Source organism: Ranitomeya variabilis, chromosome 3, assembly GCF_051348905.1.
Source record: "Ranitomeya variabilis isolate aRanVar5 chromosome 3, aRanVar5.hap1, whole genome shotgun sequence".
NCBI lineage: Eukaryota > Metazoa > Chordata > Amphibia > Anura > Dendrobatidae > Ranitomeya > Ranitomeya variabilis.
Window position 1 is genome coordinate 559474932 of NC_135234.1, and position 288358 is coordinate 559763289.

Consider the following 288358-nt stretch of genomic DNA (forward strand, 5'->3'; position numbering starts at 1 on the left):
GAGAGGAAGTAGAGTGCCAACAGGATGGGAGCTGGGCGTCTTAGTCCTAGCGCACGTGGTGCAAGCTGACACGTATGAGACCACTTCCAGTCAGATCTTGGGCCACCAAAACCGACGTGACACCAACTCCAAGGTACCCCTAACCCCTGGATGGCCAGCCAGGACAGCATCATGATGCTCCGCCAAAACCTTTAAGCGGAGATGAAGCGGTACAAATGTTTTGTTGATGGGAAGCTCAGATGGTACCTCCTCCTGGGCCTTGGCAATCTTAGTCTCAACCTTGGTAGTGAGAGCCGAAACCACAACACCCTTTTGGAGGAAGGGTACTGGATCTTCCCTAGGCTCTCCCCCCGAAAAACACCTGGACAAAGCATCCGCCTTAGTGTTTTTAGAACCAGGTCTGTAAGTGACAACAAAGTTGAACCACGTGAAAAACAATGCCCAGCGAGCCTGCCTGGGAGACATACGCTTGGCAGACTCCAAATAAAGCAAATTCTTATGGTCGGTAATAACAGTAACCTGATGAACTGACCCCTCCAAGAAGTATCGCCATTCCTCAAAGGCCAATTTGATTGCCAACAACTCTCTTTTGCCGATATCGTAGTTACGTTCGGCGGGCGACAGTTTCTTGGAAAAATAGGCGCATGGACGCAAACCGCTCAAGGATGAGCCTTGTGACAGCACCGCCCCCACACCAACCTCAGACGCATCGACTTCTACAGCAAAAGGTTTCGATACATCTGGATGCACAAGAATGGGAGCCGAAACAAACCTGTTCTTAAGAGATTCAAATGCGCACACAGCAGCCTCAGGCCAAACGGAGAAATTGGTACCCTTTTTAGTCATGTCAGTTAGCGGTTTAGCAATGATAGAAAAATCCTTGATAAACTTCCTATAGTAGTTAGAAAACCCAAGGAACCGCTGAAGTGCTTTTAGGTTATCAGGCCGTTCCCAATGCAACACCGCTTGCACCTTAGCGACGTCCATTTTAAAACCAGAAGCAGACACAATATAGCCCAAGAAAAGCAACTCCTGTACCGAAAATACACATTTCTCCAGTTTTGCATATAGCTTATTCTCTCTGAGAAGCTGTAACAACTGCCTGACATGATCTAAATGAGAATCTCGGTCACAAGAATATATGAGGATGCCATCTAGGTACACAATAATGAATTTCCCCAAAACATGCAAGAACACATCATTTATGAAATTTTGAAACACTGCAGGTGCATTTGTCAACCCAAATAGCATCACCAAATTTTCAAAATGACCCTCAGGGGTATTAAAAGCCATCTTCCACTCATCACCTTGACGGACTCTTATGAGGTTGTACGCCCGCCTGAGGTCAAGCTTGGTAAACCACTTAGCACCTGCCACCTGGTTGAACAAATCCGGTATCAATGGCATAGGGTATGGATCACGAACCGTAATCTGGTTTAACTCCCTGAAATCCAGACACGGCCGTAGTCCACCATCTTTCTTCTTAACGAAGAAGAACCCTGCTGCCACTGGTGAGGATGAAGGCCTGATATGCCCTTTGCTTAAACTTTCAGCAATGTAATCCTTTACAACACGCTCCCCCTGGCGAATAGTGCATATCTTAGATTCTGCTAGAGCCATTCTGTCCGGATCGTCGTAAATGTGTCCTAGAGCAGAAAAAAAACTCTCCACTGAGTTAAATGTAGCAGAATGAGATGGCAAAGAAAATGCCCATGCTTGGGGATCCCCGCTTAATAACGACAACACCAGGCCCACACGCTGAGCCTCATTACCGGAGGAGATCGGGCATATACGGAAATATAGTTTGCAAGCTTCACGAAAAGAAACAAATTTACTGCGTTCCCCAGCAAAATTTTCAGGCAAAGGAAACTTAGGCTCAGCAACTTTACCTGTAACTCCGGCTTGCACATTAGACACTGCTAGTCCCTGTTGCTGCACTGCCCCCCTCAACTCAGTGACCTGTAGGGACAGCGCCTCCAACTGGCGGGTTATGGAAATCATGGGATCCATGGAAATAATGTTGGCCGATTATAATGTCACGGGAGACCTAGGTAGGAAAGAGCTAATAACCCGGGCCCCTGCGATTTCCCTCAGACTAGGGAAACCCTGACTAACCCTCTCCCAGAGTTTACACTGACGGTAAATGTCTGGGCCTCCACCCTCGTCCTATCTCCTGTTTCAACCCTAGGCTGAAACCACCACCCCCCACCAGTGAAGAGACCACACTCCAATACCCACAGTTAGCACAGACAAGGATAACGGAAAATTAAGCACCACGCCGCAGTCACTCAGGAATACACTATAAATGCAAAGGGCAAAACAAATACAAATATGGGAGGAGAAAATAAGACAAAGGGAAATACATCACCAGCAACGATACTCCAACTACTTAGCTCACCACTCCAGACCGAGATAACCACGCACAAGACAGAAGCTATAATCGGTGACGCCCAATGTTCAGGAGAACTATTTAAAGGCAGTGGGCATGGCCCAGCTTCCAATCTGAGCACCAGGTAAATTAACCCCGGACCAGCTAGATAAAATCTAGCCGACGTCAATGAGCGCATAGTGGACAAAAGCGGAATTACCGCTGTCTGTCGGACGACCTGGTCTGAACAGCGTCCGACATGACACTGAGGCATTCAGTGCTCATTGTGTTTGGAGAGAATAACTCCAGAGAACTGTTTGTGCTAACCCTGAGTGAATGGATCCCCACTGCAACATGAACTGTGCCTTGGGTTGCCAATTTGTTTTGTTTTCCTGTTTTTTGCCCAAAGGGCCATGTTTACTTTTTACTTCACCATGGTTTATGCCGCATAAATAATAAACCAGTGAAGATGTTAAAGAGAAAGTGTTACCTTAATAATAAAGAAGTATCATTTATCCTTGCGGAGATTGACATGCTAACATGCCGAGATGAGGAGACTTAACCGCAATGCTGCTGTGCGAAGTATGCTAATTATGCAAATTGTCTCTTGAGAGAGGATGAGAACTAGTACTCTAATGCCACCTATTGGAAGTAGCAATCCTACAAAACAATGTCGACCCTTTAACGAGCCTGGTCACATGAGTTAGGATAATTGCCAAACCATAATCTCAGTTTACAGACACTGTGTTTCGGGGTACTGCTCTTCGTAAGTGCAAAGTGGAGATCTGGTTTGGCTGTGTGAGAATAATAATAATAATAAAATAATAATAAATATTAATAAAAAATATATTCATTTTAAAGCTTCATTTTGTGTTTACTTGTGTTATCTTTGTATAATATTAAAATTTGCTTAGTGATCTGAAACATTTAACTGTGACAATAATGCAAATGAATTGGAAATCAAGAAGGGGCAAACAGTTGTGCACACAGCTGTAAATTTATTCACATAGAATGTACTTATTAATTGACTATCATCACATAGATTATTATTGTTATTTATTTACATAGCACCGGTGTTGCTATGGTGTTGTGCATGAGAAAAGGGGTTTATTTACAGGGTTATAGATAACGTTTACAGTAAACAAATTAACAATGACAGACTGGTGCAGAGAGGAGAGGACTCTGTCCTTGCGGACTTACATTCTACGGGATAATGGGGAAGAGACAGAAGGTCAGGGGAGCAGCAGCTTTGGCGGTTGGTGACGCGGCAGCTCCGGCGGTTGGTGACGCGGCAGAATGGTTATTGCAGGCTGTAGGCTTTCCTGAAGAGATATGTTTTCAGGTTCCGTCTGAAGGATCCAAGGGTGGTAGATAATCGGACGTGTTGAGGCATGGAGTTTCAGAGGATAGGGGATATTCGGGAGAAATCTTGGAGGCAGTTGTGTGAGGAACGAATAAGTGTGGAGGAGAGAAGGAGGTCTTGAAAGGATCGAAGATTACATGAGGGAAGATATTGGGAGATTAGTTCAGAGATATAGGAAGGGGACAGGTTGTGGATGGCTTTGTAGATCAGTGTTAGTAGTTTGAACTGGGAATTGGGGAATTTGGAGCCAGTGGAGGGATTTGAAGAGGGGAGAAGCAGGGGAGTAGTGAGGAGAGAGGTGGTGTAGCCAGGCAGCAGAGTTGAGGACAGACTGGAGCAGTGCAAGAGAGTTAGCGGGAAGGCCACAGAGGAGGGTGTTGCAATAATCGAGGCAGGAGATGATGAGGGCATGCACAAGAGTTTTAGTATATTGTCAGCTGAGGAAGGGATGGATTCTGGCAATATTTTTGAGTTGGAGGTGACAGGAGGTGGCAAGAGTTTGGATGTGCGGCTTGAAGAACAGGGCAGAGTTGAAGAAGGAGGATATGGCTGACAGACACTCCAGGATTCTGTACAGCAGAGAGGTGACATCTGGGCCAGAGAGGTAGATCTGAGTGTCGTCTGCATACAGGTGGTACTGGAAGCCATGGGACTTTATGAGTTGTCCTAGGCCAAGGGTATAGATGGAAAAAAGTAGGAGCCCTAGGACAGTTTTGTGGGACTCCAACAGAGAGAGGGGGCGGGATGAGGAGGTAGTGTTGGAGTGGGAAACGCTAAATGTGCGGTTGGAAAGGTATGAAGCAATCCAGGACAGGGCAAGTCCTTTGATGCTAAGGGAAGAAATAATCTGTAGCAGTTGGCAGTGGTCAACTGTGTCGAAAGCAGAGGATCGTCGAGAAGGAGGAGGATGGAGAAATGTCTGTTAGCTTTGGCTGTAAGTCATTAGTCATTTTGGTCAGAGCAGTTTCAATGGAGTGGTGGGGGCGGAAGCCAGATTTGAGGTTGTGAAGAAGAGAGTTAGATGAGAGGTGGAAGGAAAGTTGAGCATGGTCATGCTTCTCAAGGAGTTTGGAAGCAAACGGGAGCAGTGATATGGGGCGATAGCTAGGCATAGCAGTTGTGTCAAGGTTAGCTTTTTTGAGGATGGGTGTGATGGTGGCATAGATCTAAATAAATGCAGAAATCACAATAGGGTCTTATCCAAGTATAACAAGCTGATAGAAAGGTATATGTGCTCACCTTGCAAGGTTGTTTAAGACACAATCACTAAAAAAACTATGCTCCAGATGCTGCAGCTTCCAAAATATAGTATCAGATATTTTGCCAGGGCAATGGAAGTATCCTGCCCTGCTGGAGAAATTGCCATCCACCAAAGAGTAGGAGATAATGGTTTATTGTCTCTGTGTATCTTTGACTCCTTCTTCAGGACAATACAAATAATTATTTGAGGCTTTAGTGAAGGAGTCAGTGTGACTATGAAATGCGTAGACAATAAATCATTATCTCATATCCTTTTGTTAATTGCTATTTATCCAGCAGCACTGGATACTTCCAGTGCCCTGGCAAAATATGTTATAGATCTATTAATTAAATTGTACTTTGTTTCATGGGACAGCTCCTTTAAATGTTTTTACATATGAAAAGGGTCATTGAAAACTTCCTCAATTATAGTAATGTTTTAATAAATATCCAAGCAAGCTCACAAGTTGGCTCCCAACTTTGTCCAAGTTTTTAATTTTTGCTCACTATGTATTTGAATTTGACATCACTGAACTCTAAACCATGATTTTATTACCATCACAAACTTAACTTTTTTAATATATTTGCCATCAATAAAGACTGCTTTCAAGGATGGATTCAGCTGGAATCTGTAGTTTTTAACTTTTAATCATCTATCCACACCTTTATATGCAGAACATTTTGTACAAATGTTTGTAGATTACAGATAACAAAAAGAAAAATGCTCGTTTAAACTCATTCCATTAAACTAACACAAAATACAGCAACAGTTTAGTTATTTTACTCAAACAGTGCATAATGCATACATAATAGTTAAATTAAGATTGAAAGATAAGAATAAATATAGTGAAGAAAAAATAAAGAAAAGACAGGAAACAAAAAGAGAGAGGGAGGAAAGACTGAGGAGGAAAGGAAGAAAGAACTAGCTGGGGAATCCAGCTTTATAGCAAAGCACAGCACTTGAAAAAAATAGTCACCTTCATCTATATTTCCTGTCTATTAAAATGGCTTCTATTCTTTCTGCTAATTTCCCTCCTAATGCAATGTTTGAACTGCAGGTAACAGTTTACTTTGCAGATAACTTCTGCTGCCATGGGTGTCTTTATAGAATACCAAAAGTTATTTAATATACAGTATGAAATGGCATTTGGCTGTTTTTTGTTGCTAAAAAACAAGACTACAGGACAGCAATGTGTTAATTTTTCTAATTTGGTCATTTTATAATACCTCTAGAACATTCTCATTATTCATAGATAACATAAAATACTGCAATAATGTATGGTATGTCACTCTCCACAAGGAGAAATCTTATACCTTAGACCCCAGTCCAGAGCCTCTCACCTAGCCAAATCAGTTCTCATGCTCCGCACTAACGAAAGCCAACATCCCAAAACACTGTGTCTCCGAATTGAGATACTGATTTGCCTCTTATCCTAAGTCATATTGAAAGACTTGTTAAAGGGTTGATTGTGACTGGTAGGAACTCTACTTCCTATAGGTGGCGCTATAGAGTTCAAGTCCTCTTTTTCTCTGAAGAGGCAATATTGCATATGCAATAATGTGATAATTACATTGACATTTCACATTTCAAAAAGGCATTTCCTCTGTTGGAAAAGCCCTTATGAACCCCTTTCCAACATGCAACATATATACGGCACTGCAGGAGCTCACACTGTGTACAGTGACAGTTCTCTGCTGACAGCAATCACTGACAGCAGGTCAGCAGGGGAAGAGGTGTGGGAAACCTTGCCTTTAGTCCCTGCACTCAGATCACTATGATCGGTCAGTCAATCAGACTGACAGAGCAAAGCACTATTGCGCTGGAGATGCTGAAATATCAGCTTCAGTGCAGGAGTTCAGTGCTGCCAGTGGCTGAGCTTCTGCACTAAGTGTAAGGAGACAGGCAGAGGGATGGGAACTGTTATGATCTGGTGGCCTAGGAGCAGCATGTACATTTTGATCACTGTGATATAACCCATCACAGTGATCAAAATAAAAAAAATAGTAAATGAACCCCCCCTTTATCACCCCCATAGGTAGGGACAATAATAAAATAAAGAAAATATTTTTATTTTTTTTTCCACTAGGGTTAGAACTAGGGTTAGGGTTAGGGGTAGGGTTAGGGTTAGGGTTAGAGGTAGGGTTAGGGGTAGAGTTAGGGTTAGGGGTAGGGTTAGGGGTAGGGTTAGGGCAAGGGTAAGGCTATGTGCACACGTATTGTGGTACTCTGCGGATTTTTCCGCAGCGGATTTGTAAAATCCGCAGTGCAAAACCGCTGCGGATTTACCGCGGATTTACCGCGGTTTTTCTGCAGACTTCACTGCGGTTTTACAACTGCGTTTTCTATTGGAACAGTTGTAAAACCGCTGCGGAATCTGCAGAAAGAAGTGACATGCTGCGGAATGTAAACCGCTGCGTTTCCACGCAGTTTTTTCCGCAGCATGTGCACAGCATTTTTTGTTTCCCATAGGTTTACATTCAACTGTAAACTCATGGGAAACTGCTGTGGAAACGCTGCTGCGGACCCGCAGCTGTGGAAACGCTGCTGCGGATCCGCAGCGTTTTCCGCAGCGTTTTCTGCAGCGTTTTCCGCAGCGTTATCCGCAGTGTTTTCCGCAGCGTGCGCACATACCCTTAGAATTAGGCTATGTGCACATGGTGCAGATTTGTCTGCGGATCCGCAGCGGATTGGCCGCTGCAGATTCCTAGCAGTGTTCCATCAGGTTTACAGTACCATGTAAACCTATGGAAAACCAAATCCGCTGTGCCCATGGTGCGGAAAATACCACACAGAAATGCTGCGTTGTATTTTCCGCAGCATGTCAATTCTTTGTGTGGATTCCGCAGCGTTTTACACCTATTCCTCAATAGCAATCCGCAGGTGTAATCCGCATAAAAAACACTGGAAATCTGCGGTAAATCAGCAAGTAAAACACAGTGCCTTTTACCTGCGGATTTTTCAAAAATGGTGTGAAAAAATCTCACACAAATCCGCAACGTGGGCACATAGCCTTAGGGTTAGGGTTGGAATTAGAGTTAGGGTTGGAATTAGGGCTAGGGTTGGAAATAGGGTTAAGATTAGGCTTGTGGTTAGGGTTATGGTTAGGGTTAGGGGTGTGTTGGGGTTAGGGTTGTGGTTAGGATTAGCGTTAGGGTTGGGATTAGGGTTAGGGGTGTGTTGGGGTTAGGGTTGTGGTTAGGGGTGTGTTGGGGTTAGGGTTGTGATTAGGGTTATGGCTACAGTTGGCATTAGGGTTAGGGGTGTGTTGGGGTTAGTGTTGGAGTTAGAATTGAGGGGTTTCCACTGTTTAGGCACATCAGGGGTCTCCAAACGCAACATGGCGCCACCATTGATTCCAGCCAATCTTGCGTTCAAAAAGTCAAATGGTGCTCCCTCCCTTCCGGGCCCTGATGTGCGCCCAAACAGTGGTTTACCCCCACATATGGGGTACCAGCATACTCAGGACAAACTGGGCAACAACTATTGGGGTCCAATTGCTCCTGTAACCCTTGTGAAAATAAAAAATTGCTTGCTAAAACATCATTTTTGAGGAAAGAAAAATGATTTTTTATTTTCACGGCTCTGCGTTGTAAACTTCTGTGAAGCACTTTGGGGTTCAAAGTGCTCACCACATATCTAGATAAGTTCCTTGGGGGGTCTAGTTTCCAAAATGGGGTCACTTGTGGGGGGTTTCTACTGTTTAGGCACATCAGTGGCTCTGCAAACGTAACATGATGCCCGCAGGCCATTCCATCAGTCTGCATTCCAAAGCGTCACTACTTCCCTTCCGAGCCCCGGCATGTGCCCAAACAGTGGTTTTCCCCCACATATGTATCAGCGTACTCAGGAGAAACTGGACAACAACTCTTGCAGTCAAATTTCTCCTGTTATCCTTGGGAAAAATAAAAAATTCTGGGCTAAAAAAATATTTTTGAGGAAAGAAAACACATTTATTATTTTCACGGCTCTGCGTTATAAACTTCTGTGAAGCACTTGGGGATTCAAAGTGCTCACCACACATCTAGATAAGTTCCGTGGGGGGCCTAGTTTCCAAAATGGGGTCACTTGTGGGGAGTTTCTACTGTTTAGGCACATCAGGGGCTCTGCAAACACAACGTGACGCCCGCAGAGCATTCCATCAAAGTCTGCATTTCAAAACGTCACTACTTCCCTTCCGAACCCCGACATGTGCCCAAACAGTGGTTTACCCCCACATATGGGATATCAGCGTACTCAGGAGAAACTGGACAACAACTTTTGGTGTTCAATTTCTCCTGTTACCCTTGGGAAAATAAAAAATTGTGGGCTAAAAAATCATTTTTGAGGAAAGAAAAATTATTTTTTATTTTCATGGCTCTGCGTAATAAACTTCTGTGAAGCACTTGGGGGTTCAAAGTGCTCACCACACATCTAGATTAGTTCCTTGGGAGGTCTAGTTTCCAAAATGGGGTCACTTGTCGGGGAGCTCCAATGTTTAGGCACACAGGGGCTCTCCAAACGCGACATGGTGTCCGCTAATGATTGGAGCTAATTTTCCATTCAAAAAGCCAAATGGCGTGCCTTCCCTTCCGAGCCCTGCCATGCGCCCAAACAGTGGTTTACCCCCACATATGGGGTATCATCGTACTCAGGACAAACTGGACAACAACATTTGGGGTCCAATTTCTCCTGTTACCCTTGGGAAAATAAAAAATTCCGGGCTAAAAATCATTTTTGAGGAAAGAAAAATTATTTTTTATTTTCACGGCTCTGCGGTATAAACTTCGGTAAAGCACCAGGGGGTTTAAAGTGCTCACTATGCATTTAGATAATCTCCTTGGGGGGTTTAGTTTCTAAAATGGGGTCACTTGTAGGGGAGCTCCAATATTTAGGCACACAGGGGCTCTCCAAACGTGACATGGTGTCCGCTAACGATTGGAGCTAATTTTCCATTCAAAAAGTCAAATGGCGCGCCTTCCCTTCCGAGCCTTGCCGTGCACCCATACAATGGTTTACCCCCACATATGAGGTATCGGCGTACTCAGGAGAAATTTCCCAACAAATTTTAGGATCCATTTTCTCCTGTTGCCCTTGGGAAAATGAAAAAATTGAGGCTAAAAGAAAATTTCTGTGAAAAAAAAGTACTTTTTCATTTTTACGGATCAATTTGTGAAGCACCTGAGGGTTTAAAGTGCTCACTATGCTTCTAGATAAGTTCCTTGGGGGGGTCTAGTTTCCAAAATGGGATCATTTGTGGGGGAGCTCCAATGTTTAGGCACACAGGGGCTTTCCAAACGTGACATGGTGTCCGCTAACGATGGAGATAATTTTTCATTCAAAAAGTCAAATGGCGCTCCTTCCCTTCCGAGCCCTGCCATGCGCCCAAACAGTGGTTTACCCCCATATATGAGGTATTAGCCTAGTCAGGACAAATTGGACAACAACTTTCGTGGTCCAGTTTCTCCTTTTACCCTTGGGAAAATAAAAAAATTGTTTCTAAAAGATCATTTTTGTGACTAAAAAGTTAAATGTTCATTTTTTCCTTCCATGTTTCTTCTGCTGCTGTGAAACACCTGAAGGGTTAATAAACTTCTTGAATGTGGTTTTGAGCACCTTGAGGGGTGCAGTTTTTAGAATGGTGTCACTTTTGGGTATTTTCAGCCATATAGAACCCTCAAACTGACTCCAAATGTGAGGTGGTCCCTAAAAAAAAAAATGGTTTTGTAAATTTTGTTGTAAAAATGAGAAATCACTGGACAAATTTTAACCCTTATAACTTCCGAGCACAAAAAAAAGTTTGTTTCCAAAATTGTGCTGATGTAAAGTAGACATGTGGGAAATGTTATTTATTAACTATTTTGTGTCACATAACTCTCTGGTTTAACAGGATAAAAATTCAAAATGTGAAAATTGCGAAATTTTAAAAAATTTTCGCTAAATTTCCATTTTTTTCACAAATAAACTCAGAAATTATCGACCTAAATTTACCACTAACATGAAGCACAATATGTCACGAAAAAACAATCTCAGAACCGCTAGGATCCGTTGAAGCGTTCCTAAGTTATTACCTCATAAAGGGACACTGGTCAGAATTGCAAAAAACGGCCAGGTCATTAAGGTCAAAATAGGCTGGGTCATGAAGGGGTTAAAAAATCAAAATATCATCCAAATATACAATCATGAATTTATCAAGATAATTCCGAAAAATATCATGCATGAAGGACTGAAACACAGATGGGGCATTAGAGAGTCCGAATGGCATCACAAGATATTCAAAATGGCCCTCGGGCGTATTAAACGCAGTTTTCCATTCGTCACCCTGCTTAATACGAACAAGATTATATGCCCATCGAAGGTCAATCTTAGTAAACCAACTAGCCCCCTTAATCCTGGCAAACAAATCAGAAAGCAAAGGCAAAGGGTATTGGAATTTGACCGTGATCTTATTCAAGAGGCGATAATCAATACAGGGTCTCAAGGAGCCATCCTTCTTGGCAACAAAAAAAAAACCTGCTCCCAATGGAGAAGAAGATGGCCGAATATGCCCCTTCTCCAAAGACTCCTTTACATAGCTCCGCATGGCGGCATGTTCAGGCACAGACAGGTTGAAAAGTCGGCCCTTAGGAAACTTAGAGCCTGGAATCAAGTCAATAGCACAATCACAGTCCCTATGCGGTGGAAGGGAACTGGACTTGGGCTCATCAAAAACATCCTGGAAATCTGACAGAAACTCACGAATTTCAGAAGAGGGGGAGGAGGAAATTGACATCAGAGGAACGTCATCATGAACCCCCTGACAACCCCAACTAGACACAGACATAGACTTACAATCCAACACCGGATTATGTACCTGTAACCATGGAAACCCCAGCACAATAGCATCATGCAAATTATGCAACACCAGGAAACGACAATCTTCCTGATGGGCTGGCGCCATGCACATGGTTAACTGTGTCCAAAACTGAGGTTTATTTTTAGCCAATGGTGTAGCATCAATACCCCTCAAAGGGATAGGACTCCGCAAAGGCTGTAAGGGAAAACCACAACGTCTGGCAAATTCTAAGTCCATCAAATTTAAAGCGGTGCCTGAATCCACAAATGCCATGACAGAGAATGACGATAATGAGCAGATCAGGGTCACAGATAACAGAAATTTAGGTTGTACAGTACTGATGGTAACGGAATTAGCGATTCTCTTGGCACGCTTAGGGCAATCAGAAATAACATGAGCAGAATCGCCGCAGTAAAAGCACAACCTATTCTGACATCTGAATCCTTGGCGTTCAGCTCTAGACACAATCCTATCACACTGCATAGGCTCAGGACTCCGCTCGGCAGACAATGCCATAATGTGCACAACTCTACGCTCACGCAAGCGCCAATCAATTTGAATGGCCAGAGACATAGAATCACTCAGACCTGCAGGCGTGGGGAAGCCCACCATAACATCTTTAACAGATTCAGAAAGACCCTTTCTGAAAATTGCCACCAAGGCATCCTCATTCCACTTAGTAAGCACAGACCATTTTCTAAATTTCTGGCAATATGATTCTGCCGCTTCTTGACCCTGACACAGGGCCAACAAGGTTTTCTCAGCATGATCCACAGAATTAGGTTCATCATACAATAACCCAAGCACCTGAAAAAAGGTGTCTACATTAAGCAAGGCCGGATTCCCAGATTCCAGGGAAAATGCCCAATCCTGCGGGTTGCCACGCAACAGAGAAATGACAATTTTTACCTGCTGGATGGGATCACCAGAGGAACGGGGCTTCAGAGCAAAAAACAGTTTACATTTATTTTTAAAGCTCAAAAATGTGGACCTGTCCCCAAAAAACAAATCGGGGGTAGGAATTCTAGGCTCTAAAACAGGAGTCTGCACGATATAATCAGAAATACCCTGTACTCTAGCAGCAAGTTGATCCACCCAAGAAGCAAGTCCCTGAACATCCATGTCAGCGCCTAACTCTTGAGCCACCCAGAGGTGAAGAGGGAAAAAAAAACACAACAGAGTAGAGAAAAAAAAATGGCTCAGCACTTTCTTTCCCTTCTTTTGAGATGCGGTTAACTCATTGTAGGCCAGTTGTACTGTTATGATCTGGTGGCCTAGGAGCAGCATGAACGAGCTCTGGAGTAGGTGGCCTCTATACTGACCGCAGACTCTGAACTTAACACCGCAACTATAAGTAGCCGTGGGATGTTCCTGTCACTCCCTCGACACCTCGTCACAGCCGGAGGACTAATTACCCCTAAAGAAAGAAACAGGAAAACTATCTTGCCTCAGAGAAAATCCCCAAAGGAAAGACAGCCCCCACAAATATTGACTGTGAGAGGAGAGGGAAATTACAAACGCAGACTGAAAACAGAATTTAGCAAAGGAGGCCACGCTACCTAGAAAGAAAAGACAGGACAGAGTACTGTGTGGTCAGTATTAAAATACTACAAAAATCCACCACAGAGAATACAAAAATCTCCACACCTAACTAAAGGCATGGAGGGTAACTCTGTGACTCCAGAGCTTCCAGCTTGGCTGAATAAATCCTTACACAGACAAAGCTGGACAAGAAAAAACATAGCAATTCACAGAACTATAAAGTCCACCGCATGTGGACTGCAAAAACAAAGCCAGGACTTAGCTTTGATGATTTGGACAATCCAGCAGGAGAAACCAAGCAGAGATGTGAATCCTTCAGAAAAACAATGGACAACTGGCACTCACTAAAGGGTGAAGCCAGACTAAATAGCCCCGTCCAAAGTGGAAGCACCTGATGACTGCTGTGAAGGACAAACAGCAGCACTACCACTTATAACCACCGGAGGGAGCCCAAGAGCAGAACCCACAACAGAATTCACAACAGGGAACTCCCTCTGCTTTCAGATCGGAACCCTCTACAACATAATTGGGGGTCCGATTGTTTCCATGGTGACCCAAAGTTGTCAGAAGATTTCAGTATAGGTAAAATGCAATGCAATGCTGGTGTATTGCAATGGATTATACCTGCAATGCAAGTAAAACAGTGAAAGTCCTATAGAGGGACTAAGTAAAGTAAAAAAGTAAACTAAAAAAGTAAAAATATGCCCCCAAAAATTGCAAAATAACAATAATAAAAATTACACTAATAAATTCACATTTTTATGTAAAAAAAGAACCAAAAAATGTTCACGTTTGGTATTGCCGCATCGGAACAACCTGATCTATTAAAGTGTCACACGAATTAACCGCTTCAGTGAGCACTGTAAAAAAACACATAAGTACCAAACTATGCTTATTCATCATACTGCTGCAAAAAAGTGGAGTAAAATGTGATAAAAAAGATGAATGTAAATAAAAATAGAACAGCTAAATATATAATTTTGACCTGCAGGAAGCAAGTTGCCATACAGCTTCATCAGCGGAAAAATAAAAAGTAGAAGATTTCATAATAAAGTAACGCAAGAATAATAATTTTTGTTCTATAAAAATTATTATTGTGAAAATGCGCCAAAACATAAAAAAGTATAAATATGGTATCACTGTAATTGTACTGACCCTAAAAATAAAGCTGCCTTAACAATTATACCACAAGCAGAACGGAAAAAAAACCAATTCCTGAATAGCTGTTTTTTGTTCATTCTGCGTCTACAAAAATCAGAATAGAAAGCGACCAAAATATGTCATGTGACCAAAAATAGTGACAATAAAAAAATCAACTCATCCGGCAAAAAACAAGCCATCACATGACTCTGTCAGCCAAAATATGAAAAAATTATAGTTCTCAAAATATTAGGATGCAAAAACTAGTTTTTGCAATAAAAAGTGTCTTTTAGTGTGTGACAGTAGTTAAACAGAAAAAAAACTATACAAATCTGGTATCGCTGTAATTGCACCAACCGGAAGAATACAGTCTCCTAAACACTTATACTGCACGAGGAACATCGTAAAAATAAGTAAAACCAATTGTTCACCTGCTGTTGATTTGTTCATTCTGACTCCCAAAGGTCGCAGTAAGGTTTGGCTCTCATTTAACCTGCACTGTGTGTTGAATGCTTACACCGATGTTTCCATGTAAATCTGTGAAATATGTGATTGAGACAGAACCCCCAGCAGAAGATTCCCTATTATGACGCAGATGGAGGCACTGTGAACGGCGTCTGACCTGTGATCCAGAAGTGTCCTTCTTTTCAGGTGTGCATAGAAACGTGATCTGATACATTTTTGTGCACTTATGAAAAGAAGGACACTGATGAACAGAGGTATCTCTGTTGCCTCTTTATAGTGAATGGATCGTTCTGTGTTTTTTTCTGAATCACGTCACTCAGTGATTTAAATGGAAACTCCAAAGTAAGTGCTCAGCATAGAGCGCTGGATAAATAGGATTCCATATGTTATGTAAAATGTTTCCAATAAAAGCTTCAACTCACTACATAAAAAAAGCAAGTCTTAAATTAGGTCTGTCATCTGTTGATGGAAATATATGGGGCTTCCACATTACTGGTAGTACAAAGGCTCTGAAAAAGTTTAATGGCTCCATGTACCCCAAATGAAATTGAGCAAATTTTGTGTTCCCATATCCCAATGTACCCCTCCCTTCTGAACCCCAGTGTGCATAAACCAGCTTTAGCATCCACATTTCCCCTTTTGAAAATGTAAAATCTGGGTCTAAGACTAAATTCTGGTAGTAAAAATGTAATCATTTTTTTCTTCATTGTCCAATGGTTTAAAATTCTGTGTCACACCTGTGGTTTCAATAAGATCACTGCACCCCTAGATGAATTAATTGAGAGGAGTAGTTTGTAAAATGACATCACTTATTGGGGGGGGGGGGTTGCTGTTCTGGCACCTCAGGGGCTCTTCCAGTGTGTAATGGCATCCACAAACCATAATAGTAATATTTGCATTATCAGGCTATGTGCACACGTTGCGGAATTGCAGCGGACATTTCCGCTGCAATTCCCCAACTCCCTGTCTCGGGAAATATGCAGGCGAATTTGGCATGCATATTCCTGCTAAACACTAGCATTTTGCAAGCGTAATTAGCTTGCAGAATGCTAGCGTTTTCCAAGCGATCTGTAACATTGCTTGGAAAAATGATTGACAGGTTGGTCACACTTGTCAAACATAGTGTTTGACAAGTGTGACCAACTTTTTACTATTGATGTTGCCTATGCAGCATCAATAGTAAAAAGGATATAATGTTAAATCATTAAAAAAAATAAAAATTGTGATATTCTCACCTTCCGGCGGCCACCGCAGCCTTCCCGATCCTCGCAATGCTCCCGGCAACTCCCGTTCCCAGCGATGCCTTGTGACAATGATCCCAGATGATGTAGCATCACACGAGACTGCTACATCATCAAAGGTCACTGTCGCAAGGCATCACTGGGAACGGCAGCTGCCAGGAGCATTGCTAAGGCCTGGGCTGGATCCGGGGGCTACCAGAAGGTGAGTATATAACTATTTTTTATTTTAATTATTTTCTAAGGGCCTGGAGAAGAGTCTACTCTCCTCCACCCTGGGTACTATCCGCACATGATCTGCTTACTTTGCGCATGGTGGGCATAGCCCCATGCGGAAAGTAAGTGCATCAATGCATTCCTATATGTGCAGAATTGCCGCAATTGGGCACAAAGAATTAGCATGCTGCGTATTTTTCGCGGAAAAATTAGCACAGCATTGCGGAATCCCATTGAATTCAATGGGTTGTTTTTTGCATGCATTTTCACAGCATTTGCACTGTGAAAAAATGCAGCAAAAATGCATACAATCCGCAACGTGTGCACATAGCCTCATATGGCGCTCCTTCCCTTCTGAGCTTTGCACTGTGCCTCAAGAGTAACGGAATCTGCTGAAGCATTCCAGTGTTATTAAATCATAAATTACCAGTGGTCAGTAGTGTTGAGCGATACCGTCCGATACTTGAAAGTATCGGTATCGGATAGTATTGGCCGATACCCGAAAAGTATCGGATATCGCCGATATCGATACCCGATACCAATACAAGTCAATGGGACACCAAGTATCGGAAGGTATCCTGTATGGTTTCCAGGGTCTGAAGGAGAGGAAACTCTCCTTCAGGCCCTGGGATCCATATTAATGTGTAAAATAAAGAATAAAAATAAAAAATATTGATATACTCACCTCTCCGACGCAGCCTGGACCTTACCGATGTAACCGGCATCTTCCGTTCCTAAGAATGAGCGCTTGAAAGACCTTAGATGACGTCTCGGCTTGTGATTGGTCGTGTGAGCGGTCACGTGACCGCCACCGGTTACATCGGTAAGGTCCAGGCTGCGTCGGAGAGGTGAGTATATCAATATTTTTTATTTTTATTCTTTATTTTACACATTAATATCGATCCCGATACCGATTCCCGATATCACAAAAGTATCGGATCTCGGTATCAGAATTCCGATACAGCAAATATTGGCCGATACCCGATACTTGCGGTATCGGAATGCTCAACACTAGTGGTCAGATTTAAAAATTTAGGCCTGGTTATTAACCTACAATTTGGCTTGGACCTTAAGGGGTTAATGAACATACATAAGTTGCTATCCTTCCTCCATATTTTTTCCATGATAATTATGAGTGAGATAACATTATTGCTGTTTTAATTCCCTCTGCTGAAAAATGTATTAGCCTCTTTAATGAGCTTCGAAAGGTGGCATGCCTGCTTCATCAGGTGCTCTAATGAGGGATCTATAAGGAAAACATATACTCCAGTTTGGCTGCATGATATGATATAAGCTTTTACAATTTAATTTGCTTGTACTTATGTTACAACATATGTAGCATCAGGTTATGATGTTGCAAAGAAACTGGCAGACAATTTTTTTTAACAAAAATTAATATTTTTATGTCCAAGAAAAAAGGAGGCATCGCTCATCGTTCCGGGCGTCTACACTTTATTCACAAGCAAGAAAAAGCATTGCGTTGCCAGAGAAGAAGTGGAAAGTGGAGATAAAGTAGGACCACTGCCGTTTCATGCTGCAAGTGCTTCCATTGGTAAAAGATCCTTAGACCCATTTTGCACTGCAAGCGCAAAATGGCCGTAGTCCTATGTTGCCTCCACCTCTTCTCCCACACCGCAACGCTTGTACCTGCTTGTGAATAAAGTGCAGAGGCCCGAAACGGTGAGTGTTGCATTCTTTCTTCTTGAACATTCATGCTGCACTATTTTTCTGGCTGGCACCCTGTGCATAGGGAATTCACCATTCCGGTTGTTCCAGGAACTGCCTCGATTAGGTGCATTGGGACCGGCATCTCCGCCTGGTGCTGGATCGCATTCCGCTGTCCACCCACCTATTACAAATATTTTTATGGCCATGGCCGCTACCTTCTTCAAGAGGATATATTTCTTTGATAAATTTTGCACAGGGAAATTAAGTGTCATGTCGGATGCTGTTCACACTAGGGCGTCCGATAGACAGCAGTAATTCCACTTACGTCCACTACACGCTCAGTGGCGTCGGCTAGATTTTATCCAGCTTGCTTGGGGTTAATCTAGCTGGTAATAAGGTTGGAGGCTGGGTCACGCCCACGGCCTTTAAATAGTCGCACTGGACTTTGGGCGTTGCCGATTATAGCTTGTGCTTTATGCCTAGTGGTTCCGGTCTGGAGTGGTGGTCTTGTTGTAGGAATATCGTATCTGGTGGTGTATTATCCTTTGTCATATTCCTCCTTCCTATTTGTATTTGTTTTGCCCTGTGCACATTATAGTGTATTACTGTGTGTCTGCGGCGTGGTGCGTTTTTCAGTTTTCCCTGTCTGTGCTTTCTGTGGGGATTGGTGTGTGGTCTCTTCACTGGGTGGCAGGTGGTGGTTTCAGCTTAGAGCTGAAACAGGAGTCAGGGTCAGGCCTGGCGGCCCAGACATGCACACCTTTAGTATAACTTCTGGGAAATGGACAGACAGGGTTTCCCTAGCCTGAGGGATATCGCAGGGGCCCGGGTAACCAACCTTAGTCTACCCAGTTCCCCCGTGACATTATAATCGGCCCAAAAGAAAAAAATATATATATATATTTTTTTTTGCATGTCATGGAGCTCATGACTTCCATAAACCGCCAGTTGAGGGCGCTGTTCTTACAGGTCACTGAATTGAAGGGGGCAGTTCAGCAACAGGGTCTTGTGGTATCTAATGTGCAAGCGGAAACTGCAGGTAGAGTTGCAGAGCCAAAAACCCTTTACCTGAGAAGTTTGCTGGGGAACGCAGTAAATTTGTTGTTTTCCGTGAAGCTTGCAAATTGTATTTTTGTATGTGCCCGCTTTCCTCAGGTAATGAGGCTCAGCGTGTGGGCTTGGTTTTGTCATTACTGAACGGAGACCCCCAAGCATGGGCGTTTTCATTACCTTCTGATTCAACTGCATTTAACTCAGTAGAGAGTTTTTTTTCTACTCTTGGACTCATATATGATGATCCTGACAGATTGGCTCTAGCAGAATCTAAACTATGCGCTCTCCGCCAGGGGGAGCGAATGGCAGAGCATTACTGTTCTGAATTTCGCTGCTGGGCGGTGGACACACAATGGAATGACCCGGCGCTGCGGAGTCAGTTTGTATGTGGGGTTTCGGGAAGGGTTAAACAAGCCCTTCTGATGTATGAGACTCCTGCTTCTCTAGAGTCTGCCATGAGTCTTGTTGTCCGCATTGATCGCCGTTTGCATCAGGGGGCGCTAGAGACGCCGCCTATGGGGGAGGTTGTAGGTGCACGTGAGGTTGCTGCAGGAGAGCCTACGGAGCCTATGCAAATTGCAGGGGTGTCGCGTCATCAAGCCCCCTTGCTCAGGAAGCAGGGACTCTGTTTTTGCTGTGGTAAAAAGGGGCATTATGTAAATGCTTGTCCTCTGTTTTCTAAAAGAAAACGCAACGGCGGAAAACTACTAAGCTCAGAGGGTGTGGAGGAGGCCAATCTGAGCTTATGCATATCCTCCATGGTTGTTATGGTTCTCAATGGCAAGAGAACATAGCCCAGCAAACATAAGAACTAGCTCTTGGAAGGATGGAAACTAAACTGACCATGAACTAAACCTGCCGCACAACTAACAGTAGCCGGGTAGCGTTTGCCTACGTTTTATCCCTAGACGCCCAGCGCCGGCCGGAGGACTAACTAATCCTGGCAGAGGAAAATATAGTCCTGGCTCACCTCTAGAGAAATTTCCCCGAAAGGCAGACAGAGGCCCCCACATATATTGGCGGTGATATTAGATGAAATAGACAAACGTAGTATGAAAATAGGTTTAGCAAAATTGAGGTCCGCTTACTAGATAGCAGGAAGACAGAAAGGGCACTTTCATGGTCAGCTGAAAACCCTATCAAAACACCATCCTGAAATTACTTTAAGACTCTAGTATTAACTCATAACATCAGAGTGGCAATTTCAGATCACAAGAGCTTTCCAGACACAGAAACGAAACTACAGCTGTGAACTGGAACAAAATGCAAAAACAAACAAGGACAAAAGTCCAACTTAGCTGGGAGTTGTATAGCAGCAGGAACATGCACAGAAAGGCTTCTGATTACAATGTTGACCGGCATGGAAGTGACCGAGGAGCAAGGCTAAATAGCGACTCCCACATCCTGATGGAAACAGGTGAACAGAGGGGATGATGCACACCAGTTCAATTCCACCAGTGGCCACCGGGGGAGCCCAAAATCCAATTTCACAACAGTACCCCCCCCTCAAGGAGGGGGCACCGAACCCTCACCAGAACCACCAGGGCGATCAGGATGAGCCCTATGAAAGGCACGGACCAGATCGGAGGCATGAACATCAGAGGCAGTCACCCAAGAATTATCCTCCTGACCGTATCCCTTCCATTTGACCAGATACTGGAGTTTCCGTCTGGAAACACGGGAGTCCAAGATTTTTTCCACAACGTACTCCAACTCGCCCTCAACCAACACCGGAGCAGGAGGCTCAACGGAAGGCACAACCGGTACCTCATACCTGCGCAATAATGACCGATGAAAAACATTATGAATAGAAAAAGATGCAGGGAGGTCCAAACGGAAGGACACAGGGTTAAGAATCTCCAATATCTTGTACGGGCCGATGAACCGAGGCTTAAACTTAGGAGAAGAAACCCTCATAGGGACAAAACGAGAAGACAACCACACCAAGTCCCCAACACAAAGCCGAGGACCAACCCGACGCCGGCGGTTGGCAAAAAGCTGAGTCTTCTCCTGGGACAACTTCAAATTGTCCACCACCTGCCCCCAAATCCGATGCAACCTCTCCACCACAGCATCCACTCCAGGACAATCCGAAGATTCCACCTGACCAGAAGAAAATCGAGGATGAAACCCCGAATTACAGAAAAAAGGAGACACCAAGGTGTCAGAGCTGGCCCGATTATTGAGGGCAAACTCCGCTAAAGGCAAAAAAGCCACCCAATCATCCTGATCTGCAGACACAAAACACCTCAAATATGTCTCCAAGGTCTGATTCGTCCGCTCGGTCTGGCCATTAGTCTGAGGATGGAAAGCAGACGAGAAAGACAAATCTATGCCCATCCTAGCACAGAATGCTCGCCAAAATCTAGACACGAATTGGGTTCCTCTGTCAGAAACGATATTCTCCGGAATACCATGCAAACGGACCACATTTTGAAAAAACAGAGGAACCAACTCGGAAGAAGAAGGCAACTTAGGCAGGGGAACCAAATGGACCATCTTAGAGAAACGGTCACACACCACCCAGATGACAGACATCTTCTGAGAAACAGGAAGATCCGAAATAAAATCCATCGAGATGTGCGTCCAGGGCCTCTTCGGGATAGGCAAGGGCAACAACAATCCACTAGCCCGAGAACAACAAGGCTTGGCCCGAGCACAAACGTCACAAGACTGCACGAAGCCTCGCACATCTCGAGACAGGGAAGGCCACCAGAAGGACCTTGCCACCAAATCCCTGGTACCAAAGATTCCAGGATGACCTGCCAACGCAGAAGAATGAACCTCAGAGATGACTTTACTGGTCCAATCATCAGGAACAAACAGTCTACCAGGTGGGCAACGATCAGGTCTATCCGCCTGAAACTCCTGCAAGGCCCGCCGCAGGTCTGGAGAAACGGCAGACAATATCACTCCATCCTTAAGGATACCTGTAGGTTCAGAATTACCAGGGGAGTCAGGCTCAAAACTCCTAGAAAGGGCATCCGCCTTAACATTCTTAGAACCCGGCAGGTAGGACACCACAAAATTAAACCGAGAGAAAAACAACGACCAGCGCGCCTGTCTAGGATTCAGGCGTCTGGCGGACTCAAGATAAATTAGATTTTTGTGGTCAGTCAATACCACCACCTGATGTCTAGCCCCCTCAAGCCAATGACGCCACTCCTCAAAAGCCCACTTCATGGCCAAAAGCTCCCGATTCCCAACATCATAATTCCGCTCGGCGGGCGAAAATTTACGCGAGAAAAAAGCACAAGGTCTCATCACGGAGCAATCGGAACTTCTCTGCGACAAAACCGCCCCAGCTCCGATTTCAGAAGCGTCGACCTCAACCTGAAAAGGAAGAGCAACATCAGGCTGACGCAACACAGGGGCGGAAGAAAAGCGGCGCTTAAGCTCCCGAAAGGCCTCCACAGCAGCAGGGGACCAATCAGCAACATCAGCACCCTTCTTAGTCAAATCAGTCAATGGTTTAACAACATCAGAAAAACCAGCAATAAATCGACGATAAAAGTTAGCAAAGCCCAAAAATTTCTGAAGACTCTTAAGAGAAGAGGGCTGCGTCCAATCACAAATAGCCTGAACCTTGACAGGATCCATCTCGATGGAAGAGGGGGAAAAAATATATCCCAAAAAGGAAATCTTTTGAACCCCAAAAACGCACTTAGAACCCTTCACACACAAGGAATTAGACCGCAAAACCTGAAAAACCCTCCTGACCTGCTGGACATGAGAGTCCCAGTCATCCGAAAAAATCAAAATATCATCCAGATACACAATCATAAATTTATCCAAATAATCACGGAAAATGTCATGCATAAAGGACTGAAAGACTGAAGGGGCATTTGAAAGACCAAAAGGCATCACCAAATACTCAAAGTGGCCCTCGGGCGTATTAAATGCGGTTTTCCACTCATCCCCCTGCTTAATTCGCACCAAATTATACGCCCCACGGAGATCTATCTTAGAGAACCACTTGGCCCCCTTTATGCGAGCAAACAAATCAGTCAGCAGTGGCAACGGATATTGATATTTAACCGTGATTTTATTCAAAAGCCGATAATCAATACACGGCCTCAAAGAGCCATCTTTCTTAGCCACAAAGAAAAAACCGGCTCCTAAGGGAGATGACGAAGGACGAATATGTCCCTTTTCCAAGGACTCCTTTATATATTCTCACATAGCAGCATGTTCAGGCACAGACAGATTAAATAAACGACCCTTAGGGTATTTACTACCCGGAATCAAATCTATGGCACAATCGCACTCCCGGTGCGGAGGTAATGAACCAAGCTTAGGTTCTTCAAAAACGTCACGATATTCAGTCAAGAATTCGGGAATCTCAGAGGGAATAGATGATGAAATGGAAACCACAGGTACGTCCCCATGCGTCCCCTTACATCCCCAGCTTAACACAGACATAGCTTTCCAGTCAAGGACTGGGTTATGAGATTGCAGCCATGGCAATCCAAGCACCAACACATCATGTAGGTTATACAGCACAAGAAAGCGAATAATCTCCTGGTGATCCGGATTAATCCGCATAGTTACTTGTGTCCAGTATTGTGGTTTATTGCTAGCCAATGGGGTGGAGTCAATCCCCTTCAGGGGTATAGGAGTTTCAAGAGGCTCCAAATCATACCCACAGCGTTTGGCAAAGGACCAATCCATAAGACTCAAAGCGGCGCCAGAGTCGACATAGGCATCCGCGGTAATAGATGATAAAGAACAAATCAGGGTCACAGATAGAATAAACTTAGACTGTAAAGTGCCAATTGAAACAGACTTATCAAGCTTCTTAGTACGCTTAGAGCATGCTGATATAACATGAGTTGAATCACCGCAATAGAAGCACAACCCATTTTTTCGTCTAAAATTCTGCCGTTCACTTCTGGACAGAATTCTATCACATTGCATATTCTCTGGCGTCTTCTCAGTAGACACCGCCAAATGGTGCACAGGTTTGCGCTCCCGCAGACGCCTATCGATCTGGATAGCCATTGTCATGGACTCATTCAGACCCGCAGGCACAGGGAACCCCACCATAACATCCTTAATGGCATCAGAGAGACCCTCTCTGAAATTCGCCGCCAGGGCGCACTCATTTCACTGAGTAAGCACAGCCCATTTACGGAATTTCTGGCAGTATATTTCCGCTTCGTCTTGCCCCTGAGATAGGGACATCAAGGCCTTTTCCGCCTGAAGCTCTAACTGAGGTTCCTCATAAAGCAACCCCAATGCCAGAAAAAACGCATCCACATTGAGCAACGCAGGATCCCCTGGAGCCAATGCAAAAGCCCAATCCTGAGGGTCGCCCCGGAGCAAGGAAATCACAATCCTGACCTGCTGAGCAGGATCTCCAGCAGAGCGAGATTTCAGGGACAAAAACAACTTGCAATTATTTTTGAAATTTTGAAAGCAAGATCTATTCCCCGAGAAAAATTCAGGCAAAGGAATTCTAGGTTCAGATATAGGAACATGAACAACAAAATTTTGTAAATTTTGAACTTTCGTGGTGAGATTATTCAAACCTGCAGCTAAACTCTGAATATCCATTTTAAACAGGTGAACACAGAGCCATTCCAGGATTAGAAGGAGAGAGAGAGAGAGAAAGGCTGCAATATAGGCAGACTTGCAAGAGATTCAATTACAAGCACACTCAGAACTGAAGGGAAAAAAAAATAAAAAAAAATTTAACCCTTTTTTGGCCGGTCAAACTGTTATGGTTCTCAATGGCAAGAGAACATAGCCCAGCAAACATAAGAACTAGCTCTTGGAAGGATGGAAACTAAACTGACCATGAACTAAACCTGCCGCACAACTAACAGTAGCCGGGTAGCGTTTGCCTACGTTACTGTTATGGTTCTCAATGGCAAGAGAACATAGCCCAGCAAACATAAGAACTAGCTCTTGGAAGGATGGAAACTAAACTGACCATGAACTAAACCTGCCGCACAACTAACAGTAGCCGGGTAGCGTTTGCCTACGTTTTATCCCTAGACGCCCAGCGCCGGCCGGAGGACTAACTAATCCTGGCAGAGGAAAATATAGTCCTGGCTCACCTCTAGAGAAATTTCCCCGAAAGGCAGACAGAGGCCCCCACATATATTGGCGGTGATATTAGATGAAATAGACAAACGTAGTATGAAAATAGGTTTAGCAAAATTGAGGTCCGCTTACTAGATAGCAGGAAGACAGAAAGGGCACTTTCATGGTCAGCTGAAAACCCTATCAAAACACCATCCTGAAATTACTTTAAGACTCTAGTATTAACTCATAACATCAGAGTGGCAATTTCAGATCACAAGAGCTTTCCAGACACAGAAACGAAACTACAGCTGTGAACTGGAACAAAATGCAAAAACAAACAAGGACAAAAGTCCAACTTAGCTGGGAGTTGTCTAGCAGCAGGAACATGCACAGAAAGGCTTCTGATTACAATGTTGACCGGCATGGAAGTGACCGAGGAGCAAGGCTAAATAGCGACTCCCACATCCTGATGGAAACAGGTGAACAGAGGGGATGATGCACACCAGTTCAATTCCACCAGTGGCCACCGGGGGAGCCCAAAATCCAATTTCACAACACATGGTGGTCTCTCAATGTCTGCTTCCTGCCAGAGTTATGGCCGCTGGCAGAGAGCTGCCAATCACTGTTTTTGTGGATAGTGGTTCGGCCACTAATCTCATTGATGAGGAGTTTGCGCTCACGGCCGGGTTCACGGTCGAAAAATTGCCTCATCTTATCCGGGTCGTCACCATCAATGCTACCCCTCTCCCACAGGGGGAGATTACTGAGTTTGTGGCTGAGGTTAAACTCCACATTGGGGTCCTACATTCTGAGCAGGTTACATGTAGGGTGCTCAGTAATCTTCCTGCACAAATGGTTCTGGGTTTTCCATGGTTATCTATGCACAACCCGGTTATTGACTGGAAAACTCAGGACATAATTCAGTGGAGCGGATTTTGCCAGGAGAATTGCCTGGCCACATGTGTGTCCACTGTGACTCCAAACATTCCTGAGTCACTGCTGGATTTCGTGGATGTGTTCTCAGAGAAGGGTTGCTCAGAATTGCGACCACATCACCCCTATGACTGTACTATTAGGTTTAAACCAGGGGCTAAATTGCCGAAAGCAAGGATGTTCAACATCTCTGGTCCTGAGAGGCAAGCTTTAAAAGATTACATTGCTGAGAGTCTGAGCAAAGGGCACATCAGGCCATCGTCCTCGCCGGTGGCAGCGGGGTTCTGCTTCATTAAAAAGAAAGATGGCGGACTATGCCCGTGTCTGGATTTCAGGGAGTTAAATCAGATTACGGTTCGTGATCCATACCCTATGCCACTGATACCTGATTTGTTCAACCAGGTGGCAGGTGCTAAGTGGTTTTCCAAGCTTGACCTCAGGGGGGCTTACAACCTCATAAGAGTCCGTCAAGGTGATGAGTGGAAGATGGCTTTTAATACTCCTGAGGGTCATTTTGAAAATTTGGTGATGCCATTTGGGTTGACAAACGTGCCTGCAGTTTTTCAACATTTCATAAATGATGTATTCTCGCATGTTCTGGGAAAATTCGTTATTGTGTACCTAGATGACATTCTCATTTATTCATGCGACCGTGATACTCATTTAGAGCATGTGAGGCAGGTGTTACAGCTTCTCAGGGAAAATAAGCTCTATGCAAAACTTGAGAAATGTGTATTTTCGGTTCAGGAGTTGCCTTTCTTGGGTTATTGTCAGGACTCTGAACATTTTTTACCTTTTGTGCATTACTGCCCTTTTCCAACATGGTGTCTTTGGTCTCATGTGCACTTGTCTTCCTGCTATAAAACTCCACCCCAGCCTTCAGTCTGTGCTAGATTATTCTGCTTTGCATCCAGCTCCTGATTACTCCCTGGCCTTGCACCTGCACCTGCTCCTGTGAACCTGTGTTGGAGATCCTGCCACTCTGCTCTGAGTTCCTGCTGCATACACCAGTGTTCAGTAATCCTCCTTCATCTGCTGCTTGTGTTACTTCCATCTGCATTGGCTGGACATGTAAGCTGTTTCTGCTCTGCAAAACCTGAGACTATTAACCAGGCCTCCCTGGCTAAGATATGATTTGAACTGCCTAATAGCATATCTATCTGTGTCTGGACTAAGTCAAGGATCTATTTGTGTCAAGTTTCCTCAAGTATAACTGTGCTTCATAGACTTTCTGTTTGTTTGCATCTACCTCTGAAGTTTCCTATTGACTGCTAAGCTGCATTTATTATTTGCACCAAGTGTTGTGGACTTGAGTTTCTCTCTGCACCTGCTTGAATCACCGTGGAATAATGTAAACTTTACCACTTATAAAACTGTGTCCTGTTGTCTTGTTCCATGCAAAGAGTCTCCTGAATTATCCCCTATAATTATTACAGGATAATCTAGCCATAAAAAAAAGGAGACTGCTGCAACAATGACTGCAGAGAGCAGATTAGAGCAGGTGTTTTTCATAATTAGATCACTGCAGAAAGATGTGAAAGGTCTGCAAAAGAAGTTTGGAAGCTTTGAACACAATCAACAAGTGTTTGGACAAACTTTGCAGGACTTAAGCAATCGCATGGCAGCCCAGGAAAACAAACTTGCTGGCATAGAGTCCCAGTATGGACGGGCTTTTCAGGACATAAGCACGCAAATAGCTGCACAAGTGACTTTACCCTCTAGGCAACCGCCACTAGCTAGCCCACCTAAGTTGCCCCCATTCAGATTTAATGGTGATCGCGACAAATTTCGTGGCTTTGTGAATCAATGTATGCTATTTTTTGATGTGCATGCTGACCGTTTTCCTACTGATAGATCCAAAGTATTGTGTGTAATAATGCTACTGACCTCACGAGCGCTCGCCTGGGCGAATCCGATGATTGAGTCTCGTAACCCACGGCTAAATGACTTGGATGATTTCTTGGCCATTATGGCATTAATGTTTGATGACCCTAATCGCTGTGCAACCACTGAATCTGCTTTGTTGTCTTTACGCCAGGCTAAACTTTCTGTTATTGAGTATGCTACTGAATTCAGGAGATTGGAGGTAGATACCAATTGGGACAGTTAAGCACAATTGCCTATTTTTAAAAGGGGTCTGTCTAGTATTATAAAAGATGAACTAGCTCGCTCAGAGTTACCACAAGAACTAGAGACATTTATACAGCATTGCGTGTGCATAGACATTTGCCTTACTGAGCGTAGGCAGGAGACATTTGCTGCATATAACCATATTTCTAACTTTTCCCTTCCTTCCAAAGAGCCTGCAGGTAAAACATCTTGGGAAGTGGAGGAGGTGCCCATGCAAATTGATTCCGTTCAGAGACGCAAGATCAATGAGCGCCGGGAGCATGGCCTTCGTGAAAGTCTATGTTTCTACTGCGGCCAGTCTGACCACTTCTTGATCAATTGTCCTAAGTGTCCTAGACGGCCTAACAAGGTGCTAGCAGCAATAGGGGAGTATGACAACTGCAATGATGAATCTGACATCTCTGAATGTAGCCTGCCTTTAAACGCTGTATTCCATTCACTTTCTATGACTTCACCCCCCAAGGAGCTGAAGGAAAATAACTCTCACTGTTCTCTCCCTATTAAGATCCTGTGTTCAGGAAAGTGGATTTCCAGTTCAGCTATGATTGATTCTGGTGCAGGTGGCAATTTCATGGATATCGCATTTGCCAAGGAACATGGTATTCAAATTCAGCAAAGAGCCTCTCCAATTACCATGGAAACAGTGGACGGGTCACCTTTAATCTCTGGGCCTGTGGATCAGGAGACAGTACCCCTTGAAATTTTGTTGGCGCCTAATCATCAGGAGCAACTTTCTTTCTTGCTAATTTCTTCTCCTCATTTTCCTGTGATTTTAGGCATTCCTTGGTTGCGTTCTCAGAACCCAATTATCAACTAGGAGACAAAGGAGATTATCTTTCCAACAAGGAGCAACTCAGCGTTAACAGAAGCTGTCCCTGAGTCCACGGCTACGGAACCACATGTACAGGTATCTTCTTTACCTCCAGCATATAAAGAGTTCTCTGACCTCTGTGACAAGAAGAATGCAGATCAACTTCCTCCACACAGGCATTATGACTGTTCCATTGAGTTGCTTCCTGGGGCAGATATTCCTTTTGGTCACGTATACCCTTTGGCGGCACCTGAGCTTTAAGCCTTAAAGGAGTATATTGATGAAAATCTGGCCAAAGGCTTCATACGTCCTTCTTCCTCACCAGCAGGGGCACCCATTTTTTTGTAAAGAAGAAGGATGGGACCCTGAGACCCTGTGTTGACTATCGGGAACTCAATAAGGTAACCGTACGAAACCGTTACCCTTTGCCTCTGATTCCCGAATTACTGGAAAGAGTCCGCCATGCTAAGGTGTTCTCTAAGCTGGATCTTCGTGGGGCTTATAATTTGGTGCGTATTCGTACAGGGGATGAGTGGAAGACAGCATTCAGATGCCGGTATGGACACTTTGAATCTCTTGTGATGCCCTTCGGGCTTTGTAACGCCTGTTGTGAGCTCTGTGTTCAGGCTCCCTCTTGTGGTCACTGGTGGTATGGTGTGACTTTTGCTTTGGGCTCCCCCTGGTGGCTTTGCCTGTTATCCTGCTGGTCTCTGGCTATCAGCTGGTTCGTTATCCTCTGGGAGGTTCCTATATAGCTCTGTTTTACTTCCACTTGTTGCCGGCTGTCGATGTAATCAGTGCTACTCAGATTCCTTCTGACTACCTTGCTCCCAGTCCATCCAGGATAAGCTAAGTTTTGTTTGCTCATTTTTTGATCAGCAGTGTTTATCATGTTTTCTGTTCCAGCTTGCTAAAATGTAATTCCCTCGCTTGCTGGTTGCTCTAGTGGGCTGAGTTTCTCCCCACACACCGTTAGTTGGTGTGTGGGTTCTTGAAATCTCAGGATGGATATTTTGCAAGGGTTTTTTATTGATCGCATAGACCCCTGCTCTATTTTCTGCTTTCTAGTACTAGTGGGCCTCTTTTGCTGAATCTGATTTCATCCCTATGTATGTGCCTTCTTCTTACTTCACCGTTAATATTTGTTGGGGGCTTCTATATCTTTGGGGATTATTTCTCTGGAGGCAAGCGAGGTCTTTCTTTCTCTTTAGGGGTAGCTAGTTCCTCAGGCTGGCTCGAGACGTCTAGGAATTTTTTAGGCACGTTCACCGGCTACCTCTAGTTGTCTTGGATAGGTTCAGATTTGCGATCAGTCCAGTTACCATCTCCCTAGAGCTCGTCCTTAGTTTAATCACTTGCTGATCTATTTGTGATCCTCAGCCACCAGGGATCATAACAAACGCCCCTGCAGCATTTCAACACCTTGTTAATGACATCTTCAGAGATTTGTTGGACCAGTTTGTGGTGATCTATTTGGACGATATACTAATCTTTTCTGACTCTCTACAGGAACATGAAGAACATATCAAAACTGTTTTAAGACGTCTGAATGAGAACCAACTGTATATCAAGCCGGAGAAATGCGAGTTCCATCATTCTGAGATACAGTTCTTGGGTTATATCATCTCTCCCCAGGGGCTGAACATGGAATCTGGTGAGATTCAGGCTATCCTTGACTGGCCGGCACCCAAGAACATTAAGGAGGTCCAACGTTTTAATGGTTTTGCAAATTTCTACAGACGCTTCATTCAAAATGTTTCTGATATTGTCTGTCCCATTACTTCCTTGACAAAAAAGGAAAAGGCCTTTAAGTGGTCATCACAGGCTTAAGAAGCTTTTGATCGGCTGAAGATCTGTTTCACATCAGCACCGCTGTTGATATACCCAGATCCATCACATCCTTTCATTGTGGAGGTGGACGCTTCTGATAATGCTTTGGGGGCTATTCTCTCCCAAAGAACTGGAGAGAAGGGTCTGCTACATCCTTGTGCTTTTTTTTCCCATAGACTAACCTCAACAGAGAAGAATTACGAAGTGGGAGACAAGGAATTGCTGGCTATTATTGCGGCTTTCAAAGAATGGAGGCATCATCTGCAAGGAGCTGCACAACAAATCATAGTGCTAACTGACCATCGCAATCTAGAGTTCCTTAGATCCGCTAGATGTCTTTCTCCTCATCAGGCTCGTTGGAACTTATTCTTAAATCAATTTAACTTTGTTATCTCGTACTGTCCAGGTTCTCGTAATGGGAAGGCTGATGCTTTATCCCGAATCCATGCTGCGGATTCCGTACCTGGAGCCCCGTCCAAGACCATTCTATCTGATGCCAATTTCATCGAAGTTATCCATGATCAGGACTTGTGGAAGGAGTGCAGGGAGGCCTATGAAGGTGATGTATTTCTGGCCAACCCACCTGTGGATATTAATCTTGTCTTTAAGGGTGGCATGTGGTTCAGAGATCGACGTATCTACGTCCCGGAGGTTGTCCGTCTGCAGATCCTCAAGTTGGTACATGACTCCAAGTTGGCTGGTCACAGGGGGGTACAGAAGACACAAGAGTTCCTGAGCCAATTCTTCTGGTGGCCAACTTGCCTGAAGGATACCAAGGACTATGTTCTCTCTTGCAAGGTATGTGCCCATTACAAGACTTCTCATATGGCACCTACAGGTCTTCTACAAGCATTACCTGTTCCATCCCGCCCTTGGGAGTCTATATCAATGGACTTTATTGTGGAGCTGCCTACATCGGGGGGCATGAATACAATCATGGTGGTAGTTGATCGCCTGACTAAAGCTGCTCATTTTGTTCCGTTCACCGGCCTCCCCTCTGCTAAAGATACAGTGAACTTGGTTAAACAGAATGTCTTTCGGTTGCATGGGGTGCCGGATGAGATCATCTCTGACCATGGAGTACAGTTCACTTCAAGATTCTGGAGGGGGTTTTGCTCTGCACTCAATATCAATGTCTGTCTCTCTTCCGCTTACCATCCCCAGACAAATGGTCAGACTGAGCGTACCAACCAGACGCTGGAACAATATCTAAGATGCTATGTCAGCCATCTCCAGGATGATTGGTTGGAGTTGTTGCCGTTAGCCGAATTTTCATATAATAATTCTCAGAGCGCCTCTACTAAATTTACACCTTTCTTTGCCAATCTGTGTTATCATCCGTGTATTTTACCTAGGTCTCCAATTAATTCTCCGGTTCCAGCAGTGGAGGAAAGGCTGACTGCGATGAGACAAAATCTGGAGGTTCTGAAGGAATCCCTGACCACGGCTCAAGAACGTTATAAGAGATCGGCTGATAGATTCCGTAAACTTACACCCATGTTCAAGGTAGGAGATTCCATGTGGTTAGCAACTAAGAATCTGAAGTTAATTGTTCCTTCACAAAAACTTGGGCAGAAATTAATTGGCCCTTTCAAGATCAACGGTATTGTGAGCTCTGTGGCCTGCCGGCTGAAGCTACCTAGGACAATGAAGGTACACCCAGTTTTTCATGTATCTTTACTAAAGCCTGTATCTCCTAATACCTTCCATGGACGTGTTGTGCCACCTCCGCAGCCTGTGGTGATTGATGGGCAAGAACAATTCGTGGTGGAGGAAATTATTGATTCCAGGATTCGCAGGAATCGGCTCCAATATCTGATAAGATGGCAGGGATATCCCCCTGAGGAAGACTCTTGGGAACCTGTGGAAAACATCAATGCCCAACAGAAGATTTCTTGTTTTCATCAGAGATTCCCTGAGAAACCAGGTCCAGGATCATCCTGAGGCCGCTTCTAAGGAGGGAGTAATGTCAGGACTCTGAACATTTTTTACCTTTTGTGCATTACTGCCCTTTTCCAACATGGTGTCTTTGGTCTCATGTGCACTTGTCTTCCTGCTATAAAACTCCACCCCAGCCTTCAGTCTGTGCTAGATTATTCTGCTTTGCATCCAGCTCCTGATTACTCCCTGGTCTTGCACCTGCACCTGCTCCTGTGAACCTGTGTTGGAGATCCTGCCACTCTGCTCTGAGTTCCTGCTGCATACACCAGTGTTCAGTAATCCTCCTTCATCTGCTGCTCGTGTTACTTCCATCTGCATTGGCTGGACATGTAAGCTGATTCTGCTCTGCAAAACCTGAGACTATTAACCAGGCCTCCCTGGTTGAGCTAAGATATGATTTGAGCTGCCTAATAGCATATCTATCTGTGTCTGGACTAAGTCAAGGATCTATTCGTGTCAAGTTTCCTCAAATATAACTGTGCTTCATAGACTTTCTGTTTGTTTGCATCTACCTCTGAAGTTTCCTATTGACTGCTAAGCTGCGTTTATTATTTGCACCAAGTGTTGTGGACTTGAGTTTCTCTCTGCACCTGCTTGAATCACCGTGTGATAATATAAACTTTACCACTTATAAAACTGTGTCCTGTTGTCTTGTTCCATGCAAAGAGTCTCCTGAATTATCCCCTATAATTATTACAGTTATATTGTGTCTGCTTCAGGGTTTAAAATGGACTCCGCTAAGGTGCAAGCCGTGCTGCATTGGGAACGGCCTGATAACCTAAAAGCACTCCAGCGGTTCCTTGGGTTTTCCAACTATCATAGAAAGTTTCTCAATGATTTTTCTACCATTGCTAAACCGCTTACTTACATGACGAAAAAGGGTACCAATTTCTCTGCCTGGCCTGAGGCTGCTGTGCGCGCATTTGAATTTCTGAAGAACAGTTTTGCTTCGGCCCCCATTCTGGTGCAACCGGACATATCAAAACCATTTACCGTGGAAGTCGATGCGTCTGAGGTTGCAGTGGGGGCTGTGCTCTCGCAAGGCTCATCTTGGGCGAGTTGCGTCCTTGCGCCTACTTTTCCAAGAAGCTGTCGTCTGCCGAACGTAATTACGATATCGGCAACAGGGAGTTGTTGGCTATAAAGTTGGCTTTTGAGGAATGGTGACACTTTTTGGAGGCGTCGGTCCATCAGGTTAGTTACAGTTATCACCGACCATAAAAATCTGCTGTATTTGGAGTCAGCCAAGCATCTGTCCCCCAGGCAGGCTCGCTGGGCATTGTTTTTCATGCGGTTCAACTTTTTTGTTATGTACCGACCTGGGTCTAAGAACACTAAGGCGGATGCTTTGTCCAGGTGTTTTCCGGGGGGAGAACCTCGGGAAGATCCAGTACCCTTCCTCCAAAAGGGTGTAGTGGTCTCGGCTCTCATGACCGAGGTTGAGGCTGAGATTGCCGAGGCTCAGGAGGAGGTACCACCAGAGCTTCCCATTAACAAATCATTTGTACCGCTCCTTCTTCGCCTAAAGGTGTTGGGTGAGCATCATGATGCTGTCTTGGCTGGCCATCCAGGGGTTAGGGGTACCTTGGAGTTGGTGTCACGTCAGTTTTGGTGGCCCAAAATCCAACTGGACGTGGTCTAGTACGTATCAGCATGTACCACATGCGCTAAGGCTAAGACGTCCCGCTCTCATCCTGCTGGCACACTACATCCTCTCGGCGTACCCAGTAGGCCATGGACGGAGATTTCCATGGATTTTATCACAGATTTGCCCTCCTCTGCTGGAAGCACAGTCATTCTGGTGGTTGTTGATCTGTTCTCAAAGATGTCACACTTTGTGTCTTTGCCTTCATTGCCTAATGCTAAGACTCTGGCTCAGGTTTTTGTGCTGGAGGTGGTCAGACTTCACGGGGTCCCATCTGACATCATATCTGATAGGGTTACTCAGTTTGTGGCAACATTTTGGAAAGCTTTTTGCTCACGGCAGGGGATCAAGTTGTCGCATTCTTCTGCGTTTCATCCTCAGTCAAATGGTCAGACCGAGCGTATGAACCAGAGTTTGGAGCAGTACTTACGCTGTTTTGTTTCTGACAATCAGGAGGAGTGGTCGACGTTCCTTCCTTTGGCTGAGTTTGCTATAAATAATCACCGTCAGGAATCGTCTGGGGAGTCCCCGTTCTTTTGTTTACGGGCTCCATCCTCAGTTTTGTACTCTGCGTCAGGGGGGCTCTACTGGCATCCTGGAGGAGGACCAGTTAGGAGCACAACTGTCATCCGTTTGGAGGAGAGTGAAACAGCGCTTGCTAAGCATAGGTGCAAGGTACAAATGAGTGGCTGACAGGTCCGGACCTGAGTGTGGGTGACTGGGTGTGGTTGTCCACAAAAAACATAAAACTCAAGATTCCATCCTTGAAATTGGGTCCAAGGTTTATTGGTCCATTTAGGGTTGCCGCCATCATTAACCTGGTAGCCTACCGTTTGGCGCTCCCTATGGTATATAAAATACACGTGTTGCACAGATCTTTATTAAAAAAGGTGGTGGGTTCTGTGGACACGGCGCCTATGCCACCTCCAGTCTTGGTGGATGGCAATTTGGAGTTTGAAGTCTTCAAGGTGGTTGACTCTCGTGTAGTGCGCTGCACATTACAGTACCTGGTACACTGGCGCGGTTATGGGCCGGAAGAGAGGTCCTGGGTACCAGCCTCGGACATAGATGCGGACCGGCTGGTCAGTATGTTTCACCGCCGCCATCCGGACATGACGGGTCCTATAAGTTGTGAGGGCCCTGGGGTCCCTCATAGAAGGCGGGGTACTGTCATGTCAGACGCTATTCACACTAGGGCGTCCTATAGACAGCAGTAATTCCACTTACGTCCACTACACTCTCAGTGGCGTCGGCTAGATTTTATCCAGCTTTCTCGGGGTTAATCTAGCTGGTAATCAGGTTGGAGTCTGGGTCACGCCCACGGCCTTTAAATAGTCACGCTGGACTTTGGGCGTCGCCGATTATAGCTTGTGCTTTATGCCTAGTGGTTCCGGTCTGGAGTGGTGGTCTTGTTGTAGGAATATCATATCTGGTGGTGTATTATCCTTTGTCATATTTCCTCCTTCCTATTTGTATTTGTTTTGCCCTGTGCACATTATAGTGTATTCCTGTGTGTCTGCGGCGTGGTGCGTTTTTCAATTTTCCCTGTCTGTGCTTTCTGTGGGGATTAGTGTGTGGTCTCTTCACTGGTTGGCGGGTGGTGGTTTCAGCTTAGGGCTGAAACAGGAGTCAGGGTCAGGCCTGGCGGCCCAGACATGCACACCTTTAGTGTAACTTCTGGGAAAGGGACAGACAGGGTTTCCCTAGCCTGAGGGATATTGCTGGGGCCCGGGTAACCAACCTTAGTCTACCCAGTTCCCCCGTGACATTAAGACACGCACCATGCAGGAATAATGGTTTACTTTGCTGAAACGTAAACCAGTCACAATGTTAATTTTCATGACATATTGTACTTCATGATAGGGGTTAAATTTATTCTATATGACTTGCATTTATTTGTGAAAAAACAGAAATTTGACAATTTTCAAAATGTAATTCTTATGCCCTTCAATCAGAGAGTTATGTCACACAAAATAGTTAATAAATAACATTCCCCACATGTCTTCTTTACTTCAATACAATTTTGGAAACACATTTTTTGTTAGGAAGTTAGAAAGGTTAAAAGTTGACCATATATTTCTAATTTTTCCACCAAAATTTAGATAATCATTTTTTTTAGGGTCCGCATTAGCCAGCATAAGTACATGTGGGGGTTGGCTGGTTACTAGGGAATCCCCACATGTAATCAAGCTGGCTAAGAGATGTGAATCATTCAGCTGAGGTGAGGAAAACTAAATCTCCAAGCACTAAAAAATACTCGGGAAATCTCAAGTACCGAATATATTCGCTCATGACTAGTCCACATCAAATTTTAAGTAACTTTGAGGGGTCTATATGACAAAAAGTACCCAAAAGTGATACCATTCTAAAAACTGCACCCATCAAAATTATCAAAACCACTTTCAAGAAGTTTATTAACCCTTCAGGTGCTTCATATAAACTGAAGCAATTTATAAGAAAAAAATGAACATTTAATGTTTTCACAAAAAATTACTTTAGACCCAAACTTTTTTACTTTCACAAGGGTATCAGGAGAAAAAAGAAACTCCAAAATTTGTTGTGCAATTTCTGCTCAATATACCAATACCTTATTTGTGAGGGGAATCTACTGTTTGGGTGCGCAGTAGGGCATGAAAGGGAAGGAGCGCCATTTGACTATTTGAGTGTAAAATTTGTTGGAATAATTAGTGAATCCCATGTCACGTTTGGAGAGCCCCTGATGTGCCTAAACAGTGTAAACCCCTCTTAAATTACCCAAATTTGGAAATCAGCCCCTTCAAGGATTTTTTCCAGGGGCATAGGGAGCATTTTGAACCCACAGTACGACACATAATTTGATAACATTAGGTCGTCATATTGAATATGTCATCATTAGTGTTGAGCGCAAGTCCGCACTACTCCAATTTGAATCATGGGCTTGGGAATGCACCGAATATCGTGCATGCTTGAGTGACATGTTCGAGTCCCTGCCTGCATGTTTTGCGGCTGTTAGACACTGCAAAAAATCATGCAGGGGTCCGCCATCCTCCATGTATGCCAGAGCACTCGATGCAAACTTGAGAATCGAGTACTCGCACTAATCAATTGCCGTCATATCGCCATATTTTTATTTTTTTAAAAATCCCAGCCCTAACCCTAGCACACCCCTAACCCTAACACAATACTAACCCTAACACAACCCTAACTCAGCCCTAACCCCAAAACTAACCTTAACCCTAACCCTAATGCTAACCTCAACCCTAACCCTAATCTCAACTGCAAAGAATGGAAAAAAATCATTTTAATCTAAGGAGATTTATTCAATATTTTTTTATATTTTGATCACTGTAATAACGTCTATCACAGAGATCAAAAGGAACCAATAGGAAAAATTTCCTATTGTTGCCTGGTATCGGCAGGCAGATCTTGGCAGGCGCACCGCACATGTGCCCTCCATTTTCTTTCCAGGAAGATGACATTGGGTCAGAGAATGGATCAGGTGGATCCCGGGATGGCTGTGGGGATTGGGGGCACATAATTTCTCTCTCTTTTGACATATACTGTATATCATGTAAGAAGAAAAAGAAATTATTTAAACAACCAGCACACTTTTTCTTTTTTTGTGATTGCCATTATTCTTTCATTAACAATGATCATGTGATTGGACACAGGAAAATCCAGCACTGATCATGTTCTACTGGGTTTCATTTACCCCCTGTAACACAGACTCGCAAGATTTTCTGACTCTGGGTGATGCTACAGCCTTATTCCTGATCGTCATTTTAAAATGGCTATGGGGGAATAAGTACCTTTAGTGGCTGCCATTTTAATGCATATTGCGGTTGCTAAAGGGCTTAAAGGGAACCTGTCATCCCCCTCAGGTGTTTGTAACTAAAAGAGCCACCTTGTGCAGCACAAATGCTGCATTCTGACAAGGTGGCTCTTTTAGTTATGATGCCTGCACACGCTGAAATAAACACTTATAAAAAGTGCCCCTTTATACCCTGAAACCATCCTGGAGGCGGGACTCTCCATCCTAATCAGACGCAGCACAGCCGTCACTCCGGGCCTGTGCGCACCGGGCGCCGCCTCCTCTTGCAGCATTATCGTCCCTGGCGCCTGCGCATTAAGTTTTTTTTTTTGGGCATGCGCAGTTGTGCTGCTCTTTGTACTTACAGCGCAGGACGATAATGCAGTAAGAGGAGGCGGCACCCGGCGCGCACAGGCCCGGACGGTTTCAGGGTATGCGGGGGCACATTTTATAAGTGTTTATTTCAGCGTGTGCAGGCATCATAACTAAAAGAGCCACTTTGTCAGAATGCAGCATTTGTGCTGCACAAGATGGCTCTTTCAGTTGCAAACACCTGAGGGGGTGACAGGTTCCCTTTAAGACACAGTTGCAAGCTCTTTCTCTCTTTCCTCTCTTCCCTTACTCAGTGTCTCATTGTAATATTTTGCTTTAAAAATATCACTGAACTATTGTTTGTGAATCTTTACTTTTTTCATTTTTGTTTACCTTATACAAATTGTATACAAGAATAAAAATACAAATCATCACTATTTCCTCTAAAGTATTATGAAAAACAACATGACAAACATGCACAATAGTAAAATATGACATACCAATATCGTACATTTGCATATATAGATTTAAAGGTAATTTGTCACCAGGTTTCGGCTATCTAACCTAATTTAAGAGAAGCATCATGTAGTGGCAGAGACCTTTATGTCGATCTGAAGATATGATGATAACCAGATCGGTGGCAGTAAAGAGCGGAGGGGTCGGCAAGGTGATTGATGAGGTTAGCATGACAATTTTAACATTTTTTTGCATATTACATTTATTAATCTCTGCTGTGTCAATAGATACCAGTTGTTAGGTGTCGAGTTCCAGCCGCTGCACAGGGGGAATCTCGAACCACCTCTGCCGCGGTCCCCCATTCTTCTCCAGCCACAGTGGAGTCTGCTTAGCAGAGATGTCGGTCCCAGCATCTGGCTAGGGCAGATACTCTGCACTTGGTTACTACTGTTCTTCCAGGTTCAGCCATTGTAGCCAGTACTGGTCAGCGGTGAGCAGACATCTCTGGGACTGCTTTTCCTTTTTTGAGCATGCCCAAGGGAGGACCTCTCATTGGAGGTCGGTGGTCACATGCTCAGGTCCTGTAGCAGCTCCCATTGGTCCTTTAGGAAGGTCCTGAAGATGCTGCAGCTATAAAAGGTTTGCATGGCCGCATGGCCATGCGGTAGTGTCATTTGTGTTTTGTGCTTGTCGCCAGTAATACTCTGCCACTCAGGCTACACGTGGAGATTGTCCATTAGCCATGGGAAATTACATAGGCAGGCAGCTAGCATCAGTGGGGGCAATTAGTTGCTTGACTTAGCATCTGATTCCTTCATGTGTGCAGTTAGCACAGAAGAGTTCCAGAGCAAGCACAACCCTAGTTAGTGTTTTAGTTCCACTAATTATTTCACGACTCTGGGAAGTAACAGGGTTCATGCTGATACTGACCGAGTGATGGAACACGAGTCTAATCTGACATTGTACCGCCATATAGGGCTGCCATTTTTCTAGCAGCAGGCTTCTCTCCTGCACGGTGGACCCCGGGCTGCGAACGCACCTATAACAACTCATATATTTACTCGGTGCATTCCACCAGCCGTAACACCAGTCATTAAAAAGAATATTTTATTCTGTGAAAAAAACATGCAAACAGGTGATTTTAAAAGTTGCTTGATCCGAACATTTCTAATTCTCTGTGTTAACCTCCTCTGATCTGTACGACAATGGGGCACCATTATTATGGCTACCAATTCTGTTGTTCATTGGCAAATGGCAATTGAACTGCATGATGCTGGTTGTTTGTTAAGAAACTTGCACAACAGTAGACCCATTGATGTCATTTTGTAGGTCTTTGACAATGTTCCTCCTAGCTTAAAGGAGCAGATCCTTTTGCTCAGTTGATGACTTTCAATGGTTTTGTCGGTCTCTCTTCACGTGTCAGCATTTGTCTTGGTATCAGCTTCCTGGTCTTGAGACCGTACTGGGAGACACATGAAACCTTCTTGCACCAGTACTTATGAATGTGCTGTGCTGGAGGGTCTGTACTATTTGTTCAATCTACAGTGGCTGCAGGTGATACCTGGTGATGCTATCAGTAGAGACGAGGATACTAGAAAAACACAAAATTAGAGAAGATTTAGGAAATAGTGAGTGTCAGAGCTACCACCTGCAAAACCAGCCCCTTTTTTGGAATTGTCTTGCTCATATCTCTCCAGTGCATCAGTTGTCACTTTCATTTGCACCAAAACTGGTAAAATTGATTAAGAATCTCTTATGATTCCTAACTAAATGAAATGACAACCATGACGTCTGTTTGCTACATGTTTTTGAGCAGGGTAGTATTTCATTCTTGCCATGAGTAAAATATTATACTGCTAAAACTTTATTCTATAGAAGACTATAAAAATAAATCTGAATTCAATATTTAAATATCTACAAATAATTTACATTCAACATTTCTTTTCAAATAGGAGATACGTACTGCGTTTTTACAAACTGTGGAACTTTGCTTCTCATTAACCAGGGGAGGTCTAAACCGATTTTTATATTTGTCAGACACAATAAATATTTGAAGGGTTTTTTTTGGCAACACATAGGAAATAATGTAGAAAAAAAGTATTTTTTTCCTTCTTAATACTGCTGTCCAACAACCCAGAGAAATGCTTCTAACATAAAATGTTATGATACACGCATAACTTGAAGTATACACACATTAAATGCATTATTTTTTCCTGTGACTTCAAGTTTGGAAATAAACTTTCAAGGCTGCAATATTCTCTACAGATTATATTTGAGATTGGATGGGCACTCCCAGCTATGCTATGCTTGTAATGTTGATTGTCCTCAGGCTTGAAAGCACCTTTCAAGAGCAAAATATCATTGCTTGAAGAACTATGTTCTTACTCTTTACTACTGTCAACAATGAGTATTATTGTTTTTTTCAATGTAATAACGTGGTGTTTTTCTCTCTCACCTTACATACTTAAATATATTTCCCATAATGGAATATTTTATAAAGCTGTTATTGCAAATCTACTTCAACATTGAATCATTGTAAATGTATGTATGTGTCTTTGTTTCTTGCTCAGACCTGAGATAGTAGTAACAATGAACTACTGTGAAACATGCAAAAATTTAAAGGAATAGCATTCAGTATTGGCAGTGACGATAATGCTAGATATGGAGTACAGACAGTTATTTGGTCTACAAACACAGATACCATTTATTATTATTATTATTATTATTATTATTATTATTATTATTATTATTATTATTTGGCACAAGTGCATGAGCATTTAGCAGTGCTCTGTAATTCAAATATGCATTCACATTGCACATAATATACAGCAGACCAATAATGTATTTATGGTGATACTAATCCTGGTGTCAAAGTTGATTTGGGAGCCAGTGTTAAAATCAGATGTAAAATGGCATTTTTTTCTAAATCTTTAATGTGATTATCCTCATTATCTCAAGATAAACATCTACTTTGCTTATAAGAGCAAATAAGATTTAACCAGCTGCACAATATTATTTTCAAGCTATCAGTTTAGCTCAACTTAAATTCTTCTCTCTATCAAATGAATTCAGAATGTACTAAGCATTATATTTCTAATACCCTATCTAGTATAGTTTCCTCAATACTTTTAGAAGTGGAAGATTAGCACATATTCATAAGTCCCATGATTATATACACACCCCATATTACAATTATACTGTGAACAGAGCTTTTAAAAAGTATTCATACTCTGAACTTTCCCAATTGTTTCATGATGCACACACAAATGTAAATGTATTTTAATGGGATTTTAAGAATATGCCAACACTTTGTAGAAAGTGTCTGTGAAGGGTAAAGAAAATGATAAATGGCTTTCAAATTAAATTACAAATGCAAATCTGAAAATTATTACATGCATTTGTATTCAGCCTCCCTGAGTCAATATTTTGTAGGACCACCGTTTGCTGCAATTACTACTACAAGTGTTTAAGGGTATATCTACCAGCTTTGCACATCTAGAGGCTGCAATGCCCATTCTTCTTTAGAAAATAACTTTAGCTCATTGAGATTGGAAGGAGAGTGTCTGTGAACGTCAATTTTCGAGTCTTGAAACATTTTCAATAGGTTTAGGTCTGGACTTTGACTGGGCCATTCAAACCAATAAATATGCTTTGGTCTAAACTATTCCATTGTAGCTCTGGCAGTATGTTTAGAGTCATTTTCCTGGTGGAAGGGAATGTTGTCCAATTTCTCTGTTCTTTCTTAAAAAAATGCATCCCTACAGCATGATACTGCCACCACCATGATGGTGGAGATGGTTTTCAGGATGATGTGCAGTGTAAATTTTAAGCCACACATAATATTTTTGCATTTAGCCCAAAAAAGTTCTACTATGGTCTCAAATGACTAGAGCACCTACTTCCACATGCTAGCTGTGTCCCCTACATTGCTTTTTCAAAACTGGAAATGAGACTTCTTATGGCTTGCTTTTAAATATGTCTTTGTTCTTCTCACTATTTCATAAAGTTCAGATATGTGCAGTATACGGCTAACAGCAGCCCTGTAGACAACAGATTCTCCCAACTAAACTCTGGACTTCGGCAGCTCCTCTAAAGTGACCCTGGGCCTCTTGGATGCTTCTTTAATTAGTGCTCATCTTGATTAGGATGTCAGTTTACATGGACAGCCATGTTTTGGTAGGTTTGCAGTTGTGCCATATTTCTAGCCATTTTTGGATGATGGATTGTATCGCTCCATGAAATGTTCAGAGCTTCAGCTTTTATTTGTATAACCTCATCCTGCTTTGCTCCTTTCCACAACTTTATCGCTAACCTTTTGTGGTGAGTTCCTTGGTTTTCATTAGGCTGTTTGATCCCTAAAGTGCTCAAATAAACCTCTGGGGCCTTCCCAGAATAGCGGTAGTTATGATGAGAATAAATTACATGATATACTGGATTCAATGTACTAATTACCTAACTTCTGAAGGAAATTGGTCACTCAGGATTTTTTTAGAGTTATCAGATTGCAAATAAATATTGAAAAAAAAATCTTCCCTGTAAAGACTGATCAGAGAGGTTATTTCCGTGTAAAAAAGCATTTTTCAAGATGGAAAACTGAACATTAAGCATACAAAATATTGGCTCTTATACCATTATGTCAGGCAACAATTCATGATCCATTTTAGAATACCTAGTTATGGAATTAGAATACATATTTATGGAAATAACATTGTAGTGAGTTTGTTTTTCCAATAGATTGCAATTTAGAAGTGGCAATGCTTACATTACAGTTACAGAAACATCACTGTGCACCCCAATCAGTCATGCGCCTCAAAGAAATTTTGATAATGACATTTCTAAGGTCATGAGCAACCTGAGAAAGCACTGGGGGATACTAAGCACTGATACTATTCTTTGTCATATTATGTCCCTCCAATTTTGATTATGGACCAAATATTCACTCATGTCTATGAATATTTGCACCATTATCTATACACTAATAAACCATCTATCCATCTAAACCATTAGGCACTTTTTTGGATTGGAGAGTTAGTGTAACTTTCAGATGTAAATCCTGTAGAAATTGCCACCATGTCAGTCCCTCAAAAAATGTTTTAGGGTACAAATTTTAAATTTGCTAACCGTAAAACTATAGGAGTGGTGTATCTCTGCATTTGCACTTGTTTGCTGAATTAAGTCATCAAAAATGGAGACAATTATGTGTAGGTATTAGTGAACACCTCAAAGACACGAAATAAGGCAGAGATACTGTATAAGACTTGCTCACCATGTTCAACAAAAAACATGGGGAGTTGATAAAAGTATTTATTTTTGTATTATCAAAATAGGCCACCATGTATTAGGAAAGGTGATTAGTATAAGATAATTATCCAAAGAGAAGCAAGATGAATTTATTAAATAGATTTGAATAAACTTAAGAGAATTAATGAGCAGCCCAGCTCCGCTAGTTTTACCTGATGCCTTCTTTTTCATCCTATTGTTCATATTACTGATGCTACTAGATCCCACTTCATTGGAATCCCATTTGCATAGGCATTCTTTTGCCAAGTTTCTATTTATCTTCTTATGTGGACTTATGACTCTACTTAATATGGGATTATATGTATTACAACTCTCATGTCTTTATTGGTCTAAATATGGCGCTGTTATTGTGATTGAGGAGTGTTTGCTAGAGACTGTTTTATTTAGCTAAGGTCATATTGTTTATTAATATTGTGATATCTAGTTGCTGGGCTATTTGTGGCAGTCAATTTAGCAAATTATTGATTACTCCATAATGCCATCTACAGTATCTAAGGTGCAGATCATAATTACACTTTTTTAATGACCTATTATTGCTCCATATATGTAGCGTGCCTATCTAGGTATCTCTCCCAATCGCATTTATATTTTAGGAATTTTTTGTTTCAGATATCCACTCCAAGCTGGGGACGTGGGCCTCACCCAATACCAGTGTTTTGACATGCAATAGGGCTGTGAGAGTGACATGTCCCTAGTCACTGCCTCCTATTAATGCCAGGCTGCACAATTTTTTTTTATACAAGGGCCCCATTGGCATACTGAACCAAGCCCAAGGACTGCAAAAAATGTAAATTGGTAATTACATGAAAACATAATCAGAACTACCATCAGTACATTAACACATCAACAGAACCAAATTTTAAGTATTTTAGGAAAATGTGTAGAGTTTCTGATCAGAGTCTGCTAAATAAATCAAATCATCTCCATAATCTCAAATCACTAAGTTTTGACACCTTCTTAGTTTCAACAAAGCCATGAAGCAAGTTACTGATTGCTACATGTGTACAGTATCAGAACCACAAAAAGTATGAATGCATCACCAGAACCACCATCAGTACATGAATATAGCATCAGAAGCACCATCATTACATGAATGCAGTACCTGAACCACAAGCACACCAGTAAGCCATTCCCAATTGTCCATTGCAATTGTATACCTCCTTACAAAATCCCTCCCAAATTGGCCCATAATGTCCCTCAATTGCCCTATAATGTCACCAAATTCCCCGTAATGTTGCAAATTGCCCAATAATGTCACTCATTGCCCAATAAAGTCTTTCATTGACCCATAAAGTGCTCTTAGAGTGACACAACCCTCCCCATTCCCCTCATCTAAAATAACATGACATTTAATCTTCAGCTTTCCCATGAAGTGCTTACCAGGGCATATATTGCCTATGTGGCACCGACACCCACAACAGTAGTGTGATGAAGTCACAGTGTTAGGGTAGGTTCTGATGTTCACTCCATTACCCCAGTCTCAGCATCACAGTGTTGAAATGTATTAGCTTCTCAAAGACAGAAATACATTTGAATATTGGAATAAATGCGTAACATCTCCCAGATAAGTCCACGGTCCATAACAAACCTTTTGGCAGGCCGCAAGCATCTGACAAGCTTTATGATTTGCATTAATGTATCACACAGTAATGTGAGTGACTTTTTCTCTGTCACCTTTCCTGTCTCACACATTACATGCAAATGTGAACTTACGTGCTTTTGATCATCGCCCCTCTCATCAAGGAAACTATATCACTTCCCCTGGCTTGTTGAAGAGACACGTTGAAGCATACTTTGGCTTGAAATGGCTGTTGTCTATTTTGCTGCACCTGACACTTTCCTCCTCTCTCTGCTGCCTTCATTGTCGAGATATTATTAAGGACTTCAATGAAGAATACTCCTTTGACCTTCAACTGTGAGTGACGCTAACCTTTTTGGAAATTTTGTTGTGCTTTTTCCGTTTGGGATTTGTTAGCTGAGCACCACTTTACTACTGGCTTCCAGATAAGTCAGACCCCATTCACAAGTTCTCCACCCAGTCTTAATGATAATGCCTAGTCAATTCTCTTCTTGTTATATTTGTCCTCAGTCACCGCTTCCTGTCTCATATGTTACATACTAATGAGATATAAAGTGCTTTTGATCATCTCACCTCTCATCAACGAAGTGATATCACTATGCCTGGTTTGTTAAAGCCATGTACAGAGCCTATGGAATGCAAGATTCATTATATTTATTGACTCTGCAGTCGCAGGAGTGAAGCAACATCAATTCTTAGTGCATCCTGATGAACTTTCAAATTATGAAGGGAAATGTCAGGAAAAGGGCCTAAAGGACATCCTTGTTCTACTGGGGAAATTATGCATAATTTATTATGTATATTTTTCACCTATTACATGATATTTTGGGAATAATTAAAAGTATATTTGTAAATTTTGAGTTTTTCTGGCTAGTTAGGTGCCACATTAAGGTTGTGGTGATGATAAGTCAACTTTGACCAGGAGCACTATATTGCAATCTTTAGGGTGCTGGTTCTATTTATCATTTAAAATAAAAGAGTTCCCTACAATTTTAGGCTCCTACACCAGCCTTGTTAGACTACTTAGTAGTATTTTTCCTCCTCCATATCCCATGACCTTTCAGTACCCTATTTATGCAGAAGTTATGTTAATCTTTGAAATCTAGGTACCGTATTTTCCGGCGTATAAGACGACTTTTTAACCCCCGAAAATCTTCTTAAAAGTCGGGGGTCGTCTTATACGCCGGGAATCGACTTGTACGCCGGTGTATATGGTGGGTGGGGAGGGGGAGTTATCCTGATGACGAGGGGGCGTCTCACAGGAAAGTGAGTAATCCCCATTACCTTATCCTAGCGGTGCAGCGTGGGGGTGTCAGTGCTGGGAGTGGCGGCAGCTGCTGTGTTCTGGTGCGGCGGCTCCTCTTCTGTGTGGGGCCTCTGTGCTGTGAGGTGGCGGCGGCAGCGGCGTATCTTTATCCAGTTGGGGCTCCTCCGGCATCTCCTTAGCCCTGGAGGCCCCGCCGCAACTCCATCGGTGCAATGTGGTGGCCTCCGGGAAAATGGCCGCTGCTCAGATTCAGATCTCGTGTCCCGAGATTTCGGGACGAGATCTGAATCTGAGCAGCGGCCATTTTCCCGGAGGCCACCGCATCGCACCTATTGAGCTGCCTCCGGGAAAATGGCCGCTGCATTGCACTCATGGAGTTGCGGCGGGGCCTCCAGGGCTAAGGAGATGCCGGAGGAGCCCCAACTGGATAAAGATATGCCGCCGCCACCGCCACCGCACAGCACAGAGGCCCCACACAGAAGAGGAGCCGCCGCACCAGAGCACAGCAGCCGCCGCACCAGAGCACAGCAGCCGCCGCCGCCACTCCCAGCACTGAGACCCCCACGCTGCACCGCTACGATAAGGTAATGGGGGATACTCACTTTCCTGTGAGACGCCCCCTCGTCATCAGGATCACTCCCCCCCCCCCAAAAGGCACATATTCACCGGCCCTATAAGACGACATAGGGTGTATAAGAAGACCCCCGACTTTTAAGAAGATTTTATATTTTAACTGGTAAAGTTGGGGGGTCGTCTTATACGCCCAGTCGTCTTATACGCCGGAAAATACGGTATTTTTGCAAAATAATACTGTAAAGTTTAGCAATATTTTTCTTCTTGAGGCTTTCCCGTTTTAATAATATTAAATAACATAAATTACTTTTTTCCTTTCAATTATGCAGGTATATTCTTTCTAACAAAGTAGATATTTTATTCTTTTTAACTATTATAAGCATATATTCTTTGCACATTTTGAAATAGCGATATGCATTTCTTGTTCCTTTACTTCAGTTACTTTGTTTACCAAAGCTGAAAAATCACTAGGGATGGGCGGACCATGGATATTCGGATTTGAATGCCAGAACTCGACCCGATATTTAACCTGAACCCGAACCCCAATAGAAGTCAATGAGGACCTGAACTTTGGTGCAGTAAAATGGTTGTAGTAAGGGCTAGAGGTCTCTCTCTCTCTTCTCCTGGAACTCCAAACACTAAAATGGACTTCCAGGAGATGTCCGTTTTCTGTGTTCAACACCTTAGTGTCCAATACTAACCCCGAACTTCACAGTTCAGGTTTGCTCATCTCTAAACTTCACCTAAGAATGGAAAAAAAAGTTCTGTTGTAGTTTATAGAAAAAGTTCCTATATAAACTATGGGTTGAGTCTGGTTTTGCAGCTAAATCTCTTGATTCATGATTTCCAGACTAAGTTCATGAACAAGACTCTAGTTCAAACAAGAACTACGTTTTTTCCTCGCTTGGACAAGCTTTTTAAGATGTAACAATCTGAATGTTGATTCTGATTGCCATTCAACTTACTCTATTTAATAAAATACTATGGAGATGAAGCTCTGCTTTTATTATATAGAACTAATTTATTTGTAGTTTTGTAAAGGCACTCAAATACAGTATTTGTGAGGAAACATATAAAACATGACAACAAATACTTGAAAGTATCTTTTTTAAAGTTTGCTGTAAAATAAAGCTTTAGTGCATTACACTGCAATTTATCTTATGAATTTGGCTGTTTAGTGACTTCTTAGAGAAGTAGGTGATCATTTAAGTCTATAAGATTACTATAAACATGAAAATAATAATATTTTTGGACACAAAATATCCATGTCATTGAATATGTGACTATTTCAATACAAGAGAAGATATTTACATATGGAAATACATTACTATACAATCAAAAGGCTTTAAAGTTAACAATTTAACCATTTTAGTGTGCACAATGAATCAAGGTCTCATATAAAATATATACACATACAAAAATAACAAGAGCACACAAGTCTATGTCTACATCATGCATAATTCACATGTGAGATAATTGTGTATGTGTGTTGGTTTCTTTATAGCAGAGACATATTTCAGAAAGTACTGACACAGATCTAGAAACTTCAGTTCAGTACACACTCTACTTTTACATATTCAGATGGAGCAATTGTACATGAGGCAAACCAATGCTCATCACATGGCACCAATCAAAACATATCAAAGGGTAACATGTATTATTATGGCAAAAACAATAGGTAATTTCACTGATCATGGTGGCAAATGACCAAAGAGATGTTTATTTCTAGATGTCTTTTGAAAAGCAATGACCACAAATTTTAATGGTGGCAAAGATAAAATGACACCAATTGTGAGTTCTGGGGTATCCTTTAACACCTACAACAAAGGGTCAGTGGCACACTTTTGATTGAGATGCCGCTTTGATTCCCACAGTCTTTCCTCAGCTGGCAAGCTGGCACTGCTTTGCTTCAGATTATACGTGGAGCTGCACCCATTGGCAAATATACAGTTCCCAATGGTAACTAACAACAATCTTAAACTTTTGGTGTGGTAGGATGCCATTCTAATTTCAACCTCGAACTGTGAGGCTTCTGAAAAAGGTGCACATCACAGTTAAAGCCTCATTTAGAATTGTGGTAGAAGTTGAAGAGCTGTTTGTCAGCTTTTTGCATGTTTTTACACAAGCTAGATTTATGCAAAACAAATGCATGCCTTTTTGCCCCTTTTGTGCTTATAACTTTTCTAAAAAGTGGCCAGGGCTTCCAGGAAAGGACAGGTCCTCCGAGAAGCAAATCGATTTTCTAAAATGCACTTTTTTTTATAGATTTGGAGCATCTTGCTCCACAATTATGATAAGGTGGCCCTTAAATAAATGTCTCCCAAAATATGTATGTAAAAAATATTCTGTCCCTGTGTCCTAGCAAGTTAAAAACTTAGAGTGATCATTTCTACCTCTTCTTTGAATTCATGACCTGTGTTAGATAGTTGCCTTCAGTATTATAATTATTATTGTTGAATGGGGCTATCAGTGGATTTTAGTACATGTACAAGACCATCTGATAGCTGTAATTTCTGTAAACTCGTAAACTCAGCATGGGAGATAATTTAAAAGGACTTTTATGTACACTAGAAGCTGTAATATTTCTTCTTTAATTTGCACAAGTTCATAGTATTAAATTATAATTTCTTTTTATAAAGTATAAATAACATTTTATGCACATTATAATAACATATTTACAGAACTGTATAGAATATAATATTGAAAACTCAAATAATCTTCAAATTTCCATATATCCCTGAGTTTTTACACAAATATCCTTAATATCTTTTAATTAAGACAGTTCAGTGAGGCACTTCATATTACCATAGCAGTTAGGTTCAAGTTCACTATTAAGTGTCTAATGTTCTCCATTGTAATGATCAATGGGTCTTGCTTGTTGCTCCAGAACTTCAAGGTAGTCAGGTTCTGAATGGAGATTAGCTTTGAGCTCAAAATATTCATTTTTGGTTTGTTCTACCAGAACTTTCCTTGGCCTTGTGTACATAAGTGTTTCCATCAATTTTACCTCTTCATGAGTTTTAGGATAATAAGTCTCTATTTCTGGTTGCAAATGAGCAATATTCTTTCTCAGATACTCAGCAATGCCAAGCTGTTGCATTTGTCTCTCTTTTTCAATGAGGTTTCTGTAAAGATAACTCGCATCCTGAAAAGACACAAATTCTGCTGATGGATCAGTGAACTTTATATTTGAAGTAGCTTGAAGTGAATTGTTCTCTTTTTCCATGAGGCTACTAGTAATGTTCTTTGGATCGCTGAGCTGATTTTCTTCCCCTTGACTTTGCTCTACATGTTTTGGTGTAAAAGGGGGAGTCTGATAAACTTGAACAATTGGATTTCCTATCCTTTGCTCACACAGGACCGATCCTGGTCTTTCTGTCATGTGATGTGTTGTTTTATGACCGTACATGCTGTACTGAATATGAACAGGACTATTTTCTCGTATTTGTCCAGTATCCTGTTTCTTTTTGTAACGTCTTTTCCTATGCAAGACAAGAACTATTATTCCTGCAGAACACAGCACAGCAGTAATTAAGAAAATTAAAAGTCCAAGTATTAAGACAGAAAGTGGTATGTAATCAGAAAGTGATTTTAATATGTTATCAACTTTACTAGTCATTGTTGATTCCGGTGTAAAATTATTTAAGCTCAATTGTGTTGGACGTACTTGACCATTTATCAAGTCTGGACATAGTTCATCTTTATCAAGGGTTTTCAGCTCCATGTTTGCTACATCTTTTGGAGACTGACAAAAGATCTCGCTTATAACCACCGTTTTATGCACTTGTATCCATTTCTGAAGACCAGTTAAATTACATGTGCAGTCCCAAGGATTTTCTTGTAAATCAATCTGTGTCAACATTGTCAACTCCTCCAAAACATTCCTTAAAGGAATATTCATAAATTGGTTTGACTTAAGATTTAGTTTTGTTAATGGAATCCCAGAAAATACATGTTCTGGTAAAGTTTTTAGAAGATTGTTATTTAAATAAAGCACCTTAAGTTTTGGCATTACAGAGAATGTCCCAGATGAGACTTCACTGATGGCATTATATTCCAGATACAAGTATTCAATGCTCAACAAACCAAAGAATGTGCCAGTGTTCAAATTTCTTAAATGGTTTCCATTTAAATACAATTTTTGTAACTTGGTCAAATTTTGAAGACAATGTTCCTGAATAATTTCAATTTGATTATTACCTAAGTGAAGCATTTCTAAGGTACCATACTCTGAAAAATCTGACTTATAAATCCTATGGATAATATTTCCAGCCAAAACTAACTTTCTTGGATTTAGTGGTGGAGGTCCCAGGTCAGACATACTTTCAATATTTCGCTCTTGACAGTGAATCAAAGTTCCAGAAATACTGTAACTAGAACAATAGCATGGTACAGGACAGTATAAACCTGGAAGAATAGTTGTTGCTTTTGTAAGAACAAATGTTTCCTTGGTTGGATTTTTTTGAAGTGAAGTAATTTTTGTTGGTAAACGGCCATCATTTATTGATGCCGTTCCTAATAAAGACAACGGTACTGAAGGTTCTTCAAGATCACTGCTGGGAGTTGTGATGCAGAACATTTGTTTTTTTATCTTTCGAAGTAGAGCTCCTTTCAAATCAGGTGGGTTGAAGCAGACCACATCACCTATTGTAGATTGTCTCGGCATATTTTCAAGCCATATTTTAAGCTGCAATAAGTCACAGTTGCAAACCCATCTATTGTCTTCTAATTGAAGTTCAATAATTCTTCCAATGTGTTCTAAAAATCCAACATACGGAAGATTTTGTAACTGGTTTCCTCTTAGGTCCAAATGTGTCAATGGCACAAATCGAAAAATGTTTGCAGGTAAGAAATTAATAGCGTTGTCATTAAGTATAAGAACTTTCAATCTATTAAGCTTGGTAAATGTATTTGATTCAATTGTGGTGATAAAATTGTTGTCTGCTTGAAGAAATTCTAAGTTCTCTAGCCCCGAAAAAGTATTTTCTCGCAGTATTTCCAATGAATTGTGATTAATGTGCAGTTTCTTAAGCATATGAAGATCGTTGAAAGCCCCAGGTTCAATTTCCACAATATTATTAAAACCAAGGTGTAGAGATATTAGATGACTGAAATCTGAAAACTCGTTCATGTGTACTTTATACAGGCCATTGTTCAAAAGATTGATCTCTAAGTATTGAGATGGAGGTGCTTCTATCTCTGACAGTGTTGTTATATCCTTTTCTTCACAATTCATTAATAAAGTTCCATCTTTCTCTTCACATAAACACACATCTTTACATGATCCCAAGAGTAGTGCTTCAGAAGCTGAGTTTACTAATATTTTATTAAGAAAATAAATTAAGAAAACAGTGAAGATCATTGTGTCCAAGAAGGGATTCCCCCTAAAAAAAAAAAAAAAATATTATGACAAATGATTTGTTTGGCAATCTTGAATAATACAGCCTTTACATCTACAGTAATATATTCTGAACTGTGAACTAAAGATTACAAAAATTTTGTATGCCAAAACCAGGAGTAGAACTTACAAAGAAAAACTGTAATTGAAAGATTGACACCTGTTCTGTGTTTTGGAGGCACGCCTGGTTTAGGCACACAAATACTGATTAAATACTGATCAAAAATACAATATGTGATTGAGGTCTATGATATCTCTGGTACCATATTGTTATCACATTCTCTTAGCAACTTTACTGTGACATGCTAAACCTTAATTATTTACCAATGTATGCATATTAATAAATTGAATTAGCTATATCACATTTATTCTATAGTTTGAGATCCAAATCCATAGCACATGTCCTTTAAGCATTAAAGAGTTTGTCCCGAATTAAGACATATCACCCATCAATATGATAGGCTGTAATTGGTTGTTGTCTCAAAGCGGATTGATGGTGATTTCAAGGACGCATATACATTTGCTGTTTATTATGAATGACCAAGAAATGGTTAGTGTAAACAGGCTGGCATCACCTTATGAGCAAGCAAAACAATCTTTCTGTAGAAGCATGATCAGCCTTTCTAAGTAGACTATTAAACAACTGCCAATCTGCAAACATTTAGCCTGTTAGCACTTATTAAATGTCTGCAGATCATGTAATTTAAATGTACTTTAAGAATGGACATCAAGCAATAAAACACTCACCTACCCTGCTTAGAGTTGTTAAGCGTTAAAGGGAACCTAACAAGTCCCCCATGGCTTCCTACCCACTAGCATTAGTTTATTTGTTGCTACCCTACTACCAGCCCTTTTTACTCATTATCACAAAAATAAATGTTTAACCCCCTCATGACTGATGATGTTTATTTATTTCATCAACTCTATATCTGCCTTTGATTCAGGCTCTGTGTTGAGCCCATATTTTTTCACAGACTTCACAGCTGATATAATCAGTCATCAAGTGCCTCTAACAGCCACAGGTGGAGCTCGGATCCACCCCCGGCTGTCAACCAATTAAATGCCACAGTCAACCACTGACAGCAGCATTTAACACACACCGTCCGGAAGTGTGTCACGAGACCCGCCCATTGGAGACCCCTGTCATGTGATCGAGTGGCACCAATAGGTTGTCATGACAGCTGGGGTATACAGAAGACCTTTGTGCCTGTCATCAAGATCCTCAATCACAAGATCCTGATTTTTGGTATATATAGCAGTGATGTAGCAATGTTGTATTAAGCAAACTGCACTGTACTCACTTTCCCTGTATTCAGCAGTGCCACTGCTTCCGGTCTCTGGCATTTGGTGCAATGATGATGTCATGAAAACTCTGTGGCAACCAATCAATAAACTCAGTGGATCTGAGTGGGGAATTCCATCTACAATGTTAGATACACTGAGCTCACTGATTAGGGGGTAATTCCAAACACTGAGAACAGCAGCACAAAATCTACAGTGAACACGATGCAAGTGAGTGCAAAGCCGATTGTTTTTTCATACTAAATCCCTCCACTTGATAAGCATTAACTGAAAGAGTACAAACCCCTTAATACTTTTTTATTCTGATGAAATTTTGTCTGTGAGTCTGTGGCTAGCAAAAGTATGATTATTGTATCTGGTATGTTTAGTGTAATGTTACTGGAATTGTGGCTGATCACGTTCTGAGTGCATGCTAAATAAAGCTATACTTTTACAGTTTGTGTCCTAATATGCTACAAAAACACTGATCCTGGATATATTCTAGGATCATGGTAAGCATATTTTTTCTAAGAAGTAAGCATTACTACACTTATATTAGACAAAAGGCATCATAAGTTATTAATAGAAGCAGAGCATAAAGTAATAAGCTGTAATCTGAGCAATCGTATTCACAATTATGACTGATTCTAGCCTCAGGGCTACTTGATTAAGATTTTCTTTGACGGTAGACAATTTGGCTTAGGAATGTTCAGAAACACTAGTCTACAGCAATATTCATCAAACACATAATCACATAAGTTTATGAAATCCTATTATCAAACAAGTTATTTGCCTGAATAATACAAAAAATTAATAACATGAGATGATATTAATGATACTATATAATTTTTTTAATCACAGGCATTTATTATATTTATTTTATCACTTGGTTTTATTTTACTTAGTGTTATGTACATAGTTTTGGTCTTCCAGATATTTTAGCCTAATTTATAATAAACAAAAAATTTGAAACATTACAAAATTTCAGGTGTTCAAAATCTATTTTTCTTTATGTGTGCAGTTGAAGACTTACATACAAGTGATATTGTAAATCATATTGAAAGGGTTTTTAAACTTTTAAGTCTAAAAAGGCATCCTTGAATTTGCACCAATTCATCAAAAATTATGCTCCCAATTTCATACATTTTGAAGAAAATCTGCCCTGTTGAAAAGAAAATCTTGAGAGAATAATATATCAAAATAATGCAAATGACAATTTGGGTACACTGTCTTGTTAAAAACAATACTTCATGATAAACATGTCATCTATACATTGAAGGAAATAAGTATTTGATCCTTTGCTGATTTTGCAAGTTTGCCCACTGACAAAGACATGAACAGTCTATAATTTTAAGGGTAGGTTAATTTTAACATTGAGAGATAGAATATCAAGAATAAAATCCAGAAAGTCACATTGTATAAATTATATAAATTTATTTGCATGCTGTAAAAAATAAATATTTGATCCCCTAACAACCAATAAGAGTTCTGGTTCCTACAGACCAGTTAGATGCTCCTAATCAACTTGTTACCTGCACTAAAGACAGTTATCTTATATAGTCACCTTTATAAAAAAAACTCCTGTCCACAGACTCAATTAATCGGTCAAATGCTAACCTCTACAACATGGACAAGACCAAAGAGCTTTCAATGGATGTCAGGGACAAGATCATGGACCTGCACAAAGCTGGAATGTCCTATAAAACCAAATGCAAGACGTGTGTCTATGAGAGAAGGAAAAAACTATTGGCGCAATAGTAAGAAAAAGGAAGAAATAAAAAGTGACCTGGAATCGACATCAATCTGGGGCACCATGTAAAATCTTACCCTGTGGAGTATCTTTGATCAAGCGGAAGGTGAGAGATCTGCCTAAAATTACATGGGGAAACTTGTTAATGATCTCAAGGCAGCTGGGACCAAAGTCACCAAGAAAACCATAGGTAACACATTACACTGTAAAGGTGTGAAATCCTGCAGTTCCCACAAGGTACCAGTGCTCAAGAAGGCACATATGCAGGCCCATCTGAAGTTTTCCAATGAACACCTGGATGATTCTGTGAGTAATTGAGAGAAAGTGCTGTGGCCAGATGAGACAATAATTGAGCTCTTTGGCATTAACTAATGTCGCATATCATGTAACTGTCAATGCTGATGTTGTTTTACCCTCTGCTGAGCACTTTTGGTGAATAAAGAAAGAAGTTTGTTCACAAGTTCATTGAGCTGGTCTCTTGTTTTTTATTAACTCAACTTGCCATGTTTGGAGGAAGAGAAAAGCTGCCTATGACCCAAAGAACACCATCCTCACTGTCAAGCATGGAGGTGGAAACATTATGTTTTGGGGGTGTTTCTCTGCTAAGGATACAGGACTACTTTACTGCATGAATGGCAGAATAGATTGAGCCATGTACCATAAAATCCTGAGTGACAACCTCCTTCCTTCCATCAGGACATTAAAAATGGGTCATGACTGGGTCTTCCAGCAAGACAATGACCCAAAACATACAGCCAAGGCAAAAAAGGAGTGGCTCAAATAGAAGCACATTAAAGTTATGGAGTGTGTTATGATCCTTAGTGGTTGAGGATCACGAATTACTCCAGCTAAGTAACAAACATAGGACAAGCTCTAGGGAGGTGGCAAACTGGACTGACCGCAAATCTGAACCTATCCAAACACACTAGAAGTAGCCGGTGAACGTGCCTAAAAATCCTAGACGTCTCGAGCCAGCCTGAGGAATTAACTACCCCTAGAGAGAAAGAAAGACCTCTCTTGCCTCCAGAGAAATAATCCCCAAATATATAGAAGCCCCCAACAAATAATAACGGTGAGGTAAGAGGAAGGCACATACACAGGGGTGAAAACAGATTCAGCAAATGAGGCCCACTAATACTAGATAGCAGAAAATAGTAAAGGGGTCTGTGCAGTCAGTAAAAAACCCTTACAAAATATCCACACTGAGATTTCAAGAACCCCCGCACCAACTAACGGTGTGGGGGGAGAAACTCAGTCCCCTAGAGCAACCAGCAAGCGAGGAGATCACATCTTAGCAAGCTGGACAAAAAACATGATGAATGCTGATAATCAAAAAATGAACGGACAAAAACTTAGCTTGTCTTGGAGAGGCTGAGAGCAAGGTAATCACAAGGAATCTGAAGAGCACTGAATACATTGATAGCAGGCAAGGAACTGAGTATCCAGGTGAGCTAAATAGGAAACCAACCAAGGATAACGAACCAGCTGATGCAGCCAACCTGCAGAAAGACAACACTACACAGTACCGCTTGTGACCACTAGAGGGAGCCTAAAAATAGAGTTCACAACAGTACCTCCCCCTTGAGGAGGGGTCACCAAACCCTCATCAAGACCCCCAGGGCGATCAGGATGAGCCGCGTGGAAGGCACGAACCAAATCGGCCGCATGAACATCAGAGGCGACAACCCAGGAATTATCCTCCTGACCATAGCCCTTCCACTTCACCAAATACTGAAGCCTCCGTCTAGAGATACGAGAATCCAAAATCTTCTCCACCACGTACTCCAATTCTCCCTCGACCAGCACCGGAGCAGGAGGCTCAACAGAAGGAACCACAGGTACCACATACCTCCGCAACAAAGACATATGGAACACATTATGAATGGCAAATGATGCTGGGAGATCCAAACGAAAAGACACCGGGTTAAGGATGTTCATAGGAACATACCGAGAAGACAGCCACACCAAATCCCCAACACGAAGTCGGGGACCCACACCGCGGCGGCGGTTGGCAAAGCGCTGAGCCTTCTCCTGTGACAACCTCAAATTGTCCACCACATGGTTCCAAATCTGCTGCAACCTATCCACCACAGAATCCACCCCAGGACAGTCAGAAGACTCAACCTGACCCGAGGAAAAACGAGGATGGAAACCACAATTGCAGAAAAAAGGCGAAACCAAAGTAGCAGAACTAGCCCGATTATTAAGGGCAAACTCGGCCAAAGGCAAAAAAGTCACCCAATCATCCTGATCAGCAGAAACAAAACATCTCAAATAAGTTTCCAACGTCTGATTAGTTCGCTCGGTTTGGCCATTAGTCTGAGGATGGAAGGCCGACGAAAAAGATAAATCAATGCCCATCTTAGCACAAAAAGTCCACCAAAACCTGGACACAAACTGAGATCCTCTATCAGACACAATATTTTCAGGAATGCCGTGCAAGCGAACCACATTCTGAAAAAATAGAGGAACCAAATCGGAGGAGGAAGGCAACTTAGGCAAGGGCACCAAATGGACCATCTTGGAAAAACGATCGCACACCACCCAGATGACAGACATTTTCTGAGATACTGGAAGATCTGAAATAAAATCCATGGAAATGTGCATCCAAGGCCTTTTCGGGACAGGCAAAGGCAAAAGCAAACCGCTGGCATGAGAACAGCAAGGCTTAGCCCGAGCACAAATCCCACAAGACTGCACAAAGGAACGCACATCCCGCGACAAGGAAGGCCACCAGAAGGACCTAGCCACCAAATCTCTGGTACCAAAAATCCCAGGATGACCCGCCAACACCGAAGAATGAACCTCGGAAATAACTCTGCTGGTCCATCTATCCGGGACAAACAGTCTCTCTGGCGGACAACGGTCAGGTATATCTGCCTGAAATTTCTGCAGCACTCGTCGCAAATCTGGGGAAATGGCAGACAAAATCACTCCCTCTCTGAGAATACCAGCCGGCTCAGAAACTCCCATAGAGTCAGGCACAAAACTCCTAGAAAGTGCATCAGCCTTCACGTTCTTCGAACCAGGCAGGTATGAGACCACGAAGTTGAAACGGGAGAAAAACAGCGACCAACGAGCCTGTCTAGGATTCAGGCGCTTGGCAGATTCGAGGTAAATCAGGTTTTTGTGATCAGTCAAGACCACCACACGATGTTTAGCTCCTTCGAGCCAATGTCGCCACTCCTCAAATGCCCACTTCATAGCCAACAACTCCCGATTACCAACATCATAATTCCGCTCGGCAGGCGAAAACTTTCTTGAAAAGAAAGCACATGGCTTCATCACAGAGCCATCAGAGCTTCTCTGCGACAAAACAGCCCCTGCTCCAATCTCAGAAGCATCAACCTCGACCTGGAAGGGGAGAGAGACATCTGGTTGACATAAGACTGGAGCTAAAGAAAACCGGTGCTTCAGTTCCCGAAAGGCCTCCACGGCCGCAGGAGACCAATTAGTCATATCAGAACCCTTCTTGGTCAAATCCGTCAACGGTTTAAAAAAATTAGCGATGAAACGACGGTAAAAATTAGCAAAACCCAAGAACTTCTGAAGACTCTTAACAGACGTAGGCTGAGTCCAGTCATGAATAGCCTGGACCTTGACTGGGTCCATCTCCACAGTAGGAGAAAAAATAAAACCCAAAAAGGAGACCTTCTGTACTCCGAAGAGGCATTTTGAGCCCTTCACAAATAAAGCATTAGCACACAGGACCTGAAACACCATCCTGACCTGCTTCACATGGGACTCCCAATCATCAGAAAAGACCAAAATGTCATCCAGATAAACAATCATAAATTTATCCAGATATTCTCGGAAGATGTCATGCATGAAGGACTGAAACACAGAAGGAGCATTAGAGAGTCCAAAAGGCATCACTAAGTACTCAAAATGGCCTTTGGGCGTATTAAATGCTGTTTTCCATTCATCTCCCTGCTTAATGCGCACAAGGTTATACGCACCACGGAGATCTATCTTAGTGAACCAACTGGCCCCCTTAATCCGAGCAAACAAATCAGACAATAGTGGCAAAGGATACTGAAATTTGACTGTGATTTTATTCAGAAGACGATAATCTATACAAGGTCTCAAAGAACCGTCCTTCTTGGCCACAAAAAAAAATCCTGCACCAAGAGGGGAAGAGGATGGGCGAATATGTCCCTTCTCCAAAGACTCCTTTATATAACTCTGCATCGCGGCATGCTCTGGTATAGACAAATTAAAAAGTCGTCCCTTAGGGAATTTACTACCAGGAATTAAATTTATAGCACAGTCACAATCCCTATGAGGGGGCAGGGCACTGGACCTGGGCTCATCAAATACATCCTGGTAGTCAGACAAAAACTCAGGGACCTCAGAAGGAGTGGAAGAAGCAATAGACACCAACGGAGTATCGCCATGAATTCCCTGACAACCCCAACTTGACACAGACATAGCTTTCCAATCTAAAACTGGATTATGAGCCTGCAGCCATGGCAGACCCAAAACGACAACATCATGCAAATTATGCAGAACAAGAAAGCGAATCACCTCCTGATGTACGGGAGTCATGCACATGGTCATTTGCGTCCAATACTGAGGCTTATTCTCAGCCAATGGCGTAGCATCAATTCCCCTCAGAGGAATAGGAAATTCCAAAGGCTCCAGGACAAAACCACAGCGCCTGGCAAACGACAAATCCATCAGATTCAGGGCAGCACCCGAATCCACAAAAGCCATAACTGGGTAGGACGACAAAGAACAAATCAAAGTAACAGACAAAATAAATTTAGGCTGTATCGTACCAATGGTGACAGGTTTAGCGATTTTTTTTAAACGTTTAGAGCATGCTGAGATAACATGAGTAGAATCACCACAGTAAAAGCACAACCCATTTTGACGTCTATGACTTTGTCGCTCAATTCTGGTCACATTGCATAGACTCAGGTCTCTGTTCAGAAAATACCGCCAAAGGATGAGCAGATCTGCGCTCCCGCAAACGCCGATCAACCTGAATGGCTAAAGCCATAGAATCACTCAGACTTGTAGGGGTGGGAAACCGCACCATAACATTCTTAACGGCCTCAGAAAGACCTTCTCTGAAATTTGCAGCCAGGGCACACTCATTCCATTGAGTAAGCACCGACCATTTCCGAAATTTTTGACAATACACCTCTGCTTCATCCTGACCTTGAGAGATAGCCAGCAACGCTTTTTCTGCCTGATTCTCAAGATTAGGCTCCTCATAAAGCAGTCCAAGAGCCAGAAAAAATGCATCTACATTAAGCAATGCAGGATCTCCTGGCGCCAGAGAGAAGGCCCAATCTTGAGGGTCGCCACGCAACAAGGAGATAACAATTTTAACTTGCTGAGCGGAATCACCAGAGGAACGAGGTCTCAGAGACAGAAATAACTTACAATTATTCTTAAAATTCTGAAACCTAGATCTATCTCCAGAAAACAACTCAGGAATGGGTATCTTTGGTTCTGACATAGGGCTATGAATAACAAAATCCTGAATACTTTGCACCCGTGCAGTAAGATGATCCACACTAGAAGTCAGAGTCTGAACATTCATGTCTGCAGCTGAGCTCAAAACCACCCAGAGTTCAAGGGGATGAAAGAAGCTAAACAGACTGCAGCAAAGGAAAAGCGGGAGGAAAAAAAAAATGTACTCAGGTCTTCTTTTTATCCCACTTCTGCGATGCATTAAACACTTTTTGGCCTGCTATACTGTTATGATCCTTAGTGGTTGAGGATCACAAATTACTCCAGCTAAGTAACAAACATAGGACAAGCTCTAGGGAGGTGGCAAACTGGACTGACCGCAAATCTGAACCTATCCAAACACACTAGAAGTAGCCGGTGAACATGCCTAAAAATCCTAGACGTCTCGAGCCAGCCTGAGGAACTAACGACCCCTAGAGAGAAAGAAAGACCTCTCTTGCCTCCAGAGAAATAATCCCCAAAGATATAGAAGCTCCTAACAAATAATAACGGTGAGGTAAGAGGAAGGCACATACACAGGGGTGAAAACAGATTCAGCAAATGAGGCCCACTAATACTAGATAGCAGAAAATAGTAAAGGGGTCTGTGCAGTCAGTAAAAAACCCTTACAAAATATCCACACTGAGATTTCAAGAACCCCCGCACCAACTAACGGTGTGGGGGGAGAAACTCAGTCCCCTAGAGCAACCAGCAAGCGAGGAGATCACATCTTAGCAAGCTGGACAAAAAACATGATGAATGCTGATAATCAAATAATGAACGGACAAAAACTTAGCTTGTCTTGGAGAGGCTGGGAGCAAGGTAATCACAAGGAATCTGAAGAGCACTGAATACATTGATAGCAGGCAAGGAACTGAGTATCCAGGTGAGCTAAATAGGAAACCAACCAAGGATAACGAACCAGCTGATGCAGCCAACCTGCAGAAAGACAACACTACACAGTACCACTTGTGACCACTAGAGGGAGCCTAAAAATAGAGTTCACAACAGGAGTGGCCTAGCCAGTCTCCAGACCCTAATCCCATAGAAAAATTATGGAGGGAGTTGATGCTCCGAGTTGCCAAGCGACAGCCTCAAAATCTTAATGATTTAGAGATGATCTACAAAGAGGAGTGAACCAAAATTCTTCCTGATGTGTGCAAACCTCATCATCAACTACAAAAAATCCTGACTGATGTGCTTGCCAACAAGGGTTTTGCCACCAAGTATTAAGTCTTGTTTGCCAGAGGGATCAAATACTTATTTATCACTGCAAAATGCAAATAGAGCCTGACTGATTATTTGAGTCTGTGGACAGGAGTCTTTTATAAAGGTGAGTATGTAAAGGTACCGTCACACTCAGCGACGCTGCAGCGATATAGACAACGAGCCGATCGCTGCAGCGTCGCTGTTTAGGTCGCTGTAGAGACGTCAAACACAGCAGCTCCAGAACGATGCAGGAGCGATCCTGTGACGTAACGGTGACTCACTTACCGTTCTCGCAGGTCGTTAGCTCCATGTAAAACATTGCTGGCATCGTTGCTTTGCTGTCAAACACGACGATACACGCCGACCTGACGACCAAATAAAGTTCTGCACTTCTAGCTCCGACCAGCGATATCACAGCGGGATCCAGATTGCTGCTGCGTGTCAAACACAACGAGATCGCTAACCAGGACGCTGCAATGTCACGGATCCTTGTCGTTCTCGTTGTAAAGTTGCTGAGTGTGAAGGTACCCTAAGACAACTGTCTTTAATGCAGGTAACAAGTTGATTAGAAACATCTACCTGGTCTGTAGGAACCAGAACTCTTAATGGTTGGTAGGGGATCAACTACTTATTTCTCACTGCAAAAAGCAAATAAGTTTAGATAATTTATACAATGGGATATTCTGGATTTTAATTCTATGTCTCAATGTTAAAATTAACCTACCCTTAAAATTATAGACTGTTCATGTATTTGTCACTGGGCAAACTTACAAAATCAGCAAGGGATCAAATACTTAATTCCTTCACTGTATCAGCTTTGCACGTAGACGAACAAACAGAATCATTTCCAGTAGTAGATAAAGTAAATGAAGAAATCTGGGTAGTGGTGCTGAGTCATACATTATCCAGGGAAGGGTTTTGTTGAGTGGATTAGTAGACAAAAGATCTAACTGCTTTTTGAGTAGGAATTCAAAAGGTAATGCGGTAATACCGTAGGCACGTTGGTAATGTTGCTTAAATCGATATGAACAATGGAAAGGGATGCAGATCAACCTGTGACTGACAATTGTTCAAAGCAATGACATAAAAATAAATGTTTGGTTAAAAGACTGAAGAAAACAAAACAGGCAAACTAAAATTGCTGAAGACAGCATGCTATATGAGTTTGAGTCCCTTCGGCATTTTGGGCTGTTTTGTGCCACATGTGTCATATTTTGATCTGAATTATGCTTAAATCACTTTTCCACTTGATTTGTGCAAACACACTTTTTGTGTAATACTCCTTTGCTGGTCATGATATACATGTTGTATATGATGGCTCAGGGTTATTCTGTTGCACACTCCTCAGCAGTACTACTTATAATTGTGTACAGTATAGAGTTTTAATGCTTTTATGTATACTCCTTAGTTTGTGCCTTATACTATTGACAACAAGAAGATAGTTTATTGCTGATTACTTATAAGAAACTGGAAGTTATTTAATTAGTTTTTATTCCATCTATGAATAAAACATCTGGGAAAATCACTAAGTGCATGAGTGTTTTTTTTACCATTGATAGAAGGAAGCTGACTGGGCATGTGCAGTCAATCTATATTACAGCCTTTAATACCCTTTAAAGGGTATCCTTCACCAGCACCCGAGGCAATTATGATGTTCTAGACAAAGTGAAAAAGTGTTCTAAAAGCAGAGAGCTGATTCGTACCCTGTACAGTACCTGAGCATATTGAGTTTTAATGTATTTGTTAATTTGACTAAGATATTGCACAAATAGGATATTGCATCAATTTTATCAAATTGATTAAAATGTAATTGAATTTTAGTTACATTTCTTGAAATGTATGTCCCTGTAAATTCAAAATAGATTGCAATTTGATTACTGCAGGTCACAAAGAAAAATGCCCAGCTCCATCTCACTCATTGCTATCAGAGAGTGGGCTCATATGATGCCAGCTGTGGTCATGAGCTTTGTTACTTTGCATCTATTATATAACAATGTCTAGTGCAGCCTATCATGGGGGACAATCACAGTGACTGTTACATTTTTGGACACATATAGCAGTGTTTAGGTTAGGCATAGTAGGTCAGGACACATAGATCATGATTACACCTAGAGAGCAAAAGGCCTAAATCAGAGCTTGATGTAATACTGCAGCACTGAATTACACTCAAAATGGGAGTGATGACATAGGTCTGTGAATAATAATACAAATATTCAAGTGATAGGGAGGTGCTGGCCTTTCAGAGTCTGCATGTCTGTGAATTGATTGATACAGTATATCCTACAGTACAGCATCTTTAAGGGAACCTGTCATGTGAGAAAATACTATTAAACTGAAGATATGGAGTTAATCTGCAGGTTAATAATGATTAGAAAGCCATGCAGGTGCCACACTAAATGCTCAGATGAATAGAGCAAATTAACCTTATGCAGCCCAGCAGCCTTGGGCTTTCAGTCATAGAGACATGGCATGCGAGACTTCTATTACCACTCAGTACAGAGCTGCAGTAGTCAAGCCACAGTTAATTTAGAGTTGAGGGAAAAAGTGTGCCCTTCAAGATTTCCTATTCTTTTGCATGTTTGTCACTCTTAACCCCTTAGTGACAGAGCCAATTTGGTACTTAATGACCGAGCCAATTTTTACAATTCTGACCAGTGTCACTTTATGAGGTTATAACTCTGGAACGCTTTATCGGATCCCGCTGATTCTGAGATTGTTTTTTCGAGACATGTTGTACTTCAAGTTAGTGGTAACATTTCTTCGATATTACTTGCGATTATTTATGAAAAAAATGGAAATATGGCGAAAATTTTTAAAATTTTGCAATTTTCAAACTTTGTATTTTTATGCCCTTAAATCAGAGAGATATGTCACAAAAAATAGTTAATAAATAACATTTCTCACATGTCTACTTTACATCAGCACAATTTTGGAAACAATTTTTTTTTTTGTTAGGGAGTTATAAGGGTTAAAAGTTGACCAGCAATTTCTCATTTTTACAACACCATGTTTTTTTTAGGTACCACATCACCTTTGAAGTGATTTTGAGGGGTATATATGATAGAAAATAACCAAGTGTGACACCATTCTAAAAACTGCACCCCTCAAGCTGCTCAAAACCACATTCAAGAAGTTTATTAACCCTTTACGTATTTCACAGGAACTAAAAGAATGTGGAAGAAAAAAATGAACATTTTACTTTTTTTTGCAAACATTTTACTTCAGAACCATTTTTTTTAATTTTCACAAGTGTAAAAACAGAAATTTAACCACAAATTTTGTTGTGCAATTTTTCCTGAGTACACCGATACCCCATATGTGGAGGTAAACCACTGTTTGGGCGCACCGCAGAGCTTGGAAGTGAAGGAGCACCATTTGACTGTTTCAATGCAGAATTGGCTGGAATTGAGATCGGACGCCATGTCGCGTTTGGAGAGCCCCTAATGTGCCTAAACAGTGGAAACCCCCCACAAGTGACACCATTTTGGAAACTAGACCCCCCAAGGAACTTATCTAGATGTGTGGTGAGCACTTTGAACCCCCAAGTGCTTCACAGAAGTTTATAACGTAGAGCCGTGAAAATAAAAAATCGCATTTGTTTTCACAAAAATGATTTTTCATTCACAAATTCTTATTTTCACAAGGGTAACAGGAGAAATTAGACCACAAAAGTTGTTGTGCAATTTCTCCTGAGTACGTCGATACCCCATATGTGGAGGTAAAACACTGTTTGGGCGCACCGCAGAGCTTGGAAGTGAAGGAGCACCGTTTGACTTTTTCAATGCAGAATTGGCTGGAATTGAGATCGGATGCCATGTCGCGTTTGGAGAGTCCCTGATGTGCCTAAACAGTAGAAACCCCCCACAAGTGATACCATTTTGGAAACTAGACCCCTTAAGGAACTTATCTAGTTGTGTGGTGAGCACTTTGAACCCCCAAGTGCTTCACAGAAGTTTATAACGTAGAGCCGTGAAAATAAAAAATCTCATTTTTTCTACAAAAATGATCTTTTTGCCCCCAAATTTTTATTTTCATAAGGGTAACAGGAGAAATTAGGCCACAAATGTTGTTGTGCAATTTCTCCTGAGTACGTCGATACCCCATATATGGGGGTAAACCACTGTTTGGGCGCACCGCAGAGCTTGGAAGAGGAGTGTCGTTTTACTTTTTCAATGTAAAATTGGCTGGAATTGAGATCGGACGCCATGTCACGTTTGGAGAGCCGCTGATGTGCCTAAACAGTAGAGACCCCCCACATATGACACCATTTTGGAAACTAGACCCCTTAAGGAACTTATCTAGATGTGTGGTGAGCACTTTAAACCCCCAGGTGCTTCACAGAAGTTTATAACGTAGAGCCGTGAAAATAAAAAAATCGCATTTTTTCTACAAAAATGATCTTTTTGCCTCCAAATTTTTATTTTACCAAGGGTAACAGGAGAAAATGGACCCCAGAAGCTGTTATACAATTTGTCTTGAGTACGCCGACACCCCATATGTGGGGGTAAACCACTGGTTGGGCGCATGGCTGAGCTCGGAAGCAAAGGAGCGCCATTTGACTTTTCAATGCAAAATTTACTGGAATTGAGATCGGACGCCATGTCGCGTTTGGAGAGCCCCTGATGTGCCTAAACAGCAGAAACCCCCCAAAAGTGACCCCATTTTGGAAACTAGACCCCCCATGGAACTTATCTAGATGTGTAGTGAGAACTTTGAATGCCCAAGTGCATCACAGAAGTTTATAATGCAGAGTCGTGAAAATAAAAAATATATATTTTTTAACAATAAAGATTTTTTAGCCCCCAAGTTTTTATTTTCACAAGGGTAACAAGAGAAATTGGACCCCAAAAGTTGTTGTCCAATTTGTCCTGAGTATGCTGGTACCCCATATGTGGGGGTAAACCACTGTTTGGGCGCACGGCAGAGCTCGGAAAGGAAGGAGTGCCATTTTGGAATGCAGACTTTGATAGAATTGTCTGCGGGCGTTATGTTGCCTTTGCAGACCCCTAATGTACCTAAACAGTAGAAACCCCCAACAAGTGACCCCATTTTGGAAAATAGACCCCCCAAGGAACTTATCTAGATATGTGGTGAGAACTTTGAATGCCCAAGTGCTTCACTGAAGTTCATAATGCAGAGTAGTGAAAATAAAAAATATTTTTTTTCCCACAAAAAAGATTTTTTTAGCCCCCAAATTTTTATTTTCACAAGGGTAACAAGAGAAATTGGACCGCAAAAGTTGTTGTCCAATTTGTCCTGAGTATGCTGGTACCCCATATGTGGGGGTAAACCACTGTTTGGGCGCACGGCAGAGCTCGGAAGGGAAGGAGCGCCATTTTGGAATGCAGACTTTGATAGAATTGTCTGCGGGCGTTATGTTGCGTTTGCAGACCCCTAATGTACCTAAACAGTAGAAACCCCCACAAGTGACCAAATTTTGGAAACTAGACCCCCTAAGGAACTTATCTAGATATGTGGTGAGAACTTTGAAAGCTCAAGTGCTTCACAGAAATTTATAATGCAGAGTAGTGAAAATAAAAAAATATATTTTTTTCCAACAAAAAAGATTTTTAGCCCCCAAGTTTTTATTTTCACAAGGGTAACAAGAGAAATTGGACCCCAAAAGTTGTTGTCCAATTTGTCCTGAGTATGCTGGTACCCCATATGTGGGGGTAAACCACTGTTTGGGCGCACGGCAGAGCTCGGAAGGGAAGGAGCGCCATTTTGGAATGCAGACTTTGATAGAATTGTCTGCGGGCGTTATGTTGCGTTTGCAGACCCCTAATGTACCTAAACAGTAGAAACCCCCACAAGTGACCAAATTTTGGAAACTAGACCCCCTAAGGAACTTATCTAGATATGTGGTGAGAACTTTGAAAGCTCAAGTGCTTCACAGAAATTTATAATGCAGAGTAGTGAAAATAAAAAAATATATTTTTTTCCAACAAAAAAGATTTTTAGCCCCCAAGTTTTTATTTTCACAAGGGTAACAAGAAAAATTGGACCCCAAAAGTTGTTGTCCAATTTGTCCTGAGTATGCTGGTACCCCATATGTGGGGGTAAACCACTGTTTGGGCGCACGGCAGAGCTCGGAAGGGAAGGAGCGCCATTTTGGAATGCAGACTTTGATAGAATTGTCTGCGGGCGTTATGTTGCGTTTGCAGACCCCTAATGTACCTAAACAGTAGAAACCCCCACAAGTGACCAAATTTTGGAAACTAGACCCCCTAAGGAACTTATCTAGATATGTGGTGAGAACTTTGAAAGCTCAAGTGCTTCACAGAAATTTATAATGCAGAGTAGTGAAAATAAAAAAATATATTTTTTTCCAACAAAAAAGATTTTTAGCCCCCAAGTTTTTATTTTCACAAGGGTAACAGGAGAAATTGGACCGCAAAAGTTGTTGTCCAATTTATCCCGAGTACGCTGATGCCCCATATGTGGGGGTAAACCACTGTTTGGGCGCACGGCAGAGCTCAGAAGGGAGGGAGTACCATTTGACTTTTTTAGCGCAAAATTGGCTGTCGTGTTTGGAGACCCCCTGATGTACCTAAACAGTGGAAACCCCCCAATTCTAACTCCAACCCTAACCCCAACACAGCCCTAACCCTAATCTCAACCCGATCCATAATCCTAATCACAACCCTAACGATAATCACAACCCTAACCCCAAAACAGCCCTAATCTCAACCCTAACCATAACCCTAATCAAAACCCTAAATCCAACACACCCCTAACCCTAATCCCAACCCTAACCCTAATCCCAACCCTAATCCCAAACGTAACACTAATCCCAACCCTAATCCAAACCCTAACCCTAATCCCAACTCTAACCCTAACTTTAGCCCCAACCCTAACTTTAGCCCCAACCCTAACCATAACTTTAGCCCCCGTCGTCACAAAAAAAGTTCAATGTAACCTTTTTTTTGTACGTCGCGTCCGCCATTTCCGCGGATGCGTGGCCGTAACTCTGCCCCCTCCTCCCCAGGACATAGACTGGGCAGCGGATGCGTTGAAAAACTGCATCCGCTGCCCACGTTGTGCACAATTTTCACAACGTGCGTCGGTACATCGGGCCGACGCATTGCGACCGCCCCGTACCGACGCAAGTGTGAAAGAAGCCTAAGGCTACTTTTACACTAGCGTCGTACTCGGCCCATCGCAGTGTGTCGGGCCGACGTACCGACGCTAGCGTTGTAAGCGCCGCACAACGGGTGCAGCGGATGCTGTTTTTTCAACGCATCCGCTGCCCCATTGTGAGGTGCGGGGAGGCGGGGGCGGAGTTCCGGCCACGCATGCGCGGTCGGAAATGGCGGACACGTCGCACAAAAAAGTTACATGTAGTTTTTTTTGTGTCGATGGTCCGCCGAAGCACGACGCATCCGTCGCACGACGGATGCGACATGTAGCAATCCGTCGCAATGCATCGCTAATGCAAGCCAATGGAGAAAAAACGCATCCTGCAAGCACTTTTGCAGGATGCGTTTTTTCTCCAACGACGCATTGCGACGGAAGCCAAAAAACGCTAGTGTGAAAGTAGCCTAACCCTAACCCTAGCCCTAACCCTAACCCTAAATTTAGCCCCAACCCTAACCCTAACTCTAACCCTAACTCTAACCCTAACCCTAACCCTAACCCTAACTCTAACCCTAACCCTAACCCTAACCCTAACCCTAACCCTAATTTTAGCCCCAACTTGTCTTCTCCTGCCGGCCGGCAGATGGCAGCAGATGGCGGGCGCACTGCGCATGCGCCCGCCATGATGAAAAAGCCGGCTGGCAGGAGAAGACAGAAGAGGACCCAGGGACCCCGGGTGAGTATGATAGGGTCCCCGAATCCCCCTATTTCTCTGTCCTCTGATGTGCGATCACATCAGAGGACAGAGAAATAACTGATCGCTTTTTTTTTTTTTTTGCGGTCGCCGGTAAACTGTTAATTACCGGCGATCGCAAAGCAGGGGTCGGTGCAAACCGACCCCGATCATGTTCTTTGGGGTCTCGGCTACCCCCGGCTGCCGAGACCCCAAAGAACATCCGGGTGCCAGGCGGCGGGCGCACTGCGCGTGCGCCCGCCATTTTTTCCCGGAAAAAAGATGGCGGCGCCCATGGGGAGACACGAGGAGCACCGGGGGAGGTAGGTAAGTATTGGGGGGCTATTGGGGGCCATCGGGGACCACATTTCTCTGTCCTCCGATGTGCGATCACATCGGAGGACAGAGAAATTAAACGGCAAATCGCGTTTTGTTTTTTTTTGTTGCGACCGCCGGTAAACGGTTAATTACCGGCGATCGCAACTCGGGGGTCGGTAAAAACCCCCCGAATCATGTTCTCTGGGGTCTCGGCTACCCTCGGCAACCGAGACCCCAGAGAAAATCCGTCTCTGGGGGGCGCTATTCACTTTTTCCACAGCGCCGTTAATTAACGGCGCTGTGGATTAAGTACCCTTAGCGGCCGCCGTTAAAAGGCGTATCGGCGGTCGTTAAGGGGTTAAAAGTTTCAGATCACCAAACAAATGTAAATATAAGCTAAAGATAACAAAAGTAAACACAAAATGCAAGTTTTTAAATAAAGGTCTTTATTATTAAAGGAAAAACAAATCCAAACCTACAGGGCCTTTGTGAAAAAGGGATTGCCCCTAAACCTAATAACTGTTTGGGCCACCCTTAGCAGCAATAACTGCCATCAAGCATTTGTGATAACTGACAATGAGTCTTTAACAGCGCACTGGAGGAATTTTGGCCCACTCATCTTTGCAGCATTGTTGTAATTCAGCCACATTGGAGGGTTTCCGATCATAAACCACCTTTTTAAGCTGATGCCGCAGCATCTCAGTCAGATTAAGGTCAGGACTTTGACTAGGCCACTTTAAAGTCTTAAATTTGTTTTTCTTAAGCCATTCAGAGGTGGACTTCCTGATGTGTTTGAATAATTTTCCTGCTGTAATACATTAAAAAAGACATGGATCCTGGTCAGCACAACCTGGGAAGAACAACCAATATGTTTCAGCTAAGAGCCTTAATCATGGTATGTAACACCCTGGCTGAACAGGTTTCTAATATAGATCACAAGTTAGTGTTGCACAGATGTGAGCTAAAGAGGATAACAAAACACCTGAAAAATTAACTCAATAAAAGTGCCACGAAAATTTAACACATAGAGTTGGAAGAAAATAAACACATACTGTATATCATACATAAATAAACAAAGACGGTATGAAAAGAGAAAAAGAAAGAAAGGAAAAAAAAGTTTTTTCCTTTGCTAAAAAAAATATTTGTAGTATACCAAGACAAATGGAAAAATTAATTAGACTTAATTGTATTGTAAAATAAGATAGATTCATACCGTGGGGGACTCTGGTCTGTAATTTAAAATTCCAAAAATATATGCAATTCAACAATTTTCCAAATGCGCTTCAGCCTGAGGTTATGACCAGATGACCAAACAATCTCTTCTAGGATTTTTGGTAGACAGCAGTATTCATGGTTCAGTTTACCACAGCAAGTCTTCCAGGTCCTGAAGCAGCAAAACAGCCCCAGACCATCACACTACCACCACCACCATATTTTACTGTTGGCAAGTTTTTATTTTCCAAATTGCTGTGTTACTTCTAAGCCAGATGTAATCGGACATACTTCTTCAAAAATCTTCAATTTTTGTCTCATCCATCCACAGTGCATACAGTCAAAAGTATTGTGGATCATAAATATGTTTTCTGGCAAAACTGAGACAAGCCCTTATGTTGTTATTGCTCAGCAGCGGTTTTCGTTTTGAAACTCTGCCATGCAGGGCATTTTTGTCCAGTCTCTTTCTTATGGTGGAGTGATGAACACTGACCTTAACTGAGACAAGAGAGACCTGTAGTTTTTTGGATGTTGTTGTGGGGTCTTTTGTCACCTCTTGAATGAGTTGTTTCTGCCCTCCTGGGGTAATTTTGGTTGGCCGTCTACTCCTGGGAAAGTTCATCACTGTTCCTTGTTCTTGCTATTTGTGGATAATGGCTCTCACTGTGGTTTGATGCAGTCCCAAATCTTTAGAAATGGCTTTATAACCTTTTCCAGACTGATAGATCTTAATTACTTGATTTCTCATATGTTACATAATTTCTTTTGGTCTACTTCACTTTGTCAATTGAGTCCTATTTAATTTGAACTCAGCATCCCAAAAATGTGATAAACCACAGTTAGTTGTGTTTTTTTTTGTTGGGGGGTGCAATCATTTTTTTTCACACAGGGCCCTGTAGGTTTGGATTTCTTTTTCTCCGAATAATAAAGACCTTCAATTAAAAGCTGCATTTTGTGTTTACTTGTGTTATCTTTGTCTAACTTTTAAATTTGTTTGGTGATCTGAAACATTATGTTTGACTTAGATGCAAAAGAATAGGAAATCAGGAATGGGGCAAAGACTTTTTCACACAACTGTATGCCATGGCTATCATGTGGGCAAAGGAGCTGTGCCCACACGATTGCCCCAGAAGGCAGGCATGATAACCGAGCTTCGGCTGTTACTTCCAAGACTAGTGCACTTATGGCAAAGGGCCATTTAACCCCCTAAATTAAGAGATCAGTAGTAGTGTTGAGCGATACCGTCCGATACTTGAAAGTATCGGTATCGGAAAGTATCGGCCGATACCGTCACAGTATCGGAATCCAATCCGATACCGATACCCGATACCAATACAAGTCAATGGGACTCATGTATCGGACGGTATCCCTGATGGTTCCCAGGGTCTGAAGGAGAGGAAACTCTCCTTCAGGCCCTGGGAACCATATAAATGTGTAAAAGAAAGAATTAAAATAAAAAATATCGCTATACTCACCTCTCCGACGCAGCCGGGACTTCAGCGAGGGAACCGGCAGCGTTGTTTGTTTAAAAATCGCGCTATTACTTGGTTACGTGAATTCCCGGCTTGTGATTGGTCAGGTCGGCCATGTTGCCGGGACGCGGACCAATCACAGCAAGCCGTGACGAAATTACGTCACGGCTTGCTGTGATTGGTCCGCGTCCCGGCAATATGGCCGCCCTGACCAATCACAAGCCGGGACGTCACGGGAGGCTGGACACGCGCTCATTTTAAAATGGGCGCGTGTCCAGCCTCCCGTGACGTCACGGCTTGTGATTGGTTGCGCCGCGATCAACCAATCACAAGCCGGGAGGCTGGACACGCTCATTTTGAAATGGGCGCGTGTCCAGCCTCCCGGCTTGTGATTGGTTGACCGCGACGCAACCAATCACAAGCCGTGACGTCACGGGAGGCTGGACACGCGCCCTTTTTAAAATGAGCGCGTTTCCAGCCTCCCGTGACGTCACGGCTTGTGATTGGTTAATGGCGGCCATGTTGCCGGGACGCGGACCAATCACAGCAAGCCGTGACGTATTTTCGTCACGGCTTGCTGTGATTGGTCCGCGGCCCGGCAACATGGCCGCCCTGACCAATCACAAGCCGGGACTTCGCGTAACCATGTAAAAGCGGGAATTTTAAACAAACAACGCTGCCGGTTCCTGCGCTGAGGTCCCGGCTGCGTCGGACAGGTGAGTATAGCGATATTTTTTATTTTAATTCTCTATTTTACACATTTTAACATTAATGTTGTTCCGATACCCGATACCACAAGAGTATCGGAATCCCGGTATCGGAATTCCGATACAGCAAGTATCGGCCGATACCCGATACTTGCAGCATCGGAATGCTCAACACTAATCAGTAGTGATCATAGCATTAAGGAGGCTGTAAGAGGGAGGATGCACCCTCTCCCATGTGTTTAGCACCAGTGCGTGTCACTGCCGGCTTCCAATCATCTTTATGGCCACAAAGCTCTGTCAACAGAGAAATAAAAAAAGCTATACATATCAGAATATAGTAATGCAAAAACAATTCTTTTTTTCTAAAAAAAATTGTTTAGTTTAAAAGTGGTAAAACATAAAAGGATGATGAAAATGAGGTAGCGTTATAATGACAGTGACGCAAAGAAAAAAGCTGCCTTATCACTTTTACTTCAGAATGGCATAAAAAAATCCTGAATTGTTGGTTTTTGTTCATTCTGCCTCTCAAAAATTGTAATAGAAAGCTATCAAAAACTGTTACGTGCCCTAAAATGGTTGCATAAAACATCAACTTGTCCCACAAAAAACAAGCCCTCATCTGACTCTGTCTGCAGAAACATAGAAAAAGTATAGCTCTCAGAATATGGTGGTGCAAAAACTTAAAACAAAAACAACAGTTTTTTAGTATGTAGTAGAAGCCAAACATAAAAAAAAAAAATCTGTTATCACTAGTGTTGAGCGATACCGTCCGATACTTGAAAGTATCGGTATCGGATAGTATCGGCCGATACCCGAAAAGTATCGGATATCGCCGATACCGATACCCGATACCAATACAAGTCAATGGGACACCAAGTATCGGAAGGTATCCTGATGGTTCCCAGGGTCTGAAGGAGAGGAAACTCCCCTTCAGGCCCTGGGATCCATATTAATGTGTAAAATAAAGAATAAAAATAAAAAATATTGATATACTCACCCTCTGACGCGCCCTGGTTGTAACCGCCAGCCTCCGTTCATAAGAATGAGCGCTTGAAAGTCCTTAGATGACGTCGCGGCCTGTGATTGGTCGCGGAGCGGTCACGTGACCGCAACGCGACCAATCACAGGCCGCGACGTCATCTAAGGACTTTCAAGCGCTTGAAAGACCTTAGATGACGTCACGGCTTGTGATTGGTCGCGTTGCGGTCACGTGACCGCTCCGCGACCAATCACAGGCCGCGACGTCATCTAAGGACTTTTAAGCGCTCATTCTTATGAACGGAGGCTGGCGGTTACATCGGTAAGGTCCAGGCTGCGTCGGAGAGGTGAGTATATCAATATTTTTTATTTTTATTCTTTATTTTACACATTAATATTGATCCCGATACCGATTCCCGATATCACAAAAGTATCGGATCTCGGTATCGGAATTCCGATACAGCAAATATCGGCCAATACCCGATACTTGCGGTATCGGAATGCTCAACACTAGTTATCACTGTAATTGTACTGACCTGAAGAATAAATCAGTCTAATCATTTATATTGCATGATGAATGGCGTGAAAAATAAATAAAACCAATACTTGACCTGCTGTTTATTTAGTCTGACTCCCAACAATCAAAATAATATGTTAGGGTCACATTCATTTTGCTCTTTGCACTGAGTGGTTTTGCTGGGTTTTCCTTGTACATCTCTGAAATACGTCATTCAGACTGAATCATCAGCAGAATATCTATATACCGTATATATAATTGTCTAAGGGGTACTTCCATCTGTTTGTCTGTAACTTCTGTCTGTCTGTCGCGAAAATCCCGGGTCGCTGATTGGTCATGCCCGGCAGGCCGCGACCAATCAGTGATATTGGGGTGGGATTTAAACACTGCTTCACTTTTTACTATTGATGCTGCCTATGCAGCATCAATAGTAAAAAACATAATGTTAAAAATAATAATAATAATAAAAAATAACATTATATTCTCACCTTCCGGCGTCTGCGGCAGCCTTTCCCACTGCTCGCGATGCTCCGGTCCCAAGAATGCATTGTGGCAATGACTCGAGATCAATAGTGGTCTCGCGAGATGATGACATAGCATTCTCATGAGCATCATGGGTTATTCCTGCAAGGCATTACTGGTAATGGAGCGTCGCGAGGAGCATCACTAAAGGCCTGGGCTGGATCCGGCGGCTGCCGGAAGGTGAGTATATAACTATTTTTTATTTTAATAGTTTTTTAACAGGGATATGGTGCCCACATTGCTATATACTACGTGGGCTGTGTTATATACTGCGTGGGTTGTGTTATATACTACATCGCTGTGCTATATACTATCTGGGCTGTGTTATATACTGATTGGCTGTGCAATATACTACGTGGGCTGTGTTATATACTATGTGGGCTGTGTTATATACTGCGTGGGCTGTCTTATATACTGTGTGGGCTATGTTATATACTACGTTGCTGTGCTATATACTATGTTGGGTGTGTTATATACTATGTGGCCGTGCAATATACTACGTGGACTGTGTTATATACTATGTGGGCTGTGTTATATACTGCATGGGCTGTGTTATATACTGCATGGGCTGTGTTATATACTATGTTGCTGTGCTATATACTATGTAGCCTGTGCTTTATACTATGTAGCTGTGCAATATACTACGTGGCTGTGCTATATACTATGTGGCTGTGTTATATACTATGTCGCTGTGCTATATACTATGTAAGCTGTGCTATATACTATGTCGCTGTGCTATATACTACATGGCTGTGCTATATACTACATAGCTGTGTGATATACTATGCGGCTGTGCTATATACTACGTAGCTGTGTTATATACTACGTGGCTGTGCTATATACTACGTGGGCTGTGTTATAAACTACGTGGGCTATGCTATATACTACGTAGGCTGTGCTCTATACTACATGGGCTGTATTGCATACTGCGTGGGCTGTGTTATATACTACGTGGGCTGTGCTATATACTACATGGGCTGTGCTATATACTATGTGGCTGTGCTATATACTATGTAGCTGTGCAATATACTACGTGGCTGTGCAATATACTACGTGGCTGTGCTATATACTACATGGCAGTGTTATATACTACGTAGCTGTGTTATATACTACGTGGCTGTGCTATATACTAGTGGCTGTGCTATATACTATGTGGGCTGTGTTATATGCTATGTGGGCTGTGAGAATTTTTTGCCCGGGGCCCTCAAAAACCTGGAGCTGACCCTGGCTTCACTGATTAGTTGTGCCAGGCCGGACATGAACAATCAGTGACAGACGCAGTCCAGCAGCGAATTGGCGCAGGATTTGAACCACGCTTTGCTGATTGATCGTGCCCTGCAGGCCGAATCCTGTGTATTCATTGCATTATTCTGAAATCATCATAAATAAATTACATACATATTGTAGAATACCCAATGTGTTAGAATCGGGCCACCATCTAGTTCCCTGTAAAGGGGCATAGAGAGACACTGAGGATGCTGTCTACCTGATGACACATTAAAAGTGAAACATCATTTTAAACTTTAAAAAAAACAGTTTTGTGTATTTTTGATAAGAACAATACTGCTGAATAGAGGACAGATGTAGTCCAAAGAAACTCTATTGCCTCATTAGTGAATGGATCCCTCAGAGTCATTTAGGGTCATTTGGAGATTTAAATGGAAACCCCCATTCAGGGTAGAGATAAATGTGATCCAAAATGATCCAAACACATGGCGCCAAAGCATCATTTTAGTGGAAAATGGTAATTTTCCATTTTTTCAGCACAATGTTATGCAATTCTGGGACTTGCCTAAGGTTTAACAATGTCCACTACACACCCAGATGAATTTATTGAGAGATGTACTTTCCAAAATGGGGTATCTTGTGGGGTTTTCTGCTGTTTTGGTATGTCAGGGGCTCTTCAAATGTGACATGGCATCTGCAATCTATTCCAGCCAAAATGGTGATCCAAAATTCAAATGGTGCTCCTTTCCATCTGAGTCCTGCCATGCACCCAAACAGTAGTTTTCTATTACATACGGATTATCAGTGTACTTAGTAGAAATTTCACAACAAATTGTATAGCTCATATTTTCCTGTTACCCTTGTGAAAGTGAAAAATGTAGAGCAAAACTAAAATCTTTTTTTTTTTTAAATTCCTTGAGGTTTGTAGTTTCCAAAATTGGTTCACTTGAGGGGGTGTCCACTGTTTAGACACATAAGGGGCTCTGCAAACGCAACATGGCGTCCACTAGTTATTCTAGCCAATTTTGCGCTTCAAAAGCCAAATGCCAGTCCTTCCCTTCTTAGCCCTGTCATGTGCCCAAACAGTATTTTTCCAACACATATAGGGTATTGGTGTACTCAAGAGAAATTATGCAACAAACTGTATGTCTATTTTCTTCTGTTACCCTTGATAACATCCAAATATTGATAATAAAGCAAAATTTTTGTGGGAAAAAGTAAAATTTTATTTTTTTCCTTTCAAATTACTTTAATTCCTGTGACATACACTACCGTTCAAAAGTTTAGGGTCACATAGAAATTTCCTTATTTTTGAAAGAGAAGCACAGCTTTTTTCAATGAAGCTAAGATTCAGTGATTCAGAAATACACTCTATACATTGTTAAAGTGGTAAATGACTATTCTAGCTGCAACTACTACTCGGCGCCCACTGTTCAGAGATGTGCGGGTGCTCAGAGCAGCAGAGGAGAGGTGAGTAGTGTATTTATTTTTATGGGGGTGCATTATACAATATAAAGTCTACTTATGGGGCTGCATTATACTATAGAGTCGGCATATGGGCGGCTGCATTATACTATGCAGTCTGCCTATGGGGGCTGTATTATATTATACAGTCTGCCTATGGGGGGCTGCATTATACTATACAGTCTGCCTATGGAAGGATGCATTATATAATAGAGTCTGCTTTTAGGGGGCTGCATCATTCTGTAGAGTCTGCCTTTGGGGATGCATTATATAATATAGAGTTTGCCTAGGTGGAGTGCATTATATTATATAGAGTCTGCCTATGGGGTTGCATTATGTTATATAGAGTCTGCCTATTTGAAGTCCATTACACTATATAGAGTCTGCCTATGGAGAGTGCATTATACTATAGAGGTCTATGGGGGTGAATTATACTATAGAATCTGCATATGGGAGGTGCATTATACTATAGAGTCTACATATGGGGAGTGTATTATACTATATTGTCTACCTATGGGGGTGCATTATACAATATAGAGTCTTTGTATAGGGTGTGCATTATACTATAGAGCCTGCCTATGGGGAGTGCATTATGCTATAGAGTTTGAAAATGAGGAGTGCATTATATTATAGTGTCTACCTATGGGGAGATCATAACAAATAGAGTCTGCCTATGGGGAGCACATTACACTACAGAGTCTGCCTATGGGGGTGCATTATACAATAGTCTGCCTATGGGGATGCATTATACTATAGTTTCTGTTTATGGGGAGTGCATTATGTTATAGAGTTTGCATATGGGGAGTGCATTTTACTATAGTGTCTACCCATGCGGGGTGCATTATAATACATAGTGTCTGCATGTGGTGAGTGCATTATACAATATAGAGTTTGCCTATGGGGAGTGCATTATATTATATAGAGTCTGGCTATGGGGTTGCATTATGTTATATAGAGTCTGCCCATTTGGAGTCCATTACACTATGTAGAGTCTGCCTATGGAGAGTGCATTATACTATAGAGGTCTATGGGGGTGTATTATGCTATGGTTTCTGCATATGGGGATGCATTATACAATATAGTCTGCCTATGGGGAGTGCATTATACTATATAGTCTGCACATGGGAGGTGCATTATACTTTAGAGTCTTCATATGGGGAGTGCATTATACTATATTGTCTACCTATGGTGGGTGCATTATACAATATAGAGTCTTTGTATAGGGTGTGCATTATACTATAGAGTCTGCCTATGGGGAGTGCATTATGCTATAGAGTTTAAAAATGAGGAGTGCATTATATTATAGTGTCTACCTATGGGGGGGATAATAACATGTAGAGTCTGCCTATGGGGAGCACATTATACTACAGAGTCTGCCTAGGGGGTGCATTATACAATAGAGTCTGCCTATGGGGGATGCATTATACTATAGTTTAGGTTTATGGGAATGTGCATTATGCTATAAAGTTTGCATATGGGGAGTGCTTTTTACTATAGTGTCTACCCATGCGGGGTGCATTATAATAATAGAGTCTGCCTATGGGGAGTGCATTATACTATAGAGTCTGCCTATGGGGGTGCATGATACTATATAGCGTCTGCCTAAGGGAGTTGCATTTTACTATATAGAGTCTGCCTATGGGGGTGCATGATACTATATAGCGTCTGCCTAAGGGAGTTGCATTTTACTATATAGAGTCTGTCTATGTGGAGTGCATTATACTATATAGAATATGGTTATGGGGAGTGAATTATGCTATATAATGCCTGCCTATAGGGAATGCATTCTACAATATAGAGTCTGTCTATGGGGAGAGTATTATACCCCATGGAGGCTTATTGGGAGTACATTATACTATATGGAGGCCTTAGGGGATTGCACTATGTTATATTGAGGACTATCTGGTGCATTATACTATATGGGGGTCTATGGGGGTGCATTATACTATAGAATCTGCATATGGGAGGTGCATTATACTATAGAGTCTACATATGGGGAGTGTATTATACTTTATTGTCTACCTATGGGGGTGCATTATACAATATAGAGTCTTTGTATAGGGTGTGCATTATACTATAGAGCCTGCCTATGGGGAGTGCATTATGCTATAGAGTTTGAAAATGAGGAGTGCATTATATTATAGTGTCTACCTATGGGGGGATAATAACATGTAGAGTCTGCCTATGGGGAGCACATTATACTACAGAGTCTGCCTAGGGGGTGCATTATACAATAGAGTCTGCCTATGGTGGATGCATTATACTATAGTTTAGGTTTATGGGGAGTGCATTATGCTATAAAGTTTGCATATGGGGAGTGCATTTTACTATAGTGTCTACCCATGCGGGGTGCATTATAATAATAGAGTCTGCCTATGGGGAGTGCATTATACTATAGAGTCTGCCTATGGGGGTGCATTATACAATATACAGTCTGTCTATGGGGAGTGAATTTTACTATATAGAGTCTGCCTATGGGGGTGCATGATACTATATAGCGTCTGCCTAAGGGAGTTGCATTTTACTATATAGAGTCTGTCTATGTGGAGTGCATTATACTATATAGAATATGGTTATGGGGAGTGAATTATGCTATATAATGCCTGCCTATAGGGAATGCATTCTACAATATAGAGTCTGTCTATGGGGAGAGTATTATACCCCATGGAGGCTTATTGGGAGTACATTATACTATATGGAGGCCTTAGGGGATTGCACTATATTATATTGAGGACTATCTGGTGCATTATAGTATATGGGGGTCTATGGGGAGTACATAATATTATTAGAGGCCTAGGGAGTGCATTATACTATGTTAAATACTATCTGGTGCATTATACTATATGGTGGCTATCTAGGGGGCCATCATACAGTGTAGAGATTACAGTGAGGGGCAATCATACAGTGTTGGAGCCATCAAACAGTTTGGGGGCTACTAAGGCATCAAGAAACTGTGTGAGTGGTACTATACAGTGAGGGGGCATTATACTGTGTATCAGAGAGCATCATACTGTGTATAGGGGAGCTGTACAGGGGTGAGACTTGGGATGTTATTAAATGTATAGTGGGCACTTATTATTATAAGGGAAATCAGGTTTCTGTGATGGTCAAGAAGGCACACGGCATTATTACTTTCTAGGGGATAAAATGTGTACACTGTTTTCTAGGGCACTTGCACTCATCATTAATATATTCTTGCTTTAGAATTTAGGCACACAGAACCACACAATAGGTGCAGTAATAGGGAAACATATGGCAGCAGTGACTCAGTATTGGGGTATCAGAAGGATGAGGAGTTTCTGCAGGTTGGGAATAGTCCCATTGGGGAGAGTGCTGAAAACATGAGATGTGAAATGTATCTTTGTTGTAATATCTGCAGCTGAGTCCTGGCTGGAAGAAGTCGTCATGTTGGTCTGGACCAGATAGAGAAGACGTGAGAAAAGAACAATTCCATCAGAAAGAATGTCAGTGGAAAGTCACAATCTATAACTGTACTGTGATCTCTTATATGTTCCATAAGACTGGTATCTACCCCTGACCATATAGTGGTAATATCAATGTTGGTAATTTTATAGAGATTATTTTCAGCAACATCGCTGTCTTCTGCTGAGGTTCTCCTACATCCACTATTAGGGTGCGTCATTGAGTTGTAATCATACCTGGTTAGGGGCCCACTGAGAAATTTTGCCCCCCTGAACCAAAAACCTAGCTACGCCTTTGAATGCCTTACATAGAGGATGCAAAAAGAAACAGCATGCCTACACAATGTAGAGGTGTCCCCCTTCCTCAAGCATACTCTATTTTTCTCCTATCTGGTTATATATTGATGTAAATAAAGATATATACCACTTGGCGAACACCTCAAACCATTCATTAATACATAATACATAACTATACATGAACATGTGAATAAAACGACTTCTAAGATGAAATTCATCATATTAACATTATAGAAAAATACAAAAATATTTCTCAAATGAAGTCCATATGACCATATATAAAAATGTGTTCTGGAATCTGGAAACAAAAGTGTGGCAATACCATAAGATAGAGCCTCTGATGAAGATAAGCCCTGGTCCAAAAACTACTTTTATTTATAATTATGCCATATTAATAAAATATACTGCATTGCTTTTATATAGATGAAAAGTGAGCCACTGACTTCACATATATACTGTAGTCTGTTGCAGCATCTTTAGCCAATTTTCCTACTTTCTGGCAATTGTTTTTACATGGTCCATTTTTTTGTTAGGGAAAAGTAATGTCGTTTACCCCCAAATTTACCAACAAATTATTACGGTTTATCGAGACATTTAACTGCGCTGTGTTTAAATAGTCAAGTAGTAGTTGAAACATATAATCCACACCAATATTACTAGCAAGCAGTTGTTGAATTATCATTTTCGACCATTATATGAACCCTAGCATTTCTGGTTGATTTCATATCTCAGTTGGTTATGGGTGGTAACAAAGTTTTGGTCATAAAACTTAAGCTTTTTCTATTAACATTGAACAAAGATCTTGATACTCCACAAATTTGGAGTATCAAGTATTTGTACCACCTGTGTGTTCCGACAACATGATTTCATAATTTGATAAAGTATGCTTCCACAAGACAGCATAGGGCAATGTTTCAAGATACTATAACACATTTCAAGGCCTAAAAATGCAGTGGAAGCACTGGCAGAAAGTGAAGGGGAGACTAGCGCGAGAGCATCGGATAGGCCCAGAGCAGGACCAACAATAAGCAGCGTTAGCAGAAACAGTTAAGGAACGGGATGAGCATGAATTTATATTACTTTTAATCCCTTACCACCCCACTCATTTATTATAATTTGAAGAGCTGATAGAATAATAAATGTCACTTTTTTTAAAGCAATCAAGGCTAATTCGATTCTAATCAAATTAATTCGATGTAAACCAAATTTTCTGGACAATTTTGAGCACATCTGCCAAAATCAAGCTTTTTCAGATCCACACATGCCTCCTTACACCAGACTAACGATAATTCTAAACTCATCTGTGTACTGATATTAATGGCACAAGGAAAACAAATATGTAAAATACCTGTCCATATAAAGTTCTATTCACACTAGTTTTTAATGTTTACAGTCATAAAAGTTTCTGTGACTCATTCTTTTTATTGGCTCATAACTGACAATAACTTTGATGGTATAAAAAAGCAGAGTAGCTAATAAAACATCCAATATAAAGCAATAAAAACTCACTTTAAAAAAAGTTACAGATTCTCAATATTTTTTTTGTCAAAATACATGATTACGTAATTCTTTAATCGTAATATTGTGGGCTTGTGCCCCATAGAAACACATTTGGATATCCGCTTGAGGAATAAAATGGTATATAAATATTAAATTCTTTTTAAAGTTGTCTCTAACCATGGAACTACATTTAATGAGTGTTTTTTTTCTTGACAGCACAGACTTTCCAGGAGCTATTTTATGCTTTTTATATAATAACATCTTATTCTCTCTAAATTTATACATATGGCCAGCCAGCGATCCAGTGACATCTGAAACAAAGATCACACACATTTCAATGCTGTCTATGTGATGCACTCCCGCTGATTCTTAGCTTGCAGCAGGGATGCTCACTTCTAAAAGTGACAGGAAAGAGGACAGAATTTATCATTAAAACACTGTTACAAAGCTCACACAAAAGGTGGCTTAGCCTTTCCAGATCTTGTTAGAGCAAGCCTTTAATGGAAGCAGAAGAATTACCTTTAAATTAATTTCAGAAAATCTCAACATGGCATTTTTACCAAAGCAAATGATTCATTTGATCACCTCATGCCTAAAGTAAAGTGCACCATCGCCATAGTTTGAGCGATAAAAACAAGACTTCAAGAGCCAAATGAAAAAGCAGGATAATATGATACTCTATTGTAGGTCACTACAAAGGACTGCATGAATGTCTGCTGCTGCCGGCAGGAGAAGAGAAAGAACATGACATTTTTAAAAAACACTGGAATATTTTCTTTCAGGCACAAGTCGCATATCAGCTAAAGAAAAGTAACTTTATAGTGTTTTTACATTTTTTATTATTTTAGGAAAAGCTAGGGCATAACAACCATTTCTGGCTCTGTTCGCATTAAGTATTAATTTAAGGTGAAATATTGCAACATAGTTATGTCGAAAATGTCAGTGTTTATGTGTTAGAAGTACAGCACTGCTATTAAAGGGGTTGTCTCATGAAACAACAGCTTCAGGGGAAATGTTGCAGTATATTCCGATCATCCGCATGAATCATGTATAACAACACACGAGGGCCAGTCTCTTGAGCACAGAGGCAATTTGTATTTGATAGCTATGGGCACATTATGGGGCATTATTTAACCCAAATGCATGCTTTTTTTTACTAAAAAGCATGCTTTGTTTGTTTTTGTTTTCTTTGAATTTCTGGTCTGATTTTCTTCTACAGCCTCTATGTACTAAAGTGCAGGAGGCTGAAGAGTGAGCTGAGAAACTATTAAACTTTTAAGCTGATTTATGACTAAATCAAGATTTGTCATTAATTTGATCACAAACCAATTAACGGAGTATGTCATTTGTATTAAAATGTATTTTCTATGCAGCATCAAAGCATAAGAAAAAAAGCGAAAAAAAGAAGAAACAATGGCACCTATAGCATTAGTACGTCAAGGAGGAACATCTGAGATAAATATAGAATTATACTAGTGTAGGCAATCTAGGCTCACATTTGTGTATTGAGCAATCATATGCAATCATAGGCAGAACACTACTGTAGTGAATATGGATGGCTATACTAAGCCAATGTAATGATCTTTGATATTTCTTTGAAATATTTTGTTCCATATTATTCTGATCTACTTGATTTCAGCTTCATTTTTTTCCTGTTTGGGATTAATCAATCATCTAATGTCCTTCTTAGTAATGGGTCCCATGCATAAATTAATGGAGTTTTTCAACTCAGGGAGATTTGAGAGGGATAAGGGGCAAAATGTGTGTGCTTTGCTACACTTTAAATCATTGGAGCCATGTTACTTAACAAAATTGTTGATTCATCAGACTTTTAAATAATGAATCCCTATGACTACCCTCCAATAAAATGTTTGTGTATCTCAACCACTTAGCCAATACAAATGGAGAATTTAGTATTATATAATAATTTTTATTTACTTATCTAAGTATAACAGTAAGATGTTTAGATGCATAAGTGCAGAATATGTGTAAGCACCATATTTGTCAAAGTGCATAGCAGTTAAACATAACAGTTTGATGGGGTAGAAAACCGAGAATCTATGCAAGATATTTAAACAAACTTATTCCCAGTTGAACTAAAAAATGTTTTATTTCCATATTTTTTTTTATTGTGTCCACAACATTCCCTTTTTCTTCTCTTCTCCTATGTACAGCTCACATGCTCTTCTCACATCCTTACAACACTCAAAATGATCCACTCCAACATTACAAAGCATCTTTGAAACATCTGCTCACTCAATCTATTTTCCTTCTCCTAGCTGCAGAAGATAGACCCTAAAATTTGGCCCAGCTTGTACTGCTACAGTTGTAATTCTTTTCCTGCTGCACAAAGAATCCCTACTAACCTTAAAAAATATTTGTTACAAGTCAACTCCTATCTCTCTGATGTGTGGCTTCTGGAACACTCCTGCATTCAAGACATCTTTCTTTCTAACTATCTCAACCTCCTGGGTTTCACTGATGCCTGGATAAACCAACTGTACATCACCTCCACTTCTGCTCGATCACATTATAAGTAGTGTTGAGCATTCCGATACCGCAAGTATCGGGTATCGGCCGATACTTGCGGTATCGGAATTCCGATACCGAGTTCCGATACTTTTGTGGTATCGGGAATCGGTATCAGAACCATATTCATGTGTAAAATAAAGAATTAAAATAAAAAAATATGGATATACTCACCTCTCCGGTGGCCCCTGGATCTTACCGCTGTAACCGGGAGCCTCCGTTCCTAAGAATGAGCGCGTGAAGGGCCTTCGATGACGTCGCGGCTTCTGATTGGTCACGTGACCGCTCATGTGACTGCTCACGCGACCAATCAGAAGCCGCGACGTCAGCCGCGACGTCATCGAAGGTCCTTCACGGGCTCAGTCTTAGGAACGGAGGCTCCCGGTTACAGCGGTAAGGTCCAGGGGCCGCCGGAGAGGTGAGTATATCCATATATATCCATATACTCACCTCTCCGGTGGCCCCTGGATCTTACCACTGTAACCGGGAGCCTCTGTTCCCAAGAATGAGCCCGTGAAGGACCTTCCATGACGTCGCGGCTGACATCGCGGCTTCTGATTGGTCGCGTGAGCGGTCACATGAGCGGTCACGCGACCAATCAGAAGCCGCGACGTCATCGAAGGCCCTTCACGTGCTCATTCTTAGGAACAGAGGCTCCCGGTTACAGCCGTAAGATCCAGGGGCCACCGGAGAGGTGAGTATATCCATATTTTTTATTTTAATTCTTTATTTTACACATGAATATGGATCCCAGGGCCTGAAGGAGAGTTTCCTCTCCTTCAGACCCTGGGAACCATTCCGATACTTTGCGTCCCATTGAAATGCATTGGTATCGGGTATCGGTATCGGCGATATCCGATATTTTTCGGGTATCGGCCGATACTATCCGATACCGATACTTTCAAGTATCCGATGGTATCGCTCAACACTAATTATAAGCAACATTTTTCTATTAACTCAATTTGTCAGAATGTGCTTTTCAAGTTATCCCCTTTCTTACATTGCCCTCTGAAGATCCACACCGTCAGACATTTCCACCCCTTCTCCCTGCTAGTTGTGATTGAGCATTACTATCCTGACAAACCCAACCATTTATTGAATCATTTTAGAGCCTTGTTTGCATGCTTTCTATCGTATGACAAACCAACTCTCAACATGGGTGATTTTAACCTCCTCACGATTATGGTATATATATATCTTCCACAGGCCCACCACGAACGTGATGGCCTCTGTATTTGTTGTGAATTTGCTTTTTGCTCCCTCTAGTGGTTACTAGTTTTTTGACTCTGGTTTTTCTGTCATTCCTTTTATCCGCACCTGGGTCGTTAGTTAGGGATGTTGCTATATAAGCTCCCTGGACCTTCAGTTCTATGCCTGGCAACGTAGTTATCAGAGCTAGTCTGCTGTGCTCTTGTCTACTGATCCTGGTTCCAGTTATATCAGCTAAGTCTGCCTTTTGCTTTTTGCTATTTGTTTTGGTTTTGTATTTTTGTCCAGCTTGTTCCAAATCTATATCCTGACCTTTGCTGGAAGCTCTAGGGGGCTGGTGTTCTCCCCCCGGACCGTTAGACGGTTCGGGGGTTCTTGAATTTCCAGTGTGGATTTTGATAGGGTTTTTTGTTGACCATATAAGTTACCTTTCTTTATTCTGCTATCAGTAAGCGGGCCTCTCTGTGCTAAACCTGGTTCATTTCTGTGTTTGTCATTTCCTCTTACCTCACCGTCATTATTTGTGGGGGGCTTCTATCCAGCTTTGGGGTCCCCTTCTCTGGAGGCAAGAAAGGTCTTTGTTTTCCTCTACTAGGGGTAGCTAGATTCTCCGGCTGGCGCGTGTCATCTAGAATCAACGTAGGAATGATCCCCGGCTACTTCTAGTGTTGGCGTTAGGAGTAGATATATGGTCAACCCAGTTACCACTGCCCTATGAGCTGGATTTTTGTATTCTGCAGACTTCCACGTTCCTCTGAGACCCTCGCCATTGGGGTCATAACAGTTTGCCAGGCCAGTATTAAATGTTTAATGCATTGCAGAAGAGGGATTATAAGAAAGAAGATTCTGAGTTTTTTTTTTTTTTTTTCTTCTTCCCCTTTACCTCAGAGTGGCTATGCTTGCTGCAGACATGAATGTCCAGACCTTGATTACAAGTGTGGACCAGCTGGCTACTCGTGTGCAGGGCATACAAGACTATGTTATCAGAAATCCTAGGTCAGAACCTAAAATACCGATTCCTGAACTGTTTTCCGGAGACAGGTTTAAGTTTAGGAATTTCGTGAATAATTGTAAATTGTTTTTGTCCCTGAGACCCTGTTCATCTGGAGATTCTGCTCAGCAAGTAAAAATTGTGATTTCGTTCTTACGGGGCGACCCTCAGGATTGGGCTTTTTCGCTGGCGCCAGGAGATCCGGCATTGGCTGATCTTGATGCGTTTTTTCTGGCGCTCGGTTTACTTTATGAGGAACCCAATCTTGAGATTCAGGCAGAAAAGGCCTTGCTGGCTATGTCTCAGGGGCAGGACGAGGCTGAAGTGTATTGCCAAAAATTTCGGAAATGGTCCGTGCTGACACATTGGAACGAGTGTGCACTGGCCGCTAATTTTAGAAATGGCCTTTCTGAAGCCATTAAGAATGTTATGGTGGGTTTTCCCATTCCCACAGGTCTGAATGACACTATGGCACTGGCTATTCAAATTGACCGGCGGTTGCGGGAGCGCAAAACCGCAAATTCCCTCATGGTGTTGTCTGAACAGACACCTAATTCGGTGCAATGTGATAGAAAAACCGCAAATTCCCTCATGGTGTTGTCTGAACAGACACCTGATTTAATGCAATGTGATAGAATCCTGACTAGAAATGAGCGGAAAATTCATAGACGCCGGAATGGCTTGTGCTACTACTGTGGTGATTCTACACATGTTATCTCAGCATGCTCTAAACGTATAGCTAAGGTTGTTAGTCCTGTCACCGTTGGTAATTTGCAACCTAAATTTATTCTGTCTGTAACTTTGATTTGCTCACTGTCATCTTATCCTGTCATGGCGTTTGTAGATTCAGGTGCTGCCCTGAGTCTCATGGATCTCTCATTTGCTAAGCGCTGTGGTTTTACTCTTGAACCATTAGAAAATCCTATTCCTCTTAGGGGTATTGATGCTACACCATTGGCAGCAAATAAACCGCAGTATTGGACACAGGTTACCATGTGCATGACTCCTGAACACCGCGAGGTGATACGTTTCCTGGTTTTACATAAAATGCATGATTTGGTTGTTTTAGGGCTGCCATGGTTACAGACCCATAATCCAGTCCTGGACTGGAAGGCTATGTCAGTCTCAAGTTGGGGCTGTCGTGGTATTCATGGGGATTCCCTGCCTGTGTCTATTGCTTCTTCTACGCCTTCGGAAGTTCCGGAGTATTTGTCTGATTATCAGGATGTCTTCAGTGAGTCTGAGTCCAGTGCACTGCCTCCTCATAGGGACTGTGACTGTGCTATAGATTTGATCCCAGGCAGTAAATTTCCTAAGGGAAGACTGTTTAATCTGTCGGTACCTGAACATACCGCTATGCGTTCATATATCAAGGAGTCTCTGGAGAAAGGACATATTCGTCCGTCTTCGTCCCCTCTTGGTGCGGGATTCTTTTTTGTGGCAAAAAAGGACGGATCTTTGAGACCTTGTATTGATTATCGGCTTTTAAATAAGATCACTGTCAAATTTCAGTATCCTTTACCGCTGTTGTCTGACTTGTTTGCCCGGATTAAGGGTGCCAAGTGGTTCATCAAGATAGACCTTCGTGGTGCGTACAACCTTGTGCGCATTAAGCAAGGTGATGAATGGAAAACCGCATTCAATACGCCCGAAGGTCATTTTGAGTACTTGGTGATGCCTTTTGGGCTCTCCAATGCGCCTTCAGTTTTTCAGTCCTTTATGCATGACATTTTCCGGAAGTATCTGGATAAATTTTTGATTGTTTATCTGGATGATATTTTGGTTTTTTCTGATAATTGGGATTCGCATGTGGAGCAGGTCAGGTTGGTCTTTAAAATTTTGCGTGAAAATTCTTTGTTTGTCAAGGGCTCAAAGTGTCTCTTTGGTGTACAGAAGGTTCCCTTTTTGGGGTTCATTTTTTCCCCTTCTGCTGTGGAGATGGACCCAGTCAAGGTCCGAGCTATTCTTGATTGGACTCAGCCCTCGTCAGTTAAGAGTCTTCAGAAGTTCTTGGGCTTCGCTAACTTCTACCGTCGTTTTATCGCTAATTTTTCTAGCATTGTGAAACCTTTGACGGATATGACCAAGAAGGGCTCCGATGTAGCTAACTGGGCTCCTGCTGCCGTGGAGGCTTTCCAGGAGTTGAAACGCCGGTTTACTTCGGCGCCTGTTTTGTGCCAGCCTGACGTCTCACTTCCCTTCCAGGTTGAGGTGGATGCTTCGGAGATTGGGGCAGGGGCCGTTTTGTCGCAGAGAGGCCCTGGTTGCTCTGTTATGAAACCTTGTGCCTTTTTCTCTAGGAAGTTTTCGCCTGCCGAGCGAAATTATGATGTGGGCAATCGGGAGTTGTTGGCCATGAAATGGGCATTTGAGGAGTGGCGTCATTGGCTCGAGGGTGCTAAGCATCGTGTGGTGGTCTTGACTGATCACAAAAATCTGATGTATCTCGAGTCTGCTAAACGCCTTAATCCGAGACAGGCTCGCTGGTCATTGTTTTTCTCCCGCTTTGATTTTGTTGTCTCGTATTTACCAGGTTCAAAGAATGTGAAGGCCGATGCTCTTTCTAGGAGCTTTGTGCCTGATGCTCCTGGAGTCGCTGATCCTGTTGGTATTCTTAAAGATGGAGTTATCTTGTCAGCTATTTCTCCGGATCTGCGACGTGTGTTGCAGAGATTTCAGGCTGATAGGCCTGAGTCTTGTCCACCTGACAGACTGTTTGTCCCGGATAAGTGGACCAGCAGAGTCATTTCCGAGGTTCATTCCTCGGTGTTGGCAGGTCACCCGGGAATTTTTGGCACCAGAGATCTGGTGGCCAGGTCCTTTTGGTGGCCTTCCTTGTCAAGGGATGTGCGGTCATTTGTGCAGTCCTGTGGGACTTGTGCTCGAGCTAAGCCTTGCTGTTCTCGTGCCAGCGGTTTGCTCTTGCCCTTGCCTGTCCCGAAGAGACCTTGGACACATATCTCCATGGATTTCATTTCTGATCTTCCGCTATCTCAGGGCATGTCCGTTATCTGGGTGATATGTGATCGCTTCTCCAAGATGGTCCATTTGGTTCCTTTGCCTAAGCTGCCTTCCTCTTCCGATCTGGTTCCTGTGTTTTTCCAGAACGTGGTTCGTTTGCACGGCATCCCTGAGAATATTGTGTCAGACAGAGGATCCCAGTTCGTTTCCAGGTTCTGGCGATCCTTTTGTAGTAGGATGGGCATTGATTTGTCGTTTTCGTCTGCTTTCCATCCTCAGACTAATGGACAGACGGAGCGAACCAATCAGACTTTGGAGGCTTATCTGAGGTGTTTTGTCTCTGCTGATCAGGACGATTGGGTGACATTCTTGCCGTTGGCTGAGTTTGCCCTTAATAATCGGGCTAGTTCCGCCACCTTGGTTTCGCCTTTTTTCTGCAACTCTGGTTTCCATCCTCGCTTTTCTTCGGGTCATGTGGAGCCTTCTGACTGTCCTGGGGTGGATTCTGTGGTGGATAGGTTGCAGCAGATCTGGAATCATGTGGTGGACAACTTGAAGTTGTCACAGGAGAAGGCTCAGCGCTTTGCCAACCGCCGCCGTGGTGTGGGTCCCCGACTACGCGTTGGGGATTTGGTATGGCTTTCTTCCCGCTTTGTTCCTATGAAGGTCTCCTCTCCCAAATTTAAACCTCGTTTTATTGGGCCTTACAAGATATTGGAAATCCTTAATCCTGTATCTTTTCGTCTGGATCTTCCTGTGTCGTTTGCTATTCACAATGTATTTCATAGGTCCTTGTTGCGGCGGTACATTGTGCCTGTAGTTCCTTCTGCTGAGCCTCCTGCTCCTGTGTTGGTTGAGGGTGAGTTGGAGTACGTGGTGGAGAAGATCTTGGATTCTCGCCTCTCCAGGCGGAGGCTTCAGTACCTGGTCAAGTGGAAGGGCTATGGTCAGGAGGATAATTCCTGGGTGGTCGCCTCTGATGTTCATGCGGCCGATTTAGTTCGTGCCTTTCATGCCGCTCATCCTGATCGCCCTGGTGGTCGTGGTGAGGGTTCGGTGACCCCTCACTAAGGGGGGGGTACTGTTGTGAATTTGCTTTTTGCTCCCTCTAGTGGTTACTAGTTTTTTGACTCTGGTTTTTCTGTCATTCCTTTTATCCGCACCTGGGTCGTTAGTTAGGGATGTTGCTATATAAGCTCCCTGGACCTTCAGTTCTATGCCTGGCAACGTAGTTATCAGAGCTAGTCTGCTGTGCTCTTGTCTACTGATCCTGGTTCCAGTTATATCAGCTAAGTCTGCCTTTTGCTTTTTGCTATTTGTTTTGGTTTTGTATTTTTGTCCAGCTTGTTCCAAATCTATATCCTGACCTTTGCTGGAAGCTCTAGGGGGCTGGTGTTCTCCCCCCGGACCGTTAAACGGTTCGGGGGTTCTTGAATTTCCAGTGTGGATTTTGATAGGGTTTTTTGTTGACCATATAAGTTACCTTTCTTTATTCTGCTATCAGTAAGCGGGCCTCTCTGTGCTAAACCTGGTTCATTTCTGTGTTTGTCATTTCCTCTTACCTCACCGTCATTATTTGTGGGGGGCTTCTATCCAGCTTTGGGGTCCCCTTCTCTGGAGGCAAGAAAGGTCTTTGTTTTCCTCTACTAGGGGTAGCTAGATTCTCCGGCTGGCGCGTGTCATCTAGAATCAACGTAGGAATGATCCCCGGCTACTTCTAGTGTTGGCGTTAGGAGTAGATATATGGTCAACCCAGTTACCACTGCCCTATGAGCTGGATTTTTGTATTCTGCAGACTTCCACGTTCCTCTGAGACCCTCGCCATTGGGGTCATAACAGTATTTGACTACTACGCCTTATTGAGAATCTATATGTCCCCAGCTTATTCCCTGTCAAGGTAATGGCACTAACTAACTAATTGCCTGGGAATCAATCCGCTACCCTGTAAATCGCATCTTTGCTATTATGCCCCCCTAACATGACCAACTACATCAGGGACGACTTGGGTCCTTGTTGATATATCTTGACACACCATATATTTAATTCATGTGTATCTACAGTATATGTAACCCTGCTATCCCATTATACATCACACCAACAGTTTACATGCCAAGGGATTTATCCTCCTGCCCCACGCTTGCCACTCGTATATGTATCTAATCGTGCACCAAGGTAACTAGCTTATGCTTCGTCTCTTATTCCCAGTACCTACTACTCCGATCAATGCCGTAGATGTTTTGAAGCAAAGATTGTTGCTCTTTACTAGTAGTCTCTAACCATCTCTGGCTCCTCTTTTTGTACATATTTGTAGATATCATTTATGTTTGCTTGTCTATATTTTACATATTGGTGTGTGTATTTTAGTCTATTCACATGATACATCATTGTCTTTACCTTTGTTGATGTTGCTAGATTTAAATTTTGTTTCTTTATTTCCGTAGTAACCCCATGAATAAGACCCGGGAGGGTCGAAACGTTGGGTTTCTATCTGCACATTTTTCTTTGTGGCATCCTGGTTTGTGAACACAATAAACTTGTAAAATACTTTTGCATCATATCAGTTCTGAGTGTGTTGAGTGTGCGGTAATTTTTTGATACATGACTGCTTGGACCACATGGTCTGTTTTACCAGCACCTCCTTGCTTTTGACCTGAGCGCACACCATTACTTCCCTTATAATAAAACCAATGGCGTAGTTCAAAAGTACACTTCGTTCCACGAAAAAACCTTTACATGGCCTTATTGACAGAAAAATAAAAAAGTTATGGCTCTTGGAAGAAGGGGGGCAATTGGTAATCCACTCTCTTCATCTGATACACGCCTTTTATCTGTAATTTCCTGTATACAGAGGGTACAGAAAGTATTCATACCCCTTTACATTTTTCACTCTTTGTTTCATTGCAGCCATTTGGTAAATTCAAAATAGTTAATTTTTTTGTCTCATTAAAGCCGTGGTCACACACAATGTATAAAAAATCTGTCCGATTATGTCTGCTGAGAATCACACAAATGTTAACCATATGCTGATCCGTATCTCATCCGTGTGCAATGCGAGGATGCAATTATTTCTCAAAAAAGTATCCATGTGTCATCCGTATCTCATCCGTATTGTGAGATTTTCTCACACACTTGCAAAATGAGCAAATAATGGCTGAGCCTTTCCTGTTACCTGCCAAATGCCTGAGATTATCTCACAAGTCACACTGTTGGTCCGTGTGCTGTGCGATTTTTTCTCCCACCCATAGACTTGCATTGGCGTTTCTCAGCTGAGCTACGCGGACAATCACAGCATGCTGCGATTTCACTCTCAAGTGTAATACGGATGAGAAAAAAATGGATGATGGGAGCTGCCCCATAGATTAACATTGGTCCGAGTGCTATGCGATTTTTTTCTCGCTTAACACTCATCCGTATTACTCTGTAGTGTGACCCCGGCCTAATGTACACTTTCCACCCCATCTTGACTGAAAAAAAAATAGAAATGTAGAAATTTTTGCAAATTATATTAAAAAAGAAAAACTGAAAGATCACATGTTCATAAGTATTCAGACCATTTACTCAGTATTGAGTAGAAGCACCCTTTTGACCTAGTACAGCCATAAGTCTTCTTGGGAATGATGCAATAAGTTTTTCACACCTTGATTTTTGGGATCCTCTGCCATTCTTCATTGCAGATCCTCTTCAGTTCCGTCAGGGTGGATGGTGAACATTGGTGGACAGCCATTTTCAGGTCTCTCCACAGATGTTCAATTGGGTTTAAGTCAGGGCTCTGGCTGGGCCAGTCAAGAATGGTCACAGAGTTGTTCTGAAGCCACGTCTTTGCTATTTTAGCTGTGTGCTTCGGGTCATTGTCTTGTCTTAAGGTCAATCTTCGGCCAAGTCTGAGATCCATAGCACTCTGGAAGAGGTTTTCATTCAGGATATCTCTGTACTTGGCCACATTCATGTTTCCTTCAAAGGCTACCAGTCATACAGTCGCTGCAGCTGAAAAACACCCCTATAGAATGTTGCTGCCAACAACGTGTTTCACTATTGGGATTGCCTTGGGCAGGTTTTGAGCAGTGCCTGGTTTTCTAAACACATACCGCTTAGAATTATCACCACAAAGGTCTATCTTTGTCTCATCAGACCAGAGAATCTTATTTCTCATAGTGTGGGAGTCCTTCATATGTTTTTTAGCAAACTCTAAGGCGGCTTTCATATGTCTTGCATTGAGGAGAGGCTTCCGTCCAGCCACTCTGCCATAGAGGCCTGACTGGTGGAGGGCTGCAGTGATAGTTCACTTTGTGGAACTTTCTCCCATCTCCCTACTGCATCTCTGGAGCTCTGCCACAGTGATCTTGGGTTTCTTCTTTGCCTCTCAAACCAAGGCTCTTCTCGCATGATTGCTCAGTTTGGCTGGACGACCAGGTCTTGGAAGACTTCTGGCCGTCCCAAACGTCTTCCATTTTAGGATTATGGAGGCCACTGTGCTCTTAGGAACCTTGAGTACTGCAGAAATTCTGTTGTAACCATGACCAGATTTGTGCCTTGCCACAATTCTGTCTCCGAGCTCCTTAGCCAGTTCCTTTGACCTCATGATTCTCTTTTGGTCTGACAGGCACTGAGAGCTGTGAGGTCTTATATAGACAGGTGTGTGCCTTTCCAAATCAAGTCCTATCAGGTTAATTAAACACAGCTGGACACTAATGAAGGAGTAGAACCATCTCAAGAAGGATCACAAGTAAATAGACAGAATTGGACTTAAAAATGAGTGTCTGAGCAAAGGGTCTGAATACTTATGACCATGTGGTATTTCAGTTTTTCTTTTTTAATAAATTTGCAAAAATATCCACATTTGTGTTTTTTTTCAGCCAAGATGGGGGGCAGAGTATACATCAATGAGAAAAAATATGAACTTTTTTGAATTTACCAAATGGCTGCAATGAGAAAAAGTGAAACATTTAAAGGGGTATGAATACTTTCCGTACCCACTGCAGGTCTTTCGAGCTTACTAATATTATGATGCATGCGGATACGTATACAGTGGACCTGGTCTTCCTCCAACTTTGCTCAATATATTGTACCACTCCTCTTCAGCTCTCTGAACACAACCTAGTGATGAAATGTACAATTGGTGGAAAAGATTAACTTGATGGTCCTAGGTTTTTTCAACCTATGTAACTATGTAATCTTCTTTCCTTTACCATTAATATTTAACAAACCACTCAGGACAACACTACATGTAGCACATGCGAAGATGGGTATATGCTGGACCTGGTCTTCTTCCAACTTTGCTCAACATATTGCACCACTGCTCTCCAGCACTCTGATCACAACCTTTTTCCTTTACCATTATTATTTGACAAACCACTCAGGACACCACTAGATGTAGCACATGCAATGATCTGAATGTCATAAATACCTGGCAACTTAGGAAAAAAAATGCAACCTGGCAACCCTATCATATGTTGTAAGCACATTTTCTCCAGCAGTGCTCCAGATGTATTAAACATCTGTGTAGAATATCACATTTGGCAGAAGACTTCACCCACTTTATGTATGGTTAAAATAGTTCACTCTGCCATTCATATTGCCAAGCAATCTTCGTTCACCACCCTAATTTCTTCACTATTTGAAAATCCAAAGCATCTCTTGTCACTTTTCACTCCGTTTTCAGTACTAAACTGCTGATCTATATCACCAAACTCAGTGCAGTCAATCTGACCAATTGTTTCAGTGAAATAAATAACCAAGTCTGACAGGAAATTTTCTACCAATTCCATAATAGCATGAATCCCCTTCTCACTCACACTCCATCAAGTTCACTTTTTACCTTTGAAACATTCACAAATACATTAAACTGTCATCTTCACACCTTACAATCTGCTTTCTGCTCTGTACATTCAACAGAAATTGCACTTATTAAAGTCTCTAACAATTTTCTAACAAGCTAAATCTAAAGGTCTCTACTCTCTTTTTATTCTATTCAATCAATATTTGACACTAAGAATAACCAACCCCTTCTCACTAAGCTCTGCTCTATCGGCCTCAAGGATACTGTCTGTCTCTTGGCTCCCTCTTACCTCTTTGACCACTCGATCTGTGTATCAGTTGCTGGCTCTTCTCCCTCTCCATTTCCTTATGATTAGGGTTTTTCAGCGTTTAATACTAGGTTCTCTCATCTTTTCTTTATTCTCCATAATTTTTGGACAAATGTTCAGCAGATTTGGTTTTTATTATCATTTCTATGATGATGACACCCAAAATTACACATCTTCTCCTGACATCACCCCTTCACAACTACAAAACACCAGTGATTGTCTGTCCAATGTTCTAACATTATCTCCTTGTATCTGAAAATTTCAAAAACTGAACTTTTGTTTCCTTCCTCTTCAGACCGACCATAACCTGATATTACCATTTCCATGCGTGGTTCTACCATAGCGCAGAACACCCCTGATTTCTTGTGGTTATATTTGACTGAGATATTTTCTTCACTGCCTTCATCTACCTTCTCACATCACTTGAACCTCAAAAACAAAGCCAGAATCTGTTTTTTTCTTACCATGCAATCAGCTAAAATTCTTATTTTTGTTCTAATTCATTCACATTTGGACTACAGCAATTAAGTATTAATCATTCTCCCTCTTACTAAACGCTCCCTTCTTCAATTCAGAATGTAGAAATCATGGTCTGTGACAATAATTGCACTAGTTGACCACCATAATAGAATGCAATAAAAACGTATCACCCAAGGAAAACAATACTTATCATCAGCTCTTCCAAAGTGTAATGTAGCCCCGACATGTTTCAATCGCGGAAGGGATGCACAAAAGGAAACATTTCCAGATGGAGGATGGATGAGGCACAAAAGCAATAGAAAAAATACAGCAATCCCAAAGGTTAAATATTGTAGTTGTAATTTCACATTTTATGAAAACCCAGTAAAATCAAGATGAAGGGGAATAGGAAAAAGGAACACAAAAAATTACAGAAAGGATGACGCATCTGTAGGTTCAAAACATGTCATCCTTTCTCCAATTTTCTATGTCCCTTTTTCATATCCCACTTCAACATGTTTTTAATAGATTTTCATTAAATGTGAAGTCTAAACTAAAATATTTTTCCTTTGGGATTGCCAGATTTTTTCTATTGCTTTTATAAACTTATAGCACTCACCCACAGAGTTTTCCATTGTTCACTCTACATCTCCTTTCTCATATCTGTCTACCACTCTACCCATGCCCTCTGTTCAGTTAGTGATCTAAGATGGAAATCTGAATATCCTGCTCCTGTTTCATATGCTTTTAATAGTGTTACACCAGTTCTATGGAATGCACTATTTAATACAATTTAGTTTTCACAATTTTCAAGTGTGCCATAAAAATATATTTCATTAGCCAGGCCTATTACCTCAGTAGCCTAAGTGTTCCATGAGCTCTCGTCCTAAATTTCCTTCAGAATCTGGTCCTCTTTATAATTTGTTCCCACACTCTCTATTCACTCAGTAGCTCTTTATATCTGCGATATTCAGATAGTGGCTTATGACAGGTTCATGCAACTCTATGTCATGAGGATATTGTGACAGAGAAGGGCCAGAAGATTGCAGTGTCTGTTTATACAAACTCCTATACTGATTAGAACTGCTTCATCATCCTATTAAATAGTGCAGGTTTTCCTTGCTCTGTCAATGTAAGGGTTAATCAGTGCAGTTTATCTCCTGGAGCTCTCCATCCTGAATTGACTCAGCTGTTCTGTGTTGGTCACTCCCCTCTGGTATATATGCTTGGCACTGGCACTTGGGAGTTACCATTGATAGTTTACCACTACCTGGTCGGGAGGTGAAGAAGTTCAGTGTTTGGAGTGGGAGGTTGGAGAATTAGGAGATTTCTGCGTGGAGTTTGATTTGTGTTTATCCTTATCCTCTCCTATTTGGTTTGTGCCTCTTATTCCTCCCCTGTTTCCCACTCTGTTGTTTTGTGAGTGTATTTGTATGATTGTAGTTTTCCTTTATCCCTGTCTGTTTACCCCTGTCTGTATGGTTAGAGTTTTCCAATACACTTCGGCCTCACATCTCCCTGGGTGGGGGAGGAAACAGTTAAGGGTTAAGATAGGAGCATAACCAAGCACGAGATCCAGGCATCTTCACCATCTGGGGTAATTTGGGGGACAGATAGAGTCTAGATTGAAAAATCTACTTGAATACCATTACTTATTATAAAGATTGCTGGACCACAAATGACAAGCACATTTTAACTTTTGTCACCCTTATTTCTTTATAGTTGAGCTTTGGCCCTCACTTAATCTCCAGGTGTCTTCTAGCTCTGAGACCTGGGAAGGATCTGATCATTCATATGCAATGTTATGACATAAACTGTAACCTTTCACCTGTTTGCACAAAACCTTCCCAGCCCTCATCAGAGCCAAAAGTCCAGATTAAGTGTGAGATGCCCAAGGATTTTCAGCTTGAGTGGCAGTGATCAGAAGATGTGACAAGGATTGGATGAGTGATGCCGAGGGGCAGAGGGACCAGAGAGATGAATATAAGTATTTTCTTGTTTAATGTTCATATTCAAGGCTCTTTTTTAGAAATGTGACCAGTGTCAATTTATGAGGTAATAACTTTGAAACACTTAAATGAATCCCATAGAATCTGAGACTGTTTCTTCATGACATATTTCACTTCATGATAGTGGTAATATTTGTTCAATATGATTTGCTTTTATTTGTAAAAATATCGGAAATATGCCTAAAATTTCACATTTTTCAACCTTTTAAATCTTATGACCAGAGAGTTATGTCACACAAATAGTTAATAAATAAAATTATCTACTTGACTTAATACTTTTTGTTGGGAATTTAGAAGGGTTGAAGTTGATCAGCAAATACTAATTTTTCCAACAAAATTTACAAAACCATTTTGTTAAGGAACCACATCGCATTTGAAGTGATTTTGGGGGCCTATAAGACAGAAAATATCCAAAAGTGACAACAATCTAAAAACTGCATCCCTCAAACTACTCAAAACCACATTCACAAAGTTTATAAAACTTTCAAGTGCATCAAAGAAATTAATGCAACGTGGATGGAAAAAAATGAACATTTTACCTATTTTCTCAAAAATGTTTACTTTAGCCCCATTTTTAATTTTCACAAGGGTAACAGGAGAAAATTAACTCACAGGGACTCAAACATATTATACAAGCACGCCCAAGATACTCGGATAACACCCGAGCATGCTCAGATACCACATTATCCAAGCACGTTCACTCATCACTGCCAAATGTTTACAAGAGGATTTCCAAAACAGTAATGTTGACTTAAGGCTATGTTTTCACAGTGAGCTTTTGGTGAGTTTTGATGTTGCAGATTTTCTGCACCTTTTCTGCATTTATTAAGTAAATTAGGCTACCTGCATATTTTTCATTGCCTCTATAAGTGCGTTTTTTTAACATGTATTTTATTTTATCACATTTTTGACGTTTTTGCTTTTTTTGTCTCTTGTTGGTAAGCCATGTTTTAAATAAAGCTGTTTTCTTTTTGATACTTCTGGTGTTTGACTTTGACAAAACTTTATTAATGCAATCACGTGCTGATAACATGTGTTTGATGTATTTCCACAGTGAAAACACATTAAAAATGCATGTGCGTTTTTTACTTTTTACTTTTCGCGTCTAATGCAAGTCTATGGGGAAACTTAGCACAGAAAACTCAAGACATGAGTAAGAAAAATTGTTGTGAATTTGAAACACGCAACACAGGTGAATGTACGCAGCATATATAAGAAGCACAGGGGCAAGAGGTGTCTGTATATCTCATTCAGTTTGGTAGAACTGTAAATTGCTGCGTGTTTGATGCAGCAAAAATACTCAGAGTCAAAAACTCATCGAAAAGCTCATTGTGAGGACAGGGCCTTAAATTGATGACAGATTTTAACACATGAAATATTGTTCTTCTAATGGAAATAAATGAAATTTGCTGACAGGTAAATGTTGTGTAGGTTATTTCAAGGTCATATTTTTCTCAGGGAGAAAAAAGCCCTCAAGTTATTTTTGTTGAACAGGTGTTTAGTAGCATGACTGTGTTCACTTCTGTTTTAAGCAAACAGAACCATATTACAAACAGGTAACATGTGCTGTCGCCGTAATGGTACATTTCTAGTCCGACGTTTAAGCACTTTTTGATGCTTTTTTAAAGTCATAAGTTTACATGGTACAATTTTCTTATTGCTGAGAACACATAAACCTAAGGTCAAGAATTTTAAGCATGTGGTAGGCTCCTTAGAATAGACACAAAAAACACAACCATTGTATCACTTAAAACAAATTATGGAAACAATGTATTGCTTCTCTGTCTTAACATTTGCAAGCCAAATATTATACCACATACTGTTAAACAATTTTACACAGAGATTTGTATAGTAAAATGATTCCCCCGGGAGAGCTCCATCTGGGTCGCTATTCTTTGCCAATGCAGATATAACAATTACAAGACTATAGAGCTGTTTTTTATATTATTTTCAACCACTGTTTCCTAAAAAGTTTTTGTAAAAGCCATGTCCCATTTTTCAACATATAATTGAAATGTATTGGCTTCTCCCATTTAATATAAATAATAATGGCCCCTTATTGTGCTGCATGTCATATTCATATTAGAGTCACTGCATCTAGTACTTTTCAAACTTAATAATTAAATCTGAAGATCAATTTGATATTCTGTTAATTGGAAGTCTTTCATACCGGTCATTTTTTTCATATTTTCCATAATCATTTATTCTTTAAACATTCTAAGCAAATATCTGCGCAAAGTCTACTGATGTTATGCATGAAGAAGAAGCATCCTAATTTACATTGCCTAATGATCCCTTGCTTACCTCCTCAGTCACACGCTGTTATCGATACATGGAAAACATCTGAAAAGCCGTGTTATGTTTACAGGATATACATCATTTATTTCATATTGCTGTATATGCTATTAACTGGAAAAGAACACACGAGCTCATTAAAGTATTTCTACTAAACACTGAGGACTACTGTATGAAAGATTTGCATATGAAACCGAGAAGTATGACATTTAGAGGTCATAACTAAGCACAAGGGATTAAGGTATTATCAAAATACTTCCTTCAGTATTATTATCAACCTGTTGTTTGCAGGACGAGTTGTACTTTTGAAAGCTTTCATTTTATCATGTGATGCACTGGAAAGTGGGAAAAAATTGCAAGTGCGTTGAATTTGCAAAATAAGTGCAATTCCACATTTTTTTTCTTACCATGTTCACTATACATTAAAACTGACCTGACAATACGATTCTCCAACTCACTACGAGTACACAGATATGAAACATATATAGTGTTGTTTTAAGTTAAGTGGTGAAAAAAAATTTGAAAATTTAGAAGAAAAACCTTTTTGGTTTTGTCACCATTTTTTGAGACCCATAAAATTTAAACATTTTTTGATTTGGGGCTGTGTGAGGACTTATTTTTTAATTGATACCATTTTGGGGTAAATACAATGTTTTATTCGCCTCTTAGGCTATGTGCACACGTAGGTTCGGGTCCCTGCGGGTTCTCCCACAGCGGATTTGATAAATCTGCAGGGCAAAACCGCTGCGGTTATCCTTGCAGTTTTATCACGTTTTGTCTTGCGGTTTCCGCTGCGGGCTTTGGTTTTACTATTGATGCTGCATATGCAGCATCAATAGTAATGTTAAAAATAAAAAAAAAATTATTATACTCACCCCCTCTGACGTCCAGATCTCCTCGGCGCTGCACGCGGCGGTCCGTTTCCAAAGATGCTGTGCGAGAAGGACCTTTGTGACGTCACGGTCATGTGTGTTATGGACCTGGTGGTTAGGTGCACCAGGAATGACCTGATAGTTAAACACGGAATCGGGATGAGCTCTGGGGAAATGGGAACTCTGCTGACCGCAAACCCTACTCCTATCAACACAACTAGAAATAGCCGTGGAGTGTGCCTGACTCTGCCTAGACGCCTCTTCACAGCCTAAGAGCTAACTACCCCTAAAGAAAGGAAACAAAGCCTCACTTGCCTCAGAGAAATTTCCCCAAAGGTAAAAGCAGCCCCCCACAAGTATTGACTGTGAGATAAGAGGAAATCACAAACACAGGATGAAATAGGTTTTAGCAAAGAGAGGCCAGTCTAACTAAACAGATAGAGGATAGAAAAGGGATCTTTGCGGTCAACACAAAAAGCTACAAAAACCACGCAGAGTGTGCAAAAAATACCCCCGCACCGACTCACGATGCGGTGGTGCCACCCTGCACCCCCAGAGCTTCCAGATAGCCAGGCAGTTTCATGATAGCAAGCTGGACTAGAACTTAGCAAGAAAAACCATATGTAACAAATGAACAAGCAGGAACTTAGCTTGTGCTGGAGTAGACAGGTCCACAGAAAGATCCAGGAGAGATCTGAACCAGTACTAGAACATTGACAGCTGGCATGGAGTAACGATCTGAGTGGAGTTAAATAGAAAATCCAGCCTAGCCCTAAACGAGGGCAGCTGGAGAAGGAATCTCAGAACCAGCAGCTCCACTCACAGCCACCAGAGGGAGTCCACGGACAGAACTCACCGAAGTACCATTCATGACCACAGGAGGGAGTTCGAGAACGGAATTCACAACACATGTGACCGCGGCGTCATCATGGTCATGTGACCGCGACGTCACCGCAGGTCCTGCTCGCACAGCAAACCTGAGACCGGACAGCCGTGTGCAGCGCTGAGAGGTGAGTATAGCATTATTTTTTATTTTTATTCTTTTTTTTACCACAAATATGGTTCCCAGGGCCTGGAGGAGAGTCTCCTCTCCTCCACCCCGGGTACCATCTGCACATTATCCGCTTACTTCCCGCATCGTGGGCACAGCCCCATGCGGGAAGTTAGCGGATCAATGCTTTCCTATGTGTGCAGAATCGCAGCGATTCTGCACAAAGAAGTGACATGCTGCGGAATGTAAACCGCTGCGTTTCTGCGTGGTTTTTCCCGCAGCATGTGCACAGCGGTTTGCGGTTTCCTTAGGGTTTACATGTAAATGTAAACGCTATGGAAACTGCTGCGGACCCGCAGCATCAAAATCGCCGCGGATCTGCGGTAAAACCCGCAAAGTGTGAACATGGCCTTATTGTATTTTATTGCAATGATGCGGCAAGCAAAAAAACTGCAATTCTGGCCTTTTGATTTTTTTTCTCATTTCACTGTTTACCAATTAATTTATTTTATATTTTGATAGATCTGACTTTTATTAATGCAGCTATAGAAAATATGTGTATGTTTTAATTGTTTTACTTTTAATTAAGCAAAAGGGGGTGATTTTAATTTTTTGACGTCATATGGCAGCAAGAGGTTAATGAATTGGACACTATTTTTCACAGTGGTTCAGTAGTTAGCACTGCAGGCAGCTCTGGGGTCCTGGGTTCGAAATGCCACAATAGACAACATCTACAAGGAGTTTGTATGTTTTCCCTGTGTTTGAGTGGGTTTCCTCTGGGTACCTCGGTTTCCTCCCACACTCCAAAAACATACTGATAGGGGACAGCAATGATAATTTATGTAAAGCGCTGCAGAATAAGATAGTGCTACATAAGCAAAGCATAATTAATAAATAAATAATACATAAATTATAAAACAATCATGCTCATATAACTGGAACAGGACGTATAGCACTAATCACTTACAGAAGTGTTCCCCAAATCCAGTGCTCAAGAGCCCCCAGAAGATGACGTACTCAGGATTTCCTTAACCCCTTTACCCCCAAGGGTGGTTTGCACGTTATGGACCGGGCCAATTTTTACAATTCTGACCACTGTCCATTCATGAGGTTATAACTCTGGAACGCTTCAATGGATCCCAGTGATTCTGACAATGTTTTCTCATGACATATTGTACTTCATGATAGTGGTAAAAGTTCTTTGATATTACCTGCGTTTATTTGTGAAAAAAACGGAAATTTGGCAAAAATGTTGAAAACTTCGCAATTTTCCAACTTTGAATTTTTATGCAATTAAATCACAGAGATATGTCACACAAAATACTTAATAAGTAACATTTCCCACATGTCTACTTTACATCAGCACAGTTTTGGAACCAATTTTTTTTTTTGTTAGGGAGTTATAAGGGTTAAAAGTTGACCAGCAATTTCTCATTTTTACAACACCATTTTTTTTTAGGGACCACATCTCATTTGAAGTCATTTTGAGGGGTCTATATGATAGAAAATACCCAAGTGTGACACCATTCTAAAAACTGCACCCCTCAAGGTGCTCAAAACCACATTCACGAAGTTTATTAACCCTTCAGGTGTTTCACAGGAATTTTTGGAATGTTTAAATAAAAATGAACATTTAACTTTTTTTCACAAAAAATTTAATTCAGCTCCAATTTGTTTTATTTTACCAAGGGTAGCAGGAGAAAATGGATGCCAAACGTTATTGAACAATTTGTCCTGAGTACGCTGATACCCCATATGTGGGGGTAAACCACTGTTTGGGCGCATGGCAGAGCTCGGAAGGGAAGGAGCTCCGTTTGACTTTTCAATGCAAAATTGACAGGAATTAAGATGGGACGCCATGTTGCGTTTGGAGAGCCACTGATGTGCCTAAACATTGAAACCCCCCACAAGTGACACCATTTTGGAAAGTAGACCCCCTAAGGAACTTATCTAGAGGTGTGGTGAGCACTTTGACCCACCAAGGGCTTTACATAAGTTTATAATGCAGAGCCGTAAAAATAAAACAAAACTTTTTTCCCACAAAAATTATTTTTTAGCCCCCAGTTTTGTATTTTTCCGAGGGTAACAGGAGAAATTGGACCCCGAAAGTTGTTGTCCAATTTGTCCTGAGTGCGCTGATACCCAATATGTGGGGGGAATCACCGTTTGGGTGCATGGAAGGGCTCGGAAAGGAAGGAGCGCCATTTGGAATGCAGACTTAGATGGAATGGTCTGCAGGCGTCACATTGCATTTGCAGAGCCCCTAATGTACCTAAACAGTAGAAACCCCCCACAAGTGACACCACTTTGGAAAGTAGACCCCCTAAGGAACTCATCTGGATGTGTTGTGAGAGCTTTGAACCCCCAAGTGTTTCACTACAGTTTATAACACAGAGCCGTGCAAATAAAAAAAATTTTTTTTACACAAAAATTATATTTTAGCCCCCAGTTTTGTATTTTTCCAAGGGTAACAGGAGAAATTGGACCCTAAACATTGTTGTCCAATTTGTCCTGAGTACGCTGACACCTGATATGTTGGGGGTAACCACCGTTTGAGCGCATGGCAGAGCTCGGAAGGGAAGGAGCATCATTTGGAATGCAGACTTAGATGGGTTGGTCTGCAGGCGTCACATTGCATTTGCAGAGCCCCTAATGTACCTAAACAGTACAAACCCCCCACAAGTGACCCCATATTGGAAACTAGACCCCCCAAGGAACTTATCTAGATGTGATGTGAGAACTTTGAGCCCCCAAGTGTTTCACTACAGTTTATAACGCAGAGCCGTGAAAATAAAAAATCCTTTTTTTTCACACAAAAATTATTTTTTAGCCCCCAGTTTTGTATTTTCCCAAGGGTAACAGGAGAACTTGGACCCCAAAAGTTGTTGTCCAATTTGTCCTGAGTATTCTGATACCCCATATGTTGGGGTAAACCCCTGTGTGGGCACACGGGAGAGCTCGGAAGGGAAGGAGCACTGTTTTACTTTTTCAATGCAGAATTGGCTGGAATTGAGATCGGATGCCATGTCGCGTTTGGAGAGCCCCTGATGTGCCTAAACAGTGGAAACCCCCCAATTATAACTGAAACCCTAATGCAAACACACCACTAACCCTAATCCCAACGGTAACCCTAACCACACCTCTAACCCAGACACACCCCTAACCCTAATTCCAACCCTATTCCCAACCGTAAATGTAATCCAAACCCAAACCCTAACTTTAGCCCTAACCCTAACTTTAACCCCAACCCTAACTGTAGCCTTAACCCTAGCCCCAACCCTAACCCTAGCCCTAACCCTAGCCCTAACCCTAGCCCTAAATCTAGCCCTAACCCTAGCCCTAACCCTAGCCCTAACCCTAGCCCTAAATCTAGCCCTAACCCTAGCCCTAACCCTAACCCTAATCCTAACCCTAGCCCCAACCCTAACCCTAGCCCTAACCCTAACCCTAGCCCTAACCCTAACCCTAGCCCTAACCCTAGTCATAACCCTAGCCCTAACCCTAACCCTAATCGTAACCCTAACCCTAGCTCTAATGGGAAAATGGAAATAAATACGTTTTTTTAATTTTTTAATTTTTTCCTAACTAAGGGGGTGATGAAGGGGGTTTGATTTACTTTTATAGCGGGTTTTTTAGCGGATTTTTATGATTGGCAGCCGTCACACACTGAAAGACGCTTTTTATTGCAAAAAAATTTTTTTGCGTTACCACATTTTGAGAGCTATAATTTTTCCATATTTGAGACCACAGAGTCATGTGAGGTCTTGTTTTTTGCGGGACGAGTTGACGTTTTTATTGGTAACATTTTCAGGCACGTGACATTTTTTGATCGTTTTTTATTCAGATTTTTGTGAGGCAGAATGACCAAAAACCAGCTATTCATGAATTTCTTTTGGGGGAGGCGTTTATACCATTCCGCTTTTGGTAAAATTGATGAAGCAGTTTTATTCTTTGGGTCAGTACGATTACAGCGATATCTCATTTATATCATTTTTTCATGTTTTGGTGCTTTTATACGATAAAAACTATTTTATAGAAAAAATAATTATTTTGGCATCGCTTTATTCTGAGGACTATAACTTTTTTATTTTTTTGCTGATGGTGCTGTTTGGCGCTCTTTTTTGCGGGACAAAATGACGCTTTCAGCGGTGCCATGGTTATTTATATCTGTCTTTTTGATCGCGTTTTATTCCACTTTTTATTCGGCGGTATGATAATAAAGTGTTGTTTTTTTGCCTCGTTTTTTTTTTTTCTTACAGTGTTTACTGAAGGGGTTAACTAGTGGGTCAGTTTTATAGGTTGGGTTGTTACGGACGCGGTGATACTAAATATGTGTACTTTTATTGTTTGTTTTTTTATTTAGATAAAGAAATGTATTTATGGGAATAATATTTTTTTTTTCTTTATTTAGGAATTTTTTTTTTATTTTTTTTTTACACATGTGGAAGTTTTTTTTTAAACTTTTTTACTTTGTCCCGGGGGGGACTTCACAGATCGGTGATCTGACAGTTTGCACAGCACTCTGTCAGATCACCGATCTGACTTAGAGCACTGCAGGCTTACCAGCGCCTGCTCTGAGCAGGCACTCGGTAAGCCACCTCCCTCCCTGCAGGACCCGGATGCCGTGGCCATCTTGGATCCGGGACCTGCAGTGAGGAAGGAGGTAGGAGACCCTCGGAGCAACACGATCACATTGCGTTGCTGCGGGGGTCTCAGGGAAGCCCGCAGGGAGCCCCCTCCCTGCACGATGCTTCCCTGTACCGCCGGCACACCGCGATCATGTTTGATCGCGGTGTGCCGGGGGTTAATGTGCCGGGGGCGGTCCGTGACCGCTCCTGGCACATAGCGCCAGATGTCAGCTGCAATAGGCAGCTGACACCTGGCCGCGATCGGCTGCGCTCCCCCTGTGAGCACGGCCGATCGTGCTGGACGAACTATTCCGTCCTTGGGAAGTAGGGCCCACCTCACATGGACGGAATAGTACGTCCAATGACAGAAAGGGGTTAATATTGCCCAGATGATAATTGCATCACCTCAGCAATACTAAGGAAGAACTGAAAATGTGATCTGTTGGTGATTCTTGAAGACTAAAATTAAGAAACACTGACCAACAGTGTCAATGAGTGCTTTATGAAAATGGTACCAAACAAGGGTCCATTGACGTACTATATCATCAGTCGATGCTCACTTTGGGCACAATGATTGGCTGTCACCTTCATGTCTATAGATGGCACATCTTTACTACATCCAAGGAAACAAAAACAGTGGTGGGGAGATCAGTCATAGAGCAGTGGTGGATATAACATCATAGTAATGATTTTTTATTCTATTGTGACTAGTGTTGAGCGATACCGTCCGATACTTGAAAGTATCGGTATCAGAAAGTATCGGCCGATACCGGCAAAGTATCGGATCTAATCCGATACCGATACCCGATACCAATACAAGTCAATGGGACTCAAGTATTGGACGGTATCCCTGATGGTTCCCAGGGTCTGAAGGAGAGGAAACTCTCCTTCAGGCCCTGGGATCCATATCAATGTGTAAAATAAAGAATTAAAATAAAAAATATTGCTATACTCACCTCTCCGACGCAGCCTGGACCTCACCGAGGGAACCGGCAGCGTTCTTTGCTTAAAATGCGCGCGTTTACTTCCTTCCGTGACATCACGGCTTCTGATTGGTCGCGTGCCGCCCATGTGGCCGCGACGCGACCAATCACAGCAAGCCGTGACGTAATTTTCAGGTCCTCAATGTCTAATTCTAGGCATTCAGGATTTTAAAATTACGTTCCGGGTTGTGATTGGTCGCGTCGCGGTCACATGGGCGACGCGACCAATCACAAGCCGTGGCGTCACGGGAGGCAGGAAACGCACGCATTTTAAAATTACGTCACAGCTTGTGATTGGTTGCGTGCCGCCCATGTGACCGCGACGCGACCAATCACAGCAAGCCGTGACGTAATTTCAGGTCCTGAATGCAGAATTAGGCATCCAGGACCTGAAATTACATCACAGCATGCTGTGATTAGTCGCGTCGCGGTCACATGGGCGGCACGCAACCAATCACAAGCCGTGACGTAATTTTAAAATGCGCGCGTTTCCTGTCTCCCGTGACGTCACGGCTTGTGATTGGTCGCGTCGCCCATGTGACCGCGACGCGACCAATCACAACCCGGAACGTAATTTTAAAATCCTGAATGCCTAGAATTAGGCATTGAGGACCTGAAAATTACGTCACGGCTTGCTGTGATTGGTCGCGTCGCGGCCACATGGGCGGCACGCGACCAATCAGAAGCCGTGACGTCACGGAAGGAAGTAAATGCGCGCATTTTAAGCAAAGAACGCTGCCGGTTCCCTCGGTGAGGTCCAGGCTGCGTCAGAGAGGTGAGTATAGCAATATTTTTTATTTTAATTCTTTATTTTACACATTAATGTTGTTTCGATACCGATACCCGATACCACAAAAGTATCGGATCTCGGTATCGGAATTCCGATACCCGCAAGTATCGGCCGATACCCGATACTTGTGGTATCGGAATGCTCAACACTAATTGTGACACTTCTCCCATTGCCCGTTTTCATTGTTCCTTTTTGGCAAAACTTGTCTTTAATACGTATTAGCATATAAGAGTGAAGAATAGACTGTGAACATCATAAAATAACTGAATAAGCAGAATGAACATCTTTAGCATTTATATTATAGCAAAAAAAGGTTATTCGGTTCCTCCATTTAAGGCTCTAATCTCAGTGATATTTCCTTTATGTTAGAGAAAAAAGAAAAGTGATACAAACTAAAGAGAAAAAATAAAGAAGAAAAGAGAGAGAAATGGAAATTGGGGCACTGTAATCAGAAAGAAATGCATATCAAATTTAAATGAAGTCCATGGGGAACAAGCCAGAAGAACCTGGGTTGATCTTTCTATGTGTTTTAGTCATCAGAGTTTCCTTGTGCATTAACCCCTTCATGACCTTGGGATTTTTCCCGTGTTCGTTTTCCACTCCCCTCCTTCCCAGAGCCATAACTTTTTTACTTTTCCGTCAATTTGGCCATGTGAGGGCTTATTTTTTGTGGGACGAGTTGTACTTTTAAACGACATCATTGGTTTTAGCATGTCGTGTACTAGAAAACGGGAAAAAAATTCCAAGTGCAGTGAAATTGCAAAAAAAGTGCAGTCCCACGCTTGTTTTTTTGCTTGGCTTTTTTGCTAGGTTCACTAAATGCTAAAACTGACCTGCCTTTATGATTCTCCAGGTCATTACAAGTTCATATACACCTAACATGACTAGGTTATTTTTTACCTAAGTGGTGAAAAAAAATTCCAAACTTTGCTAAAAAAAAAAAAAATTGCGCCATTTTCCGATACTCGTAGCATCTCCATTTTTCATGATCTGAGGTCAGGTGAGGGCTTATTTTTTGTGTGCTGAGCTGGCGTTTTTAATGATACCATTTTGGTGCAGATACGTTCTTTTGATCGCCCGTTATTGCATTTTAATGCAATGTCGCGGCGACCAAAAAAACGTAATTCTGGGTTTCTAATTTTGTTCTCGCTACGCTGTTTAGCGATCAGGTTAATGCTTTTTTTATTGATAGATCGGGCAATTCTGAACTCGGCAATACCAAATATGTGTAGGTTTGATTTTTTTTATTGATTTATTTTAATTGGGGCGAAAGGGGGGTGATTTAAACTTTTATATTTTTTTTATTTTTTTCACATTTTGTTTAATATTTTTTTTTACTTTTGCCATGCTTCAGTAGCCTCCATGGGAGGCTAGAAGCAGGCACAGCACGATCGGCTCTGCTACATAGCAGCGATCTGCGGTTCGCTGCTATGTAGCAGAAAATCAGGTGTGCTGTGAGCGCCGACCACAGGGTGGCGCTCACAGCTGCCGGGCATCTGTAACCATAGAGGTCTCAAGGACCTCTATGGTTACAATACTGAAGCATCGCCGACCTCCGACCGCCGTCATTTCTGGCCGCCCGGCCGGATGCGGTAGTTAAATGCTGCTGTCTGCGTTTGACAGCGGCATTTAACTAGTTAATAGGCGCGGGCAGATCGCGATTCTGCCTGCGCCTATTGCGGGCACATGTCAGCTGTTCAAAACAGCTGACATGTCCCGGCTTTGATGCGGGCTCACCGCCGGAGCCCGCATCAAAGAGGGGCTTCTGACCTCGGACGTACTATCCCGTCCGAGGTAAGAAATGGGTTAAAAAATCCATTGCAGTCCTAGGTCTATTATTTTTGTTCCAGGACATACCTTATAACTGGAAAGTTCTACAAACTTCTAGCATACTTTTTCACTTCTTCAGTATGTTTATGCTAGTATTTTGCATGAAACACCAGGAATCGCTTCCGTTGCATTTAAAATTTCTTAGCATTTTTTAAAGAGATACAACCACAAACAGAATGGTGGAAAGAAGTCCATGAGTAACACAAACTAATACAAAATAGAAATATCTTTATTGTTAAAAACCACATACAAGAGCAAAAGACAGGGGCATAAATGGAGTAGGCAGTGAAACAGAACACATCACTGGTAAGAGACCACACATGCTGGGAACATGTCACAAGCGCAAGTGCGCAGCACAAACTTTATACAGTGACCACATGTCAGCGTGACCTACCTAGAAGTATGTAGACAGAACACGTGTGGAGGGTGGAGGTCCACACGTGTTCTGTGTTGTGATTGGTCGCGTGGCGGTCACATGAGCGGCCGCGACCAATCACAAGCCGTGACGTCATCTAAGGCCCTTCACGCGCTCATTCTTAAGAAGGAAGGCTGCCGGAAAGAAGCAGGGCGCGTCCGAGGGTGAGTATATACCTAATAGGAATATACTCACCCTTGGCTTCTTTCCGGCAGCCTTCCTTCCTAAGAATGAGCGCGTGAAGGGCCTTAGATGACGTCACGGCTTGTGATTGGTCGAGGCCGCTCATGTGACCGCCACGCGACCAATCACAAGCCGTGACGTAATTCTCAGGTCCTAAATTCCTAGAATTAGGAATTTAGGACCTGAGAATTACGTCACGGCTTGTGATTGGTCGCGTGAGCGGTCACATGGGCGGCCGCGACCAATCACAAGCCGTGACGTCATGGAAGGCGCTAAACGCGCTCATTTTAAGCAAAGAAGGCTGCCGGTTACCAGCGGCGATGTCCAGGGGCCTCAGGAGAGGTGAGTATATTAATATTTTTTATTTTAATTCTTTATTTTACACTTAAATATGGATCCCAGGGCCTGAAGGAGAGTTTCCTCTCCTTCAGACCCTGGGAACCATAGTATCCCATTGCACTGCATTGGGTTTCGTGTTTCGGCCGACCCCGACCCCGACTTTTTATAGGATCGGCCGATTTCACTCGACCCGACTTTTGAGAAAGTCGGGTTTCGTGAAACCCGACCCGATCCTATAAAAATAAAAGTCGCTCAACCCTACTTTCAATTACTGGCAGCGAGTAATGAGAAGCCACCAGGGATCCCACTGTCTGAATAGTCTGCATCCTGGGTTGGTCCATGGTGGCTATTAAAAGTATGTTCTTATCTGAAATGCCGCAATGTTTCAGAGTCAAACATACCTGACTGAGATCACACAGCAAGTGTCTGATACATGCTGCCCTCGGATTGGGTAGTATGTATAAGGTGTCAGGTTCTCCTTAAAGGGGCCTTCTCATCTCCAAGATCCTATCCCAATATGCAGTAGGTGTGGCATAATATTAGCAAAAGCCTCAAATTAGAATTGTAGCATAGTTCTTCTGTTTTGCTATGTTACTTACCCCATGAGCAGAGCATTGCAATTGCTTAAATATCCATAGTTCTGACAACTTACAACTAACTAGCTGTCACAATTTGAGTGGTTGTTACCATGGACACATAAGATACTGCAATGTCCTGCACATAAGGGACGTTGCGAATCAGAAGAACAATAGTACATTTCTAATTGGAGTTATTTGCTATTATTATCAAACTTACAACACATTGGGATAGGATCTTATAGAAGGGAATATCCTTTTTAACACTTTCATGACATATGTATAAATACCTAGTACATCGCGTGTTAGGTGTCGAGCTCCCGCCGCTGCACAGGGGGAATCTCAAACCATCTCCGCTGCGGCCTCCCATTCTTCTCCAGCCACAGTGGAACCTACTCAGCAGAGATGTCAGTCCCAGCATCTGGCTCAGGCAGATACTCTGCGCTTGGTTACTGCTCCCCTTCCAGGCTCAGCCATTGTAGCCAGTACTGGTCAGCGGAGAGCAGATGATTCGGGGACTAAGTCCTGCTTTTCTCCTTCTGAGCATGCCCAAGGGAAGACCTCTCATTGGAGGTTGGGGTCACAGGTCCTGTAGCATCTCCTATTGGTCCACTAGGAAGGTCCTGAAGAAGCTGCAACTATAACATTTTTGCATGGCCACACGGCCATGCGCTAGTATCATTTGTTTATGGTGCGCTAGTATCATTTGTTTATGGCTAATGCCAGTGGATGCTCTACCACTCTGGTTACATGTGGTGTGTCTAGATCTGGGACTGTACACTCAGGCAGGCAGCTAGCATCAGTGGGGGCAATTAGCCGCTTGGCTTAGCATCTGGTTCCTTTATGTGTGCGGTTAGCAAAGAAGAGTTCCAGAGCAAGCACAATGCTAGTTAGGGTATTACTCTCTGAGTATCTTGCGACTCTGTGAAGCAACAGAGCTCGGTACTATTTCACACGGGGTGAAGTTGAACTCATGTGTGAGTTCAGTGTCCATCCGCCATTACATAGCAGCAAGTACCATCTCTGCACGGTGGACCCCGGGCTACGAACGCACCTCGTATCTATCCCTTTATTTGGTGAGTTCTGCTAGTCCTAACATGGTGTTTCCCCCTTTAATGCGTGCTCCGGAGCTGAGCCCACATCTTTTTCCAGCACGTCAGCTGATTTAATGCGCCCCTAAATGCCGCTGTTGAAATAGTCATTCATACTCAAATATTAACATGTTTAATGCTGCTGTAAATCTCTAACAGCGGCATTTAACATTATCTCGCTGGAAGCACATTACTAGCTCCACCCATCGGCACCTCTGTCACATGAATTCGGGGAGACAATGGGCTGTCATGATAACTCGGGGTCTACAGGAGACCCCTATGGTTTTCATTGCCGATCTATTTGGTATCACTGTGTTCAGAAATGCCCAATCTATCAAAATATAAAAATAATGCAATCAGTAAACAGTGTAATGAGAAAACAATTCAAAATGCCAGAATTATGTTTTTTTATAGCCGCAACATTCCAGTAAAAAGCAATAACAGATGATCAAAACATTGTATCGACCCAAAAATGACAACAATAAAAACATAAGTAAAAAATCACAAAAAAGGAGACGCTAAGGATCTTCAAAAATGGTGCCATTGTTTTTCGGTTTTTTTAACAACTTTACTTTTTTTTAAGAACCCTTACTTGGTTGGTATCAACAAACTCAGCAGGTCAATTTTAGCATTTCATGAATATGGTAAAAAAAACACAAAAATATTGTGCAATTGCACTTTTTTTTGCAAAATCAATGCAGTTGGAATTTTTTTCCCATTTTAAGTACATTATATGGTAAAATCAATAATGTCATTCAAAAGTACAACTTGTCCCATAAAAAACAAGCCCTCACATGGCCATATTGATATAAAAATATTGCTCTGGGAAGAGGGGCAGCGAAAAGCGGAGATGCAAAACGGAAAAGGGCCCGTGGATGAAGGGGCTAAGATATTTTTTTTTATCACTGGCAGAGGCAAAGAAAACATCCAGAGCCATCCTATTCTCAGCTGTAAAGTGAATACACTTGTAGTCTAAGTGATGTTCTATAAGCTAAACAGCATGGACGTCAGGCTGATACCAACGTTGCCCTAATTTAAACATGTAGAAAGTAGAGTGTGCAATATAAACAGAGATGTAATCCATCCTTAAATGTAGAACTAAGTGAACAGAATGAAATCAGAAAGCAAACATTTCTTTGCTTATCTTCAATATAAAACATAAAAGACAAGTGTTGGCTTCTCCTGATCCTGTGCGCGGAAATGGAATGTGTTGTGGCACAGAGTTTGGACATGTTTATGTTACTGCAAAAGTTTATCAACCGCCTGAAAGAATGAAGTGGTGTTGTGTGACTCTCACTATAGGAAGACTATGTAGTTTCCAATTATGTCCATATTCAGTATGTGAGGCTTTTCTGGTTCACGTAAGTCGGAAAAAGAGAATGCATAAAACCAATTATAGTTATCTACAGTTGTCTATTTTAGCATATTAGTTCTGTGATATAAACTTCCGCAGCTCTCAGACATAGTATACTAGTTTCTTAACCTCATACGATATGCCCATTTTGGGCTTTAGGACAAAACCTCATTTTTCCAGTCACCACAGTATTTATATTTTTACTTCGACATGGCCGTATGTGGGCTTCATTTTTTTTAGGATGAGCAGTATCTGTCAATGATAGCATTTTGGGGTTCGTATAACATATAAAAGTTATAACGTGTTGATAATATACTGCATTACTACCATTCCTTTCTCCTGGAATCTTCCTTCAGATTTTCATTAGCAGCACAGAGGACCTACTTAATTCTTACATGGCACTTTACCGGAAAGTGTAGAAAACACCTGAGATCAAACTTCGGTCAACACATACTTGAATCTGATTGAGAGCATGCCCTGAAGGATTCAGCCAGTGTTAAAACCCAAAGGTGGATTTTCAAAATGCTAGCAAAATAATAACATTAAAATTTAGCTCTTTAGGAGAAAAACAGTAACACTGCAGTGACATGACAAGAAACTGCATAAATAATCATATGCTAAATAGCCCCAGAGCCCTTCCTCCCGACTTCCCAGCCCTCCACCTCCAAAACCAACTTCTCCACCATTACAGAAGATCAACTCTCCACTCTACCCTCAAGATCGCATCTCACCACCTGTGCACTTGACCCACTCCCATCACACCTCATCCCAAACCTCACCACAGTCTTCATCCCAACCCTAACCCATCTCTTAAACCTATCACTAACAACTGGTGTTTTCCCCTCAAGCTTTAAACATGCCTCCATCACACCTATCCTCAAAAAGCCCTCTCTTGACCCATCATCTGTATCTAGCTATCGCCCTATATCACTTCTCCCTTATGCCTCCAAACTACTGGAACAACACGTCTACCTTGAACTGTCCTCCCATCTCTCTTCTTTCTCCCTCTTTGACCGCTTACAATCTGGCTTCCGGTCACACCACTCCACTGAAACTGCCCTAACTAAGGTCACCAACGACCTCTTAACCGCCAAGAGCAAGCGACACTACTCTGTTCTCCTCCTCCTCGACCTGTCGGCTGCCTTTGACACAGTGGACCATTCCCTATTATTACAGACCCTCTCATCCCTTGGCATCACAGACTTGGCCCTATCCTGGATCTCATCATACCTAACAGACCGGACATTCAGCGTCTCCCACTCACACACCATCTCCTCACCTCGCCCCCTATCTGTCGGAGTCCCGCAAGGTTCAGTCCTTGGGCCCCTGCTCTTCTCCATTTACACCTTTGGCCTGGGACAGCTTATAGAATCTCATGACTTTCAGTATCACCTCTATGCTGATGACACACAGATCTACATCTCTGGACTAGATATCACCTCCCTACTAACCAGAATCCCTCAATGTCTGTCCACTATTTCATCCTTCTTCTCCGCTAGATTTCTGAAACTTAACATGGACAAAACAGAATTCATCATCTTTCCCCCATCTCATGCGACCCCCCTAACGAACCTAACCATTACAGTAAATGGCTGCCCACTCTCCCCAGTCCCACAAGCTCGCTGCCTCGGGGTAATCCTTGACGCTGATCTCTCCTTCAAACCACATATCCAAGCCCTTTCCACTTCCTGCCGACTTCAACTCAAAAATATTTCACAAATCCATACATTCCTCAACCAAGATTCTGCAAAAACCCTAGTCCATGCCCTCATCATCTCTCGCCTTGACTACTGCAACCTCCCCTCGAACACTCTCGCACCCCTCCAATCTATTCTAAACTCTGCTGCCCGACTAATCCACCTGTCCCCCTGCTATTCCCCGGCCTCTCCCCTCTGTCAATCCCTCCACTGGCTCCCCATTGCCCAGAGACTCCAGTACAAAACCCTAACCATGACGTACAAAGCCATCCACAACCTGTCTCCTCCATACATCTGTGACCTCGTCTCCCAGTACTTACCTGCACGCAACCTCCGATCCTCACAAGATCTCCTTCTCTACTCCCCTCTTATCTCCTCTTCCCACAATCGCATACAAGATTTCTCTCGCGTATGACCCCTACTCTGGAACCCTCTACCACAACACATCAGACTCTCGCCTACCATCGAAATCTTCAAAAAGAACCTGAAGACCCACCTCTTCCGACAAGCCTACAACCTGCAGTAACCACCGATCAACCAAACCACTGCATGACCAGCTCTACCCTCGCCTACTGTATTCTCACCCATCCCTTGTAGATTGTGAGCCTTCGTGGGCAGGGTCCTCACTCCTCCTGTACCAGTTATGACTTGTATTGTTTAAGATTATTGTACTTGTTTTTATTATGTATACCCCTCCTCACAAGTAAAGCGCCATGGAATAAATGGCGCTATAACAGTAAATAATAATAATAGTTGAAAGTCAAATTCATGTAAGAGATAGCCAAAATGATTGTCTATAAATTATGGTAGTCTCAAGATCAAATCAGTAGTGGAAGTGAGATATGAAGCCTGAAAGTCAAAAGTTTAAAACATTGTTACATTTTTGTTCTTCGTTGTATGTTTTTCAATTTTCTGTCAAAGGAGCTGAATGAGGCTTTATTTTTATTTTTCAAGTAAATTGGAGTTGATCTTTAATATTAACCAAAGGTTCTTCATACTCTTATTTAGAATCTGAAGTGATATTAGTTCCAGAGTTAAAACCTATATATGCTTGAGCTATTGTGTTGAGGCAAGATGTTAAAAGGAGAAACTCTTAAGGAGATTTGAAAAACATTACTGAAAGGCAAAGTATTTTTAAATAATTGTGTGCAGAATGAAAATCTTGACCACTCAAGATGCAGTGATGACATTGGAAGTTAATAGGAGAATAGCTAGTGGCAAATCAACAATGAAGTCACTGGACAAGGTCTTCAAATCAAGGAACATTTCACCAGCAATGAAGACATGGCCTGTACATAGTTTGGTCTTTTTTGTGGTAATATACGGATGCAAAACCTGTATGGAAAAGAAACAGGACAGAAGAAATGTGGTCCTGGAGAAGGATGTTATCAATATCATGAATGGCAAGAAGAACAAATAAATCAATTTGTAAATCAAGTCAGACACGTCACTCAAAGCAATGATCATCAGGTTATGACTTTCGTACTTTGTACACATCATACGAAAAGAGCAATCACTGGAGAAGGACATAATGGTCGGAAGAATAGAAAGAACAAGTTGAAGAGAAAGAGGAGCAAACTGATGGCTTGATACTATCAAAATAGCATCAGAGAAGACCCTGGTGGATCTATCTAGGTTTGCAAAAGATCAATCTTCCTAGAGATCATTCATTCATATATCACAATAGCTGGAGATCAAGCCGAAGGATATTATTATTATTATTATTTATTGTTATAGCGCCATTTATTCCATGGCGCTTTACAAGTGAGGAGGGGTATACATAATAAAAACAAGTACAATAATCTTGAACAATACAAGTCATAACTGGTACAGTAGGAGAGAGGACCCTGCCCGCAAAGGCTCACAATCTTCAAGGGATGGGTGAGAATACAGTAGGTGAGGGTAGAGCTGGTCATGTAGCGGTTTGGTCGATCGGTGGTTACTGCAGGTTGTAGGCTTGTCGGAAGAGGTGGGTCTTCAGATTCTTTTTGAAGGTTTCGATGGTGGGAGAGAGTCTGATGTTTTGTGGTAGAGGGTTCCAGAGTAGGGGTGATACGCGAGAGAAATCTTGTATACGATTGTGGGAAGAGGAGATAAGAGGGGAGTAGAGAAGGAGATCTTGTGAGGATCGGAGGTTGCGTGTAGGAAAGTACCGGGAGATGAGGTCACAGATGTAAGGAGGAGACAGGTTGTGGATGGCTTTGTATGTCATGGTTAGGGTTTTGTACTGGAGTCTCTGGGCAATGGGGAGCCAGTGAAGGGATTGACAGAGGGGAGAGGCCGGAGAATAGCGGGGGGGACAGGTGGATTAGTCGGGCAGCAGAGTTTAGAACAGATTGGAGGGGTGCAAGGGTGTTTGAGGGGAGGCCACAGAGCAGGAGGTTGCAGTAGTCAAGGCGAGAGATGATGAGGGCATGGACTAGGGTTTTTGCAGATTCAGAAGGATGTTTAACGAAGAAAAAAGAAAAGCTATGAAAATCACTTTATTAGATTTGTCTTCATTCACATAAATAAAAAGGAGTGCAAGTGGCTATGAAATCCTTGATTTTTGCCTGCCTTTAGCTGCATTCTTATCAGAACATACTGAGTTGGAGATGATGGCAGTGGTAGAGTTAATTGTGCACCTGTGTCTCATTAACTCTGGCTTTCAACTGCTGCAAGAGATTTCTCTGATAAACACAAGATTCTCAGGTGAAGACAAGTGCTGACGCTTTCACTACCATCATCTGTACTCCAAATTAGCAAATTAGAAAGTTCTAATGCAGCATAAGACAGTCATACAGAGCAGGGTTTGGAAGACACTTGCATTTTGTTACAGGAATGAAAACAAATTCTTTAACCCCTTTAACCCCCGGGCCATTTTCAACTTTTGCATTTTTGTTTTTTTGCTCCACTTCTTCCCAGAGCCATAACGTTTTTATTTTTTGTCAATATAGCCATATGAGGACTCGCTTTTTGTTGGACAAGTTGTACTTTTGAACAGCACCAAAGGTTTTAGCATATTGTCTACTGGAAAACGGGGAAAAAAATCCTAGTGCTGTGAAATAGCAAAAAAAAGTGCAATTCCACAGTTATTTTTTTCACCATGTTCACTAAATGCTAAAACTGACCTGTCATTATGATTGTCAAGGTCATTACGAGTTCATAGACACCAAACATTGCTAGGTTCTTTTTAATTTAAGTAAAGAAAAAAATCCAACATTTTTTAAAGAAAAAAAAAAAAAAGATGGCATTTTCTGAGACCTGTGGAGTCTCCATTTTTTGTGATCTGGGTGAGGTCTTATTTTTTGCTAGTCTAGCTGAAGTTTTTATTGATACAACTTTGTGTAGATACAATGCTTTGATTGCCCGTTATTGCATTTATTGCAATGTAGTGGGGACCAAAAAAGCACAATTCTGGCGTTTAGAATTTTTTTCTCGTTACGCCATTCATTAATCAGTTGAATTTTTTTTATATTGATAGATCGGGCAATTCTGAACGCGGCAATAACAAATATGTGTAGATTTTTTTATTGTTTATTTTGAATGGGCAAAAGGGGGATGATTTGAACTTTTATTTATTTTTTTTTCCTTACTTTTTGCATGCTTCAATAATCTCCATGCGAGACTAGAAGCTGCAGTACTTTGACCGTCTCTGCAACATACATGCGATGATCAGATCGCCTGTGTGTATCACTACTGATGAGCTCCACGGGGCTGGGCTGATAGCAATCTGGCAATGACATCCACAGATGTCTGCTGCAGACTTCTGGTTGTCATGCACACCCATCGGTGACCCGCAATCATGTGACGGGGTCACCGATGGGCGGAGCCAGTGACGCAACTACTGTAAGTGCAAATTAAATGCCGCTGTCAGAAATTGACAGCAGCATTTAAGGAGTTGACAGCTGCGGGTGGATCATGATTCTACTGGTAGCTGTTGCGGGCACATGTCAGCTGTATAGATCAGCTGTCATGTGCCCAGAAAGGCGTTGGCTCAGCACCGGTGCCTGCACCAAACAAGGGAAATCTTACATGTGCATATTATGTCAAAAAGGGGTTAATATTCTGGTTTTCAGTTTCATTCCTTTCCTTGATGGATATAAAATGTATTAAAAAATGAGCGTTTAATTACTTTTAACTATTTTAGGTGTATTGCTACATGTGGGCTGATTTTTCATTATTAAATGAAAATAAAATATCTAAAGGGAATTTGTCATCAGTTTTTTTGCCACCTAATCCAAGAGCAGCATACTGTAGAAGTGGAGAACCCGATTATACGGAGGTCAACATTCAAACAACTGCTTGATCTGCAGCAGATAAAACAGTGGTTTCAGCAAAATGACATTAAAGGGAATCTGTAACCCCAAAATTGGCCTACTAACTAAAACCACCGGCATCAGGGGCTTATCTACAGCATTCTGTAATGCTGTAGATAAGCCCCCGATGTATCCTGAAAGATAAGAAAAACAGGTTATATTTTACTCACCCAGGGGTGGTCCTGGTGTGGTTCGGGCCCGATGGGCATTGCGTTTTGGCACCTCCCATCTTCATACGATGTCGTCCTCTTCTTGTCTTCATGCCGCGGCTCCTACTCCGGCGTACTGATTTGCCCTGTTGAGGTCAGCGTAAAGTACTGCAGTGTGCACGTGCCGGATTCTCTGACCTTTTCCGGTACCTGCGCACTGCAGTACTTTGCTCTGCCCTCATCAGGGCAGACAAAGTATGCCTGCACAGGAGCAGCGGCAGGAAGAAAAGAAGAGGACAACATCGTATGAAGATGGGAGGTGCTGTACACGGACCGCGATGCCCATCGAACCCAAACTGCACCGGGACCGCCCCTGGGTGAGTATAATATAACCTGTTTTTCTCATCTTTCAGGGTATATTGAGGGCTTATCTACAGCAGCACAGAATGCTGTAGATAAGCCCCTGAAGCCGGTGGCCTTAGTTTAGAGGCCAATGTTGGGGTGACAGATTCCCTTTATGCTGCTCAGTAAGTGACACATTGCAGGAATCAGGGTCTACTTTACTACATTATGCTGATAGGCTAGCAATAACCTGATGACAGACTCATTTAAAAAAGCTTAGAATGTCATAGAATAAAAAACAAGCCATGCTATCCTTACAACTCCCTTACTAATCCTGTCCTGATATGGCACAGTCTCTCTCAAGTCTTTGTACTTTCCCACAGGAGATCACTGGCCATCCGTACATGATTGCTGCAGCTAATTGTTTCCAGCAGTCATGGGGCTAGGCAGCACCGATCAACCACTAATATAATAAACACAAAAGTCAGCCTAGCATGTACCTCAGTTGCAGTGAAATACTGTATGGTCCCAACTGTTCAAGTCTGCAGTCAAAAGGACCAGTTTATGGCCTTGTGGATATAAATCACCTTTACTACAGATTAGATTAATTTGTTTTCACAATGGTATGATCCATTTATTAAAAGTTAAACTATGAAGGAAAATGTAATAATAGCACAATCAATACATTTTAGAATTTTGGTTTGTATTGACTATCTGAAATCATGGAGAGATGACTTCAGAAGCTCAATACATAACAAAATTGTGATCTGTCTTTTTATAATTAAAGCATGTTTTACATTATTACCCAAGAGTGAGGCTGATCACCCATCAAAAAATATTTTTAATGGTTCAATTAAATCACCATTGTAACGATAGGTGGTCCAAAGAGTGAAATTACACAGAGGTCCTGCTAAAGATAACCAGAACAAAGAAAACCAGTATTTTAAATGGTACTTTGGTAGAGGGTCCTTTTATGGATTTTGCATTAGGACCATGAGCTTCAACTTAAGTTTCTACATTGAACTTTATGGTTTATAAAAGGAAAGTAAGTCATAAACTGATCTATTTCTGGGGCCTCTGTTTTCAATTTAAAATAAACATTTCAGAATTATAAATGATGAAGTGAACTTGACAAAAAAATTAACTGGAAAATTGGACCAGAAATAAAGAAAATGCAAATAACTAAAGCTGTGCCTACAGACATTACATTAAAATCTAAGGTTCCCATCACTCTTGTTAACATTTGTCAATAATTTAATGTATTTACAGGGCCCCATGATGGCCCTCCAATGGCAGAGGACAGAGGAACTGAGGAATGGTATGATAGATTTTACATTCTTGATCTATGGGTCTGTTTTTCGTTCAACTTTCCAACCTGGAACACGTATATTTATAGTGAGGTCAGTTGAGATGGTTCTCCAGCTTTAATATTAAAACTGACTTTTGGCTTTGAAGGGATTGTATTATCTCCTAGTAAGAGTACATGGTTCCCTAGTTTCCAAGGTTCCTGCTTGATTGACAGTTTAAATTAGCACCATAGTTGCACCCCTGGTCTCAACCGTTCACTCCTCCAATACTGCAGAAAAAAGTCTATCTCATAGAGCAGTATCATAGTTACACCGTTATATAGGTTGAAAAAAGACCTAAGTCCATCAAGTTCAACCTTTCTCTGTACATTGGGTGGTCTATGACGGCTCTAATGTTGGCTGAATTGGGAGCTAACAGTGTGCTCCAGAGTCAGGAAAGTGCTTACAAGTTCTATGAGAAAGAGCTTGTAAGCAATGTGCATGATGGGCTGCTTTTGTTACATAGCAGTAGTGTCAGGTAACGCAGGCAACAGACCATAAACAACAGATTTAAAGTTATTTAATTCTTGAGAATGGATAAGATTTTTAATAACAAGTCAATTGCAAAGTTGCTTGTTAATTTCAAGCAGTTTGAGCTTTAGCCAATAAAATAATAACCTATGTTATCAATGATGAATACAATTAACATTTATCACCATCAAAGATCTTTTGGTGCACTAATTTTTCTAATGCAAACTCATCACACAAATATGTCAAAGAAGGAAAAATGTCACATATCAGTAGCTTCTCTGTAAGGCTTTGCTTTATTCTGAGACAGAGATACCCATGTGTCGGAAGCCAACATGGACAATGTATGTATCATAAGAACACTGAACTCACAATTGAATCCATGAGTTCCGGATAACACCAAAGGCCTACATCAAAGAGACAGATCATGAGCTGTAAGGGGATTGGTCACAAAACTTGTGAGGCATGAAGACAATTGTGTGTTCTGTTGTGTGATGCCTTTTGTTGTGTTGATAGAGTAAAGAAAGCACCTACATGCAAGATGGACATCTTGTCTGACCTCTTTGAAGGTACATAACCCCTGTGGTTATATACAAGGACTTCTTCTGCAGGAAAATGTAGACAACTGCAATCACGTTTGACCCTTGACCCTCATAATCACTCTGGACCTAAAAGCACCACCTTCAGGAGAGTGTTGGCATTAGCAGCCATGCGCATGTTTCTGGATAACTCAAAGCACTGTGACCTGATTGGCTGATGCTATTAAATGGAGGTGTTACAGGGAGAGACAATGCATGGACTATGTCTGACTGTGTGACTGATTTAAAGGTAGCACACCACGCTAGTTAGGCATTCTTCCTACTTCATATTGTACACCACCCTATCCTATTACCTTTTCCCTTGCAATGTACATTTCTCCCTTAGGTTTCCCTTATGAAGGTCCTTGGTCCTATTGGTAATAAATTCCCATTTAATGATTCAGTAGCTCTAGTTAATTAATAATAACTGGCACCCAAAAACTCAGAAGATTCTACACCATATATAGACAGCAAAGTACACAGATGACACTAGAGAAATAATTTTCTTCCTCAAGTGAAGAGTTATTCTTTATACTTTCTCCCTTCGAACATTGTTCTCATAGAATCCCTACTACCTCTTCTGTCTCTGCAAGGTGCATTAATGTCTCTTGAGAGCTGATGCACTGAAATCCTCAGCTTTTAGCCTCACTATTATAAACCGATCACAACAGACCGCATATCATGCTCAATTAAAAATTATTTTTTTACCATAATCTATGAAGTTTTCAGGAACATAAGTGTACTCTTATGAAGTCTGGACTATTGTAACTCTCTACTAATCGGCCTCCCTCTTACCAAACTCTCCTCGCTCCAATCTGTCCTGAATGCTGCTACTATGATCATATTCCTCACCAACCGTTACACCGATGCCTCTACCTTGTGCCATTCATTACACTGGTTACCCATCCACTCCAGAATCCAGTACAAAACCATTACCCTCATCCACAAAGCACTCCATGGCTCAGCTCCACCCTACATCTCCTCCCTGGTCTCAGTCCGCCACCCTTCCTGTGCCCTACGTTCTGCTAATGACCTGAGGTTAGCATCCTCAATATTCAGAACCTCCCACTCCCCTCTCCAAGACTTTTCACGTGCTGTGCCAACTATTTAGAATACACTACCCAGGTTAATGTGATTAATCCCCAATCCCCACAGTTTTAAGTGCGCCCTAAAAATGCATTTGTTCAGACTGGCCTACCGTCTCAACGCATTAACCTAACGATCCCTGTGTGGCCCATTCAAAAAACTAAAACCATAATCAGGTTCCTCGCATCATGTTCTCATACACTTTATGCAGTTAATAGCACTCTGTGTCTGTACTGCTACATACTTAGGCTGTTACCTGGTTCATGCAGCTTTACATGAACACCCGAGCCTTACACTATGGCTGGTCCAAATAACTAAAGCAATTGTTACCATCCACCTCTCGTGTCTCCCCTTTTCCTCATAGTTTGTAAGCTTGCGAGCAGGGCCCTCATTCCTCCTGGTATCTATTTTGAACTGTGATTTTTGTTATGCTGTAATGTCTATTGTCTGTGCAAATCCCCTCTATAATCTGTAAAGCGCTGCGGAATATGTTGGCGCCATATAAATAAAATTATTATTATTAGTAGTATTAGTCTTTATGGACTTGTGTACAGTCATACAAATAGTAGAGCTAATATTATGAAGGTGCAAACTGACATTGCTGGCTTCTCCTCTAATACAAGCCTATAGTGTTTTCCAAACGGTAACACATGCATTGGAAATTCTACTAAAATAGGCCATATAGCACTTCACATGCATAATAGTTGTGATTATAGGAAACGAATAACTGCATATTTCCCATTAGTAACAGATTATTCTTGGCAATCTTGAGCTGAATAGTGTTTATGATTACATAGAATAAAGAAGCCACCATAGATGTATATGGTTTTAATTAACGATGAACATATTAAAGTAATTAGTAGATTCTTCTAAGGATTACAAGACTTCGAAATTTGGCAACTTGTCTATTCTCAGTTAAGATACCAAACACCCGGCATCAAATAGGAAGTTATATAAGGACATCTAATAATCCAAAAATGAATACAGAATTACTAACACATACCGCCTCAAGGCTTTTAATTCTGTAGATATACACTGTACACATTGAATACGAGCTTGGAAAATGAATCAGTTCAAGTTTAAATGCCTATAAACCATAGAAGTCATAGAAATGATACTTTAAAGTTGGACCTTTGAAGTATACACTAGATATAAAAAGGGTTAAACCAAATGTAATACTAGCTGGGAGCCATTAAATGAAAGTTACACTCGCCTAATGACTTACATTACATACTGAGAGCTTGCCTTCGCAGCAGTGACAGGCTCTTCTTTCAGCCTGTTACATTTCTTAATGCTGAAGTTTTTAATTTCACAAAACAAAAAATCTCTGATTTTAATTAAAGTCCAGCAGGGGCTGAAAAAAATGTGTAAACAATTGGAACAGCAAAGGACCTCACATTAAACTGTTCATGCAGGATGTATATAGAAGGATCCGAGCGGATAAACAGTGTGTGGATGCGGACAGGAGAGAATTACTGCAGACTTTCAAGTCACAGCAGACTTCAAGCTTGATTTGACCTATTCAGTAAGACCGATGTATTTATACTTTCCTACCACAGTCCAACATTGACATTTGCAGAAACATCTTCTGTTGCTGAATTCAAGTTTTATACCGAAGTACAACACTAAATCAGTAAGGATTCATCTCCTCAGCAGCTAAAGGTGAAAATGTGCCCAGGTACCTGACGTATAATGACTAATGGCCACACCACACCTCGCAGGCATGAAACCAGGCAGGCATTCTGTACAAGGGGAACTAGCCCCGAGGCATTTCTGACTTATTCCGCTCCTACTTACACTAGTTCTATCAAATGTGGGCCCAATACTAATTACATGGTTATATCACTTTATCCATCTAAAGTTATCTATCTATCTATCTATCTATCTATCTATCTATCTATCTATCTATCTATCTATCTATCTATCATATCTTTCTATATATCCATCCATCTATCTATATCATATCTCTCTATCTGTTCACCTATCTATCTACAGATGTATCTATCTATCTATCTAATATTTATCTATCTATCTCATATCTATCTGTCCATCTGTCTACCTATCTATCTATCTCATATCTATCTGTCCATCTGTCTACCTATCTGTCTCTGTCTGTCCATCCATCCATCTATCCATCTATCTATCTCATATCTATCTGTCTATCTATCTATCTATCTATCTATCTATCTATCTGTACATTATCTATCTATCTATCTATCTATCTCATATACAGTATATCTATCTACCTATCTATCTCATATCTATATATCTCATATCTATCTATCTATATATCTGTACATTATCTATCTATCCCATATCAATCAGTCTATCTATCTATCTATCTATCTATCTATCTATCTATCTATCTATCTATCCCATATCTATCAGTCTATCAATCTATGTATCTATCTATATCACATCTGTCTATATCTGTACATCTATCTATATCATATCTCTATCTATCTGTCCATCTATCTATCTATGGATGTATCTATGTATCTATCTCATATCTATCTATCTGTCCATCTATCTGTCTATCTGTCTATCCCATATCTATCTATCCCATATTTATCTATCTATCTATCTATCTATTTATTTATCCCATATCTATCTATCTATCTATCTATCTATCTATCTATCTATCTATCTATCTATCTATCTGTACATTATCTATCTATCTATCTATCTGATATTTATTTATTTATCTCATATCTATCTATCTGTACATTATCTATATATCTATATATCAATCTATCTAGCTATCCCTTATCTATCTATCTATCTATCTATATATCCATCTTATATCTGTCTAGCCCTTATGTATCCATTTGTCTGTCAATCCATCCATCCATCCATCCATCAATTTATCTCACATCTATCTATCTCATATCTATCTATTCATCTATCTATCTGTACATTATCTATCTATCTATCTCATATTTATTTATGTATCTATCTATATATCTATGTATCTCATATTTATCTATCTGTCATCTATCTATCTACAGATGTATTTATCTATCTATCTCATATCTATCTGTCCACCTGTCTATCTATTTGTCTCTCTCTGTCTGTCCATCCATCCATATATCCATCTATCTATCTCATATCTATCTGTCCATCTATCTATCCCATATCTAGCTATCTGTACATTATCTATCTATCCCATATCTATATATCTATATATCTGTACATTATCTAGCTATCTCATATCTATCTATCTACCTATCTATCTCACATCTATCTATCTATCTATCTATCTATCTATCTATCTATCTATCTATCTATCTATCTATCCATTATCTATCTATGTATCTATATCATATCTCTCTATCTATCTATAAATCTGTACATTATCAATCTATCTATCCCATATCTATCAGTCTCTCTATCTATCTTTCTATCTCTATATCTATCTATGTATCTATCTATATCATATCTGTCTATTATCTCTCCATCTATCTATATCATATCTCTCTATCTGTCCATCTATCTATCTATCTATAGATGTATCTATATCTATCTCATATCTATCTATCTGTCTATCTGTCTGTCTATCTATCTATCTATCTAACTATCTGTCTATCTGTCTGTCTATCTATCTATCTATCTATCTATAGATGTATCCATCTATCTCATATCTATCTATCTATCTATCTATCTATCCATCTATCTAGCCCATATCTATCTATCTATCTATCTATCTATCTATCTATCTATCTATCTATCTATCTGTACATTATCTATCAATTCTCTATCTATCTATCTATCTATCTATCTATCTATCTATCTGATATCTCTCTAACTCATATCTATCTATCAATCTATCTGTACATTATCTATCTATCTAGCTATCCCTTATCTATCTATCTATATTATATCTGTCTAGCCCTTATGTATCTATCTATCTTATATCTATCCCTTATCTATCTATCTATCTATCTATCTATCTATCTATCTATCTATCTATCTATCTATCTTATATCTATCTATATAACTGTTATCTATCTGGTATCTATCTATACATTATCTGTCTACTTATTATCTATCTATCTATCTATCTATCTATCTATCTATCTATCTATCTATCCCTTATGTATCCATCTATCTATCTATCTTCTATCTATCATCTATCTATCTTCTATCTATCTATCTTATATCTATCTGTTATCTATCTACTATCTATCCATCTATCTATCTATATCTCTCTAACATCTATGTATCTATCTATCTATTATTTATCCGTCCATCTTTCCATGTAAAGTAGAACTGACTTTTCTTATCTGCATCATAACTGTATTTTTGTCAGTTAGTTACTACAGTACACAAAAGAATCAATGAAAAATTCAGTTTTGTTACCTCTAGAGATCTAGCTGAGCTAAATGTGTCATTTTACTGTTTCCCTCCAGGTCCTTATGAATTTTGGAAATGGACAAACATCTAAGTGTGTAAAATTTAGAAAGATGAGATACATAGAAACATAGATGACGTATTGAATATAGCATACTAGAATTGGCATAAGTATAGGTCTATCATATGAAATACATTTTAACCCATACAATGTGTGTAAACTAGATATTAAATTTAAATGATCAAGACAGAGAAAATGTAGAAGAGCTGGGCTGTCATTGACTTGTTTCAGGGGGGTTACCTGGTGGTCTAGATTAAGCCACAAATAGCACAGAGAGATATTACCAGGGGTTAGGCTAAATTCCACGTTCTGCTCTACCTGCAGAGATGCTGATACTAATGCATAAAGCTGAAATATATACATGCAGTACTTCTATTGTGTGATATCTATTGCAATAGCGCTTCCCTGGCTGTATAGGCAACAGTATGTCTAGAAGCTCAGGTGTACTCTCCTAAACAGGTTACTATTGCTCAGCAGCCATTGTTTTGTATCTATGTACTAAAGTAACAAAGCTGCAAATCGCATAGTTAATCCATAATACATAAACGATTGCTATTCCATCATTAGATTATATGGTATAACAGCATATGCAGAATAACTATACTATCAGACTATACACTATATACAGTGTAACAATATTATTACTAAACTGTATAGAAGTATAGACAGTACAACTACACTACTACATCATATATGTGCAGCTATACTATTAAACAGTATATACAGAATGACTATACTTACAGTATAACTATACTACTACTTGATGACACAATATATCTACACTACTAATGTATGCAGTATAACTATATTTTTATAGTTTCTACAGTATCATTATACTACTAGATAATAAAGTTTTTCTAAACTGCTAGATTATGCAGTATATAATACGTCCAGATTATTCAGTATATATTATGACAAGATTATACAGTATATTAATAATACTAGATTATACAGTATATAATGACCAAAATATACAGTACATCTATTCTACCAGATTATACAGTATATATTACTGCCATATTGTACAGTATATATTAATGCCAGATTATACAGTGTATCTGTACTACCATATTATGCAGTATATGACCAAATAATACAGTGTATATATACCACCATATTATACAATATATCTATATCACCAGATTAAACAGTATATATTACTATCAGACTATACAGTATATATGACTACCAGATTCTACAGTATATAATGTGACCAGATTATACAGTATATCTATACCACCAGATTATACAGTATATATTACTTAAAGATTATACAGTATATATTACTACCAGATTACACAGTATATAATATGACCAGATTATACAGTATATCTATATCACCAGATTATACAGTATATATTACTTTCAGACTATACAGTGTATATTAATACCAGATTATACAGTATATCTATACTTCTAGATTATACAGTGTATACTATGACCACATTATACAGTATATACCACCAGATTATACAGTATATATTACTACCAGATTATACAGTATATAATATGACCTGATTATACAGCATATAATATGACCAGGTTATACAGTATATAATATGACCAGGTTACACAGTATACTGTATATATAATATGACCTGATTACACAGCACATAATATGACCAGGTTATACAGTATATATTACTACCAGATTATACAGCATATAATATGACCAGGTTATAAAGTATATATTACTACCAGATTATACAGTATATAATATGACCAGATTCTGCAGTATATAATATGACCAGTTTATACAGTATATATTACTACCAGATTATGCAGTATATAATATGACCAGATTACACATTATATAATATGACCTGATTATACAGCATATAATATGACCAGGTTATACAGTATATAATATGACCAGGTTACACAGTATATATATAATATGACCTGATTACACAGCACATAATATGACCAGGTTATACAGTATATATTACTACCACATTATACAGCATATAATATCACCAGATTATACAGCATATAATATGACCAGGTTATAAATATATATTACTACCAGATTATACAGTATATAATATGACCAGATTCTGCAATATATAATATGACCAGTTTATACAGTATATATTACTACCAGATTATACAGTATATAATATGACCAGATTACACAGTATATAATATGACCAGGTTATACAGTATATATTACTACCAGATTATACAGTATATAATATGACCAGATTACACAGTATATAATATGACCAGGTTATACAGTATACACTAGATCTGTGCACACACTCCACCAGCAGTGCACCGGACTGTGGAATGCCATCACTCTCACACAGCAGCTTCTTACCTGTGGAGGTGTAACTCAATGAGATCAGATAATGGACGTGTCCCAACAGCCTCCTACAGCTCCTTCTGCTCCTTCTGCTGATAGTCGTCTTCTTTTATAGCAAAATCTTTCACAATGGAAAACATTCTCATCACAAAATGAACTTTGCTGCCAGCGTGAACATATCCACAGAGCTGTGTGCAACCCACGGAGCCGGGCTCCCACTGAAGACCTCGGCACACAGTCAGCGTGTGGGTGATGCCGGGGCTGATCCCCGGACAGACATCCCCAGCTTATTTAATATTCAGAGCAGATAGTCAGGCAATCTTGAATTTACTTCATGAGCTTAACCCTCTCCTGCCTGCAGGGCAGCGCAGATGTATCTGTGACAGATCCTTCCATTGAGCTGCGGGAGTAGTGTCAGCTCCTCTCCTCTTCCCTTTCTAGCCTTTCTTGTTAGCTCACATTACTATTAGTCAGATTGTTAGAAGCAGAGAATTGGGCGGAAGCAATGAGATTTCTTGGCTTTTGCCTGAGCCTTCAAGCCCTTCCCAGTAAAAGAAGGTTTAATGTGAGTGTCATTTTACATCGCACTCCACCTCGTTATCGCTGGAGTCTCCTCTCTGCTGCCATTCTATCATTAATGCCACATATGCAGGAGCTGTGCACGTCCCTTACCTGTCACATTGCTGGGAGAAGGGGATAGGAAGGACAGACACTAGTGTCTGGCATAGTCCAGGTGTCTCTGCATTCTGAGGTACTAATACTTGTTGGGACTGTGGCGCCTCTATTGTTATTTTTGACAACATGAATACTAGTGTTGTTTGTTTTACGGGATTTAAGTGTCGGTACAAGGCTACAGTTTCCTCCAGTCATCTTCTAATAACACTACCCCAACTCTTTTTGTCACTTTCTGTCATACTTGAAGGACATGGCTTAAATAACAAGTGGCAATTGTGCAGAGGGTTATTTGTTCTGTAGCGTAAAGCAGTATCTGATGTAAAACCAAAGAAATGATCATAAGCTGGTATACACACATTGAGTAAGAGCACGTTCACACTGAGCCATTTCACAGGCAAAATGGAAAAAATAAACAAATTGATCATATACCCTAGAGTAAGTAAGCAGTAACAGCACCGGTAAGTAACATAGGGTACTTAGCACTATTTTGATTAACAAAAAACATAAAAGCCATTCCACCACAACATGGTGTACCTAGTCAGGATGTTCCTAGCCTGTCTCTGGTATTAAAACACTATTTTGTGCCAGCCTACCTCAATATGAATAAGGGTAGAGCAAGACAGGGGCCCGCAATGTGTAGACACCCGCCATGGAAAGTTATATAGATAAATGCACAGCTCAGAAAGAGGGGCCACGGCCCTGCTTGTATAAAGAACAAAAAAAGTACAGCAAAACCAAAGAAATGAGCTAGGCATTTATCTATATAGCTTCCCATGGAAAGGTGAATGGACAATCAGAGCCCTTGTCCTTCTCTGCACGTATTCACAATGAGGTCGGTTGACACAAAGTGAGATTTTCATATTAGAGATAGGCTAGGACTGTCCCGGCTGGGTACACCTTGTCATGGTGTACCCAGAAGGGTTAAGGTGTCCCGACTGGGATGGAGGCGGGACAAGCCAACTTTGATTGTTTTTTATCACAATAGTGTTAACTAAGCATCATGTGTTATTAACATATACTATTACTGATTACTTATTTACTTACTACAAGGTATGTGCTCAATTTGTGATGTAATTGTACAGCCATGGTTTAACTGGTGGTTGTACTTCCAAAAGTATACTTAATGCAACTGGAATTTAAAGGGAATCTGTTAGTTCCTTTGATACTTTGAAACTGTCGCAATTACCTTTAAGTGATTTCTCGTTCAAGTTTTTATTGTTTTATACAATTGTTTAGATTTTTTAGCAAAATTAACTTATATATAGCATCTCGCTGTATGCTATTAAACCAACCAAAACATAGAAAAAAACTATTATTTTATTTGATATTCACTAAAATATACCAAAAAACCATGCAATGTAAAAAATTTCAATTAAGTTAAACCCTAATCAGATGCTAGATACCCGCTATCCTTAAGTCTACTTGACAGCGGAGGTTGGCACCCTGAAATAAATGAGAAACGACACCCCAACTCCTTGGCGGCTATTTCTAAGGAGCTCTAGAGTTCCCATTCACTTCCAGAACAGGCTCGACAGCCAACAAATACACAGGAATTCGCTAATCCCTAGTTGCTGAAAATCACCCTAATATCACCCATCAACACTTGCAAATTACTATTATAAATTCAAGTAAGTGAATTTCAGACAAAAAATGTAATTAGTCAGTAAAAGACACATGGGAGTGGTGCAGGCTGCTGCATAAATATGTAGAGATTGGACTTACATAAAACATTGAGTAATACAGAACATTGTCTGTAATCTGGCAAGTTTACTCTGAAACAGGAAATATAAACTAATTTTAATAATTTTAAATATTCTTCAGAAATTACAAATAAACAAATTGAGGAGAGGTTCAATGAGCAGCACGATCCTTATTGCTGATCTATGTAAGGCTACTTTCACATCTATGTGCGCAGCGTATCATCCGCAAACGCAAACGCATGCAAAAACGCATGCAAACACATGCTAACACAGCATTTTTTATCCGCATCAGCTTACGCATGACGGCAAAAAAACGTAGCTTTTTATACACATGCATTTGATTTTTCCAGGAGGCCGTGTCTCTATGATCGTGTCTCAAAACAGTTCCTGGACATGTGCAGTCCGAAGAACGCAAGCGCATCGAACGCATGCGTACACATGCGTTCCCATAGACAGTAATGCATTTTTTTAACACACTCATCTGCATGCGAATGCCTGCGCATATTTGACTGATTTCTGACGCTTCCAAAAATGCAACATGTTACATTTGCCATGCACCGCCGCACACCACGAATAAACGCATGCGTATGCAAAAGTATGCAAACGCATACAAAAACATGTCCATGCATACATCATGTTAAAGATAGGTACGCATGATGCATGCGGATCTATGCCGATCGTACGCTGCACACACAGACGCAAATGTGAAACCAGGCTTAAAACTACCCAAAACCTACTTTAAATGCAAATAAGTGTTAAACAGATTAAAGGTGAACTTCAAGCTCCAGTAACATCAGTGTCAGATCACACCATCCGTGGTTCTATGAGCCAAAGTGGATTTCATGGGAGATGACCAAGGAGGAAACCATTGTTAAAAAAAAATCATGAAAAAGCAAGACTGGAATTTTCCAAACTACATGTTGACAAGCCACAAAGCTTTTGGGAGAATGTCCTATGGACAGATGAGACAAAAATTTAACTTTTTAGCAAGGTGCATCAGCTTTGTTCCCAGATGGAAAAATGAAGCATATCAAGAAAAAAACAATGCCCCTAATGTGAAACATGGAGGAGGCTCTGTTATGTTCTGGGGCTGATTTGCTGCATCTGGCACAGGGTGTCTAAAATCTAAGCAGGTACAATGAAATCTCAAGACTATGAAGGGATTCTAGAGAGAAATGTGCTGCCCAGTGTTAGAAAGCTTGGTCTCAGTCGCAGTTACAGAAATTGTTTGACTGCAGTAATTGCCTCAAAAAGTTGTGCAACAAAATATTAAGTTAAGGGTACCATCATTTATGTTCAGGCCTATAGCATGAGCTTTATTTTTTTTTAAATTCTGTGGAAGCATGGTTGAAAAGCAATGTCTAACTTGTTTATTTTCATAGATTTTTAATTTATTATTACTTTTGTCAGATTCAAGTTATTTCTGTGACCATTGTGGGTTTTTCTGTCATTAAGCGAGGGGTACCAACAATTTTGACCACGTGTGTATGTAACAATTATACGGGGTGAGACTTTGGATAAAACTAGTTTTTATTTTTCCTATATAACTACATATCTTCTCTTCTATAGAGTCATTACAAACAGAGTGATCTATTTCAAGTGTTTATTTCTCTTTATGTTGATGATTATGGCTTACAGCCAATGAACAACCAAAAGTTATTATCTCAGTAAATTAGAATACTTTATGACACCAACTTGAAAAATGATTTTAAAATCCCAAATGTTGGAATACTCAAATGTAGGTTCAGTAAATACATTCAATACTTGGTTGAGGCTTCTTTTGCATCAATTACTGCATCATTGCGGCATGGCATGGATGTGTTAAGCCTGTGGCACTGCTGAGGTGTTATGGAAGCCCAGGTTGCTTTGATAGCAGCCTTCAGCTCATCTGCATTGTTGGGTCTAGTTTCTCTCATCTTCCTCTTGACAATACCCCATAGATTCTCTCTGTGGTTAAAGTCATGCAAGTTTGCTTGTCAATTAAGCACAGTGATAGTGCTGTTTTTAAACTAGGTATTTGTACTTTTGGAAGTGTAGACAGATGCCAAGTCATGCTGGAGAATGAAATATCCATCTCCAATAAGCTTGTCGGCAGAGGGATGCATGAAGTGCTCTAAAATTCCCTGGTAGACGGCTGCGCTGACTTTGGTCTTGATAAAACACAGTGAACCTACACCAGCAGGTGACATGGCTGCCCAAACCATCACTGATTGTGGAAACTTCACACTAGACCCAAACAGCATGTATTATATGCATTTCCACTCTTCCTCCAGACTCCAGACCTTGATTTCCAAATTAAATGCAAAATGTACTTTCATCTGAAAGCACCACCGTGGACCACTGAGCAACAGTTCAGTTCTTTTTCTACTTGGCCCAGGTAAGAAGCTTCTGGCATTGTCTATTGGCCATGAGTGTCTTGACACAAGGAATGTGACACTTGTAGCCCATGTCCTGGATAGTCTGTGTGTGATGGCTCTTGGAGCAATAACTCCAGCAGCAGTCCACTTCTTGTGAATCTCCCCAAAAATTTTGAATGGCCTTTTCTTAACAATCCTTTCAAGGCTGCAGTTTCCACTCAACTTTCCATTTGCTTGGATACAGCACTCTGTGAACAGCCAGTTTCTTTAGCAATGACCTTTGTGGCTTACCCTCCTTGTAGAGTGTGTCAATGACTGCCTTCTGGATATCTATCAAGTCAGCAGTCTTCCCCATGATTGTGGAGCCTACTGAAACAGACTAAAGGACATTTTTGTTAACTATTCTAATTTACTGAGATAATGACTTTTGGATTTTCATTGGCTGTAAGCTATAATCATCAACATTAACAGAAATAAACACTTGAAATAGATCACTCTGTCTGTAAAGGCTACATATAATATAAGAATTTAACTTTATTTTTTTGAAGAACTGAAATAAATGGAATTTTTGATAATATTCTAATTTTGTGAGAAGAACCTGTATATATATATATATATATATATATATATATATATATATATATATATATATATATATATATATATATGCACATACAGTTCAGACCAAAAGTTTGGGAACACCTTCACATATCAAGATATTTCAGTATTTTCATGACTATGAAAGTTGTGTATTCACACTGAAGGCATCAAAACTATGAATTAACACATGTGGAATTACATACTTAACAAAAAATAGTGAAACAACTGAAATTATGTCTTATATTCTAGGTTCTTCAAAGTAGCCACCCTTTGCTTTGATGACTGCTTTGCACACTCTTGGCATTCTCTTGATGAGCTTCAAGAGGTAGTCACCGGGAATGGTTTTCACTTCACAGGTGTGCCCTGTCAGGTTTAATAAGTTGCTTGCCTTATAAATGGGGTTGGGACCATCAGTTGTGTTGTGCAGAAGTCTGGTGGATACACAGCTGATAGTCCTACTGAATAGACTGTTAGAATTTGTATTATGACAAGAAAAAAGCAGCTAAGTCAAGAAAAACGAATGGCCATCATTACGTTAAGAAATGAAGGATAGTTAATCCGAAAAATTGGGAAAACTTTGAAAGTGTCCCCAAGTGCAGTGGCAAAAACCATCAAGCGCTACAAAGAAACTGGCTCACATGAGGACCGCCCCTGGAATGAAGACCAAGAGTCACCTCTGCTTCTGAAAATTAGTTTATCTGAGTCACAAGCCTCAGAAATTGCAGGTTAACAGCAGCTCAGATTAGAGACCAGGTCATTGCCACACAGAGTTCTAGCAGCAGACACATCTCTACAACAACTGTTAAGAGGAGACTTTGTGCAGCAGGCCTTCATGGTAAAATAGCTGCTAGGAAACCACTTCTAAGGACAGGCAACAAGCAGAAGAGACTTGTTTGGGCTAAAGAACACAAGGAATGGACATTAGACCAGTGGAAATCTGTGCTTTGCTCTGATGAGTCCAAATTTGAGATCTTTAGTTCCAACCACCGTGTCTTTGTGCGACTCAGATAAGGTGAACGGATGGACTCTACATGCCTGGTTCCCACCGTGAAGTATAGAGGAGGAGGTGTGATGGTGTGGGGGTGCTTGCTGGTGACACTGTTGGGCATTTATTCAAAATTGAAGGCATACCGAACCAGCATGGCTACCACAGCATCTTGCAGTGGCATGCTTGTTGTGAATTTGGATTCTGGGCTCCCCCGGTGGCTACTGGTGGAATTGAACTGGTGTCTTCATCTTCTCTGTTCACCTGTTCCCATCAAGATGTGGGAGTCGCTATATAACCTTGCTGCTCTGTTAGTTGCTTGCCGGTCAACAATGTTATCAGAAGCCTCTCTGTGCTTGTTCCTGCTCCTAGACAACTACTAGATAAGTTGGACTCTTGTCCATGTTTGTTTTTGCATTTTTGTTCCAGTTCACAGCTGTAGTTTCGTTACTGTGTCTGGAAAGCTCTTGTGAACAGGAATTGCCACTCTGGTGTTATGAGTTAATGCCAGAGTTTTAAAGTAATTTCTGGATGGTGTTTTGATAGGGTTTTCAGCTGACCATGAAAGTGTCCTTTCTGTCTTCTGCTATGTAGTAAGTGGACCTCAAATTTGCTAAACCTATTTTCATACTACGTTTGTTATTTCATCTTAACTCACCGCCAATACATGTGGGGGGCCTCTGTCTCCTTTCGGGGTATTTCTCTAGAGGTGAGCTAGGACTAATATTTTCCTCTGCTAGCTTTATTTAGTCCTCCGGCTGGTGCTGGGCATCTAGAATCAACGTAGGCATGCTACCCGGCCACTGCTAGTTGTGCGTTAGGTTTAGTTCATGGTCAGCTCAGTTCCCATCTTCCAAGAGCTAGTTCCTATATATGCTTATGCTATGTTCTCTTGCCATTGAGATCATGACAGTTTGACCGGCCCACTAAAGGGTTAAAATCCTTGGCTGAGAAAGGAGAGAAATAAGTAGTCTGCTGAAATTTTTTTATTTTTTTTTTTTCTTTCTCTCCTTCTAATCTTTGAATGGCTCTGTGTCCACCTGTTTGTAATGGATCTTCAGAGTGTAACTGCAGGTTTGAATAATCTCGCCACGAAGGTACAAAATTTGCAAGATTTTGTTTGTCATGCACCTGTATCTGAGCCGAGAATTCCTTTGCCGGAATTTTTCTCGGGGAATAGATCCGGGTTTCAGAATTTTCGAAATAATTGCAAATTATTTTTGTCCCTGAAATCTCGCTCTGCCGGAGACCCTGCACAGCAAGTCAGGATTGTGATTTCCTTGCTCTGGGGCGACCCTCAAGACTGGGCTTTTTCATTGACACCAGGGGATCCTGCGTTGCTCAATGTGGATGCGTTTTTTCTGGCCTTGGGGTTGCTTTATGACGAACCTCATTTGGAGCTTCAGGCAGAAAAAACTTTGATGTCCCTATCTCAGGGGCAAGATGAAGCGGAAATTTACTGCCAAAGATTCCGTAAATGGTCTGTGCTTACTCAGTGGAATGAGTGCGCCCTGGCGGCGACTTTCAGAGAGGGTCTCTCTGATGCCATTAAGGATATTATGGTGGGGTTCCCTGTGCCTGCGGGTCTGAATGAGTCCATGACAATGGCTATTCAGATCGATAGGCGTTTGCGGGAGCGCAAACCAGTGCACCATCTGGCGGTGTCCACTGAGAAGTCGCCAGAGAGTATGCAGTGTGATAGAATTCTGTCCCGAAGCGAGCGGCAGAATTTTAGACGGAAAAATGGGTTGTGTTTCTATTGTGGTGATTCTACTCATGTTATATCAGCATGCTCTAAGCGCACTAAAAAGCTTGGTAAATCTGTTTCCATTTGCACCTTACCGTCTAAGTTTATTCTATCTGTGACCCTGATTTGCTCTTTGTCATCTATTACCACGGACGCCTATGTCGACTCTGGCGCCGCTTTGAGTCTTATGGATTGGTCCTTTGCCAAACGCTGTGGGTATGATTTAGAGCCTTTGGAGACTCCTATTCCTCTGAAGGGGATTGACTCCACCCCATTGGCTAATAATAAACCACAATACTGGACACAAGTAACTATGCGTATTAATCCGGATCACCAGGAGATTATTCGCTTTCTGGTGCTGTATAATCTACATGATGATTTGGTGCTAGGATTGCCTTGGCTGCAATCTCACAACCCAGTCCTCGACTGGAGAGCTATGTCTGTGTTGAGCTGGGGATGTAAGGGGGCTCATGGGGATGTACCTGTGGTTTCCATTTCATCATCTATTCCCTCTGAAATTCCTGAGTTCCTGTCTGACTATCGTGACGTCTTTGAAGAATCCAAGCTTGGTTCATTACCTCCGCACCGAGAGTGCGATTGTGCCATAGATTTAATCCCGGGTAGTAAATACCCAAAGGGTCGTTTATTTAATCTGTCTGTGCCTGAACATGCTGCTATGCGAGAATATATAAAGGAGTCCTTGGAAAAGGGACATATTCGTCCATCGTCATCTCCCTTAGGAGCCGTTTTTTTCTTTGTGTCAAAAAAAGACGGCTCTTTGAGACCATGTATTGATTATCGGCTTTTGAATAAAATCACTGTTAAATATCAATACCCATTGCCGTTGCTGACTGATTTGTTTGCTCGCATAAAGGGGGCCAAGTGGTTCTCTAAGATTGACCTTCGTGGGGCGTATAATTTGGTGCGAATCAGGCAGGGGGATGAGTGGAAAACCGCATTTAATACGCCCGAGGGCCACTTTGAGTATTTAGTGATGCCTTTTGGTCTTTCAAATGCTCCGTCAGTTTTCCAGTCCTTTATGCATGATATTTTTCGCGATTATTTGGATAAATTTATGATTGTGTATCTGGATGATATTCTGATTTTTTCGGATGACTGGGACTCTCATGTCCAGCAAGTCAGGAGGGTTTTTCAGGTTTTGCGGTCTAATTCTTTGTGTGTGAAGGGTTCTAAGTGTGTTTTTGGGGTACAGAGGATTTCCTTTTTGGGATATATTTTTTCCCCCTCTTCCATTGAAATGGATCCTGTCAAGGTTCAAGCTATTTGTGATTGGACGCAGCCCTCTTCTCTTAAGAGTCTTCAGAAATTTTTGGGCTTTGCTAACTTTTATCGTCGATTTATTGCTGGTTTTTCGGATATTGCTAAGCCATTGACCGATTTGACTAAGAAGGGTGCTGATGTTGCTGATTGGTCCCCTGATGCTGTGGAGGCCTTTCGGGAGCTTAAGCGCCGTTTTTCCTCTGCCCCTGTGTTGCGTCAGCCTGATGTTGCTCTACCTTTTCAGGTTGAGGTCGACGCTTCTGAGATCGGAGCTGGGGCAGTGTTGTCGCAGAAAAGTTCTGACTGCTCCGTGATGAGGCCTTGTGCCTTCTTTTCCCGTAAATTTTCGCCCGCTGAGCGGAATTATGATGTTTGGAATCGGGAGCTTTTGGCCATGAAGTGGGCTTTTGAGGAGTGGCGCCATTGGCTTGAGGGGGCCAGACATCAGGTGGTGGTATTGACTGACCACAAAAATTTGATTTATCTTGAGACCGCCAGGCGCCTGAATCCTAGACAGGCGCGCTGGTCATTATTTTTCTCTCGGTTTAATTTTGTGGTGTCATACCTACCGGGTTCTAAGAATGTTAAGGCGGATGCCCTTTCTAGGAGTTTTGAGCCTGACTCGCCTGGTAACTCTGAGCCCACAGGTATCCTTAAGGATGGAGTGGTATTGTCAGCTGTTTCTCCAGACCTGCGGCGGGCCTTGCAGGAGTTTCAGGCGGATAGACCTGATCGTTGCCCACCTGATAAACTGTTTGTTCCTGATGATTGGACCAGTAGAGTCATCTCTGAGGTTCATTCTTCTGCGTTGGCAGGTCATCCTGGCATTTTTGGTACCAGGGATTTGGTGGCAAGGTCCTTCTGGTGGCCTTCCCTGTCACGAGATGTTCGAGGCTTTGTGCAGTCTTGTGACGTTTGTGCTCGGGCCAAGCCTTGTTGTTCTCGGGCTAGTGGATTATTGTTGCCCTTGCCTATTCCTAAGAGGCCTTGGACGCACATCTCGATGGATTTTATTTCAGATCTGCCTGTTTCTCAGAAGATGTCTGTCATCTGGGTGGTGTGTGACCGTTTTTCTAAGATGGTCCATTTGGTTCCTCTGCCCAAGTTACCTTCTTCTTCCGAGTTGGTTCCTCTGTTTTTTCAAAATGTTGTTCGTTTGCATGGTATTCCTGAGAATATCGTTTCTGACAGAGGGACCCAATTCGTGTCTAGATTTTGGCGGGCATTCTGTGCTAGGATGGGCATAGATTTATCTTTTTCGTCCGCTTTCCATCCTCAGACGAATGGCCAGACCGAGCGGATTAATCAGACCCTGGAGACATATCTGAGGTGTTTTGTGTCTGCTGACCAGGATGATTGGGTTGCTTTTTTGCCATTGGCGGAGTTCGCTCTCAATAATCGGGCCAGCTCTGCCACTTTGGTGTCCCCGTTTTTCTGTAATTCGGGGTTTCATCCTCGATTTTCCTCTGGTCAGGTGGAATCTTCGGATTGTCCTGGAGTGGATTCTGTGGTGGAGAGATTGCATCAGATCTGGGGGCAGGTGGTGGACAATTTGAGGTTGTCCCAGGAGAAGACTCAGCTTTTTGCCAACCGCCACCGTCGTGTTGGTCCTCGGCTTTCTGTTGGGGATTTGGTGTGGTTGTCTTCTCGTTTTGTCCCTATGAGGGTCTCTTCTCCTAAGTTTAAGCCTCGGTTTATCGGCCCGTATAAGATATTGGAGATTCTTAACCCTGTTTCCTTCCGTTTGGACCTCCCTGCATCCTTTTCTATTCATAACGTTTTTCATCGGTCATTATTGCGCAGGTATGAGGTACCGGTTGTGCCTTCCGTTGAGCCTCTTGCTCCGGTGTTGGTTGAGGGTGAGTTGGAGTACGTTGTGTAGAAAATCTTAGACTCTCGTGTTTCCAGACGGAGACTCCAGTATCTGGTCAAGTGGAAGGGATACGGCCAGGAGGATAATTCTTGGGTGAATGCATCTGATGTTCATGCCTCCGATCTGGTTCGTGCCTTTCATAGGGCCCATCCTGATCGCCCTGGTGGTTCTGGTGAGGGTTCGGTGCCCCCTCCTTGAGGGGGGGGTACTGTTGTGAATTTGGATTCTGGGCTCCCCCGGTGGCTACTGGTGGAATTGAACTGGTGTCTTCATCTTCTCTGTTCACCTGTTCCCATCAAGATGTGGGAGTCGCTATATAACCTTGCTGCTCTGTTAGTTGCTTGCCGGTTAACAATGTTATCAGAAGCCTCTCTGTGCTTGTTCCTGCTCCTAGACAACTACTAGATAAGTTGGACTCTTGTCCATGTTTGTTTTTGCATTTTTGTTCCAGTTCACAGCTGTAGTTTCGTTACTGTGTCTGGAAAGCTCTTGTGAACAGGAATTGCCACTCTGGTGTTATGAGTTAATGCCAGAGTTTTAAAGTAATTTCTGGATGGTGTTTTGATAGGGTTTTCAGCTGACCATGAAAGTGTCCTTTCTGTCTTCTGCTATGTAGTAAGTGGACCTCAAATTTGCTAAACCTATTTTCATACTACGTTTGTTATTTCATCTTAACTCACCGCCAATACATGTGGGGGGCCTCTGTCTCCTTTCGGGGTATTTCTCTAGAGGTGAGCTAGGACTAATATTTTCCTCTGCTAGCTTTATTTAGTCCTCCGGCTGGTGCTGGGCATCTAGAATCAACGTAGGCATGCTACCCGGCCACTGCTAGTTGTGCGTTAGGTTTAGTTCATGGTCAGCTCAGTTCCCATCTTCCAAGAGCTAGTTCCTATATATGCTTATGCTATGTTCTCTTGCCATTGAGATCATGACACATGCTATTCCATCCGGTTTGCATTTAGTTGGACCATCATTTATTTTTCAACAGGACAATGACCCCAAACACACCTCCAAGCTGTGTAAGTGCTATTTGACCAAGAAGGAGAGTGATTGGGTGCTACGCCAGGTGACCTGGCCTCGGCAGTCACAAGACCTGAACCCAATCGAGATGGTTTGGGGTGAGCCAGACAGCAGAGTGAAGGCAAAAGGGTCAACAAGTGCTAAGCATCTCTGGGAACTCCTTCAAGATTGTTGGAAGACCATTCCTGGTGACTACCTCTTGAAGCTCAACAAGAGAATGCCAAGAGTGTGCAAAGCAGTCATCAAAGCAAATGATGGCTACTTTGAAGGACCTAGAATATAAGACATAATTTCAGTTGTTTCACACTTTTTTGTGATGTAATTCCACATGTGTTAATTCATAGTTTTAATGCCTTCAGTGTGAATGTACAGTTTTCAAAGTCATGAAAATATAGAAAAATCTTGAAATGAGAAGGTCTGTCCAAACGTTTGGTCTGTACTGTATATATATACATTCCTGCTATTTTCATCATGCAACCAACCCTGTGCAATTCAGTAATCTACTTTATTATTATTGCAATTATCGGTATATATACATTTGTGTGAAAAAGTGTTTACCCCTTTCCAGATTTCCTATTCTTTTGCATGTTTGCCTCGCTCAAACAAATTTAAATATTAGACAAAGATAACACAAGTAAACACAAAATGTAATTTTTAGATGAAGGTCTTTATTATTAAGGGAAAAAGAAAGCCAAACCTACAGTGCCTTGTGTGAAAAAGTAATTGCCCCCAAACGTAACAGCTGGCTGGGCCACCCTTAACAGCAACAACTGCAATCATGCATTTGCATTATCTGGCAATGAGTCTTTTATAATGCCCTAGAGGCATTTTTGCCCACTCATCTTTGCATAATTGTTGTAATTGTCTCACAATTCATCAGGTTTTCGAACATGAACCACCTTTTTAAGGTCATGTCACAGCATCTTAATCAGATTAAGGTCAGGACTTTGACTAGGCCACTCCAAAGTCTTAACTTTGTTTTTCATAAGCCATTCAGATGTAGACTTGCTGGTGTGTTTTGGATCATTGTCCTACTGTATAACCCAAGTGTGCTTCAGCTTGAGGTCACAAGCATATGGTCTGACATTTTTCTTCTGGATTTTTTTTTATAGAAAGCAGAGTTCATGGTTCGATTTACCAAAGCAAGTCTTCCAGGTCCTGAGGCAGCAAAACAGCCTCAAACCATCACATTACCACCATCATATTTTAATGAAGGTATGATGTTCCATTTCTGAAATGCTGTGTTACTTCTACTCCAGATATATGGTTTTGAGGATCTGTTGGTCTGCTTTACTTTTTAAGTCAGGTCGTATTTAGGTGATTTCTTGATTGAGAACAGGCATTGCAGTATTCAGGTCTGCATGTGGCTAGTTATTTTGAACTCGGCTTCAAAAAAATGTGATAAACCACAGTTATTTTATGTTTTAGGGGTGAAACATTTTTTTACACAACTGCTGATTTTTAGTGTTGAGCATTCCGATGCTGCAAGTATCGGGTATCGGCCGATACTTGCTGTATCGGAATTTCCGATACCGAGATCCGATATTTTTGTAATATCGGATATCGGTATCGAAACAACATTAATGTAAAAAGGTGTAAAAGAAAGAATTAAAATAAAAAAAATCGCTATACTCACCTGTCCGACGCAGCCGGGACCTCGGCGATTGTAAGCGGCAGCGTTGTTTCTTTAAAATTCGCGCTTTTACTTGCTTACGTGAATTCCCGGCTTCTGATTGGTCAGGGCGGCCATGTTGCCGGGACTCGGACCAATCACAGCAAGCCGTGACGAAATTACGTCACGGCTTGCTGTGATTGGTCCGCGTCCCGGCAACATGGCCGCCATTAACCAATCACAAGCCGTGACGTCACGGGAGGCTGGACACGCGCTTATTTTGAAAAGCGCGCGTGTCCAGCCTCCCGTGACGTCACGGCTTGTGATTGGTCACGGCGCCATATTGCCGGGATGCGGACCAATCACAGCAAGCCGTGACGAAATTACGTCACGGCTTGCTGTGATTGGTCCGCGTCCCGGCAACATGGCCGCCATTAACCAATCACAAGCCGTGACGTCACGGGAGGCTGGACACGCGCTTATTTTGAAAAGCGCGCGTGTCCAGCCTCCCGTGACGTCACGGCTTGTGATTGGTCACGGCGCCATATTGCCGGGATGCGGACCAATCACAGCAAGCCGTGACGTAATTTCGTCACGGCTTGCTGTGATTGGTCCGAGTCCCGGCAACATGGCCGCCCTGACCAATCAGAAGCCGGGAATTCACGTAAGCAAGTAAAAGCGCGAATTTTAAAGAAACAACGCTGCCGCTTACAATCGCCGAGGTCCCGGCTGCGTCGGACAGGTGAGTATAGCGATATTTTTTATTTTAATTCTTTATTTTACACATTTATATGGTTCCCAGGGCCTGAAGGAGAGTTTCCTCTCCTTCAGACCCTGGGAACCATCAGGAATACCGTCCGATACCTGAGTCCCATTGACTTGTATTGGTATCGGGTATCGGTATCGGATTGGATCCGATATTTTGCCGGTATCGGCCGATACTTTCCGATACCGATACTTTCAAGTATCGGACGGTATCGCTCAACACTACTGATTTTGTAAGTGGCCACTAACAATTACATGAAGAGTCTATAATTTTAAGAGTAGGTTATTTTTAACATTGAGAGATAGAATATCAAAAATAAAATTTTAAAATCATATTGTATAAATTATATAAATTTATTTGCATTTTGCAGTGAGAAATAAGCTTTTGATCCCCTACCAACAATTAAGAGTTCTGGCTCCTACTTACCAGTTAGATGCTCCTAATCAACTCGTTACCTGCATTAAAGACAGCTGTCTTACACAGTCACCTTTATAAAAGACTCCTGTCTACAGACTCAATTAATCAGTCAGACTCTATCCTCTACAACAGAGGTGTCAAACTGCATTCCTCGAGGGCCGTCAACAGGTCATGATTTCAGGATTTCCTTAGCATTCCACAAGGTGCTGGATTCATTCTGTGCAGGTGATTAAATTATAACCTCTGCAATACAAGGAAATCCTGACCTGTTGGTGGCCCTCGAGGAATGCAGTTTGACACCTCTGCTCTACAACATGTGCATCACATTTCTAATATGTACAAAACATTAGTAAAATATATGTATAAATTCTACCTACATGGAATAAATAATTTTTGCCAACCACTTATACTTTCCTCAGCCTTAATGAGTGCCATCCAGTGTTTAAACTTGACAACTGGATCTGGGTTGATCAGTCTGAAGATGACGGAGTAATGAGCAGCCTTGTGACTTCTCAACTGGATAAGTCACTCTTATTATTCAAAAGGAACTCTGCCAACTGCAGAACTCCCAAGTTCTGTCAAATTTCTTCAGAAGACATGCATTAATATGTAAGGTCATGATTAGAGATGAGCGGTGTTCAAGTCGAACTGTTCGCCAATTTCAAATTCGAGCTGTTTTGGACGGTGTTCGAGTCGTTCGTCGAACTCGAACAATTTGCTTAAAATTCGGTTGTTCGAGTTTTTGTTCGATGACTGTTTGTTCACCAAAAGCCTAACTTGATTTGCACATTAAAACTGTTTATCATTGTTATTAGACTGTTTCAGTGTATAGTGGGCAGGGGGGGGGCTGTTATGGATCTAGTGGTTAGGAACACTTGAGATGACGTGATAGGTAATCCAGAAATATAGGACAAGTTCTGGGGACGTGGAAACTTTACTGACCGCAACCCTGATCCTATCACACACACTATCACCTATCGCTCCACTAGGCAGCCGTGGAGCATACCTAACTCTCCCTATACGCCTCTTCACAGCCTGAGAACTAGCTACCCCTAGAGAGAAACAAAAGCCTCACTTGCCTCAGAGAAATTTCCCCAAAAGTAAAGTCAGCCCCCACAAATAATGACGGTGAGTTCAGAGGAAAATACAAAGATAGGAATGAAAACAGGTTTTAGCATAGGAGGCCCACTAGTACTAAATAGTAAGAAGATAGCAAGGGAACTGTGCGGTCAGTATAAAATACTACAAAAATATCCACGCAGAGAATACTAAAGACCCTCACACCGACTCACGATGTGAGGGAGCAACTCTGCTCCCCAGAGCTTCCAGCTAGCAAGAAAATAGCATATAAGCAAGCTGGACTGAACTTAACATATACTGAGAAACATTTTCCAAAAGCAGTGAGCAAAAAATGAACTAGCATGAACTTAGCTTCTCCAAGAGGAGACAGGTCACACGAGAAGTCCCAGAGAGATCTGAACCAATACTGAATACAACGACAGCTGGCAACAAGTAAAGATCTAGGTGGCGTTAAATAGGCAGCAGCACAGCAGAAAACGAGGCAGCTGGAGCCCAGCTAAAGACCAGCAGTATCACTCAAAGCCAACAGAGGGAGCCCACGAACAGAACTCAACAAAGTACCATTCATGACCACAGGAGGGAGCCCGAGAATGGAATTCACAACAGTACCCCCCCCCTTGAGGAGGGGTCACCGAACCCTCACCAGAGCCCCAGGCCGATCAGGACGAGCCAAATGAAAGGCATGAACCAAATCGGCAGCATGGACATCAGAGGCAACAATCCAGGAATTATCCTCCTGACCATAGCCCTTCCATTTAACCAAGTACTGATGCTTCCGTCTCGAAACACAAGAATCCAAGATCTTTTCCACCACATACTCCAATTCTCCCTCCACCAACACTGGAGCAGGAGGATCAACAGAAGGAACCACAGGCACCACATACCTCCGCAACAATGACCTATGGAACACATTATGGATGGCAAAAGATGCTGGGAGGTCCAAACGAAATGACACAGGATTGAGGATTTCAGAAATCTTATAAGGACCAATGAAACGAGGCTTAAACTTAGGAGAGGAAACCTTCATAGGAACATAACGAGAAGACAACCAAACCAGATCACCCCCACACGAAGTCGGGGACCCACACAGCGACGGCGGTTAGCAAAGCGCTGAGCCTTCTCCTGTGACAGCGCCAAATTGTCCACTACGTGGTTCCAAATCTGCTGCAACCTGTCCACCACAGAATCCACACCAGGGCAGTCAGAAGGCTCAACCTGCCCTGAGGAAAAACGAGGATGAAAACCAGAATTACAAAAAAAAGGCGAAACCAAAGTAGCCGAACTAGCCCGATTATTGAGGGCGAACTCAGCCAATGGCAAAAAAGTCACCCAATCATCCTGGTCAGCAGAAACAAAACATCTCAGATAAGTTTCTAAGGTCTGATTAGTTCGTTCGGTTTGGCCATTTGTCTGAGGATGGAAAGCCGAAGAAAAAGACAAATCAATGCCAATCTTAGCACAAAAAGATCGCCAAAATCTGGACACGAACTGGGACCCTCTGTCAGACACAATGTTCTCCGGAATACCATGCAAACGAACCACATTCTGAAAGAACAGCGGAACCAAATCAGAGGAGGAAGGTAATTTAGGCAAGGGCACCAAATGGACCATCTTAGAAAAACGATCACAAACCACCCAGATGACAGACATCCTCTGAGAGACCGGAAGATCCGAAATAAAATCCATGGAAATATGCATCCAAGGCCTCTTTGGGACAGGCAAAGGCAAAAGCAAACCACTGGCACGAGAACAGCAAGGCTTGGCCCGAGCACAAATCCCACAGGACTGCACAAAAGAACGCACATCCCGCGACAAGGAAGGCCACCAAAAGGACCTAGCCACCAAATCTCTGGTACCAAAAATCCCAGGATGACCCGCCAACACTGAACAATGAACCTCGGAAATAACTCTACTGGTCCATCTATCAGGGACAAACAGTCTCTCCGGTGGACAACGGTCAGGTCTATCAACCTGAAACTCCTGCAGCACCCGCCGCAAATCAGGGGAGATGGCAGACAAAATCACCCCCTCTCTGAGGATACCAGCCGGTTCAGGAACTCCCGGAGAGTCAGGCACAAAACTCCTAGAAAGGGCATCAGCCTTCACATTCTTAGAGCCCGGGAGGTACGAAACCACAAAATCGAAACGGGAGAAAAACAGCGACCATCGAGCCTGTCTAGGATTCAGCCGCTTGGCTGACTCGAGACAAATCAAATTCTTGTGATCCGTCAAGACCACCACACGACACTTGGTTCCCTCAAGCCAATGTCGCCTCTCTTCAAATGGCCACTTCATTGCCAACAACACCCGATTACCAACATCATAATTACGCTCGGCAGGCGAAAACTTTCTTGAAAAGAAAGCACATGGCTTCATCATACAGCCATCAGAGCTTCTCTGAGACAAGACAGCCCCTGCTCCAATCTCAGAAGCATCAACCTCGACCTGAAAAGGGAGAGAAACATCCGGCTGATGCAAGACAGGAGCTGAAGAAAACCGACCTTTCAGCTCCTGAAAGGCCTCAACGGCCGCAGGAGACCAATTAGTCACATCAGCACCCTTTTTGGTCAGATCAGTCAAAGGCTTAACCACACTAGAAAAATTAGTGATGAAGCGACGGTAAAAATTAGCAAAGCCCAGGAACTTCTGAAGACTCTTCACAGATGTAGGTTGAGTCCAATCATAAATGGCCTGGATTTTAACTGGATCCATCTCGATAGTAGAAGGGGAAAAAATAAAGCCCAAAAAGGAAACCTTCTGGACTCCGAAGAGACATTTAGAGCCCTTCACAAACAAGGCATTAGCACGCAGGACCTGAAGTACCATCCTGACCTGCTTCACATGAGATTCCCAATCATCAGAAAAGACCAAAATATCATCCGGATATACAATCATGAATCTATCCAGATACTCTCGGAAGATGTCGTGCATAAAGGACTGAAACACAGAAGGGGCATTAGAAAGCCCAAATGGCATCACCAAGTACTCAAAATGGCCTTCGGGCGTATTAAATGCTGTTTTCCATTCATCGCCCTGTTTTATACGCACAAGATTATACGCTCCTCGAAGATCTATCTTGGTGAACCAACTAGCCCCCTTAATCCGAGCAAACAGATCGGACAGCAGAGGCAAAGGGTACTGAAATTTGACCGTGATTTTATTAAGAAGGCGATGATGAATACAGGGTCTCAAAGAACCATCCTTCTTGGCCACAAAAAAGAACCCTGCTCCCAATGGTGACGAGGATGGGCGAATATGTCCTTTCTCCAAGGACACCTTTATATAACTCCGCATAGCGGCATGTTCAGGCACAGATAGATTGAAAAGTCGACCCTTAGGGAACTTACTACCAGGAATCAAATCTATAGCACAATCACAATCCCTATGAGGAGGTAGGGCACCGGATTTGGGCTCATCAAATACATCCTGGTAATCCGACAAAAATTCAGGGACTTCAGAAGGAGTAGAAGCAGCAATTGACACCAAAGGAACATCGCCATGTACCCCTTGACAACCCCAACTAGACACAGACATTGATTTCCAATCCAATACTGGATTATGAACCTGCAGCCATGGCAACCCCAAGAAGACAACATCATGCAAATTATGTAACACCAGAAAACGAATATCCTCCTGATGTGCAGGAGTCATGCACATGGTCACTTGAGTCCAGTACTGAGGCTTATTCTTGGCCAATGGCGTAGCATCAATTCCCCTTAGTGGAATAGGGAACTGCAAAGGCTCTAAGAAAAAACCACAGCGCCTGGCAAAATCCAAATCCATCAGATTCAGGGCAGCACCTGAATCCACAAAAGCCATAACTGAGTAGGATGACAAAGAGCAAATCAAAGTAACAGACAAAATAAATTTAGGCTGTACAGTACCAATGGTGACTGACTTAGTGAACCTTTTAGTGCGCTTAGGACATTCGGAGATAGAATGAGTGGAGTCACCACAGTAAAAACACAACCCATTCTGACGTCTGTGATTTTGCCGTTCAATTCTGGTCAGAATCCTACCACATTGCATAGACTCAGGCTTCTGCTCAGAGAACACCGCCAGATGGTGCACAGGTTTGCGCTCCCGCAAACGCCGATCAATCTGAATGGCCAAGGACATTGATTCATTCAGACTTGCAGGCGTGGGGAACCCCACCATAACATCCTTAAGGGCTTCAGAAAGACCCTTTCTGAAAATCGCTGCCAGGGCACACTCATTCCATTGAGTGAGCACAGACCACTTCCTAAACCTCTGGCAGTAAACCTCCGCTTCATCCTGACCCTGAGACAGAGCCAGCAAGGTCTTTTCTGCCTGGCCGACTGAATTAGGCTCCTCATAAAGCAATACAAGCGCCAGAAAAAACGCATCTACATTTAGCAATGCAGGATCTCCTGGCGCCAGGGAAAATGCCCAATCCTGAGGGTCGCCACGTAACAAGGAAATAATAATTTTAACTTGCTGAGTAGGGTCACCAGAAGAGCGGGGTTTCAGAGCAAGAAACAATTTGCAATTGTTTTTAAAATTCAGAAACTTAGATCTATCTCCAGAAAATAAAACAGGAATTGGTATTCTAAGCTCTAACAGAGGATTCTGAACTACATAATCCTGAATGCCTTGTACCCTTGCAGTGAGATGATCCAAACTAGAGGACGGATCTTGAATGTTCATATCTGCAGCTGAGTCCTGAACCACCCAGATATTAAGGGGAGGAGAGAAGCAAAACACACTGCAGAGAAAAAAAAATGAGCTCAGAACTTCTCTTATCCCTCTTTTGTGAGGCATTAACACTTTATGGGCCAGCTGTGCTGTTATGGACCTAGTGGTTAGGAACACTTGAGATGACCTGATAGGTAAACCAGAAATATAGGACAAGCTCTGGGGACGTGGAAACTTTACTGACCGCAACCCTGATCCTATCACACACACTATAGGCAGCCGTGGAGCGTACCTAACTCTCCCTATACGCCTCTTCACAGCCTGAGAACTAGCTACCCCTAGAGAGAAACAAAAGCCTCACTTGCCTCAGAGAAATTTCCCCAAAAGTAAAGTCAGCCCCCACAAATAATGACGGTGAGTTCAGAGGAAAATACAAAGATAGGAATGAAAACAGGTTTTAGCATAGGAGGCCCACTAGTACTAAATAGTAAGAAGATAGCAAGGGAACTGTGCGGTCAGTATAAAATACTACAAAAATATCCACGCAGAGAATACTAAAGACCCTCACACCGACTCACGATGTGAGGGAGCAACTCTGCTCCCCAGAGCTTCCAGCTAGCAAGAAAATAGCATATAAGCAAGCTGGACTGAACTTAACATATACTGAGAAACATTTTCCAAAAGCAGTGAGCAAAAAATGAACTAGCATGAACTTAGCTTCTCCAAGAGGAGACAGGTCACACGAGAAGTCCCAGAGAGATCTGAACCAATACTGAACACAACGACAGCTGGCAACAAGTAAAGAACTAGGTGGCGTTAAATAGGCAGCAGCACAGCAGAAAACGAGGCAGCTGGAGCCCAGCTAAAGACCAGCAGTATCACTCAAAGCCACCAGAGGGAGCCCACGAACAGAACTCAACAAAGTACCATTCATGACCACAGGAGGGAGCCCGAGAACGGAATTCACAACAGGGGGCGAGAGATAGATCTGTGCTGAAATAATGCCGATCTCCATTTTTTTTCTTTCCCACATTTACTGTGGGGCGGTGCAGTCTCTTAGCCTATCGGCAGTGCACACACACACAGCAATGTGCATGTGATGCACACAAGCAAGGGCATGTGTCATTTGCTGTGTATGTCACATGTCCTTGCCCTATAAGAACCAGCTATTTGCCCCATCGCCACGATTTCCTCACTGCTGCAGCTTAGTCTTAGACGGCACCTCTGCTGCTGTGGGCGCTATACAGTCTAACAGTGTTTTTTTGGAGTGAAGTTTCAGAGAGATAGGTTTAGAGAGTCGGGAGGAGTCGGGACTAGTTGTAATATCAGCCCTTTTCAGGGTAGGTTACAGCAGTTCCTAGCACTTTTTGCCAGGCAGGTCTGTGCCAGTGCTGTGCAAGTGTTTGTCACAGCATTTGGTGTAATCTAGCTCAGCCAATCCTTTTGGGCTAGTAGCATTGTCTGATAGTCATCTGAGTAGCCCGCCTGTGAAGCTAGCTACACCGCCTGTGTATCTAAATTTTAACTGCATCTAACCCAGTAAATCTTTTTTGGGCTTAGTAGCAGTGTCTGCACGTCAGCAGATTAGCTCACCTGTGAAGCGAGCTACACCGCCTGTTTATCTAAATTTTTACTGCATCTAATCCAGTAAATTGTTTTGGGCCTAGTAGCAGTGTCTGCATGTCAGCAGAGTAGCCTGCCTGTGAAGCTAGCTACACCGCCTGTGTATCTAAATTTTACTGCATCTAACCCAGTAAATAGTTTTGGGCCTAGGAGCAGTGTCTGCACGTCAGCGGAATAGCCCGCCTGTGAAGCTAGCTACACCGCCTGTGTATCTAAATTTTTACTGCATCTAACCCAGTAAATTGTTTTGGGCCTAATAGCAGTGTCTGCACATCAGCGGAGTAGCCCGCCTGTGAAGCTAGCTACACCGCATGTGTATCTAAATTTTACTGCATCTAACCCAGTAAATTGTTTTGGGCCTAGTAGCAGTGTCTGCACATCAGCGGAGTAGCCCACCTGTGAAGCTAGCTACACCGCCTGTGTATCTAAATTTTACTGCATCTAACCCAGTAAATAGTTTTGGGCCTAGGAGCAGTGTCTGCACGTCAGCGGAGTAGCCCACCTGTGAAGCTAACTACACCGCCTGTGTATCTAAATTATTACTGCATCTAACCCAGTAAATTGTTTTGGGCCTAGGAGCAGTGTCTGCACATCAGCGGAGTAGTCTGCCTGTGAAGCTAACTACACCACCTGTGTATCTAAATTTTTACTGCATCTAGCCCAGTAAATCCTTTTGGGCCTAGTACCACAGTTTGGCCACTCAGTTCTGCTTGGTTTTCATCCATCGGTTGTTGTGCCAACAACTACAGATACAGAGTTGCCAATTAGTTAAGCACCAAAATGAGTGGCAAAAGGCCTGCTGCTGGTGGAAAGGGGAATAGGCGTATTGGAAAGGGAAAAAAAGGTTGTGTCCATGGGGTAGGTGGTAAACCAACAGTAACATCTGCAGTAGAAAGACCATCTTCCAGCCAAAGTAAGATGTCTGCTTCTTTTCGTGGGCAATCTGATATGATCCCTTTCTTATGACCATCGCTATGAGCATCGCCAAAAATTCTAGATGAGGCACAAAAACAGCAGGTGTTAGAACGGATATCAAGTGCTCGTTCAAGTGGGCTCTCCTCCATGTCAACTTCAACATCACAACTACTCCAGTCCTCAGAGTTGTCAACCCAATCGCACTTGCTTCCTCACAGCTCCCTAGTTTCCAGCCGCCTATCTGAGTATGGAGCAACACAGATGGTTGAGTCTGCAGAGCTGTTTACGCATACTATAGCCTGGGAATCAGAGGTCTGCTCCAGAGCTTCTGTGAATCCAGACGAGGAAATTATCTGCACTGATGCCCAGAATCTTTGTGAGTCGGATCCAGGCCCAGATGAAGAAGGTTCTGAGCATAATGTAGACCCTCGTTCCCAAACTGTAACTCCTGTTGGTGGAGACAAGGAGGAAGATGATGATGAGACTGAGAAACCTGATTGAAACGAAAACTTGACTTTTCGGTCAGGGCAGGAAGAGGTTGGCTCTGAGGACGATGGGTGCGAGAACACACAGGATGATGATGACGAGGTTGGAGACCCCACTTACTGTCAACCCACAGTCCGCCAGTTCATGAGGTCAGCAGAGGAGGTGGAGGAGGATGCAAGTGACGAGTCTGACGATGAGGTTAGGTTGCACCTTCCTGGACAGAGAGGGAGTGCTGGAAGCACGTCAACAACTGCATTCTCAACCCCAGCTGTGCTTCTGAGCAGAAGTCATGATGGCTCTTCAGGTCGCACAGGCTCTAAGCCTTGCATAGCCTGGGCATTTTTTGACATCACAAAGGATGACCCAACCCATGTTGTCTGTAAGATTTGTCAACAAAATCTCAGTAGAGGCCAAAAATTGACTAGCTTGAGTACTTCATGCATGAACCGTCACATGGATATGAGGCATAAGTTGCAGTGGGAAGCTCACTCTGCTACAATGCGGCCTAGTGGGCCGGGTCAACCACCGTATGTCCCATCAAGTGCGTCCACTTCCTCTTCATCCTCTGTGACTGTGGGGACAGCAGTCGCACATGGTTTTGGATGCAGACCTTCCACCTCTTTACCCGCAACAGCCAGTGTGATTGGCAGGTCATCAGGACATTTGCAAGTGGAAACACCTGCTGGTGTTGATCGCTCTCTGACATCGACACCACATTTTGATCAAGGCAACATAACATCTCTGCCTGCTCCTTCCTCACAGACCAGCAGTTTACCGGGGACACCCTACTCAACTCCGTCTAAGCATGGCAGCCAGCCCTCAGTCCCTCAGATGTAGACAAGTAAAAGACCATTTCCACCTAGCCATGACAAAGCTAAGAGGTTGAATTTCACCATCTGCAAGCTGTTGGCTACAGAAATGCTGCCTTTCCACCTGGTGGACACAGAGGATTTTCTAGACCTTATGTCCGTCGCAGTGCCCCAGTACCGGATGCCCAGTCGCCACTACTTCTCAAAGAAAGCTGTGCCAGCACTACACCAGCATGTCGCACACAACATCACCACTTCCTTGAGACACTCTGTGTGTGACAGGGTGCATTTCACCACAGACACTTGGACGAGTAGACATGGCCAGGGGCATTACATGTCGGTGACTGGGCACTGGGTAACTATGGTGACATCAGGAGAAGGGGCTGCTGTCCAAGTCTTGCCGTCCCCATGAGTTGCTCGTCGATCCTCTGTATTTAAAAGTTCCTCCACTGCTTCTGCCTCCTCAACCTCCTCTCGGTCCTCCACCTGCACCCAAAGCCTGTCTGGTAATGCCACCCGCATTCTAACTGCGCAGAAGGAATCCTGCACACCTCCTTACTATGCTGTCACCAGGGCTCAATGGCATCAGGCGATGTTTACATTGAAATGTCTGGGAAATGTGAGTGACACAGCTAAGGAGTTGCGGTCAGCTCTGGAGACCGTGTTCCATCAATGGTTGTCTCCACTCAACCTGCAGCCAGGGAAGGCCGTGTTCGAAAATTCGGCAGCAATGGTGGGTGCAGCCCTTCGCCGGGTCAATGTCACACATGTGCCTTGTATGCCTCACGTTTTGATCCTGGTTGTAAAGCAATTTTTATCCCACTATCCCGGACTAGATGGGCTTCTGCAGAGGGCACGGTCGCTGTGTGCTCACTTCCGCCATTCGCATCCCAAAGCTCAACGACTTACATCTCTACAGAAGTTGTTTGGCCTGGCTGTTCACCGGCTGAAATGCGATGTACCCACACGGTGGAATTCAACTCTGCCCATGTTGCAGTGACTGTGGCAGCACCAATGAGCCCTGGTGCAATACGTTAAGACGTATAGCCTGAGCCAATGAGATCCAGAGGTAGGGCAAATCACGCTGCAGGAGTGGTCTCAGATCAGGGACCTATGCACCCTTCTGCACAGTTTTGAAATAGCGACAAAGATGTTTAGTGCTGATGATGCCATTATCAGCATGACTATTCCGGTCATTTACATGCTGAGCACACCATAAACAGTATTCGGAGTCAGGTGGTGGAACAAGAGGAGGAGGAGGAACAGGAGGAGTGGTATGCCGAAGGGATAATATCTCCAAGGTCCAGACAGTCGGCAGCACCAAGGCAGCTGGCATTGGAGGCTGGGGGAGAGGGATTACTGAGGGCACATGGTAGCAGCCACACTGTTGAGGAAGGTGCAGGAGGCGAGGAAGAAGTAGAGGACGAACTGGCGCTGGGCATGGAAGACTCATCGGATGAGGAATACCTTGATCAAATTTCTGTTGTGCAAGGTTGGGGGGAGAGGGCAGAGGAAGGAAGCATGATTCTCACCTCGCCGCCACCAAGACAACAAGGACTTGGTCCTCCTGGATGCGCAAGACACATGACTGCCTTCTTGCTGCACTACCTGCAACATGACCCTCGGATTGTCAGAATCCGAAGTAATGCTGACTACTGGGTTGCCACACTCTTAAATCCGCGGTACAAAAGTAAATTTGGCAAAATAATTCCTGCCATAGAAATGGATTCACGCATGCAGGAGTATCAGCAGAGACTGTTACAGTATCTAAAATCTGCTTTTCCACATAACACCAGTGGTGCACGTAGTCAATCTCTGAGTTCTAACTTGCCAACCGTGGGACTATCGAGTCATCACTCAAACCGTAACAGTATCATCGTATCTGGTGTCAACAGCAATTTTTTTCAATCGTTTCAAGATTTTTTTAGACCATCCTTTGCAAGGCCACAGGAGACAAGAAGTCTGACGCACAGCCAAAGCCTAGAGAGGATGGTACAAGAGTATCTCCAAGTTAAGATCGATGCCATGGCTGTGGAACTGGACCCTTGCTCATTTTGGGCTTCCAATCTTTAAAAAATGGCCTGAGCTCGCCACTCACGCCTTGGAGATCTTGTCGTGCCCCGCAGCCTGCGTTCTCCCTGAACGTGTGTTCAGGTCTGCTGGTGGTGTGCTGACAGATAAGCGCACGCGGCTGTCCAGTGACAATGTAGACAGACTACCTTTCATCAAGATGAACAAATCCTGGATCCGCAAGGACTTTTCTACCCCTGTGTCATCCTGGGTAGACTAAAAGCTTGATGATTTTTGAAAATCACCTCACCAACTGTTTTATAAAACTCTGGCGAAATTGATGCCACTTAAGTGATGTCTATGGCCGAATTTTTGGAAAAAAATGGACACTCTTTATTGAGTCCTTTTGCTGTGTTTTACATGACGTTGCCATCGTCAATTCCAGGTGGGTGGGGTCGTCTACAGAGTTGGTTACTCATACTGTGGCCTGGGATTCAGAGGTCTGCTCCAAAGCTTCAGTGTCTGCTAGTCAGCAGAGTAGCCCACCCACCCACCACCTGTTTACCTAAGTACTATTTTGTAACGGCATCTAGCCCAGGAAATCCTTTTGGGCCTAGTAGAATTTGGTGCTACTCAGCAGCGTACCCCACCCATGAAGCAAGCTACACCATCTGTTTACCAAAGTACTATTTTTTAACGGCATCTAGACCAGGAAATCCTTTTGGGCCTTGTAGAAATTTCTGCTACTCAGCAGAGTACCCCACCCATGAAGCAACCAACACCGCCTGTTGATCTAATTACTAATTTTTAACTGCATCTAGCCCAGGAAATCGTTTTCTACCTAATAGCATTTTGTACTTCTCAACAGAGTTCCCCACCTATGAAGAGTACACTGCATGTTTAACTGAGTACTATTTTTCAATGGCATCTAGCCCAGGAAATCCTTTTGGGCCTAGTAGAATTTGCTGCTACTCAGCAGCGTACCCCACCCATGAAGCAAGCTACACTGCCTGTTTACCTAAGTACTATTTTTTAACGGCATCTAACCCAGGAAATCCTTTTTGGCCTAGTATTAATTTCTGCTAGTCATCAGAGTACCCCACCCATGAAGCAAGTTACACCGCCTTATTCCTTTCTCAATCCAACCCCTCGGCTCTGGGGTGTCCACTCTCCCTCCAGCTCTCTCCTTCTCACAGGTGGACTACCACGTGTATTCACACTGTGGCAAATCTTTTGGGCCCAGGCATAAGTAGTCATCGAGGTAATGGATAATATGTGCCGCCTTTGAAACGTCCATGACAACACATTTGAGGAAGCAACTAAACGCCTCAAATAGTGAGCAGGAGTTGGTGAACTTAACAACTAAACAGATAGGGATGGAGAACTAAACCACTACACACCATAAGATGGATAACTAAACTGATAGACAACAGGGTTGGAGAACTAAACTACTAAACAGCTTGGGTTGGAGAAATAAACTAGTACACACCAGGGGATAGAGAAGTAAAGCACTAGACACCAAGGTGTCACTTGACACCAAGTCTTGGAATCCCCAGGGCTTTCGGAATAAACCTCTGTTTCTAACATTTCCTCCAGTGCTTCTGACTTATCCACCTCCTCTAGGGCCTCCAACTGCACCCTCAAACTCTGCCTTAATAAAACACACGTTCCAACACTGGAGAAAATCTGCCTTTCCTCCATACTGTACAGCTAGGGCTCACCGCAATCAGGCAGTGTTTAAATTAATATGCTTTGGAGATCGCGGTCATACAGATGAAGAGTTGTGTACAGCTATTCATGCCAAGTTTGAGCAATGGCTGTCTACACTCAAACTGCAGGCAAGGAAGGCCATGTGTGATAACGGTGCCAACATACGCAGAGTCAATCTCACACACATGCCTTGCATGGCTCGCATCCTCAACCTGATGATACAGAAATTCCAACGCCACTGTCCCAGCCTGTAAGTGCTGCTGCAGAAACCACTGATGCATGAATAGAGATATTTTGGACTACTGGTTAACCTGTTGATATGCAATATGACCTCACCTTGCAATTCAACTCTGCACGTGTTGCAGTGACTTATGGAGTGGACACAGGTGAAGGACCTCTGCACTCTTCTGCACGTTTTCTAAATGGATACTAATATGGGTTGGGCTGACGATGCCGTCATATGCATCACTATCACAGTCATATACATGCTAGAGTACTCTTTAAATAGTCTGGGTGAGGAGGTGGTGGTGGGTCCTGATGAAGAAGAAATTTCTATACGTTCAGGTCTGTCATCTCACAGATGGTTGCCATGGGAGGAACAAATGGAGAAGGACCAGGAAAAGGATAAGAAGGAAGAGATTATGGACGTGCAAGATTTAAGATATGAAGATGATAATGATTCCCTGTCAGTTATCTGTGATTGCCAGGAGAGGATAGAGGAATGAAGCTTGAGTGTTATCCCGCCACCACCACACTGTGGACTTGGACCTCATGAAAGAGACTGAAGTATGAGCGCCTTCTTGCAGCACTATCTGTGACGTGATTGTTACCCGTATAGTTATGATTCTAAATAGTGCTGGCTACTGGGTTGCCAGTGTGCCCTATACACAATACAAAAGTAAATTTTGCCAGTTGCTTCCCCTCCTGGAAAGGGACGCTCTCATGCTGCATTATCAAAACCTGCTTGAAGACAATCTTGACAGTGGTTTTCCCCAAGACAGCAGTGAGGCACACAGTTTACAATGCTGTGATAGGATTGCCACCCCAGGAACATTAAGTCATCAATGCAAAACATTAGCAGCCTTATAACGCTGGAGTCCTGTGTTCCAACCCCACCAAACCTAGCATCTGCAAAGATTTTGTATGTTCTCTCCCCCAAAAAAATGAAATTGCTGCTCAGCCACACTCAGGTGGCAAAAATATCAGTTTGAAAGACTACTATTGTCATAAAAATCTAAGGATAGTAACACGGGTAGTTGACTCAAAGAGAGTGTAGGACTGCCGGTATCGGAGGTCTACTGCTACAGGCTACACACATGAAGGAGACCCAACCAGGAGTCTACACATTTTGAAAAAAATATTGGCAGACACTAACAAAGTGACATCAATTTTGCAACAGTAGAAATAGTATAAAAGGGACTGAAAGGTCTTCCACAACACCAAACCCAGCAGATTGGACAGTCGACACCAACAAGGAGTGTTCACATTTCCAAAAATTAGTGGCAAACACCAACAATGTGGCATCAATTTCACCACAGTAGAAATAGTATAATAGGGTCCGACAGGTCTTCCAATACACCCAACCCAGCAGATGGACACTCAACCAGAAGTGTTCACATTTCCAAGAATTAGAGGCACACACCACCAAAGTGGTATCAATTTTGCCACAGTAGAGATAGTGTAATAGGGACCTACAGGTCTTCCACTACACTCAACCCAACAGATTGACAGCCAACCAGGAATGTTCACATATCCAAAAATGAATGGCAGACACCAACAAAGTGGCTTCAATTTCACCACAGTATAAATAGTGTAATAGGGACTGACAGATCTTCCACTACACCCAACCCAGCAGACGGACACTCAACCAGGAGTGTTCACGTATCCAAATATTTATGGCACACACCACCAAAGTGACATCAATTTCACCACATTAGAAATAGTATAATTGGGACCGACAGGTCTTCCACTACACACAACCAAGGAGTGTTCACATTTCCAAAGATTAGAGGCAGACACTAACATAGTGGCATCAATTTTACCACAGTATAAATAGTATGATAATGAATGACAGATATTCCACTGCACATAACCTATTAGATGGACACCCAACCAGGAATGTTCACATTTCCAAAAATTAGTGGCACACCACCAAAGTGGCATCAATTTTACCACAGTATAAATAGTATGATAAGGAATGAGAGGTCTTTCACTGCACCAAACCCATTAGATGGACACAACCAGAAGTGTTAACATTTCTAAAAATTAGAGGCACACACCACCAAAGTGGCATCAATTTTACCACAGTAGAGATGGTATAATTGGGACCTACAGGTCATCCACTACACCCAACCCAGCAGATGGACACCCATCCAGGATTGTTCACATTTCCAAAAATTAGTTGAAGACAGCAACAAAGTGTCATCAATTTCACAACAGTAAAAATAATATAATAGGGACTGACATGCCTTCCACTACCCTCAACCCAAAAGATCAACACTCAACTAAACAATTTCAAACTGACATCTCCACTACTATATGACGTTAGCAGCAGAAGGCTTTTTTGGGGTGTGGATGACACATGTATCATGTATAACATAGATGCTGCAAACAATTTCAAAATTAGATCTCCCCTGCATATCATGACAATGTGGGATATGACAGGCTGTATCACATTTAGCAACAGTAAAAATATATATTTTTTCAAGTGTGTGAGGTCTGCAGACATTTTCATATATATAGTTGTAATCAGGGTTACCTGGCTGGGGGCCCACTCAGATGTTTTGCCCCATTGAGCTAAACCGCTAGCTCCGCCTCTGTGTCAAGGGGAAAGCTTTCCAACCTGGACAGACCTTTGAACTTGTCAGCAGGGGGCATGACTAAGATAAAAGGTCCTGTATGCATGAAAGGGAGGACAGACTTGGCAGGAAGACAGAGCATGCAGCAGGGAGAAGTAGGTGCTCCTTGCTCTGAGCATCGTATTGGCGCAAGCCCACGCTGTAGATTCCCTGAGTCCAGGTACACTGACTGTGGACAAGGACCTGCTGGGTGCCTGTTTTCTTCTTTGACTGAATGTTACAGACGCTCCTGGCTGGTGGTTACTGTGGGCATGCCACCTAAGACAGACCGGGTGACTGATCTAGGACTGTGTCATTTCTCATCTGCATACTACTGCCAAGCTGAGTCACACTCCGGCAGTGTTACAGGCTGTGCTACACCCTGCATGATGAACCTTGGATCCAGGACCCCACAAGGAGAACAAGGAGAAGTCATCGCCATAACCGGGAACCTGACCTCCAGCTTCTTCAGGATGATTCAGGAGTCAACACATGCCAGTTGCCTGGGCGTCACCATTAGAACAAAAGACCCTGCGGCCAGGAAGCCAGCGGACTGTTAAGTTAACTCTTTCATGAACAGTTGCTTTATCTTTTACCTCACCCTGCACTCATATCATGCTCATATCACCTCCCATGCCCCCTGCTTAATCCCCTACCTCCCTGTGTGGAGTATACTCCTGTTAATAAATCTGCTAACTCTTGTTCTGCCTCCTGTCTGTCACTGCATCTAGTGACCTGCTCACACTAAAACTTTTGCAGCTGGGTCAGTTATGGTAGGTTACAGTAAACTTTCTTTTTAAGGAAGCACTTTATCCTGTTAATATATTGCAATTTTCGTATTATACAGCATTGTGCCCTTGTAATTCCTCATATTTCCCTTGTACCCAATTAATTCTTCTGTTTTCCATTAGGTCTATGACATAATTTCTATCTAGAAACAGGAGGTCAATTTTCTCTGCAAAAATCAAGAGTCACTGAAAAAGTCTATGGCAAGGGGGAGGAGATGAGCAGCTGGGTCAGGAGTTGAAAAGGGGAATGAGTCCTGCAGGGACAAGAGACTTCCTTTTTCTACATAGACCATAGAATATAAGATAATTTACTGGGTAGAAAGGCAAAATGAGAAATTGTAAGTACAAAGTGCTGCATAATATGATAATTGCAATATATGAAGAGAATAAAAACTTTTAATGGAGTGCTTCTTTAAGTATAAAGTATTTATGTAATCTTAGGCAACTTTAAGAACATAGTTAGTCAGTATTGGCATCACCATTTTATACTAAAAGCAGAAGCGCATAAATAAAAAAAGTATAGGTTTTGTTAAAGCGCCACTCCAACATTTTTTTTTTTTATTGCAGCGCTGGAGTGATGCTTTTAATCTAAGGTCCATGCATCGAGTCTTATACTTACCAGCCATTGTCTACACCTTTTATCAACTCCGCTCTTGTCGGTCTTCAGCAGTCTGTGACTATTAGGATCACTCCATTATTTGCTGGAGTGAACTGGAGATCACTTTTCAATGTAATTCTATAGCAATCTTGCTCTGACTCTCATAGACTTACACTGAGAGGTTTTTAACATTAGGGCCGAATTCTGGTCAGTCAGAAGTTGCTGTCACAAGATAGAACTGAGGGACCGGATCAGCACCGATATAAGGTGAAGATGACAGCTGGTAAGTATAGGAGTATGGTCAGGGACCTTTGATTTGTAGATCCACTCCAGCACTAAAAAAAAACAAATGCTGGACTGATGCTTTAAGATCCACTCCTGGTTTTGGTGTAAGCTCATTTTTCTCACCTCCCTTCAAAAACAAACACTCAAGGTTACATTCCTGTCAAAATGTCAGGATGCATTACAGGAATTTGGTGCTCATGGGTGTCATTAGCCATGTCACAATTATGTAAAAACTAGTCATACTGTACATTTCACACAGTTATGCAGTTAAGAATTACTTCACTACATTTTTACAGGATTTATGAATCTAATATTTTCACTCGAACCTGAAGTGAAGCTGCTTCTCAATGATGTACACAGAAATGTATGCACATTGCACTTACAAATAATATAATCAAGCAGTGGGAGACAGAGGAGTTGTGTGGAATTATCTGTCTATATAATCAGCTAAAGGTCATTTCTGTCTGTCTGTCACGGAAATCTTGCATCGCTGATTGGTCGCGGCCGGACATTGTCCGGCCGCGAATTCACCCTTCCCTACTCCCCTCCAGTCAGTGCCCCCATTGCGGTTTAGCAGTCCGTTAAATGGACTGCGCTACACCACAGCATAACGCGGTGTAACACAGTCCGTTAACGCTGCTATTAACCCTGAGTGACCAACTTTTTACTATTGATGCTGCCTATGTAGCATCAATAGTAAAGAAATCTAATGTTAAAAATAATAAAAAAAATAAAAAATCATTATATTCTCACCTTCCGGCGCCTTTCCCGCTCCTCGCGACGCTCTGGTCCCAAGAATGCATTGCGGCAATGACCGGAGTTGACGTAGCGGTCTCGCGAGACCGCTACATCATCACGTGTTATTGCCGCAATGCATTCTTGGGACCGAAGCGTCGCAAGGAGCATCACTAAACACCTGGGCTGGACCCCGGGGCCGCCGGAAGGTGAGTATATAACTATTTTTTATTTTAATTCTTTTTTTAACAGGGATATAGTGCCCACATTGCTATTTACTACATGGGCTATGTTAGATACTATGTGGGTTGTGTTATATACTGTGTGGCCTGTGTTATATACTACGTCTCTGTGCTATATACTACGTGGGCTGTGTTATATACTGCCTGGGCTGTGCTATATACTATGTGGGCTGTGTTATATACTGCGTGGGCTGTGCTATATACTACTATATATATTCTAGAATACCCGATGCGTTAGAATCGGGCCACCATCTAGTACATCTATAAACAGCTGTTATGTATGGCAGTATGTTTATATTTGTGGGGAAAACACAGAGAAAAAAGAATTGTGGAGATGGATGGGAGAAGATGGGTCTGAGAGCTGCTGGAAAGATTTGATAGTTGTTGATGTCGTTATTATAGAGGTTGACCTGTTTACATAGTAGAAGATGTAATTAATTAATAGTCAGATGGGAGATCATTTTACACAGTTTCCCATGGCTTAGAGTCCAAAAATCTGAGTGCCACTAAACTGGGATGAAAGTAATTATACAACTAGAATATTGCAAAACATGTGAAAAAAGAATTGCTGAGGTGTAACTTTAAAGCAAACTTTCTACTACAAAGCTGTTAAAATACAGTACTGATTAATTGTCCCATTAATTTGCATCATAGTTTTTTCTTGTATGCAAAAAAGACAGATTTTATTTTCCACAGTGAATGTATGGGTTAATGAGAGAAAAAAACTGATGGATATTTGCCAATCTGCTGCTAGTACTATGGCCAATGATGTAAGACTAGAGTCCAATGGGCACCGACGCAAGATTTGGCCCTAACCCTCCCATGTTGGTCAGATGTATGTGCCCTTTCAGCAGTCTGAATCCTACAAGGACATACGGGTTGCCCCATACACATTATGAAGTAATATCCCCTATCCTGTACCCCTTCCTGGTATACTGTATATGCCCCTCATCCTAGGTTCCTTCCTGGTATATAGGTCACATATCCTGATTACATATATATATATATATATATATATATATATATATATATATATATATATATATGTCCCACACCCTGGTATATATGCCCCCCATCCTGGGCAGCTTTCTGGTATATATGTCTCCCATTCTAGTGTATATGCCCCCATATTGTGATCCTACCTGATATATACAGTGGGGCAAAAAAGTATTTAGTCAGTCAGCAATAGTGCAAGTTTCACCACTTAAAAAGATGAGAGGCGTCTGTAATTTACATCATAGGTAGACCTCAACTATGGGAGACAAACTGAGACAAAAAAATCCAGAAAATCACATTGTCTGTTTTTTTATCATTTTATTTGCATATTATGGTGGAAAATAAGTATTTGGTCAGAAACAAAATTTCATCTCAATACTTTGTAATATATCCTTTGTTGGCAATGACAGAGGTCAAACGTTTTCTGTAAGTCTTCACAAGGTTGCCACACACTGTTGTTGGTATGTTGGCCCATTCCTCCATGCAGATCTCCTCTAGAGCAGTGATGTTTTTGGCTTTTCGCTTGGCAACACGGACTTTCAACTCCCTCCAAAGGTTTTCTATAGGGTTGAGATCTGGAGACTGGCTAGGCCACTCCAGGACCTTGAAATGCTTCTTACGAAGCCACTCCTTCGTTGCCCTGGTGGTGTGCTTTGGATCATTGTCATGTTGAAAGACCCAGCCCTTGCTGATGGAAGGAGGTTTGCACTCAAAATCTCACGATACATGGCCCCATTCATTCTTTCATGTACCCGGATCAGTCGTCCTGGCCCCTTTGCAGAGAAACAGCCCCAAAGCATGATGTTTCCACCACCATGCTTTACAGTAGGTATGGTGTTTGATGGATGCAACTCAGTATTCTTTTTCCTCCAAACACGACAAGTTGTGTTTCTACCAAACAGTTCCAGTTTGGTTTCATCAGACCATAGGACATTCTCCCAAAACTCCTCTGGATCATCCAAATGCTCTCTAGCAAACTTCAGACGGGCCCGGACATGTACTGGCTTAAGCAGTGGGACACGTCTGGCACTGCAGGATCTGAGTCCATGGTGGCGTAGTGTGTTACTTATGGTAGGCCTTGTTACATTGGTCCCAGCTCTCTGCAGTTCATTCACTAGGTCCCCCCGCGTGGTTCTGGGATTTTTGCTCACCGTTCTTGTGATCATTCTGACCCCACGGGGTGGGATTTTGTGTGGAGCCCCAGATCGAGGGAGATTATCAGTGGTCTTGAATGTCTTCCATTTTCGAATTATTGCTCCCACTGTTGATTTCTTCACTCCAAGCTGGTTGGCTATTGCAGATTCAGTCTTCCCAGCCTGGTGCAGGGCTACAATTTTGTTTCTGGTGTCCTTTGACAGCTCTTTGGTCTTCACCATAGTGGAGTTTGGAGTCAGACTGTTTGAGGGTGTGCACAGGTGTCTTTTTATACTGATAACAAGTTTAAACAGGTGCCATTACTACAGGTAATGAGTGGAGGAAAGAGGAGACTCTTAAAGAAGAAGTTACAGGTCTGTGAGAGCCAGAAATCTTGATTGTTTGTTTCTGACCAAATACTTATTTTCCACCATAATATGCAAATAAAATGATAAAAAAACAGACAATGTGATTTTCTGGATTTTTTTGTCTCAGTTTGTCTCCCATAGTTGAGGTCTACCTATGATGTAAATTACAGACTCCACTCATCTTTTTAAGTGGTGGAACTTGCACTACTGCTGACTGACTAAATACTTTTTTGCCCCACTGTATGTCCCTCATCCTGGTAAATTTGCCCACTTCCTTCACCCTTTAGTAGTATATGTATTACCCATTTTGACATATATACTTCCCTTCCTGGGTTCCTTCCTAGTATATATGTACTTCATGCTGGTATATACTGTATGTTCTCCATTCTGGCATATATGACCCCATCCTGGGCCACATCCTGGTATATATGTCCACTTTCATGGGTTCTTTTCTTGTTAGAGGAGTAGCTAGGGGTTCAGCTTAGAGGGGGACGAAACATCTGAGGGGGCCCCTAGCCAGTTATCCTTATTATACCCACTGTGGTGCAGCCTAATCGTGGGTATAGGGATACCTCAACAGATGACCATGCTATTTTTGCAAAAAAAATCTCTAAAAAGACCAAGATCCATATTATTGCCATATGATGACCATTATAGTGGTGGATACCAGTCCTGCAGTACATATGAGCTATTACAGTACACTTATTGATAGTGACTTACAGCTGATATTCTTTCTTATAGAGTTGTTCACTTTTCTCATCTGTTCCATCTGGCCCATATCAACATAAAGACTTCTCCAGCCTGACACATCTGACTTTTCACATTTCCAGTACTGTCCCCATCTATTCCAACCTGCACAAACTCTTACTCCTAATACCCCAATACAGAGCTGCTGCTGCAATGTTCAATGTACAATAATGGCTCTTATTACTGCCCACGTAATAATACTCACCTCTATGCCACTTACATTGCAATAATGGCTCCTTTGTGCCCCCTATATGGTAAAATTGCCCCTTAAAAATATTAATGACCTGTGCAAATGCTGAAAAAAAGTGTCCACATTTTGCCCCTAAAGAGTAAAAATTCCCCCTGTACACATTTGACTGTTACAGTACTTTGAGTGCGCATATAATAATGCGTCTAAAACTTAATATCAACATCGAATAATATCCCGAGTCCACCAATGTACAGCTCATCTTTATACACAGCAGGATGCACACACAGCTCATCTATACACAATATGATGTTCCCATAACAACCTTCTAAACAATATAATGGGCCCATAGCACCCTTTACAATTTTCAATGGGCCCACAGCTGCACTTTACACAGTATGATCAGCCCACAGCTCCACTACACTTAGTATTATGAAATCACTGCTGCCCCAAAACACAGTATAATGACACCCAAAGTAGCCCTCAGACTGTATAATGGCCTGTGCATTAGCCCTCATACTGTATAATGGCACTCACCATTAGCTTCCAAACTGGATATTGGCATCCACATTAGTTACCGAACTGTAAAATTTCCCCTACATTAGCTTCCACACTGTATAATTGCAACTGCATTAATCCCCAAACTGTATAATGGCCCCCACAATAGCTCCCGCACTGTATAATGGACCCTGCTTTAGTTCCTAAGCTGTATAATAACCCCCACATTAGTCTCCAATCTGTTTAATGGCTCCTGCATTAGTCCACAAGATTTATAATGGCCCATGCATTAGTCCCCAAGCTGTATAATGGCCCCTGCATTAGTCCCCAAGCTGTATAACGGCCCCTGCATTAGTCCACAAGCTGCATAATGACCCCAGAATTAGTCCACCAGCTGTATAATAGACCCTGCATGAGTCCCTAAACTGTATAATGGTTCATGTATTAGTGAACAAGCTGCATAATGGCCCTGCATTAGTCTCTAAGTTGTATAATGGCCCCTACATTAGTTCCCAAGTGTAATAATGGCCCCAAAATGAGTCCACAAGCTGTTAAATGTCCCCTGTATTAGCCCACAAGTTGTATAATTGCCCCCACATTAGTCCCCAAGCTCTATGATTTCCCCCGCAGACTAAATGCAAACACTGGGACCTGAGAACTGACAAGAGTGTTAGGAACAAACACAACATTGCACAGGCACCTCCAAGTTGGAGGAGGCGCTTTAAATAGTAAGTGACCTCCAGCTATTGGCTGAGGACACTTTAGAGGAACATGGGCGACCCCTTTAAGAAAGAGGAAGTGTGCAGCACGTGCGCCATAAGCACAGTGACTGGAGACCTGCTAGGAGTGCACTCACCCCAGGCAGCAGACCCGGAAGGAGCAGGAGGGGAGCCCCGGCGGTGAGTATGCTGGTGTCTCTGCAGGGACAGTGGGACTGCAGGCAGAAATGCGAGTGCTACACTAAACTGTAAAGGGATGTGAACAAGGCTCAAGCTGTCCTCTTTCATGTCTTGATTATTTCTCTAGCAGCTAGGCTGCATCTTCAGGCAGTGCCATATTTTTGTTATGATCACTATCATCATGCTCATCTACTGCTTTATGTAACTTTTTGTGTTCTACCTACATTGGGCTGTCAGTTAGCTATATGTGCACCCATGCAATAGACATTCAGTTATGCCTTTGTATGGAATCTCATCAAAAGTTCACCATATTCATTGCCGTACCACTTAAATCATCCTGAGTTTTGCAAAATAGTAGTTGTGCTCAGCCTCAATGGAAGATGAGCGGATAAGTAAGTTGAGGATCAAGTTAGAGTCGAAGTTCCTTATATCCATGGTGTGGCACCTTGGGCTTCCCAATAATGAAATGCCAAGAGTACATTCCTTTTGACTGAGCACTCCTACAATCATCCTAAGGTAATTTTAAATAGATCTTTATCCTAGTGGCCCATATAATTAAGGCTTTTAGCCCAGGAGAGGCATCATGTTTGGTTAAGGGTCTCAATAAAAGACTACATCTTGTCGCTGGCTGTTAGGCTCACATGAATTGGCCACTTTGTGCACTACGTATCTTCATTATTTGCTTTCTACAGCAGTAATGCAGTTCCAATTTTATATATTCAATGTTTACATATTATAGCATTTCAGAATGCAGCTTTAATTTGTTAGTTATAGTTTATGAAATATTCTATGAAATGCTGTATCAGACTTCTTTAAAGAACATTATAAAGATTGTAAAAGAGGAAATCAAAATGCATAAAACATTACAGATCTCTGCAGAAACAGTGTAACAGTTCTAGTATTCTAGTGCATATGCAAAACATATTTCACATTATTAGAACATTAATGTTATCCCCAACTTTGGAGCATAGCACAAGGCCCTCGATTGTGCTGGCAGGCATGGAAAGCTGAATGCTGCAATGCTTGTAGGCAAGCAAAGGGATGACTTTTTGATATCCATGCTTGTAGCACCTAGTTATAAAAATCCAAATGGGGAATTTAGTCCCGATTCCGGATTCCAAAAAGGAGCAAAATTGTCATACCAACAGAATAAGCTTTGTAATCTGCTCTGCGAAGCTTTCACCAATCAAACACACACACACATGTTCATCCTCAAGAAAGATATCCTGAGACTTAATCCCAAAAGTTTTTGTTTAAGGGCTTGCTCCAACTTGTGATTAAATTGGACGAAACCAATCCGATTGAAAATCGGATTGCATTCATACCAATTTAATCCTACTGTTTTGTTCTCCTGTGCGTTTTTTTCTTCCTCCTCCAATCAGATTGCTGTCAGACAGGAAAAAAAATTGCAGCGTGCTGTGATTGCATGCTGAATTTGAATGGCACTCACCCATATAACTCTACGGGTGAGTGTGAAACATTGCACTGCACTAGGATATCACTCGAGTACAGTGATTCCTGCCGATGACGGAAGCAGAGGACATGGAGAAATTAACTTCTCCGTCTCCTCAGCAGGTGTCCTGAGATCTTCTCATGCAAGAGTATCAGATCACAGAGCACTGACTCGGCTCCCGCTCGCAGCAGAGATAGAGCCAAGGGTCGTTAGCATATTGCACCCGCTGCACTAGCATCAGATGTGAATTCGTTAGAGGGACCCTGTCCTAACAATTTAGGTCAGTGGCAAGAACTGACCCAGTTTGCTCTAGGAATTCTTTTGGGTCCTGCAGCCAGCGTCATATCAGAAAATGTATTCAGTTTGGCTGGTGGATTTGTCACACAAAGCATGCCAGGTTATCTGCCACAAGTGTGGAACACCTGACATTTGTCAAAATGAACCAGGCATGGATCAGTGAAGACTTTCATGCACCCATCACTGATGCTAATGATTAAATTGTCCATACAAGCTTTCTGCTTGCCTGTCGGTTGACTGTCGTCTATACCATTCTGCTGCTGCCAGTGATGATAGACAGCTATACTGTGGTACTGCTGCTGCTGGGGCTGACCGTAAACTGTTAAACATCTCGTTGCCTGCCCCACATGAACTCTATAGTGTGCTGCTGCTGGCACAGCCAGTGGACACCTATACATCTCCTTGCTGCCCACTGTATTTCATAGTTCTCAACTGTACTACTGATGCTGGGAAATGTACCCTTTTGTTTTTGTACCCTGAATAAACAGCTCTGGACATAGGGCTAATTTTTGAAAAGCAGCGATTCCAACAAGCCAGAACTTATTTTTATTTAAATCAATGCCACTCTGTTGTCTCTGCAAATAAGAGTATCATTTTTGGATAGCTTGATAACAAGACTTAATAAATTGCCTAATGATTTTATGACTAGCAATCTACTTGCAGACCACAAAAACTGGATATTTTTTTCACATCTTGATGAAAGGCCATTACTTTACATTAAAAATAATACAATACACCTGTTTTGTCTCTCTATTGAAAACATAATTTTTTGACATCTCATAAAAAAGAAAAATGCAAAGCTCTTTAATACCTCTGAAACAAGGACAATTGTTGCACCCAACCATGTGAAAATGCCACAGCTTCTTCAATTTGCACAACCTGCCTTTGAAGAACAGCAGTGCATGCATTTTTACCCTAAGGCCAGGGTCACACTTGAGTGTGTAATGCGAGAAACTCGCGTGAGTCTCTCACAACAATACCCGGCACTACCGCCACCACTTGGGACCGGAGTTTGCGGCTGCATAGATTTCTATTCAGCTGAACGCTCTGGTCCCAAGTGCCGGCAGCAGTGCCTGGACTTGATGCAAGAGCAGTGTGACCCCGGCCTAAAAAGGATAATTTTTAGACAGTTTATGCAATTTATATGGCCTTCAAAAAGTCTGATACTGCAGTGTGTTGTGAAATAAACTGTTGGTTTTCTCCTGTTACCATTCGTCTTCACCCTAGCCAGATAAGTAAAAGTTGTTTGGACATTAAAAAGGCTATGTTTGCATTACATAGCTCAAAACATGTTCAATTAATCCAAAGTAAACTCATGGTTTTACACATACTGTATTTCCCAGGAAATCAGAGATTTTTTTTGTGAAATGTATTATTGTTATTGATATAAGAAATGCTGAATGAGCCTTGCCACGCATGCACAGCATCAGTGTCAGTGCACATACAGTGTAGGCAGGTGTGTTTTTTGCTGGCCAAACTTCCCACTGGTTGCTGACAGTTCTGAGCCGCTGGCCATTTTTTGATTTGTAATGGAACTAAGCACGATCTGTCTTTTATCTGCTGCACTAAGTTTCTTTTGCTGAATGATTTGGCTATTTTCTATAACGATGCTCATATCTTGGAGTCCACAATTAGCATAAATACAGGCAGATTCCTATTCATCATGCAACATCATCACAGAGGAATCTGTTCAGCTCCAGATTTATTCTGCAGCAGGGCAATGAGCTCAAACCTACATGTTTGTAGATGATGATCTGCTGCAAAATAAATACATGTTTGGGGTCCCTGTCATGCTGCAGATTAAATTAGGAGCCAATCAGATTTCTCTCTGATGATATTGAGTGATGGATAAATATTGGACTGTATTTCTTTGCTTTTGAGGACACCAAGAAAAGGAACATTACCATTTTGTTTGTCCAATGAAACTTAGTGCCACAGATGAAAGACACATAATGCTTATTACCCTATAATATTAGAAGATGTCCAGAGATGACATCAGCTCAAAACTGGCAGTAAATAAAGTAGTGGTCTTCATGGAAGAATTGAGGTAAAAAAACATACTTTAGTCATGAAAACTTTTCCACCTACATTGTATTCTTCAGCACTGATGCTGTCTTCACATGGCCGAGCTCAGTTTCTATCAATAGGAAACTGAGTGAGCCCCCAAAATATTAGAAGGGTGTAGCATTGCACTGAGCCATTGTTTATGGAAAGGGTGCACCAAAATCTTCTCACTTACGGGACATTTGAATAGAAACTAGTTTTTTCAAGCACTGTACCGCTAAAATATTCAGCGCTATTATGATTTTTACATGTTATGAGTCCCTTTTATCACTGTACAGCTAGTTTAATATGCATTTTTGGAGTGTCAGACTCATTGTAAAGTCTGGATCTGTACTTTTTGCCATTGATTGGATAGATGTTTCAAAACATCACTGAATATATTTTTTTTCTAGCTGTAGATGTTCCTCCTAAATCAAAGCCATATTATGCAATTATAATTTTCATTACTCACCGTGGCTGACATTTATCTTATTTTTGTCAGCTCTTCTCATGTTAGAACAAGTCATGTTATCCCAAGCACATAAGAGGAAGGTGCCAACAGACCACTAGTGCCAACACCTAGAGGCAAGCTCAACAAGAAAAGAATTGTTTTCTTGCTCTATGGTCTAGTTTTGATTAATGAAAGTGCTGCATAAGAAAAGAATAAATATAGTATTAATATACATCACTTAGCATATTATGATGGATCAAATAATAAGAAAAAAATAAAATTTCAAGACCCTTTACATATGTCTGTTATTAGAGAGTTGTCAAGTGCATTTGCCTATTTTGTTTTATCTAATATATAATTGCCTAGAATACTACTTCCTGCAATTTGTGCCAACTTCCGTGGCTTTGTCCGGAGCTATTGTCCGGAGCTATTGTCCGGAGCTAATGTCCGTAGCTAATGTCCGGAGCTAATGTCCGGAGATAAGTGACGTCACCAGTGTCCTACACCCAGGCAGAGCACAGTGGCCCCAGGCAGAGCACAGGGGCCCCAGGCAGAACATGGGGCCCCAGGCAGAGCACAGGGGCCCCAGGCAGAGCACAGGGGCCCCAGGCAGCATATGGGGCCCCAGGCAGAGCACAGGGGCTCCAGGCAGCATATGGGGCCCCAGGCAGAGCACAGTGGCCCCAGGCAGAGCACACACCAAATCAGAGGCCGAGGGGCCCCGCCAACCAAATCGGAGGCCGAGGAGCCCCGCCCACCAAAGCAGAGGCCGAGGGGCCCCGACCACCACATCGGAGGCCGAGGGGCCCCGCCCACCAAATCGGAGGCCGAGGGTCCCCGCCCACCAAATCGGAGGCCGAGGGTCCCCGCCCACCAAATCGGAGGCCGAGGGTCCCCGCCCACCAAATCGGAGGCCGAGGGTCCCCGCCCACCAAATCGGAGGCCGAGGGTCCCCGCCCACCAAATCGGAGGCCGGGGGTCCCCGCCCACCAAATCGGAGGCCGAGGGGCCCCGCCCACCAAATCGGAGGCCGAGGGTCCCCGCCCACCAAATCGGAGGCCGAGGGGCCCCATCAATCAAATCGGAGGCCGAGGGGCCCCGCCCACCAAATCGGAGGCCGAGGGGCCCCGCCAACCAAATCGAAGGCCGAGGGGCCCCGCCCACCAAATCGGAGGCCGAGGGTCCCCGCTCACCAAATCAAAGGCCGAGAGTCCCCGCCCACCAAATTGGAGGATAAGGGGCCCCGCCAACCAAATCGGAGGCCGAGGGTCCCCGCCCACCACATCGGAGGCTGAGGGGCCCCGCCCACCAAATCGGAGGCCGAGGGTCCCCGCCCACCAAATTGGAGGCCGAGGGTCCCCACCCACCAAATCGGAGGCCGAGGGTCCCCGCCCACCAAATCGGAGGCCGAGGGTCCCTGCCCACCAAATCGGAGGCCGAGGGGCCCCACCCACCAAATCGGAGGCCAGGGGTCCCCGCCCACCACATCGGAGGCTGAGGGGCCCCACCCACCAAATCGGAGGCCGAGGGTCCCCGCCCACCAAATTGGAGGCCGAGGGTCCCCGCCCACCAAATCGGAGGCCGAGGGTCCCCGCCCACCAAATCGGAGGCCGAGGGGCCCCGCCCACCAAATCAGAGGCCGAGGGGCCCCGCCCACCACATCAGAGGCCGAGGGGCCCGGCCCCGCCCACCAAAGCGGAGGCCGAGAGGCCCCGCCCACCACATCGGAGGCCGAGGGGCCCCGCCCACCAAATCGGAGGCCGAGGGTCCCCACCCACCAAATCGGAGGCCGAGGGTCCCCGCCCACCAAATTGGAGGCCGAGGGTCCCCGCCCACCAAATTGGAGGCCGAGGGTCCCCGCCCACCAAATCGGAGGCCGAGGGGCCCCGCCCACCAAAGCGGAGGCCGAGGGTCCCCGACCACCAAATCGGAGGCCGAGGGTCCCTGCCCACCAAATCGGAGGCCGAGGGGCCCCGCCAACCAAATCGGAGGCCGAGGGGCCCCACCCACCAAATCGGAGGCAGAGGGTCCCCACCCACCAAATCGGAGGATAAGGGGCCCCGCCCACCAAATCGGAGGCCGAGGGGCCCCACCAACCAAATCGGAGGCCGAGGAGACCCGCCCACCAAATCGAAGGCTGAGCGGCCCCGCCCACCAAAGCGGAGGCAGAGGAACCCCGCCCACCAAATCGGAGGCCGTGGGGCCCCGCCAACCAAAGCAGAGGCCGAGGGTCCCCACCCACCAAATCGGAGGCAGAGGGACCCCGGCCACCAAATCGGAGGCCGAGGGGCCCCGCCCACCAAAGCGGAGGCCGAGGGTCCCCGCCCACCAAATCGGAGGTCGAGGGTCCCCGCCCACCAAATCGGAGGCCGAGGGTCCCCGCCCACCAAATCGGAGGCCGAGGGTCCCCACCCACCAAATCGGAGGACGAGGGGCCCCACCAACCAAATCGGAGGCCGAGGAGCCCCGCCCACCAAAAGTAAGTGCGGCCCCAAAAGTAAGTGCGCCCCCGGGTGCAAAAGTAAGTGCGCCCCCGGGTGCAAAAGTAAGTGCGCCCCCGGGTGCAAAAGTAAGTGCGCCCCCGGGTGCAAAAGTAAGTGCACCCCGGGTGCAAAAGTAAGTGCGCCTCCGGGTGCAAAAGTAAGTGCACCCCCGGGTGCAAAAGTAAGCGCGCCCCCGGCCCCGGGTGCAAAAGTAAGCGCGCTCCCCAGTCCCGTGTGTGAAAAGTGCTGCTGTAAAGCTGGTAGCGCTGTTCAAGCACCATGTATTTCCTTCAGGAAATGCCCATCTAATATATAATTGCCTAGAATACTACTTCCTGCAATTTGTGCCAACTTCCGTGGCTTTGTCCGGAGCTAATGTCCGGAGATAATGTCCGGAGCTAATGTCCGGAGATAATGTCCGGAGCTAATGTCTGGAGATAAGTGACGTCACCAGTGTCCTACACCCAGGCAGAGCACAGGGGCCCCAGGCAGCATATGGGGCCCCAGGCAGAGCACAGTGGCCCCAGGCAGAGCACAGGGGCCCCAGGCAGCATATGGGGCCCCAGGCAGAGCACAGTGGTCCCAGGCAGAGCACAGGGGCCCCAGGCAGCCTATGGGGCCCCAGGCAGAGCACAGTGGCCCCAGGCAGAACATGGGGCCCCAGGCAGAGCACAGGGGCCCCAGGCAGAGCACAGGGGCCCGAGGCAGCATATGGGGCCCCAGGCAGAGCACAGTGGTCCCAGGTAGAGCACAGGGGCCCCAGGCAGCCTATGGGGCCCCAGGCAGAGCACAGGGGCCCCAGGCAGCATATGGGGCCCCAGACAGAGCACAGGGGCCCCAGGCAGCATATGGGGCCCCAGGCAGAGCACAGTGGCCCCAGGCAGAGCACAGGGGCCCCAGGCAGAGCACAGGGGCCCCAGGCAGAGCACAGGGGCCCCAGGCAGCATATGGGGCCCCAGGCAGAGCACAGGGGCCCCAGGCAGCATATGAGGCCCCAGGCAGAGCACAGTGGCCCCAGGCAGAGCACAGTGGCCCCAGGCAGAACATGGGGCCACAGGCAGAGCACAGGGGCCCCAGGCAGAGCACAGTGGCCCCAGGCAGCATATGGGGCCCCAGGCAGAGCACAGGGGCCCCAGGCAGCATATGGGGCCCCAGGCAGAGCACAGTGGCCCCAGGCAGAGCACAGTGGCCCCAGGCAGAACATGGGGCCACAGGCAGAGCACAGGGGCCCGAGGCAGAGCACAGGGGCCCCAGGCAGCATATGGGGCCCCAGGCAGAGCACAGGGGCCCCAGGCAGAACATGGGGCCCCAGGCAGAGCACAGGGGCCCCAGGCAGAGCACAGGGGCCCCAGGCAGCATATGGGGCCCCAGGCAGAGCACAGGGGCCCCAGGCAGAGCACAGGGGCCCCAGGCAGAGCACAGTGGCCCCAGGCAGCATATGGGGCCCCAGGCAGAGCACAGGGGCCCCAGGCAGAACATGGGGCCCCAGGCAGAGCACAGGGGCCCCAGGCAGAGCACAGGGGCCCCAGGCAGCATATGGGGCCCCAGGCAGAGCACAGGGGCCCCAGGCAGAGCACAGGGGCCCCAGGCAGAGCACAGTGGCCCCAGGCAGCATATGGGGCCCCAGGCAGCATATGGGGCCCCAGGCAGAGCACAGGGGCCCCAGGCAGCATATGGGGCCCCAGGCAGAGCACAGTGGCCCCAGGCAGAGCACAGGGGCCCCAGGCAGAACATGGGGCCCCAGGCAGAGCACAGGGGCCCCAGGCAGAGCACAGGGGCCCCAGGCAGCATATGGGGCCACAGGCAGAGCACAGGGGCCCCAGGCAGAGCACAGGGGCCCCAGGCAGAGCACAGTGGCCCCAGGCAGCATATGGGGCCCCAGGCAGAGCACAGTGGCCCCAGGCAGAGCACAGGGCCCCAGGCAGAACATGGGGCCCCAGGCAGAGCACAGGGGCCCCAGGCAGAGCACAGGGGCCCCAGGCAGAGCACAGGGGCCCCAGGCGGCATATGGGGCCCCAGGCAGTGCACAGTGGCCCCAGGCAGCATATGGGGCCCCAGGCAGAGCACAGTGGCCCCAGGCAGAGCACAGGGGCCCCAGGCAGCATATGGGGCCCCAGGCAGAGCACAGTGGTCCCAGGCAGAGCACAGGGGCCCCAGGCAGCTTATGGGGCCCCATGCAGAGCACAGTGGCCCCAGGCAGAACATGGGGCCCCAGGCAGAGCACAGTGGCCCCAGGCAGAGCACAGGGGCCCCAGGCAGCATATGGGGCCCCAGGCAGAGCACAGTGGTCCCAGGCAGAGCACAGGGGCCCCAGGCAGCCTATGGGGCCCCAGGCAGAGCACAGTGGCCCCAGGCAGAACATGGGGCCCCAGGCAGAGCACAGGGGCCCCAGGCAGAGCACAGAGGCCCCAGGCAGCATATGGGGCCCCAGGCAGAGCACAGTGGCCCCAGGCAGAGCACAGGGCCCCAGGCAGAACATGGGGCCCCAGGCAGAGCACAGGGGCCCCAGGCAGAGCACAGGGGCCCCAGGCAGCATATGGGGCCCCAGGCAGAGCACAGGGGCCCCAGGCGGCATATGGGGCCCCAGGCAGAGCACAGTGGCCCCAGGCAGCATATGGGGCCCCAGGCAGAGCACAGTGGCCCCAGGCAGAGCACAGGGGCCCCAGGCAGCATATGGGGCCCCAGGCAGAGCACAGTGGTCCCAGGCAGAGCACAGGGGCCCCAGGCAGCTTATGGGGCCCAATGCAGAGCACAGTGGCCCCAGGCAGAACATGGGGCCCCAGGCAGAGCACAGTGGCCCCAGGCAGAGCACAGGGGCCCCAGGCAGCATATGGGGCCCCAGGCAGAGCACAGTGGTCCCAGGCAGAGCACAGGGGCTCCAGGCAGCCTATGGGGCCCCAGGCAGAGCACAGTGGCCCCAGGCAGAACATGGGGCCCCAGGCAGAGCACAGGGGCCCCAGGCAGAGCACAGAGGCCCCAGGCAGCATATGGGGCCCCAGGCAGAGCACAGTGGTCCCAGGTAGAGCACAGGGGCCCCAGGCAGCCTATGGGGCCCCAGGCAGAGCACAGGGGCCCCAGGCAGCATATGGGGCCCCAGACAGAGCACAGGGGCCCCAGGCAGCATATGGGGCCCCAGGCAGAGCACAGTAGCCCCAGGCAGAGCACAGGGGCCCCAGGCAGAGCACAGGGGCCCCAGGCAGAGCACAGCAATATTTTGGACCACTGTGCGGTGTTTCAGACCCCCTGTGTGATGTCTGGGGCCCTGTTCTTAAGTATATTAAAGATTAAAGTAACGTATATTAAAGTATATTATAGATCAAATTTGACACGTTTATGAGCACCATTGAGTGATATACTCAAGAATGACATAATTTTTCAACATTTTATGGTTTCAAACTGTAAACACTCAGAGTTTTTTTTACTTCAACCAGAAAACCTTAACGGTTCATAAAAAACTTGACTGTTCAGGATATGATAAAAGTCATAGTATTCTGAATCTTTAACTTATAAAGATACCTTTACATGGGGTGATTATTGGTTCCAGAGAGGCTTTCGGCCGATAATCGTACACATGGCTGGTGACAGGACAATACAATATAAACGTTCAAAGGTAAACACTGATAACATTAAAATCTAATATATAATTGCCTAGAATACTACTTCCGGCAATTTGTGCCAACTTCCGTGGCTTTGTCCGGAGATAATGTCCGGAGATAAGTGACGTCACCAGCGTCCTACACCCGCTCAGGGTGGACAAAGATATATGCCTTCGTGGTGCGCGGCACTTTTCTGATTGGTTGCCGCCTGCCGCGAGCGACCAATCAGAAATGTGCCGTACTGTCAAGAATTGTCAAGAGCTGGTGAGTGCAGCCATTTTTTGTTCTTTCTTACTATTATTTATTAATTGTATTATTCTTACATTTGAATAAATAAAGTATATATGGATTCTAGACTCCCGATTCTTTAGAATCGGGCTGCCATCTAGTTTTACATAATTATATACACAATTACTTTTCCTGTATCACGAAACGTATGTCAGTTATCTAGCGTAAATTACCACAGAATTCTAGTGGAAATACTGTGCGCCACTCCCACAAATTATTTTATTTAATGTGTGTACATGTATGTAATTTAAAGAGAGTGCATAAATATACTCACCTACCTCTGCTTTTTCCAATGTCCAGTGCCGTTGTTCTATGCTTCTCTGTGACGTCACCACTCTGCAGACTGAAAAATCGACTTCTGGCTCATGCATAGAGCATAGAAATGCTCCTACATCACTCAGAAGCAGAGGAAATCAATACTGGATACTAGAGAAAGGGATGGTAGGTGAGGATATTAATACACTCAAACTACATTACATGCATAAACACACATTTAATGAATAAAACATTCAGTGGGAGTGCTTCTTTAAGCATTTTGTAGACTTCATATATCTCACCTAACAAGGGAGTGTGGATTGCCAATTATGGAACATGGATTAATATGCACCAATTGCCAGTAAAACTGGTCTAAAGTAAGTCAACCAAGCCATGCTACAAAGTGCATACAAATGTGCCGTATATTCACTCACCAATAGCCACTGTAATAAATGTTGATCATCTCTTCTATTCCTCAGGCCTCATTCAGATGTCATTCTTGAAAATGAAAAAAGGACAAATTTTAATGACAGTTTTAGATCAGAATTTCATCTGATTTTTCTGTCAGTTTTTACCATTAGGGTTTCATCAGTTTTTCTCGAATGAAAAAAAAAAAAATAGTTATTTAATTAAACATTTAAAAATGAGAGTTTCTCAAAGATTCTCATAGGGAGCAGTCAATAAAAATGGACAGCATTAGGATGCAACTAATATATGTTGAACGCGTTTTACATCATCATATGGACTAGTGAATTATTCTAAATCAAAAGCATACATGTCTTCTTTCTTTGTGACCATAAAAAAGATACGTCAACCAACCTATTGACTGTAATGTTCTATTGTGAAAAACAGAGATTGAACATGGACATCTGAATGAGACTTTTGTTGTCTACGTTTACATTGTCAGGAAATATAGCTTGTTATGTTTGGTGTGAAAAACATATGTTTAGTAATCTTTCCCTCCATTTACAGGCAAAATAAACTTTCCACTATTTGCAGCAAAGAGCCCAGTGATTGCAATTTTCCCAATTAAAATAATTAAATCAACAGAAACCTAGTGATTGAAATTCCAAAAATGTGTTGCATATTATAGATATATGGAATGTATAGTGACATGTAAACGTTTGGGTACCCCTGGTCAAAATTACTGTTACTGTGAACAGTTAAGCAACTTGAAGATGAAATAATCTCTAAGAGACCTAAAGTTAAAAATGAAACATTTCATTTGTATTTAAGGCAAGTAATATATGTATATTTTCATCTTTACTTGAAAGTATCACAGCTTGTAAATGCTTTTTATAGCCAGTCAAGAGTCTTTCAAATCTTGTTTGAACGATTGTCATCCATTCTTCCTTGGAAAATTTGTCCAGTTCTGTGAGATTCCTGGAATGTCTTGAATACACTGCTATTTTGAGGTCTAGCCACAGATTTTTAATGATGTTCAGATCAGGGGACTGTAAGAACCATTGTTAAACCTTCAGCATATGTCTTTTGAGATAGTCTATTATGGATTTTGAAGCGTGTTTAGGATCATTACCATTTTCAACATCAGTTTGTTTTTTTTGCAGATGGTGTTACGTTTGCATCAAGAATTTGTTGAATTTTCATTGAATCCATTCTTCCTTCTACCCATGAAATGTTCCATGTGCTATTGGCTGCAACATAACCTCAAGGCATGGTTGATCTACATCCACGCGCAATGGTTGGCGAGATGTTCTTTTACTGAAATTCTGTGCCCTTTTTCTCCACACATACTTTTGATCATTGTGGCCAAAAAAAAGTTCTATTTTAACCTCATCAGGCCATAGGGCTTGCTTCCAAAATGCTTTTTAAGATGTTATTTTGCATAATTACAACGTTAAATATTATGGTGAGGAAGCAGGAGAGGTTTTTTCTGATGACTCTTCCATGAAGGCCATATTTATGCTGATGTCTCCAGAGTCTACTAAATCTTTCTGAAGGTCTTTTGCAGTCAAGCGGGAGTTTTGATTTGCCTATCTAACAATCCTACAAGCAGCTTTCACTGAAATTTTGCTTGATCTTCTAGACCTTATCTTGAAATCCACTGTTCTTGCCAACTGTGATTTCTTAGTTAAATTTCGAAGTGAGGAAAGAACAAATAGAATCCACTTTGCTTTCTTCTTATAGCATTCTACTTCATTGTGGGCCTCCACCATTTTCATTTTCAGAGTGCTAGACAGCTGCTTAGAAGAACCCATGGCTGCTGTTTTTTTGCACAAGGTTAGAGGAGGATGGGTTTTATAAAGCTGGGATATTTGCATCACCTGGCCTTTCATGACAATGATAGTGAGTAAGTCATAATCCTGACAGGCTAATTAAGGTCTGAAACCATGGTCAAAGTTATCTGAGCACACAAATCTCCAAGTGTGCCCAAAATTTTGCATTGGCCCATTTTACTTTTTGTAACTTTTAAAATGTAAAAAATGACAATATATCTATATATTTTTTTTGTTTAGCTTTAAGCCTTTTAGAAATTACTTCCTTTTCAACTTGCTTAAGTGTTCACAATAACAGTAATATAGGGTGTCCAAACTTTTCCTTGCACTGTATTATTAAAATAATGAGAAAAAATGCCTCTATTGATTGCAATAATAATATATGAATAGAATAGGATTTGTATTATACACATACAATATTACGATCAAGTATCAGATGTACTGTATAGCACAGAATGCACCAATACAACTGTACTGTAAACATTGCGCACATAGTACCAGCAGTAGTACCAAAAGTAACAGCTATAATATACACAGTACCATCATTAGTAGTGATAATATTCCAAAAAGTTGTTCAAGGGGCAATATGAAAACAATAAATGTACAAAAATCTATTACTCTTTTTTACAAAAAAGACCATAAATAAAAAAATACATACTACACCATACATATAAAAATAAATTTAAAATATTGCAAGGTAACAGATAATATAATATGAAATACTAAATTTTATTGATCATACACTCATCCGAGCAAGCTTTTCCAGGCATTGTGTTAGTTATACTGTACATTTTAGAATCATAAATGGGAATGAGATTCATATGAAAAACAGGCAGGTGACGGACTAGGTGGGAAACGAAACATAAAGCACAGCAAGTACAAAATGAACAGCCTAATAACGTACATAAAGGTAGCAGTCAGAAAACTAAAAACAAGTTCACAAGGATAAGTGGGGAGGAAGACTGACCACAATCATTGCAATATTCTTAAATTGCATGTTCAGTCTTTTAACACCTTTCTGCCGTTGGACGTACTATTCCGTCCATGTGGGGTGGGCCCTACTTCCCAAGGATGAAATAGTACGTCCAGAGCGATCGGCCGCACTCACGGGGGGAGCGCGGCTGATCGCGGCCGGGTGTCAGCTGACTATCGCAGCTGACATCCAGCACTATGTGCCAGGAGCGGTCACAGACCGCCCCCGGCACATTAACCCCTGGCACACTGCGATCAAACATGATCGCAGTGTGCCGGCGGTATAGGGAAGCATCGCGCAGGGAGGGGGCTCCCTGCGTGCTTCCCTGAGACGATCGGTACAAGGCAATGTGCTCACCTTGTACCGAGCAGTCTCCGGATCCAAAATGGCCACAGGGCTGCATCCGGGCCCTGCAGGGAGGTGGCTTCACAGCGCCTGCTCAGAGCAGGCACCCTGAAGCCTCACTGCTGTGCATGTCAGATCGCTGATCTGACACCGTGCACAGCAAAGTGTTAGATCAGCGATCTGTCACTTTACTGTGATGTCCCCCCTGGGGCAAAGTAAAAAAGTTTAAAAAAAATAAAAATTACATGTGTGAAAAAAAAAAAAAATCCTAAATAAATAATAATAATAAAAAATATATTGTTCCAATAAATATATTCCTTTATCTAAATAATAAAAAAATTAAAATAAAAGTACACATATTTAGTATCACTGCGTCCGTAACGACCTGACCTATAAAACTCTCCCACTAGTTAACCCCTTCAGTGAACACCGTTTAAAAAAAAAAAAAAACAAGGCAAAAAACAACAACGCTATATTATCATACCGCCGAACAAAAAGTGGAATAACACGCGATCAAAAAGACGGATTTAAATAACCATGGTACCGCTGAAAACGTCATCTTGTCCCGCAAAAAACGAGCATTATCAGCGAAAAAATAAAAAAGTTATAGTCCTCAGAATAAAGCGATGCAAAAATAATTCTTTTTTCTATAAAATAGTTATCGTATAAAAGCGCCAAAACATAAAAAAATGATATAAATGAGGTATCGCTGTAATCACACTGACCTGAACAATAAATCTGCTTTATTCATTTTACCAAACGTGGAACGGAATAAACAACCCCCCCCCAAAAGAAATTCATAAATAGCTGGCTTTTGGTCATTCTGCCTCACAACAATTGGAATAAAAAGCGATCAAAAAATGTCACGTGCCCGAAAATGAAAACGTCAACTCGTCCCGCAAAAAACAAGACCTCACATGACTCTGTGGACCAAAATATGGAAAAATTATAGCTCTCAAAATGTGGTAATGCAAAAAATATTTTTTGCAATAAAAAGCGTCTTTTAGCGTGATGGCTGCCAATCATAAAAATCCACTAAAGAACCCGGTATAAAAGTAAATCAAACCCCCATTCATCACCCCCTTAGTTAGTGAAAAATAAAAAAATTAAAAAAATGTATTTATTTCCATTTTCCCATCAGGGTTAGGGCTAGAGTTAGGGCTAGGGTTAGGGCTAGGGTTAGGGTTAGGGTTAGGGATAGAGTTAGGGCTAGGGTTAGGGTTAGGGTTGGGGTTAGGGCTAGGGTTAGGGTTGGCGTTAGGGTTAGGGCTAGGGTTAGGGCTAGGGTTAGGGTTAGGGCTAGGGTTAGGGCTAGGGCTAGGGTTAGGGCTAGGGCTAGGGTTAGGGCTAGGGCTAGGGTTAGGGCTAGGGTTAGGGCTAGGGTTAGGGCTAGGGTTAGGATTAGGGCTATGGTTAGGGTTGGGGCTAGGGTTAGGGCTAGGGCTAGGGTTAGGGTTGGGGCTAGGGTTAGGGCTACAGTTAGGGTTGGGGCTAAAGTTAGGGTTAGGGTTGGGGCTAAAGTTAGGGTTAGGGTAAGGATTACATTTACAGTTGGGAATAGGGTTGGGACTAGGTTTAGGGGTGTGTCAGGGATAGGGGTGTGGTTACGGTTACCGCTGAAATTAGGGTTAGGGGTGTGTTTGGATTAGGGCTTCAGTTATAATTGGGGGGTGTCCACTGTTTAGGCACATCAGAGGCTTTCCAAACGCGACATGGCATCCGATCTCAATTCCAGCCAATTCTGCGTTAAAAAACTAAAACAGTGCTCCTTCCCTTCTGAGTTCTCCCATGTGCCCAAACAGGGGTTTACCCCAACATATGGGGTATCCGCCTACTCAGGACAAATTTTTACAACAACTTTTGGGGTCCAATTTCTCCTGTTACCCTTGGGAAAATACAAAAACTGGGGGCTAAAAAATAATTTTTGTGGAAATTTTTTTTTTAATTTTCACGGCTCTGCATTATAAACTGTAGTGAAACACCTGGGGGTTCAAAGTTCTCAAAACACATCTAGATAAGTTCCTTGGTGGGTCTAGTTTCCAATATGGGGTCACTTTGGGGTTTCTACTGTTTAAAGATCAAAAGGAAAAAAGAAAAGCAGCACAGCCTATAAGGCTGCCGTCACACTAGCAGTATTTGATCAGTATGTTACATCAGTATTTGTAAGCCAAAACCAGGAGTGGGTGATAAATGCAGAAGTGGTGCATATGTTTCTGTTATACTTTTCCTCTAATTGTTCCACTCCTGGTTTTGGCTTACAAATACTGATGTAAAATACTGACCAAATACTGCTAGTGTGACGGCAGCCTAATAGAGATCCACTGTAAACTAGGTCCTTATGCTGGACACCCAAATATCGGGAGGTGCTCGCGTGTGAACAATGGAAAAACCATATAGCAATAATAGAACAAAACGCGGCAACACTCACCGGACCTGTGATGAAGGCTTGTCTTTATTGAAGTATATGTGGACACATCTTCATGGCACAGGGGAGTACAAAAAGAGAGAGGTGAGCAGGGAAAGGACGATGGCCGTTTCACGCCAACACCGGCGCTTCTACGGATCCCTACTGTTTAGTTACATCAGGGGCTCTGCAAATGCAACGTGACGCCTGCAGACCAATCCATCTAAGTCTGCATTCCAAATGGTGCTCCTTCCCTTCCGAGCTCTGCCATGTGCCCAAATGGTGGTTCCCCCCACATATGGGGTATCAGTGTACTCAGGACAAATTGGACAACAACTTTTGGGGTTCAATTTCAACTGATACCCTTGGAAAAATACAAAACTGGGGGCTACAAAAACTAATTTTTGTGGAAAAAAAGAGATTTTTTATTTTCACGGCTCTGCGTTATAAACTGTAGTGAAACACTTGGGGGCTCAGAGTTCTCACAACACATCTAGATAAGTTCCTTTGGGGGGTCTAGTTTCCAATATGGGGCCACTTGTGGGGAGTTTCTACTGTTTAGGTACATTAGGGGCTCTGCAAATGCAATGTGATGCCTGCAGACCATTCCATCTAAGTCTGCATTCCAAATGGCGCTCCTTCCCTTCCGAGCTCTCCCATGCGCCCAAACGATGGTTCCCCCCACATATGGGGTATCAGCGTACTCAGGACAAATTGTAAAACTTTTGGGGTCCAATTTCTCCTGTTACCCTTGGGAAAATACAAAACTGGGGGCTAAAAAATAATTTTTGTGGGAAAATTTTTTTTTATTTTTACGGCTCTACATTATAAACTTCTGTGAAGCACTTGGTGGGTCAAAGTGCTCACCACACATCTAGATAAGTTCGTTAGGGGGTCTACTTTCCAAAATGTTGTCACGTGTGGGGGGTTTCAATGTTTAGGCACTTCAGTGGCTCTCCAAACGCAACATGGCATCCCATCTCAATTCCTGTCAATTTTGCATTGAAAAGTCAAACGGCGCTCCTTCCCTTCCGAGCTCTCCCTTGCGCCCAAACAGTGGTTTACCCCCACATATGGGGTATCTGCGTACTCAGGACAAAGTGTACAACAAAATTTATGGTCCAATTTCTTCTCTTACCCTTGGGAAAATAAAAAAATTGGGGGCAAAAAGATCATTTTTGTGAAAAAATATGATTTTTTATTTTTACGGCTCTGCATTATAAACTTCTGTGAAGCACTTGGTTGGTCAAAGTGCTCACCACACATCTAGATAAGTTCCTTAAGGGGTCTACTTTCCAAAATGGTGTCACTTGTGGGGGGTTTCAATGTTTAGGCACATCAGGGGCTCTCCAAACGTAACATGGCGTCCCATCTCAATTCCAGTCAATTTTGCATTGAAAAGTCAAATGGCGCTCCTTCCCTTCCGAGCTCTGCCTTGTGCCCAAACAGTGGTTTACCGCCGCATATCGGGTATTGGCATACTTAGGACAAATTGTACAACTTTTGTGGTCCATTCTCTCCTGTTACCCTTGGTAAAATAAAACAAATTGGAGCTGAAGTAAATTTTTTGTGAAAAAAAGTTAAATGTTCATTTTTTTTTAAACATTCCAAAAATTCCTGTGAAACACCTGAAGGGTTAATAAACTTCTTGAATGCAGTTTTGAGCACCTTGAGGGGTGCAGTTTTTAGAATGGTGTCACACTTGGTTATTTTTTATCATATAGACCCCTTAAAATTACTTCAAATGTGATGTGGTCCCTAAAAAAATGGTGTTGTAAAAATGAGAAATTGCTGGTCAGCTTTTAACCCTTATAACTTCCTAACAAAAAAAAGTTTGGTTCCAAAATTGTGCTGATATAAAGTAGACATGTGGGAAATGTTACTTATTAAGTATTTTGTGTGATATATCTCTGTGATTTAAGGGCATAAAAATTCAAAGTTGGAAAATTGCAAAATTTTCAAAATTTTTGCCGAATTTTCATTTTTTTCACAAATAAACGGAGGTAATATCAAAGAAATGTTACCACTATCATGAAGTACAATATATCATGAGAAAACAGTGTCAGAATCACCAGGATCCATTGATGCATTCCAGAGTTATAACTTCATAAAGAGACAGTGGTCAGAATTGTAAGAATTGACCCGGTCATTAACGTGAAAACCACCCTTGGGGGTAAAGGGGTTAATTATTAACATAACTCACTGTCTGGGTCAGCTTTCACCGAGTCGAGGTGGAATGGCGAGCAACTGTCACTGTGCTCTCGCCAACCAGAGGAACGTCCTCTGCAGAGTAAAAAGGGGAAAGTCATGGAAGGGATGCAGGATCAGCATAATTCAATAAGCAGTTTCCAGACTTTAGGTGCAGCAAGAAAAAAATCTCGCTTTTGCTGGAGCAGTTGATGATGATAATTACAGCTCTCCACAGTTATTCAGTGCTGAGCCAACAGCCCCTCATGATGTGATGAACCCAGCTCTTTTCTGGCAATGTGTAGAAGCTTTCCTCACTCGTGCTGCATATAGGAATATACGTGCACTAAAACTTCTGACTTTGCAGGGCGTCACACTTTCTCCTTCTTAAATTTAGCTTGTCTGCGAGTCTAACTTGTAATTGTAACATAAGCAGAGCATAGGTTATCCACATTGAACACATAAGAAACTTGTTTGTGTTTACATATATGGTAAATATAAGAAATGCAATAAGGCAGTCATGGGAGCCACAACCCCTACTTGAACAAAAGTCTTGGAAGAGGTAGGCCAGCTTAGAATCCATGGCTCCTGAATATAGCTGAGGCCAGCCTCTGAAGGGGCAAATCCATAGGTACAGGGATGTACAGGTACAGTTCATGCTCACCTCTTAGTAAACTATATAGAGGGAAGCAGGAAGGTGTTTACTCGGTTTCAATCAGCAAAAAATTTACATTTCAAAATACAGTTTGGTGTTTTACATATACAGGACAGGTAGACATTTTCCTAATTACTGTCTGTATCTAACAGGTAACTTACCTCGACTACTGTGATCTGAGCAGTGGACAAGGAAAATACCAGGTATACTGGGTAAACGTCTTCTAATCATGGAACTTCCCAAGGGTACGTTAGGCTCCAGAGAATTCCCTATTCCTGGGAGTTCTTGATTAAAGACCAGATTAAGTATTACTACAGCTTCTTCAAATCTCAACCAACTATCATGGAAAGTACCAAGTATAGTGGGCATTCCGTGTCTTCTCTCTTCTCATTGTTAAAGAATTCCAGTCCAACCAGGTCTTTCTTCTTGACATAACTGGGATGGACTCAGCTTAAGGTTATCATGAGAAACCACTTTGTGCATTTCACCTCCAACTCTTGTGATCCTGTAGACTTTATGATCCTGGTGTTCTTGAAGATAAATGGTGTACAGTTCGGCTTCCCATTGATCATTCAATTTATTGGTCCTGCCTTTGCACTTAAGAATGCGGTGGTAGCTTGTGGTGGCGTCGCTGGTGCGTATTTGTTATATTCTCACTCTTGCTTCTGTCTTGCTTTGATCAGATGATCTGCAATGCAATGTTTTACTTTCTTATACCTTTCCTGGCATTCATAGATTCCATGGGTATTAGAATGGTTAAAATTATCTTCAGGTCTGATGGCTCCTATTTGGTGATCTACTGGCAAATTGACTGGTCTCACTATCATGTGCTCAGGTGAATTATCGATGGAATATATGGGGACTTGACTTTAAAGCTCCTCTAAGTCAGGCAACTTCTCTGGCCACTAGTTATGCTGTTTCAGCAGAGGTAGGGCCTTCAGTAGTTCTAGGACAATTCCATTCATTCTTTCACCTAATCCGTTCCCTTACGAGTGGTAACCCGTTGTCCTTATTTTCCAGCTTCGGTAAAATGCACAGAATTCTTGGAAAAGTTCTGCTTGAAAAACCTGGACCTTGGTCAGTCAATACCTAGTTGGCGTAGCCGTGAGGATGACAAAAATGTTCTTTGAAGGCCTTAGCTGTCAATGCATACTGATGTCCTAATCGACTGGGTATTAGCTTCACATTATCCAGGGCTGCTATTTCCAATGTCTGTCGTGATGAGCGACTGTAGATGAACCCTTTGGCTTGTCAGATCTTTCCTTCTTAGTGCACATGGACCACATTCTCCGCAACACTTTGCAAGAGAGCTTTGCATGCTGGCCAGAAGAAGTAGCCACAAAGCAACATCTGAACTTTCTTCCAACTGAAGTGGCCACTCTGATCGTAGTAGGCTGTTAGGACCATGTGGACATCTGCTTTTGGTACCATCATTTGCCATGCAACTTCCTGGGTCCTTGGATTGATGTGGTGTCACATCAATTTGCCTTCATATCAGAAGAATCATTTCCTCGTTTTCCAGAGCTGGTAGACCTATGGAGGTTCTTCTTATTCAGGAGATGACCTGTAGTCCATCATAAGTTGGTTTCGTGGCACAGCACAGGATTTTTGTCTTCTTCTTCTTTGCACCCGAAACGGGGAGGGGGGTTGGTAAGCAGTCTTCTAGACCCTGGAGGCTTCTCGGTCATTTGACAGGAGTCTTACTGCACAGCCTGGTGATAGTAAGCTGGCATTTCAACCTCATTCAGGATGTCAGGGTCTTCTTCAGATGTAGGAATATTCAGCATCGCATACAGCACATTGGCATTACTGTTCTTCTTGACAGCCCAATACTTTATCAAGAACTGATAATTAGATCATTTAGCCATCCATCTCTTTTCCAGAGCACATAGACCAGCTGTATTGAAATGAGAAAGCAGATTATTGTCAGTTTGCACAGTGAATTTGGAGCTAGCTAGGTAATGGTTGAATCTTTCAGTTACATCCCAAACCACATCTAGTAATTTCAGCTTGAACAAGCTGTAGTTTAAGGGGTTTCTTTCTGATGGTGGGAGTGATCTGCTAACATAAGAGGTTACTTTTTCTTGTCCATTCCATAATTGAGATAGAACAGCTCCAAGTCCCATGTTGCTATCATCGGTATGCAAGATGAAAGGTCGATTGTAGTCAGGATTTGCCAAAACCTCTTCCCGGTGAGGGCCTGTTTCAACTCTTGGAAAGATTCTTCCAACTGTGCATTACATTTAGTTGGAGGACTTTTGGGTCTTGTCTTTCCAGATTGACCTACCAGCAATTCTTGCAGTGAAGCCACCAACTACGTAAAGTCGGAAATGGAGTGGCGGTAGTAGCCTACAAGACAAAGGAACTGATAGACTTCCCAAAAAGTGGTTGGCACTGTTCAGTCATGGATAACTATTACCTTGTCTGGATCTGGAGACACTACTTCTGTGCTGACAACATGCCCCAGATACAGAACCTTGGGTTTCAGCAAATTACACTTTGATGGCTTTATTTTCAATCCAAACTTTGCCAGGGATTTGAACAGCTCGGCAAGATGTTGCAAATGTTCCTCGTAGGTCTTGGAATAGGTGATAATATCATCTAGAAGCAAGAGTACCATTTCAAAGTTCTTATGCCCCAAGCAGCACTCCATTAATCGTTGAAAAGTTCCTGATGCACTGCACAGTCCGATCAGCATTAACTTTTATTTGAATAGTCCCATTGGCGTCGGGAAGGCTTTCTTTACATTCTTAACATTGTTAACTTTATGATAGTGCACACACATGCAGATGCTCTCATCCTTCTTTTTAACTAAAGGGGCAGCCCAAGGACTATAGCTTTCCCTAATCACTTCTGCCTGTTTCATCTCTCATAACATATCTTTTATCCGTTTGTAATTTTCAAGAGGAATTGGACTATACTTTTCTTTTGTTGGCAGGTTGGTCCCTGTCGGCATGTGATGTTGGATGGAGCTTACTCTGCCAAAGTCAAGGGGTTGTTTGCTGAATACATTACCATACTCTTGTGCTACCCTCAGAACACCATTTTTATCATGCTGACACTTAGTTTTGTGCCTATATGCTACACTATTTTTTAAGGGCCCTGGACCATAATTGACACATTCAAGAGTTAATGGTTTGGCAGCGCTTACTTCATTAGTGCCCATGCTATGTAGCCTGAAAATTATTGATGATGGCATCACCAATAAATACGAGATCAGATAATAAAACACTGTAAAGCAGAACAAATTTAATGAGGAATGATGTGTGCTATAAAAAATTAAAATCACCAAATAAAATGCAATATAAATGTATTAAGTAAAACAAACAAAAACATGTATTAATTAAAAACATTTAAACAGCAAAAATGCTGCAAAGTAACTAATCTGTGTTAGGACTGATACTCCTCCTCCAGTGTCCACTACAGGTAAAACCACTATATTATTGATACACGAGGGGCTTTCATTAAAGACTTCCCTGACCCACTTCCTGTGGACTGAGAGCATTGAAACTTGGCACAGTTATTAGTTTTTCTCTACATAGGTGCCATCTAGGGACACACACTTCTCCCATCTCTTTAACCACTTAATGACCAGATGTATTTTTAGTTTTGCATTTTCATTTTTTTTTTTTTGCTCCCCTTCTTCCCAGAGCCATAGCTTTTTTTTTTTTTTTGGTCAAAATAGCCATGTGAGGGCTTGTTTTTTTTGTGGGACGAGTTGTACTTTTGAACGACACCATTGGTTTTACCATATCGTGTACTGGAAAACGGGCTAATGTTTTTATAGATACCATTTTGGTGGTTCATCAGGTTGTTGCGCTCCTGCCTTTCAACAAGCTTTGCTAAGCATCTGAACTCCGAACAGTAACACAAACTTCCGGTAGAAATCCCTGTTCGGAGTTCAGCACCGGACACAAACTTTACAGTTCTGGTTCGCTCATCTCTAGTATCAGTAAAAGGAAAACTCTTTGACTTCATAAAAACAAGAGACAACTAAAAAATTGTCATTATCAGATTTGAATTCAGGAGGTCAAAAATCATTGAGAAAAGACTCATTTCATAGCTGAACCTGACAACTTTTCAAAATATGTAGAATAGTTTTTTTTTCTAACTTTCATCCATGTGACATCCAAGTGTCAATCTTATACATCTGTGTGATCTCCATGTGACATCTATGCATGATCTGTTTTTATAAAACAACATCAAAAATGTACATGATCAAATACAGTTTCCTAAGTTCATAATGGAATTGTCTTCTTAAAAATCAGATGCCACTTGGATGTTCCATATTTATTTTCAGTTTTTTTGTCACGTATCCGTATAATTCAATGGGACAGTCTCATTTGGGATGGTCGAAATAAAAAAATGATGTTGTCGAGACAAAAGAAAAGTAAAGGCAGCACCATTCAACCTGTGTGCTTTAACTTGTCCTTAAACTGAACTTTGGACTGAGCAATCAAGCCTGCAGGTAAGTCACCTTTATTTAATATTCAGGCTAACAAAGCACACCCAAAAATAATAAAATGATATTCAATAATTATATGTTCAGGAATTTAGTACACATGGCCTATGAAATGTGTAAATAATCTTTTTTTCTAACTAATTTAAATCTGTGGACTTTGCAATAGACCAATAAGACATTTTCTTTTAAAAAATCTCACAGTAAGGGTATGTGTCCACGTTCAGGAAACGCTGCGTTTTTGACGCAGCGCTGAGCCGCAGCGTCAAAAACACAGCGTCCAGATGTTACAGCATAGTGGAGGGGATTTAATGAAATCCCGTCTCCACTGTGCAGGAAAAAACGCATGCGTTTTTCCCGCGAAAACGCACATGTGGTGCGTTTTTTAAGAACGCAGCATGTTGCTACAATGAGCAAAACACGCAGGAACACCGCAGGTGACCTGCCAGTGACCTCAGGTGCATTTTTGGTCAGGATTTTACTTGCATAAAATCCTGACCAAAGCCTGAAGCAAAACTGAATGTGGACACACACCCTAAGGCCATGTTCACCTGTTCACTATTTGGTCAGTATTTTATTTGTAAGCCAAAATCAGGAGTGGGTGAAAATAGCAGAATTGGTGATGTGTTGCTATTATACTTTTCCTGTGGTTGTTCCACTCCTGATTTTCTGATTGTTCCCCCCCTGGTTTTGGCTTACAAATAGTTATGTAAAATACTGACCAAACACTCAACATGTGAACGTCGCCTCAGAACATGTGGGACCGTGAAAAAACAGTGTTTTTGCTCCATTTTTCATTCATTGCCACCTTTTTTATTATTTTTTTATTTTGATGCAAACATGATGCAGCAATTTTTTCATGTTTTTGCTGATTAATTTGCATTCTGGAATTGAGTTTTTTTTCAAGCTCCTCATAGTAGCTTATAAGGAAAAACACACCAAAAAGGAACAGTTCTAAAGCAACTTTAAATTACTTATGGGTGTAAGTTTTCCTAAGATTATATCACTTTCTTGAATTGCTTGGCGGACAGCCCAAGAAAGAAGGCAGCTTGAGGATGCTACAATGTTAAACCAGGAATTCCTGTTTGCAGCAGATGGCTGTGACCAGTTAACCAGCAGTGTCCAAGGAGTGAGTAGTAAGAACCCCATAAACTTGGTAGATGTCTGCAACAAGAAAGAGATGTCTGTGACTCTCACAGTTATAAAAGACTGTGCCATTTGTCAATCACGTTTCCAACTATAATGTTTTGGGTAAACTCACAAATCTGTTGCTCTTTCTCTTTATGAGTAATTAAAAAAACAGAGAAGAAAAAATTTGAGAATTATGTAATAGGTTCCCATGTAGCATGAATTGAAGTTTGATTTTTGATAAGCAGATTAAATTGAAGAGTATTGTCTGAAGAGAAGAGCCCAAACAGAAGAGACTGCTTGAACGATTGTGAAAGGCCTAAAGGGTTCATTTCATACCCTGTCTTACCAGCAATGCCTGTATTTCTATTTGTTCTACCCTCCCTCCATATATTTTTACAGTGTTTGGGCGGAGTGCTAAAATGAAGATGCCTATCAATTACTATGTTAAGGTATGTCACAATAAGTATGTGAAATAGTACAGGTCTGTTGGTAAACACAAGGAGATAATATCTCATATTAATCAGCAACAGTTTGATCTCATTAGGATATCAGTTTTTCTCTTATAACTTCTATTCTTGTTTTTCATTGTTAGTAGTCATACCCATTGTAATAAAAAAAGGGTGTAGGAGCTTAATCACGCTAATTCAAATTCAGACTGGAGGCTCAAACTGAAGAGTGCCATGTCTCAGGCTGGGGCAGCGCAGCAATGACAAGTCGGCACATCTAAGGTAAATAAATGACAATAATTCTTCAATCTGTATCCATAAAAATGACAAACAAGGGATTTAGAACCGACGCATTTCTGGCAAGTCACTAGCCCTTAATCATGATATAACACGTGTATTACAATGGTCTTGTTTAAAGCTTAAAAAGCCAAACATGGTAGACAAGCACATGACGTAAATGCAATTAACAGGGAACCATATGACAGGGGATGCATTTGAACATTAATGAAAAATTAATTCAGTATGTATAATTTCAAGAGAAAAAAGTTGGGTTCAATACCCAATGTCAATCTTAAAACATGACTACATTTTATTAACCCCCTCCCAACATGTGTTCCCCCAAACAGCTGCATAGGTATGGCGCCACCATCGCACAGGCTCACGCTGAGCTCCGCTGCAATCTGGTGCGTGTGTGAGCTCTTTGTGAGCGCTGACACCCTGCAGCATTGCCCAAGATCAGCGCCAGCACCGATTGTGAATGTGTAAGGAGGAAGCCCGGGCCGCGGGTGTCTGTGCTGCGCCGGGTCCAGAACTGTCGAGACTGCATCCCAGGTTGTCCAGGAGAAAGAATAGTAAACCAGACAGACCCAGTATCCAGGAAGCAGGGGGTGTGGCAGCAGTCAGTTTTGGTGCGAACAAGCAGCGCGCAGCAGGGTGAGCGGTGTGCTCTGTCCCCTTAGCACCGGCACTGCGTTGGGCTGTGTTTGCAGGCCCACATCACCACCAGCAGGAATGGGCGGAGGAGAGAAAGCTGAGTACCGGACATATGCTTGCAGCCCTCCCTGTCAGTTGCTGTACGCCAGCCCATGTTTGACTCTGGAAGTGCTGCAGCCTTGTTTGATTTGGCCGCACAGGTTTATGGACTAAGGGCTCAGCGGAAGGTACTGGAGACTGACCCCTGCTGCCAGAAGACAGACCCTCATTTAAAGGACCTAATTTGTGGACATCTTCCCGGCCACTGCCGGTGTTGCAACCCCTGTGGGATCATCTGCGGAGGAGGAACATAAAGGACACAATAAGTTTGAGAATTGGACTGCTGTTATTCTGCATTTGTTGCTCATTTCATTTTCCCTTTTAACCATTCATCTCCCTGTGAGGAGATAACTACTCTATCTACTATACTACTAGTATACTATACTACTCTACTGTTAGATTAAACTGTTAAACTGTTAAATTTGTTATCTCTTGCTCTGCCTCCTGTCTGTCACTGCATCCCGCAACCTGCTTACAAATGTTTAACCCCTCTAATGCCACTGTCAATAGTGACAGCGACATGGGGGAGCATCACATATTTTTTTATGCAACATAGATTGTGATTGATTATTTTTTTATGATTTACATTTTATTCACATTAATTATTTTATATAATGCAGTCATGTTTTGAGATTGACATTGGATACTGAATCCACTTTTTTTAATTGTAATTATACATACTGATTTAAGTTCTCCATTAGTGTTAAGGTGTATTCCCAGATATGTGGTTTCCCTGTTAAATGCATTTACGTCATGTGTTTGTCTGCCATGATTGATTTCTTGCACTTTAAATAAGACCATTGTAACATAAGTGTTATACCATAATTAAGGAAGAGTGACTCCCCAGAATTGCGTTGGTTTTTGATCCGTTGTTTGTCATTTTAATGGATACAGATTTAAGAATTATTGTCTTTTATTTACTTTGGATGTGCCGACTCTTCCATCTTCCCCCTTGTTCATACTCATTATGGAACTATTCATACATCATTTGTTCTAAACTAAATAGCAAAGCCACTAGAGACTCAAGGTCTACGAAAATTAAATTGTCAACAGCAGAAAAAAAGGCAGCAACACATACCTTCCCAGATCTTGGAACAAATGCACTGCAGGGTGCAGCCAGCCCATAAAGCAAGATGTTAGCAACACAGGTGCAAAATACCAGATCAACAGCCACTCTCCACATACCCACTCCAGGAGGGTGTGACTGCCAAGTATACAATTGCACAATAAAGGCCCACATAGGGCATTGTTCACACAATGGTACTGCATAGTGTCTGGTTCACAGCCTATTAGTCATGCCCCTACTTTTCGATTAGGCGGGCTGGCCAGCACACTCTCAATGCATCCCAGTGCGAACACCTCTCATGTGAGACCGAACGTGTTTGGGCTTGGCTGCACCCCAAAAAATATAGTGCAAAAAATATACAAAAATAGTGAGGTATTGGTTGATATTTTGGCCAAAATACGCAAGCTCGTAACCCACGCCAAGGGTCCCCACGCTTATGAGTCCTACACTAAACTAAATAGCAAAGCCACTAGAGACTCAAGGTCTACAAAAATTAAATTTTCAACAGCAGAAAAAAGGCAGCAACACTTACCTTCCCAAATCTTGGAACAAATGCACTACAGGGTGCAGCCAGCCCATAAAGCAAGATGTTAGCAACACAGGTGCAAAATACCAGATCAACAGCCACTCTCCACATATCCACTCCTGGAGGTTGTGACTGCCCAGTATACAATTGCACAATAAAGGCCCACATAGGGCGTTGTTCATACAATGGTACTGCATAGAGTCTGGTTCACAGCCTATTAGTCACGCCCCTACTTTTTGATTAGGCGGGTTGGCCAGCACACTCTCAATGCATCCCAGTGCAAACACCCCTCATGCGAGACCGAACGTGGGGGCCCTTGGCGTGGGTTACGAGCTTGCTTATTTTGGCCAAAATATCAACCAATACCTCACTGTTTTTGTATATTTTTTGCACTATATTTTTTGGAGTGCAGCCAAGCCCAAACACATTTGGTCTCACATGAGGGGTGATTTCTTTTTTTGAATATCAGGATAACCTCAAACATATTAAACATATACACAGTACATATGCAATTATGCTGCAGCGCAGGTGCCACGGCTGGCGCCTGCCTGCGTAATGATTTTTTTGCTTTCTATATGTATACATAATATTATGTAAACAAGGAGGCAGGTCAGTGAGGGATCAGTGACCTGTCAGCAGTCTTAGTTCTGATTAGCTATTTAGAGCACCACATGAAGATCCCCCACATGCCTGCCCCAACCATACCATTAGCTCAAAACTAATAATAAAGATTAAACAACAACCACAGGACAGATTTAATCAACCGAGGTATCATTGTAATCAGTATAACAGCACCGACCTTAAAGTGGCTGTAGGTTACTGTGCACAATGCTGCTGACAGGTTCTCCATAACTTTTTTCACAAACATTTTACTTCAGAGCCATTTTTTTATTTCCACAAGGGTAAAAAGAGAAAATGAACCAAAAATCTTGTTGCACAATTTCTACTGAATACGCCAATACCCATATGTGGGGAAAAACCACTGTTTGGACAACGCTCAGAAGGGAAGGAGCACTGTTTGAATTTTTGATCTCAAAATTGGAGGATGCCATGTCGGGACTGGAAAGAAAAACAGCTGAAACCCCACACAACTGACCCCATTTTGGAAACTGTACTAACGTAATGTACTGGGGGTATATTGAGCATTTTAAACTCACCAGTACAGCACATAAATCGATAACATTAAGCGGTCATATTGAAAAATTTTATTTGTTTTCACAAAAATCTTGTTTTAACCTTCAATTTTTCACTTTTGCCAGAAATTACACCAAAAAGTGGACCCCTGAGTTTATTACCCTCTTTATAATGAGCCCGGTGTTACCTCACATATAATCAAAAAGTTCTCTTTGGACAAACGGCAGAGCTTGGAGTGGAAGGAGCAATATATTTGAATTTGGGAACACAAATTTGTCGAAAGATGGCAGACACCATGTCCCATTTGCAGGGTGTTATGATCCCAGTGGTAGAGGATCTCTGATATTCCGGCAAGATAGCAAAAACATAAATACTGCTCTAGGGAGGTGGAAACTGGGCTAACCGCATACCTGATCCTAACACACACAACTAGAAGCAGCCGGTGAACGTGCCTACGTTGGTTCTAGACGTCTCGAGCCAGCCGGAGAACTGACTACCCCTAGAGGGAAAATAAGACCTCACTTGCCTCCAGAGAAATTGAACCCCAAAGATATAGGAAGCCCCCAACAAATAATAACGGTGAGGCAAGAGGAAAACACAAACATAGAGATGAACTAGATTCAGCAAAGTGAGGCCCACTAGTCTAGATAGACAGAAAATAGATAGATATGCGGTCAGCAGAAAACCCTACAAAAACATCCACGCTGAACATTCAAGAACTCCCACACCGACTGACGGTGCGGAGGGAGAATATCAGCCCCCTAGAGCTTCCAGCGAGCCAGAAAATCAAATATTAAGCAAGCTGGACAAAGACACTGAAAAATGCAACCGATCCAAATTATACAAAACGGACTTAGCTTTTCTTGCATGAGACAGACTGAAAGGAATCTGGAGGAGACCATATAGGTCTGGATACAACGATGCTAGGCAAGAGACTGAGTCCGGAGGAGACTTAAATAGGGAACACCCGCTGCTTAACAACATGCAACAAAACATGCCTAACACAATACCGTTAGTGACCACCAGAGGGAGCCCAGAAACACAGTTCACAACAGTACCCCCCTTGAGGAGGGGTCACCGAACCCTCACCAAGACCCCCAGGGCGATCAGGATGAGCAGCGTGAAAGGCATGAACCAAATCAGCCGCATGAACATCAGAGGCGACAACCCAGGAATTATCCTCCTGACCATAGCCTTTCCACTTAACTAAATACTGGAGTTTCCGTCTAGAGATACGAGAATCCAGAATCTTCTCCACCACGTACTCCAACTCGCCCTCAACCAAAACCGGGGCAGGAGGCTCAACAGCAGGAACCATAGGCACCATGTACCGCCGCAACAAGGACCTATGGAACACATTATGAATAGCAAATGATGCTGGAAGGTCCAAGCGAAAAGACACCGGGTTAAGGATTTCCAAAATCTTATAAGGACCGATAAAGCGAGGCTTGGACTTAGGAGAGGAGACTTTCAAAGGAACATGCCCAGAAGACAACCAAACCAAATCCCCAACACGAAGTCGGGGACCCACAACGCGGCGGCGGTTGGCAAAACGCTGGGCCTTGTCTTGTGACAATTTCAAATTGTCCACCACATGGTTCCAAATCCGCTGCAACCTATCCACCACAGAATCAACCCCAGGACAGTCAGAAGTTTCAACCTGGCCCGAGGAGAAACGAGGATGAAAACCAGAGTTGCAGAAAAAGGGTGAAACCAAAGTGGCAGAACTAGCCCGATTATTAAGGGCAAACTCGGCCAGTGGCAAAAAGGTAACCCAGTCGTCCTGATCAGCAGAAACAAAACATCTCAAATAAGTCTCCAACGTCTGATTAGTTCGCTCGGTCTGGCCATTAGTCTGAGGATGAAAAGCCGACGAAAAAGACAAATCAATACCCATCTTAGCACAAAAGGATCACCAGAATCTGGACACAAGCTGGGATCCTCTGTCAGACACAATATTCTCAGGGATGCCGTGCAAACGACCCACATTCTGAAAGAACAAAGGGACCAAATCAGAGGAGGAAGGCAACTTAGGCAAGGGCACCAAATGGACCATTTTAGAAAAACGATCGCACACCACCCAGATGACAGACATCTTCCGAGATACCGGAAGATCCGAAATGAAATCCATGGAAATGTGCGTCCAAGGCCTCTTCGGGATAGGCAAGGGCAAAAGCAACCCGCTGGCACGAGAACAGCAAGGCTTAGCCCGAGCACAAATCCCACAGGACTGCACAAAAGAACGCACATCCCGCGACAAGGAAGGCCACCAAAAGGACCTAGCCACCAAATCTCTGGTACCAAAAATCCCAGGATGTCCCGCCAACACTGAAGAATGAACCTCAGAAATAACTCTGCTGGTCCATCTGTCAGGGACAAACAGTCTCTCTGGTGGGCAACGATCAGGCCTATCAGCCTGAAATTTCTGCAGCACTCGTCGCAAATCTGGGGAAATGGCAGACAAAATCACTCCATCTCTGAGAATACCAGCCGGCTCCGAGACTCCCGGAGAGTCAGGCACAAAACTCCTAGAAAGTGCATCAGCCTTCACGTTCTTCGAACCAGGCAGGTACAAGACCACAAAGTCAAAACGGGAGAAAAACAACGACCAACGAGCCTGTCTAGGATTCAGGCGCTTGGCAGACTCGAGGTAAATCAGATTTTTATGATCAGTCAAGACCACCACACGATGTCTAGCTCCCTCGAGCCAATGTCGCCACTCCTCAAATGCCCACTTCATAGCCAACAACTCCCGATTACCAACATCATAGTTCCGCTCAGCAGGCGAAAATTTTCTTGAAAAGAAGGCGCATGGCTTCATCACGGAGCCATCAGCACTTTTTTGCGACAAAACAGCCCCTGCACCAATCTCAGAAGCATCAACTTCAACCTGGAAGGGAAGAGAGACATCTGGCTGGCACAAGACTGGCGCTGAAGTAAACCGACGCTTCGGCTCCCGAAAGGCCTCCATGGCCGCAGGAGACCAATTAGCAACATCAGAACCCTTCTTGGTCATATCCGTCAAAGGTTTAACCACGCTGGAAAAATTAGCGATAAAACGACGGTAAAAATTAGCAAAGCCCAAGAACTTCTGCAGGCTCTTAACAGACGTGGGCTGAGTCCAGTCATGAATGGCACGGACCTTGACTGGGTCCATCTCCACAGTAGAAGGGGAGAAAATAAAACCCAAAAAAGAAACCTTCTGTACCCCAAAGATACATTTTGAGCCCTTCACAAATAGAGCATTCTCCCGCAGAACCTGAAACACCATCCTGACCTGGTTCACATGGGACTCCCAATCATCAGAAAAAAACAAAATATCATCCAGATAAATAATCATAAATTTATCCAGATATTTCCGGAAGATGTCATGCATGAAGGACTGAAACACAGAAGGGGCATTCGATAATCCAAAAGGCATCACCAGGTACTCAAAATGACCCTCGGGCGTATTAAATGCCGTTTTCCATTCATCTCCCTGCTTTATGCGCACAAGGTTATACGCACCATGAAGATCTATCTTGGTGAACCAACTGGATCCCTTAATCCGAGCAAACAAATCAGACAACAATGGCAAAGGATACTGAAATTTAACCGTGATCTTATTCAGAAGACGATAATCTATACAAGGTCTCAAAGACCCGTCTTTCTTGCCCACAAAAAAGAATCCTGCACCAAGAGGAGAAGAGGATGGGCGAATATGTCCCTTCTCCAAAGACTCCTTTATATAACTCCGCATGGCGGCATGCTCTGGCACAGATAAATTAAAGAGTCGTCCCTTAGGAAACTTACTACCAGGAATCAAATCTATAGCACAATCACAGTCCCTATGAGGAGGAAGGGCACTGGACCTGGCCTCATTAAATACATCCTGAAAGTCTGACAAAAACTCAGGGATCTCAGAAGGAGTAGAAGAAGCAATAGACACCAATGGAGAATCACCATGAATACCCTGACACCCCCAACTAGACACAGTCATAGCTTTCCAATCTAAAACTGGATTATGGGCCTGTAACCATGGCAGACCCAAAACGACAACATCATGCATTTTATGCAGTACCAGAAAACGAATCACCTCCTGATGTACAGGAGTCATGCACATGGTCACTTGCGTCCAATACTGAGGTTTATTCTCTGCCAATGGCGTAGAATCAATTCCTCTAAGAGGAATAGGATTTTCCAAAGGCTTCAGGACAAAACCGCAGCGCTTGGCAAACGACAAATCCATCAGACTTAAAGCAGCACCAGAATCCACAAAAGCCATAACTGAGTAAGAAGATAATGAACAAATTAAAGTCACAGACAAAATAAACTTAGGCTGAAAAGTACCAATGGCGACAGGATTAACAATTTTTTTTAAGCGTTTAGAGCATGCTGAGATAACATGTGTTGAATCACCACAATAGAAACACAACCCATTTTGACGTCTATGATTTTGTCGCTCGACTCTGGTCAGAATTCTGTCACATTGCATAGAATCAGGTGACCGTTCAGACAGCACTGCCGAAGGATTAACAGATTTGCGCTCCCGCAAACGTCGATCAATTTGAATGACCAGAGCCATTGAATCATTCAGACCTGTAGGGATAGGAAACCCCACCATCACATCTTTAATGGCTTCAGAAAGACCATTTCTGAAATTTGCGGCCAGTGCACACTCATTCCATTGAGTAAGCACAGACCATTTCCGAAATTTTTGACAATATACCTCAGCTTCGTCCTGACCCTGAGAGATAGCCAGCAACATCTTTTCAGCCTGATTTTCAAGATTAGGCTCCTCATAAAGCAAACCAAGTGCCAGGAAAAACGCATCAACATTCACCAATGCAGGATCTCCTGACGCCAGAGAGAAGGCCCAATCTTGAGGGTCACCGCGCAAGAAGGAAATAACAATCTTAACTTGCTGAGCGGAATCACCAGAGGAACGAGGTTTCAGAGACAGAAACAATTTGCAATTATTCCTAAAATTCAGGAACTTAGATCTATCTCCAAAAAACGGCTCAGGAATAGGTATTTTTGGTTCAGACATAGGGCTATGGATAACAAAATCCTGAATGCTTTGCACCCTAGCAGCAAGCTAATCCACACTAGAAGTCAGAGTCTGGACATTCATATCTGCAGCAGAGTTCCAGCCACTCAGAGAAAAAGGGGATGGAAGAAGCTAGGCAAACTGCAGCAAAAACAAAAACAAAAAAACTCAGAACTTCTTTTTAATCCCGCTTCTGCGATGCAATAAACATTTTCTTTCGGCCTGGCATACTGTTATGATCCCAGTGGTAGAGGATCTCTGATATTCCGGCAAGATAGCAAAAACATAAATACTGCTCTAGGGAGGTGGAAACTGGGCTAACCGCATACCTGATCCTAACACACACAACTAGAAGCAGCCGGTGAACGTGCCTACGTTGGTTCTAGACGTCTCGAGCCAGCCGGAGAACTGACTACCCCTAGAGGGAAAATAAGACCTCACTTGCCTCCAGAGAAATTGAACCCCAAAGATATAGGAAGCCCCCAACAAATAATAACGGTGAGGCACAAGAGGAAAACACAAACGTAGAGATGAACTAGATTCAGCAAAGTGAGGCCCACTAGTCTAGATAGACAGAAAATAGATAGTGGACTATGAGGTCAGCAGAAAACCCTACAAAAACATCCACGCTGAACATTCAAGAACCCCCACACCGACTGACGGTGCGGAGGGAGAATATCAGCCCCCTAGAGCTTCCAGCGAGCCAGAAAATCAAATATTAAGCAAGCTGGACAAAGACACTGAAAAATGCAACCGATCCAAATTAAACAAAACGGACTTAGCTTTTCTTGCATGAGACAGACTGAAAGGAATCCGGAGGAGAAAAAAAGGCAGCAACACATACCTTCCCAGATCTTGGAACAAATGCACTGCAGGGTGCAGCCAGCCCATAAAGCAAGATGTTAGCAACACAGGTGCAAAATACCAGATGAACAGCCACTCTCCACATACCCACTCCAGGAGGGTGTGACTGCCAAGTATACAATTGCACAATAAAGGCCCACATAGGGCATTGTTCACACAATGGTACTGCATAGTGTCTGGTTCACAGCCTATTAGTCATGCCCCTACTTTTTGATTAGGCGGGTTGGCCAGCACACTCTCAATGCATCCCAGTGCGAACACCCCTCATGTGAGACCGAACGTGTTTTGGCTTGACTGCACCCCAAAAAATATAGTGCAAAAAATATACAAAAATAGTGAGATATTGGTTGATATTTTGGCCAAAATACGCAAGCTCGTAACCCACGCCAAGGGTCCCCACGCTTATGAGTCCTACACTAAACTAAATAGCAAAGCCACTAGAGACTCAAGGTCTACAAAAATTAAATTTTCAACAGCAGAAAAAAGGCAGCAACACTTACCTTCCCAAATCTTGGAACAAATGCACTACAGGGTGCAGCCAGCCCATAAAGCAAGATGTTAGCAACACAGGTGCAAAATACCAGATCAACAGCCACTCTCCACATATCCACTCCTGGAGGTTGTGACTGCCCAGTATACAATTGCACAATAAAGGCCCACATAGGGCGTTGTTCATACAATGGTACTGCATAGAGTCTGGTTCACAGCCTATTAGTCACGCCCCTACTTTTTGATTAGGCGGGCTGGCCAGCACACTCTCAATGCATCCCAGTGCAAACACCCCTCATGCGAGACCGAACGTGGGGGCCCTTGGCGTGGGTTACGAGCTTGCTTATTTTGGCCAAAATATCAACCAATACCTCACTGTTTTTGTATATTTTTTGCACTATATTTTTTGGAGTGCAGCCAAGCCCAAACACATTTGGTCTCACATGAGGGGTGATTTCTTTTTTTGAATATCAGGATAACCTCAAACATATTAAACATATACACAGTACATATGCAATTATGCTGCAGCGCAGGTGCCACGGCTGGCGCCTGCCTGCGTAATGATTTTTTTGCTTTCTATATGTATACATAATATTATGTAAACAAGGAGGCAGGTCAGTGAGGGATCAGTGACCTGTCAGCAGTCTTAGTTCTGATTAGCTATTTAGAGCACACATGAAGATCCCCCACATGCCTGCCCCAACCATACCATTAGCTCAAAACTAATAATAAAGATTAAACAACAACCACAGGACAGATTTAATCAACCGAGGTATCATTGTAATCAGTATAACAGCACCGACCTTAAAGTGGCTGTAGGTTACTGTGCACAATGCTGCTGACAGGTTCTCCATAACTTTTTTCACAAACATTTTACTTCAGAGCCATTTTTTTATTTCCACAAGGGTAAAAAGAGAAAATGAACCAAAAATCTTGTTGCACAATTTCTCCTGAATACGCCAATACCCATATGTGGGGAAAAACCACTGTTTGGACAACGCTCAGAAGGGAAGGAGCACTGTTTGAATTTTTGACCTCAAAATTGGAGGATGCCATGTCGGGACTGGAAAGAAAAACAGCTGAAACCCCACACAACTGACCCCATTTTGGAAACTGTACTAACGTAATGTACTGGTGGTATATTGAGCATTTTAAACTCACCAGTACAGCACATAAATCGATAACATTAAGCGGTCATATTGAAAAATTGTATTTGTTTTCACAAAAATCTTGTTTTAACCTTCAATTTTTCACTTTTGCCAGAAATTACACCAAAAAGTGGACCCCTGAGTTTATTACCCTCTTTATAATGAGCCCGGCGTTACATCACATATAATCAAAAAGTTCTCTTTGGACAAATGGCAGAGCTTGGAGTGGAAGGAGCAATATATTTGAATTTGGGAACACAAATTTGTCGAAAGATGGCAGACACCATGTCCCATTTGCAGGGTGTTATGATCCCAGTGGTAGAGGATCTCTGATATTCCGGCAAGATAGCAAAAACATAAATACTGCTCTAGGGAGGTGGAAACTGGGCTAACCGCATACCTGATCCTAACACACACAACTAGAAGCAGCCGGTGAACGTGCCTACGTTGGTTCTAGACGTCTCGAGCCAGCCGGAGAACTGACTACCCCTAGAGGGAAAATAAGACCTCACTTGCCTCCAGAGAAATTGAACCCCAAAGATATAGGAAGCCCCCAACAAATAATTACGGTGAGGCAAGAGGAAAACACAAACGTAGAGATGAACTAGATTCAGCAAAGTGAGGCCCACTAGTCTAGATAGACAGAAAATAGATAGATATGCGGTCAGCAGAAAACCCTACAAAAACATCCACGCTGAACATTCAAGAACCCCCACACCGACTGACGGTGCGGAGGGAGAATATCAACCCCCTAGAGCTTCCAGCGAGCCAGAAAATCAAATATTAAGCAAGCTGGACAAAGACACTGAAAAATGCAACCGATCCAAATTATACAAAACGGACTTAGCTTTTCTTGCATGAGACAGACTGAAAGGAATCCGGAGGAGACCATATAGGTCTGGATACAACGATGCTAGGCAAGAGACTGAGTCCGGAGGAGACTTAAATAGGGAACACCCGCAGCTTAACGACACAGCTGGAGCTCAGGCCTGCAACAAGACATGCCTAACACAATACCGTTAGTGACCACCAGAGGGAGCCCAGAAACACAGTTCACAACACAGGGACCCTGAGATGACTAAACAGCAGAAACACCCCCAAACTGACCCCATTTTTGAAACTACACCCCTAAAAATTTTTATCATGGGGTATAGTGAGCATTTTGAAACCACAAGTAGAATTTGAAAACATTAAGGTAGTCATATTAAAAAAAATCCTTTTTTTTTCATAAAAATCTTGTTTTACCCTCAAATTTCTCACTTTTACCAGAGATTACACCAAAAAGTGAACCCCAAAATTTGCTATCCACTTTCTTACAAATGCAGCAATACCCCATATGCAGTCAAAAAGTTCTGTTTGGACAAACGGCAGGGCTCAGACAGGAAGGGGCACAATGTGAATTTTGGGACACAAATTTGGCTTTATTTGAAATAGATTGTCATATTTGCACTGCCTGTGTGGTTCAGGAGCAACAGAAAACCCCCAAAATGTATTTTTTGCAAATTATACCCTATAATGTATTCGCGAAACCCGAGTTTGTCAAAAGTCGAGTCGAGTGAAATCGTCCGATTATCGCGCAAAGTCGGGGATCGACCGAAACACGAAACCCAATGTAAGTCAATGGGGAATCAAAGTCGGCAGTGAGTGGAGGACAGGAAAACACCTACAGTGCCCATTTTAATGTCAAAAACATCAATTCTTGTCAATCTTAATTTACCTTATAATAATAGCTAGGCATTGAAAATTGGGGGTCATTTGGCTAAAGTTGTGGGGGGGTAGGGCTGGCTCAAGTTTTTCGTGGGCCCAGGAAACGCGGACTACGTCACGGCGGTGGGGCAGGGAGAGGTAAGTATTTCAACTTTGCAAGTGCTGTGATCCTGATCAAGCAGGGGGGCTCACTCGTTCCAATTGGCACTGGCACAGGGCCCCTCAAAGTACGGTGGTGTGTTTGCATGGTGGGGGCGCCTCCCACCGGCAGTGACACTTTTGCGTACTCTGAGGGGCCCTGTGCCAGTGACGTCGCCAACGAGTATGCCCCCCCACCTGATGAAGGAACCTGCACTTTCATCTGCACCTTCCTCTTTGTCCCCGTGTAAGGTGGTATAGGATGCGGGAAGGGGAACCTGACTTTCAGCAGGGTCAGATTCTGGCTGTGAAGAGTGCAAGGAGAATGTAGTGGTCTGGGTCAATGTACCAGCAGACTCATCTAGCAGTGGATGGGCAATGGGCAGGATGAGAAGGAAACACAGTTAGTAGGCCCAAATAATAAAGTAGGCTAAATGCAATTCAAATGTGGTAACAGGACTAAACAGGTGGCATTGCTTTGTTCAGTGGAGGACAACTGTAATGAGTGGCAGACACAGTTAGTAGGCCCAAGTAATAAAATGGGCCAAATGCAGTTCAAAATTGGTAACAGGAGTAAACAGGCGGCACTGCTTTGCTCAGTGGAGGAGAACAACAAGCAGCGGCAGACACCGTTAGTAGGCCCAACCAAACAAGTAGGCCAAATACAGTTTTATATCTGATCTAGGGCAAAAGCCTGAAGATTGAAGCTCAGCTTTATTCAGTGGAGGAGACAAGCAAGGGGCAGCAGACACCGTTACTAGGGCCCAACCAAATGAGTAGGCCAAATGCAGTTTAATATCTGATCTAGGCTGAAAGCCTGAAGATTGAAGCCCAGCTTTATTCAGTGGAGGAGACAAGCAAGGGGCAGCAGACACCGTTACTAGGGCCCAAACAAACGAGTAGGCCAAATGCAGTTTAATATCTGATCTAGGCCGAAAGCCTGAAGATTGAAGCTCAGCTTTATTCAGTGGAGGAGACAAGCAAGGGGCAGCACACACCGTTACTGGGGGCCAAATAAACGAGTAGGCCAAATGCAGGTTAATATCTGATCTAGGCCGAAAGCCTGAAGATTGAAGCTCAGCTTTATTCAGTGGAGGAGACAAGCAAGGGGCAGCAGACACCGTTACTAGGGGCCAAATAAACGAGTAGGCCAAATGCAGTTTAATATCTGATCTAGGCTGAAAGCCTGAAGATTGAAGCTTAGCTTTATTCAGTGGAGGAGACAAGCAAGGGGCAGCAGACACCGTTACTAGGGCCCAAACAAACGAGTAGGCCAAATGCAGTTTAATATCTGATCTAGGCCGAAAGCCTGAAGATTGAAGCTCAGCTTTATTCAGTGGAGAAGACAAGCAAGGGGCAGCACACACCGTTACTAGGGGCCAAATAAACGAGTAGGCCAAATGCAGTTTAATATCTGATCTAGGCCGAAAGCCTGAAGATTGAAGCTCAGCTTTATTCAGTGGAGGAGACAAGCAAGGGGCAGCAGACACCGTTACTAGGGCCCAACCAAACGAGTAGGCCAAATGCAGTTTAATATCTGATCTAGGCAGAAAGCCTGAAGATTGAAGCTCAGCTTTATTCAGTGGAGGAGACAAGCAAGGGGCAGCAGACACCGTTACTAAGGCCCAAACAAACGAGTAGGCCAAATGCAGCTTAATATCTGATCTAGGCCGAAAGCCTGAAGATTGAAGCTCAGCTTTATTCAGTGGAGGAGACAAGCAAGGGGCAGTAGACACCGTTACTAGGGCCCAACCAAACGAGTAGGCCAAATACAGTTTAATATCTGATCTAGGCCGAAAGCCTGAAGATTGAAGCTCAGCTTTATTTAGTGGAGGAGACAAGCAAGGGGCAGCAGACACCGTTACTAGGGCCCAACCAAATGAGTAGGCCAAATGCAGTTTAATATCTGATCTAGGCTGAAAGCCTGAAGATTGAAGCCCAAGCTTTATTCAGTGGAGGAGACAAGCAAGGGGCAGCACACACCGTTACTAGGGCCCAATCAAACGAGTAGGCCAGATGCAGTTTAATATCTGATCTAGGCCGAAAGCCTGAAGATTGAAGCTCAGCTTTATTCAGTGGAGGAGACAAGCAAGGGGCAGCAGACACCGTTACTAGGGGCCAAATAAACGAGTAGGCCAAATGCAGTTTAATATCTGATCTAGGCTGAAAGCCTGAAGATTGAAGCTCAGCTTTATTCAGTGGAGGAGACAAGCAAGGGGCAGCAGACACCGTTACTAGGGCCCAACCAAACGAGTAGGCCAAATGCAGTTTAATATCTGATCTAGGCCGAAAGCCTGAAGATTGAAGCTCAGCTTTATTCAGTGGAGGAGACAAGCAAGGGGCAGCAGACACCGTTACTAGGGCCCAACCAAACGAGTAGGCCAAATGCAGTTTAATATCTGATCTAGGCTGAAAGCCTGAAGATTGAAGCTCAGCTTTATTCAGTGGAGGATACAAGCAAGGGGCAGCAGACACCGTTACTAGGGCCCAACCAAACGAGTAGGCCAAATGCAGTTTAATATCTGATCTAGGCCGAAAGCCTGAAGATTGAAGCTCAGCTTTATTCAGTGGAGGAGACAAGCAAGGGGCAGCAGACACCGTTACTAGGGCCCAACCAAACGAGCAGGCCAAATGCAGTTTAATATCTGATCTAGGCTGAAAGCCTGAAGATTGAAGCTTAGCTTTATTCAGTGGAGGAGACAAGCAAGGGGCAGCAGACACCGTTACTAGGGCCCAACGAAATGAGTAGGCCAAATGCAGTTTAATATCTGATCTAGGTCGAAAGCCTGAAGATTGAAGCTCAGCTTTATTCAGTGGAGGAGACAAGCAAGGGGCAGCAGACTCCGTTACTAGGGGCCAAATAAACGAGTAGGCCAAATGCAGTTTAATATCTGATCCAGGCCGAAAGCCTGAAGATTGAAGCTCAGCTTTATTCAGTGGAGGAGACAAGCAAGGGGCAGCAGACACCGTTACTAGGGCCCAACCAAACGAGTAGGCCAAATGCAGTTTAATATCTGATCTAGGCTGAAAGCCTGAAGATTGAAGCTCAGCTTTATTCAGTGGTGGAGACAAGCAAGGGGCAGCAGACACCGTTACTAGGGCCCAACCAAACGAGTAGGCCAAATGCAGTTTAATATCTGATTTAGGCCGAAAGCCTGAAGATTGAAACTCAGCTTTATTCAGTGGAGGAGACAAGCAAGGCGCAGCAGACAACGTTACTAGGGCCCAACCAAACGTGTAGGCCAAATGCAGTTTAATATCTGATCTAGGCTGAAAGCCTGAAGATTGAAGCTCAGCTTTATTCAGTGGAGGAGACAAGCAAGGGGCAGCAGACACCGTTACTAGGGCCCAACCAAACGAGTAGGCCAAATGCAGTTTAATATCTGATCTAGGCTGAAAGCCTGAAGATTGAAGCTCAGCTTTATTCAGTGGTGGAGACAAGCAAGGGGCAGCAGACACCGTTACTAGGGCCCAACCAAACGAGTAGGCCAAATGCAGTTTAATATCTGATTTAGGCCGAAAGCCTGAAGATTGAAACTCAGCTTTATTCAGTGGAGGAGACAAGCAAGGCGCAGCAGACAACGTTACTAGGGCCCAACCAAACGTGTAGGCCAAATGCAGTTTAATATCTGATCTAGGCTGAAAGCCTGAAGATTGAAGCTCAGCTTTATTCAGTGGAGGAGACAAGCAAGGGGCAGCAGACACCGTTACTAGGGCCCAACCAAACGAGTAGGCCATATGCAGTTTAATATCTGATCTAGGCCGAAAGCCTGAAGATTGAAGCTCAGGAAAACCAAGACAGGACAACACCAAGGTGCGGCAGACACCGTTACTAGGCCCACCCAAACTAGTAGCCCAAATGCAGTTTAATATTTAAAATGTAGGCCGAAAGCCTGAAGATTGAAGCTCAGGAAAACCAAACAGGAGAAAACCCAGGAGCGGCAGACACCTTAACTAGGCCTAAGCAAAGTAGTAGGCCAAATGCAGTTTAATATTTAAAATGTAGTCCGAAAGCCTGAAGATTGAAGCTCAGGAAAACCAAGACAGGACAACACCAATGTGCGGCAGACACCGTTACTAGGCCCACCCAAACTAATAGCCCAAATGCAGTTTAATATTTAAAATGTAGGCCGAAAGCCTGAAGATTGAAGCTCAGGAAAACCAAACAGGAGAATACCCAGGAGCGGCAGACACCGTTACTAGGTCCAACCAAAGTAGTAGGCCAAATGCAGTTTAATATTTAAAATGTAGGCCGAAAGCCTGAAGATTGAAGCTTAGGAAAACCAAACAGGAGAAAACCCAGGAGCGGCAGACACCGTTACTAGGCCCAACCAAAGTAGTGGGCCAAATGCAGTTTAATATTTAAAATGTAGGCCGAAAGCCTGAAGATTGAAGCTCAGGGAAACCAAGACAGGGCAACACCAAGGTGCGGCAGACACCGTTACTAGGCCCACCCAAACTAGTATCCCAAATGCAGATTAATATTTAAAATGTAGTATGGAAGCCTGAAGATTGAAGCTCAGGAAAACCAAACAGAAGAAAACCCAGGAGCGGCAGACACCGTTACTAGGCCCAACCAAAGTAGTAGGCCAAATGCAGTTTAATATTTAAAATGTAGGCCGAAAGCCTGAAGATTGATGCTCAGGAAAACCAACACAGGACAACACCAAGGTGCGGCAGACACCTTTACTAGGCCCACCCAAATGAGTAGTCCAAATGCAGTTTAATATTTAAAATGTAGTCCGAAAGCCTGAAGATTGAAGCTCAGGAAAACCAAGACAGGACAACACCAAGGTGCGGCAGACACCGTTACTAGGCCCACCCAAACTAGTAGCCCAAAAGCAGTTTAATATTTAAAATGTAGGCCGAAAGCCTGAAGATGGAAGCTCAGCTTTATTCAGTGGAGGAGACAAGCAAGGGGCAGCAGACACCGTTACTAGGGCCCAACCAAACGAGTAGGCCAAATGCAGTTTAATATCTGATCTAGGCCGAAAGCCTGAAGAATGAAGCTCAGCTTTATTCAGTGGAGGAGACAAGCAAGGGGCAGCAGACACCGTTACTAGGGGCCAAATAAACGAGTAGGCCAATGCAGTTTAATATCTGATCTAGGCCGAAGGAATGAAGATTGAAGCTCAGCTTTATTCAGTGGAGGAGACAAGCAAGGGGCAGCAGACACCATTACTAGGGCCCAACCAAAAAAGTAGGCCAAATGCAGTTTAATATCTGATCTAGGCCGAAAGCCTGAAGATTGAAGCTCAGAAAAACCAAGACAGGACAACACCAAGGTGCGGCAGACACCGATACTAAGCCCACCCAAACTAGTAGCCCAAATGCAGTTTAATATTAAAAATGTAGGCAGAAAGCCTGAAGATTGAAGCTCAGGAAAACCAAACAGGCGAAAAGCCAGGAGCGGCATACACCGTTACTAGGCCTAACCAAAGTAGTAGGCCAAATGCAGTTTAATATTTAAAATGTAGGCCGAAAGCCTGAAGATTGAAGCTCAGGAAAACCAAGACAGGACAACACCAAGGTGCGGCAGACACCGTTACAAGGCCAACCCAAGCTAGTAGCCCAAAAGCAGTTTAATATTTAAAATGTAGGCCGAAAGCCTGAAGATTGAAGCTCAGCTTTACTCATTGGAGAAGACAAGCAAGGGGCAGCAGACACCGTTACTAGGGCCCAACCAAACGAGTAGGCCAAATGCAGTTTAATATCTGATCAAGGCTGAAAGCCTGAAGATTGAAGCTCAGCTTTATTCAGTGGAGGAGACAAGCAAGGGGCAGCAGACACCGTTACTAGGGCCCAACCAAACGAGTATGCCAAATGCAGTTTAATATCTGATCTAGGCCGAAAGCCTGAAGATTGAAGCTCAGCTTTATTCAGTGGAGGAGACAAGCAAGGGGCAGCAGACACCGTTACTAGGGCCCAACCAAACGAGTAGGCCAAATGCAGTTTAATATCTGATCTAGGCCGAAAGCCTGAAGATTGAAGCTCAGCTTTATTCAGTGGAGGAGACAAGCAAGGGGCAGCAGACACGGTTACTAGGGGCCAAATAAACGAGTAGGCCAAATGCAGTTTAATATCTGATCTAGGCCGAAAGCCTGAAGATTGAAGCTCAGCTTTATTCAGTGGAGGAGACAAGCCAGGGGCAGCAGACACCGTTACTAGGGCCCAACCAAATGAGTAGGCCAAATGCAGTTTAATATCTGATCTAGGCCGAAAGCCTGAAGATTGAAGCTCAGCTTTTTTCAGTGGAGGAGACAAGCAAGGGGCAGCAGACACCGTTACTAGGGCCCAACCAAACGAGTAGACCAAATGCAGTTTAATATCTGATCTAGGCCGAAAGCCTGAAGATTGAAGCTCAGATTTATTCAGTGGAGGAGACAAGCAAGGGCAGCAGACACCGTTACTAGGGCCCAACCAAACGAGTAGGCCAAATGCAGTTTAATATCTGATCTAGGCTGAAAGCCTGAAGATTGAAGCTCAGCTTTATTCAGTGGAGGAGACAAGCAAGGGGCAGCAGACACCGTTACTAGGGCCCAAATAAATGAGTAGACCAAATGCAGTTCAATAACTGATCTAGGCCGAAAGCCTGAAGACTGAAGCTCAGCTTTATTCAGTGGAGGAGACAGGAAGGGGCAGCAGACACCGTTACTAGGGCTCAACCAAATGAGTAGGCCAAATGCAGTTTAATATCTGATCTAGGCTGAAAGCCTGAAGATTGAAGCCCAAGCTTTATTCAGTGGAGGAGACAAGCAAGGGGCAGCACACACCGTTACTAGGGCCCAATCAAACGAGTAGGCCAAATGCAGTTTAATATCTGATCTAGGCCGAAAGCCTGAAGATTGAAGCTCAGCTTTATTCAGTGGAGGAGACAAGCAAGGGGCAGCAGACACCGTTACTAGGGGCCAAATAAACGAGTAGGCCAAATGCAGTTTAATATCTGATCTAGGCTGAAAGCCTGAAGATTGAAGCTCAGCTTTATTCAGTGGAGGAGACAAGCAAGGGGCAGCAGTCACCGTTACTAGGGCCCAACCAAATGAGTAGGCAAAATGCAGTTTAATATCTGATCTAGGCCGAAAGCCTGAAGATTGAAGCTCAGCTTTATTCAGTGGAGGAGACAAGCAAGGGGCAGCAGACACCGTTACTAGGGCCCAACCAAACGAGTAGGCCAAATGCAGTTTAATATCTGATCTAGGCTGAAAGCCTGAAGATTGAAGCTCAGCTTTATTCAGTGGAGGATACAAGCAAGGGGCAGCAGACACCGTTGCTAGGGCCCAACCAAACGAGTAGGCCAAATGCAGTTTAATATCTGATCTAGGCCGAAAGCCTGAAGATTGAAGCTCACCTTTATTCAGTGGAGGAGACAAGCAAGGGGCAGCAGACACCGTTACTAGGGCCCAACCAAACGAGTAGGCAAAATGCAGTTTAATATCTGATCTAGGCCGAAAGCCTGAAGATTGAAGCTCAGCTTTATTCAGTGGAGGAGACAAGCAAGGGGCAGCAGACACCGTTACTAGGGCCCAACCAAACGAGTAGGCCAAATGCAGTTTAATATCTGATCTAGGCTGAAAGCCTGAAGATTGAAGCTCAGCTTTATTCAGTGGAGGATACAAGCAAGGGGCAGCAGACACCGTTGCTAGGGCCCAACCAAACGAGTAGGCCAAATGCAGTTTAATATCTGATCTAGGCTGAAAGCCTGAAGATTGAAGCTCAGCTTTATTCAGTGGTGGAGACAAGCAAGGGGCAGCAGACACCGTTACTAGGGCCCAACCAAACGAGTAGGCCAAATGCAGTTTAATATCTGATTTAGGCCGAAAGCCTGAAGATTGAAACTCAGCTTTATTCAGTGGAGGAGACAAGCAAGGCGCAGCAGACAACGTTACTAGGGCCCAACCAAACGTGTAGGCCAAATGCAGTTTAATATCTGATCTAGGCTGAAAGCCTGAAGATTGAAGCTCAGCTTTATTCAGTGGAGGAGACAAGCAAGGGGCAGCAGACACCGTTACTAGGGCCCAACCAAACGAGTAGGCAAAATGCAGTTTAATATCTGATCTAGGCCGAAAGCCTGAAGATTGAAGCTTAGCTTTATTCAGTGGAGGAGACAAGCAAGGGGCAGCAGACACCGTTACTAGGGCCCAACCAAATGAGTAGGCCAAATGCAGTTTAATATCTGATCTAGGTCGAAAGCCTGAAGATTGAAGCTCAGCTTTATTCAGTGGAGGAGACAAGCAAGGGGCAGCAGACTCCGTTACTAGGGGCCAAATAAACGAGTAGGCCAAATGCAGTTTAATATCTGATCTAGGCTGAAAGCCTGAAGATTGAAGCTCAGCTTTATTCAGTGGTGGAGACAAGCAAGCGGCAGCAGACACCGTTACTAGGGCCCAACCAAACGAGTAGGCCAAATGCAGTTTAATATCTGATTTAGGCCGAAAGCCTGAAGATTGAAACTCAGCTTTATTCAGTGGAGGAGACAAGCAAGGGCAACAAACACCGTTACTAGGGCCCAACCAAACGAGTAGGCCAAATGCAGTTTAATATCTGATTTAGGCCGAAAGCCTGAAGATTGAAACTCAGCTTTATTCAGTGGAGGAGACAAGCAAGGCGCAGCAGACAACGTTACTAGGGCCCAACCAAACGTGTAGGCCAAATGCAGTTTAATATCTGATCTAGGCTGAAAGCCTGAAGATTGAAGCTCAGCTTTATTCAGTGGAGGAGACAAGCAAGGGGCAGCAGACACCGTTACTAGGGCCCAACCAAACGAGTAGGCCATATGCAGTTTAATATCTGATCTAGGCCGAAAGCCTGAAGATTGAAGCTCAGGAAAACCAAGACAGGACAACACCAAGGTGCGGCAGACACCGTTACTAGGCCCACCCAAACTAGTAGCCCAAATGCAGTTTAATATTTAAAATGTAGGCCGAAAGCCTGAAGATTGAAGCTCAGGAAAACCAAACAGGAGAAAACCCAGGAGCGGCAGACACCTTAACTAGGTCTAAGCAAAGTAGTAGGCCAAATGCAGTTTAATATTTAAAATGTAGTCCGAAAGCCTGAAGATTGAAGCTCAGGAAAACCAAGACAGGACAACACCAATGTGCGGCAGACACCGTTACTAGGCCCACCCTAACTAGTAGCCCAAATGCAGTTTAATATTTAAAATGTAGGCCGAAAGCCTGAAGATTGAAGCTCAGGAAAACCAAACAGGAGAAAACCCAGGAGCGGCAGACACCGTTACTAGGTCCAACCAAAGTAGTAGGCCAAATGCAGTTTAATATTTAAAATGTAGGCCGAAAGCCTGAAGATTGAAGCTTAGGAAAACCAAACAGGAGAAAACCCAGGAGCGGCAGACACCGTTACTAGGCCCAACCAAAGTAGTGGGCCAAATGCAGTTTAATATTTAAAATGTAGGCCGAAAGCCTGAAGATTGAAGCTCAGGGAAACCAAGACAGGGCAACACCAAGGTGCGGCAGACACCGTTACTAGGCCCACCCAAACTAGTATCCCAAATGCAGATTAATATTTAAAATGTAGGCTGAAAGCCTGAAGATTGAAGCTCAGGAAAACCAAACAAAAGAAAACCCAGGAGCGGCAGACACCGTTACTAGGCCCAACCAAAGTAGTAGGCCAAATGCAGTTTAATATTTAAAATGTAGGCCGAAAGCCTGAAGATTGATGATCAGGAAAACCAACACAGGACAACACCAAGGTGCGGCAGACACCTTTACTAGGCCCACCCAAATGAGTAGTCCAAATGCAGTTTAATATTTAAAATGTAGTCCGAAAGCCTGAAGATTGAAGCTCAGGAAAACCAAGACAGGACAACACCAAGGTGCGGCAGACACCGTTACTAGGCCCACCCAAACTAGTAGCCCAAAAGCAGTTTAATATTTAAAATGTAGGCCGAAAGCCTGAAGATGGAAGCTCAGCTTTATTCAGTGGAGGAGACAAGCAAGGGGCAGCAGACACCGTTACTAGGGCCCAACCAAACGAGTAGGCCAAATGCAGTTTAATATCTGATCTAGGCCGAAAGCCTGAAGATTGAAGCTCAGCTTTATTCAGTGGAGGAGACAAGCAAGGGGCAGCAGACACCGTTACTAGGGGCCAAATAAACGAGTAGGCCAATGCAGTTTAATATCTGATCTAGGCCGAAGGAATGAAGATTGAAGCTCAGCTTTATTCAGTGGAGGAGACAAGCAAGGGGCAGCAGACACCGTTACTAGGGGCCAAATAAACGAGTTGGCCAATGCAGTTTAATATCTGATCTAGGCCGAAAGCCTGAAGATTGAAGCTCAGCTTTATTCAGTGGAGGAGACAAGCAAGGGGCAGCAGACACCATTACTAGGGCCCAACCAAAAAAGTGGGCCAAATGCAGTTTAATATCTGATCTAGGCCGAAAGCCTGAAGATTGAAGCTCAGAAAAACCAAGACAGGACAACACCAAGGTGCGGCAGACACCGTTACTAGGCCCACCCAAACTAGTAGCCCAAATGCAGTTTAATATTTAAAATGTAGGCAGAAAGCCTGAAGATTGAAGCTCAGGAAAACCAAACAGGCGAAAACCCAGGAGCGGCATACACCGTTACTAGGCCTAACCAAAGTAGTAGGCCAAATGCAGTTTAATATTTAAAATGTAGGCCGAAAGCCTGAAGATTGAAGCTCAGGAAAACCAAGACAGGACAACACCAAGGTGCGGCAGACACCGTTACAAGGCCAACCCAAGCTAGTAGCCCAAAAGCAGTTTAATATTTAAAATGTAGGCCGAAAGCCTGAAGATTGAAGCTCAGCTTTACTCAGTGGAGAAGACAAGCAAGGGGCAGCAGACACCGTTACTAGGGCCCAACCAAACGAGTAGGCCAAATGCAGTTTAATATCTGATCAAGGCTGAAAGCCTGAAGATTGAAGCTCAGCTTTATTCAGTGGAGGAGACAAGCAAGGGGCAGCAGACACCGTTACTAGGGCCAAACCAAACGAGTATGCCAAATGCAGTTTAATATCTGATCTAGGCCGAAAGCCTGAAGATTGAAGCTCAGCTTTATTCAGTGGAGGAGACAAGCAAGGGGCAGCAGACACCGTTACTAGGGCCCAACCAAACGAGTAGGCCAAATGCAGTTTAATATCTGATCTAGGCCAAAAGCCTGAAGATTGAAGCTCAGCTTTATTCAGTGGAGGAGACAAGCAAGGGGCAGCAGACACTGTTACTAGGGGCCAAATAAACGAGTAGGCCAAATGCAGTTTAATATCTGATCTAGGCCGAAAGCCTGAAGATTGAAGCTCAGCTTTATTCAGTGGAGGAGACAAGCCAGGGGCAGCAGACACCGTTACTAGGGCCCAACCAAATGAGTAGGCCAAATGCAGTTTAATATCTGATCTAGGCCGAAAGCCTGAAGATTGAAGCTCAGCTTTTTTCAGTGGAGGAGACAAGCAAAGGGCAGCAGACACCGTTACTAGGGCCCAACCAAACGAGTAGACCAAATGCAGTTTAATATCTGATCTAGGCCGAAAGCCTGAAGATTGAAGCTCAGATTTATTCAGTGGAGGAGACAAGCAAGGGCAGCAGACACCGTTACTAGGGCCCAACCAAACGAGTAGGCCAAATGCAGTTCAATATCTGATCTAGGCCGAAAGCCTGAAGATTGACGCTCAGCTTTATTCAGTGGAGGAGACAAGCAAGGCGCAGCAGACACCGTTACTAGGGCCCAACCAAATGAGTAGGCCAAATGCAGTTTAATATCTGATCTAGGCCGAAAGTCTGAAGATTGAAGCTCAGCTTTATTCAGTGGAGGAGACAAGCAAGGGGCAGCAGACACCGTTACTAGGGCCCAACCGAACAAGTAGGCCAAATGCAGTTTAATATCTGATCTAGGCCGAAAGCCTGAAGATTGAAGCTCAGAAAAACCAAGACAGGACAACACCAAGGTGCGGAAGACACCGTTACTAGGCCCACACAAACTAGTAGCCCAAATGCAGTTTAATATTTAAAATGTAGGCAGAAAGCCTGAAGATTGAAGCTCAGGAAAACCAAACAGGAGAAAACCAAGGAGCGGCATACACCGTTACTAGGCCTAACCAAAGTAATAGGCCAAATGCAGTTTAATATTTAAAATGTAGCCGAAAGCCTGAAGATTGAAGCTCAGGAAATCCAATACAGGACAACACCAAGGTGCGGCAGACACCGTTACTAGGCCCACTCAAGCTAGTAGCCCAAATGCAGTTTAATATTTAAAATTTAGGCCGAAAGCCTGAAGATTGAAGCTCAGCTTTATTCAGTGGAGGAGACAAGCAAGGGGCAGCAGACACCGTTACTAGGGCCCAACCAAACGAGTAGGCCAAATGCAGTTTAATATCTGATCAAGGCTGAAAGCCTGAAGATTGAAGCTCAGCTTTATTCAGTGGAGGAGACAAGCAAGGGGCAGCAGACACCGTTACTAGGGCCCAACCAAACGAGTATGCCAAATGCAGTTTAATATCTGATCTAGGCCGAAAGCCTGAAGATTGAAGCTCAGCTTTATTCAGTGGAGGAGACAAGCAAGGGGCAGCAGACACCGTTACTAGGGCCCAACCAAACGAGTAGGGCAAATGCAGTTTAATATCTGATCTAGGCCGAAAGCCGGACGATTGAAGCTCAGCTTTATTCAGTGGAGGAGACAAGCAAGGGGCAGCAGACACGGTTACTAGGGGCCAAATCAACGAGTAGGCCAAATGCAGTTTAATATCTGATCTAGGCTGAAAGCCTGAAGATTGAAGCTCAGCTTTATTCATTGGAGGAGACAAGCCAGGGGCAGCAGACACCGTTACTAGGGCCCAACCAAATGAGTAGGCCAAATGCAGTTTAATATCTGATCTAGGCCAAAAGCCTGAAGATTGAAGCTCAGCTTTTTTCAGTGGAGGAGACAAGCAAGGGGCAGCAGACACCGTTACTAGGGCCCAACCAAACGAGTAGACCAAATGCAGTTTAATATCTGATCTAGGCCGAAAGCCTGAAGATTGAAGCTCAGCTTTATTCAGTGGAGGAGACAAGCAAGGGCAGCAGACACCGTTACTAGGGCCCAACCAAACGAGTAGGCCAAATGCAGTTTAATATCTGATCTAGGCCGAAAGCCTGAAGATTGAAGCTCAGCTTTATTCAGTGGAGGAGACAAGCAAGGGGCAGCAGACACCGTTACTAGGGCCCAAATAAACGAGTAGGCCAAATGCAGTTTAATATCTGATCTAGGCCGAAAGCCTGAAGATTGACGCTCAGCTTTATTCAGTGGAGGAGACAAGCAAGGCGCAGCAGACACCGTTACTAGGGCCCAACCAAACGAGTAGGCCAAATGCAGTTTAATATCTGATCTAGGCCGAAAGCCTGAAGATTGAAGCTCAGCTTTATTCAGTGGAGGAGACAAGCAAGGGGCAGCAGACACCGTTACTAGGGCCCAACCAAACGAGTAGGCCAAATGCAGTTTAATATCTGATCTAGGCTGAAAGCCTGAAGATTGAAGCTCAGCTTTATTCAGTGGAGGAGACAGGCAAGGGGCAGCAGACACCGTTACTAGGGCTCAACCAAATGAGTAGGCCAAATGCAGTTTAATATCTGATCTAGGCTGAAAGCCTGAAGATTGAAGCCCAAGCTTTATTCAGTGGAGGAGACAAACAAGGGGCAGCAGACACCGTTACTAGGGCCCAAACAAACAAGTAGGCCAAATGCAGTTTAATATCTGATCTAGGCCGAAAGCCTGAAGATTGAAGCTCAGCTTTATTCAGTGGAGGAGACAAGCAAGGGGCAGCAGACACCGTTACTAGGGGCCAAATAAACGAGTAGGCCAAATGCAGTTTAATATCTGATCTAGGCCGAAAGCCTGAAGATTGAAGCTCAGCTTTATTCAGTGGAGGAGACAAGCAAGGGGCAGCAGACACCGTTACTAGGGCCCAAACAAACGAGTAGGCCAAATGCAGTTTAATATCTGATCTAGGCCGAAAGCCTGAAGATTGAAGCTCAGCTTTATTCAGTGGAGAAGACAAGCAAGGGGCAGCACACACCGTTACTAGGGGCCAAATAAACGAGTAGGCCAAATGCAGTTTAATATCTGATCTAGGCCGAAAGCCTGAAGATTGAAGCTCAGCTTTCTTCAGTGGAGGAGACAAGCAAGGGGCAGCAGACACCGTTACTAGGGCCCAACCAAACAAGTAGGCCAAATGCAGTTTAATATCTGATCTAGGCCGAATGCCTGAAGATTGAAGCTCAGCTTTATTCAGTGGAGGAGACAAGCAAGGGGCAGCAGACACCGTTACTAAGGCCCAAACAAACAAGTAGGCCAAATGCAGCTAAATATCTGATCTAGGCCGAAAGCCTGAAGATTGAAGCTCAGCTTTATTCAGTGGAGGAGAGAAGCAAGGGGCAGTAGACACCGTTACTAGGGCCCAACCAAACGAGTAGGCCAAATACAGTTTAATATCTGATCTAGGCCGAAAGCCTGAAGATTGAAGCTCAGCTTTATTTAGTGGAGGAGACAAGCAAGGGGCAGCAGACACCGTTACTAGGGCCCAACCAAACGAGTAGGCCAAATGCAGTTTAATATCTGATCTAGGCTGAAAGCCTGAAGACTGAAGCTCAGCTTTATTCAGTGGAGGAGACAGGCAAGGGGCAGCAGACACCGTTACTAGGGCTCAACCAAATGAGTAGGCCAAATGCAGTTTAATATCTGATCTAGGCTGAAAGCCTGAAGATTGAAGCCCAAGCTTTATTCAGTGGAGGAGACAAGCAAGGGGCAGCACACACCGTTACTAGGGCCCAATCAAACGAGTAGGCCAAATGCAGTTTAATATCTGATCTAGGCCGAAAGCCTGAAGATTGAAGCTCAGCTTTATTCAGTGGAGGAGACAAGCAAGGGGCAGCAGACACCGTTACTAGGGGCCAAATAAACGAGTAGGCCAAATGCAGTTTAATATCTGATCTAGGCTGAAAGCCTGAAGATTGAAGCTCAGCTTTATTCAGTGGAGGAGACAAGCAAGGGGCAGCACACACCGTTACTAGGGCCCAACCAAACGAGTAGGCCAAATGCAGTTTAATATCTGATCTAGGCCGAAAGCCTGAAGATTGAAGCTCAGCTTTATTCAGTGGAGGAGGCAAGGAAGGGGCAGCAGACACCGTTACTAGGGCCCAACCAAACGAGTAGGCCAAATGCAGTTTAATATCTGATATAGGCTGAAAGCCTGAAGATTGAAGCTCAGCTTTATTCAGTGGAGGATACAAGCAAGGGGCAGCAGACACCGTTACTAGGGCCCAACCTAACGAGTAGGCCAAATGCAGTTTAATATCTGATCTAGGCTGAAAGCCTGAAGATTGAAGCTCAGCTTTATTCAGTGGAGGAGACAAGCAAGGGGCAGCAGACACCGTTACTAGGGCCCAACCAAACGAGTAGGCCAAATGCAGTTTAATATCTGATCTAGTCCGAAAGCCTGAAGATTGAAGCTTAGCTTTATTCAGTGGAGGAGACAAGCAAGGGGCAGCAGACACCGTTACTAGGGCCCAACCAAATGAGTAGGCCAAATGCAGTTTAATATCTGATCTAGGTCGAAAGCCTGAAGATTGAATCTCAGCTTTATTCAGTGGAGGAGACAAGCAAGGGGCAGCAGACTCCGTTACTAGGGGCCAAATAAACGAGTAGGCCAAATGCAGTTTAATATCTGATCCAGGCCGAAAGCCTGAAGATTGAAGCTCAGCTTTATTCAGTGGAGGAGACAAGCAAGGGGCAGCAGACACCGTTACTAGGGCCCAACCAAACGAGTAGGCCAAATGCAGTTTAATATCTGATCTAGGCTGAAAGCCTGAAGATTGAAGCTCAGCTTTATTCAGTGGTGGAGACAAGCAAGGGGCAGCAGACACCGTTACTAGGGCCCAACCAAACGAGTAGGCCAAATGCAGTTTAATATCTGATTTAGGCCGAAAGCCTGAAGATTGAAACTCAGCTTTATTCAGTGGAGGAGACAAGCAAGGGCAACAAACACCGTTACTAGGGCTCAACCAAACGAGTAGGCCAAATGCAGTTTAATATCTGATTTAGGCCGAAAGCCTGAAGATTGAACTCAGCTTTATTCAGTGGAGGAGACAAGCAAGGCGCAGCAGACAACGTTACTAGGGCCCAACCAAACGTGTAGGCCAAATGCAGTTTAATATCTGATCTAGGCTGAAAGCCTGAAGATTGAAGCTCAGCTTTATTCAGTGGAGGAGACAAGCAAGGGGCAGCAGACACCGTTACTAGGGCCCAACCAAACGAGTAGGCCATATGCAGTTTAATATCTGATCTAGGCCGAAAGCCTGAAGATTGAAGCTCAGGAAAACCAAGACAGGACAACACCAATGTGCGGCAGACACCGTTACTAGGCCCACCCAAACTAGTAGCCCAAATGCAGTTTAATATTTAAAATGTAGGCCGAAAGCCTGAAGATTGAAGCTCAGGAAAACCAAACAGGAGAAAACCCAGGAGCGGCAGACACCTTAACTAGGCCTAAGCAAAGTAGTAGGCCAAATGCAGTTTAATATTTAAAATGTAGTCCGAAAGCCTGAAGATTGAAGCTCAGGAAAACCAAGACAGGACAACACCAATGTGCGGCAGACACCGTTACTAGGCCCACCCAAACTAGTAGCCCAAATGCAGTTTAATATTTAAAATGTAGGCCGAAAGCCTGAAGATTGAAGCTCAGGAAAACCAAACAGGAGAAAACCCAGGAGCGGCAGACACCGTTACTAGGTCCAACCAAAGTAGTAGGCCAAATGCAGTTTAATATTTAAAATGTAGGTCGAAAGCCTGAAGATTGAAGCTTAGGAAAACCAAACAGGAGAAAACCCAGGAGCGGCAGACACCGTTACTAGGCCCAACCAAAGTAGTAGGCCAAATGCAGTTTAATATTTAAAATGTAGGCCGAAAGCCTGAAGATTGAAGCTCAGGGAAACCAAGACAGGGCAACACCAAGGTGCGGCAGACACCGTTACTAGGCCCACCCAAACTAGTATCCCAAATGCAGATTAATATTTAAAATGTAGGCTGAAAGCCTGAAGATTGAAGCTCAGGAAAACCAAACAGAAAAAAACCCAGGAGCGGCAGACACCGTTACTAGGCCCAACCAAAGTAGTAGGCCAAATGCAGTTTAATATTTAAAATGTAGGCCGAAAGCCTGAAGATTGATGCTCAGGAAAACCAACACAGGACAACACCAAGGTGCGGCAGACACCTTTACTAGGCCCACCCAAATGAGTAGTCCAAATGCAGTTTAATATTTAAAATGTAGTCCGAAAGCCTGAAGATTGAAGCTCAGGAAAACCAAGACAGGACAACACCAAGGTGCGGCAGACAGCGTTACTAGGCCCACCCAAACTAGTAGCCCAAAAGCAGTTTAATATTTAAAATGTAGGCCGAAAGCCTGAAGATGGAAGCTCAGCTTTATTCAGTGGAGGAGACAAGCAAGGGGCAGCAGACACCGTTACTAGGGCCCAACCAAACGAGTAGGCCAAATGCAGTTTAATATCTGATCTAGGCCGAAAGCCTGAAGATTGAAGCTCAGCTTTATTCAGTGGAGGAGACAAGCAAGGGGCAGCAGACACCGTTACTAGGGGCCAAATAAACGAGTAGGCCAATGCAGTTTAATATCTGATCTAGGCCGAAGGAATGAAGATTGAAGCTCAGCTTTATTCAGTGGAGGAGACAAGCAAGGGGCAGCAGACACCGTTACTAGGGGCCAAATAAACGAGTTGGCCAATGCAGTTTAATATCTGATCTAGGCCGAAAGCCTGAAGATTGAAGCTCAGCTTTATTCAGTGGAGGAGACAAGCAAGGGGCAGCAGACACCATTACTAGGGCCCAACCAAAAAAGTAGGCCAAATGCAGTTTAATATCTGATCTAGGCCGAAAGCCTGAAGATTGAAGCTCAGAAAAACCAAGACAGGACAACACCAAGGTGCGGCAGACACCGTTACTAGGCCCACCCAAACTAGTAGCCCAAATGCAGTTTAATATTTAAAATGTAGGCAGAAAGCCTGAAGATTGAAGCTCAGGAAAACCAAACAGGAGAAAACCCAGGAGCGGCATACACCGTTACTAGGCCTAACCAAAGTAGTAGGCCAAATGCAGTTTAATATTTAAAATGTAGGCCGAAAGCCTGAAGATTGAAGCTCAGGAAAACCAAACAGGAGAAAACCCAGGAGCGGCAGACACCGTTACTAGGTCCAACCAAAGTAGTAGGCCAAATGCAGTTTAATATTTAAAATGTAGGTCGAAAGCCTGAAGATTGAAGCTTAGGAAAACCAAACAGGAGAAAACCCAGGAGCGGCAGACACCGTTACTAGGCCCAGCCAAAGTAGTAGGCCAAATGCAGTTTAATATTTAAAATGTAGGCCGAAAGCCTGAAGATTGAAGCTCAGGGAAACCAAGACAGGGCAACACCAAGGTGTGGCAGACACCGTTACTAGGCCCACCCAAACTAGTATCCCAAATGCAGATTAATATTTAAAATGTAGGCTGAAAGCCTGAAGATTGAAGCTCAGGAAAACCAAACAGAAGAAAACCCAGGAGCGGCAGACACCGTTTCTAGGCCCAACCAAAGTAGTAGGCCAAATGCAGTTTAATATTTAAAATGTAGGCCGAAAGCCTGAAGATTGATGCTCAGGAAAACCAACACAGGACAACACCAAGGTGCGGCAGACACCTTTACTAGGCCCACCCAAATGAGTAGTCCAAATGCAGTTTAATATTTAAAATGTAGTCCGAAAGCCTGAAGATTGAAGCTCAGGAAAACCAAGACAGGACAACACCAAGGTGCGGCAGACACCGTTACTAGGCCCACCCAAACTAGTAGCCCAAAAGCAGTTTAATATTTAAAATGTAGGCCGAAAGCCTGAAGATGGAAGCTCAGCTTTATTCAGTGGAGGAGACAAGCAAGGGGCAGCAGACACCGTTACTAGGGCCCAACCAAACGAGTAGGCCAAATGCAGTTTAATATCTGATCTAGGCCGAAAGCCTGAAGATTGAAGCTCAGCTTTATTCAGTGGAGGAGACAAGCAAGGGGCAGCAGACACCGTTACTAGGGGCCAAATAAACGAGTAGGCCAATGCAGTTTAATATCTGATCTAGGCCGAAGGAATGAAGATTGAAGCTCAGCTTTATTCAGTGGAGGAGACAAGCAAGGGGCAGCAGACACCGTTACTAGGGGCCAAATAAACGAGTTGGCCAATGCAGTTTAATATCTGATCTAGGCCGAAAGCCTGAAGATTGAAGCTCAGCTTTATTCAGTGGAGGAGACAAGCAAGGGGCAGCAGACACCATTACTAGGGCCCAACCAAAAAAGTAGGCCAAATGCAGTTTAATATCTGATCTAGGCCGAAAGCCTGAAGATTGAAGCTCAGAAAAACCAAGACAGGACAACACCAAGGTGCGGCAGACACCGTTACTAGGCCCACCCAAACTAGTAGCCCAAATGCAGTTTAATATTTAAAATGTAGGCAGAAAGCCTGAAGATTGAAGCTCAGGAAAACCAAACAGGAGAAAACCCAGGAGCGGCATACACCATTACTAGGCCTAACCAAAGTAGTAGGCCAAATGCAGTTTAATATTTAAAATGTAGGCCGAAAGCCTGAAGATTGAAGCTCAGGAAAACCAAGACAGGACAACACCAAGGTGCGGCAGACACCGTTACAAGGCCAACCCAAGCTAGTAGCCCAAAAGCAGTTTAATATTTAAAATGTAGGCTGAAAGCCTGAAGATTGAAGCTCAGCTTTACTCAGTGGAGAAGACAAGCAAGGGGCAGCAGACACCGTTACTAGGGCCCAACCAAACGAGTAGGCCAAATGCAGTTTAATATCTGATCTAGGCCGAAAGCCTGAAGATTGAAACTCAGCTTTATTCAGTGGAGGAGACAAGCAAGGGCAACAAACACCGTTACTAGGGCTCAACCAAACGAGTAGGCCAAATGCAGTTTAATATCTGATTTAGGCCGAAAGCCTGAAGATTGAACTCAGCTTTATTCAGTGGAGGAGACAAGCAAGGCGCAGCAGACAACGTTACTAGGGCCCAACCAAACGTGTAGGCCAAATGCAGTTTAATATCTGATCTAGGCTGAAAGCCTGAAGATTGAAGCTCAGCTTTATTCAGTGGAGGAGACAAGCAAGGGGCAGCAGACACCGTTACTAGGGCCCAACCAAACGAGTAGGCCATATGCAGTTTAATATCTGATCTAGGCCGAAAGCCTGAAGATTGAAGCTCAGGAAAACCAAGACAGGACAACACCAATGTGCGGCAGACACCGTTACTAGGCCCACCCAAACTAGTAGCCCAAATGCAGTTTAATATTTAAAATGTAGGCCGAAAGCCTGAAGATTGAAGCTCAGGAAAACCAAACAGGAGAAAACCCAGGAGCGGCAGACACCTTAACTAGGCCTAAGCAAAGTAGTAGGCCAAATGCAGTTTAATATTTAAAATGTAGTCCGAAAGCCTGAAGATTGAAGCTCAGGAAAACCAAGACAGGACAACACCAATGTGCGGCAGACACCGTTACTAGGCCCACCCAAACTAGTAGCCCAAATGCAGTTTAATATTTAAAATGTAGGCCGAAAGCCTGAAGATTGAAGCTCAGGAAAACCAAACAGGAGAAAACCCAGGAGCGGCAGACACCGTTACTAGGTCCAACCAAAGTAGTAGGCCAAATGCAGTTTAATATTTAAAATGTAGGTCGAAAGCCTGAAGATTGAAGCTTAGGAAAACCAAACAGGAGAAAACCCAGGAGCGGCAGACACCGTTACTAGGCCCAACCAAAGTAGTAGGCCAAATGCAGTTTAATATTTAAAATGTAGGCCGAAAGCCTGAAGATTGAAGCTCAGGGAAACCAAGACAGGGCAACACCAAGGTGCGGCAGACACCGTTACTAGGCCCACCCAAACTAGTATCCCAAATGCAGATTAATATTTAAAATGTAGGCTGAAAGCCTGAAGATTGAAGCTCAGGAAAACCAAACAGAAAAAAACCCAGGAGCGGCAGACACCGTTACTAGGCCCAACCAAAGTAGTAGGCCAAATGCAGTTTAATATTTAAAATGTAGGCCGAAAGCCTGAAGATTGATGCTCAGGAAAACCAACACAGGACAACACCAAGGTGCGGCAGACACCTTTACTAGGCCCACCCAAATGAGTAGTCCAAATGCAGTTTAATATTTAAAATGTAGTCCGAAAGCCTGAAGATTGAAGCTCAGGAAAACCAAGACAGGACAACACCAAGGTGCGGCAGACAGCGTTACTAGGCCCACCCAAACTAGTAGCCCAAAAGCAGTTTAATATTTAAAATGTAGGCCGAAAGCCTGAAGATGGAAGCTCAGCTTTATTCAGTGGAGGAGACAAGCAAGGGGCAGCAGACACCGTTACTAGGGCCCAACCAAACGAGTAGGCCAAATGCAGTTTAATATCTGATCTAGGCCGAAAGCCTGAAGATTGAAGCTCAGCTTTATTCAGTGGAGGAGACAAGCAAGGGGCAGCAGACACCGTTACTAGGGGCCAAATAAACGAGTAGGCCAATGCAGTTTAATATCTGATCTAGGCCGAAGGAATGAAGATTGAAGCTCAGCTTTATTCAGTGGAGGAGACAAGCAAGGGGCAGCAGACACCGTTACTAGGGGCCAAATAAACGAGTTGGCCAATGCAGTTTAATATCTGATCTAGGCCGAAAGCCTGAAGATTGAAGCTCAGCTTTATTCAGTGGAGGAGACAAGCAAGGGGCAGCAGACACCATTACTAGGGCCCAACCAAAAAAGTAGGCCAAATGCAGTTTAATATCTGATCTAGGCCGAAAGCCTGAAGATTGAAGCTCAGAAAAACCAAGACAGGACAACACCAAGGTGCGGCAGACACCGTTACTAGGCCCACCCAAACTAGTAGCCCAAATGCAGTTTAATATTTAAAATGTAGGCAGAAAGCCTGAAGATTGAAGCTCAGGAAAACCAAACAGGAGAAAACCCAGGAGCGGCATACACCGTTACTAGGCCTAACCAAAGTAGTAGGCCAAATGCAGTTTAATATTTAAAATGTAGGCCGAAAGCCTGAAGATTGAAGCTCAGGAAAACCAAACAGGAGAAAACCCAGGAGCGGCAGACACCGTTACTAGGTCCAACCAAAGTAGTAGGCCAAATGCAGTTTAATATTTAAAATGTAGGTCGAAAGCCTGAAGATTGAAGCTTAGGAAAACCAAACAGGAGAAAACCCAGGAGCGGCAGACACCGTTACTAGGCCCAGCCAAAGTAGTAGGCCAAATGCAGTTTAATATTTAAAATGTAGGCCGAAAGCCTGAAGATTGAAGCTCAGGGAAACCAAGACAGGGCAACACCAAGGTGTGGCAGACACCGTTACTAGGCCCACCCAAACTAGTATCCCAAATGCAGATTAATATTTAAAATGTAGGCTGAAAGCCTGAAGATTGAAGCTCAGGAAAACCAAACAGAAGAAAACCCAGGAGCGGCAGACACCGTTTCTAGGCCCAACCAAAGTAGTAGGCCAAATGCAGTTTAATATTTAAAATGTAGGCCGAAAGCCTGAAGATTGATGCTCAGGAAAACCAACACAGGACAACACCAAGGTGCGGCAGACACCTTTACTAGGCCCACCCAAATGAGTAGTCCAAATGCAGTTTAATATTTAAAATGTAGTCCGAAAGCCTGAAGATTGAAGCTCAGGAAAACCAAGACAGGACAACACCAAGGTGCGGCAGACACCGTTACTAGGCCCACCCAAACTAGTAGCCCAAAAGCAGTTTAATATTTAAAATGTAGGCCGAAAGCCTGAAGATGGAAGCTCAGCTTTATTCAGTGGAGGAGACAAGCAAGGGGCAGCAGACACCGTTACTAGGGCCCAACCAAACGAGTAGGCCAAATGCAGTTTAATATCTGATCTAGGCCGAAAGCCTGAAGATTGAAGCTCAGCTTTATTCAGTGGAGGAGACAAGCAAGGGGCAGCAGACACCGTTACTAGGGGCCAAATAAACGAGTAGGCCAATGCAGTTTAATATCTGATCTAGGCCGAAGGAATGAAGATTGAAGCTCAGCTTTATTCAGTGGAGGAGACAAGCAAGGGGCAGCAGACACCGTTACTAGGGGCCAAATAAACGAGTTGGCCAATGCAGTTTAATATCTGATCTAGGCCGAAAGCCTGAAGATTGAAGCTCAGCTTTATTCAGTGGAGGAGACAAGCAAGGGGCAGCAGACACCATTACTAGGGCCCAACCAAAAAAGTAGGCCAAATGCAGTTTAATATCTGATCTAGGCCGAAAGCCTGAAGATTGAAGCTCAGAAAAACCAAGACAGGACAACACCAAGGTGCGGCAGACACCGTTACTAGGCCCACCCAAACTAGTAGCCCAAATGCAGTTTAATATTTAAAATGTAGGCAGAAAGCCTGAAGATTGAAGCTCAGGAAAACCAAACAGGAGAAAACCCAGGAGCGGCATACACCATTACTAGGCCTAACCAAAGTAGTAGGCCAAATGCAGTTTAATATTTAAAATGTAGGCCGAAAGCCTGAAGATTGAAGCTCAGGAAAACCAAGACAGGACAACACCAAGGTGCGGCAGACACCGTTACAAGGCCAACCCAAGCTAGTAGCCCAAAAGCAGTTTAATATTTAAAATGTAGGCTGAAAGCCTGAAGATTGAAGCTCAGCTTTACTCAGTGGAGAAGACAAGCAAGGGGCAGCAGACACCGTTACTAGGGCCCAACCAAACGAGTAGGCCAAATGCAGTTTAATATCTGATCTAGGCCGAAAGCCTGAAGATTGAAGCTCAGCTTTATTCAGTGGAGGAGACAAGCAAGGGGCAGCAGACACCGTTACTAGGGCCCAACCAAATGAGTAGGCCAAATGCAGTTTAATATCTGATCAAGGCTGAAAGCCTGAAGATTGAAGCTCAGCTTTATTCATTGGAGGAGACAAGCCAGGGGCAGCAGACACCGTTACTAGGGCCCAACCAAATGAGTAGGCCAAATGCAGTTTAATATCTGATCAAGGCTGAAAGCCTGAAGATTGAAGCTCAGCTTTATTCAGTGGAGGAGACAAGCAAGGGGCAGCAGACACCGTTACTAGGGCCCAACCAAACGAGTAGGCCAAATGCAGTTTAATATCTGATCTAGGCCGAAAGCCTGAAGATTGAAGCTCAGCTTTATTCAGTGGAGGAGACAAGCAAGGGGCAGCAGACACCGTTACTAGGGCCCAACCAAACGAGTAGGCCAAATGCAGTTTAATATCTGATCAAGGCCGAAAGCCTGAAGATTGAAGCTCAGCTTTATTCAGTGGAGGAGACAAGCAAGGGGCAGCAGACACGGTTACTAGGGGCCAAATAAACGAGTAGGCCAAATGCAGTTTAATATCTGATCTAGGCCGAAAGCCTGAAGATTGAAGCTCAGCTTTATTCAGTGGAGGAGACAAGCCAGGGGCAGCAGACACCGTTACTAGGGCCCAACCAAATGAGTAGGCCAAATGCAGTTTAATATCTGATCTAGGCCGAAAGCCTAAAGATTGAAGCTCAGCTTTTTTCAGTGGAGGAGACAAGCAAGGGGCAGCAGACACCGTTACTAGGGCCCAACCAAACGAGTAGGGCAAATGCAGTTTAATATCTGATCTAGGCCGAAAGCCGGACGATTGAAGCTCAGCTTTATTCAGTGGAGGAGACAAGCAAGGGGCAGCAGACACGGTTACTAGGGGCCAAATCAACGAGTAGGCCAAATGCAGTTTAATATCTGATCTAGGCTGAAAGCCTGAAGATTGAAGCTCAGCTTTATTCATTGGAGGAGACAAGCCAGGGGCAGCAGACACCGTTACTAGGGCCCAACCAAATGAGTAGGCCAAATGCAGTTTAATATCTGATCTAGGCCAAAAGCCTGAAGATTGAAGCTCAGCTTTTTTCAGTGGAGGAGACAAGCAAGGGGCAGCAGACACCGTTACTAGGGCCCAACCAAACGAGTAGACCAAATGCAGTTTAATATCTGATCTAGGCCGAAAGCCTGAAGATTGAAGCTCAGCTTTATTCAGTGGAGGAGACAAGCAAGGGCAGCAGACACCGTTACTAGGGCCCAACCAAACGAGTAGGCCAAATGCAGTTTAATATCTGATCTAGGCCGAAAGCCTGAAGATTGAAGCTCAGCTTTATTCAGTGGAGGAGACAAGCAAGGGGCAGCAGACACCGTTACTAGGGCCCAAATAAACGAGTAGGCCAAATGCAGTTTAATATCTGATCTAGGCCGAAAGCCTGAAGATTGACGCTCAGCTTTATTCAGTGGAGGAGACAAGCAAGGCGCAGCAGACACCGTTACTAGGGCCCAACCAAACGAGTAGGCCAAATGCAGTTTAATATCTGATCTAGGCCGAAAGCCTGAAGATTGAAGCTCAGCTTTATTCAGTGGAGGAGACAAGCAAGGGGCAGCAGACACCGTTACTAGGGCCCAACCAAACGAGTAGGCCAAATGCAGTTTAATATCTGATCTAGGCTGAAAGCCTGAAGATTGAAGCTCAGCTTTATTCAGTGGAGGAGACAGGCAAGGGGCAGCAGACACCGTTACTAGGGCTCAACCAAATGAGTAGGCCAAATGCAGTTTAATATCTGATCTAGGCTGAAAGCCTGAAGATTGAAGCCCAAGCTTTATTCAGTGGAGGAGACAAACAAGGGGCAGCAGACACCGTTACTAGGGCCCAAACAAACAAGTAGGCCAAATGCAGTTTAATATCTGATCTAGGCCGAAAGCCTGAAGATTGAAGCTCAGCTTTATTCAGTGGAGGAGACAAGCAAGGGGCAGCAGACACCGTTACTAGGGGCCAAATAAACGAGTAGGCCAAATGCAGTTTAATATCTGATCTAGGCCGAAAGCCTGAAGATTGAAGCTCAGCTTTATTCAGTGGAGGAGACAAGCAAGGGGCAGCAGACACCGTTACTAGGGCCCAAACAAACGAGTAGGCCAAATGCAGTTTAATATCTGATCTAGGCCGAAAGCCTGAAGATTGAAGCTCAGCTTTATTCAGTGGAGAAGACAAGCAAGGGGCAGCACACACCGTTACTAGGGGCCAAATAAACGAGTAGGCCAAATGCAGTTTAATATCTGATCTAGGCCGAAAGCCTGAAGATTGAAGCTCAGCTTTCTTCAGTGGAGGAGACAAGCAAGGGGCAGCAGACACCGTTACTAGGGCCCAACCAAACGAGTAGGCCAAATGCAGTTTAATATCTGATCTAGGCCGAATGCCTGAAGATTGAAGCTCAGCTTTATTCAGTGGAGGAGACAAGCAAGGGGCAGCAGACACCGTTACTAAGGCCCAAACAAACGAGTAGGCCAAATGCAGCTAAATATCTGATCTAGGCCGAAAGCCTGAAGATTGAAGCTCAGCTTTATTCAGTGGAGGAGAGAAGCAAGGGGCAGTAGACACCGTTACTAGGGCCCAACCAAACGAGTAGGCCAAATACAGTTTAATATCTGATCTAGGCCGAAAGCCTGAAGATTGAAGCTCAGCTTTATTTAGTGGAGGAGACAAGCAAGGGGCAGCAGACACCGTTACTAGGGCCCAACCAAACGAGTAGGCCAAATGCAGTTTAATATCTGATCTAGGCTGAAAGCCTGAAGACTGAAGCTCAGCTTTATTCAGTGGAGGAGACAGGCAAGGGGCAGCAGACACCGTTACTAGGGCTCAACAAAATGAGTAGGCCAAATGCAGTTTAATATCTGATCTAGGCTGAAAGCCTGAAGATTGAAGCCCAAGCTTTATTCAGTGGAGGAGACAAGCAAGGGGCAGCACACACCGTTACTAGGGCCCAATCAAACGAGTAGGCCAAATGCAGTTTAATATCTGATCTAGGCCGAAAGCCTGAAGATTGAAGCTCAGCTTTATTCAGTGGAGGAGACAAGCAAGGGGCAGCAGACACCGTTACTAGGGGCCAAATAAACGAGTAGGCCAAATGCAGTTTAATATCTGATCTAGGCTGAAAGCCTGAAGATTGAAGCTCAGCTTTATTCAGTGGAGGAGACAAGCAAGGGGCAGCACACACCGTTACTAGGGCCCAACCAAACGAGTAGGCCAAATGCAGTTTAATATCTGATCTAGGCCGAAAGCCTGAAGATTGAAGCTCAGCTTTATTCAGTGGAGGAGGCAAGGAAGGGGCAGCAGACACCGTTACTAGGGCCCAACCAAACGAGTAGGCCAAATGCAGTTTAATATCTGATATAGGCTGAAAGCCTGAAGATTGAAGCTCAGCTTTATTCAGTGGAGGAGACAAGCAAGGGGCAGCAGACACCGTTACTAGGGCCCAACCAAACGAGTAGGCCAAATGCAGTTTAATATCTGATCTAGTCCGAAAGCCTGAAGATTGAAGCTTAGCTTTATTCAGTGGAGGAGACAAGCAAGGGGCAGCAGACACCGTTACTAGGGCCCAACCAAATGAGTAGGCCAAATGCAGTTTAATATCTGATCTAGGTCGAAAGCCTGAAGATTGAATCTCAGCTTTATTCAGTGGAGGAGACAAGCAAGGGGCAGCAGACTCCGTTACTAGGGGCCAAATAAACGAGTAGGCCAAATGCAGTTTAATATCTGATCCAGGCCGAAAGCCTGAAGATTGAAGCTCAGCTTTATTCAGTGGAGGAGACAAGCAAGGGGCAGCAGACACCGTTACTAGGGCCCAACCAAACGAGTAGGCCAAATGCAGTTTAATATCTGATCTAGGCTGAAAGCCTGAAGATTGAAGCTCAGCTTTATTCAGTGGTGGAGACAAGCAAGGGGCAGCAGACACCGTTACTAGGGCCCAACCAAACGAGTAGGCCAAATGCAGTTTAATATCTGATTTAGGCCGAAAGCCTGAAGATTGAAACTCAGCTTTATTCAGTGGAGGAGACAAGCAAGGGCAACAAACACCGTTACTAGGGCCCAACCAAACGAGTAGGCCAAATGCAGTTTAATATCTGATTTAGGCCGAAAGCCTGAAGATTGAACTCAGCTTTATTCAGTGGAGGAGACAAGCAAGGCGCAGCAGACAACGTTACTAGGGCCCAACCAAACGTGTAGGCCAAATGCAGTTTAATATCTGATCTAGGCTGAAAGCCTGAAGATTGAAGCTCAGCTTTATTCAGTGGAGGAGACAAGCAAGGGGCAGCAGACACCGTTACTAGGGCCCAACCAAACGAGTAGGCCATATGCAGTTTAATATCTGATCTAGGCCGAAAGCCTGAAGATTGAAGCTCAGGAAAACCAAGACAGGACAACACCAATGTGCGGCAGACACCGTTACTAGGCCCACCCAAACTAGTAGCCCAAATGCAGTTTAATATTTAAAATGTAGGCCGAAAGCCTGAAGATTGAAGCTCAGGAAAACCAAACAGGAGAAAACCCAGGAGCGGCAGACACCTTAACTAGGCCTAAGCAAAGTAGTAGGCCAAATGCAGTTTAATAGTTAAAATGTAGTCCGAAAGCCTGAAGATTGAAGCTCAGGAAAACCAAGACAGGACAACACCAATGTGCGGCAGACACCGTTACTAGGCCCACCCAAACTAGTAGCCCAAATGCAGTTTAATATTTAAAATGTAGGCCGAAAGCCTGAAGATTGAAGCTCAGGAAAACCAAACAGGAGAAAACCCAGGAGCGGCAGACACCGTTACTAGCTCCAACCAAAGTAGTAGGCCAAATGCAGTTTAATATTTAAAATGTAGGTCGAAAGCCTGAAGATTGAAGCTTAGGAAAACCAAACAGGAGAAAACCCAGGAGCGGCAGACACCGTTACTAGGCCCAACCAAAGTAGTAGGCCAAATGCAGTTTAATATTTAAAATGTAGGCCGAAAGCCTGAAGATTGAAGCTCAGGGAAACCAAGACAGGGCAACACCAAGGTGCGGCAGACACCGTTACTAGGCCCACCCAAACTAGTATCCCAAATGCAGATTAATATTTAAAATGTAGGCTGAAAGCCTGAAGATTGAAGCTCAGGAAAACCAAACAGAAAAAAACCCAGGAGCGGCAGACACCGTTACTAGGCCCAACCAAAGTAGTAGGCCAAATGCAGTTTAATATTTAAAATGTAGGCCGAAAGCCTGAAGATTGATGCTCAGGAAAACCAACACAGGACAACACCAAGGTGCGGCAGACACCTTTACTAGGCCCACCCAAATGAGTAGTCCAAATGCAGTTTAATATTTAAAATGTAGTCCGAAAGCCTGAAGATTGAAGCTCAGGAAAACCAAGACAGGACAACACCAAGGTGCGGCAGACAGCGTTACTAGGCCCACCCAAACTAGTAGCCCAAAAGCAGTTTAATATTTAAAATGTAGGCCGAAAGCCTGAAGATGGAAGCTCAGCTTTATTCAGTGGAGGAGACAAGCAAGGGGCAGCAGACACCGTTACTAGGGCCCAACCAAACGAGTAGGCCAAATGCAGTTTAATATCTGATCTAGGCCGAAAGCCTGAAGATTGAAGCTCAGCTTTATTCAGTGGAGGAGACAAGCAAGGGGCAGCAGACACCGTTACTAGGGGCCAAATAAACGAGTAGGCCAATGCAGTTTAATATCTGATCTAGGCCGAAGGAATGAAGATTGAAGCTCAGCTTTATTCAGTGGAGGAGACAAGCAAGGGGCAGCAGACACCGTTACTAGGGGCCAAATAAACGAGTTGGCCAATGCAGTTTAATATCTGATCTAGGCCGAAAGCCTGAAGATTGAAGCTCAGCTTTATTCAGTGGAGGAGACAAGCAAGGGGCAGCAGACACCATTACTAGGGCCCAACCAAAAAAGTAGGCCAAATGCAGTTTAATATCTGATCTAGGCCGAAAGCCTGAAGATTGAAGCTCAGAAAAACCAAGACAGGACAACACCAAGGTGCGGCAGACACCGTTACTAGGCCCACCCAAACTAGTAGCCCAAATGCAGTTTAATATTTAAAATGTAGGCAGAAAGCCTGAAGATTGAAGCTCAGGAAAACCAAACAGGAGAAAACCCAGGAGCGGCATACACCGTTACTAGGCCTAACCAAAGTAGTAGGCCAAATGCAGTTTAATATTTAAAATGTAGGCCGAAAGCCTGAAGATTGAAGCTCAGGAAAACCAAACAGGAGAAAACCCAGGAGCGGCAGACACCGTTACTAGGTCCAACCAAAGTAGTAGGCCAAATGCAGTTTAATATTTAAAATGTAGGTCGAAAGCCTGAAGATTGAAGCTTAGGAAAACCAAACAGGAGAAAACCCAGGAGCGGCAGACACCGTTACTAGGCCCAGCCAAAGTAGTAGGCCAAATGCAGTTTAATATTTAAAATGTAGGCCGAAAGCCTGAAGATTGAAGCTCAGGGAAACCAAGACAGGGCAACACCAAGGTGTGGCAGACACCGTTACTAGGCCCACCCAAACTAGTATCCCAAATGCAGATTAATATTTAAAATGTAGGCTGAAAGCCTGAAGATTGAAGCTCAGGAAAACCAAACAGAAGAAAACCCAGGAGCGGCAGACACCGTTTCTAGGCCCAACCAAAGTAGTAGGCCAAATGCAGTTTAATATTTAAAATGTAGGCCGAAAGCCTGAAGATTGATGCTCAGGAAAACCAACACAGGACAACACCAAGGTGCGGCAGACACCTTTACTAGGCCCACCCAAATGAGTAGTCCAAATGCAGTTTAATATTTAAAATGTAGTCCGAAAGCCTGAAGATTGAAGCTCAGGAAAACCAAGACAGGACAACACCAAGGTGCGGCAGACACCGTTACTAGGCCCACCCAAACTAGTAGCCCAAAAGCAGTTTAATATTTAAAATGTAGGCCGAAAGCCTGAAGATGGAAGCTCAGCTTTATTCAGTGGAGGAGACAAGCAAGGGGCAGCAGACACCGTTACTAGGGCCCAACCAAACGAGTAGGCCAAATGCAGTTTAATATCTGATCTAGGCCGAAAGCCTGAAGATTGAAGCTCAGCTTTATTCAGTGGAGGAGACAAGCAAGGGGCAGCAGACACCGTTACTAGGGGCCAAATAAACGAGTAGGCCAATGCAGTTTAATATCTGATCTAGGCCGAAGGAATGAAGATTGAAGCTCAGCTTTATTCAGTGGAGGAGACAAGCAAGGGGCAGCAGACACCGTTACTAGGGGCCAAATAAACGAGTTGGCCAATGCAGTTTAATATCTGATCTAGGCCGAAAGCCTGAAGATTGAAGCTCAGCTTTATTCAGTGGAGGAGACAAGCAAGGGGCAGCAGACACCATTACTAGGGCCCAACCAAAAAAGTAGGCCAAATGCAGTTTAATATCTGATCTAGGCCGAAAGCCTGAAGATTGAAGCTCAGAAAAACCAAGACAGGACAACACCAAGGTGCGGCAGACACCGTTACTAGGCCCACCCAAACTAGTAGCCCAAATGCAGTTTAATATTTAAAATGTAGGCAGAAAGCCTGAAGATTGAAGCTCAGGAAAACCAAACAGGAGAAAACCCAGGAGCGGCATACACCGTTACTAGGCCTAACCAAAGTAGTAGGCCAAATGCAGTTTAATATTTAAAATGTAGGCCGAAAGCCTGAAGATTGAAGCTCAGGAAAACCAAGACAGGACAACACCAAGGTGCGGCAGACACCGTTACAAGGCCAACCCAAGCTAGTAGCCCAAAAGCAGTTTAATATTTAAAATGTAGGCTGAAAGCCTGAAGATTGAAGCTCAGCTTTACTCAGTGGAGAAGACAAGCAAGGGGCAGCAGACACCGTTACTAGGGCCCAACCAAACGAGTAGGCCAAATGCAGTTTAATATCTGATCAAGGCTGAAAGCCTGAAGATTGAAGCTCAGCTTTATTCAGTGGAGGAGACAAGCAAGGGGCAGCAGACACCGTTACTAGGGCCCAACCAAACGAGTAGGCCAAATGCAGTTTAATATCTGATCTAGGCCGAAAGCCTGAAGATTGAAGCTCAGCTTTATTCAGTGGAGGAGACAAGCAAGGGGCAGCAGACACCGTTACTAGGGCCCAACCAAACGAGTAGGCCAAATGCAGTTTAATATCTGATCAAGGCCGAAAGCCTGAAGATTGAAGCTCAGCTTTATTCAGTGGAGGAGACAAGCAAGGGGCAGCAGACACGGTTACTAGGGGCCAAATAAACGAGTAGGCCAAATGCAGTTTAATATCTGATCTAGGCCGAAAGCCTGAAGATTGAAGCTCAGCTTTATTCAGTGGAGGAGACAAGCCAGGGGCAGCAGACACCGTTACTAGGGCCCAACCAAATGAGTAGGCCAAATGCAGTTTAATATCTGATCTAGGCCGAAAGCCTAAAGATTGAAGCTCAGCTTTTTTCAGTGGAGGAGACAAGCAAGGGGCAGCAGACACCGTTACTAGGGCCCAACCAAACGAGTAGACCAAATGCAGTTTAATATCTGATCTAGGCCGAAAGCCTGAAGATTGAAGCTCAGATTTATTCAGTGGAGGAGACAAGCAAGGGCAGCAGACACCGTTACTAGGGCCCAACCAAACGAGTAGGCCAAATGCAGTTTAATATCTGATCTAGGCTGAAAGCCTGAAGATTGAAGCTCAGCTTTATTCAGTGGAGGAGACAAGCAAGGGGCAGCAGACACCGTTACTAGGGCCCAAATAAATGAGTAGACCAAATGCAGTTCAATATCTGATCTAGGCCGAAAGCCTGAAGATTGACGCTCAGCTTTATTCAATGGAGGAGACAAGCAAGGCGCAGCAGACACCGTTACTAGGGCCCAACCAAACGAGTAGGCCAAATGCAGTTTAATATCTGATCTAGGCCGAAAGTCTGAAGATTGAAGCTCAGCTTTATTCAGTGGAGGAGACAAGCAAGGGGCAGCAGACACCGTTACTAGGGCCCAACCGAACAAGTAGGCCAAATGCAGTTTAATATTTGATCTAGGCCGAAAGCCTGAAGATTGAAGCTCAGAAAAACCAAGACAGGACAACACCAAGGTGCGGAAGACACCGTTACTAGGCCCACCCAAACTAGTAGCCCAAATGCAGTTTAATATTTAAAATGTAGTACAAAAGCCTGAAGATTGAAGCTCAGGAAAACCAAGACAGGACAACACCAAGGTGCGGCAGACACCGTTACTAGGCCCACCCAAACTGGTAGCCCAAATGCAGTTTAATATTTAAAATGTAGGCTGAAAGCCTGAAGATTGAAGCTCAGGAAAACCAAACAGGAGAAAACCCAGGAGCGGCAGACACCGTTACTAGGCCCAACCAAAGTAGTAGGCCAAATGCAGTTTAATATTTAAAATGTAGGCCAAAAGCCTGAAGATTGAAGCTCAGGAAGACCAAGCAGGAGAAAACCAAGGAGCGGCAGACACCGTTACTAGGCCCAACCAAAGTAGTAGGCCAAATGCAGTTTAATATTTAAAATGTAGGCCGAAAGCCTGAAGATTGAAGTTCAGGAAAACCAAGACAGGGCAACACCAAGGTGCGGCAGACACCATTACTAGGCCCACCCAAACTAGTAGCCCAAATGCAGATTAATATTTAAAATGTAGGCTGAAAGCCTGAAGATTGAAGCTCAGGAAAACCAAACAGGAGAAAACCCAGGAGCGGCAGATACCGTTACTAGGCCCATCCAAAGTAGTAGGCCAAATGCAGTTTAATATTTAAAATGTAGGCCGAAATCCTGAAGATTGAAGCTCAGGAAAACCAACACAGGACAACACCAAGGTGCGGCAGACACCTTTACTAGGCCCACCCAAACTAGTAGTCCAAATGCAGTTTAATATTTAAAATGTAGTCCGAAAGCCTGAAGATTGAAGCTCAGGAAGACCAGGACAGGACAACACCAAGGTGCGGCAGACACCGTTACTAGGCCCACCCAAACTAGTAGCCCAAAAGCAGTTAAATATTTAAAATGTAGGCCGAAAGCCTGAAGATGGAAGCTCAGCTTTATTTAGTGGAGGAGACAAGCAAGGGGCAGCAGACACCGTTACTAGGGCCCAACCTAACGAGTAGGCCAAATGCAGTTTAATATCTGATCTAGGCTGAAAGCCTGAAGATTGAAGCTCAGCTTTACTCAGTGGAGGAGACAAGCAAGGGGCAGCAGACACCGTTACTAGGGCCCAACCACACGAGTAGGCCAAATGCAGTTTAATATCTGATCTAGGCCGAAAGCCTGAAGATTGAAGCTCAGCTTTATTCAGTGGAGGAGACAAGCAAGGGGCAGCAGACACCATTACTAGGGCCCAACCAAACGAGTAGGCCACATGCAGGTTAATATCTGATCTAGGCCGAAAGCCTGAAGATTGAAGCTCAGCTTTATTCAGTGGAGGAGACAAGCAAGGGGCAGCAGACACCGTTACTAGGGCCCAAAAAAACGAGTAGGCCAAATGCAGTTTAATATCTGATCTAGGCCGAAAGCCTGAAGATTGAAGCTCAGCTTTATTCAGTGGAAGAGACAAGCAAGGCGCAGCAGACACCGTTACTAAGGCCCAACCAAACGAGTAGGCTAAATGCAGTTTAATATCTGATCTAGGCCGAAAGCCTAAAGATTGAAGCTCAGCTTTATTCAGTGGAAGAGACAAACAAGGGGCAGCAGACACCGTTACTAGGGCCCAACCAAACGAGTAGGCCAAATGCAGTTTATTATCTGAACTAGGCCGAAAGCCTGAAGATTGAAGCTCAGGAAAACCAACACAGGACAACACCAAGGTGTGGCAGACACCTTTACTAGGCCCACCCAAACTAGTAGCCCAAATGCAGTTTAATATTTAAAATTTAGGCCGAAAGCCTGAAGATTGAAGCTCAGCTTTATTCAGTGGAGGAGACAAGCAAGGGGCAGCAGACACCGTTACTAGGGCCCAACCAAACGAGTATGCCAAATGCAGTTTAATATCTGATCTAGGCCGAAAGCCTGAAGATTGAAGCTCAGCTTTATTCAGTGGAGGAGACAAGCAAGGGGCAGCAGACACCGTTACTAGGGCCCAACCAAACGAGTAGGGCAAATGCAGTTTAATATCTGATCTAGGCCGAAAGCCGGATGATTGAAGCTCAGCTTTATTCAGTGGAGGAGACAAGCAAGGGGCAGCAGACACGGTTACTAGGGGCCAAATCAACGAGTAAGCCAAATGCAGTTTAATATCTGATCTAGGCTGAAAGCCTGAAGATTGAAGCTCAGCTTTATTCAGTGGAGGAGACAAGCCAGGGGCAGCAGACACCGTTACTAGGGCCCAACCAAATGAGTAGGCCAAATGCAGTTTAATATCTGATCTAGGCCGAAAGCCTGAAGATTGAAGCTCAGCTTTTTTCAGTGGAGGAGACAAGCAAGGGGCAGCAGACACCGTTACTAGGGCCCAACCAAACGAGTAGACCAAATGCAGTTTAATATCTGATCTAGGCCGAAAGCCTGAAGATTGAAGCTCAGCTTTATTCAGTGGAGGAGACAAGCAAGGGGCAGCAGACACCGTTACTAGGGCCCAAATAAACGAGTAGGCCAAATGCAGTTTAATATCTGATCTAGGCCGAAAGCCTGAAGATTGACGCCCAGCTTTATTCAGTGGAGGAGACAAGCAAGGCGCAGCAGACACCGTTACTAGGGCCCAACCAAACGAGTAGGCCAAATGCAGTTTAATATCTGATCTAGGCTGAAAGCCTGAAGATTGAAGCTCAGCTTTATTCAGTGGAGGAGACAAGCAAGGGGCAGCAGACACCGTTACTAGGGCCCAATCAAACAAGTAGTCCATATGCAGTTTATTATCTGAACTAGGCCGAAAGCCTGAAGATTGAAGCTCAGGAAAACCAACACAGGACAACACCAAGGTGCGGCAGACACCTTTACTAGGCCCACCCAAACTAGTAGCCCAAATGCAGTTTAATATTTAATATGTAGTCCGAATGCTTGAAGATTGAAGCTCAGGAAAACTAAGACAGGACAACACCAAGGTGCGGCAGACACTGTTACTAGGCCCACCCAAACTAGTAGCCCAAATGCAGTTTAATATTTAAAATGTAGGCCGAAAGCCTGAAGATTGAAGCTCAGGAAAACCAAACAGGAGAAAACCCAGGAGCGGCAGACACCGTTACTAGGCCCAACCAAAGTGGTAGGCCAAATGCAGTTTAATATTTAAAATGTAGGCCAAAAGCCTGAAGATTGAAGCTCAGGAAAACCAAGACAGGACAACACCAAGGTGCGGCAGACACCGTTACTAGGCCCACCCAAACTAGTAGCCCAAAAGCAGTTTAATATTTAAAATGTAGGCCGAAAGCCTGAAGATGGAAGCTCAGCTTTATTCAGTGGAGGAGACAAGCAAGGGGCAGCAGACACCGTTACTAGGGCCCAACCAAACGAGTAGGCCAAATGCAGTTTAATATCTGATCTAGGCCGAAAGCCTGAAGATTGAAGCTCAGCTTTATTCAGTGGAGGAGACAAGCAAGGGGCAGCAGACACCGTTACTAGGGCCCAAATAAACGAGTAGGCCCAAATGCAGTTTAATATCTGATCTAGGCTGAGATCCTGAAGATTGAAGCTCAGCTTTATTCATTGGAGGAGACAAGCAAGGCGCAGCAGACACCGTTACTAGGGCCCAACCAAATGAGTAGGCCAAATGCAGTTTAATATCTGATCTAGGCCGAAAGCCTGAAGATTGAAGCTCAGCTTTATTCAGTGGAAGAGACAAACAAGGGGCAGCAGACACCGTTACTAGGGCCCAACCAAACGAGTAGGCCAAATGCAGTTTAATATCTGATCTAGGCTGAAAGCCTGAAGATTGAAGCTCAGCTTTATTCAGTGGAGGAGACAAGCAAGGGGCAGCAGACACCGTTACTAGGGCCCAATCAAACGAGTAGGCCATATGCAGTTTAATATCTGATCTAGGCCGAAAGCCTGAAGATTGAAGCTCAGGAAAACCAAGACAGGACAACACCAAGGTGCGGCAGGTACCGTTACTAGGCCCACCCAAACTAGTAGCCCAAATGCAGTTTAATATTTAAAATGTAGGCCGAAAGCCTGAAGATTGAAGCTCAGGAAAACCAAACAGGAGAAAACCCAGGAGCGGCAGACACCGTTACTAGGCCTAACCAAGGTAGTAGGCCAAATGCAGTTTAATATTTAAAATGTAGGCCGAAAGCCTGAAGAATGAAGCTCAGGAAACCAACACAGGACAACACCAAGGTTGCGGCGGACACCTTTACTAGGCCCACCCAAACTAGTAGCCCAAATGCAGTTTAATATTTAAAATGTAGTACGAAAGCCTGAAGATTGAAGCTCAGGAAAACCAAGACAGGACAACACCAAGGTGCGTGTCATGATTCTCAATGGCGAGAGAACATAGCCCAGCATATATGAGAACTAGCTCTTGGAAGATGGAAACTATACTGACCATGAACTAAACCTGCCGCACAACTAGAAGTGGCCGGGTAGCATGCCTACGTTTTTTTATCCCTAGATGCCCAGCGCCAGCCGGAGAACTACCTAATCCTAGCAGAGGAAAAGACAGTCCTGGCTCACCTCTAGAGAAATTTTCCCAAAAGGCAGACAGAGGCCCCCACATATATTGGCGGTGATTTTAGATGAAATGACAAACGTAGTATGAAAATAGGTTTAGCAAAAATCGAGGTCCGCTTTCTAGATAGCAAGAAGACAGAAAGGGCACTTTCATGGTCAGCAGAAAACTCTATCAAAACACCATCCAGAAATTACTTTAAGACTCTAGCATTAACTCATAACACCAGAGTGGCAATTTCCGCTCACAAGAGCTTTCCAGACACAGTAACGAAACAGCAGCTGTGAACAGGAACAAAATGCAAAAACACACAAGGACAAAAGTCCAACTTAGCTGGGAGTTGTCTAGTAGCAGGAACATGCACAGAAAGGCTTCTGATTACATTGTTGACCGGCATGAAACTGACAGAGGAGCAAGGTTATATAGTGACTCCCACATCCTGATAGGAGCAGGTGAACAGAGGGGATGATGCACACAAGTACAATTCCACAAGTGGCCACCGGGGGAGCCCAGAATCCAATTTCACAACAGTACCCCCCCCTCAAGGAGGGGGCACCGAACCCTCACCAGAACCACCAGGGCGATCAGGATGAGCCCTATGAAAGGCACGGACAAGATCGGAGGCATGAACATCAGAGGCAGTGACCCAAGAATTATCCTCCTGACCGTATCCCTTCCATTTGACCAGATACTGGAGTTTCCGTCTGGAAACACGAGAGTCCAAGATCTTTTCCGCAACGTACTCCAACTCACCCTCAACCAACACCGGAGCAGGAGGCTCAACAGAAGGCACAGCCGGTACCTCATACCTGCGCAACAATGACCGATGAAAAACATTATGAATCGAAAAGGATGCAGGGAGGTCCAAACGGAAGGACACAGGGTTAAGAATCTCCAATATCTTGTACGGGCCGATGAACCGAGGCTTAAACTTAGGAGAAGAAACCCTCATAGGGACAAAACGAGAAGACAACCACACCAAGTCCCCAACACAAAGCCGAGGACCAACACGACGACGGCGGTTGGCAAAAAGCTGAGTCTTCTCCTGGGACAACTTCAAATTGTCCACCACCTGCCCCCAAATCTGATGCAACCTCTCCACCACAGCATCCACTCCAGGACAATCCGAAGATTCCACTTGACCGGAGGAAAATCGAGGATGAAACCCCGAATTACAGAAAAACGGGGACACCAAGGTGGCAGAGCTGGCCCGATTATTGAGGGCGAACTCCGCCAAAGGCAAAAAAGCAACCCAATCATCCTGATCCGCAGACACAAAACACCTCAAATATGTCTCCAAGGTCTGATTAGTCCGCTCGGTCTGGCCATTAGTCTGAGGATGGAAAGCAGACGAAAAAGACAAATCTATGCCCATCCTAGCACAGAATGCCCGCCAAAATCTAGACACGAATTGGGTCCCTCTGTCAGAAACGATATTCTCCGGAATACCATGCAAACGAACAACATTTTGAAAAAACAGAGGAACCAACTCGGAAGAAGAAGGCAACTTAGGCAAGGGAACCAGATGGACCATCTTAGAGAAACGGTCACACACCACCCAGATGACAGACATCTTATGAGAAACAGGCAGATCCGAAATAAAATCCATCGAGATGTGCGTCCAAGGCCTCTTCGGGATAGGCAAGGGTAACAACAATCCACTAGCCCGAGAACAACAAGGCTTGGCCCGAGCACAAACGTCACAAGACTGCACAAAGCCTCGCACATCTCGTGACAGGGAAGGCCACCAGAAGGACCTTGCCACCAAATCCCTGGTACCAAAGATTCCAGGATGACCTGCCAACGCAGAAGAATGAACCTCAGAGATGACTCTACTGGTCCAATCATCAGGAACAAACAGTCTACCAGGTGGGCAACGATCAGGTCTATCCGCCTGAAACTCCTGCAAGGCCCGCCGCAGGTCTGGAGAAACGGCAGACAATATCACTCCATCTTTAAGGATACCTGTGGGCTCAGAATTACCAGGGGAGTCAGGCTCAAAACTCCTAGAAAGGGCATCCGCCTTAACATTCTTAGAACCCGGTAGGTAAGACACCACAAAATTAAACCGAGAGAAAAACAACGACCAGCGCGCCTGTCTAGGATTCAGGCGCCTGGCAGACTCAAGGTAAATTAAATTTTTGTGGTCAGTCAATACCACCACCTGATGTCTGGCCCCCTCAAGCCAGTGACGCCACTCCTCAAAAGCCCACTTCATGGCCAAAAGCTCCCGATTCCCAATATCATAATTCCGCTCGGCGGGCGAAAATTTACGGGAAAAAAAAGCACAAGGTCTCATCACGGAGCAGTCGGAACTTCTCTGCGACAACACCGCCCCAGCTCCGATTTCAGAAGCGTCGACCTCAACCTGAAAAGGAAGAGCAACATCAGGCTGACGCAACACTGGGGCGGAAGAAAAGCGGCGCTTGAGCTCCCGAAAGGCCTCCACAGCATCAGGGGACCAATCAGCAACATCAGCACCCTTCTTAGTCAAATCAGTCAATGGTTTTACAACATCAGAAAAACCAGCAATAAATCGACGATAAAAGTTAGCAAAGCCCAAAAATTTCTGAAGACTCTTAAGAGAAGAGGGTTGCGTCCAATCACCAATAGCCTGAACCTTGACAGGATCCATCTCGATGGAAGAGGGGGAAAAAATGTATCCCAAGAAGGAAATCTTTTGAACCCCAAAAACACACTTAGAACCCTTCACACACAAGGAATTAGACCGCAAAACCTGAAAAACCCTCCTGACCTGCTGGACATGAGAGTCCCAGTCATCCGAAAAAATCAGAATATCATCCAGATACACAATCATAAATTTATCCAAATAATCGCGGAAAATGTCATGCATAAAGGACTGGAAGACTGAAGGGGCATTTGAAAGACCAAAAGGCATCACCAAATACTCAAAATGGCCCTCGGGCGTATTAAATGCGGTTTTCCACTCATCCCCCTGCTTGATTCGCACCAAATTATACGCCCCACGGAGATCAATCTTAGAGAACCACTTGGCCCCCTTTATACGAGCAAACAAATCAGTAAGCAGTGGTAACGGATATTGATATTTAACCGTGATTTTATTCAAAAGTCGATAATCAATACACGGCCTCAAAGAGCCGTCTTTCTTAGACACAAAGAAAAAACCGGCTCCTAAGGGAGATGACGAAGGACGAATATGTCCCTTTTCCAAGGACTCCTTTATATATTCTCGCATAGCCGCGTGTTCAGGCACAGACAGATTAAATAAACGACCCTTAGGGTATTTACTACCCGGGATCAAGTCTATGGCACAATCGCACTCCCGGTGCGGAGGTAGTGAACCAACCTTGGGTTCTTCAAAAACGTCACGAAAGTCAGACAAGAATTCAGGAATCTCAGAGGGAATAGATGATGAAATGGAAACCAAAGGTACGTCCCCATGAGTTCCTTTACATCCCCAGCTTAACACAGACATAGCTCTCCAGTCGAGGACTGGGTTATGAGATTGCAGCCATGGCAATCCCAGCACCAAAACATCATGTAGATTATACAGCACCAGAAAGCGAATAACCTCCTGGTGATCCGGATTAACACGCATAGTCACTTGTGTCCAGTATTGTGGTTTATTACTAGCCAATGGGGTGGAGTCAATCCCTTTCAGAGGTATCGGAGCCTCCAATGGCTCCAAATCATACCCACAGCGTTTGGCAAAGGACCAATCCATAAGACTCAAAGCAGCGCCAGAGTCGACATAGGCGTCCGCGGTAATAGATGACAAAGAACAAATCAGGGTCACAGATAGAATAAACTTAGACTGTAAAGTGCTAATTGAAACAGACTTGTCAGGCTTCTTAGTACGCTTAAAGCATGCTGATATAACATGAGTTGAATCACCACAATAGAAGCACAACCCATTTTTTCGTCTAAAATTCTGCCGCTCGCTTCTGGACAGAATTCTATCACATTGCATATTTTCTGGCGTTTTCTCAGTAGACACCGCCAAATGGTGCACAGGTTTGCGCTCCCGCAGACGCCTATCGATCTGAATAGCCATCGTCATGGACTCATTCAGACTCGCAGGCACAGGGAACCCCACCATAACATCCTTAATGGCATCAGAGAGACCTTCTCTGAAAATCGCCGCCAGGGCGCACTCATTCCACTGAGTAAGCACAGACCATTTGCGGAATTTTTGGCAGTATATTTCAGCTTCATCTTGCCCCTGAGACAAGGACATCAAGGCCTTTTCCGCCTGAAGCTCTAAATGAGGTTCCTCATAAAGCAACCCCAAGGCCAGAAAAAACGCATCCACATTGAGCAACGCAGGATCCCCTGGTGCCAATGCAAAAGCCCAGTCTTGAGGGTTGCCCCGGAGCAAGGAAATTACAATCCTGACCTGCTGTGCAGGGTCTCCGGCAGAGCGAGACTTCAGGGACAAAAACAATTTGCAATTATTTTTAAAATTTTGAAAGTGAGATCTATTCCCCGAGAAGAATTCAGGCAAAGGAATTCTAGGCTCAGACATAGGTGCATGAACAACAAAATCTTGCAAATTTTGTACCTTTGTGGCGAGATTATTCAAACCTGTAGCTACACTCTGAAGATCCATTTGAAACAGGTGAACACAGAGCCATTCAAGGATTAGAAGGAGAGAAAGAGAGGAAGGCTGCAGTATAGGCAGACTAGCAAGTGATTCAATTAAGAGCACACTCAGAACTAGAGGGAAAAAAAAAAAAATTGTAGCAGACTTCTTTTTTCTCTCCTTTCTCAGCCAGTAATTTAACCCTTTTTTTTTGGCCGGTCAAACTGTCATGATTCTCAATGGCGAGAGAACATAGCCCAGCATATATGAGAACTAGCTCTTGGAAGATGGAAACTATACTGACCATGAACTAAACCTGCCGCACAACTAGAAGTGGCCGGGTAGCATGCCTACGTTTTTTTATCCCTAGATGCCCAGCGCCAGCCGGAGAACTACCTAATCCTAGCAGAGGAAAAGACAGTCCTGGCTCACCTCTAGAGAAATTTTCCCAAAAGGCAGACAGAGGCCCCCACATATATTGGCGGTGATTTTAGATGAAATGACAAACGTAGTATGAAAATAGGTTTAGCAAAAATCGAGGTCCGCTTTCTAGATAGCAAGAAGACAGAAAGGGCACTTTCATGGTCAGCAGAAAACTCTATCAAAACACCATCCAGAAATTACTTTAAGACTCTAGCATTAACTCATAACACCAGAGTGGCAATTTCCGCTCACAAGAGCTTTCCAGACACAGTAACGAAACAGCAGCTGTGAACAGGAACAAAATGCAAAAACACACAAGGACAAAAGTCCAACTTAGCTGGGAGTTGTCTAGTAGCAGGAACATGCACAGAAAGGCTTCTGATTACATTGTTGACCGGCATGAAACTGACAGAGGAGCAAGGTTATATAGCGACTCCCACATCCTGATAGGAGCAGGTGAACAGAGGGGATGATGCACACAAGTACAATTCCACAAGTGGCCACCGGGGGAGCCCAGAATCCAATTTCACAACAGGTGCGGCAGACACCGTTACTAGGCCCACCCAAACTGGTAGCCCAAATGCAGTTTAATATTTAAAATGTAGGCCGAAAGCCTGAAGATTGAAGCTCAGGAAAACCAAACAGGAGAAAACCCAGGAGCGGCAGACACCGTTACTAGGCCCAACCAAAGTAGTAGGCCAAATGCAGTTTAATATTTAAAATGTAGGCCAAAAGCCTGAAGATTGAAGCTCAGGAAGACCAAGCAGGAGAAAACCAAGGAGCGGCAGACACCGTTACTAGGCACAACCAAAGTAGTAGGCCAAATGCAGTTTAATATTTAAAATGTAGGCCGAAAGCCTGAAGATTGAAGTTCAGGAAAACCAAGACAGGGCAACACCAAGGTGCGGCAGACACCATTACTAGGCCCACCCAAACTAGTAGCCCAAATGCAGATTAATATTTAAAATGTAGGCTGAAAGCCTGAAGATTGAAGCTCAGGAAAACCAAACAGGAGAAAACCCAGGAGCGGCAGATACCGTTTCTAGGCCCATCCAAAGTAGTAGGCCAAATACAGTTTAATATTTAAAATGTAGGCCGAAATCCTGAAGATTGAAGCTCAGGAAAACCAACACAGGACAACACCAAGGTGCGGCAGACACCTTTACTAGGCCCACCCAAACTAGTAGTCCAAATGCAGTTTAATATTTAAAATGTAGTCCGAAAGCCTGAAGATTGAAGCTCAGGAAAACCAAGACAGGACAACACCAAGGTGCGGCAGACACCGTTACTAGGCCCACCCAAACTAGTAGCCCAAAAGCAGTTTAATATTTAAAATGTAGGCCGAAAGCCTGAAGATGGAAGCTCAGCTTTATTCAGTGGAGGAGACAAGCAAGGGGCAGCAGACACCGTTACTAGGGCCCAACCTAACGAGTAGGCCAAATGCAGTTTAATATCTGATCTAGGCTGAAAGCCTGAAGATTGAAGCTCAGCTTTACTCAGTGGAGGAGACAAGCAAGGGGCAGCAGACACCGTTACTAGGGCCCAACCACACGAGTAGGCCAAATGCAGTTTAATATCTGATCTAGGCCGAAAGCCTGAAGATTGAAGCTCAGCTTTATTCAGTGGAGGAGACAAGCAAGGGGCAGCAGACACCGTTACTAGGGCCCAACCAAACGAGTAGGCCAAATGCAGGTTAATATCTGATCTAGGCCGAAAGCCTGAAGATTGAAGCTCAGCTTTATTCAGTGGAGGAGACAAGCAAGGGGCAGCAGACACCGTTACTAGGGCCCAAATAAACGGGTACGCCAAATGCAGTTTAATATCTGATCTAGGCCGAAAGCCTGAAGATTGAAGCTCAGCTTTATTCAGTGGAGGAGACAAGCAAGGCGCAGCAGACACCGTTACTAAGGCCCAACCAAACGAGTAGGCTAAATGCAGTTTAATATCTGATCTAGGCCGAAAGCCTAAAGATTGAAGCTCAGCTTTATTCAGTGGAAGAGACAAACAAGGGGCAGCAGACACCGTTACTAGGGCCCAAACCAAACGAGTAGGCCAAATGCAGTTTATTATCTGAACTAGGCCGAAAGCCTGAAGATTGAAGCTCAGGAAAACCAACACAGGACAACACCAAGGTGTGGCAGACACCTTTACTAGGCCCACCCAAACTAGTAGCCCAAATGCAGTTTAATATTTAAAATTTAGGCCGAAAGCCTGAAGATTGAAGCTCAGCTTTACTCAGTGGAGGAGACAAGCAAGGGGCAGCAGACACCGTTACTAGGGCCCAACCAAACGAGTAGGCCAAATGCAGTTTAATATCTGATCAAGGCTGAAAGCCTGAAGATTGAAGCTCAGCTTTATTCAGTGGAGGAGACAAGCAAGGGGCAGCAGACACCGTTACTAGGGCCCAACCAAACGAGTATGCCAAATGCAGTTTAATATCTGATCTAGGCCGAAAGCCTGAAGATTGAAGCTCAGCTTTATTCAGTGGAGGAGACAAGCAAGGGGCAGCAGACACCGTTACTAGGGCCCAACCAAACGAGTAGGGCAAATGCAGTTTAATATCTGATCTAGGCCGAAAGCCGGACGATTGAAGCTCAGCTTTATTCAGTGGAGGAGACAAGCAAGGGGCAGCAGACACGGTTACTAGGGGCCAAATCAACGAGTAGGCCAAATGCAGTTTAATATCTGATCTAGGCTGAAAGCCTGAAGATTAAAGCTCAGCTTTATTCAGTGGAGGAGACAAGCCAGGGGCAGCAGACACCGTTACTAGGGCCCAACCAAATGAGTAGGCCAAATGCAGTTTAATATCTGATCTAGGCCGAAAGCCTGAAGATTGAAGCTCAGCTTTTTTCAGTGGAGGAGACAAGCAAGGGGCAGCAGACACCGTTACTAGGGCCCAACCAAACGAGTAGACCAAATGCAGTTTAATATCTGATCTAGGCCAAAAGCCTGAAGATTGAAGCTCAGCTTTATTCAGTGGAGGAGACAAGCAAGGGCAGCAGACACCGTTACTAGGGCCCAACCAAACGAGTAGGCCAAATGCAGTTTAATATCTGATCTAGGCCGAAAGCCTGAAGATTGAAGCTCAGCTTTATTCAGTGGAGGAGACAAGCAAGGGGCAGCATACACCGTTACTAGGGCCCAAATAAACGAGTAGGCCAAATGCAGTTTAATATCTGATCTAGGCCGAAAGCCTGAAGATTGACGCTCAGCTTTATTCAGTGGAGGAGACAAGCAAGGCGCAGCAGACACCGTTACTAGGGCCCAACCAAACGAGTAGGCCAAATGCAGTTTAATATCTGATCTAGGCTGAAAGCCTGAAGATTGAAGCTCAGTTTTATTCAGTGGAGGAGACAGGCATGGGGCAGCAGACACCGTTACTAGGGCCCAATCAAACGAGTAGGCCATATGCAGTTTAATATCTGATCTAGGTCGAAAGCCTGAAGATTGAAGCTCAAGAAAACCAAGACAGGACAACACCAAGGTGCGGCAGGTACCGTTACTAGGCCCACCCAAACTAGTAGCCCAAATGCAGTTTAATATTTAAAATGTAGGCCGAAAGCCTGAAGATTGAAGCTCAGGAAAACCAAACAGGAGAAAACCCAGGAGCGGCAGACACCGTTACTAGGCCTAACCAAGGTAGTAGGCCAAATGCAGTTTAATATTTAAAATGTAGGCCGAAAGCCTGAAGAATGAAGCTCAGGAAACCAACACAGGACAACACCAAGGTTGCGGCGGACACCTTTACTAGGCCCACCCAAACTAGTAGCCCAAATGCAGTTTAATATTTAAAATGTAGTACGAAAGCCTGAAGATTGAAGCTCAGGAAAACCAAGACAGGACAACACCAAGGTGCGGCAGACACCGTTACTAGGCCCACCCAAACTGGTAGCCCAAATGCAGTTTAATATTTAAAATGTAGGCCGAAAGCCTGAAGATTGAAGCTCAGGAAAACCAAACAGGAGAAAACCCAGGAGCGGCAGACACCGTTACTAGGCCCAACCAAAGTAGTAGGCCAAATGCAGTTTAATATTTAAAATGTAGGCCAAAAGCCTGAAGATTGAAGCTCAGGAAGACCAAGCAGGAGAAAACCAAGGAGCGGCAGACACCGTTACTAGGCCCAACCAAAGTAGTAGGCCAAATGCAGTTTAATATTTAAAATGTAGGCCGAAAGCCTGAAGATTGAAGTTCAGGAAAACCAAGACAGGGCAACACCAAGGTGCGGCAGACACCATTACTAGGCCCACCCAAACTAGTAGCCCAAATGCAGATTAATATTTAAAATGTAGGCTGAAAACCTGAAGATTGAAGCTCAGGAAAACCAAACAGGAGAAAACCCAGGAGCGGCAGATACCGTTACTAGGCCCATCCAAAGTAGTAGGCCAAATGCAGTTTAATATTTAAAATGTAGGCCGAAATCCTGAAGATTGAAGCTCAGGAAAACCAACACAGGACAACACCAAGGTGCAGCAGACACCTTTACTAGGCCCACCCAAACTAGTAGTCCAAATGCAGTTTAATATTTAAAATGTAGTCCGAAAGCCTGAAGATTGAAGCTCAGGAAAACCAAGACAGGACAACACCAAGGTGCGGCAGACACCGTTACTAGGCCCACCCAAACTAGTAGCCCAAAAGCAGTTTAATATTTAAAATGTAGGCCGAAAGCCTGAAGATGGAAGCTCAGCTTTATTTAGTGGAGGAGACAAGCAAGGGGCAGCAGACACCGTTACTAGGGCCCAACCTAACGAGTAGGCCAAATGCAGTTTAATATCTGATCTAGGCTGAAAGCCTGAAGATTGAAGCTCAGCTTTACTCAGTGGAGGAGACAAGCAAGGGGCAGCAGACACCGTAACTAGGGCCCAACCACACGAGTAGGCCAAATGCAGTTTAATATCTGATCTAGGCCGAAAGCCTGAAGATTGAAGCTCAGCTTTATTCAGTGGAGGAGACAAGCAAGGGGCAGCAGACACCGTAACTAGGGCCCAACCACACGAGTAGGCCAAATGCAGGTTAATATCTGATCTAGGCCGAAAGCCTGAAGATTGAAGCTCAGCTTTATTCAGTGGAGGAGACAAGCAAGGGGCAGCAGACACCGTTACTAGGGCCCAAATAAACGAGTAGGCCAAATGCAGTTTAATATCTGATCTAGGCCGAAAGCCTGAAGATTGAAGCTCAGCTTTATTCAGTGGAGGAGACAAGCAAGGCGCAGCAGACACCGTTACTAAGGCCCAACCAAACGAGTAGGCTAAATGCAGTTTAATATCTGATCTAGGCCGAAAGCCTAAAGATTGAAGCTCAGCTTTATTCAGTGGAAGAGACAAACAAGGGGCAGCAGACACCGTTACTAGGGCCAAACCAAACGAGTAGGCCAAATGCAGTTTAATATCTGATCTAGGCCGAAAGCCTGAAGATTGACGCTCAGCTTTATTCAGTGGAGGAGACAAGCAAGGCGCAGCAGACACCGTTACTAGGGCCCAACCAAACGAGTAGGCCAAATGCAGTTTAATATCTGATCTAGGCTGAAAGCCTGAAGATTGAAGCTCAGTTTTATTCAGTGGAGGAGACAGGCATGGGGCAGCAGACACCGTTACTAGGGCCCAATCAAACGAGTAGGCCATATGCAGTTTAATATCTGATCTAGGTCGAAAGCCTGAAGATTGAAGCTCAAGAAAACCAAGACAGGACAACACCAAGGTGCGGCAGGTACCGTTACTAGGCCCACCCAAACTAGTAGCCCAAATGCAGTTTAATATTTAAAATGTAGGCCGAAAGCCTGAAGATTGAAGCTCAGGAAAACCAAACAGGAGAAAACCCAGGAGCGGCAGACACCGTTACTAGGCCTAACCAAGGTAGTAGGCCAAATGCAGTTTAATATTTAAAATGTAGGCCGAAAGCCTGAAGAATGAAGCTCAGGAAACCAACACAGGACAACACCAAGGTTGCGGCGGACACCTTTACTAGGCCCACCCAAACTAGTAGCCCAAATGCAGTTTAATATTTAAAATGTAGTACGAAAGCCTGAAGATTGAAGCTCAGGAAAACCAAGACAGGACAACACCAAGGTGCGGCAGACACCGTTACTAGGCCCACCCAAACTGGTAGCCCAAATGCAGTTTAATATTTAAAATGTAGGCCGAAAGCCTGAAGATTGAAGCTCAGGAAAACCAAACAGGAGAAAACCCAGGAGCGGCAGACACCGTTACTAGGCCCAACCAAAGTAGTAGGCCAAATGCAGTTTAATATTTAAAATGTAGGCCAAAAGCCTGAAGATTGAAGCTCAGGAAGACCAAGCAGGAGAAAACCAAGGAGCGGCAGACACCGTTACTAGGCCCAACCAAAGTAGTAGGCCAAATGCAGTTTAATATTTAAAATGTAGGCCGAAAGCCTGAAGATTGAAGTTCAGGAAAACCAAGACAGGGCAACACCAAGGTGCGGCAGACACCATTACTAGGCCCACCCAAACTAGTAGCCCAAATGCAGATTAATATTTAAAATGTAGGCTGAAAACCTGAAGATTGAAGCTCAGGAAAACCAAACAGGAGAAAACCCAGGAGCGGCAGATACCGTTACTAGGCCCATCCAAAGTAGTAGGCCAAATGCAGTTTAATATTTAAAATGTAGGCCGAAATCCTGAAGATTGAAGCTCAGGAAAACCAACACAGGACAACACCAAGGTGCAGCAGACACCTTTACTAGGCCCACCCAAACTAGTAGTCCAAATGCAGTTTAATATTTAAAATGTAGTCCGAAAGCCTGAAGATTGAAGCTCAGGAAAACCAAGACAGGACAACACCAAGGTGCGGCAGACACCGTTACTAGGCCCACCCAAACTAGTAGCCCAAAAGCAGTTTAATATTTAAAATGTAGGCCGAAAGCCTGAAGATGGAAGCTCAGCTTTATTTAGTGGAGGAGACAAGCAAGGGGCAGCAGACACCGTTACTAGGGCCCAACCTAACGAGTAGGCCAAATGCAGTTTAATATCTGATCTAGGCTGAAAGCCTGAAGATTGAAGCTCAGCTTTACTCAGTGGAGGAGACAAGCAAGGGGCAGCAGACACCGTAACTAGGGCCCAACCACACGAGTAGGCCAAATGCAGTTTAATATCTGATCTAGGCCGAAAGCCTGAAGATTGAAGCTCAGCTTTATTCAGTGGAGGAGACAAGCAAGGGGCAGCAGACACCGTAACTAGGGCCCAACCACACGAGTAGGCCAAATGCAGGTTAATATCTGATCTAGGCCGAAAGCCTGAAGATTGAAGCTCAGCTTTATTCAGTGGAGGAGACAAGCAAGGGGCAGCAGACACCGTTACTAGGGCCCAAATAAACGAGTAGGCCAAATGCAGTTTAATATCTGATCTAGGCCGAAAGCCTGAAGATTGAAGCTCAGCTTTATTCAGTGGAGGAGACAAGCAAGGCGCAGCAGACACCGTTACTAAGGCCCAACCAAACGAGTAGGCTAAATGCAGTTTAATATCTGATCTAGGCCGAAAGCCTAAAGATTGAAGCTCAGCTTTATTCAGTGGAAGAGACAAACAAGGGGCAGCAGACACCGTTACTAGGGCCCAACCAAACGAGTAGGCCAAATGCAGTTTATTATCTGAACTAGGCCGAAAGCCTGAAGATTGAAGCTCAGGAAAACCAACACAGGACAACACCAAGGTGTGGCAGACACCTTTACTAGGCCCACCCAAACTAGTAGCCCAAATGCAGTTTAATATTTAAAATTTAGGCCGAAAGCCTGAAGATTGAAGCTCAGCTTTACTCAGTGGAGGAGACAAGCAAGGGGCAGCAGACACCGTTACTAGGGCCCAACCAAACGAGTAGGCCAAATGCAGTTTAATATCTGATCAAGGCTGAAAGCCTGAAGATTGAAGCTCAGCTTTATTCAGTGGAGGAGACAAGCAAGGGGCAGCAGACACCGTTACTAGGGCCCAACCAAACGAGTATGCCAAATGCAGTTTAATATCTGATCTAGGCCGAAAGCCTGAAGATTGAAGCTCAGCTTTATTCAGTGGAGGAGACAAGCAAGGGGCAGCAGACACCGTTACTAGGGCCCAACCAAACGAGTAGGGCAAATGCAGTTTAATATCTGATCTAGGCCGAAAGGCGGACGATTGAAGCTCAGCTTTATTCAGTGGAGGAGACAAGCAAGGGGCAGCAGACACGGTTACTGGGGGCCAAATCAACGAGTAGGCCAAATGCAGTTTAATATCTGATCTAGGCTGAAAGCCTGAAGATTGAAGCTCAGCTTTATTCAGTGGAGGAGACAAGCCAGGGGCAGCAGACACCGTTACTAGGGCCCAACCAAATGAGTAGGCCAAATGCAGTTTAATATCTGATCTAGGCCGAAAGCCTGAAGATTGAAGCTCAGCTTTTTTCAGTGGAGGAGACAAGCAAGGGGCAGCAGACACCGTTACTAGGGCCCAACCAAACGAGTAGACCAAATGCAGTTTAATATCTGATCTAGGCCGAAAGCCTGAAGATTGAAGCTCAGCTTTATTCAGTGGAGGAGACAAGCAAGGGGCAGCAGACACCGTTACTAGGGCCCAACCAAACGAGTAGGCCAAATGCAGTTTAATATCTGATCTAGGCCGAAAGCCTGAAGATTGAAGCTCAGCTTTATTCAGTGGAGGAGACAAGCAAGGGGCAGCAGACACCGTTACTAGGGCCCAAATAAACGAGTAGGCCAAATGCAGTTTAATATCTGATCTAGGCCGAAAGCCTGAAGATTGACGCTCAGCTTTATTCAGTGGAGGAGACAAGCAAGGCGCAGCAGACACCGTTACTAGGGCCCAACCAAACGAGTAGGCCAAATGCAGTTTAATATCTGATCTAGGCTGAAAGCCTGAAGATTGAAGCTCAGCTTTATTCAGTGGAGGAGACAAGCAAGGGGCAGCAGACACCGTTACTAGGGCCCAATCAAACGAGTAGGCCATATGCAGTTTAATATCTGATCTAGGCCGAAAGCCTGAAGATTGAAGCTCAGGAAAACCAAGACAGGACAACACCAAGGTGCGGCAGGTACCGTTACTAGGCCCACCCAAACTAGTAGCCCAAATGCAGTTTAATATTTAAAATGTAGGCCGAAAGCCTGAAGATTGAAGCTCAGGAAAACCAAACAGGAGAAAACCCAGGAGCGGCAGACACCGTTACTAGGCCTAACCAATGTAGTAGGCCAAATGTAGTTTAATATTTAAAATGTAGGCCGAAAGCCTGAAGAATGAAGCTCAGGAAACCAACACAGGACAACACCAAGGTTGCGGCGGACACCTTTACTAGGCCCACCCAAACTAGTAGCCCAAATGCAGTTTAATATTTAAAATGTAGTACGAAAGCCTGAAGATTGAAGCTCAGGAAAACCAAGACAGGACAACACCAAGGTGCGGCAGACACCGTTACTAGGCCCACCCAAACTGGTAGCCCAAATGCAGTTTAATATTTAAAATGTAGGCCGAAAGCCTGAAGATTGAAGCTCAGGAAAACCAAACAGGAGAAAACCCAGGAGCGGCAGACACCGTTACTAGGCCCAACCAAAGTAGTAGGCCAAATGCAGTTTAATATTTAAAATGTAGGCCAAAAGCCTGAAGATTGAAGCTCAGGAAGACCAAGCAGGAGAAAACCAAGGAGCGGCAGACACCGTTACTAGGCCCAACCAAAGTAGTAGGCCAAATGCAGTTTAATATTTAAAATGTAGGCCGAAAGCCTGAAGATTGAAGTTCAGGAAAACCAAGACAGGGCAACACCAAGGTGCGGCAGACACCATTACTAGGCCCACCCAAACTAGTAGCCCAAATGCAGATTAATATTTAAAATGTAGGCTGAAAGCCTGAAGATTGAAGCTCAGGAAAACCAAACAGGAGAAAACCCAGGAGCGGCAGATACCGTTACTAGGCCCATCCAAAGTAGTAGGCCAAATGCAGTTTAATATTTAAAATGTAGGCCGAAATCCTGAAGATTGAAGCTCAGGAAAACCAACACAGGACAACACCAAGGTGCAGCAGACACCTTTACTAGGCCCACCCAAACTAGTAGTCCAAATGCAGTTTAATATTTAAAATGTAGTCCGAAAGCCTGAAGATTGAAGCTCAGGAAAACCAAGACAGGACAACACCAAGGTGCGGCAGACACCGTTACTAGGCCCACCCAAACTAGTAGCCCAAAAGCAGTTTAATATTTAAAATGTAGGCCGAAAGCCTGAAGATGGAAGCTCAGCTTTATTTAGTGGAGGAGACAAGCAAGGGGCAGCAGACACCGTTACTAGGGCCCAACCTAACGAGTAGGCGAAATGCAGTTTAATATCTGATCTAGGCCGAAAGCCTGAAGATTGAAGCTCAGCTTTACTCAGTGGAGGAGACAAGCAAGGGGCAGCAGACACCGTTACTAGGGCCCAACCACACGAGTAGGCCAAATGCAGTTTAATATCTGATCTAGGCCGAAAGCCTGAAGATTGAAGCTCAGCTTTATTCAGTGGAGGAGACAAGCAAGGGGCAGCAGACACCATTACTAGGGCCCAACCAAACGAGTAGGCCAAATGCAGGTTCATATCTGATCTAGGCCGAAAGCCTGAAGATTGAAGCTCAGCTTTATTCAGTGGAGGAGACAAGCAAGGGGCAGCAGACACCGTTACTAGGGCCCAACCAAACGAGTAGGGCAAATGCAGTTTAATATCTGATCTAGGCCGAAAGCCGGACGATTGAAGCTCAGCTTTATTCAGTGGAGGAGACAAGCAAGGGGCAGCAGACACGGTTACTAGGGGCCAAATCAACGAGTAGGCCAAATGCAGTTTAATATCTGATCTAGGCTGAAAGCCTGAAGATTGAAGCTCAGCTTTTTTCAGTGGAGGAGACAAGCAAGGGGCAGCAGACACCGTTACTAGGGCCCAACCAAACGAGTAGACCAAATGCAGTTTAATATCTGATCTAGGCCGAAAGCCTGAAGATTGAAGCTCAGCTTTATTCAGTGGAGGAGACAAGCAAGGGCAGCAGACACCGTTACTAGGGCCCAACCAAACGAGTAGGCCAAATGCAGTTTAATATCTGATCTAGGCCGAAAGCCTGAAGATTGAAGCTCAGCTTTATTCAGTGGAGGAGACAAGCAAGGGGCAGCATACACCGTTACTAGGGCCCAAATAAACGAGTAGGCCAAATGCAGTTTAATATCTGATCTAGGCCGAAAGCCTGAAGATTGACGCTCAGCTTTATTCAGTGGAGGAGACAAGCAAGGCGCAGCAGACACCGTTACTAGGGCCCAACCAAACGAGTAGGCCAAATGCAGTTTAATATCTGATCTAGGCTGAAAGCCTGAAGATTGAAGCTCAGTTTTATTCAGTGGAGGAGAGAGGCAAGGGGCAGCAGACACCGTTACTAGGGCCCAATCAAACGAGTAGGCCATATGCAGTTTAATATCTGATCTAGGCCGAAAGCCTGAAGATTGAAGCTCAGGAAAACCAAGACAGGACAACACCAAGGTGCGGCAGGTACCGTTACTAGGCCCACCCAAACTAGTAGCCCAAATGCAGTTTAATATTTAAAATGTAGGCCGAAAGCCTGAAGATTGAAGCTCAGGAAAACCAAACAGGAGAAAACCCAGGAGCGGCAGACACCGTTACTAGGCCTAACCAAGGTAGTAGGCCAAATGCAGTTTAATATTTAAAATGTAGGCCGAAAGCCTGAAGAATGAAGCTCAGGAAACCAACACAGGACAACACCAAGGTTGCGGCGGACACCTTTACTAGGCCCACCCAAACTAGTAGCCCAAATGCAGTTTAATATTTAAAATGTAGTACGAAAGCCTGAAGATTGAAGCTCAGGAAAACCAAGACAGGACAACACCAAGGTGCGGCAGACACCGTTACTAGGCCCACCCAAACTGGTAGCCCAAATGCAGTTTAATATTTAAAATGTAGGCCGAAAGCCTGAAGATTGAAGCTCAGGAAAACCAAACAGGAGAAAACCCAGGAGCGGCAGACACCGTTACTAGGCCCAACCAAAGTAGTAGGCCAAATGCAGTTTAATATTTAAAATGTAGGCCAAAAGCCTGAAGATTGAAGCTCAGGAAGACCAAGCAGGAGAAAACCAAGGAGCGGCAGACACCGTTACTAGGCCCAACCAAAGTAGTAGGCCAAATGCAGTTTAATATTTAAAATGTAGGCCGAAAGCCTGAAGATTGAAGTTCAGGAAAACCAAGACAGGGCAACACCAAGGTGTGGCAGACACCATTACTAGGCCCACCCAAACTAGTAGCCCAAATGCAGATTAATATTTAAAATGTAGGCTGAAAACCTGAAGATTGAAGCTCAGGAAAACCAAACAGGAGAAAACCCAGGAGCGGCAGATACCGTTACTAGGCCCATCCAAAGTAGTAGGCCAAATGCAGTTTAATATTTAAAATGTAGGCCGAAATCCTGAAGATTGAAGCTCAGGAAAACCAACACAGGACAACACCAAGGTGCAGCAGACACCTTTACTAGGCCCACCCAAACTAGTAGTCCAAATGCAGTTTAATATTTAAAATGTAGTCCGAAAGCCTGAAGATTGAAGCTCAGGAAAACCAAGACAGGACAACACCAAGGTGCGGCAGACACCGTTACTAGGCCCACCCAAACTAGTAGCCCAAAAGCAGTTTAATATTTAAAATGTAGGCCGAAAGCCTGAAGATGGAAGCTCAGCTTTATTTAGTGGAGGAGACAAGCAAGGGGCAGCAGACACCGTTACTAGGGCCCAACCTAACGAGTAGGCCAAATGCAGTTTAATATCTGATCTAGGCTGAAAGCCTGAAGATTGAAGCTCAGCTTTACTCAGTGGAGGAGACAAGCAAGGGGCAGCAGACACCGTTACTAGGGCCCAACCACACGAGTAGGCCAAATGCAGTTTAATATCTGACCTAGGCCGAAAGCCTGAAGATTGAAGCTCAGCTTTATTCAGTGGAGGAGACAAGCAAGGGGCAGCAGACACCATTACTAGGGCCCAACCAAACGAGTAGGCCAAATGCAGGTTAATATCTGATCTAGGCCGAAAGCCTGAAGATTGAAGCTCAGCTTTATTCAGTGGAGGAGACAAGCAAGGGGCAGCAGACACCGTTACTAGGGCCCAAATAAACGAGTAGGCCAAATGCAGTTTAATATCTGATCTAGGCCGAAAGCCTGAAGATTGAAGCTCAGCTTTATTCAGTGGAGGAGACAAGCAAGGCGCAGCAGACACCGTTACTAAGGCCCAACCAAACGAGTAGGCTAAATGCAGTTTAATATCTGATCTAGGCCGAAAGCCTAAAGATTGAAGCTCAGCTTTATTCAGTGGAAGAGACAAACAAGGGGCAGCAGACACCGTTACTAGGGCCCAACCAAACGAGTAGGCCAAATGCAGTTTATTATCTGAACTAGGCCGAAAGCCTGAAGATTGAAGCTCAGGAAAACCAACACAGGACAACACCAAGGTGTGGCAGACACCTTTACTAGGCCCACCCAAACTAGTAGCCCAAATGCAGTTTAATATTTAAAATTTAGGCCGAAAGCCTGAAGATTGAAGCTCAGCTTTACTCAGTGGAGGAGACAAGCAAGGGGCAGCAGACACCGTTACTAGGGCCCAACCAAACGAGTAGGCCAAATGCAGTTTAATATCTGATCAAGGCTGAAAGCCTGAAGATTGAAGCTCAGCTTTATTCAGTGGAGGAGACAAGCAAGGGGCAGCAGACACCGTTACAAGGGCCCAACCAAACGAGTATGCCAAATGCAGTTTAATATCTGATCTAGGCCGAAAGCCTGAAGATTGAAGCTCAGCTTTATTCAGTGGAGGAGACAAGCAAGGGGCAGCAGACACCGTTACTAGGGCCCAACCAAACGAGTAGGGCAAATGCAGTTTAATATCTGATCTAGGCCGAAAGCCGGACGATTGAAGCTCAGCTTTATTCAGTGGAGGAGACAAGCAAGGGGCAGCAGACACGGTTACTAGGGGCCAAATCAACGAGTAGGCCAAATGCAGTTTAATATCTGATCTAGGCTGAAAGCCTGAAGATTGAAGCTCAGCTTTATTCAGTGGAGGAGACAAGCCAGGGGCAGCAGACACCGTTACTAGGGCCCAACCAAATGAGTAGGCCAAATGCAGTTTAATATCTGATCTAGGCCGAAAGCCTGAAGATTGAAGCTCAGCTTTTTTCAGTGGAGGAGACAAGCAAGGGGCAGCAGACACCGTTACTAGGGCCCAACCAAACGAGTAGACCAAATGCAGTTTAATATCTGATCTAGGCCGAAAGCCTGAAGATTGAAGCTCAGCTTTATTCAGTGGAGGAGACAAGCAAGGGGCAGCAGACACCGTTACTAGGGCCCAACCAAACGAGTAGGCCAAATGCAGTTTAATATCTGATCTAGGCCGAAAGCCTGAAGATTGAAGCTCAGCTTTATTCAGTGGAGGAGACAAGCAAGGGGCAGCAGACACCGTTACTAGGGCCCAAATAAACGAGTAGGCCAAATGCAGTTTAATATCTGATCTAGGCCGAAAGCCTGAAGATTGACGCTCAGCTTTATTCAGTGGAGGAGACAAGCAAGGCGCAGCAGACACCGTTACTAGGGCCCAACCAAACGAGTAGGCCAAATGCAGTTTAATATCTGATCTAGGCTGAAAGCCTGAAGATTGAAGCTCAGCTTTATTCAGTGGAGGAGACAGGCAAGGGGCAGCAGACACCGTTACTAGGGCCCAATCAAACGAGTAGGCCATATGCAGTTTAATATCTGATCTAGGCCGAAAGCCTGAAGATTGAAGCTCAGGAAAACCAAGACAGGACAACACCAAGGTGCGGCAGGTACCGTTACTAGGCCCACCCAAACTAGTAGCCCAAATGCAGTTTAATATTTAAAATGTAGGCCGAAAGCCTGAAGATTGAAGCTCAGGAAAACCAAACAGGAGAAAACCCAGGAGCGGCAGACACCGTTACTAGGCCTAACCAAGGTAGTAGGCCAAATGCAGTTTAATATTTAAAATGTAGGCCGAAAGCCTGAAGAATGAAGCTCAGGAAACCAACACAGGACAACACCAAGGTTGCGGCGGACACCTTTACTAGGCCCACCCAAACTAGTAGCCCAAATGCAGTTTAATATTTAAAATGTAGTACGAAAGCCTGAAGATTGAAGCTCAGGAAAACCAAGACAGGACAACACCAAGGTGCGGCATACACCGTTACTAGGCCCACCCAAACTGGTAGCCCAAATGCAGTTTAATATTTAAAATGTAGGCCGAAAGCCTGAAGATTGAAGCTCAGGAAAACCAAACAGGAGAAAACCCAGGAGCGGCAGACACCGTTACTAGGCCCAACCAAAGTAGTAGGCCAAATGCAGTTTAATATTTAAAATGTAGGCCAAAAGCCTGAAGATTGAAGCTCAGGAAGACCAAGCAGGAGAAAACCAAGGAGCGGCAGACACCGTTACTAGGCCCAACCAAAGTAGTAGGCCAAATGCAGTTTAATATTTAAAATGTAGGCCGAAAGCCTGAAGATTGAAGTTCAGGAAAACCAAGACAGGGCAACACCAAGGTGCGGCAGACACCATTGCTAGGCCCACCCAAACTAGTAGCCCAAATGCAGATTAATATTTAAAATGTAGGCTGAAAGCCTGAAGATTGAAGCTCAGGAAAACCAAACAGGAGAAAACCCAGGAGCGGCAGATACCGTTACTAGGCCCATCCAAAGTAGTAGGCCAAATGCAGTTTAATATTTAAAATGTAGGCCGAAATCCTGAAGATTGAAGCTCAGGAAAACCAACACAGGACAACACCAAGGTGCAGCAGACACCTTTACTAGGCCCACCCAAACTAGTAGTCCAAATGCAGTTTAATATTTAAAATGTAGTCCGAAAGCCTGAAGATTGAAGCTCAGGAAAACCAAGACAGGACAACACCAAGGTGCGGCAGACACCGTTACTAGGCCCACCCAAACTAGTAGCCCAAAAGCAGTTTAATATTTAAAATGTAGGCCGAAAGCCTGAAGATGGAAGCTCAGCTTTATTTAGTGGAGGAGACAAGCAAGGGGCAGCAGACACCGTTACTAGGGCCCAACCTAACGAGTAGGCCAAATGCAGTTTAATATCTGATCTAGGCTGAAAGCCTGAAGATTGAAGCTCAGCTTTACTCAGTGGAGGAGACAAGCAAGGGGCAGCAGACACCGTTACTAGGGCCCAACCACACGAGTAGGCCAAATGCAGTTTAATATCTGATCTAGGCCGAAAGCCTGAAGATTGAAGCTCAGCTTTATTCAGTGGAGGAGACAAGCAAGGGGCAGCAGACACCGTTACTAGGGCCCAACCAAACGAGTAGGCCAAATGCAGGTTAATATCTGATCTAGGCCGAAAGCCTGAAGATTGAAGCTCAGCTTTATTCAGTGGAGGAGACAAGCAAGGGGCAGCAGACACCGTTACTAGGGCCCAAATAAACGAGTAGGCCAAATGCAGTTTAATATCTGATCTAGGCCGAAAGCCTGAAGATTGAAGCTCAGCTTTATTCAGTGGAGGAGACAAGCAAGGCGCAGCAGACACCGTTACTAAGGCCCAACCAAACGAGTAGGCTAAATGCAGTTTAATATCTGATCTAGGCCGAAAGCCTAAAGATTGAAGCTCAGCTTTATTCAGTGGAAGAGACAAACAAGGGGCAGCAGACACCGTTACTAGGGCCCAACCAAACGAGTAGGCCAAATGCAGTTTAATATCTGATCAAGGCTGAAAGCCTGAAGATTGAAGCTCAGCTTTATTCAGTGGAGGAGACAAGCAAGGGGCAGCAGACACCGTTACTAGGGCCCAACCAAACGAGTATGCCAAATGCAGTTTAATATCTGATCTAGGCCGAAAGCCTGAAGATTGAAGCTCAGCTTTATTCAGTGGAGGAGACAAGCAAGGGGCAGCAGACACCGTTACTAGGGCCCAACCAAACGAGTAGGGCAAATGCAGTTTATTATCTGAACTAGGCCGAAAGCCTGAAGATTGAAGCTCAGGAAAACCAACACAGGACAGCACCAAGGTGTGGCAGACACCTTTACTAGGCCCACCCAAACTAGTAGCCCAAATGCAGTTTAATATTTAAAATTTAGGCCGAAAGCCTGAAGATTGAAGCTCAGCTTTACTCAGTGGAGGAGACAAGCAAGGGGCAGCAGACACCGTTACTAGGGCCCAACCAAACGAGTAGGCCAAATGCAGTTTAATATCTGATCAAGGCTGAAAGCCTGAAGATTGAAGCTCAGCTTTATTCAGTGGAGGAGACAAGCAAGGGGCAGCAGACACCGTTACTAGGGCCCAACCAAACGAGTATGCCAAATGCAGTTTAATATCTGATCTAGGCCGAAAGCCTGAAGATTGAAGCTCAGCTTTATTCAGTGGAGGAGACAAGCAAGGGGCAGCAGACACCGTTACTAGGGCCCAACCAAACGAGTAGGGCAAATGCAGTTTAATATCTGATCTAGGCCGAAAGCCGGACGATTGAAGCTCAGCTTTATTCAGTGGAGGAGACAAGCAAGGGGCAGCAGACACGGTTACTAGGGGCCAAATCAACGAGTAGGCCAAATGCAGTTTAATATCTGATCTAGGCTGAAAGCCTGAAGATTGAAGCTCAGCTTTATTCAGTGGAGGAGACAAGCCAGGGGCAGCAGACACCGTTACTAGGGCCCAACCAAATGAGTAGGCCAAATGCAGTTTAATATCTGATCTAGGCCGAAAGCCTGAAGATTGAAGCTCAGCTTTTTTCAGTGGAGGAGACAAGCAAGGGGCAGCAGACACCGTTACTAGGGCCCAACCAAACGAGTAGACCAAATGCAGTTTAATATCTGATCTAGGCCGAAAGCCTGAAGATTGAAGCTCAGCTTTATTCAGTGGAGGAGACAAGCAAGGGGCAGCAGACACCGTTACTAGGGCCCAACCAAACGAGTAGGCCAAATGCAGTTTAATATCTGATCTAGGCCGAAAGCCTGAAGATTGAAGCTCAGCTTTATTCAGTGGAGGAGACAAGCAAGGGGCAGCAGACACCGTTACTAGGGCCCAAATAAACGAGTAGGCCAAATGCAGTTTAATATCTGATCTAGGCCAAAAGCCTGAAGATTGACGCTCAGCTTTATTCAGTGGAGGAGACAAGCAAGGCGCAGCAGACACCGTTACTAGGGCCCAACCAAACGAGTAGGCCAAATGCAGTTTAATATCTGATCTAGGCTGAAAGCCTGAAGATTGAAGCTCAGTTTTATTCAGTGGAGGAGACAGGCAAGGGGCAGCAGACACCGTTACTAGGGCCCAATCAAACGAGTAGGCCATATGCAGTTTAATATCTGATCTAGGCCGAAAGCCTGAAGATTGAAGCTCAGGAAAACCAAGACAGGACAACACCAAGGTGCGGCAGGTACCGTTACTAGGCCCACCCAAACTAGTAGCCCAAATGCAGTTTAATATTTAAAATGTAGGCCGAAAGCCTGAAGATTGAAGCTCAGGAAAACCAAACAGGAGAAAACCCAGGAGCGGCAGACACCGTTACTAGGCCTAACCAAGGTAGTAGGCCAAATGCAGTTTAATATTTAAAATGTAGGCCGAAAGCCTGAAGAATGAAGCTCAGGAAACCAACACAGGACAACACCAAGGTTGCGGCGGACACCTTTACTAGGCCCACCCAAACTAGTAGCCCAAATGCAGTTTAATATTTAAAATGTAGTACGAAAGCCTGAAGATTGAAGCTCAGGAAAACCAAGACAGGACAACACCAAGGTGCGGCAGACACTGTTACTAGGCCCACCCAAACTGGTAGCCCAAATGCAGTTTAATATTTAAAATGTAGGCCGAAAGCCTGAAGATTGAAGCTCAGGAAAACCAAACAGGAGAAAACCCAGGAGCGGCAGACACCGTTACTAGGCCCAACCAAAGTAGTAGGCCAAATGCAGTTTAATATTTAAAATGTAGGCCAAAAGCCTGAAGATTGAAGCTCAGGAAGACCAAGCAGGAGAAAACCAAGGAGCGGCAGACACCGTTACTAGGCCCAACCAAAGTAGTAGGCCAAATGCAGTTTAATATTTAAAATGTAGGCCGAAAGCCTGAAGATTGAAGTTCAGGAAAACCAAGACAGGGCAACACCAAGGTGCGGCAGACACCATTACTAGGCCCACCCAAACTAGTAGCCCAAATGCAGATTAATATTTAAAATGTAGGCTGAAAGCCTGAAGATTGAAGCTCAGGAAAACCAAACAGGAGAAAACCCAGGAGCGGCAGATACCGTTACTAGGCCCATCCAAAGTAGTAGGCCAAATGCAGTTTAATATTTAAAATGTAGGCCGAAATCCTGAAGATTGAAGCTCAGGAAAACCAACACAGGACAACACCAAGGTGCAGCAGACACCTTTACTAGGCCCACCCAAACTAGTAGTCCAAATGCAGTTTAATATTTAAAATGTAGTCCGAAAGCCTGAAGATTGAAGCTCAGGAAAACCAAGACAGGACAACACCAAGGTGCGGCAGACACCGTTACTAGGCCCACCCAAACTAGTAGCCCAAAAGCAGTTAAAAATATTTAAAATGTAGGCCGAAAGCCTGAAGATGGAAGCTCAGCTTTATTTAGTGGAGGAGACAAGCAAGGGGCAGCAGACACCGTTACTAGGGCCCAACCTAACGAGTAGGCCAAATGCAGTTTAATATCTGATCTAGGCTGAAAGCCTGAAGATTGAAGCTCAGCTTTACTCAGTGGAGGAGACAAGCAAGGGGCAGCAGACACCGTTACTAGGGCCCAACCACACGAGTAGGCCAAATGCAGTTTAATATCTGATCTAGGCCGAAAGCCTGAAGATTGAAGCTCAGCTTTATTCAGTGGAGGAGACAAGCAAGGGGCAGCAGACACCGTTACTAGGGCCCAACCAAACGAGTAGGCCAAATGCAGGTTAATATCTGATCTAGGCCGAAAGCCTGAAGATTGAAGCTCAGCTTTATTCAGTGGAGGAGACAAGCAAGGGGCAGCAGACACCGTTACTAGGGCCCAAATAAACGAGTAGGCCAAATGCAGTTTAATATCTGATCTAGGCCGAAAGCCTGAAGATTGAAGCTCAGCTTTATTCAGTGGAGGAGACAAGCAAGGCGCAGCAGACACCGTTACTAAGGCCCAACCAAACGAGTAGGCTAAATGCAGTTTAATATCTGATCTAGGCCGAAAGCCTAAAGATTGAAGCTCAGCTTTATTCAGTGGAAGAGACAAACAAGGGGCAGCAGACACCGTTACTAGGCCCCAACCAAACGAGTAGGCCAAATGCAGTTTATTATCTGAACTAGGCCGAAAGCCTGAAGATTGAAGCTCAGGAAAACCAACACAGGACAACACCAAGGTGTGGCAGACACCTTTACTAGGCCCACCCAAACTAGTAGCCCAAATGCAGTTTAATATTTAAAATTTAGGCCGAAAGCCTGAAGATTGAAGCTCAGCTTTACTCAGTGGAGGAGACAAGCAAGGGGCAGCAGACACCGTTACTAGGGCCCAACCAAACGAGTAGGCCAAATGCAGTTTAATATCTGATCAAGGCTGAAAGCCTGAAGATTGAAGCTCAGCTTTATTCAGTGGAGGAGACAAGCAAGGGGCAGCAGACACGGTTACTAGGGGTCAAATCAACGAGTAGGCCAAATGCAGTTTAATATCTGATCTAGGCTGAAAGCCTGAAGATTGAAGCTCAGCTTTATTCAGTGGAGGAGACAAGCCAGGGGCAGCAGACACCGTTACTAGGGCCCAACCAAATGAGTAGGCCAAATGCAGTTTAATATCTGATCTAGGCCGAAAGCCTGAAGATTGAAGCTCAGCTTTTTTCAGTGGAGGAGACAAGCAAGGGGCAGCAGACACCGTTACTAGGGCCCAACCAAACGAGTAGACCAAATGCAGTTTAATATCCGATCTAGGCCGAAAGCCTGAAGATTGAAGCTCAGCTTTATTCAGTGGAGGAGACAAGCAAGGGGCAGCAGATACCGTTACTAGGGCCCAACCAAACGAGTAGGCCAAATGCAGTTTAATATCTGATCTAGGCCGAAAGCCTGAAGATTGAAGCTCAGCTTTATTCAGTGGAGGAGACAAGCAAGGGGCAGCAGACACCGTTACTAGGGCCCAAATAAACGAGTAGGCCAAATGCAGTTTAATATCTGATCTAGGCCGAAAGCCTGAAGATTGAAGCTCAGCTTTATTCAGTGGAGGAGACAAGCAAGGGGCAGCAGACACCGTTACTAGGGCCCAACCAAACGAGTAGGCCAAATGCAGTTTAATATCTGATCTAGGCCGAAAGCCTGAAGATTGAAGCTCAGCTTTATTCAGTGGAGGAGACAAGCAAGGGGCAGCAGACACGGTTACTAGGGGCCAAATCAACGAGTAGGCCAAATGCAGTTTAATATCTGATCTAGGCTGAAAGCCTGAAGATTGAAGCTCAGCTTTATTCAGTGGAGGAGACAAGCAAGGGGCAGCAGACACCGTTACTAGGGCCCAACCAAACGAGTAGGGCAAATGCAGTTTAATATCTGATCTAGGCCGAAAGCCGGACGATTGAAGCTCAGCTTTATTCAGTGGAGGAGACAAGCAAGGGGCAGCAGACACGGTTACTAGGGGCCAAATCAACGAGTAGGCCAAATGCAGTTTAATATCTGATCTAGGCTGAAAGCCTGAAGATTGAAGCTCAGCTTTATTCAGTGGAGGAGACAAGCCAGGGGCAGCAGACACCGTTACTAGGGCCCAACCAAATGAGTAGGCCAAATGCAGTTTAATATCTGATCTAGGCCGAAAGCCTGAAGATTGAAGCTCAGCTTTTTTCAGTGGAGGAGACAAGCAAGGGGCAGCAGACACCGTTACTAGGGCCCAACCAAAAGAGTAGACCAAATGCAGTTTAATATCCGATCTAGGCCGAAAGCCTGAAGATTGAAGCTCAGCTTTATTCAGTGGAGGAGACAAGCAAGGGGCAGCAGACACCGTTACTAGGGCCCAACCAAACGAGTAGGCCAAATGCAGTTTAATATCTGATCTAGGCCGAAAGCCTGAAGATTGAAGCTCAGCTTTATTCAGTGGAGGAGACAAGCAAGGGGCAGCAGACACCGTTACTAGGGCCCAAATAAACGAGTAGGCCAAATGCAGTTTAATATCTGATCTAGGCCGAAAGCCTGAAGATTGACGCTCAGCTTTATTCAGTGGAGGAGACAAGCAAGGCGCAGCAGACACCGTTACTAGGGCCCAATCAAACGAGTAGGCCATATGCAGTTTAATATCTGATCTAGGCCGAAAGCCTGAAGATTGAAGCTCAGGAAAACCAAGACAGGACAACACCAAGGTGCGGCAGGTACCGTTACTAGGCCCACCCAAACTAGTAGCCCAAATGCAGTTTAATATTTAAAATGTAGGCCGAAAGCCTGAAGATTGAAGCTCAGGAAAACCAAACAGGAGAAAACCCAGGAGCGGCAGACACCGTTACTAGGCCTAACCAATGTAGTAGGCCAAATGCAGTTTAATATTTAAAATGTAGGCCGAAAGCCTGAAGAATGAAGCTCAGGAAACCAACACAGGACAACACCAAGGTTGCGGCGGACACCTTTACTAGGCCCACCCAAACTAGTAGCCCAAATGCAGTTTAATATTTAAAATGTAGTACGAAAGCCTGAAGATTGAAGCTCAGGAAAACCAAGACAGGACAACACCAAGGTGCGGCAGACACCGTTACTAGGCCCACCCAAACTGGTAGCCCAAATGCAGTTTAATATTTAAAATGTAGGCCGAAAGCCTGAAGATTGAAGCTCAGGAAAACCAAACAGGAGAAAACCCAGGAGCGGCAGACACCGTTACTAGGCCCAACCAAAGTAGTAGGCCAAATGCAGTTTAATATTTAAAATGTAGGCCAAAAGCCTGAAGATTGAAGCTCAGGAAGACCAAGCAGGAGAAAACCAAGGAGCGGCAGACACCGTTACTAGGCCCAACCAAAGTAGTAGGCCAAATGCAGTTTAATATTTAAAATGTAGGCCGAAAGCCTGAAGATTGAAGTTCAGGAAAACCAAGACAGGGCAACACCAAGGTGCGGCAGACACCATTACTAGGCCCACCCAAACTAGTAGCCCAAATGCAGATTAATATTTATTATGTAGGCTGAAAGCCTGAAGATTGAAGCTCAGGAAAACCAAACAGGAGAAAACCCAGGAGCGGCAGATACCGTTACTAGGCCCATCCAAAGTAGTAGGCCAAATGCAGTTTAATATTTAAAATGTAGGCCGAAATCCTGAAGATTGAAGCTCAGGAAAACCAACACAGGACAACACCAAGGTGCAGCAGACACCTTTACTAGGCCCACCCAAACTAGTAGTCCAAATGCAGTTTAATATTTAAAATGTAGTCCGAAAGCCTGAAGATTGAAGCTCAGGAAAACCAAGACAGGACAACACCAAGGTGCGGCAGACACCGTTACTAGGCCCACCCAAACTAGTAGCCCAAAAGCAGTTTAATATTTAAAATGTAGGCCGAAAGCCTGAAGATGGAAGCTCAGCTTTATTTAGTGGAGGAGACAAGCAAGGGGCAGCAGACACCGTTACTAGGGCCCAACCTAACGAGTAGGCCAAATGCAGTTTAATATCTGATCTAGGCTGAAAGCCTGAAGATTGAAGCTCAGCTTTACTCAGTGGAGGAGACAAGCAAGGGGCAGCAGACACCGTTACTAGGGCCCAACCACACGAGTAGGCCAAATGCAGTTTAATATCTGATCTAGGCCGAAAGCCTGAAGATTGAAGCTCAGCTTTATTCAGTGGAGGAGACAAGCAAGGGGCAGCAGACACCGTTACTAGGGCCCAACCAAACGAGTAGGCCAAATGCAGGTTAATATCTGATCTAGGCCGAAAGCCTGAAGATTGAAGCTCAGCTTTATTCAGTGGAGGAGACAAGCAAGGGGCAGCAGACACCGTTACTAGGGCCCAAATAAACGAGTAGGCCAAATGCAGTTTAATATCTGATCTAGGCCGAAAGCCTGAAGATTGAAGCTCAGCTTTATTCAGTGGAGGAGACAAGCAAGGCGCAGCAGACACCGTTACTAAGGCCCAACCAAACGAGTAGGCTAAATGCAGTTTAATATCTGATCTAGGCCGAAAGCCTAAAGATTGAAGCTCAGCTTTATTCAGTGGAAGAGACAAACAAGGGGCAGCAGACACCGTTACTAGGGCCCAACCAAACGAGTAGGCCAAATGCAGTTTATTATCTGAACTAGGCCGAAAGCCTGAAGATTGAAGCTCAGGAAAACCAACACAGGACAACACCAAGGTGTGGCAGACACCTTTACTAGGCCCACCCAAACTAGTAGCCCAAATGCAGTTTAATATTTAAAATTTAGGCCGAAAGCCTGAAGATTGAAGCTCAGCTTTACTCAGTGGAGGAGACAAGCAAGGGGCAGCAGACACCGTTACTAGGGCCCAACCAAACGAGTAGGCCAAATGCAGTTTAATATCTAATCAAGGCTGAAAGCCTGAAGATTGAAGCTCAGCTTTATTCAGTGGAGGAGACAAGCAAGGGGCAGCAGACACCGTTACTAGGGCCCAACCAAACGAGTATGCCAAATGCAGTTTAATATCTGATCTAAGCCGAAAGCCTGAAGATTGAAGCTCAGCTTTATTCAGTGGAGGAGACAAGCAAGGGGCAGCAGACACCGTTACTAGGGCCCAACCAAACGAGTAGGGCAAATGCAGTTTAATATCTGATCTAGGCCGAAAGCCGGACGATTGAAGCTCAGCTTTATTCAGTGGAGGAGACAAGCAAGGGGCAGCAGACACGGTTACTAGGGGCCAAATCAACGAGTAGGCCAAATGCAGTTTAATATCTGATCTAGGCTGAAAGCCTGAAGATTGAAGCTCAGCTTTATTCAGAGGAGGAGACAAGCCAGGGGCAGCAGACACCGTTACTAGGGCCCAACCAAATGAGTAGGCCAAATGCAGTTTAATATCTGATCTAGGCCGAAAGCCTGAAGATTGAAGCTCAGCTTTTTTCAGTGGAGGAGACAAGCAAGGGGCAGCAGACCCCGTTACTAGGGCCCAACCAAACGAGTAGACCAAATGCAGTTTAATATCTGATCTAGGCCGAAAGCCTGAAGATTGAAGCTCAGCTTTATTCAGTGGAGGAGACAAGCAAGGGGCAGCAGACACCGTTACTAGGGCCCAACCAAACGAGTAGGCCAAATGCAGTTTAATATCTGATCTAGGCCGAAAGCCTGAAGATTGAAGCTCAGCTTTATTCAGTGGAGGAGAGAAGCAAGGGGCAGCAGACACCGTTACTAGGGCCCAAATAAAAGAGTAGGCCAAATGCAGTTTAATATCTGATCTAGGCCGAAAGCCTGAAGATTGACGCTCAGCTTTATTCAGTGGAGGAGACAAGCAAGGCGCAGCAGACACCGTTACTAGGGCCCAACCAAACGAGTAGGCCAAATGCAGTTTAATATCTGATCTAGGCTGAAAGCCTGAAGATTGAAGCTCAGCTTTATTCAGTGGAGGAGACAAGCAAGGGGCAGAAGACACCGTTACTAGGGCCCAATCAAACGAGTAGGCCATATGCAGTTTAATATCTGATCTAGGCCGAAAGCCTGAAGATTGAAGCTCAGGAAAACCAAGACAGGACAACACCAAGGTGTGGCAGGTACCGTTACTAGGCCCACCCAAACTAGTCTCCCAAATGCAGTTTAATATTTAAAATGTAGGCCGAAAGCCTGAAGATTGAAGCTCAGGAAAACCAAACAGGAGAAAACCCAGGAGCGGCAGACACCGTTACTAGGCCTAACCAAGGTAGTAGGCCAAATGCAGTTTAATATTTAAAATGTAGGCCGAAAGCCTGAAGAATGAAGATCAGGAAACCAACACAGGACAACACCAAGGTTGCGGCGGACACCTTTACTAGGCCCACCCAAACTAGTAGCCCAAATGCAGTTTAATATTTAAAATGTAGTACGAAAGCCTGAAGATTGAAGCTCAGGAAAACCAAGACAGGACAACACGAAGGTGCGGCAGACACCGTTACTAGGCCCACCCAAACTGGTAGCCCAAATGCAGTTTAATATTTAAAATGTAGGCCGAAAGCCTGAAGATTGAAGCTCAGGAAAACCAAACAGGAGAAAACCCAGGAGCGGCAGACACCGTTACTAGGCCCAACCAAAGTAGTAGGCCAAATGCAGTTTAATATTTAAAATGTTTGCCAAAAGCCTGAAGATTGAAGCTCAGGAAGACCAAGCAGGAGAAAACCAAGGAGCGGCAGACACCGTTACTAGGCCCAACCAAAGTAGTAGGCCAAATGCAGTTTAATATTTAAAATGTAGGCCGAAAGCCTGAAGATTGAAGTTCAGGAAAACCAAGACAGGGCAACACCAAGGTGCGGCAGACACCATTACTAGGCCCACCCAAACTAGTAGCCCAAATGCAGATTAATATTTAAAATGTAGGCTGAAAGCCTGAAGATTGAAGCTCAGGAAAACCAAACAGGAGAAAACCCAGGAGCGGCAGATACCGTTACTAGGCCCATCCAAAGTAGTAGGCCAAATGCAGTTTAATATTTAAAATGTAGGCCGAAATCCTGAAGATTGAAGCTCAGGAAAACCGACACAGGACAACACCAAGGTGCGGCAGACACCTTTACTAGGCCCACCCAAACTAGTAGTCCAAATGCAGTTTAATATTTAAAATGTAGTCCGAAAGCCTGAAGATTGAAGCTCAGGAAAACCAAGACAGGACAACACCAAGGTGCGGCAGACACCGTTACCAGGCCCACCCAAACTAGTAGCCCAAAAGCAGTTTAATATTTAAAATGTAGGCCGAAAGCCTGAAGATGGAAGCTCAGCTTTATTTAGTGGAGGAGACAAGCAAGGGGCAGCAGACACCGTTACTAGGGCCCAACCTAACGAGTAGGCCAAATGCAGTTTAATATCTGATCTAGGCTGAAAGCCTGAAGATTGAAGCTCAGCTTTACTCAGTGGAGGAGACAAGCAAGGGGCAGCAGACACCGTTACTAGGGCCCAACCACACGAGTAGGCCAAATGCAGTTTAATATCTGATCTAGGCCGAAAGCCTGAAGATTGAAGCTCAGCTTTATTCAGTGGAGGAGACAAGCAAGGGGCAGCAGACACCGTTACTAGGGCCCAACCAAACGAGTAGGCCAAATGCAGGTTAATATCTGATCTAGGCCGAAAGCCTGAAGATTGAAGCTCAGCTTTATTCAGTGGAGGAGACAAGCAAGGGGCAGCAGACACCGTTACTAGGGCCCAAATAAACGAGTAGGCCAAATGCAGTTTAATATCTGATCTAGGCCGAAAGCCTGAAGATTGAAGCTCAGCTTTATTCAGTGGAGGAGACAAGCAAGGCGCAGCAGACACCGTTACTAAGGCCCAACCAAACGAGTAGGCTAAATGCAGTTTAATATCTGATCTAGGCCGAAAGCCTAAAGATTGAAGCTCAGCTTTATTCAGTGGAAGAGACAAACAAGGGGCAGCAGACACCGTTACTAGGGCCCAACCAAACGAGTAGGCCAAATGCAGTTTATTATCTGAACTAGGCCGAAAGCCTGAAGATTGAAGCTCAGCTTTATTCAGTGGAGGAGACAAGCAAGGGGCAGCAGACACCGTTACTAGGGCCCAAATAAACGAGTAGGCCAAATGCAGTTTAATATCTGATCTAGGCCGAAAGCCTGAAGATTGACGCTCAGCTTTATTCAGTGGAGGAGACAAGCAAGGCGCAGCAGACACCGTTACTAGGGCCCAACCAAACGAGTAGGCCAAATGCAGTTTAATATCTGATCTAGGCTGAAAGCCTGAAGATTGAAGCTCAGCTTTATTCAGTGGAGGAGACAAGCAAGGGGCAGCAGACACCGTTACTAGGGCCCAATCAAACGAGTAGGCCATATTCAGTTTAATATCTGATCTAGGCCGAAAGCCTGAAGATTGAAGCTCAGGAAAACCAAGACAGGACAACACCAAGGTGCGGCAGGTACCGTTACTAGGCCCACCCAAACTAGTAGCCCAAATGCAGTTTAATATTTAAAATGTAGGCCGAAAGCCTGAAGATTGAAGCTCAGGAAAACCAAACAGGAGAAAACCCAGGAGCGGCAGACACCGTTACTAGGCCTAACCAATGTAGTAGGCCAAATGCAGTTTAATATTTAAAATGTAGGCCGAAAGCCTGAAGAATGAAGCTCAGGAAACCAACACAGGACAACACCAAGGTTGCGGCGGACACCTTTACTAGGCCCACCCAAACTAGTAGCCCAAATGCAGTTTAATATTTAAAATGTAGTACGAAAGCCTGAAGATTGAAGCTCAGGAAAACCAAGACAGGACAACACCAAGGTGCGGCAGACTCCGTTACTAGGCCCACCCAAACTGGTAGCCCAAATGCAGTTTAATATTTAAAATGTAGGCCGAAAGCCTGAAGATTGAAGCTCAGGAAAACCAAACAGGAGAAAACCCAGGAGCGGCAGACACCGTTACTAGGCCCAACCAAAGTAGTAGGCCAAATGCAGTTTAATATTTAAAATGTTTGCCAAAAGCCTGAAGATTGAAGCTCAGGAAGACCAAGCAGGAGAAAACCAAGGAGCGGCAGACACCTTTACTAGGCCCAACCAAAGTAGTAGGCCAAATGCAGTTTAATATTTAAAATGTAGGCCGAAAGCCTGAAGATTGAAGTTCAGGAAAACCAAGACAGGGCAACACCAAGGTGCGGCAGACACCATTACTAGGCCCACCCAAACTAGTAGCCCAAATGCAGATTAATATTTAAAATGTAGGCTGAAAGCCTGAAGATTGAAGCTCAGGAAAACCAAACAGGAGAAAACCCAGGAGCGGCAGATACCGTTACTAGGCCCATCCAAAGTAGTAGGCCAAATGCAGTTTAATATTTAAAATGTAGGCCGAAATCCTGAAGATTGAAGCTCAGGAAAACCGACACAGGACAACACCAAGGTGCGGCAGACACCTTTACTAGGCCCACCCAAACTAGTAGTCCAAATGCAGTTTAATATTTAAAATGTAGTCCGAAAGCCTGAAGATTGAAGCTCAGGAAAACCAAGACAGGACAACACCAAGGTGCGGCAGACACCGTTACTAGGCCCACCCAAACTAGTAGCCCAAAAGCAGTTTAATATTTAAAATGTAGGCCGAAAGCCTGAAGATGGAAGCTCAGCTTTATTTAGTGGAGGAGACAAGCAAGGGGCAGCAGACACCATTACTTGGGCCCAACCTAACGAGTAGGCCAAATGCAGTTTAATATCTGATCTAGGCTGAAAGCCTGAAGATTGAAGCTCAGCTTTACTCAGTGGAGGAGACAAGCAAGGGGCAGCAGACACCGTTACTAGGGCCCAACCACACGAGTAGGCCAAATGCAGTTTAATATCTGATCTAGGCCGAAAGCCTGAAGATTGAAGCTCAGCTTTATTCAGTGGAGGAGACAAGCAAGGGGCAGCAGACACCGTTACTAGGGCCCAACCAAACGAGTAGGCCAAATGCAGGTTAATATCTGATCTAGGCCGAAAGCCTGAAGATTGAAGCTCAGCTTTATTCAGTGGAGGAGACAAGCAAGGGGCAGCAGACACCGTTACTAGGGCCCAAATAAACGAGTAGGCCAAATGCAGTTTAATATCTGATCTAGGCCGAAAGCCTGAAGATTGAAGCTCAGCTTTATTCAGTGGAAGAGACAAGCAAGGCGCAGCAGACACCGTTACTAAGGCCCAACCAAACGAGTAGGCTAAATGCAGTTTAATATCTGATCTAGGCCGAAAGCCTAAAGATTGAAGCTCAGCTTTATTCAGTGGAAGAGACAAACAAGGGGCAGCAGACACCGTTACTAGGGCCCAACCAAACGAGTAGGCCAAATGCAGTTTATTATCTGAACTAGGCCGAAAGCCTGAAGATTGAAGCTCAGGAAAACCAACACAGGACAACACCAAGGTGTGGCAGACACCTTTACTAGGCCCACCCAAACTAGTAGCCCAAATGCAGTTTAATATTTAAAATGTAGTCCGAATGCCTGAAGATTGAAGCTCAGGAAAACTAAGACAGGACAACACCAAGGTGCGGCAGACACTGTTACTAGGCCCACCCAAACTAGTAGCCCAAATGCAGTTTAATATTTAAAATGTAGGCCGAAAGCCTGAAGATTGCAGCTCAGGAAAACCAAACAGGAGAAAACCCAGGAGCGGCAGACACAGTTACTATGCCCAACCAAAGTTTTAGGCCAAATGCAGTTTAATATTTAAAATGTAGTCCGAATGCCTGAAGATTGAAGCTCAGGAAAACTAAGACAGGACAACACCAAGGTGCGGCAGACACTGTTACTAGGCCCACCCAAACTAGTAGCCCAAAAGCAGTTTAATATTTAAAATGTAGGCCGAAAGCCTGAAGATGGAAGCTCAGCTTTATTCAGTGGAGGAGACAAGCAAGGGGCAGCAGACACCGTTACTAGGGCCCAACCAAACGAGTAGGCCAAATGCAGTTTAATATCTGATCTAGGCTGAAAGCCTGAAGATTGAAGCTCAGCTTTATTCAGTGGAGGAGACAAGCAAGGGGCAGCAGACACCGTTACTAGGGCCCAACCAAACGAGTAGGCCAAATGCAGTTTAATATCTGATCTAGGCCGAAAGCCTGAAGATTGAAGCTCAGCTTTATTCAGTGGAGGAGACAAGCAAGAGGCAGCAGACACCGTTACTAGGGCCCAACCAAACGAGTAGGCCAAATGCAGTTTAATATCTGATCTAGGCCGAAAGCCTGAAGATTGAAGCTCAGCTTTATTCAGTGGAGGAGACAAGCAAGGGGCAGCAGACACCGTTACTAGGGCCCAACCAAACGAGTAGGCCAAATGCAGTTTAATATCTGATCTAGGCCGAAAGCCTGAAGATTGAAGCTCAGCTTTATTCAGTGGAGGAGACAAGCAAGGGGCAGCAGACACCGTTACTAGGGCCCAACCAAACGAGTAGGCCAAATGCAGTTTAATATCTGATCTAGGCCGAAAGCCTGAAGATTGAAGCTCAGCTTTATTCAGTGGAGGAGACAAGCAAGGGGCAGCAGACACCGTTACTAGGGCCCAAATAAATGAGTAGGCCAAATGCAGTTTAATATCTGATCTAGGCCGAAAGCCTGAAGATTGAAGCTCAGCTTTATTCAGTGGAAGAGACAAGCAAGGCGCAGCAGACATCGTTACTAAGGCCCAACCAAACGAGTAGGCTAAATGCAGTTTAATATCTGATCTAGGCCGAAAGCCTAAAGATTGAAGCTCAGCTTTATTCAGTGGAAGAGACAAACAAGGGGCAGCAGACACCGTTACTAGGGCCCAACCAAACGAGTAGGCCAAATGCAGTTTATTATCTGAACTAGGCCGAAAGCCTGAAGATTGAAGCTCAGGAAAACCAACACAGGACAACACCAAGGTGTGGCAGACACCTTTACTAGGCCCACCCAAACTAGTAGCCCAAATGCAGTTTAATATTTAAAATGTAGTCCGAATGCCTGAAGATTGAAGCTCAGGAAAACTAAGACAGGACAACACCAAGGTGCGGCAGACACTGTTACTAGGCCCACCCAAACTAGTAGCCCAAATGCAGTTTAATATTTAAAATGTAGGCCGAAAGCCTGAAGATTGAAGCTCAGGAAAACCAAACAGGAGAAAACCCAGGAGCGGCAGACACAGTTACTAGGCCCAACCAAAGTTTTAGGCCAAATGCAGTTTAATATTTAAAATGTAGTCCGAATGCCTGAAGATTGAAGCTCAGGAAAACTAAGACAGGACAACACCAAGGTGCGGCAGACACTGTTACTAGGCCCACCCAAACTAATAGCCCAAAAGCAGTTTAATATTTAAAATGTAGGCCGAAAGCCTGAAGATGGAAGCTCAGCTTTATTCAGTGGAGGAGACAAGCAAGGGGCAGCAGACACCGTTACTAGGGCCCAACCAAACGAGTAGGCCAAATGCAGTTTAATATCTGATCTAGGCTGAAAGCCTGAAGATTGAAGCTCAGCTTTATTCAGTGGAGGAGACAAGCAAGGGGCAGCAGACACCGTTACTAGGGCCCAACCAAACGAGTAGGCCAAATGCAGTTTAATATCTGATCTAGGCCGAAAGCCTGAAGATTGAAGCTCAGCTTTATTCAGTGGAGGAGACAAGCAAGAGGCAGCAGACACCGTTACTAGGGCCCAACCAAACGAGTAGGCCAAATGCAGTTTAATATCTGATCTAGGCCGAAAGCCTGAAGATTGAAGCTCAGCTTTATTCAGTGGAGGAGACAAGCAAGGGGCAGCAGACACCGTTACTAGGGCCCAACCAAACGAGTAGGCCAAATGCAGTTTAATACCTGATCTAGGCCGAAAGCCTGAAGATTGAAGCTCAGCTTTATTCAGTGGAGGAGACAAGCAAGGGGCAGCAGACACCGTTACTAGGGCCCAACCAAACGAGTAGGCCAAATGCAGTTTAATATCTGATCTAGGCCGAAAGCCTGAAGATTGAAGCTCAGCTTTATTCAGTGGAGGAGACAAGCAAGGTGCCGCAGACACTGTTACTAGGGCCCAAATAAAAGAGTAGGCCAAATGCAGTTTAATATCTGATCTAGGCCGAAAGCCTGAAGATTGAAGCTCAGCTTTATTCAGTGGAGGAGACAAGCAAGGGGCAGCACACACCGTTACTAGGGCCCAAATAAACGAGTAGGCCAAATGCAGTTTAATATCTGATCTAGGCCGAAAGCCTGAAGATTGAAGCTCAGCTTTATTCAGTGGAGGAGACAAGCAAGGGGCAGCAGACACCGTTACTAGGGCCCAACCAAACGAGTAGGCCAAATGCAGTTTAATATCTGATCTATGCCGAAAGCCTGAAGATTGAAGCTCAGCTTTATTCAGTGGAGGAGACAAGCAAGGGGCAGCAGACACCGTTACTAGGGCCCAACCAAACGAGTAGGCCAAATGCAGTTTAATATCTGATCTAGGCCGAAAGCCTGAAGATTGAAGCTCAGCTTTATTCAGTGGAGGAGACAAGCAAAGGGCAGCAGACACCGTTACTAGGGCCCAACCAAACGAGTAGGCCAAATGCAGTTTAATATCTGATCTAGGCCGAAAGCCTGAGGATTGAAGCTCAGCGTTATTCAGTGGAGGAGACAAGCAAGGGGCAGCAGACACCGTTACTAGGGCCCAAATAAACGAGTAGGCCAAATGCAGTTTAATATCTGATCTAGGCCGAAATCCTGAAGATTGAAGCTCAGCTTTATTCAGTGGAGGAGACAAGCAAGGCGCAGCAGACACCGTTACTAGGACCCAACCAAACGAGTAGGCCAAATGCAGTTTAATATCTGATCTAGGCCGAAAGCCTGAAGATTGAAGCTCAGCTTTATTCAGTGGAAGAGACAAACAAGGGGCAGCAGACACCGTTACTAGGGCCCAACCAAACGAGTAGGCCAAATGCAGTTTAATATCTGATCTAGGCCGAAAGCCTAAAGATTGAAGCTCAGCTTTATTCAGTGGTGGAGACAAGCAAGGCGCAGCAGACACCGTTACTAGGGCCCAACCAAACGAGTAGGCCAAATGCAGTTTAATATCTGATCTAGGCCGAAAGCCTGAAGATTGAAGCTCAGCTTTATTCAGTGGAAGAGACAAGCAAGGGGCAGCAGACACCGTTACTAGGGCCCAACCAAACGAGTAGGCCAAATGCAGTTTATTATCTGAACTAGGCCGAAAGCCTGAAGATTGAAGCTCAGGAAAACCAACACAGGACAACACCAAGGTGCGGCAGACACCTTTACTAGGCCCACCCAAACTAGTAGCCCAAATGCAGTTTAATATTTAATATGTAGTCCGAATGCTTGAAGATTGAAGCTCAGGAAAACTAAGACAGGACAACACCAAGGTGCGGCAGACACTGTTACTAGGCCCACCCAAACTAGTAGCCCAAATGCAGTTTAATATTTAAAATGTAGGCCGAAAGCCTGAAGATTGAAGCTCAGGAAAACCAAACAGGAGAAAACCCAGGAGCGGCAGACACCGTTACTAGGCCCAACCAAAGTGGTAGGCAAAAATGCAGTTTAATATTTAAAATGTAGGCCAAAAGCCTGAAGATTGAAGCTCAGGAAAACCAAGACAGGACAACACCAAGGTGCGGCAGACACCGTTACTAGGCCCACCCAAACTAGTAGCCCAAAAGCAGTTTAATATTTAAAATGTAGGCCGAAAGCCTGAAGATGGAAGCTCAGCTTTATTCAGTGGAGGAGACAAGCAAGGGGCAGCAGACACCGTTACTAGGGCCCAACCAAACGAGTAGGCCAAATGCAGTTTAATATCTGTTCTAGGCTGAAAGCCTGAAGATTGAAGCTCAGCTTTATTCAGTGGAGGAGACAAGCAAGGGGCAGCAGAGACCGTTACTAGGGCCCAACCAAACGAGTAGGCCAAATGCAGTTTAATATCTGATCTAGGCCGAAAGCCTGATGATTGAAGCTCAGCTTTATTCAGTGGAGGAGACAAGCAAGGGGCAGCAGACACCGTTACTAGGGCCCAACCAAACGAGTAGGCCAAATGCAGTTTAATAGCTGATCTAGGCCGAAAGCCTGAAGATTGAAGCTCAGCTTTATTCAGTGGAGGAGACAAGCAAGGGGCAGCAGACACCGTTACTAGGGCCCAACCAAACGAGTATGCCAAATGCAGTTTAATATCTGATCTAGGCCGAAAGCCTGAAGATTGAAGCTCAGCTTTATTCAGTGGAGGAGACAAGCAAGGGGCAGCAGACACCGTTACTAGGGCCCAACCAAACGAGTAGGCCAAATGCAGTTTAATATCTGATCTAGGCCGAAAGCCTGAAGATTGAAGCTCAGCTTTATTCAGTGGAGGAGACAAGCAAGGGGCAGCAGACACCATTACTAGGGCCCAAATAAACGAGTAGGCCCAAATGCAGTTTAATATCTGATCTAGGCCGAAATCCTGAAGATTGAAGCTCAGCTTTATTCATTGGAGGAGACAAGCAAGGCGCAGCAGACACCGTTACTAGGGCCCAACCAAAT

General features: G+C 43.7%; 1 protein-coding gene and 1 long non-coding RNA gene across 3 annotated transcripts; one reads left to right on the forward strand and one right to left on the reverse strand.

Moving 5' to 3' along the window:
- Nucleotides 1-48679: 48679 nt before the first annotated feature.
- On the reverse strand, nt 48680-133968 carry SLITRK6 (SLIT and NTRK like family member 6). Of its 2 annotated transcripts, XM_077297176.1 has the most exons (3): nt 133532-133924; nt 102795-102899; nt 48680-53086 (listed from the first exon to the last, which is right to left on the reverse strand). In XM_077297176.1, exon 3 carries the CDS (start codon nt 53062-53064, stop codon nt 50542-50544), a length of 2523 nt encoding a protein of 840 aa, XP_077153291.1. In that variant the 5' UTR covers nt 53065-53086; nt 102795-102899; nt 133532-133924; the 3' UTR covers nt 48680-50541. The 2 variants fall into 2 exon arrangements, with proteins under 2 accessions (XP_077153291.1, XP_077153290.1); XM_077297175.1 differs by lacking the exon at nt 102795-102899 and having other exon boundaries at nt 133532-133968.
- A 114-nt stretch (nt 133969-134082) lies between these two features.
- LOC143816598 (uncharacterized) lies at nt 134083-186327 on the forward strand. The gene is made up of 3 exons (XR_013223964.1): nt 134083-134267; nt 146867-146969; nt 184587-186327. It is a non-coding gene; the product is annotated as an uncharacterized LOC143816598 (long non-coding RNA).
- Nucleotides 186328-288358: the final 102031 nt, after the last annotated feature.

Bases quoted from the DNA above. Each gene is read 5' to 3' on its own strand.
- SLITRK6 (XM_077297175.1), bottom strand. From the start codon at position 53,064: ATGATCTTCACTGTTTTCTTAATTTATTTTCTTAATAAAATATTAGTA.